This window comes from Lichenostomus cassidix, chromosome 10 (assembly GCF_008360975.1).
Source record: "Lichenostomus cassidix isolate B80296 chromosome 10, HeHo_3.0, whole genome shotgun sequence".
Lineage (NCBI taxonomy): Eukaryota > Metazoa > Chordata > Aves > Passeriformes > Meliphagidae > Lichenostomus > Lichenostomus cassidix.
In genome coordinates this window covers 6323192-6566984 of record NC_139491.1, presented here as the reverse complement: position 1 = coordinate 6566984, position 243793 = coordinate 6323192, and the positions used below count along the sequence as shown (strand labels likewise).

Sequence of the window (243793 nt, the reverse complement as noted above, 5' to 3'; positions counted from 1 at the left end):
GGTTTCTCTCAAAGAGACATGACAGGGGTCATGATGTTTAATGGGATACAGAGCACACTCAGAGAAAATGGGAGGCTGTTCAGAGACAGACAGCCAAGCCTGGGATCAAAACTGTGGTGGTGGTGAGCGTGGCACAGCAACCCCCAAACTAAGTGCTCAGGGCGTACATCTTCATCATCTGCAGCTAAGTCCTTCGTCAGGAACACCATTTTTGCTTTTAGTTGCCCTTAAGTTTGTGCCAGATCAGGACTGACATCCCTCTGAAGCAGAAAGCTGCTGAAGGCAGAAATGGTTTAGGACACTGTTATGTTTCTCTTCACCACTCTGGAGTTGCTGAAAGTTGCCTCAGTGCCAAGAAAAGTCTTTCTTTTACTTCAGCTCTAAGTCACTTGTTCCAAAATTCCTTTAATCTCCAGTGATTTTGGGGAAATGTTTGGAGAGTATTGTTTGGAATCAGTAATGATCCCTCTTCGTGAACATTTTTTAGGTGTGAGGGACTTGAGTGATTTTTTACCCATGGGGAATGTTTCCAGAGTGACTGGAAATGAAGTGTGCTACCAGCAAAATGGGGATCCCCATTGGCACTGCCCATGAGGAGCACGTTGTCCCAGGCACCTGAAGTGGTATGGAGCTCCCAGTGAACAGAGCAGCCCCAGGCCCTAAGCTAGGACAAAGAATCATGGAATAGCTTGGGTTGGAAGAGACCTTTAATGATTATCCAGTCCAGCACACCCAGCAATGCGCAGGGACATCTTCTACTAGACCAGGTTGGTCAGATGAGCTGCTTTGAACCAGGCAGGGGAGCAAGAGGACACTAAAATAAGATGAGGGCTTGAAAGCAAAGCCTTAGCACAATGTGGATCTCTGCAGTGCTGGTAAAATTGGCAGCTGGGGCCACTCTCTTGGTGAAATGCTTGGCAGCCTCGTTTTGCAAACAGCCCTGCTGCCTCCAGATTGAGGAGGTGCTTTGATATTCCAAAGAGAAGATGCTGAAATAAGGACACAGAGCTCTGCCTGCCTGCATCTCTGGGTGAAGCTGGCAGAGCTGAGGGAAGGAGGGACAATGTCCTCACATGAGAAAGTACTGCACATCACGGGACTCCTTTTGTGCTTGAACACCCAGTTGGAATGAACTGGGGGACATTTTCCACCATCCTCTTCTTTACTACCTTTGTGTTTCTATAGTGGGATCAGTTATCCTGGGCAAGGTGTGTGTTATTGATCTTTCTGACTCTTCTATCCCCATTTGCAGTACTTGCCATGAGATCTCAGCAACCCTTCAATCTTGCCACACCTCAGCGAGTCAGAGAGCTGCCAGGATGGGATCTGATTCCAGTGCTAGGCTGGAAAGATTTGCTTTGAAACTGAAAACAAAATCACTGACCACTTGCAAACGAAATAAAACAAGTCTTTGACAACTACATTTTTATTTTGAGTGGTTTGGATGGATTTCAGCACAGGGAAAGTCTCTGGGATACCCTATCACATAATGTGCCAAATTTGGACTTGGTCCAGTGAGGATTTTTGATGATTTTGTATCTTCTTCCATGTATTTTTCAGGATCATGTGCACATGGCCATTGTCCAGGGGATGGGATACAGTTCCCTCTGAATGCCTAATTAAGCCCTGATTAGCATTTCTTCTAGGAGCAGATGCAGCTTTTCCAGCCCAGCAAACAATGCCATCTGTTGTTCCCTGGCTGGAAGTTCCATCCCAAAGTGTGCTCTGCTTCTATATTTAATTGTGAAGTTTCCTGCTGCCAAAAAAAGTGAGGTTGTTTAAATTTGGCATCAGGAGGAAAAGGCGGAGAGGGAGGGAGATTGGATTTATATTGTTTCTGCAGGGAATGCTAAATTGGTTTAGTCTGACTGGCAGCTCTGTATCTTGCACTCCTGTGCAGGACAAGCCAAAGGGTGAAATCTTCCATCAAGACTCCCACTGCCACTTTGCACCCTCTCCCTGATGTCAGGGCTGCCTCTGTAGGGAGTCTTCAGCAGCTTTTCCTGCCTTTGCCACCACCAGTTCCCTGGAGAGCTGAATTCAGGGTAATAGCAAGGTCCTCAAGCACTGGCACTCAGCATTGTGCTGTGACCTTCTCTAGAGACTTTTGGCATTCAAAAGAGAGGAAAGGGTTCACAACCAACCTTGTCTCTGTTCCTGGCCTCAGGGAAATGCTGAATTTGCAGGGCCTTGACCAAGCTGCTGTGACTGCCAACAAGAAAGCCAATTGGAGTACTGATTTTTGGGCATCTGTCAACTGGCTTCTGGCTGGAGACTCACTAAACTAATTTCACACAGACCACTTAGCAGCCATTAGCTGGTTGTGGCATGACCTGTGATGGACTACAAACAGTGACCTGGAGGAGAAAACACTAATTTTATTATTTAACCCATTGGAGAGCTGGGTGTTGTAGGACGGGAATGTTCAGGGAAAAATAGAAATGGATGCAAGGAAGTCAACGTGGTTTGTGGGCCAGATTTTATCCCTCCTACTTCTGTGGACACCACCTACTTAGTCAGCTACATCAGGAGATCTAGCTCCACGATATAAATGGGTAAAGGCAGCTAGTGAATTCTGGCTAGGATAAAATCTTTTGACTCTCCATTTTTGGGAAAGTGAAAATTTAATGGGAACCAGGCAATTAGTGCTGATTTCTGTAACAAACAGAATAGTTTTCTGTAGTCAAATCAAATGTTTAACTTTGCAAATGTTTACATTTTCCATCCATAATGAATATTATGCTAAACAAATATAGCCAAGGGGTAAACACTATTATTTAAAACTTCGGGTTTGGGGTTTCTTTTCCCAAATTTAAAAAAAAATTAACTCTGATGGTTCATGATGAAGGAACGGGTCTCAGTCAGCAGTTTTCCAAATTATTCTCAAAATACCAACAAGTTGCAGAATCCTGTCTCCCCAGCTGGATGACATCAACTATGCATCATGTACATCAAACCATAGGCCAATGCAGGGCATGATTTGCTTAATAATACAAGAGAGTTTCCCCTATACACTGAAATTATAACCACAGCACTAGTCCCTCAAAAACCCTCAGGGATGCTTAAGGCCACTACCATATGTAAGGAGATGGTATTAGCATTCATCATAAATTAAGCTTCTTTCCTCTACATACGCCTAATTCTTAAATCCTCTTTAAGAAGAGATTTAAAAACATTTTAAAATGTCTGCGAGGTTTTTTTCCTTTTCTATTAAGCATTGCTATTGTGCTGCCCCTGCCTTCTCAGATGTCTGGCTCTGCATATCCTTCACAGTGAGGACTTGGTTGCCACTCCGTATGTCTGGTGTGCCCATCACTGCCGTGGCTGGCCTTCTGCTGCTCCCTCAGAACAAAAGCAAATATCCTAATCCCATCAGCCTGAGCATCTTAACACCAGCTGTGTGCACTGCTACAGCACAGGATGTTTCCTGCAGTGTTTCCTGGGACTGCCCCGTGTTTTGCCCCAGACGGAGGAGTGAGAGTTACAGCTCAGAAGCTGGTGGGTGGAGATTAGCGATAGACATCCTGTTTTAGAAGCGTCTTTCCAGGTAGAGTTTTGCAGGGAGCTCTCCTGAGGTTTGTGCATCCCCAGGACAGGCAGCTGGCAGAATTCTGCCTGCCAGCTTGCAGACTGACAGTCTGGATTCACACACAGCTTGCTGGGATGGCATTTGGCTTTTGTAGTAGCACTGTAAAAGCGCTTCGGAATTAAGAAACACGACCTTGCTTTTCTCCGCAGCTCCTTCATACTCGGGAACAGCTGGGTTGAACACAGCAGGAATAGGGAAAATCAATTTTGTCTTTCATGTTTTTGTTGTTTAACAGATGTGTTCAGGGAGCCACCACACCCACCTATTGCACAAATCCCTGTTGTGTTCCTGAACAGCTCATTAAAGTCATTAGCAGGCTCCCGGACAATATTCAGCCTTCTCTAGAGTATTTGTGCTCGTACCTAGGAAGGCAGCAGCGCCCTAAGAGTTAAACTGCAATCACCTGGAACAACACAGATCCAAAAAAACAGGAATTCGATACAGTTCAACATCTTCAGTGTACTTTGTTATTTACCATGCACTGCCCGTGCCAGCTGTAGCTGGCCTTCTATCTCAAGCTGGAAAGAAAGGACTGTATTTTGCATTTATTGGAACTTCTGTTTCAATATCTCCCCACAGCAGCAACTTTCCACCTCCTCCCATGCCCACACCGTGTGAAATTGGTCACACAGGCAGCACTTCCATGGAGTCACCACTGCAAAGCCAGGACAAGCAGTGGTAGTCACTTCCATGGGAAAATGGGGAGATTTCCTTTACTAGATTGGAAGGAGCAGCCCTTAAATAGTCCATCCCTGGATGTATGGAAGTTTCAGCACACTTTGGACCTGGATATTCCCCTCCAGCCATTATGTGGGGAGATACACTGTTAGTTTTTCACTTGACTCTTATTACAGAACATTTGTGACTGAGTATAGGGAGTAGGGCCCTGGAGAAATGGGGCCGTGGGAGAAGATAGCAACCAGCTCTTCCCTGCCTCCTCTGTGTATTCAAAATCTGTGAAACCAAAAAAGCTTTCAGCTTCTTTTTTCTGCTAGATGAAGCATTCCACAAACCCCAGGGAAGGCACAGCCACTCTCAGTGAAATTATTCCACAGGGCAGGCCTGCAGTTACCTGCTGTGCCTCACTGCACAGCAGGGCTTGGAAAACACGGGTGGGATCAGAGGCACTGCTGCTTCCAGCTGCTCTGGTGTTATGCGAAAACGTTATTGCTTTGAAAAATGTTATTGTTTCTAAAGGAGCGGGTTTTTTTCAGGTTCAGCCCACACTGGTGCTGAAGGGAGCACTGCCACGTCCCCCCTGCTCCCTCCAGATGACGGCACGGACCCGCGGGTGGTCCCCAAGGCCTCTGGCCAGTGTCCATCCGAGTGCAGGCAGTGACCGGGGGTGAGCCTGGTGACCTTCACACTCCCCACGCACCGAAATTCTGCTGAGGCCGGCGATTTCACAGATTTGACTGAATTACAGCCGGGTTTTGCTGGCTTTCCCCGTCCCGCTGCAGGCGTGGGCGGGCGCTGGGTGAGTGACACGTGGGGACATCACTCGGCGGGGTGCCCATCCTGCGGGACAGCGGGGCAGAGCCGGCCGGGCAGGAACCCGCGGCGCGCTGACTGCGGCGGCACAGGCCGGGGCAGAGGGGGCGGGTTCGTCCTGTGGATGTGGGGATATCTCCACAGGAGAGCGCAGCACAGCGCAGCGCCGGCCGTTCCCCCGCAGAGCTCCGCAGCAGCCACACGCAGCGGCCGCAGCTCGGCAGGGCCGGCCCGGCGGAAGGGCCCTCAGCCCCAGGGACCTCCGGTGCCTCGCCCCGCCCACAAGCCGCCCTCCTGCTCTCCTATTGGTCGCTGCTCCCGCAGGAGGCGTGGCGGAGGGGCGCGTCACAGGAACGGCGCTCTCTAATTGGCGGAGGCGGTGGCGGCCGGCCCCGCCCCCGCGGTCCCACGCGCGGCCGGTCCCGCCCGGCGGGTACATTGTGCGCGGGGAGGGCGCGGGGCCGCGCCGGGCCGCGGGGAGCCGCGCATCGCTCCGCGCTCCAGCCCTGCGTGCCTCGTCCCTCCCTCCCTGCCTCCCGGGCTGGGGGCTTCGCCGCTCCCGGAGGTTTCGGCTCGGCGAAGAGAAGGTGAGTGATTTCCCCCCAGTTTTGCCGCTGCCGGACCCGCTCCGAGCAGGGGGTGTGCGTGGTTCGGAGCGCGGGGGCGGAGATGTGCCGGGCACCGACAGCAGGGACCCCGAGTGCTGCCGCCGGTACCGGCCCGGGGCTCGCCGGGGTTCGGAGCATCGTGTTCCATAGGCAGGAAGCGGCAGAGAAAGGTTTAGGGAGGGGAAGGGCTTTTCACTTCTAAAGCAAAAAAAAACCCCAAAAAATTAAAAAATATGACATTCCTTGAATATGAAAGTATTCCTATCTCATGAATATGAGAGTAAAGTGGCATTGCTTTTTGCTTTGTTTTTTCTCGCCTCTCTCGTCCCTGTGTATTATCTCTCAAAAGTGCTCCAAGGGACAGAACTTGCATGGCCTCTGATGAAATCAGTTCGAACAGCCCTGTCTGGAGAAGTGAGCAGGTTTGTGTGAGTGACTGAGCTGAGCTGACAGACGAGAAAAATCGTTCTTCCTCCCTCTGCTGTCCTCACGGGCCCCTTTGCACTTAAAAAAGTTAATAGCCTGTTTGGTGGTTGGTTTTTTTTAATTGCTTTTCTCTTCGCTTTCTTGATCTGTCCACTTGCAGTTGTTGGGGTGGAGGGCTCAGACCAGGCAGACCTGTGCTTGGAAAATCTGCCCTCAGTCTTGCATAAGCAGACAGCTGAATGTTTCATACAATTCGAGTGGAGAGCCCCAGTGTCAGCACTGCTCTGTTTTCCTTTCCTGGCAAGCTCTGCGTGTGTTCTCTTGTGATCTGCTGGAGTGATTTCCTCAGCCAGGGTGCTGTGAGTGTTTGTAGTCTTCCTCCAAACGTACCTCTTCCTCTCCAGGACACATCCAGAGCCGCAAAAAGAAAACAAGCAGCGTTGTAACCTTTATACTTTGACAACTTCCCGTGTCTTTCCTTCTTCCTTCCTGCGTCTTGTGACACTTGTTTTTGTTGAACTTACCTTGGGAGCAACCCGAGATGTGTCACACAGCCCATGTGTTCTGGTGGTGGCCAGCTGCTGCTGTTGGCTCAGCTGCTCTGGTGACAGTCTCCTTCCAGTGCTCTGAGCTCTCCTCTACTGTTTTGTCCCTGTCCCTGTCTGAGTTCTGCTTTATGTTCTACTCTCTGTCCATCTCTCAAAGAGTCTGGCTCCTTAATGCTATGGGACCCTTTCTGGGGCCTCTCTGTTTTCCTGGTCCTGTTTTCTGCTGCGGATCAAATCTTATCTGAAAACATATTTTGTCTCTTTTGTGTCTTTAACCCCAACCATCTGTTCTGGCTTATCTTTGTGATAAGCCCAAGTAAAGCACTTGGGGAGGAGACATAGGTGGAAGTCTGCTTTGGAGCAGGAAGGTGTGGGGTGGCATGAGATTCTCAGGATTCAAAGCAGAGTGAAAATTGCTGCAGAATTGCACCATAATTTGGACATGGGAGACTGTAAGCAGCTTCAGCACGGAAGAACTTAAATTTACCATTCTTTTTTTGTTCATTTTCTCAAGTATTTAAGGATTGTTATCTGAAGTCCTCCTTTCTCAGCATGTGTGCAGAGTTTGGTATCCTCTCACGCTGTGTTTGGGGCAGGCTCAAGTATCTCAAGCAGGGAGGTTGGTGTCTCAGATGTGCTTTTGCAGAGGAGATAAGGCCAGTTGAAAATGGTTTGACTGAAGCAGCAAGGCAGAAGAAATTTGTGAAGGCGACAGCTTGGGAACAGATGACAAGATGTTGCATAACACGTATTCCAAACGTGTGAAAATGAGCATGAGTCTGATCCAGAGTATGGATCCTCCAGCTCTGGAGGGAGTGCTGGACATGGTCTGGTTTGGAGATAAGGAGTGTGTGCATATCTGTACGTATGCACGTGTGAATTACGATAACATTTTTGTCCCTGTGGTGGTGACAAACTGTCCCCAAAGCCTGCAGGAGTTCACGTCCTTTTTAGCAGCCAGAGGAGGTTTTAGGCAATGTTCAGAAGGTGGATGGGTGAAACAGGAAGGGCAGGATGTGGCCATCTGTGGAGGTGGAAGAGGACAGGCAGTGTTGCGAGGTGGGGAGGGAAATGGCAGCATTACAAAAGAGTGTTGAGCAGTGCCTTGGCTTGGGTGTGAGTAGGTGGAGCAGGACAGGCAGAGCTGGCCCAGGGTGTCCATGGCTCTCACTGTGCTCAGGGACTGTGGAAAGGGCAGGTTTGGAGCCGTGTCAGCACTTGAGCTGAGGGATAGATTTACTCCCCACTTTCATAGACTGTAATTGAATTGCAGTGAGTGTAGCTGGCATTGCTGAAAACAGTGGCTGCAGGAATGCTGGTGAGGAAGCATTTAGCTGTAACAAGCCATCCCAAGCCCTCTGGCCTGACCTTTAACCACCATCACATTGCTCTGTCTTTGCTTATCAGCTTTATATCCCCGCAGTGACTATTAGTATCAGTGCAGCCAGAACAGACAGCTCTGTCTTCCCCCATCACTCGAGCCTGGGAATGTTGTATGTCCCATAACCACTGTCTGCTTGCTGACCATTAGGCTTTGCACAGACTACCAGTTCTGTATGATAGCCTGTCACATTGTGGTAAGGCGAATTTATTACTGTACCACACTGGCACTCACTCTGGTTTGCTTGCAGTGTGTGCAGGGATGCCCAGGACAGCCTGGGCTGCAGCAGGGATGCCACAGTGGCACACAACTTGCAAGCTGAGTGTGTGATTTGATGCTGTGTGAGTACTGAAATGGAAAAATCAGATTGTTCTTTCTGTCCACAGCCAGAAAGCAATAAGCAGTGCCCTGTCTTGCAGCCCCAGGCCCTTCAATATCTGTCACTCCTTTACAATCTAGTTGGGAATGGCTGTCCCCCATGCCCAGCAGCATTAGGGGCTAATCCATTCAGGAGGCATGAGGGCCTCCCATCTCCATGGCTCTGAACTCCATCCAGAATTGCAAATGAGCAAACCAAACCTGGCAGTTGTACCATGATCTCCTGCCTGGCAGGGGAATAGGGAAGGCAAAACAAAACCCCAGCTTAACTGGCCAGGCCCAAAATTGAAATCCTGCCCTGACAGCAGGCAGGCAGACAGACCTGTTTGGTGTGAGCATCCGTGACAGGGCTTTTGGTCAGCCTGGCCACTGGAGCACTCAGCTTTGCCAGCCTCAGAGCTGGGAGAGTGGGAGGATCTGAATAAGATCTCTGGAGTCAGCAGCTGCCGCGGTTATTCTGGCATTAATTTGACGTATACCACATCTCATCTCCTAAACTCTCCCTGGGAAGTGGCCTGTGGTTCTTCTGTGTTTGAAGTACCAAAGGCCTTTTGCCTTTGCAGCACATTAGCAAGTTTGGCTTGCTTGGAAAGGACTTTATCCTGCCCAGATGGGGCTGGGGTAGGTACTGCGATCAAGTAGACTGTTCCCATTCTGGAGCCTTTTTGAGTATAATTTGGAAGACGGGATTGTGAACTCGCCTGCCTCCTCTGCAGCCCCCCATTCATTTTGCAAAGCCCCTGTGATTGATCTGGCAGAATGGGATGTATTCACAAGCAGAGCTGGAGGGCAGCAGGAAGGACAAAACCCCACCACAGCCTCTGAAATGAATCACGGGCTCTGAAAAGATCCGCTGGGGTTAAGGCGTAGCAGTGAAAAGCTATTGTCTGGAGCCTGGACTGTGGCTAAAAGCATTATTTATCCCGATTTGGGTAGTGGCTGTAGGAGGGCGTGGTATTCCCAGGAACAGCAAAGCCAGTGTGCTTAGTGGTGAGCATGAACTTTATTGGATTGTGTCACAGGTAGCTCGAGAAGCTTAATGGGAGAATCTCAGTTGCAAAGTAGCAAGTCCAGTACCTGATTTGTGAATAAAACTGTATGGCTTGCATGCAAAGAGGATTTCCTAGACATATTTTTATTATGGTTGGAGCATGGTTGCCTTTGACTCAGATGAATGTGTGTCATAGATTTGAGACACTACAGCCCCTCTTACCAGTGCTTTTGCAAGACAAAACAAGAACCTCACTAATTGGTTCAACTTGGCAATAATGTTTTGGTTTTCTATCAAGTAAGTGGCATTCAGTAGATTCTTGTGGTGGCTTTGGGCTCAGAATGGGGCGTGGATTTAAAGGGAGGAATGGTGGGTACTAATGAAAATGGGATAGGAGGATATGGAACTCAGAACGAGTTTCTGAGACTGAGTTTCAAAACGTTCAGATATGTACCCGGATCTTCTCCAGACAATCTGATTCCTGGAGCCTCCAGAATTGGGCTTGGAAAACCTCCCAGTTTCTGTCTGAGCCAACAGAAGGAGCCTTTCACATGGTCTCTCTGTTTTCTGTCTAGGATGTACAGGCTAGACTAGGAAGTGAAAAAATGAGCAGAAATGATAAGGATGCCTCCCATTCTCAAAGGCTGGGGCAGGATCAGAAATTCCGCACTGTGGGGATGGAGTCAGCTGCCTTTCCTTTGCTTGCCTCTTGGCAAATCTGGCGAAACATCGAGAGTTTGTCAGGAAGGGCAAATCCAGAGCGATACCTTCTGATTCATGGCAGTCATGTTGTCTGAATTCCAACCTGCAAAATCACAGTTGCATCTTTGCCATGTTAGTCATCCTGAAGAGAACAGGAACAAGTTTGGCTGACACAGGCAAACCACTAAATTCACCGGAATTGCTGGAGATGAACCCAGCCTGTTAGAGAGCAGAGTCTGCATGCAGACATGCCAGGAGTGTGGACAGAGCAGAGGGCATGCCTGGGAGATGATGTAGTGAAGGTCCCGTGCTGCCCACCTGGCAGCAGCCCAGGCTCCATGCTCAGCAAGTGTGGTCCTGCACTAAATGCCAGGTGCTATTTTAATTCCTTTCATCTCAAGCACTCTTGACAGAAGGGCATTATTAGTACTGAGCATTTCAAGCAGCTCCAAGCTGTGTACCTGACAATCCACTGTGTAATGCAAGGACAGGAAAACCATCTGAAAACATCTTCACATTTGTTCCTTCCCCTTTCTTGTTTTTTATCTTTCTCCCCCACCATCCTTTCCTGTTTTCTGTTGGTTTTTTTCCGCTTTTGAAGCTCAAGCTGCCTCTGAGTATGTGAGTGCCTGCATGTAACAGATCCCCTTTCTCAAACCTTTTGATGGTCTCCAGTGCTGGGAAATTGCATCAGAAATAGAGCTGTATCTGGCTCAGTGTGTTGCCTCACTGCTCTTTCTCCTAAGCAGTTTTGCAAGGAGTAAAGATCTGTGAAGACAACACAGTAGGTGACTTTGTTTCTAGTTTGCTACTCTCTACAGTAAAAAGGGAGAAACTGGTTCTATAGCAGTAATTTTGGCCTGGGGATAACACTGCTGGCCTAAGCACCAGGTGGTGGAGTCCATGAAAGCGTTGGAAAGGTACAGATATTTAGGGTGAGAGAGCAGGCACATGACTAATTAGTAGAGAATTGATCCCACCGTGTTCAGGGAGAAGTTAAACTTTGACTGAATTCAAGACAGTGTTTCACACCACAGGGTTGATACTGTGAGATGGAAAGAAAATAAAAATTAATCTTCTGTCTGCTGTCACTGGCCATTCCAGGTGGGTCTGCTCTGGTTTGGAAGGAGTCTCTGTAGGTTGTGGTTCAGCCCATACAAAGAAGGCCCATATGGCTGCTTGGGAATGAAACTCTGCTGCAGTGTGAGCAGCTTCTTCCAGGTCTTCTGGGCTGAGCCAGCAGGGAACCTTACTGCTTATTTATTTACTTATTTACAGCTTTAAATAGTTCATGGTTGAGTGGGGCAAAAAGAAATGTGTTCTGCTTGCTGTTCCTCTCATGGGCAAAACAGAAATTGCCAGCTTTGGATTGTGGGACTTGGGGTCTTTGTTGGTGTTTAGCCAACCTTTATGGTCTTGGGAGAACACTTAAAAACCCTGTAAGTTCTGCCCTTCTAAGCTGGAATGATACTTGATCTCCTGAAGTCTCACTGGAGAGCATCTCATTCACTCTCAAATCTTGCCCTCTTGAAAGCAAGCAGGATCTCAGCTGGTGATTCCCTGCAGGTGGTGAATGAAATTGGAGATTTGTGGAGAGCCTGCTGGTTTGAGATGGAGGGGGAACCCGAAGCCTGGCTAAATATAGTATCAATAGTCTTTCTGAGCTTCAAAATATCTGTCCAAGAGGTGCTCGGATTTTTCAGGAGATGGTAGAGTATTTCCTGAGGTTCTCCTAAAGGACCATTCCAGCAGGGCTCTGACGTGGTGACCCATCAGCCTGGGAGGGAAAGTCTTCTGCTGGGCTGTGGTTTGTAGCAAGCAAGAGGCACTTGGGCAGGAGAGCTCTGTTTCTTCAAGTGGGGAGTTTGGCCAGCTCCATGCTTTTGTTTTTCCCCTCGTTCTCTTTGCAAGCTTTGTCCTGTCCAGAGAGACTGTTAGGGTGTTTTCTTCATGAGTTGAGATTTAAGGGGTCTTTTTTTCCTGAGCCAACTCTTTCCCTCTTTCAGGATTGCTGTCTGCCCTGTCTGGATGAGTGGAAGGATTTTCAAAGCAACCTTATCTTGCTCTGCTGGAAAAAACCTGTCTTTCCCATCCTGGCTGTACAAAGGCTGCAGACAGCCAGGGGAATACTACAGCCAGCAGACAGCATTGGATAGCTGTCAAAAAGCTGATGCCCCTCTGCCCTCATCCATATGGAAAAAGGATTATTATCTGCCTCTCTGTGCAGTAAGATCCCTTTAAAAGGTTATGCAGTAGATACTTATTTTCTCAATAACTGCCTTTTGAAGGAAAAATAATGCATGCACCACGGAGAAATCCAAGCCCCAGTTTGTTCAGGTCAGGCCTTCTGCTGTTCCCATTGACATGGCTGTTCCAGCAGCAGCTTCCTGCGTGATGGAAGATGCAGCTGGGAGCTCTGATAACCCCCAGGCTCTCACAGAGCAAGTGGGAGCTTGGCAGGAGCCACTGACAGGTTGCTTTGTGTAAAATACTCCTCATTTTGAGTGGTTCTGCTTTTTCTCTTTAGCTCAGTAGTTGGGTAAGGGAAGCAGGGAGTCTGTCTGCTTCAGAGAATGAACATGTCACGGGTCCAGCCTGCTCATAGCTGCAGTTAAACATGGCTGAAATTGAAGCACTTCCATGCACATCATGAAATTGTAGAAGACACTTTGCCTACAGGCTTCTGAGGTTTGTCAGCTGCTAGATTTTTGGAAGAGACCCACCAGATGAAATAGCTGCTGCCTGCAGTTTCTGTTTGTCTGGTATGGGTGAGATGATGCCAAGGTCTCTGGTAGACTGAGGCATGTGGTGAGGGGAAAGATTAGTACCTGACACTTTTCTGCATGTGCCCAGCTCTGGCAGGATTCAAGAAGCCCTCAGAAAAAGCTGTTTGGGTGTTTCTGAAAACCACGAGGCTTTCTGGTGAGATGGCTGCTCCCCAGAGTTCAGGGGCTGCTTTAGTTTCAGTTTAATGGCCTGTCTAGCCCTGCTTGTCTGGGACCAGTGACACCCAGTATTATAACCCTGCTCCACGAGAGGCCAAGTAAAGGGGCTGTGATTGTGGCCTCTTTAGCTTTCAGACTTCCAGCTGCGCTGGAGATCAGTAGGTGCCTATAGTGACAATGTGATAGGGAGAGCAGTGCTGGGGACTAGATTGCAACCTGCCAGTTTATTCCTTGAATATTGTTAAATACATATAGGATAGAAATATTCTTTGCCTCCAAGTTCCCTGGGATAGAAGTTTGATGCTAGAAGCCTGAGAGTTGATAAATACGTGTATGTGTGTGTGTATGCACGTGTGATAGATGTGTGTGTCTGTATGTGTATGTATATATAAAAAATGGCTTTGGTTCAGCTTTTATGTAGACGTTCTAATTTCTGAATGACCTGCTCCTTCCACTCTGAGTAGCTGCTTTTAATCTTAGTGTCAGAAAAATCATTGCTGCCTTCCTGCAGTCTCTGTTTGTTTCCACAGCTGTCCTATATGAATTGCTTCTTTTTTTGTGCATAAGCAAATCAAAGGTTAACACTGAATAGTTGACCTGAGCTATGAGCAAAGAAAGCAGTGGCTGTGGCAGGTTGGTTTCTGAGGTGGTAGGAATAGGAACCTAAATCAATAGCTTTTAGCAGACTCATAAATGTTTCATTTGTATTCCTCGCTTCGGTGTTGACGTGGGAATCCATATAACCTCCTAAATTAGTGTTGTTCCTGCGCTGGGTGTAGATGTTGGAAACATTTCCTTCAGATGCACTTCAAAGTGCTGTTCCATAATGGCATTTTCCTTCCTGCTTTGGAGCCTTGATTCTGCACAGCCTCCAGTCAGGAGTGAAATGAGCTTGTCAGCCTCTATCCCGGGCTGCAGGGGTTTGGACCATAGACATGGACATATCCCACCACATCAGTGCTCCTGCCCCCGACTTGGAGACAAAGTAGGAGTTGTGGCTGCTTGGCCAAGCTGTTGTTTCTGCCTGGAGAAGCACAGAGACTTTTCCCTGGACTGTGACACAGCCCTGAGGAATGAGTGAGGCCTTGAGAAGACCAACCTCAATAACTCACAGCAGCGGGTGGGGAAGGAGCGACATGCCCAAGAGTGTTTGTCTAATTCGGACTCTTTTGGAGGCACTGGAGAAGCAGGGGCAGGAAGCTCATGAGCAGAGCCTGAGTCAGGCAGCTTATCTGGCCATCTGCCTCCTCCTGAGGTCATCCACCCATGGAGTGTGGGAGGGTTGTGCAGCTCCAGGTCACTGCCAGGTCAGGGCTGTGACCTGCCGGCAGCCTGGGAGCTCTGCGTCTGCTCTCCCAGCGTTTCGTGGTTTTCCCCAAGACCCCCAGTGATGCTGGGCTCAGCCTGGCTGGGGAGGACAGGGCTCATCTGCAGACCTTGTGTTTGCAGGCTGGAAAGACCCTTGAGAAACCCCAGGTGGTGAAGAACAAGTTAAAAAAAACACCCAGCCAACATCAACAAAAAGAACCCATCTAAAGACCCTTCCCCAGCTGTCTTGTCTAAACAATTCTGTGACTGGAGTGAGGGTTGACCCCGTTTTGATTTTTTCATTTTTCAAACCTTGGGACAACTTCTGTATTAACTTTCTCCTCTAAGAGAGGGCTATGCATGTATATCTGTCTGTCTGCTATAGATACATGGGGAACAAAATGCATCTGGCTGAAATATTTTGGAGTAAATGACTTGGATTTTATCATCTAGGTGGTATTAATTTGATTAGTCCAAAGGGCTTTTCTGTTTCAGGCAAGGATCAGTATCAGGTATCACTTAAATGAAATAGTAGCTAATAAAAGCTTTGTGTTTGATTCTGCCTGTCTGGTAAAAGGCATAATTTATGTCTTTCTTTTGTCTTATTCTGATGAGAATCTGTCCTGCAAAATGTTTTAAGTCACATGAGGTGTCTGGTGAGTTTTATCATCAAAAAGTACAATAAATGGGTTTGGTAAAATTTGTTCAAAACTTTTGGCTTGTGCTGGTAATTAAATATTCTGTAAATAAAACCTGTAGCAACTGCCTTTCCTAAACCTGCAGTTACCTACATGAAAATCAGAAGCCAAACTTGATTTCTGCTGAGCCAAGAACAGACCAGTGCCCTTTATCCTGGAGACTCTGCTCTCTCAATGCTGTTTTCTAAGGAAAAAAAACTTCTGCGGTTTGCCAATACCCTCTGGGGGCTGTTGAGACAATCTACCATCGAGTTTGGTGTTTGATTGCCTCACTTTGTTGCTCCTTTGTTGAAACCAAAGCAGAATTTCCCCCTTCACCCTGCTCTGCCTTCCTGCCCTGCTCAGTCTTAGTTAAATTTTTTGGGGGAGTGAGGGTGTAGGAGCAGTCACAGAGCAGGAGCCACAGGGGTGTCACCTGAGGTCTGCTGGCAGTGTCCCAGGGCTGGATAGCAAATGCATGTGTTCTCCACGCCTTCTATCAGTAAGGACAAGGGAATAATGCTTTCCCTGTTTGTTTCCCTGCAGGCAAGAGCTCTGCCACCATGTCCGTCAGCGTCCACGAGAACCGTAAATCGCGCACCAGCACCGGCTCCATGAACATCCTGCTTTTTCACAAGGCCTCCCACCCGGACTGCGTCCTGTCCCACCTGAACACCCTGCGCAAGCACTGCATGTTCACCGATGTCACCCTGTGGGCAGGGAACAGGTCATTCCCGTGCCACCGGGCAGTGCTGGCTGCCTCCAGCAGGTACTTCGAGGCCATGTTTAGCAATGGACTCCGGGAGAGCCTGGATGATGAGGTCAACTTCCATGACAGCCTCCACCCGGAGGTGCTGGAGCTGCTGCTGGACTTTGCTTACTCCTCTCGGATCATTATCAATGAGGAGAATGCTGAGTCCCTTCTGGAGGCTGGGGACATGCTGCAGTTCCATGATGTCCGAGATGCAGCGGCTGAGTTCCTGGAGAAGAACCTCTACCCTTCCAACTGCCTGGGCATGATGCTGCTCTCGGATGCTCATCAGTGCCGGCGGCTCTATGAGCTCTCCTGGAGGATGTGCCTGGTCAACTTTGAGACTGTTCACAAGAGTGAGGACTTCAACAACCTTTCCAAGGACACATTGCTGGACCTCATCTCCAGCGATGAGCTGGAAATAGAGGATGAAGAAAAGGTCTTTAAGGCTGTCATCCAGTGGGTGAAATACGATCTGGATGAGCGGAAGGCTTATCTCCCAGAACTTCTGAGGAATGTTCGTCTGGCTTTGCTTCCTTCCGAATGCCTCATGGAAGCCTTGGCTTGCGAGGACTTGATTATGGTGGATGAAAGGAACAAGCTTGTCCTGGATGAAGCTATTCAGTGCAAGAAGAAGATCCTCCAGAATGATGGGGTTGTCACCAGTCCCTGTGCCAGGCCTCGCAAAGCTGGGCACACCTTGCTGATCCTGGGAGGACAGACCTTCATGTGTGATAAGATCTACCAAGTGGATCACAAAGCAAAGGAAATCATTCCCAAAGCAGACCTGCCGAGTCCACGGAAGGAGTTCAGTGCCTGTGCCATTGGCTGCAAAGTGTACATCACTGGAGGCAGGGGCTCAGAGAACGGGGTCTCCAAAGACGTTTGGGTTTATGACACCGTGCATGAGGAATGGTCCAAAGCTGCCCCAATGTTAATTGCTCGGTTTGGACACGGCTCAGCCGAATTGGAAAACTGCCTGTATGTGGTTGGTGGACACACCGCAGTAGCTGGAGTCTTCCCTGCATCTCCTTCTGTCTCCCTGAAGCAAGTAGAGAAGTACGACCCCATATCCAACAAATGGACGATGGTGGCTCCCTTGAGAGATGGAGTGAGCAACGCCGCAGTGGTGAGCGCCAGGCTCAAGCTCTTTGTCTTCGGTGGGACCAGCATCCACCGAGACATGGTGTCCAAGGTGCAGTGCTACGATCCAGCTGAGAACCGATGGACGATCAAGGCCGAGTGCCCGCAGCCCTGGCGATACACGGCGGCCGCCGTGCTGGGCAGCCAGATTTTCATCATGGGAGGAGACACGGAGTTCACGGCGGCCTCCGCCTACCGCTTCGACTGCGAGACTGACCAGTGGACGCGCATCGGGGACATGACGGCCAAGCGCATGTCCTGCCACGCCTTGGCCTCGGGGAATAAACTCTACGTGGTAGGAGGTTACTTTGGCACTCAGAGGTGCAAAACTCTGGACTGCTATGACCCTACGTCAGACACGTGGAACTGTATCACCACCGTGCCTTACTCGCTCATCCCCACAGCTTTTGTCAGCACCTGGAAGCACTTGCCCTCATGATGAGGGGCAGGGCTTGGGGGCTTGTTTCCAGGAGGTCAATAAAGGTAAGGGTCTCCTCCTCTTAAACTGAAAATTGCTGTCGTGCCTCAATTGTATCTCCAGACACCATGCTGAAGCCGCAGGTTCCAGTTGCTCATGAGGTTATTTTATGGGAAGAGAGTGTTTAAAAGTGATGCAAGGGATTTAAAAGGGATGCAGAGCCAGGGATGACTTAGAGCGCTGTGATGCTGTAAGCCTAGATAGCTCCCATGGTTTTCTTATTTACAAATGATCCTAGCAGTATCTTAATGGATACATCTACATCTCCTCTCCCTCTGCTCCAAGGTAGCTGGATGTGCCAGCGTCACCCTTCTGAGGGTGGATGGGTGGGCAGATGTGTCTCACCATGGAATACATCCTGTTCCCATGCAGTTGAGGGAGTTAAGGTTTCTGAAAACACTTGCATGTGAGTCCTGGGAGATGCCAGGACAGCAAGTGCTTTGGAAATGTCTCAGTAGTTTGATTTCTTTGCTGATTTTCTGGGTGATGTGTTTGGAACTGATGAATATGTAATTGACCCTTGGAATGCTAGCCAATCCTGGATCTCTTCTTAAGCTCTGTATTTACATTTCAGTGGGTAGCAAAAGCTCAGAAGCCAAGGTGCATTTGATGGTCTTGGTGTTTATTTATCATCCAAACTGCTGCTCGTTAAATCAGAACTTCTGAGACTTCTGTGTCAGACCTGAGTGGGAGGGAATGGGTTTTGTAACCAGAAGAAGAATGTGTTTATCAGCGTTTGGGTTGTGTGAGAATAAGAAAGTTGGTGGAAACTCATGATGTCCTGTCTCATTCTGGCACTCCAGTTCTCTCTGCTTAGGGAAGGTGCTGCTGCAGTGCCCCTGGTACAAAGTTCCTCCTCGCTTCTCCCCAGTGGGATATTTGGGCCATTCTCACTGTCAGTGTGGCTCCACAGGGCTTTTGCATGTCCTCACCAATTTGTGCTGAGATGCAACTGGCCAGGCAAAGCCCAAAAGGTCTGTAACACCTCTGCTAGCTCAGTGTGCAGGTTTCTCAGTGCCAGCAGCACACACAGCCCTGCCTTGGTGGTTGGAGCCTACATCCCAGCCAGCTGCAGGAGCTGGGAAACGCTCACAGATGGGTGTGGGATTGACAAGCTTCACTTACAATTTTTTTTGGAAAGTGGGGACTGTGGGGAGGGAAATTCTTCCACAGACTCATCAAAATCCACTTCACTTAATACAGGGAAGAAAGAATGCTGCCCAAAGCCTCTAACACCCTCTCCGCTTCCCTGCTTTCCACTTGGCGTGGTTGGTGTGCCTGGGAATCGCCCAGTGGGTGAAATTGCTGGCACCTCCCAGGGATCATCTCTTTTGATGCCAGACTGGAACCAAGGAGGAGTGCCTGGCATCTCTGCCAGGCATTTGCCCAAGGTGACCACCTGCTTTTCTCAGGTTGGAAAAAATCACCCAGGGCATTACACTGGCCTTTGTGAAAGGCCTGGTTTTAACACGGGTTGGACCACCCTGAGGGCAGGGCAAGAGTGGAAAGGGTTAAAATGAGATCCTAAAGTATTCCCAACACTGGAAGATAATGGCCTTTCCAAATTCTCCTCCTCAGGCGTTGCCTAGCATCTGTCACAGTGGCTCAGTAATCTAATTAACTGTCACTCGGCTATTAAATATTGCAGCAAAGACTGTGAGGACTCCATCATTTTCAGCTCAGGTCAATGGGGCCTCCCTTTAAGAGCCATCCTAGAGCTGAAAATTAATTTTCTCTGGTAGCAGATGTGTCTGAATATTAAAGCTCAACACCAGCCACATGGCTGGGAGTAGAAATAGGGAGATGGGGGTTGATTCCTCAGCCACTGAATAAAAAAAGTCTACAGAGTCACAGCCATGTTATTTTCCTTTCCTACCTTTTTTTTTCTCTGTGCTGTATTTGGGCTGTTCAGACCTAATAAATAGCATTGTGGGGGTTGTATTGATACGTCTTTCCCCCCTCTAATCTGGAGCCTGACACAAGCACAGAAGACTAGGAACTGCAAATAAAACTGGTGAAAAGTCACTGTGTGAGAGTTTTATGTGCTTTTTTGGCTTTGCTTCCAGTCTTTGGTTAAAAGAAGTATTTAAAATACACATGAGCTCTTGCCAGAAAGAATGTCTGTCCCCGTTAATTTTTCTAGAGGCTTTTTTTAAAACTGAGTTATTGTTATGGCCTCAGCTACTGTGACAGCTCCTTATATAAAGCACCAAGATGGGTGATTGAATGTCCCTGAATGTGTTGCCCATGCTGCACCAGCCATGTCCCATGTGCCTGCCTTGCCTGTCCTGGCTGTGCCAAAATGGGGCTTGGGAGCAGGGGTAACTGGCTGTAGGATCCTGTGATTATGATCCCATTCCCCCCATGGTCCTATTGCAGGTCTGGCCAAGGGGTTTTCTGGTTTGCAGCTCCCACAATGGAAGATCTCTGCTGAAACACCTGGTTTGGTCCCTCTGGGATCCTTCTTCAAGCAGGGATGCCCAGAAGGCAGGCTGGCCAGCAGCTGCTCAGGTTTCTATGGAAAAACTCAGGAGGGACCACCCCTCAGAGCAGAGCAAGGTGGGCTGGTGGGGAAAGGCCTGGGCAGTCACAGGGCAGGAGAAAGTGCTTTGTACTCATGGAAAAAACAACCTCCCACCTCAAAACTGGTCCCTGAAAGCCACATAGTCTGCCCTTGACAAACGCTGATCATAAACCACCCAGCCTGCTTTTCATATAAAGCATAAAACTGATCAGCTGGAAATGCTTCCTCGAGGGCATGGCCTTCGCCCTTCCCAGCCAGAGCTGGGGCACCTTTTAGCAGAGGTCCCAGCACTGCTGCCAAGGAGGCCGTGTGACATTAATTTAGTGCTTGTTACCCACAGTTAATTCCAGGGATCAAGTGTGATTAGCAATATGAAACGTGAAAGCCTCGTCTCCTCCCACCCGTGGTGGTGGAGCCATGAGGAGGCAAAACATTACAGACGGGAAATAAAATACTGAGCTCTCAGCTAATAAAGACTGTGTTTACGAAGAGAAGCACAGCCCAGCCAGCGAGAGGATGGTGGGTGGTTTGTCACAGTCCTGTGCAGAGACAGTTGATGGGGACAACTCCACACCTCCCCAGAGGTGACTTCAGGCAGCACCAGGAACAGGTTCTCCAAGCTGCCTGTCTCCACATTAAAGTGGCTTCTCCAGACTCTCTGTCCTGTGTGACACTGTCATTGTCACGGGGCAGAGTCACAGGTGGGGGTGGGATGGTCACTTCAGATTGCATGGTCCAGCCAGGAAAGGTGAATTGGAAAGGGGAGTCACTGCATCCCTCTGTGCTGCCTCCTGAGCCTCAAATGCTCTCCTGAGGTGGAGATGTTGGAATTCCCATCTCAAAACAAACAGGAGGAGCCAAACCCTGTAGCAGCAAGGAGGCAGGGGTTCCCCTGCCCTGAGGTTCCTGTTTAGGTGCTTTTTAGCTCCTGCAGGACCCTCCTCGCAGTCTTTACTGTAGGGAGCAGAGGTTGGTTGCTGGGCACTGCTCAGGCACTGATTTCTGGGACACATCCAGAAGCTCAGAGCTGATTTTGTGGCTCCCACTGGAGCTCTTGGGTGTGTTTAGCTCCCATGAGGGCTGTGGGTGGCACCAGCAGGTGGTGCCTGCCTTTGGGTGGGCGCTGAGCGACTGAGACTGGCGGGTTTTGAGGCTGTTCTGGCACCTAAGAGCTGAACTTTGGCCCCAGAGCTTCTGCGAAGATTTAGGCCACGTGCCAGGCCCAGAGCTGTATTCCAATACCACACTCACACCAGGAATTGGGTCAGTTCCATGGCTTTTCCTGGTTATTACATTACAGCTTAGATAACAAGCCTTTTGCAAAGACACTTTTACAGCTGCCTGGTGTGGCTCCCTTCCACACAAAGCATTGCTTTCACCTTGCACTGTGCATCATTCCCTGCTCCATCCACAGGGCCTTGCTCACAGCGAGGCACCTTCCCATGCCAAGACCTGTGTACCTGCAAAGAGCAGCCTGGAAAAACCTCAGGATAATCTCCTGGCTCCTAGAGGCTGCTGCTCACCTGTGTGCTGCTGGGCTGGGTGGTTGCTTGCAACCTGTTGCAACCCTGCTGGAATTGCCAGAACAGAGTCACAGCTGGTTTCTCCCGGTGGCTCCTAGGGAAACCCATTTGCATGTGTATAATAGTGAGGCCGGATAAACAGGGATTGCAGTTTTTCTGCTGCTGCTGCTCTTTCCAAATGGCTGGTTGTCTCTGAAGCCAGTTTATCAGGCAGTGTTGGAAGGGAGTGGCTGGCCTGGGGAGGAAAGTCGATGAAAATCAGGCTTTTCCTAACCCTGGGCAGATGGAAACATGTGCAGTTTGAGCTTGGCCCCAGACTGTATTAATCAACCCCTTGGAAATGTCAGTGATACGGATGTTTTTGGAGGAACCTGTGGAAAAAGAGAAAAAGGGTCTTTTTGTTTTGTCTGTTCCAGTTCTTGGGCTCTCCTCCCTGCCCCAAAAATAAAAAAAAAGTGAAAACTTTTCTCTCAGCTTTTCATTCCCTTGTCATGTCCACAGAAGTTTCCTGCCCAGCTCTGACCCTCCCCAGCTGAAGATTCCACCTCCACCCCCTCAGGGATTCAGGGTGGGGGTTATTACCCCAGTGAGTGCCCTGTGTGGGCTGAGCTGAGCACCACACCAGTTAATGAGCTCTCTCTTTCTTCCCCAGATGCCAGAGCCACATCCATGTCCCCTCTCTCGCGGCTGGAGCCAACACAGTGACCAAGACCCTCCTGTCCTCCCGCACAGGACTCCGAGGCAACTTCCACATCCCTTCCTGACACCAGGAGTGGGAGGCACAGCTGGGACCCCAGCATCACGCCCGGGGGTCACCAGGGGCTACCCAGCCCCGCCAGTGGGCACTGGCCACTGTGCAGGGATGGCAGGGAGCTGAGAGCACTGGCTTGCCAGGCTGGGCACTGGGGGCACAGGGATGGTTTGTGGGCTCTGCTGGACCAGCAGGACTGGGGAGATGGAGGCTGCATCTCTCAGCAGTCATGGCTGGAGAGCCCTTTTTGTTACTTGGTTGGGGGGTTAAGAGATATTAGTATTTTTTTTAAGGCAGTGAACTTGCCATTGGCAATGGCTGCTGCTTGGGTGACTTGGAAGTGTTTGTTAAAGGGAACAGGGTGAGAGCATCTGACTTTCCCCATCCTCTGGCCGTTTCATGGAGGCAATGGCTGTTGAAATATTAAAATACAGGAGCTTGGGATGGCTGCCAGCAGTGCCAGGTACCATGACGTAACAGGGCAGGTGCCTTTTGGTTTGTACTTTGAGCCTTTTAAATGTTTTTTCCCCCTTCCCCGCTGCAGCCGGCTGTGATTTGGTCAGAGGCTGTGTAGCTCCCCACACACAGCTGCTGGGAAGAGCACAGGGCTCTGTGAGTGTGCCAAGGCAGCAGCACTGCTGCCGAGATGTTCCCCAGATAAAGCCCACTGCGTGCTCAGAGCCGGTCTGCTGAGCTTCCCTTGCGTGGGTGAGGCTCTCATTAGCACAGCAGCAGAAACAGGGGTGCAGTGGGGAATGCTCGTGCCTTGGGAAGGGGCACCTTGGCTCCAGCAAGGCCTCGGGGAGAGAGCAAGAGGATTAGGGTAGCATTGCAGGGTGGGCTGGGGAGGCATTCCCCTCCTTCCTGCTGCCCCCCACATCCTGCCTTCTCCTTGGAGAGATGTGAGCATTTCTGACTGCACGCTGCCTGCCAGCGCTTGGGCTGAGGCTGCCGCAGGGTATCCATGCACGCTGGCTGCCAACTGTGTTTGGGATTATGCATCCAAGAGCTGTCAGCCCGAGCTGTTCCTCATTTTGCTGTGGAGGAAGGCACGTGGATTTTGTCTGTCAGTGCAGGGATGCAGCTCCTGACTGGCCACTGCTGAGGATGGTCCTGCATCATCCCACTTCCCCGCACAGCACATCTCCAGATGCTCCAAGCTCGCCTCTTGCCCCTGGATGAGGTTGAGCTGTAGCCTGGCCAGCTGAATGATGCAATGCCATGAAAAGCCTTGACACAGCTTCAAACAACAAAGGTCTTTTTGGAGCAGCGGGCGCCCGTCGCTGCCGGGAAGAACACACGTTCTGCACAGCCAGTCTGCGATGTGCTGGATGACGTTTATTTACATCTTCTAGTCTTTTTTTTTTTTTTTTTTTCCCTTCAGCTGCTTGTGAACTTTAATAAAAATGATGTTCTGGGAAACTGTTTGTGTGTTTTTCACAGGAGTCTTCATTCTTAAGTAAGTTGGATTTAGGTCTAATAACAGGGCCGAGGACTAATAACAGGGTTGGCACTCCATGGGGTGGTTCACAAACAGCCTCCAAAGCAACCAGCCCAGCTGTAATTATTATTGCTTCAGTGCTTGGGAAACTGAGGCACAATGTCAAGTGTCTTGTCCAAGGTTAATGGTAGATCTGGGAAATAAAGTCCAGGGCTCCTCATGTCCTGAGGACATCATGTGGCTCTCAGTTCCACAGCTGCTCTCACTCAGCTTGTCCGTGCCATGATTCCAGGAGAACTTGAAGTCTGCGGTGCTAATAACACCTGCCAAATAGGTTGAGGGGCCCAGTGCAGACACAGCCATACTCCTGCAGGGAAAGCCAGTATTTTCTAAGGAAGACAAGAAGAATTCATGCTTCTGTTTTCCTTATTTGCCTTCACTTGGCTGCTGCAGCTCCCAAGAAAGGGGCCTATTGACAGGAGAGATGTGCTTTCCAGCTGGGGCTTCTATCCACACTTCTCCATGTGCATCTCTCCCTGTCCCAGAGTAGCTCCCAGAGGAGCAGGGAGAGCCAGCCTGCTCTGGGAGCACTCTGGGTTCTCCCTCCCCACCAGAGCAGCAGCTCCAGCTGTGCTCAGGGCTGGGACTGTGGGAGCATTGCTCAGAGCAGCAAATTGGCACCAGGCAAATTTGTATTTACCTCCTCTTGTAGCAGGGGCTGTTGGGCTTGGGAGCCAAAACTTTATATGGGTGTTACACAGTGTCTCAGAGGAATTTGGAGCCTGAATTTCTGGGCTGTAAAGGAGACAGGGAACCTGTCCCCTTGCCTGCAGGAGCCGGGGGGACAGCAGCATTAGCTGACGTGAGCTGGGTAGATATGAGTGGAAGGTTCCATAGAAAAAGCTCATTAAAGACCCCTTTGGGAAACCAATTCAGGGTAGAAATTACTGTTTGATGAGCAGGAGAGGGGGGAGAAAAAGGTGGGGGGATGTGAATCAAATCCCCTATAGTTTTGTTGATTCAGGTTTTATATGGGACTCTGGGACTTTAAATAGCAGCTGGGGAGGCTTTGCAATAGGCTTGCTTTGATATGAGCCATGCAGAGACCTGCTCTTTTGTATTTATTCTGGAGCTTGCCTGAAAGACAATTCAAAAGCAATCAGCAGCTGCTGTGACAGCAGCAACCTGTTGCTATGGAATTAAATGCAATGAGAAATACAAAGGTTTCTTGGTTAGCAGCAGCAGAGTAAGGGGAGCAGGAGATAGAGGTGAATGTAACAGAGAAAAGCGACAGCCAGAGCGGGGCTGGGGTTTAAATGGGAGGTACAGGGGTAGAAATGTAAATGTGATTTGTTTTCCTTTTTTAAAAGAGCTTTTTCGCCATCTCAGCAGGTCAGGCTCAGCTTTGTCTGGGAGTGAGCACTTGGGAAAGAGTCCTGTCTGCTGCTGTTACAGGAGCTGTGTGTTCCCAGGCTCCTGGGAAACAAGCCCACACTGTAGCCAGCCCTCGCTGTGGGGTGTCAGGAGCTCAGACATCTTCCCCAAGAAGTGCCAGGAGCCTGACAAGGAGATCCCTTGGAGGAGCAGGGGGGCTCATCCCACACCTCCCTTGTTTTGTAGGGACTAATCCCATGGGAAAATTGGGGCAGGATTCAGCTCCTTTCCACCACCCTCTGGCCATGGCTGGGGCCTCCCATAAGCTCTGTCCACCTTAGTAACAGGGTGCTTCTCACTCCAAAAACCACTTGGGAGGAGAGGGCAGGGAGATGCTCAGAGGTGGAAGCAGGCAGGCAGCTGGCATGATCAGACCTTCATCCCCAGGGACTGCATGCTGAACCTCCCTGGACGCAAAGGGCTGATACTCCTACGTCTTATTTAAATGAAACTCGTAGTGCCTTACTGGGTTTTAAATATGTATTTTCCCAGCCTGACCCCAGCTGCCCTTGAAATAATACTGCTTTGCAGTGAAGCCCTGCAGGGAATTATCATCTGAGCCCACTCTCCCTTTGTCATGAGAGTCAATTAAAAGCAGGGTAGCTGGTGATTTAATAGCTCTGGTGTCTGAGGAAGCCCCACATTCATCCACAGGCCAACTCTGGCATTTAAACACATAATTGGAGCAGAGGAGCACTTTTTTCCATCCATCCAGCATGCTTTCAAATTCATCCATGTCCATACAGAGCAGTAACTCCTCATGTCGGTGTCTTGTCATCTTCTGCACATTAATTAATGCCCCAGCATTGCACATTCTCCTAGTAATATATCCCATGTGAAATTGTTTTCCTATTTCCCCATGCACCTTTTCCCTTGGGATAAACCCAACACGTTTTAGTCTCTGAAGATCCAGGCTCACACAATGCCATGCATGGAAATGCTGCTTCTTAAGCAGCTTTTTAGTTAAGCTTCCAAAATCACGAGAAACTTTTGCCCCCAGCTCCCCACAATCAACTAATTTAACTGGGAATTTTGGGAATTTTAACTGGTCCCAATCCCTCTTGCTCCAGTGCAGAGCAGGAGCTGGGTGCCCTCCGGCACAGGCAGCAGTGCTGGGGCCCCAAGGTGGGAGCCAGCAGCAGGGACTGCTGACGGGAATGAATAGCCAAGGCTGAGCTCATTTAGTCTTCCTTCCTCACAATCTCCCTTTTCTTTCCATTTCACCACCTCCTTATTTCACATCCTCGGCTGTTGTGCAGAGCCATCACCCTGTTTTGCAGCACCGTGACCTACTTTGCCGCAACGTCCCGACTTCCTCGCTGAAATCGCGAGCCCGGAGCCCACCCAATCCATTCAGCATTTCTCAGCTGAATAACAGATCCAATTAGGTGGAAAAAGCCTGGCTTTCATGCTGTCAGTGCCTGGACATCTCACTTCCCTCTCCCCAGCACACGCAGCACCGCTGATGGCTGCGGCTCACAGACAAGGGCCCTCTGTGTTTGTGTGTCCCCCGCCAAATTAAATTGGGGGAAGGGTTCAAGGAGACTGATTGTGGCTACCCAACGTATCCTTTCATTCTTCCCGACAGTCTCTGAGGACTACAGAGCTCAGGAATCAAGTGATTTGTGGGTTTTCAGTCCTGGCTCTCTTGGGAAGCTCTCCTTTCCCATCTGAGGCTGGGCAATCAGGCCACAGCGGCACAGCTTGTGCTTGTGAAGAAACTGCTGGCACTTACAGCCAGATTGTGATTTAATGACAGATAGAGAGACCTGTCTCTCACTCCTGGCATCACATCTATCCCCAGTCCTGTGAGTTTATCCCAAGCAAACATTGTAATTGTGCCCTTTACTGCTGCCATCAGTCTCCTTCTCCACCCCAGCAGGGCTCCTTGTCAGTGCAGCCCCAGCAGGCAGACAGTGCCCAGAGTGCTGGCTCTGCTCCATCCTGGGGAATAGCTGCTTGTTAAAAGGCATGAGTAGAAACGAAACAAGGAGAAAAAAGCCAAAGGGCCACCAGGAAAAGCCCTTTTGGTTTCTACCTTCCGTGGCTTGGTGGGATGGACGGCCATCCCCTGCCCTGAGGCCTGCCCAGCAGCGCTGAGGCCTGCTCGGCTCCCTGGCAGGTGCAGGGGACATAAAACACCCTTCACTCCATTTCTGGGTCACGTCTGGAGGAATTACACACACAAGCACACACAAACAGGAGCTGCTTCCCCATGGCTGCTTCCCAGCACCCAGCAGAGCTCCCAGCCCCTCTGCCCACGCTGCCGCCCCGCCGGGATCACGGCTGCTCCTGGCCTTCCCACAGGGTTTTGCTAATGACTCACCGCTCCTGCTCGGCTCTAATTAGGCTCCTGTCTAATTAGGCTCACTGGAAAGATGCGGCTAGGGAGAAGCAGCCCTTTGGTGAAAGGAAAGGGGAAAGAAAGAGCATCTGGAGATGCCGGAGGGGGAGACGCCAGGCTGTGGTAAGAGGTCAGGAGGGATTGGGAATTGCCAGCTGTGCAAGGGATGGACCATAAAGGAGGAGAGCAAAGGGACTGAAAACAAGTTCCCTCTGTACTGACACACAGAGGACTTCCAGAATGCAGGGAGTGGGGCAGGGGGAGCCAGTCCTGAACCTGCACCCTTGGGAATCCTGGAAAGAGGCAGGAAAGCAGGCTCTGGAGCAAAGCCTGGTTTGGGGTGATTCAAGAGCTCTGAAGGCAGCTTTGGGGGAGACACTATCTGCCCATCCCTGTGAGAGCTGGGAGTGCTCATATCAAATATTATTTTCCACTTAAATTTTTACACGGTTCAATCTCCTAAAAATCAAGGCATTTGCCACATTTAACATTCCTGTAGCAAATTAACAAGCCCCAGGTGCCTTCAATGGCAAAGGTAAGTCATTGCTTTACCATTCACCTTGTATCTGACCAGAAGGCATCTCACTCACTCACTGCACTAATTAGGGTTTTGCCTTTCCTTCTCTTAATAAGCTCTCCATGAATGAGGGGCCTGTCTGCAAGCCCCAGCCCTGCTCACACCTGTGTCCTCCCAGACCTCCACTTTCTTCCCCCAAAGCCAGTGCCAGGACTGAACCTGGCAAGGGCAGGGAAGGGAAAATGCAGATAATGCAAATGTTAGAGGTATCACTAAACTGTATGTCCAAAGAGTCTCTCCTGTGCCTGTCAATGCTCCTTTTAGAGGCCCATCCCATTCTAAGGATCCTGTATGACCCCTTTTAGGTCTCTGTGCCAGTGAAAATCCAACCACATCCAACAAACCCACAGAGATCTTTTGCTCTAATTTTGGGTGCTAAGGAAAGGCTGGGGCTGGGCAAGAAAGCTGGGATGCTCAGAAACCCATCACTCTTTCTTAGGATCATCTGAATTAATTGATCCATAGGGTCTGGAGAGAACATCCATTTCATTATCTTTGCTGTGCCATAACGGCTCAGAGCACAGAAATTGTGAGCATATGAAATTGTGGAAAGCTGGTTAAAGATAGTCAAATTAATACATGGATGGATGTGTGCTGGAGCAGCAGGGTGCTTTGCTTCCTCCTCTGCCAAAGGCAATTTGTATTGCCTGCCCAGGCTTCCCCCAGCCAACGGAAACAGAAGGGTTTGGAGTGCACTGTGTAGGACCAGAGAAGCTCAGGGTGCCTGGTTTGCTCTGCACCCCAGCCTTTCCCTGGCAGGAGCTTGTTTCAGAAAGGATTTGATTTTCTCCATGTGGTTTGGCATCAGTAAATGTGCTGTCCCATTTCCCGTGACCAATGCCTGTTGTGTCACAGCAGCATCTCCGTTCCCAGCAGCTGATGTTGTTACACTGCAGCAATGCAAAGGCTGGGGTGCCCCAAGGGGTGCTTCTGTCAGCCATCCAGGTTGCAGAGCCAAGAGGGGCCGCAGGAAAATGTGCTTTTTAAAAGCCATACCCAGGAGCCGACAGTTTGGGTGAAGGCTTTTATTCAACTTCAGTAAATAGGTGAGCTGGGACGCCTGGGAATGCAAATAAAAGCAGGAGTACTGAGCAGCCGTCGAGATAAACGAGCTCTTTCATCTCCTGTCTCACACCCAGAGAGCCTGTCTTGGAGCAAGTGCTGCGTGACAGGGTGTGGGTTTAGGTACATCGACAGGACTCAGAACAGCACGTGCAGCACAGCTGGGAGAAAGGGGAAGAACACCAGGCAGTGAGTACACTGATGTCTAATGGGGGACTAGTGTTCCCTGACGCCTGCTGAGGGACAGCACAACACCCCAAGCAGTCAACAGCCCAAAGCTTTGATCAATACTTGGTTCTTGGGGCTGTCCTGTGCTGGGCCAGGAGCTGGACTTGATGATCTTTGTGGGACCCTTCCAAATCAGGATATTCTGATTCTATTAATACGTATCTGATGCTCCTCAAGCATCCTTTTTTCCTTCCCAGTTGTACCTCTGAAGGCAAGAGGAATAACAAGCGGAAATGAAGCAATTCTTCTTCCTCAAAATCAGTACACAGGGGGTGAAGGGTGAAGGTCTCCTGCTCCTCCTGCAGAGGATGAGAGGATGCTGGAGTCCTGGCCATACAGGGGCAGAAGTGATCATTTCTATGATCCAGCAGAAAATGATGATGGGGAAACTCCAGCCATCGTGGTCTTCCGTGACTTCTCATCATGGCTCTGTACTTCTGGCACCCTCTCCTGCCTGGACTGATGCCTGCAGGCACTGGGAACACCATGTACCTTATCATGGAATCATAGAATAGTTTAGGTTGGAAGGGACCTTAAAAGATCCTCTTTCCACCACCCTTGCCACAGGCAGGGAATTTTCCACTAGACAATATTGCTCCAAGCCCCGTCTGACCTGGCCTTGAACATTTCCAGGGATGGGTCAGCCACAGCTTCTCTGAGCAACCTGTGCCAGGGCCTCAGCACTCTCAGAGAGAAGAATTTTCTTCCTTACATCACCTCCCCAGGGGAGACCTGGATGCTGCATACAGCATTTCTGATGGGTCTCTTCCTGCAGGAGAGGTGGGAACACCTGAAGCACACAGCATCGTGGACTCTGCCCTGTGATGATATGCAGCATCTCTAGTTCTAAGCCAAATAAGCCAAAAACCTGTGTGTCTAGGATTTGTCAAAGACACAGAGCTGTGTTAGGGGGTTACAGAAACTCTGTGCCATCAGCCAGCACTTGCAGCCCTCAGACTCCCATTATTCTCACCTACAGGGCTGAAGAGGCACAGAGAACAGCTGTGACACTTCCCCTTCCTGCACAGGGATGAAAAGCCCTGTGTATGTGGGAACAAAAGCCCAAGGAATATCACATGGCCATCTGTCCTTCAGTAAAATGCAAATCTTGTAAGAGGAGGGAAAATAAGTTAAAGAGTCCAGTGGGTACAAACTGGAATGGAAATGATAAAGGCAATGCAAACGTTTGATTGCAGGTTGGGGTTAGTGCTCTTCGTTCAGCCTTGGTGCAAAAAAGTCAACAGCAGAAATACCAAAGGTGTGGGAATAAATCAGGCAAAAAACTCAGACTTAAAATCAAATTTATTTAGAGGAAGAATGACTTTACAAGAGGTTGATACTGATAACTAAAAAGGAAGATAAATAAAAGCTTGTTACAAAACCTAATGGTTTCTGGCAAGTTACAGAAAAACTGAAGAATTTTACAGTCAATAACCTGCTCACTTTTTACATAATTACAAAACATACAGCAATTAGGTTTTACCCTCTTGTTTAAAAATCTTTTTTTCCCAGTTTTTTTTCTTTACGGGTTCAACATGAAAATGCAAAGCTTTTTTTTTTTTTTTTCCTTTTTTTGTTTTTTAATAAGAAACAAACCAAAAGCAGAGGTATATCAGGTTATTATAATACACCTCAACGTTCTGGGAATTACTCAAGTGCATTCCATATTAGTACAAAATAAACACCAGGCTAAACTTTAACCATAGGCGAACTGAACCGGACATGGATTTTTATTTCTTTTTTTTCTTTTTTTGAGTCAGTGTTTAATATTGATAAAGAAAATAGCAGATTTACTTCAGAGCATGGAAAGGATGGATACCTATAGACAGCTTAAATACATACAAAGCTCATAGCTGTATGCAAAGCAGTGAATGTTATCCTGTTCCCCCCTCCCCCCAAGCAATGGAAGCTGAATTATACTTGGGCAAAGCATCAGTGTCAGTGAAATGCATGTGGAAGGAAAGGGCACAAAGCCCTGGAAATGCAGGTGGGCAGGGAGCTGGTGTTACACTTCTCATCACTGAAGAGCACAAGGTGTAGGAGATTTGGCCAGTTCAGCTCGCCTATATTTAAAAATTAGCTGTATCACCAGATGAAGAATCATGGATTGCTGCCCCTTCTGACAAATGAAGCAAGAGTTATGAGCAGTAGGGGCGTTTTTTTATTTAAAAGGGTGCCCTAAATTATGATAAATTCCCAAACCTGGCCAGCAGGCAGAATAATTTCCAGAGTTCTGATTAACAAGGAATGTTTTGTGGGGTTTTAGCAGATACTCTCCTGTGCCCCCTGCCCAGCCCTCCCTTGCTTCATGCCACAGATATACTAGACAGCTTCCTTGGGATTTGGCACCTGAAGAACCTCTTCTGACTAGGTGGCATGTGGAAGGACTGGAATTGGGTGTTTCAGCAACAGCTGTGAGACATCCTAGTGACTCAAGGAAGGTGCAAAGACAACTGGACTCTCTGGATGCAAATCCACACGAGCTGATGGCATCACTGTGCTTCCCAGCAGTGTCACACCTCCAGAGGGAAGAGTCCACCCTCAGCAGGTGTCCTGGGAAGGGCACCTGGGTGCCTGGACAGTAAAACCTTGGTGTATGGAAAGGGCCTCACTTATTTGGACGCATTCTCTCACATCTCCTTCGCTCTGAGTTTCTCCAAGGAAAAGGAGATGGAGGGAAAACCACTGGCAAGGCAGCTTCCCTACCTGCCATGAGGAAGGTGATGGTGAAGCCAGCATGGGCTCTCCTGGGGGATATACCTGAGCCAGTTCTCTTGTCCTGCCACACAACCTATCTGCAGTGGGACTGCAGTCAGATTCGTACCCACTTTGGTCTAAAAATAATACAAAAGGTTTGGCCCTTCCTCCTCTCTTGGGGAAAAACCAAACCAAACCAGGAATACGCCTAATTGCAGCTCTGATTTTGCTTGGGATACAGAGGGGGAAGCAATGGCAAAACTGATTGTCTCCAAATAACCATAATTCAAAGGGGCAGGACCAGTTCCATTTAAAGTGCTTTATGGCATCACACTGACATCAAGTTACGCTTTGAGATGATCAATTCATTTAAAAAAAAAATCTTAGGCTAACCCCACACAACATCATTGATTCTCACACTCTTTGCTACAGCTACTCTGGGTATTCTGGCACCCCCAGCTAATACTGGCCACTTCTGTACTTGTCTGAACCCACACTCTCACTTTCCCTGGACACTGAAACCCCTCCTGTTGGGCAGCAGCAAAGACCAGGCCAAGAAAAGCCCAAGAAAAGCAAATCTGATTTCTGCCCTCCATGAAACACCAGCACAAATAGCTCCAAGAGCTCCTGAAGGATCCTCTTCTCCGTCCAACAACATAGGCTTCAAACAGATGTTTTTGAACATACTCTGAGGCCCAGGTACCCAATGCAAAACAGGGTGGTTTGGGTGCTCCAAATGGGATCAAGGGACTGGCTCTGGGAACCAGACACAGCAACAGGCTGGGCTGAAGAAATAACATGATTTCCTTCAACAACTGCAGGATGGATGCCAGGCATGGAACTGGAGTAAATGCAATTTCAAGGCCAGGAAGAGGAAAGGTTTTGGTGCTGTGAAGCTGGGACCATACTCTAGCAGACAACCCTAGACAACCTGCAGGGATCAGAGCAGGAAACTGACTCCAGGAACCTATGCCAAGCCTTTCCAAAGAAAACCTGAGAGGGAAAAATAAAAGGCTAGAAAGATAAAAACAAGCCCACACCTTCCTAAAGGTGAAAGGAGGAAGCAGTGTGGGAAGAAAGGCTTCATTCCAAAAATATGAATCATACAGTAACAGACACCCTCCAGGGACAAAGGACTGTCCACCAGAATTTAAGACACAAACAGCTTTGATACACAGGATTTCTGGTCAGTGTATTTCTGACTCACACCCATGGTAGCTGTCAAGGAACCACAGGGACCTTGGGAGATCCCTTAGCCAATACTAATTTCACTTCAGGTACTGAGTGCTCTTTCTGATTTGCACAGGTCAGAGGAGATGGTGAAGGCAGGCAGAGACTCAACCCTGCTGCCCTGGGTCACACACCTGCCTTTGGGTGCCCTTCTCAGAGCCATGGGATGTTGCTGTGTTGTGAATTTAGCATGTGTTGGGAGTGGGGAAGAGACAGTGGGATAAAGTGAAAAGTTTGTAGTGACAAAGGCTGTTCCAGACTGAGGGGAGCTCAGCCATACCAATCCCCCGATCTCTATTCACACAGCAGTAAATGAGCCACACACTGCTCTGGTTTCCAAAAATTTCAGCCCTGCACAATGGTGTTTGCAGATGTATTAACATCAGGGCAGAAGTTACTTTCTGAAGTTGGTGGTTTTCTTATGAAAAAGGTAACACCACACCACCAGCATGTGCCTCCTTCAGCACCCCTTGGGTTCAGGAGAGCAACCAGAGCCTCACATCACTGCAAGGCACTCCATGCTTTGCTTTTTCCTTTACCTCTAAAAGGAATGAGAAAACCTAACCAAAATATAACAAGGAAACATTGACAAGAGGAACCTTGTCTGAAGTCACTGTGTCTTTTTCCAGACTTTTTTTGGCCTGAAGATGCTCTGCCTTGGAGAAAGCTCTCAGCTGAAATTGTGAGACTCTGGGCATGGTATGAGCTGCAAAGCAGCACTGCCCAAACCCTGGGTTTGTAGGAAATAGGGAGATGAGAACATTTGGTTTACCAATCTTTTGGTAAGAAAACAAAACAAAACAAAAGATCCCAAAAAAACAGGAGCGGGGGAAGAGGAAAGAAAACAACAAACCATTCCCCAAAGAAAAGCAAATGTAAAAAGAAATAAAAAAATAAAACCAAGTAAATTGTTTTTAAAAATCTCTTTCAGATAAAATGAAAGATAAATATTTTTGCAAGCCCGGCTTGCAATTAAGAACAAGCACCAAATAATATTAAAAAAAAAGCCAACAAAATAAAAATAAATCTCAACCCTTTTTCCTTTCTTTTTTTTCTCTTTTTCTTTTGAGTCTTAACAGTGTAGAGAGCTTCCAAAGCAAGCAGGGTTCCTGCACCAGGACAGCCCAGCCCAAGCATCCACCTCACCATCAATGCTGCTGATACTCATCAGCACTAACTCTGCAAACTGCTGTGGGTCACCAGCTTGTGACAAGCCTGAGAGCAAACTGAAATTAAACAGTGCAAGAAGAGAAACGATTTGTTATTTCAAAGAAAAAAAAAATGGTAGGAAAGGAAATGCACCTGACAGCTTCAAACTCTGAGCAAAACCTTGACCTATTTTGAAGCTTGTAACCATTTACAAATCCACTTGGGTAATTCTCCTGAGAGGGTTTGGAAGAAAGGTAATTTTTGAGATAAGAGTGTCTCGTTGCATTTCTCCTCCCCCACAGAACACATCCCTGCATTCAACAACTGCACAAACACCTCACAGCTGGCACAGCAAGAGTTGCCCTCAGACCTTCCTGTTCTGCATGGACACTCCACCCCAGAGGCCATGGGGACACACCATTCTGGACTCCTGACCTGTCCCACGGGGGGTTTGTCCATCAGAACCTTTTTCTCCCCAGAAATGGTTCCTAAGTGCCCAGTATTGCACAGCCATAGGACAGGAGCCATCCCCTTGGAGCTGCCCTGCGATGTCTCACTGACCTGCTTGGACACTGCTGCTCTCACTCTGCCTTAGAAACAAGCAGGGCAAGTGAGAAAATCCAGAGAAACAGAAGCCCAATGGCAGCACAAAAAGCAGGCTAAGAAAAATACAAAGAACAGAACGAAGATCCCTAAAAGCAGATTCTTAGTCACCCCTCCACTCCACTAAGTCATGAGGCTTGTATGGGGATGTCCAATGCAACTGGAGAGCTCTATTCCAGCAAAGAGAGAATCTTTACTTTGGGGGTGGGAAGGAGTGAGCTGGAGCTCAAAAAGATTTTGTAAAAAAAATGTTGCTTACAGTTGTTCCCATTTGAACACTGTCTGTTCTGGCTCCCTGGGATTGCCTTACCAGCCTACCAAAATTCTCTTTTCTGTGCCATTTTAAATATACCCAATGATATTCTGCTTGACCCTGGAAACAGTTTGACTTTCGAATCCTCTGCCCCATGGAAATCATTCAGCATGATTATAAATTTTATTTTTTATCCTCTGAGCTGTTGTTTTTGAATGCTGTTACTGCTTCCTGGTGTAAGGTACCCTTCTGAAACCAAATAGCCCCTATCCCACAAGCACAAAGGGGGTGTGCAGGTCACTGGGTTACAGTTGGAGCAGTAAGGGCAAGATATTTAATATCTACACACTCCCTGAAAATCATCAGGTATCACCTATCCCCACGGGTGGACCTTGGCTGTAGGGACTGTAAGCATATCCCAGTGGATACATAGATACATATATGTATATATACAGTATATCTATATATGCCAGTGTGTACGCACCATTTGTAGAGTCCTAATCTTTTGCTAAATGCTTGGTTTTGGTTCTTTTCCCCAGAAAAGGGGAATTTGAAGGCACAGACCCCTTAAGGCTATGTTCTCTCATCCTTCAGCAAGAAGAAGAGACAGACAACATCCATCTCAATCCCGTTTGACCCCAGGTTTGCTCAGGGAGATGGTCCTGTGTGCTGTGCAGGCACAGCCTCTGCAGGGAGAATTCACCCAAAGCCACAGGAGAGAGGCCCTTATCCACCACTTAGCAGACTTCAGAACGTGTTTTATTGAAAACCTCCAGATGCTCGTCCAGCGCAGGCACCAGCCACGTGCTGTGTCACAGGCAGGGAGATGTCCATGGTGCCAATGCCACGAGTGACCACTGCAACAGTCCATGCTCAGCAGAAGATCTCCTCACCCTCTGGAGGTGCTTCTGACGAGTGAGAATCTGCAGCACCCAAAAACAACAGGAGGGAATCACTATGGGAACACAGGGATACAGCAGGTGGAGCGGGACTCTCTGTGTACAGAAACCCCACTGTCTGCCAAATCCACCAGGGCCCTTAAAAGGTGTCCAGTTCCCTGATGAGCTACCATGAAATGACACCTTGTGATGGGTGAGAATTCCTGTGCACAAGCTGGAAAACATCAGTGAGCTAGCATGAATGAAACCGGTCATCCGAGGGCATGGGATCAAATTTCATGTGGGTCAGAGGTTTGAGGTGCAGCTCTGAGTCTTAAGGGGATGCAAAACTACCAGACAAAAAAAGTGCTTTTTTTTTTCAGATCAAGAGAAAAAATAGAACAGCTTGAGGGGAAGGGAGAGGCCACCAAAAGGCTTGTGGGTATCACTTCCAAACTACCACAGAGCTAAAGCAGACATCAATGCCTCAGGAGCTGCAACAGTTGATCTTCCCCATCCCTGTGTCACCATCCTCACTCAAAGCTAGATTTTGTGGCTTCCACAGGTTTCCTGGCTGAAGGAAAACAGCTTACCAACCCTGAAAACACACCTGTGAGCTCCCCTGACACTCACCAGACTGTTGGGAGCGATGTCCCCTGCCCTTTTTCTTCTTTTCCTTCTTCTCCTTTGGTTTGGCTAAACTGAAGAGGCGAGTAGGCATCTGGGTCTGTTCCTCAGCTGCCTTGTTAGTCTGGTTTGTTGTGCTAAGCAAATGGAAAGTGCTTTTCTCTTTGTGTGTCCTTGAAAGACTGTTCCTTTTGGGGGAGACAGACAGTTCTGCATCAAAGTGTCCTTGTTTAGGAAGGGAAGAGCTCTTCTGTGTGGAGGATTCATCGATGCTGGACTGGGAGGAGACTCTTGCAAGTTTCTCATGTAGATTTGAAACCTAAAAAGGAAAAGTCAGTTTCATGAAAGAGGCTAGCAGAAAATGTGGATAGGTGTATCCCAGACCACTCACAGAGGTTGTTCTTGTGCACATCCAGCCCATTCAGCAGTGAAAATGTCCCCATCCAAGCAAAGTAAAAAGAGAAAAGCCTTCTCTTTTCAAGATGAAGGAACAAGGCACACAAAGAGTAACACTCCAGTATCTTTTGCTCCTACATGTACTATGCTATGTATCAACAAGCCAAGGGCAAATATTCTCTAAGATCTCAATAGCAAGACTCACCCTGCATCGTTTGCACACACAGATGGTGGCAGGAGGCCAAGGAGCAGCGTGCCTCTCTGGGAGGGGAATGCCAGCACACAGCACGGGAGCACCATGTGTCAAAGGAAGCCTTCCCAAGCAAAAGATGAAAGCAAAAGCATTTTTCCTGATTTTTTTTCCCCCTAACGGCTGTCTCAGGATGTAATTGAGCTTACACATTCAAAGGGAAGATCAAAACAAGCCCAACAGAGCCCAACTGAACCCTCTATTAATAGCTCTGCAATGTCAGTCAGATACCTGCCTTGAGAAGGTGCTTCCTTCTCCTAAATCCCTTAGGCCTTGCAGGCATTTTACCTCTCAGCCTCTCCCACAGCATCCGTGCCCCTTGTCTGCAAGTGCTTGGAGCTGGAACAGCTTCACTGGCTGCTTGGAAAATTTCTGGCTTGATCAGGAGCTGGGTGGGAGGGAGCAGAGCCTCCTCTGATGATTAGCTTTTCAGAGCTCACTGCTCAGCTCCACAATTAGGCCGTTCAGGCACCCAAAATCATTTCCATTCTGCAATCCAACATTTATAAACTAATTCTGCTACAGCTCTAAGCAAATTACAGTCAGAATTAGTGAGTTACAAACAAACAAATTATCAACAAGCTTAAGGATTAAATTCAGTCCATGTTTTGCCAGTGATGCTTGCCCTCCTCAGCCAGACTACTGCAGTTGTAAAGAAATAAACCTTAGCTTGCTGAAAAATGCCCAAAGCAGGACCTGTATGGGGTTTTTCCTTTGTGGTTGAGAGCAGTCAGACACCAGAAGCCTTTATCAGAAGAGCTGGGGACCTTGGCTCACTGAGCCACAACCTCAGTCTTTTTGGGGCAGGGACAATGTCATCTCTTTGCTGGGTATTGAGAATGCTTTTGGGGATGGATGTCAGCATGCAAACAGCCTTGCCCTGCGGTTATCAGTCTCACAAGTGGTTTTTGTGACAGCTGGAGGCTGAAGGTTATTTCTGAGAAGGACATCTCTAGCTGACCACTCACCAGAGCTCAGCCCTCATGGGGTGAAGGACAGCATCAGGCAGTGTCAACCTCTTGGGATCGCCTGGGGCATCTTCCCTGGGAGCCAAGCACCTCCAACACACAGCCCGGGAGCTGGGCAGAGCTCAGGCTGCCCAGCACCAGCCAGCCACCCCCAATACACCACGAAGCACCAACACTGGCAGTGCCTCAGCAGCTCCAGAGGTGCAGAGAATGCAGCACTGCACATCACATGCAAGGGAAGAGCTAGTTTTTAACACCAGGCCCCACATGTCTCGGGCTGGGCTGGCACCAGCTGTGTGCCCTGCAATGGGCAAGCAGTTCAGCCAGGAGTTGGCCAAGAGCTCCCTGCAGGGATCAGCTTCCCCGGGAGCCTGGCTGTTGGCATCATTTACCTGGTTGTGGTCAGACTCCTGCCGCATTTGAGCGAATCGCTCCACGTCCTGCTTGAGCTGCACCTTCTCCCTCTCCAGCTGCTTCTGCGCCGTGCGCAGTCTCTCCAGGTCGAGCTGGTAGGCTGCCTTCTTCACCTGCAGTTCCTCCCTTTCCCGCTCCAGCTCCTGCCTGAGCCTCTGCATCTGCTCCTCACGCTGGGCCAGCTGGGCCTCCTGCTCTGCCAGCTCCTTCTCCCGGACTTCCCACTCCTTCTCCCTCTTCCGCCTCTCCTCCTGGTGCTGTGTCTGCTGCTTCTTCAGGTTGGCCAACTCCTGGCGCTGCTTCTCCAGGTTGCGCTGCTTCTCCTGCTCCAGCAGCGACGTGGGCCGGAAGAAGCTTCGGCTCAGAGCCCTCTCACTCAGGGCCAGCTTCTGGTCCTCGATGTAGGTGTCCTGCTGCAGCACGACGCCCTGGGAGAGAGGAGACAGAAACCACTGCAGCATCCTCTCCGTGGGGATGCACCCTGAAAACCTCAGGGTGCTCTGCTGAACCCCTTCTTCTCCCACCAAACTTGCAGCCCAGCACTGCTGCCTGGGTTACCAGAGCATGCTGGCAAAGCATCTCCCCCAGCAGCTTCCCAAATTCAGGCCAGCACCACTTCCCTAAGGCAGCAGCTCATTCCCACAGCCTGCAAGCTGGCCGTGGGGTGTCCAGCCATGCAGGGCTGTGACAGGAGAAAGGGAGACAAGGGGCAAAGCACGACTGGCAGCTCAGGCAAGCAGTGTGTGGGAACAGGATGAAGAGCTAAGCCTACCTGCAAAGCACTGAGCAGCTTATGGAGGCTGGTAATGGTTTGGAGGACCTGCTGCGAGAAAACAGAAGCGTTGCTGTTAGATCTCAGTGGTGCTGGGGCATGTGGACAGCACTCTCTGTGCCCCACCAGTGGGTCTGACAAGCTGTGCAGCCATCCCTCTCCACCCTGCTTTTCCTCACTCTTCCCTTGCAATGACTGCATCAATCCCCAGTACACCAATACATCCCTTGGACATCTCCCAGAAGTGCCTGGCATCGCCTTCCTCCCTTCCCTGGCTGTCACTGCAGAAAGGGAGGGAACATCTGCAGAGGCACCTCATGGCACAGAGCTCACAGAAAGTCCTGGGTTGCCTCTGCAAACCATTTTCCACAGCATCAGCTTGCTCAAGAACAAGCAGAGTAATTGGGATGAAGCCCAGAAGTTCACTTAAAAATTTCAGGAAAAAAGTTTCAAGGGGTGAAAAAAATAAGCGATCTTAAAATAGAAGTGGGCTATTTCTACCCTTCTCCCCCAGCTGACCCATACAAGACCCAATGCCACCAGGCAGAAAAGCTGCACTATAGCAGGCATACAAGTGCAGCAGATGTTTTTTTGGAGGGTTTCTGAAAATACAGAAATGCAAACACCTCGTGCAGCAATACAGAGCCCTATTCCTAAATTTAGCCTAGCTAAAAATTTCCCTGAATCTCTCAAATCCTACAATTAATTTTAAGAAGAATAAAAAGCACTTCAGTATTTGCAGTAAGTAGTGGAGTGATAGCCAGTATTAAGAGAACTGCTTCCCATTTTGTCATTAATGCTAATTGGGAGTTATGAATGTGTATCAAAGGGAGAATAGAAATCTAATTGCCCCAATTCACTGCACCTGCAACATAAAATTAAACTCTCTCTGTCTGCAGATGCACAATAAATAGAGCCCTGTGCATCCTGGTGGTAATTAACCCTTGCTGCTTATAATCAGCACATATCATCCTGCTGGCAAGCAGATGACAATCAGTGAATTCCCTGTCTAAACATCCAAGGTTAAACAAATAAATGACACAGTGGGTTCAGCTTAATGTATTTAAAAGTCTAGATGTGCTTCAGCAAATTAAATGTGTTTTCTTCTACATTATCACCTATTGAGACAAATTCTCTAGCCATTTAAATGAAGGAAACAGCTGAGCAATGGAATCAATTCTTACCTCGTTATTCCTTTTCAACATGAACATCAAATTAGCATTTCCACCCTACGACAAGATCACAAATTTAATATGAGGACAATGAAAAATCACAGTAAATGTCTTCTGAAGCTGAACTAATGACATCCATTAAACACTCCCCTCCACCTTCCATGCTAGCAGAATTCATCCACGTTTTTTCAGCAGGTTAGAAACATATACAATAAAATGTTAATTAGGTATTATTTTGCAGTTATGTGATGGATCGATCCCCAGAAAGAGAAAAGGTGCAAGGTTGTAGCTGACCTTATGATTTCAATAACAATGCATAATTAAACACATGCTTTGGCTGACCTGCAGACAGATGGCAGCTAACCTGTGCCACCAAGGAGTACAACTGGTTTGCAGTGGTTTTCAAGTTGGTGGTTTTGGCTGCATATTTCACTTTTTTTTTTTTTTTTAACTTATTAGGGTGTATTGTCAAGAAATTCTCAGGCATTTTTTCAAGACTAGAACTGTCACTCCTGGAATCAGAACTCAGTGGTAGCAGACACACAAACCAAGCTGTACCTTCTTTAAAATGCTGTCTGACTCTGTTCTCCGAAGGTCCTGAGCATCGTCGCCTTCATCTTTCGCTCCACCTAAAGGAAGAAGCCAGCATTGACATTGGTGATTCAACATTTTAAAGCAGAGCTGAACTTGCTAAAGTCTGAGAAATTTAATACAGGAAATTCACATGTTCCACAAAAGCAGACACAGAGCTCTTGACATTTTAACTAAATGCATTTGAGCCCTAAATATACGGAACACGTCAGCACTGCTAGAAAAAGTGGATGTGAATTTAGATTAGGATTGACTTTGGTTTCAGAGAATGCTGATAAATTCAGCATGCTGCTATTAACTGGTGCTCTGTCTAGCCCCTGCACTGCTGTCTACCACCACAGAATACTTGCTGAGAAGACATGAGGCAGCATAAGAGCAGATGGAGGACGATAATAGAATCATATCAGGGTATATTATTGCAGGTATAGTTTCAATGCCTCTCTTGTGCAAGTTAATTTACATCTGGGTCAGATACTGCTGTGCAACACCCTGTGTAATTCTATGCTAACAATTTATCATTAACCTGAGCTATCAGATACCTGCATCTTCAAAGGGACACTGAGCTTTTCTTTCTAACTTCCCCCTGCAAGGCTTGTATCAGTGCTCCTGAGCAGGACTGAACTGACCTGCGGGGACAGGAAGGCTGTGACCCTCCCTCTGTGCTGCCCTTCTGCTCAAAAGGAGTCACACAGACCTTCCATCCTCTAGCTCTTGCCAAGGCTCTTGTACTCCCCTTGCCAGCTGAGATGCAGCCCATGGGAAAAACCCACACCTGCAGTGGCAACCTTCCTTCTGCTGCTCTTAAAGATTAACAATTTTACATACATCTGAATGTGCATGAGTGTGAAGGACACCACACCTGGTGCAAGGGCCCTCTCCTCCCCCCACCCCAAGGCTGGCTTTGCTGACCCTCAAGTCCTCCTAACAGACCTGCTCTCCTGTGCCACGTCCTGGGGCCTTCCACCTCTCTGCAGGAGGAAACTCCTCCCTTCTGCTTTGCTGGAGGGGAGAACGAAGGGGAGTCAGGTTATAAGCTTTGCCTGAGGTTTCACAGGTTGTGAACAGAAGAACTAGAGATGAACACCAGGTTTCATAGCTCCTGGTCCTCAGCTGAACAAATAGGCCCTGCATTCTTTTCCCAAATTCTCCCAAGACCCTACAACTACTGGATTAGAATCAGAGGGTGTTTCTACAGAAAACTTAGATCTAGGCAACAAACAGCCTGAGGTCGTCTCATTCATCATTGCAACAGAGAGAGACACAAACCTCAACAAACCCCTCCAGTGTGAATATATTTGTCATGATGATGACAAGGCCTGTGGAGGGCTTTGCAGCTCTCCAATAGAGCTGGGAAAGCCTTTACATAGTTCTCATGTCTGACTGTCTGGAGCTAACACTGCTCCTTTAATGCAGGAGGTCAGACGAGGTCCAACAATCCCAGTGCTGAGACAGACACTAGCACAGCAAAACTGGTTATATTGGGAGTGTGAGTGAGACCACAGAGAAAGGAATTTGAGGACAGGGAAGTTTCTGATGACTAGAGCAAAGAAACAGGGCTTTGGGAAGCAGCCAACTATGCAGCTGAAGTAAGTAGTCACGCATTTCTTGGGAGAGACTTAATTGCAGGAATAACACATGCAGATGTAGGTGGAAGACAAATGCATAGAGAGCAGAGACAGGGGAGAAGGTGTTTGATTCAGCAATATCCATATCCATTTGTAAATGCAACAGCATCAGGCTCCTGCTGGGAAGAAAAGTGAAGAACAAAGAACAGAGCTGTAGATATTACAATAATAACATGAAGAAGAAACTAATTTATTGAGAAGCCAAATGCTTTCATGTGGCACATAAGTAAAACAGCTAGTATAACTTAAAGTGAGCACAGGGAGGAGTGAAGAGTTCAGATGTTTAACCCTCAGCTACCATCATTCCACCTGTACATAGGCTTTCATCCTAATCTGTGATTTAATCTATCAACTATTGTTGGAGAGGAGTTGTGAAACCCAAACCACCAGCTGAAGCCCTTCTGAAGCAAGAGGACACAACTGGATGCATATTATTAACAAATGCTGATGTGCACACACAGAACTACTCACCCTTGGAGGCGTTCATCTGATGACTGTCAAATCCTCCGAAAGTTTCTGCCCTTCTAGGGAGTGAGATGGGGCCAACTCCTCCCTCCTGATCCATGGCAGTGCTGCTGACCTGCTGTCCAAGGGCAGTGCCCAGGCTCCTGTTCACCAGGTCCTGCAGCAACTCAACTGACAAAAAGCAATGATAGCTCTGTTAAAGCCCACCTCAGGTTTCTGAGCTATTTCCATCCCTGCGTGAGCTCAGGTCAGAAAGTCTTTGTTATACCAAGAATCCATGTTTCTTTGACAATGATATCAACAGCACACATTGCTCCTGCAACAACTCAGTCTGTGTGACCACTAACTCAAATTCCTGGAGCTCTGTACAGCCTCACACCTCCCTCTCTTCCTCCAGGCAACCCTGATGTGCTCATGTAACACCATTTAATAATATTAGCCTCTCCAAAGATCACACTAGAAAGTTGCCTGAGTTTCCACCTACCCTTGCCTTTGCCACCAGACCTGCTTGTCCCTTGCAGGCACCACAAGCACCTGCTGGAACTCAAACCCCACCCTCACATCTTGCTGAGACTGAAGCACAGCAAAGGCCTGGATGCTCCAAATTTCAGCCAAGGATAAATCCCATGCTGCTCCTAACCCCAAAGGAAGTTCAACGCATGGTTTTCTTTGTGCTAACTTTTCTGCCCTCTTTCAACACCCCTCAATATCTGCTTCCTTTCCTGATCCTCATGACTTGTCCCTGAGACAATACCATGAGTAGCAGTTTCTCCTTATCTTGTTATTCTGACTAAGAGAAAACTTCCCTTGCAGAACTGCTGCGTGAGAACTGATGCCTTCACTGAAGGTAACCAATTATAGTTGGTTACTATAATTTACACGACTGGCTCACCTTCATTTATTGCAGTTTTCATGATGGCCTCTCCTTTTGGAGCCTCTTCTGTGTTGGCTCTGAAGAGCAGCCTGGAGCCTGGCATCTCCTCCTGCACAGAACTGTCTGCCATGTCCCGGAAGATCTTCGTCTTTTCCTCCAGCAAGAGCAGAATCTGTTTATCCTTCTGCTGAAGTTGTTCTGTTAGGTTGAACAGAAAACAGGGATGAAGACAGAAAATAAAAGCTTTGGCAAGGAAACTGGAGCGATTCCTGAGATATTGGCCCCATCTAGTGGAGCCTGAAAACATGTGCTGCGTTTGGCAGCACAACAGTGCCCTGGGCAACCCAGCACAGCAGCGGCACCCAGCAGGCTCACAGAATAAATAATTCAAGCAAGGTGAGCTGCCAACCAGGACTGCAGTTTTTTGCTGGATGCAGGATTGAAAAAAGTCACAGTTCGACCATGAAACCCAACCCAAAAACTCCCACATATTTTTCTACAACAGCTCCCCTGCTCTGTCCCAAGCAGATTTTACCTTTCAGTCCTCTCACTTTCGCGTCGGACAATTTCTTTTCAAACTCAGACTCACAAGGGACTCCTTCATCTTCATCTCTATCCCTGGACAGGAGACATGGCACAATTACTACAGGATCACACCCCATGCACCCCCTGTCCCACAAGAACAGCTGGGTGTCTCACATGGTGTTCATTGTGTCCTGAATGATCTGGATCCAGCCGTTCCGCTCTTCCTTGGAGCTGGCGTGGACTTCCACCATTTCGGGATCTTTTCCACCTATGCTGATCAGGAACAAACCCTTCTCTTCATGAGCCACTTCTCGTACAATCAGCTTCTTCAGAGAGATCACAGTGGATTTCTGGTCCTTCAGATGGAAAAAAATGGGTGAGGAGGGTGAAGGGTGCTAGATCCTAGATTCAAGCTAGCATTGAAAAGGTCCCAATAAACCATAGTGCTGCATCTCTCAGGTTGTAAACATTTTCTGAACTACTGGCTAATAAAAAAAACCCCAAATCATTTCAATGGGGTCAAACAACAGGGAAGGATTTGCTTTCCTCCAACAGTTTTGTAGGAAAAGCAATTTCACCTCACTCCCTACTCCCTTCCAAGAGAGAATTAATTTCAAATTGACTTTGTGGTTTTGTAAACTGTACCATATTTTGCTCTGATCTCATTTCCTGCTGCCCACACTCTCCCTGTCATTAGTATCACACTCCTAGCACTTGGTGCAGCTTGCTAGCCTGCTTCACACACAGTATCTCCACCATCTCTCTCCAGGATAGACTAACATCTTGTTTCCAAATCCCACAAAAGCTCTGCTGTTCTCAGTAGCTCACAGCTGACTCCTATGTGAGAACTCATGTGTGAGATGACATTCACTGTGTGCTATGGTCTCTGTGTCATCAGCCTGCTGGGTGACAACGTCCCCAGGCTGCTGTGTCATCTGCTCACAAGTCAGCCCCTTTGTGCATTGTACCACATGCTACAACTGGGGTGATTTGGTTCACTAGCAGGGCTTGTATGTAAATCAGCTTCCCCTTTGTAGGGCACTGAGCCCGTGCAGAGGGTTGGTGGAACTGGAATAACAAATTATCAGCTTTCAAAATGCTCAAAGAGTGGAAAGGTCACAAGGTTTAGCCAGTCTAGACCATGCCTGGAAGGTACAGCCCAGCAGACTCCATTAAGCACCAGGTTTTCTTAAGCAGGTCAGTGTGCCCAGCCCTTTTCAGAAGGCTGCCCTCAAAGCTAATGTTTTTCTCCCCCACATTACAAATATATTTCTCTGACATTTATTTTCAAGCTGTTCTGCTGAATGTACTGCACTGGCATTTCACCCTGCCACCTCCCCATAGCAGCTCTCAGCATATTTGGACATTTCCTTCTGCTGAGGTTTATTTTTACAACGTTTGCATTATCCCCTCGCCCCCTCCCACCCCAGTCCCTGCTCCAGTGTGCACAAACTGCAAAGCACAAGTGTATCGAGTGACAGGCAGGTTTTCAAGGCCAATTATCAGCTGTGCCAAGGCGCTGCAGGAAGGGGAGGTGGGGCATGAAGACATGTTTTCCCATCAAAAAGAATGGAGTCTGCTCAGTGAATAAAAATGTTCCGAGCAAGAAAATTAAGTTGTTTAGCAGGCAACGGCTGGCTTTGCTGCACAACACAACAGCTCACATTGGAAAGCAAGAAGGAGAAAAGGTTGAAGCCTTACCAGTGAGGCAAAGACGTACTTCTGGTCCTTCTCCTGAAGGAACATGAGCACGTCAGAGAGGAGAACAGCCTGGACTTCTGCAAAAGAAGAAGCACAGCAGTGCAGTATAACCACACAACCCCAGAAGAGATTTCCTGTAGCAACACTAGTGCTGGGGAGCAGCAGGGCTGGTTTTGCAAATCCTGGGAGCAGGATCAACCTCCCAGTCAGCAGGAGGAGCAGGGGCAGCTCTCAGAGATGCCAGGTCAGGTTAGCTCTGCACCAGCTTTGCATTAATCAGGACACATCAGCACCTGGGCATCCTGCAGAATTTGCTCTCATCCCTCAAAGCAAGGGATGCTCCTCTCCAGCCACATGCTCACTAACAGTTAAGACATGGGCATAACAGTGAAAGCCAGAGACGTTTATTCAATAGAAGCTATGTTTTCTCAAACAATCAATATTTTAGCCCTCGAGAAAAAATATCTGCACAGGAAGTTTTGGGTTTTATGGTTCTCTTGATGAGTGGTTTGCAGGGTGTAAATTATCGTGCAATAACAACATTTGTCAGCTGCAGTTTCTTTCCCAGGAAATACTGACTTCAAGAGCCACCAGTAATTCTGCTCTCAGACAAACACAACTCCTGTCAGCTCCAAGGGGAGCCTCTGTGAGACACAGGACCTGGCTTTCTTTCACGGGAGGAGGAAGCACAGCCTCCAGCCAACAGAGGATTTTAAATCAGTCTTTTCCCAGAGTACACGTAGAGCCTTCCAAGTCTCCTAATAACATATCATAAAGTTGCACAGCAACTACCAAGTGTAATGCCCCACCCAGACCCCTCGGTACAAAGAGGTTTTGTGTAATGTACTTGGGAAATCTTGTGACAGAGAGGAAGCAAACCAAAAACTTAAATCATCCCATGGGTAAATCCTTCCAGTCTGTTTTGAGAAGACAGAATCCATTCCAGATAAAAGAACCACTAAACTTTAAGCAAGGCTGCAAAATGAAATCCAGGCTCTGGGAGGTTTGCAGAAGGTGGCATTTGACTCCCTTTTTTCTCTGTTCCATGCACTTGGCAAGAGGGGAAATGCTGAAACCCTCTAAACAAAAGTTCTTCCTATAATTCTCAGTACTGCATTTCAAATACCAAAAAATAACCTGAATATATGAATGATCTACTCTCTCCCTGGGTCTACAGCCTGCCTGCAGGACCTACCTCCCTCAGGAGTTTGCACTACAGACATGTTTGTGCACTTCTGTGACTAAGAAATGCAAATGGAGCCTGTGCTTATCACAAGATTTCACAACAGCAGCAGAACTTGCTTCATCCACCATCTGAAGGCAGTAGTAGTCTCGGGTGCCTAGAAATCATCTGTAAACTTCCTGCTTCCAAAACCTCGAAATAAATCATACCCCATACGGAATTCCATGTTATCACCACCTCCCTGCACAGCACGGCATCAGCCTCCCGGGCCCCATTCATGCCCACAGACCGTAATTTAATCAGCTAATGCTGCAGGGAGGAAGGGAAACCCAGCCTTCCTGCCAAGCCTGAGGCACAGCCCTGTCTGCTCTTGCTGCTACCGTGGTCCCAGCTTGGGAGATTTAGTGTTTAATTCAGTGGAGATCTTCAGTGCTGAGCACCTTAAAAAAACTACTTCCACGTGAAAACAAACAAAAAGCAACTCAAGGAAACACTGAGCCAACAAGAGGCAGATGCAGGGACACCTCTACTGAACAGTTTGCATTAACAGCTCCAGAGGTTCAAAACCAACAAATGCCTGGGACATCTCCCTGGATCCCAGTGAAACTGGAATTGTACTGCTGAAAGAAAAGGCCCAGGAAGCTGAGGCTGGGCTCCAGATTTAGCCAGCACAATTGGAACCACGGCACAGATGCAGAGATCTGACTCTGTGCTCTGGGCAACTGCACCCCCATCGTGTCCTCCTGGCCCAGAGGATCCCACAGCAACTCTGCTCCTTGGCTGCCACCCAAGCCTTCAGCAGCCACCAGGAGGAAAAGCAGCTCTCCATCAGCCCAGAACCGACACAAGGAATTGGAAATGTGATGGGGAGCGAGTGTACAGCAGGGGAAAGTTGCTGTCACAATCGATCAAAGCAGACTAAATAAATAAAGGGTGGAGGCACCAATCTACAGACCAATCCCACCCCCAGAGAGGATGAGCTCTATCCTTCCAAGCACAAGGCAGGACAGCCTTACCTTTTAACCGGCCAGCTGCACTTCTCAGTGAAACAGGTCCATCTCGGATGAGTTTCCGATGCCTCAAGTCCTCTCTTGCAAACATCTGGCCACTCTTCATCCTCATGATGGACTTGCTGTCTGTCCGGTTGTAAATCTCCCCAAGACGCATTTTCTTTTCATAATTGCTGACTTTGCTATTGACTGCAGCAATCACATCTTTAACGAGGTTTAATGACTGAGTCAAGTCTTCATGTTCCACTTCATTTTCTTTAAAAAAGAAAGAGAAACATCTCAATTTCACTTCGTCTTTGCGGAGTCTAACTTCCCAATTTTACTTGCTTCCTTCCTTCCTCTTCTCCCAAGTTTCCACATTATAATTTTTAATACTTAAATGAGATATTTTTCCCCATTAAAGAGTTTCACAAAACCTTTTACATATGCATGGCTGAGGCTGGGGCTATTCCAATATACTTTGTATATGAGACAGTACAGATGAAATGCACAAATTAACTACATATTTTAGCCATTACCAAAAAAAGCAAGCAGGAAATCTTTGGAATCTAGGCATATTGCTCCATAATTAGCTACAGATAGACTTATAACAACTAAATCAAGGTACCTACACAAATAATCCTAAATGGATGTAATGAAACTGAGCTATCTTGTTGAAGTTATATGAGACAACAGTAACTGGTTGTCTCTGGTAAGAAAATCTGCTTGGGCTGTAAAGGATCCAAAAAGTCATACTGGACAAACAAATACGTGCTTAGAATAGAGGAACTGGTCCCTACCTTTGGTGTACTGCAGTATCCTTTGCAGAAGGACTGGGTACTTTGTGATTCTCTGTGTTACCAACAAGATACACTCAGGAATCCCAAGACGCCTCACCAGAGAGCTGCTCATTTTTTTCTAAGGAACAAAGAGGAAAATTTCAGCTTTCTAGCAAAACACTCCCCAGAGTGCAGGAAGGACACACTTTTTCTATGGTCTGTCCTACCTTGACAAATGCCTGAAAGCGTTTATCCTTTGAGTAGAGATCTTTGAAGTAATTGACAGCCTCATTGTGATGCCCACAGAATTTGCCATATGTTTTCTTCATCCGCTCGGCACTCTCCCCAGAGAACTGCAAGGAAAGGGACAAACACAGCTCCAACCTGCACTGAGCTCCTGGGGGGACAGCCCAGCAGTGCCTGCCAGGCTCTCAGAAGAACCTGATGAAATTAAATCAGTCCAAAGCATCCTCAACCATGCAAGATCTCTAGAAAGTAAAAAGCTGATTTTGGGACTTCACTGAGCTTACTCCTATACAGCAAAATTTGGGATTCCGCTCACAGGGCTTAAAAGCCAACCATAAAAAAAGTCAAGACAGACAAAAAGAAGACAGAAACTGTGGCTAAAGAAAAGTAAAATGACCCATCCCAAGTTAAACACCAGATCAGTAATGCAGCCAAGAAACACATTGGGCATATTTTGCTGCTCCTGCCTACGCTTCAGGCTGTGGTTAAATAGTTTTGTGCCTGTCTGTGAACACTTCTCTATCCCACAAAATGAGCTAAATTAATTTTCAACAGCAGACCTTCCTCTGGAAGAACAAAAAGTCCTTGAAAAAGCAGAGGCAGAGATTTTTACATGTGAAGAGTAAAGGTGCCATCAGCTGTGCTTATCTGACAGGCACAAACAGGAGGGAAGGAAAAGCATCTGGCTTCCAGCTGTGTTCACAGAACTGCAAGCATTTTCCAGCACTTACTTGATTCACTAGGATGTCACCTATCCTCCTGATAACAAAGTTCTTTTCGCTTTTGTCTGCCAGTGACTCCTTCTTCCTTTCCAGAATCCGCTGGAAAAAGTGACTGTGGATGTGCAGCAAGTTTTCCAGGCAGGGAAAGATCTTGTCCACAACCTGCTGATCATACTGCAGCTCCTTTAGCATGGCTGCACTGTACACATCGTTCATGATCTTCAGGGTGCGGACGTGGTGCATTTCTGTCTGCATTAGCTCTGCACGGGATGAGGACAAGAGTTCATGGGTTATAGCACAAGGAAAAGCTGCCATTAGAAAGCTTTTGCATAACTGGGCTTCTCTGAGTGGCTTCAGAAAATTTCATGTCAGGAATTGAAACATCAGTCAATTAGTTTCATGTGTGAGCGAAACAGGGGGGAAGGAGTCGAGAACAGAGAGCTTTGGATGTTGCTGAGGTCTCAACCTTCAGCCCTAGTATCTTGTTCCTCACACCTCACTTCCAGCCTCCCCATACCCTGCTTTTGCCCTCCAGGATGGCTCCTGAGCCCCTCAGGAGATTTCCTAGTTAGCTGCTTGGTCAGCAACCCAGTTTGGAAGTCACCAGCAGAGAAACAAGGAGAGCCAATTTCTTGGTTTTTTGATGGCTTCTAGGTAAGTGAAATGCAGAAAGACAGCTTTCACAGAATACTTTGCATTTCTAACAACTTCAAGAATGACGGCTTGGTTTTTGAGGAAACCCTATTCACCAGCCCAAAGCTTCCCAAACCCATGTGAGTACCTCAAGGAGCTGTCTACAATGACTGAAAAGTGAAGGTGCAGATATCTCACCGTAAATCACATCTTGCCGTTTGACAATATCTTTGTTTTGCTGCTGTAGGAACTTGCTGTCCACTACTTGGCTCCAGGACTCTGCCTCCAGCTGCTTGGAATCTAATTCCAGGTCTCCCATGAGCTGTCCTTCATTCATGTCTGCACCTTCACAAAGCAATGTAAGTGCCATTAAGATGTGGGCAACTTGTCCCATTTGAGATTCCTGTCTAATTATTTAGGTTTAGGCGTTGTCATTCACACTACAGACATCACACACATTCTCTTTCACTGACACAAATTATCACATACCACATAAGGATGAAAACACTTTTAAAGGTTATTTCCTAGTTTCCTGTTCATCATTTTCACATAGACCAAATGCTAGCTCAGATAATGTATTCTTAATCTGCAATGCAACAACATTGCAGTTAAATAAAAAACCACAACAGAAGAGGAAATGTTTGTCCCTGAGCTAAATTCCAAGTAACTCAGCTGTAACTGAAACCTTCTAAATGTTTTTCCATAATTCAACAAGCGAAAGAAATGACTGTGTAGGGCTTTGTTTTAGTTTATCATACTAATATTCTAAGATTAAAATAAATGCATTTTAATTGTCCATTAGAAAGGAAGACACTTGCTGAAAATGGATTTTCTATTTCCAGAAAGCAGCACTGAGACCTTCCTTTTCCTATAAATGCCATGGAGATCTCTTACCTTCATCAACCAGTGACTCCATGGATTCATTAACCCGGCTGATTTTATGTAAAGAGTCTGTTGACTGCGACAGGAATTTCCAAGTGTGTATTAAGCTGTCATCGTTCCCAACTCTGCCGAAAAACAGAACACAGAATATTGTTTATGACAAAACCCCAGCCAAATGTACTTTCAGATAAGCAGAATAAATGCATTTAAAATATGAATTGGAAAACAAAGCCAGCACTGCATGATTATGTACAGAAATGTGCTTTTTTGCGTTGTTTACTAACTACCCACTGGAGCTCGAGAAGCTGTATGTGCTACAGGTCTGAGGGAGGGTGCTTTCTATAAAGAACCACTCCTGAGGTTTTATGGCTTGGATAACTCCATTCCAGTCATGTCCCATCCCCACTGCCCTTGGAGCAAACAGTGCAAAAAATCCAACACCAAAGGCTATACAAGAGTCCTTATCACTAGCTCTGAGAAAGATCAGAAAAAATGGACTGAAATTAAATTCACCATGAATAGCCAGGACATCCAAACTGCCCAGAACATGTCAATCCATGCTACTGCCTCACATGTAGAACTGCTTAATATGCAAGTATGGTAGGAACCATAAATTAGATTTTCTTCTATGTTGTTTTGTAATGAATTATGTATAATGCAGTCTGAAAACAGGAAGACTGAAGCTCTGTCCCTTCGCCCTCTTGTTATGGACACAAAAGTTACTGCTATACCTGAGCTGCAAATGTGTGCTTGCACAGCATCCAACCCAAGGCAAGGGCATTTCTTCCCAGGGACCAGAGCATCTCTGTGAAGTGGCCTTGAATCTATCAGGCCTACTCAGCTGTGCCCCTGAACTCCTGCCATGACTAAACTAACCCAGACAACCAGACTTTGCAGAAGACAACGGATAGTATCATACAGAACATGGATATTTCTGTGTTTGTGATTCCTTTTGTTCCTTTAACGCAACTCACAGCATGTGAATCTATTTTTAGTGAGGTCTGAATTGCTTTATGTTGGCACTGTCAGATAACACACATACAGATAGTGTGCAGGGAGGAGCCTTACCCTGCAATGTTCTGTATGGAGACACTTTTGGAGAGGGCTGTGGGCTGCTGTGATCTCCTGTTGTTGAACATGGAGGTGACAGTGCTTTCGTCGGGAGCGAGGATCGCGGAGCGCGGTCGTTCCTTCGGCTGGGAGCCTGCAAGGGTTGGGAGAGTCAGCCCTGCAAAAGCTTAACCGCTGTTAACTGACAACCTGAGAGGAGCCAGACTCTGAAATTCACTGCCTTTTCTTTCTGGAATCATCTCCAGGGGATGTCAGCAGTCAGGAACAGGCACAGGAAGGGAAGAACATTGACTCCTGTGCAGGACTGACTGCACTGCATTACACTGAAAATACCCAGGGTGGGATCTGCAGGTCCAGAAACACACCTGGGAAACTGAATTCAATTTCTTTGACAAATAATCACATCACAACCTACCCTGCTGCGTTTTCATTTCCCTGGGCCCATAGTCATATAAATCTCACTGCTTCTGCTCAGACTATTTGAGATTGGTTTCTCCTATCAATATGTAATACAGAGAAATTACAATCCTGATTTCATTATACTGTGACACCTTTAACTAATCTGTTAATATTAATTCCCATATTTTTCTTTCTTCACATGCATTTCTGCTTTCTGGAGCAATACCTCTGAACTTCATGATAAATACCACAGTGAATACAACTGTATCACATAGTATGGTTTCATACAGAGATCTCCAAGCTGTTACTTATCAAATCTTATCACTTAAGCTTATCAAATCATGGCACTATAAAAGCAATTTGGGCTATTTCACACCTATTCTTTACCCTTGGTCACACCAGGTTGCTCTGCAGTGCAGTGAGTATCTCAGCAAAGTCAGGAACAGTTTGTCAGTATTCCCCCTCCTCAAAATTACACTTTCTATTTTGCCTACCTCAAAGCCCAAGACTATTTAATTAAAACAAAACTAATTGTATTTTGAATCCTCTTCACTCATAGTTGGATTCTTTCCCATGTCAGTCACCCATGGACAAAGGCTGCATCTTCCAGATTTTGTGGACTTAACAGCTATAGGCATTCAGCAAGCTACAGCACACAAGTAATTATTAAAAATCTCAGATGATTTGCTTAAAACTACATGGACACTGCAGAATAGGATGAACTCTGTACAACTTCAGTACAACTTCTGAAATCCCAAATATTGCTTGGCATGCACAGAGGATGTTCTCATCCCTGCTTATGAAAGATATTATCTTTCATAATATCAAATATCAATCATAATATTGATAATAACAAATATCAATCATCACAATCATCAGTTAAGAACAGCAGATACAGACCACCCCCAAGGCAGAAGGAAGGAAGTTGTCTTACTTTTGTTTCTCATGGTTACTGTGGGTAATGAAGAGGTATCATGTGCCTGCAGCATCCCTCTCTGTGGCTGAAAGAAAAATGAAATTCATTTTAATTTCTTCCTCCCTTCTCCCAGAAGGTTGTGCCATATAACTAAAATAAAAAAGAGGTAAGTTTTCTTCTGAATCCATCCAGTGTACGTGTATTTTTAAATATATATATATATTTCTTTTCCCCTGAATGAAAGGGGCAAAAAAACAGATGGAGAAATGTACAGCAAATATGAAAATGTGAAAGTGCTGACAATACTGAAGTGAACTGAAATCATAACTGCACAACATGATTTAGCTTGGAGAAGCAGGTTTCTTGCATTTGAGGTAAGCACAAATTCTGTGTGTTCCTCACATAAACAGTATATTTAACAGTTTTCATCTGGTGAAAGCCTCAGCACAGGGGTTGAAGTTCTTTATAACATGCTGGAAACTTTGTGACATATGGTAAAAAGTGTTATATATCTGCATAAACTTTTTTGTTTATTCAGTAGAGTAGATGAAATCACTTACCTTCATCTTGACCTTTGCACAAGAGGCAAAACTCTCCTTACAGCCTTTGTGAACAATTGCATTACAGTCTGTCAAAAAACCCCAGAAAACAAGGAATTAAACAAAACCCCACAGAAAACTGGTCAGTTTTTGCTGTTTGTAATCTGAACTGTTAAATCCCACAAGTGAGAATTACAACTTTCAGGCATCATTGTGGTTTACACAAGTAGCTACAAATACTGAGAGACAGGCTGCTTTCTAGGATAATTAGCCCTTTGTTTGTTAATAGAATTTCCTCACGGAGTTTAACAGGAAATTCTGTTTAAAAATCAATGCAAGGTCGAGTTGCCAAGAGTCTTAAATTAAAGAAAAAAAAGAAAAAAAAAAAAACCCTGATGGCATTATTCCTCTCAAAGTAAGGTGGAAAGCTGAAGCAGGAGACAGAAACAGAAACCAATTGTAGGGCCAATATTTTTATGAAAAGACAAATACTGTTCCCATCAAGACAAAAGACTATTGGACCTAGAAGAGAGAAAGAGGACAGGGAAATTCATTTACATGAACTCAGACATCATGACTGATAATAAGGGTTTAAATTTGAGGCTTAAACTCTTTTGGCAGATGAAAGATCACAACTCAAGATGAGATTCAACAGCTTAGAGAAAAATATTTCTACTGATTCATGTATGTTTCTACAAAAATATTTCTACTCATTCATGAATTGTATTTTACATGTATGTTACACTGTAAGTGTGAAGTTCTGGATTATTTCTTGAAGAAAGAAAGGAAAAAATTCCATGTCCAGAATGACAAAAGATGCTCACACTTCTAGAATCTCTTACATTTGGGATGACTCAATAAAAGGCAGTAATTCTGATGTTTTGACAGAGATAAGGGTAAGGCCATAGGGCCCTGCTCTTCTGACAATGTCTCACAATTTCCTGTGCAAGAGAAGACAGAACAAAGCAACCCGAAAGCTCTTGCAAAACCCACAGGGCACTGTAATTTTTAAGACCAAACAAGGAAGAGGGACAGAACCTGCTCCTGGTGCATGAAGAGAGGCAGTGAGACAATTCAGAATCATGAAATTCGCACTCAAGCCTCAAAAGCCTGAAGGCAGCTCTTTAGTATGTACCATTTGGAAAAAAAATTGGATTTTTTTATATTAAAAAATCTGGTTATAGGGACTTTATTCCTCCAATTCAACTCTTCAGCAAGCAGGAAGTTCCTCTAACTCCTCTGCGTCACTAGTATTAATAACCAAAACCCTCAAAACCTTATTTTCTGCATCACTGATCATAAAAAAAATTAAAAAGACAAGGCAGGAAGCTACTAAAAATTAGGGGTTTTTGCTTGCCCATTTGTTTCAGAGCACATTCAATGTTTCAGGAGGCTGGGAGGCACCACTGAAAAGCTGAGACATTGATTAAAAAGGATCAAGTGCTTCAAAAGGCATTAAGAAAAAGTAAAAATTAAGAAATAGGCGAGACAGAGCAGTGGTGGTACCACCAGCCTACAACAGAACAGGAACATCAGAGCCTCTGCTGCTTCTTATCCATCATTTCCAAAGCATCTGAGGTTGATTTAAAGATGCAGTGGGAGAAAGAACCACTCTGAGATGTGAGTTCCCAACCTAGGCCCTCACCAGATGCTTTTTCATGACATTCATTTTCTGGCCAATGCAGAAAACTTACAATAATTTTCCATTGTACCTTGCAAATGAGGAAAGAACATCTATGCTACAACATACGACATTGTTGGGTTATTTAAACTCATTAGTACACAGAGTATTAAACTGGGACATACTGGACTTTCTAAGCAGCTTCAGAAGCTGTTAAGAAAGTCAAGTGGGGAAAGGCAGAGGATGCATTTGAGAGTTTGTAATCGCTGATGTGTTACATTTCCCATCAGGCTGACACAGAGTGTGTCCCACACAAACAGCTCTGCTGAAATCTCTTCCAGGAAATTCAGCGGTGCCGTTCGGGATTCAGCTGGCTGCTCCTTCTCCTGCTCACATCCACCAGAAGGAACCCAAGGCTCCAGCCTGGGAGCAGTTCCCACATTCACTTTGACTAATTTCTGAGCTAGTGGAGTAAAAAATTACTAATAGTGAAGACAGGAGAGCCTTTCCCACTGAGCTGCAGTGGGAAAAAGACATTTTTGTCTGCATATTCTGTCGCTTGGGGCTGCTGCATGAAGCAGGCAGCGTTCTGGTCTCGACCACACAAACTCTGCTGACCTTATCAAGCTACAGGCATGAGAAACTGTCTGATAAATGAGAACAAAATCCCCAATCTGCCAGAAACCCTCCGTGAGGTTCCCATCCTGCCAGCACCGTGCTGCATGTCCTTCACATGCACACAGGTAATTGTCATTTAACCTGTGATGCAATTTCTTGTACAAAGGGAGCAGAGGGTCAGTCTTGCCTTTTTGTACCATGTGGTTCTCACTGTGGGTTCACCAAAGCAGTATTTCAGAGAACTAAAGCAACACACCACAGATGGGTAGGATTTTTTTCCCCCCATTGGAAATGAAAGCCATGATCCAAGTCCTTTGTCCATCTCATCAAAGCACCTCAGCTCCAAGCCACAACATGCAGGTGAAATAACCAAAGTCCTCCCAACTGACAGAGCCCAACAAAGGGTAGAAAACCCCATGGCATTCTGTGATGGCTGAGCTCAGGTTTAGGAAAGATGTTTCAGGACATCTCCCTGCAGCCACAACTCATTTCAGTCCATTTTCCACAAGGCAACACACTGCTCCATGAATCACTAGCTCCAAAGTCTCCCTGCCACCCCACATCCTTAAGCAAAAGGAAAATAAAGTGTAAGGTTTGCATTTTCCATGCCAGATTCAATGAAAAACAAAAGGAAAGGGGGGAACCCCCCCAACTTACTTGCACAGTAGTACGAATCCTTATTGAAAGGTTTCATACAGTGGGAACAGGTTGCTTGGGCTACAACAGAGGTTGCAGTGAAGAGATGTCCATTTAACAGCTTCTTATCTTTTTCCTTCTCCTTGGAATCTTTGTCCTTCTCTTTCGTCTTCTCTTTATCTTTCTCCTTTTCCTGCCGAGACAAAATGACCAAAAGCTGTCACTTGTCTGAGGTTTCTTCTCTGGTCACAGATTGCTCAGTGTTTGCCTTGGGCAGGGTGAGGATATCGATCGAGGTGCAGCTGAACAATGGCCATGTGTCTGCACAGCTCTCCCTTCAAAAACCCACTCACAGCCCCTGTGCAGATGGATTTACATACTATTGACTCACACAGTTGTCTCACCGCTGCAGATGAAACTGAGTCTGTTCTGAAGGCACCCATTTCCTTCTACCTTTGTTTTAGGGTTGCATGGTTTAATGACTTTACCCTTTTTCTGGGCTCTTGTAAGCCTCTTCAGCACTTTAAATAAATTGTGTTAAATACAAGTACCACATGCAGGATGTATCAAACTTCCAACACAGTTAATTTTTAAGGCCAAACCATAAGGCTTGTGATTTGCAACTGCATTTTTAATGGAGAACACAAGCTTTTCCTCAGTGCCTTACAGCCTCACTGCCAGAATATTTCCACCTCTGTTTTCCTTCCAGCTAGCAACTTTTTCAAAAGTTACATGCAGCCCCAAGTAACTATGTGAAGCTTTTTGGAAAAATGGATCTTTTACAAACTCTTGACATACAGCACCACAGAAAGGCTGAGGAACAACAGCAACACCACAAAAGACCCTCTCATCTTCCACAAGCCACAACTCAACTCCTGGGCTCCTCAGCTTTGGAAACATGACAAGCACAGACAGTTTCTTCAACTTTTAGCAGGGTTTTTGCATACTTTTCTATTGCCACCTTAGACAGAAAAGACTAAATACTAAAAACATGAAACATTTTTCCGTGCAGCCTTTCATGGATTTGGAATTCTCCTGAACAACTTTAAAAGGAAACTCCACAGAAAAAACTCTGAATCTGAATTACAGCAACTCCTTGTCTTTGCATGTACCAACCAAAAACATGTTTTTGATACGAGTCAGCGACAGGTCTGTACTTTTAACTGTTGCTGCAGATTTCCTGGCATCTGAAAGAGAAGCTTAACCAGAAACCGGTAAAGGCTTCTGTCAGCTTATCTTTGCATTTTGTTATTTATATGCCACGTGCCCCTTGCCTAATGTTGTCACAGGCTGAATATCAGGGAGCTGCAGAGCTGTCCTCGTGAGCAACTGCCATGAAGTGGCTGCAGGAGGGATGGAGGTCTGCAGCCACTGCAGGGAAACTGTTGCTCTCTGGATGACACACTCAAATAATGAGTAACTCAGCCTAAGGACTCCTCTCCCAACACATCCCAGGCAAAATGCCAGCACCAGAGTCTCTCCCTGCAAAGTGTCATAAACAGAAAGTCTATTTACTGGCCCCAAACACTGTTTTGTTCTGCAAATAAGCAAAACTAGGAGCATTACCATATGGAATAATCCTGTCTGAAGCAGAAAACCTGCCAGGAAGAGTCTGCATTGCATCACATCTCCGCCTCCTCTGAGCCATCAGCTTGGCTCACCACCCCACAGAAACCTCCCCAGCCCCATTTTCCATCCACTGACCTGCCCAGCTTTAACCATATGCAGCCTGGCAGGACTCAGGAAACAAAACTTTGCAGTTTAGGCCTGGGCTGATGGTACCAAGCTGATGCCTGGAGTTTTGCTCTACTGCCAAGCCTTGTGAGGCTCCAGGAGAAAAGATCACTCTAAGCTCAAGGTAAATCTTGTGACTCTCACTGCTGAAAGGAGATTTGCCATCCTGTACTTTAAACCTACCTGATGTTTACTGCAAAGCCCAGCAATTCTGAAGTCTAACTCTAATTTCAATTAAAGCTGAACCACCCCAGGAAAAACAGGAAATCGGTGCACCACTTTCAAGGAGGAAACAGCAAACTTCACACAAGGGCTGCCAGCCACTCCACTGAAGGACAAGGTCTCACAATGAGATTTTTTTCAGCTTTTTTCTTCCTGTGTCAGTTACTGGAACTTTATTTAAAGAAGGACTGTAGAAACAAGACTATTTTTGTGCTGCTGGAGCTGCCAGTGAGATCTGAAGCCTGGCTTTGTGGCTGAAGCAATGAGCCAGAGCAGCCACCACCATGCCAGGTGCTGCAGCACCAGATGAACACCACACCCCACAGCACATCCCACTGCCCAGGAACCACGCAGCTCTTACCTCCCAGTGCTTTAGTCCCACCAGCTTCACTGTCATCTGAGGTACTTCTGAGAATACATTCCATTTTATCGACATCCTTCCCCCCAGAGCAGGAGAGCTGCTCCCCACCAGGAGCTGCACCCCTCTAGCCCATGGTGGTGCCTGGGGACAGCAGCAGGGCTGGGGACAGCAGGGACAGCAGCAGGGCTGGGGACAGCAGGGACAGCAGGGACAGCAGGCACAGCACGGAGGAGTTGAGCAAAACAGGGAGGGCGGGACCATTGCTGACTTCCTTGAAGATGATTTTAGCTACTTTGCTGTTGCTTTCATCTTGCCCTACCCAGCTTCCACTGCTAAAAAATAAATTACTAAAAAAAATTCCGACCCATACGGGCAGGAAAGGATGTGATTAATGTTTTATGAGTTGCTAGTCAATAGGAGACCACCTATTTAAAAGGTAGAGGGCAGTGGATTAAACACTCTGTGATGTTTGGGGTACAGAAAAAGTGGATTTTAACATACCTCGCTATTCATGTAGTACTTCAGCAAAGAAAGTGGTGCAGAAGCTGCCCAGACAGAAAGGCTTTGTGTGTTTGTGCTCCTCCTGCTCTGCAGGTCACAAATAGCCCCTGCCTCTTAATCCTTCCAAACACAACTCCTACCTCCTCCTACATTTCGTATAGCCTGAAATGCTGCTGGTGGTATAGCACTGCCTCATTACTGCTCATGGCAAGAAGAAAGAGAAATTACTCATGCTAATTGTGGTCATTTCTCAGAAACTCTCTACCAAAATGAAAAAAATAATGTTTTTTTTCCTGAATTGACAAAGATTAGAGCATGTTTGAGACTTCACAAATGTAAATCAGGGCACTCTGCAAATAGCAAGAGATTCACTGATAATCCTAAATAACACCAAGCACAATGCCAGGCATGGGTGAATTCACACCAACTTCTATCAGTATCCCCTCCAGTTAATGCTCTTAACACTTCTAAACCCTTTATTTTTAGGGTTTTTTTACATAACTCTCTACAACATTTCCCAAAAGATCTGTTACAATTAGTAGGCTCAGGTGTGCTTTATTTTACTTTATATCATCTGCAGAGAAAACTGCATTTCTGAAGGGGAGGAATAAAACCTAGTCAGAAAGACACTGAAGCCTCCCTCCCTCCTGACACCCCAGACAGCAGCACAAAACCAACTTCCTGCGGCAAACTTCTTCTTTTAAGGTTTAGATTTTTGTGGGTTTTTTTTTTAACTCTTCAGGTTTTTCTCATCCATAATGCTTCTGAGAAACCAGTGTTCCAAAGAATTTTTGGGTCAAATTATTTAAATGTACAGGTGGAGCCTTAAAAATGTACGTAATGCAACCATTCCACCGTGAGCAGACAAGAAATTGTAACTTGAATGATATTTAGGCTTTTATTTAGTAAAGGGATCAGAGTTCATTCGAGCTGTAATTTTTGTAGTGCGTGTTACGGTTCAGATTTTGGAGCAATTCTTTACCAAAACTTTCAGATACAATCACAAAATTAGTAAAGTCAGACTGCACTGAGTAAATATCTAAAAGCACTGCTGTTATGTTTTCTGTCCCAACCAGATCTCTTACCTCTCTCTCCAGTTCTTGCTTTAGAGATTATACATCCAAAAGTGCAAGTATGAATTAATGGACTTCCAGTCTCACTCACAGTCTGTGCAAAATGCTCCCAAACACCTCACTGGTGTTTGCACAGAGGTTTCTGTGTAAACAGATTTACTTTTCCAGCAGCGTGCTTTGCAGCAGGGAAGAGCATTGTCCTAAAGCTGCTCAGCAGCAGCTCTGAGCCACTGGCACTTGTGGCTTTCTATCTTTAAAGACAAATCCATAAAGAGGAACTATGTGTAATTACATCTCTCAAGGGCCTTCCAACAATGTTTACCAACATATTAAGTACACATCACCTAGTAAGAAAGTAAAGTGCCCTGAGCTTATGTCAGACAGATAAATCGAGGTGAGACTCAAGCAAAAAAATCCAAGCAAGCCAAGAAAATCCCCAAACATATATTAACCTTCAGGGGACAATCAAAGGCAAAACCAGCCTGTTTGTGTGAAGTATTTAGCATTAATTTAATTATCTCTGTAACCAGTACTGTTCCCAGGAAATTCAGCTGTGCTGAGCAGGGCTTAACTTTCAGCAAATTAAATTCTAGGGTTTCAAGGATGGAAAAAGGGAAAAATATAAATATTGGCCTTCACTAAAAACCACAGACAATTCTGCCCTTACAAAAGGAAGAAAGGAAGTAAAAGAAAGTAAAGAAAAGAAAGTCAGGCAAAGACTTAAACAGAGAACTTATCTCTGCTGCCTCTGGGCATTTCACAAATCACAAGAAGCACTTACTTTGCTCTTCTTGCTGCTGGACATTTTATTCCTGAGGTAGCTGAAGGTGCGGCTGACTTTTGTTACACCTTTGCCAGTGGGGACACTGCTGCTCTCTTCAGATATGCTAAAATCAAAAAAAGATAAAAGTTGGTTTTACTTTTTTTTTTTTCTTTCTCAAAGGATCTATTAAATGGATGGATTCTTTTTAAAGGACAAATGCATTTATTAGCCAACAGAATCAAGGCTTGCTTTATGGTGTTTTACCAGAGAAAGAAAAGTGAAGACAAAATGCCAATCCAGTTGTTTTGAGGTAAATTTAAAGGAATCCTCATATCTGTTTTGAAGGAGGCCATGCCATAGCACCCTCTGCTGCTCCCCTTACCAAATAACCAGGAACAATAATGCTGTAAAGAACCATTTCCTTCCAGAGAAAGGCATCTGATGAACTCTGGAAAGGCAGTGAGTGTCTTTAACAGAAACCACACTGCCTGCAAAGCCTCCACACTGCCTGCAAAGCTTCCCCTGAGAAATGAGAGTATCAATTCTAAGTAATAAACCACAATGGTTATGTATATTAATTAGGAATTTTTAGGATCCCAGGTAATTTTTGCCAGTCTTTACATGCAGAAGCTCATGACTTCTTCAGTTAGGATGGAAGAATAAGGAAACTATTATTTCATTAAAGGACAGTCTGTCAGTATTAAGCACAACACAAACCGAAAGCAGAAGAACAGAAATACAAATTAAATCAATGAGGAGAAAGCAGCAGTGAGCAGAGGTAAAAAGCCTCTCAGCCACAAAATGAAGCCAAAGCTGTCAGTGACACAGAGACCAGACACCCAGCTCAGTGCCAGTCCTTCCTCCAGGGAAGCACTTTGAAAGCCACCAGGAAGATTATCTCCTCTGTGCAACTTGCAAGGATGAAAAACAACACACAAAAACATGATCGTTTTGGCTTTTGTTATAGAGAGATAGAGAGAATCAGCCACAGGGAGAATGAGCTACTTCTAGTGTAAAATATAACCCAGGGTAAACTGATACCCTGCAACAATGCATAATCTGATGGTATTAGCCATGAATAAACACAAAGCCTTGTTAAGAGATGATACTTAGAACAGACTTTCATATTCTGTGATCTAAAATATTCTTCAGCCTTTAGAGGCACAGGACTGATTGCCACCAGGCTGACAACTTCTGATTTCAGCTGAAGTGCACTGGTGCCAGGAAGGCTTTTGGGTGTCCAAAGCAGAGCCTACTGCAGGAGCCCCCCAGAAGAGCCAGGGTGTCCCCAGGATGTCCCCAAGATACTGGAATACTTTACCTCTGCACTGAGGAGCCCATGGAGCCACTGAAGGACTGTGTACCTAGAAAAGATGGGAGGGGGGGACAGGTTAGACTGCAACCTTAGCCCACTGATTAATAAAAAAAGAACAAAACATAGTTTGCATATTTGGATGGTTCAAGAGCAAAGGGAAATGTTTTCCATAAGTGGGTGTTTAGGACAGATTTCACGTGCTCAGGATAAAGCCTGCTCCCGGTATCCTTAGCTGCTCTCAAATTAGATGATGAGGTGAAAGCCTGTTTAGTATTTTTATCACTCTTCAGCTATTAAGTAAAGACCGTGCAACTGTTAAACTTGCTGGTAAATCAGGGTGTCTGAATCAGAACTGCCAATTCAGTGACAATAGGTATAAATGAGAATCATTCTGACACAATGCTTTTATTTATACTCCACTAGAAAGGATCCATTGTACAGCACATCCGGGTTTCATGTACAAAACTTTTCTGCTTGATAAAATTGTAGTTCATTTTCCCATCAAAATCCTGAGGCACTTCATAAAGAGCAAGGGAAACAAGGGAAGCCTTATTCTGTTTTCCACAAAACGTTACCAGCCTGGGGCTTCGTCACGAAACGCTGCTTGAGGAAAGGCTGAATTTCAACACGAAGCTGAAGCCCTGCCAATGGCACCAACTCTCTTTACACAAAAAACCTGCTTGCACAACACCTTTGGAGCAGATCTGGGAGCTGACACCATTTACCAGAACCATCGAAGAACACCAAACATCAGGATGAAATGATCCAGGACAGAGGGCTTTCTCTGAAGTAACTCGGCTTGCCAGGACTCCAAAAAATCTTTCATACAAGCACTGTTTGCAGCCCTATCTGAAGTTTAAGAAGCAGCATGACTGTCATTATATTAGGCTTCTGCATATATATTGCAAGAAAAACAGGATTTTGGCTCCAATTTTCTTAATGCTAAGGGTGAATGCAAAAGAGCTACTTGCCATTAGAGGCAAAAGTGGTTCTTTATCCAAAAGCAGTGAGTGCATTAGGAAAAACTGTGCATATAATATTAGGTTTTGAATACAGATTTTCTAACCACTGATTCAAATGCCAACTCAGACTGAGACAGAAATATCATTTCTTCATATTGAGAAACTAAAATACAGGCATACCCATTACCTAAACCCTGTTTGGAGAGCTCTGTTAATATTTCCCTTGCAAAATCCTTCACCTCATTAATGATTTATCCCAAATACACCAAAGTTAGTAATACTGCAGCATGTATGAAATGAAGTCTACCATTCAATTTCCAGTAATGATATTATATTTTTATAATATAAAACTACCAAAGTGCCTACTGGGATCACACAAGTAATTTACAGACTCCCAAATTCTTGGTTAAAGCTCCAGTGACTCTGGTTCCTGTTTCAGTTCTAGTTTGCTTTTAACCTGGGCTAAGCCTCCTTAGTATTTCCTTTTTTAAAATAATTAAATAGATTCATCAGTATTTCACAAACCTTTTTATTTATTTGCAGTTAACGTAAGAAATGTGAACAAACACTGAATGAAGAGCTGCAGTAATTTGATATTTGTCACTGTTTTTTCACCACCTTGAGAAAATACACCACATGAGAACTACAATTATGTATCATTTTTCTTTTACTGCAAGAGTGTTTTATCTTAAAAATGGGGGATTCTTGGTGCTGGCAGGAAAAATGGATCCACTCAAGAATCAAGGTCTCTTTATGATTTCATATTTTAGATTATAATACAACATCACATGATCAAAACTCTGCTGCAAGCTACAATCCCCAGGAAGATAAGCATCCTCTCACCTTCTGGTTTGTTTCTCAACTAGAAGAGGAGAAGGAAGGCTTATTTTTATAATGTTTTGTGTTTTCTGTCATGACCAGGAACAAAACTGAAATCTGACTTCATAACCCACAAAAAAATTAAGTTTTTGTTTCAAAAGCCAGAACTGCTATCTATGTCCAATGAACTTGAGCTAGCAGCCAAATTTTGCTGTACTTATCTGAACACCTTTTAAGCATCACCCAACAAAATTAATTTGTATGGAAGCTGGACTTGAAATAATTCATCAAGATCCATTATGCAGAAAGCAGTGACTGGGCTAGGATGATGAAACCAGCTTGCAATGCCTTAATGCTGTCAGTAATTAAACTCTTGTGGGTCAAGAAATCCAAATGCTTCATAATAATTGTCCAGCCATCTGAAATCCAGGTCTTAAATATACCATCAAACAAACTTCAAATATTTCTCCATATTCTAGAGAAAAACAGGCATGGAGAGGTTGAGGAGTGGTAACTGAAATGCACATGCAATCTCCACGTTCACACATCCATCTCCTCATGAAAAATGAATTCTAAAGATGTGAAAAAACAAACTGGTCTGGGATTACTCCATGAAAAATGCCCATTGCCAAAGCAGTCATAGAAATAGCTGTGGCTAAACCAAACTTTAGAAAGTCACCACAGTACCCTCAAACATGAGGGAATAAAACACATGTAAAGAGAACCACATTATTGTTTGAGACAGTATCTGACATTATTTTAAATTATCACCATTAACTGGAGCATTGTTGAGGGAGAGAAGGTAAGTACTGGCTACCATAAATATCCCCTAAAATTGTCATACCCTAACCTCACTGTCAAGTGTTACTTAGAGAGTTGGATGCTTAGAACAAAAAAACCAAAAGGAAATAATAAACCAAATATAAATAATAATAATAAAGTAACCCAAACCCTCAAAAGAACAAAAATCACCAAAACAAACAAACAAACAAATAAAAAAAATCCACAAAAAGTTACCTAAAGGTACATTTTACTGTGGGGCATCCCATGAATGCACAGCTGTGTCTTTGCAGTTCACTTTGTGGGGATCATGAACTGTGAGTTTTGTTAAAGGCAAAAGGACAGAGCAACAAGGAAAGAGCTTAAATATGGAAGTGGATAATAATATCACACCTGGGCACAGGACTTTCCTGAAGGAAGGAACAAACCCACAGGGGAGACCAGGAATGGAAAGGAGGAGAATTTAAATATGTACAACAAAGATGGTGTTGAGATTGTTTTAAATGCAGGAAGCAACCAAAATCTATTGGACTAGAAAGCAATTTCCTCCACCCCAGTATGGACACAAGGAATGTGTCTGGTTTATTTCATCAGTCTAATAAAACATGCTTAAGAAATAGGAAACATTTTCAATTATCCTTGATAAGCCTATTTAAAAAACCAAGAGGAGTCTAAATTACTTTAATTCAATCTTCTGCCTTAGCTAGGCTTCTTTTAGCAATGGAGATTGCAGGAGGAAGAAAAAGCTACCAGAGAACTCTTGCTTGTTTCCCATAAAACTATTTAGATAATAATATAAGGACCTAGACATAAACACCTCAAGGATTTAAGGTGTTTGACTGCAATGTGTACTTTTTGCTTAGTGGGGTAACTGTGAAGTTGCTGCCAAGGTTTTCAGAATTCAGTAATCATGACTTCTGGCCACTTCTCTTCCACTGAGCAGTGTACTCACTGTCACCTGTGGAGGGCAAGGATCTGCCTCTTCTGCTAACTCCATGCCTTGCAACAAGCTCAAGGCAAGAATTTTGGTTTTAGTAAAAAGGTAAAGATCATTTTGCTGCTCAGAGTGGCAGGTGATGATATTTGCCTCATGGACACAGAATAAAAGTAACCAGGTAAGACGTGATGTTGCTGATGTACAAGATTCTTTGGATTATAATCCTTTTATTCAGCCATTAATTAGTATTCAGATACAGGACTAAGAAAATGCTATTAGACACCATGCAATGGAAAGGTTAGTTCATTGTTTGCAAGGTGAAATTCCAGTGTCTGAAGCAGAAAAGCAGATTTCCCTCTGTTTCCACCCATTATGGCTGCAAGGCACAGAAAACAATTACTTACTATCCAACTCCTCCTCCTCATCACTGGAAGAAGAGCCAATAGAAAAGAGAGTTTTAGACTTAGGAATGAGTGGAGAGATGCTGAAGGAGAAGGAGATTCGTCTCGATGGTCGAGTCCGGCCCTGGGCTGAGAAGTGGGTTAACAGCAGACATTAGAGCATGCTTGAAAATGCATTTAATAATAAAAAGGAGAGGAAAGCAGCCAAGGCAAACTAAAAGCAAAGCAAAGGAAATGTCTGCGAAGCAGCTGGCTCCAGAAAGGCACAAGAAACAAAGAACTGAGAATGTGCAAATTCCAGAGGACGCAGGTTTCAGAGGGCACACGTCTCAGTGCATGCACAGCTCGAGGTTTGAAACCCCCTGTTTTTACTGACTTTTTTTAATAGGACCTCTTAGTGAAGAATTACAGGCAGTTATTTTTCTAAACAGAATACCAACAAAATGGATCTCTGGACAAAGGGCATCACCTTCACTGAAAGAAATGCCATGGAATCAATCTAGACCAACTCCAGATATCTGTTTTAAGGTGCTTTCTACAGTTAAATAACACAGCAAAGCTACCAAATATTATCAAGGACAGTTTATCTGAAGTGTTGACTTTAACTGCCCGGGGAGGTTCTTGCCACATCTCTCTCAAAAAAATAAAAAATGTTGATAATGTTATACCCTTCAAAAGTTCCACCTTTAAAAAAGAGACACTTTGCTGACATGGCACATCTGTGTGTCCTCAGGAAAGGTGACAGGGACAGGGTCTGAGGAAACTCTGCCCCTGGGACAGCTCTAAGGGTCCTACTTAAGCATCTGCATTAAACATCTTCAGCACATGTATTCAGGCACTTTTAAGTAGTTCCATGGATACATCAATTTACTTGCAGAACAGGGAAAACAGGCTAAAGACTTTATCAGCATTTAACTTCCAAGAGAAAGATGAAGCAATTATTGCTCTCTTTGAATAAAACATGTCCTTTCAGCCACATACAATGAGGGTTTTTTGCATGGCTGGTATCATACATCAAAACTGAACTCAGAATAGAAAAACACTGACCAAGGAATAGCCAAAGCTATGCAAGCAATGCAAAACAAACTCCCCTGAAAACTTCCTCCAGCCATTAGTCATAAATGCCAATTGCCTACAGGCAATTTGACTAAAATGTGCAGTTTTCCTGTGTAAGCAGAACAACCCTAGAGAGACCCAATGAAAGGCATTTAAATTGAAGCATTCTCAGCAAGACCCATGCATTAGTTTTGTTTAGACTGCCTTTTGAAGGAGCTGTTCTAGTGTTCCAGACCTGAAGAACACGATTAGGCAACACCACTTTCTCTTCTGTAGTCTACTGTCTATTTAGACTAAAAGTCAAGATGAACAATAATACTTTACTGTAAATTGAACCACCTTCTCCAGCACAGTTCAACTCCCATTTCAGTGGTTTTATTTATAGCAATTCCTGGCTTTATAACAGTGCTCCACACTGGAAATTTGCTATTCCAAGGCTAAAAGCATTCTTCCGAGCACTGCAGCCAACAGCTCTTGTGACCTCCCTCTATAAAATGCTGAAGGATTAACAGTTGTGAATGGCCACAGCAGCTCTTGGAACATCTGACACATCAGATGGAGTGTGGGCTAGGAACTCAGTCTTGGAAATTGCTCCTGCCTCAGCACATATGACAATAAACAGTAAAAATAAAAAGAAATCCCTCCATATGTTTATCAATCTCGGTTTAATTTTTAAAGTTCTTGAGCACAGCATGTTGCTTTCTTCCCATTCAGAAACATTTGCAGGGATCAGAGGGTCACTTTTTTTAAACACCTACCACAAAATTATGCAAGTGGAATAAAGAACTGAATTTGTCCTAGAACTCAGTTCCATGTTATTCTTGCATAACCCTGAAAGGTTCTGCTGGACTAACATGAACATCAAACCCAGGTGACCTGGCCTTGAACACTTCCAAGGATGGGACAGCCACAGCTTTTCTGGGTGATTTACTAAAGTTTCTGTAGTCAGGAAGGTGTCAGAATTGAGAAAAGAAATAATGAACTAAATTTTCCAAGCAATTATTCCTTTTGAATGCTCACATCAACAACTCAAATGCACTGATTTTCAAAAACCACCTTCCTATAAAAATGTGGCCCTTCTGAGATGGCACAAATTAATGACTGAGGAAATAAAGCTCACAGGAATGTTAGTGATTTTCACATTCAGTGTCCCAAACTCACAGACATCTGCCTCAAAGCAGAAGACTAACCCTGCCACTTCTTCCACAGCCCCTCTGGAGAGTTTATTACTTCTCTATTCCTTCTTTCTCCAGGGACCAGGGTAGTCTAGAAGAAGATGGGATAATCAAACCTCCATGGCATTTTTAAAGCCAGGCCATAGGACATTTTAACAGCCTCAGCCATCCAGGCTCCCTCAGTCACCTACAGCTCGTTTTTGGGGAGCCAACCAAGATTTTTGGTGTTTGGTCAGGAGCTGGGTGTAAGGCCAATAAATTGGTTGCTTCAAAAAACAACAATGAAGACCTTCAGCCCAAGGAGGGAAGAGGCAGTGCCATACACAGGGCACGACCTGCTCTCTTCCCAGGACAGAGCTGCCCATGTTTTGGTTACTGTTGCTGGGGGACACATTCGTTAGACCACATCCTTATTAATCATGGAATTATCATGGTGAAGAATTTAAAAATGTCTCCTACAAAGCACAATCCCTGTGAGCTTCCTCCAGCAATCCTCCTCCATGAATAAAACAACTTTCTTAAAGCACCTTGTTGAGCTTTGCAAGGGAGAATCACGTTAATAAAGAGGAACGCTCAGACACCATCACTAATTGACAAGACAAGAGCTAAAATGTCAATAGGGTTTCTGGCTGGCAATTAATAAAATGAAAACATGTGTAATACATCCTAAGCACATCCAGCTGCAGCTTTCTGAATGACTTTTTCAGCTGAAAGAATCAATTCAGCCAAGTTGCAAAATTAAGTGCTTGTTATCGCTTCAATTAAGCTAAACTGGAAAATTTTATAGAATCATCTTTTATTATTTTCTTCAGGAATGAGATTCAATAAATTACACCCAACTGCTCAAAAATATTTAACTCAAAATGAATAGCAACAAACTCCCCCAAGGTGACCAAGACATGGATTCTCAAGTTTCCATATATCAGCTTTCAAGAAATCTAGATGTAGGCAAGTGAGATCTCAAGGGCAATGTACCTGACACCAAAGGAAAAAATTCTGAAAGGATGCAAAATGACACCTTTTTTCTTCTTAGTTAACAAACTCAACAAATCATAGTTTTCATACCAGTAGTCCAATTTGGAAAGAAAAAAGCAACCCACACAACGGAAACCCAACAGAAAGAAAATACTAAGGATACACTGGGAAGAACAAAATGAAACTGAATGAGTTCTGCCTTTCCACCCACAATTCCATGCAGCAGTGAAACACCTATTTCATGTACTAAAGGAAGCATGAGCAGGCAGTAGCACATTTTGCTTTGGGAAGGTAGCAAGATATACTCAATAATACAGATTACAGAGTGAATAAGGGAAAACTGAATTACTCACTGTCAAGCACTGGTTTGCTAATTGACATTAGAGACATGGATTTGGTCAGTGGAGATGAAGCAGCAGAAGAACAGAAATTAAATCCTTGTGGCTGTGATGTTTGATGCACCTGCAGAACAGAACAAAACAGAAGCACACTGAGCAAATACGTCAGGAATGACAGAAACATCCCAACTTCAGATCCCAGCTGAGTGCTAATATTTACTGCAGTTCTCACTTTGAAACACTGCACAGGTGAAATGCAACATTTTGTATTGTCTTTTAAGTGTAAGACAACTAATTATGCGACAGAGAGACTACACGTGCTTGGTTTCCTTGAAAGACATTACAAAACAGATATTTTTAACTGTCTGACAGCCATGGAAATTACTGTTGTGACTCCAACTTGTCAGCATAACAAGACTGAGGTTCAATGTGGTGAAAAAAATCCAGTGCTTAGGAGTGTGTTCCCCAAAAATGCCATTCCTCTAAGCAAGAGAAGACACGAGAATTGTGTTGCCTCAAAGAACCAAGCAGAAAATTTAACACAGTTAGAGATTCCTCCATGTTAAAGATGGAAGATTTTTAATAATATTAAGTATATGTATATATAAGGTGGAAGTCTTTGTCACACTGTCACTTGGGAAAATGACTTTGCAGATGTTGATGCAGCATTCCCAGACATCCAGCAGTGGTTGGACAGCTTTACCTGGTGGTTGTAATCTCTGATTTCTCCTTGCTCGAGCTCCTCAGAGAGCAGGACCAGGGACTGATTGCTGGCAAGTGGACTCCTCCTGAGGTCTTTGGAGCTCAGAGAAGAAGCCTCCAGGTTTGTAGAGGGCTTCTTGTTCTCGCCAGAGTCTCCAGCAAGGCCTTCTAGGCTGTAACTAAATAGAAAGCACAGAGGTCAGGTGCTGCTGAACTCTCAGGGATCAGTGTCTTTCAGCACAGAGCACCTGCAAGTGCAAAAACACACAGCAGGCACTGAGGTGTGCAGGGAAATGTAGGTGTTACTCCTCAGCATGTTCTTTTTACTTCAGAGCAAACAGCAACATCTTTGTGCCTCTAATGAGACACAAGGATTTGTTCATTGCATGAACAACCATTGAAACTCCTGGTCAATCACCCTTCCTACTGGCTTTTTATCCTCCAGTTCTTTTTGAGTGGTGCACAGGAAAATACAGAAACACCCCTCCTTTGATTTTGGTATTTCCACATATTTTCTTTGCTTGCTTTTTTATTAGGCTCTCCCTTGGAATAAAGCCACCCAAATTAAACTACCTTGCACAGCATGGTGCTGCCTGTCCTGGACCAACACCCCTCCCAGCAGCCACATCAGCCGCTGTAACATTCATCTCTGCAGCCACATCCTCTGGATCTATTTTAAAACTTGCCACTGCACAAATTTTTGGCACTGATAATGTCTTGTATTCTGCCAAAGCTGGTTTCTTTTTCACCCTTGCTGTGCTTTTGTTTTTGAATTCAATAAATGTTGTCTCTGTCACCCAATCAGTTTTATTTTATCATCTACTGAGGGAGCTAGGTCTTGCCCAGCAGTGCTAGGAAATCACTCAAAGCTAAATAAACCACCAAACTTTTACTTGTAGAACTGTTAGAAATAAAACATTTGGCCAAATTAGAAACAGTTGCTGATAGACAAGTGACCCCTGCAGAAAAATACTAATACACTTTGCTCTCACCTACACAAAACACACCCTCCTTCACAGGGGGCTATTTAATCTGACAAATCTTGCCCTAATATTCTGCTTCTGACCCTCCTATTCCTGCATCATCAAGCCCACTGAAATGCCAGTGTGGGTTCATTGGGTGAAGCCTCACAGATTCACCTCCCAGGACACAAGAACAGATCCATGGCTGAAGTTTGATTTGATACTCACTAAGGCCAAGGCCTACCCTGGATTTATACCCAACCTGAGGCTCATCATGATATCTAAGTGGTGAACAAGCTGACATGTAAACAAATGAGAGGGAAAACACACTATACACTGTATAGATGATTTAAACAACCAGAGGAGCTTTAAACTCAGGTAGACTTGCATAGCAGTGATTAATGTTCTGCAGTCCCATAGAAGCATTAAGAGGCTCATAAATATGCACCTTGAAAGCAAAAACTGCAATAAACTGTGAATAAGAAGATTTAGTAGATTTAAAAAAAAAACTTTTTTCATGGCAATTAATGAGAAAAAAAGACTGGTTGAAGCATTTATAATTTAATCTGCTTTAGGAAGATTGCGACTCACCAATGTATATCAATAGCAGGCATTTAAAAATTTATTCTAAAACACCTGTAAGGTAGAAATCAGTCCCATTTCTACTAATTAATTAGGGCAGAAGAATATCTTTTTCTTACATCCCAAGGTGGCAAGAGCGATGTTAAACAGTAGAGAAAAAAAATCATATACTTGTGACAAAACCAGCTAAAACCTGTAAATATTAGCCCATAAAACAATTATCAGTGATACTGGTGTGTAATTTACTGATTGGAGTCTATAGACCAAATGTAATTAAATCTGTACCAGGAAGGGCAGGTTAACTTCTCAATATCTACTCTTCAGAAAAAGAGTTTCATAGCTCTACCCACAACCAGCAAGAACTGCCAGAGAAAAGCTATAAAGCTCTAAAATCTGGGGGGCTGGCTTCCAAGCAATATTGGATGTGACCTGCAAACATCAATCTCAGCTCTGGGACTTTCCACAGAAGATACAAACTTAAGTGCCTGGGAAATTTTCATCTGTGGTGATCAGATAGGTTTTTCAGAGAAGGTTTTACATGATTAGTCTCTTTGAAGAGAAGCCTAGGTCTTTCAAATTACAAAGAGCAAGTCTGTGTGAACTTAAATCCTTTAAGGGATTGATCTGGTACAGAGTGGTGCTGAATCATATTTAATCTTAGTTTGATTCTTTGGTTGTCACAGTTATCATCATGATCATTGCTGCAGAATAAAACACAAATTAAAGTCATCACAGAACAGAGCAGCTCAACCCAACAGTGCAGCTTCTTTATTGCCAAAGGCCAGTGAAAAGCAGCCACCACCTCCACTTGCAGCCCAGTCCTGAGGATCCATTCCCAAGAGGAATTGCTGGAAAAGCAGACCAAGCAAACAAACACGTGCACACTTCAGCCAGAGCAGCAGTTGGAGAGGCAATGCACGAGAAGCTGACAAGAGCTGTTTGCAGTGCTCCTTTGCTGCTGCACATTGATTCATACCATACCTTCTACAGGTAAAGTCAGGACCCATGGCAATGTACTGTACGCCTGAGGGACACCAGCTCAAACTGGGAACAGCAAAAGAGGCAAAGAGAGGAAAAGGGCAGTGATTATCGGGTTGTTGTGGAACATGGGGAATGTTAAAAGACTCTCACTCTCACATAGCTTAAAAAATAAACCCCAACAAACTCAGAAATAATGAAGTAGCACATGGCTGGTTGCACAAACACACCACAATGCCCTGAATGCTCGAGGTTACCACTGAACAGGGAGCATTACAGCCCATGTTTCCCCCAAACCAACCCTGTCGGTGAGTACACAATGTACTCCAAAAATACTCCTTGTGGGGAGAGAGATTTTTGGGAAAAATGAGGCTAAAACATACCAAAGCCCATCTGTAAGTAATCACACACAGTCATTGTATTAGTAATAATTAGTGTTTTTCTGGTAACTCTTATCCTCAAATCAGAAAAAGAATCCCTTACAGATATTTAATAGTGTAAATCCCCTCCATAGAAGTATTAATAAACTCAGGCTATGCTTGGGAAAAATAACGAGAAAAACACATTCTTAAATGCTGCACAGCAAGTCAGTGAAAGGAAAACAGGGTAATCTTGCTGTTAACTTGGGATTAAATCAAGAGTGGTTCTGACTAGAAAACCTTTCAGCTCTCATTCTCCAAAAGAGTCCCAAAGTTGCATCGTGAAAGACATAAGAAATGCAAATACAGAATAAAATATTTTGGCTGTTATTTTAGATGGCTTTTGTTATTTTTTCTCTGTTAGCTCATGGCCCAATTGCAGGTTTTGCAGAAACAGAGAAATCCATCTTCTTGTGAGCTCTGACACTTATATGATCCCTAAATCCCGAAAAAGCTGTTCAGGAAGCACACATTGTCTGCAGGGAATTTTGCACCAGCACAAGTCCTGCTCCCAGGCCCTGGTCGGCAATCCATGCAAGGAGGGGACATGGCCAGAGCATGCTGTGCTCCAGGACAGGAGCTATGAAAAGGGCAGAACAAATTGAAGCATTCCTGGACCAGGAATTGTGAGTGCCAAAGCCTCTGAGGGCACAGGCAAAGGTTTAAACCCACTGAATGCCTCATGTCATGCCAAGTCCTCATATTGTTTCCACACACAATGCAACTCTGGAAACATTCTGGAAGGGTTTGACAGCTGGTGTTCAGTGGTGGAGTTCAGATAATTGCTGCCTGTTTTATAAAGGATGTTAATGGGGTGAGGATGCACCCAAAGCTTTGCACCCCAAAGCCCCAGGTATGCCTCACCACAGCTCTCAGCACAGTACCACAGACATTTTCCATGAAGATATTCCTTCCCATAACATGCCAATATTTCCAAGTACTTCATCATCACCTCCCAGCTCAACCACATTGGCAGAAGCATTAGTGGGGGGATTGCAGGGAACTAAATACTTGTGTGAAATCATAGAGGAACCAAGTCCTGGCCACAGTAAATCCATCTCCATCACACACAGTTCAGCCTCCCAGTGGGGCAGCCAGACCTGCTCAGGGGCAGCTACATGGAGGATGAGAAAGCATCCCAAGGAAGGTGTCACACATGCTTCCCCTCTCCTGGCTTCCCCAGGCCATCTGCTTGTGGCCACAAGAGCTTTGAGCTCCCTGGACCCCTTGAGATATGCTTATGTCACCTTGCTTTCCGTCATTTTTGTGTGATCCCTTTTCAGTCAAAGGAGAGAAGATTTGCCACACTAAAGAAACCATGCAGTACTTACACTAGACTTTAAAAATGCCTCTACTCCTGACTATTGCCATGTTATGGTGATGACCACAAATGCTAAAACCGCAGGGGAGGGAAGCAGAAGAGTAGAGGGATGGAAGAAGAGGAGCCCTACATGTGTAGGAGGAAGCCTGGAAGTGGAAAGATCTCAGGGAAGCAAGGAAGGACATCTTTTGCCAAAGGTTGTGGAAAGCACTCTTGCAGAATCCCAGTCTGGCTGGGGAGCCACTCACAACCTTGGCAACACAAAATCCAAACAGCATCAATGCAGGGCATGCAAAACTGCTTTAGAGAAGACACCCTGGGGAGGGGATGAGCTGTTCCCTACATCAGCCTTGTGGGAGAGCATAAACTGCTGGAATCAGTTTCAGGCTCCTGCTCCTCAAGTGGGGTTAGAGAGGATGATTCCAAAATGGTTTGGAGACCAGAAAAAGGGAAAAAGTGTTTATGAAAGGATTACTGCACATTTCAGATATGACCAGGTATTTTAGACATTTTCTTTATTCTAGGTGTAAGCTCAGTGTTTCAGGATATTTTGACTCTAAACACTAACACAGCTCCTACAGAGGAGCCTTAAAAGACCACTGATAAAAATATATGTTCATTTGCACGAGCTGAGAAGACAAGCATTGCACTGCTTCCTGCAGTAATGCAAATAAAGTGGCTTCTTAGAAGTAAAAAGCATGTTCTTTCTTGTGCCTTTTTTTAAAATTCTTTTTTAAGAGCGCTCTGTTGAACTGCAAAGCACTGCTAGGGTTCATTTACTGATGCATGCACAGGCACTGTGATTTTTTTAGTCATAGCATCATGGTAACATTTTTTTCCCCACATGGCAATGTGGCAGTTTGTTTACACACACATCACCCCCATCCATATTTCAAGGGAAGTGAAATCCTGAGTTAACCTGGAACAGGAGGGAAGGTAGCAGGCTATGGGAGGTGAGACAAGGTTGAACCACTGAAGGGCAGAAGTCAAATTTCTCTTTTTTTCTTTAGCCTAAAATGTCTAAGTGTGGACAGTCCACATCTGCTGTGTCAAAAATTAAGTATCCTATTTTATATATTAATGGGCAATGCAAAAGTTACATGAGAGGAAGTGCATAGCTGTGTGATGGATGAGAAACTGAAAGTTTGCCAGAGAGAGGAAAAACACACGGAAGTATAGATAAAAACACACCTTATTTTCTATTTTTTCTAGGAAGATGGTTTAAAAAAAAATAACATCCAAAGAGCAAAACTAAAGCCATTTAATCCAACCAGCTGCAGATCTGCAGTGTTCTCCAACTCTGAGATTGTGTCTGACCCATCCCCTCCTCAGCTGACCCTCCTCCAAATCTTGCCAGGAGTCTCTAATGTGCTTTAAACATCCAAATCACACACATGCTCCCAGGTAAAACAACTGTTTTAACACAACCCTAAATCTTAAACGTGGCAAAGGCCAACAAAGTAATATCTGAGATTTCTCTTCATTATTAACATAATATCCTGGAGAAAACAGCTCGAGCATGTGCTCTGTGGGGCACAAAACCTGCCCTGGGTCAGCCTGGAGAGGGAAAGCAGCCAAGCAGGATGCACAGCTCTAATGCCAACACTCCCAGAGGCACTACAGGTTTACTAACGTGAGAGTATGGAGTTAGTAGACATTCAAACACAAAACAGTTAGTCACATTAGTTGGCTTTGTACCTTCTCCTATGAATGGGAGGCTTCTTTATACCATCCCCCAGAACTCGCATTGAACTGAAAATGAATCGTGGAGAATGGTCAGCAGCTTGAATGGGAAAAAGAAATTAACAAATGGCACCTAAAGGATTAATATCCCCAACATACAGACAGAGGGAATGGACACACAGGGAAAACACAACGTGAAATATGAAAGGAAGTAATGAGTCTCTGTGTTTCTCCTCTCTTTTACAAATAAATATGACATTTGGCTGGTTTTATTTCATACAGAAAGAAGGCTGCACAGGTACTGACCATGTTGCAACTTTGCTGCTGCCAAATCCAGGTCAGTTTGAAGTTTAGATAAGGCCAAACCCTTTGACAGAAGCTGTTAGCACCAGTGATTATCACCAGCTCCAGTTTTGCAGTGCTTAACCCATCAGTGAAACACAAGTGTGTTTCTTTCTCCAGCCTGGACGTTAATCACACTGCAGCATTGTTGAAATACAGGCATTTCAAATCTGCTACAAATGTCAGGAATTAACTGAAGGATGAACATCCTTGTGTGGCAGCCTTGTTGGTTTTCTTGGTATTTTTAACAGCAAAATGTAGACATGAGGATTATCTGTGAAGTGCATTTGAGGAAAGAGGGGAAGTGAAGGGGAACTGAGCATCTTTTCACATTTAATTTATTACATTTTTTCCTCATTTCTTCCATGAACAAACTTTTATACTCATCTCTCCTACCAACAGAAAACAGGTAACATTGGAAAAGACCAAATTTTACAAAAGGTTTATTTTTTTCTTCCTGTAGGGTTTTTGATTCCTGTATCAGCACCTCTGTCTAAGCTTGACTCAGCTATCTTTGTCATCAGACTGTTTTTGGTGTGGATGGGGCTGGCCCAGGCTGGCAGTCCTCTGCTGGGGCAGGAAGCACTTCTCAGATATCAGCTGATGGTGCACTCTGTCACCTCATTCCTCCTCCCTGATGCACAGCTCAGTTCTGATCCTTGGGTTGGTTTTGGTGGTGATTACACTTTATTTGGTTATTTTTCTCCTCATTTAGTGAATGCAACCCGCTCACCTACAGAGCAGAGAAGTGCCATGGGTGCCCAGAGGAGGGGAGGGAGCACAAAGGGTGGCAGGTGGTGGCAGCAGCACAGATCCAGCAGGACAAACCTCAGCCTTGTGCTCCCTGTTACTTCACTTCAAAGGTTTGCAAAAGTCAAGTTGCAGTAAGGGCTTTTCCCCTCCAAATGGAAAAGCATCTACTGCATGTGAAGTAAATGAATAAGCAAACACTCTGAATTTAAGTGATTTGTGTGAAAGTCACTTGTTTGCACTTCCTCAGTATTTGTTGTTGCTCACTAAGCAACGAAGAGTCTCAACATCACAACAGCCACATACCAAAAGAACAAAGAAAACAACAGAACGACACACCAAATAATCCAAATTCCTTTCTAACAGAAGCATAAAAACAAACATGAACCTAATCAGCACCACAGACCCACCCAGATTTTCTTTTTTAATTAACCTACATGACAGCTATCCTTATGTAGCTGTAGCTGTGAGAACATATGAGAACAATTACTGTTCCTTTAACTCAGATTTTCTTACAATTAATGTATTTTCCCATATCAGAAACAGCCTCCAAAGTGTGATGCACGAGAATTTAACCCCATCTGCTCAGTATTAGCAGTGATTGCCAGCTATGAAGTTTATTACCCTCAGAAATCCTTATGCATCAGGCCCTACACTTAAAAATAAATCTCCCCAAATGAGTTTATGAGCTTATGGACTCATTCTGTCATAAACCTGCAGGCATGCTGACTCTTTTGTAGCTTTTAAAAATTGATGGGCATTACTCAACTTACTTAAATATTACCCAGGGACCAGGAATGAAACCCTAAAAATGTGACAGTGTTAAACAACAACATCAACATCAACAAAATCTTTCACTGTATGTTACTCAAAGGATCCTCGATGGTTTTCAACATTGACTTCAAAACCTTAAGGGTCTACAATTTCCTTTAGTGACACCCACAGCTCCTGTGTGTAAAGGATGCATGCATTCCTGATGGGAAGCTGCTGCCTCTCCCTGGATTATCCACAGAGTCAGTAACCATTTTCAGGAACACATTGTGAGTGGCCAGTTTTAATTTAATGCCATCCATTTAATGCCAGGGAGGATATGGCAGCCTGGCCCTGCTAAAAGAACTGGCCATTCCTGCTCTGAGAGCTTTAAAGCTCATTAAAAACACTGGCCAAACCTCTGCTGGGCTCAGAACACGCAGGGTTTGACCCCAAGCATCCTCCAGCCCAAGTGCTGAACAGTGCAGGGCATGGCAGAGAGCCTTACACCAATTACTACTTCTTGGTGTGCATCTTCCTTTGTTTCATCTTCTTTCCCACTGAAATGGGGGATTGAACAACTTTTCTTCCCAACTGGCACCACATGGACACTCATATGGCTGGTACACCTCTCCCTCTTGTACCTTCTGAAAGAACAGATGGGAAAACTTCCCTTTTGAATCCTCCTGAACACCACAGGGACACCAGTGATGAATTAGGTGGAATTTACTGTCTATGAGAGACTGAAGTAGAAGCAGTTCTGTGGAACAGGGACGAGCCACCTCACCATTATGAAGAGCTTCCACAGAATATTTTTTTAAATCCTGGTGCCTGTGTTATCTCTTAATACAATCAGAACAATAATGGTCATGCCTATTTTGTGGTGAGTGAGATTTAACACTCCAATAATTCCTTTGTACAGAAAGGGGTGGTGACAGTTCTAATGGAAGACCTGTCCTGAGGTAATTCCATTTACTCTGGAAATCTCAAGCACACTGTGTGTATTAAGTACTCCAATCCTGCAAGTTAATTTAAGAAAAACCAAACAAACACACATTAGGAGATTGTCTTAACCCCTTCAAATGAAAAAGAAATAATCAAAAGCGACGTCCTCACTCTTCTGCTTTATCACGCCATGCTTAAAGCTCAGATAAATATGCATGAGTGGGTGCAAACTAAATCAAAGCAGCTCTTTACTCACCTCCTCTGGTTGATTTCTGCCTCGTTGGTGGCGTTCTTGCCCGGCCCCCAGCTGTGCCGGCGGAAAGGGGACAGCGGCCGCATGGAGCCGCGCAGCACCGACGAAGGATTTGGCACCTCTGTGATGCTGTCCAGCTCCTCTTCCTTCTCCCCTCCCTCTGAGGACACCATGTTGGTGCAGCTGCCATCCAGGCTGTGCCTGTCCTTGGGCTGGGTGAAGCTCCCTGCTGGTGGGAAGGGAAGGGAGGTGTCGCTGCCCAGGGATGAGTTCCTCTCCAGGGACATGGTGTCATCGGCGGAGGAGCTGGAGCTGGTGACATCGCACACAGACTGCTCCTCCTCGGGCTGCTGTGGGGAAGAAAAAGCAAAAATGTGGTAAAGTAAAATCACAGACTGGTTTGGGTTGAAAAGGACCTTTAAAGATCAGCGAGTCCAACACCCTTGCCATGGGCTGGGACAATGTTCACTAGATCAGGTTGTTCAAAATCCCATCCAACCTGGCCCTGAACACTCCCAGTGAAGTGAATACATTTAACATTTTAAGTAAAAGCAAATATTTTATATTTCACACGAGCTGAGAGATTTCTTAGTGGCTGGCATAAGGCAAATTAACCACCACAGAACTGAGATGTTTTGCTCTGGTTTCAAAAGAGTTTGAAATGTTTTGCAGGGTGATCTCTTCCACCCTGTAAGTCCCTAGCTGCCATAACCCTGGGCTCCCAGCTCGAGTTCTCTGCCTGCTTCCTCTCTTCAATTCCATATTTCATCCTGCACAGCAAATCCCGTTCCTCTCACCATTTCTGGTTAAACCTGTTACCAATCAAGGTGCTAATGGGGAACGGGGTTATCACGACTCCTGATGACAAACTGCAGCCTCTCCTGTGGGACTGGGATGGGCTTGTAGAGCTCAAGGGCAATTCACTGTTCCACTGCATCATGCAGCACAAAAGGGACAATTACTCAGTAGCAGAAAGCAGACAGAAAAAAATAAAAGCTTAAGTCCCCATCCCCCACTACTTTCCATTAAGCAGAAAGTTAATATCAGGGTTTGCAGCATTTTTCAAATCCAACTGTCGTCAAAAAAATATTGTTCTACAGGATCAGCTACCCTGTATTACAGATTTTGAGTCATACTGTAATTTTTGGGTTTAGTTTGCTCCAAAAGCAGTATGTAGAAGCCAAACTGGTTCTCTCTGGCCTGAGGCCACATGCTGACCACACAGCCCCAGCAGAGCCCGTGCATATTCTGTGTTCCCTGTGGCCACCATAAAAAACACAAGCATCTCTCTGACATCACCTCCAGTCTGAAATGGTGCTTGCCCCGAGGGGCTGACATGGGGAGTTTCAATTTATCCTCCTGCAGAGCCCTGTGCTGTATCATTTGAAATAATGCCAGGCAGAGTGCTCTGTCAGGCCATCCACAACAGAGCACTCAGCAAAGCCCTGCAGTTAATTGTCCTCACACAGTGGGCTCAGCAGCAGCTGAGCACTCGAGGGGCTGCAGGCTGGCAGCAAGCGTTTGGCAGAAGACAACTGGCTGCAAAACCCTGTTCCCAGATGATAGAGATGGGCATCAGACCTCACAGAGGGAAATATGAGCAGGAGCAGTGATAAACAGTCCAGAGACTTGTTTTCCTGTGCTTTATTCGATGGGCACACACTGTAAGCTAAAAGCCTTTAATTTAACTGACCAAAAAGAAACTGAGATGTTAAAAAACGTTCTAATCAAGTATTTCACTATTCAGAGAGAAGCCCTGTTTCAAACATAGCTATTTTTTATTCTCAGTTCAGTCTAACAGGTACACAGTAATGCTCCTAAGATGGTTTAACTAAATGCTGTTACACTACTTCCCTTCTCACATTCATCAAAGGGAAACAGAGGAAGAAAAAACAATGGAGAGCATCCACAGCACAACACCAAAGTACAAGAACTTTTTAAACACTAAGTATTGAAAAACACACTAAAAATACATCCCTCCAAAAACATTCACTTCATGTTAAGGTATGTCAAATATTAATGGTGAATTTCTGTAAACTATATTCTCTAAACTAGCAAACGATTGGATTTGACACATTTGAATAGGAAGTGCAGTTAAAAAAAAAAAGGGAACTGAAATGAAAGCCCTGTGAAGTTTTTGATGATGTTCAGCATTATTCAAGATAATCTGATATTTGTATGAGTCATGATGAGAGCTTACTGAATTGCTTAAACACAGACAAATCAAGTAGTCATTATGTGGATAATACTCCTACAGCAGAGGAAACAGTCTGCTTCACTTTTCTGAGACAGAAAAATACAGACATTAGATCAGGCTGGATGGAGCATTGAACAGCCTGGGACAGTGGAAGGTTTCCCTGCCCATGGCTGGGGGTGGAACAAGATGAGCTTTAAGGTCTCTCCCAATTCAAACTATTCTGTGATTTTGTGACTGGGGCAGCAGAGCAGGAGAGGAGAGGACTGACTTCCTCCTCATCAGCTGTGCAAAGTGTGGGACAGTTTGGAAACTTTCAGTTTGGATGCAAACCTAGAAACAGTGGTGCAGAACACCAAATTATATAGGAAAGAATTAGAGCAAAAAGAGGAATTTTTATTTCCCAGATGAGAATACTACAGCAGTTTAAAATGCAGAACAAAACCCACTTCCCTAACAAGGAAGATTTAGGGTTTCTATTGCAAAATGCAGTTCAAGGAGATGTTTGAAAAAAGGGAAATACATTTGGTCCATTTTAACTTTTACCTTGAGCATTCAACTGACGACAGAACACAATAAACAATTCCCTTGAACTTGTGGGACCATGCTTATTCTTCTAAAAATATTCTGCAGTCATTTCAATGATTTTCTTTTTGAAACAAAGAAAAACAGTTACTATGAAAGAGGACTCTGTCTGAAAAATGCCAAGTGTGGCTGACATATCTAAAACATCTATATTGTAGTCACCACTGCAAAAAATTAGCTATCTGGCCAAGTGCCAGTAAATATGCATTGCTCTTTAATCCTATTTGAGTGAGAAAACACCATGTTTGCAGAACAGAATGTGTTCTTACAGGAAAAACAAAACGTTAAAGAAATACTAATTTTGTTCAAGTTAGGCTTGCTGGATTGCACCTCAGTGAATTCAAGCCTTAACTGTGGCCATAAACCTCGTGGGCAAAAAGAGCCTTTTCAGGAATTTGCTAATGGGCATTTTCTTTGCTCTCAGTATTTGCTGAGAAGCTTGTAAGAAAAAATAAGGTGTGAAAGTGATTTTTCTGAGAAAGGACACATGTACTTGTTCAAGAATAGGGATAACAGAAATCAGTGGGATGCTGGGGGTGTAAGATAACTTTTTCAACTAAATCCCTCCTTGGTAAGAGGAATTAAAATGTTCTTTCAATTATTTCCATGATGAGAACATGAAAAGTGCTGAAACAGAAACCTTCTCTGTCCCCTGATCTTCACAGACATTAAAGGTGTTGGAGTATTTAAAAAAAGAAGATGAAAAAAATTAAACCTTGGAATCCTGAAGTTTACTTGGAATACCATTCCACTAAAGGAGTCAACATCTATAGCTGGCTTGATATATAAACCGAGTCATTTTTTATTTGCATTTGCCCATGGCTCCTGGTTCCCTAAAATTAATCTCAATAGTGGCCTCTTATTAATTATATATCATATCTTTTATGATTTGAAGTGGAGGTGAAAGCCTTTCCCTAAAAATTTTTATTCCTTTGTGTTCCTTTTTTTTTGCACAGCTGTTGGGGATTTTTTGTTTGGTGCTTTACATTTTTACAAAATATTTATGTATTTCTGTATTTTCCTTGAGCAAAGCAAAACAAAGGCAGAAATTAAACAAAATTCAAGAGGCTGAATTGCCTTTCTTTGGCAATGATCTGTGGGTTCCTGACTCTCTTCATCTGAATCATTTCCCAAGAGAAACATTAAAGAGCTTCCCAGTAACGTTGGACTTCGTTGCTGGTTAAAAGTTGAGATGAGCAAAGCCTATGGGCTCCACCCCAGGATGTTGCCAGATGATTGTGAGAAATGACCTTATGCTGCATTAATCATTGAAGGAGGAGGATGCTGCAAAGCCTGCCCAGATGGCTGTCTGGGACAGAGAGGGAAAAGCAGGATGACGAGGACATGGGAATGAAGTGCTGACGCAAAAAAAAAAAACCAAAAAAAACCCAAACATTTTGCTGAAGCCATAGACTTGGAAGCATATTCTGCATCTGACAGCCTCTGAAGTTTGCAAAAAAGGCAGATTTTGGTGCTAAAGCTGCCTGAACCCGGCAGCTCATGTTACACAGCTCAGCACATCCTTCAGAGAGAGAAAGAAATGAGACAGGCACAGAAGGGGAGGAGCATACAGCAAACACCAGGGACACGGTGAGGCACCTGCAGATTTTGTGACCCCACAGAACCCAATTCTTCATGGTCCTGGGACAGAACCAGAGCTTTCAACCTGTGAATTTCAAGTGAAGTCTGAGGAAGCAGCACAAAGAAGACCCCAGACAGAGAGTGATTTGGTCTTCCCACATTGATTTTAATGCATTAAGCAGTTCAGAAAGAAGGAGCTATTTCTACAAGAAAAAAACAACTCTAGTAGACAAAAGTTCAACTCTTGCTCTACAGAAAGGGGAAACAAGAACAGAACTGCTAATAACAATAATCACCATGATACTGAAAGGTTTGAGATCCTCTTTTTGTTCATAAATATATTCTCTTTCTTCCCAATTTGATATGGAAACTGTACTATTTAATAGGTTCATAAATAATCAACTACAGCCAAGACACGCATCTTACAATACTTTTCAGAAAAAAAGGTTACAGCCACCACTTATTTTGGTGATCATTAAAAATAACTATAATTTGCATTTCTACCAGCTGGAGTCAGTAGTCTAAAACCAAAAAAGATTTAATTAAGAAACAAGCTCACAACGCTAAACTAGTGTTTCTGGTCCTTTAGAAATAACTTTAACTGTAAAAAAAATACTCAGATAAACCCTGAGAAAGAAGACAAGGAATCAAATTGGTCAGGAAAACAAAGACAAATAAAGCAACTGAGGTTGAGATTAGCTATGAGTAACTTCCTAAACTCAACTCAGGAGCCTTTTGAAGCTGTTTGCAGACAAAGTCTGCAATCCACTCCATAATGAGAACAATGCAAAGGCTACCAAATTAAGAAATTCCTTTTCCACCAAGATGAAAATCTGCTTTCCCCACCACCTGCCCCTTCCCTGCAGCATCACTGCCACACTGCACTATCTATTCTGGTGACATTTTAATCTTCTTTCTCATATTCGAGGAAGGAAACTTTCCACGTAAGAAGGGGGAAAAGCTACAATTCTGTGTAATATAGGATTTGCTGTGTTCCCACTGCACTCTTCTCCCACACTTTCCCACACAGGCATTAAATCAGGCTCAAATGGCAGCTGACTGTCGCAATCCACAGTCTGCTCTGCCAAACTCTGCCTTGTACTCTGACAATCCAGGATCTCAGATCCTTTTGACAGTGAGATGGGAAAGGGTGAGGCTGGTGAGCTCTGTGCCCTACCACATGCATTAAGGATGACTTTACTGTTCATTTATAGCACATGAGGTCACTTAGCCTGGGCTGTGGTGTTTCCCATCCTGCTGGAAAATATTCACCACCATCTGATTTGATTTCAGCAAGCAGAATTTTGTTTCATTCAATACATGTCTCAGAAAGCCCATGTGAAAGCCACTCTGAGAGTTAAGTTCTTCAGAGTAGGAGCTGTGCCTTCTCCAACCTGTAAGCTGCAGCTGAACCAAAAAGTGTGATTTCATAGAGACCAAAGTCATGGCTGCTCTAAAGAAGGGTCACATCCATTTTGATTCTACATCACTATATTCTTTCTGGGTGCTCTTTCATCATCTACTTATGCCAAGAAGAATACAAATTACCAGCAGGATGATTCTTCAAGAGCAAAAACCTAACAACCCCCTGAATAATTTCAGACTGCTCTGACGTAGATGCAAAACACTGATGCCAAAGGGAGGAAGCATCCTGTGCTCAGGAGGCCAACTCTGTCTCTCAGGTCTCTCCCACTCCTCCTCCTCCTCAGCAACACAAAGGGCACAGGGATGATTAAGGTTAGCAATGACTTCTGTTGTTGATTTTAAGCAAACTTGAAAACACTTTCATTCTACTTGCACACAAACAGGCATTAGAGGTATGTCACCTAGGCAACAAAACTATTCCCTGGAATTGGCCTGAAGTATGCAGAGTGAGTGTTTCCTTCCTATCACACTGAATTTACAGAAAAGCACTGGTTCCTCTGAGAATTACAGTACATAAATCTGAAGGTGTCAGCACAGAGGTCACAGTCTGCTGGAGAAAAGCTCTTTGTTACATGAGTTAAAGATGGATTTCATATCGTCTGTGCAATCCCTAATGACCTTGCAAGAAAATCCACCTTTTCAACTGCTCCTCTGGTGCCTGATTTACTTTTGGACAGACAAAATTACTTTCATTTTTTTTACCACTGGGGGCTGCACAGCTTTTGGAATTCTGCTGCAAGTAAATATATCCCTCATGTTGCTGCATCCGAGGAGGAGACCAGATCCTTCCCATCGATTCTGTTCCAGGATAATCACTTCCAGCCTTCTAACTCACCAGTGAAACCAAGATGATCTGTATGTGCAGTATGGGTTTATCAGGGGCTTTTTTAACCATATCCCAACCAGGCTTTCTTACCTTCCCAAAGACAAGGTCTTCCATCCCATCACCAGGCAAGGGGAAGAGGTCAGACTCACTCCCAGACTCTCTTTTAAGACCTCCCTGTGACGAGGCACAGACACCACTCAGCCCATCCTCCAAGAAGTTCTCACATTCTGCAGGAACAAAGCACAAAGAGTCACAACCTGAGGTTTTCTGTAGCATCCCCACATCAGACTTGCCTTCTCTCAGTGAATTCCAGGATTTAAAAGCAACAGTACACATAGCTTTACAAACGAAGCTTTATAAATTTGTTCACCTCCCAAAACCGTGCCTGGGAATTCTCAAATAATTTATTCCAGAGTTTAAAACTCCTTTTTAGGTGCATCATTGAAGTACATGGTGCAAACTGAAAATCTGCATGAAACAGCTGTAAACACTTGTAGCTTGAGGTGCTGATAAATATACTACATATTTCCTATTGATTGCAACAACTGCAACATCAGGTTCATATTCAAAAAATGCAAAAATACAACTTGTCAATATCTGCTTTCTTTCTCAAAGAATCGATTCTCTCTAAATGCCAAGGTGCTTTTATGCATATTTGGACAATTATTTAATTCCTTCTTCCATACTTCTTACTGAAAAAGCACTAGTGTGAATTCCACAGCAAGCTTTACTTTTTTAAAATTCAAAAATCAAGTGATTTTTAAAAAATTCTCAGCTTTCATAACTCCTGACATTGAAATATAAGCATGTTGCACCTCTTTTTTTCCCTCAAATGCTTCCAGCTGTTTGCACTGGGTTAATCAGGAGTACAGAATTAGACTGCAGCCCCTGCAAAAGCCCTCTCTTTCCAAAACCTTTTAACAGACAAGTTCTTGCCTTAGAAATGACTGTACAAAACTTTATTTGTTCACTCTTCAGGAATAAGTATTAATGATAATTTTGGCAATAATTGAACATGCATTTTTCCCAGTTTGAAATGTTTTCTAATTATTAGTAGGATTTTTTTTTTTGGGTTGTTTTGTTTTTTTGTTTAAGATGCTGTTTTCCAACCTCCTCTAACAGATCCAAAATGTGCTCAGCTGTCTGGAGAGGAGCAAGGGCAATAAAATATTGGTTCACTCTTAAATGACACCTCACTAGCTCCATCCCTGGTGACATCAAACTCAAATATCAGTGCAAGGACAACAGGTTTGGGTAGCTTAAGGTCATCTCTTTGCCTTCCCCATCCTTAATCTGTGCCTGACAGCAGTTATGGAACATCCCAGCCATATTCCAACTAATGGAATGACTTCACTTCTGGAGAAAATAACTTTACTCTGATAGTGGTGGGGCTGTCCCCATGTAGGGCAGGGGGAGTTGCAGCCACTCGGAAACCCCATTACCCCACAGAGGAATTTCCACGCTGTGGAGAATTGGAAAAGCACTTCTTGGATGCTGCAGCTGCTCCTGTTCCCCTTTCGGTAAACCTGGAAAATCTGAACTGCTTTTCCATCACCGAGGGGGAGAAGGGAGGGGAGAGAAGAAGGAGGGGAGTGAAGGGAAAGAAGAGACGGAGCGGCTGTGAGGACGCAGGCCAGGGTGCTGCTCATCCAGCTGGCAGCCAGCACAGCATGTCCACAGCCCAGACTGAAAAACAAAGGGGCTCCAGCCACGTTCCACTGGAAAATCAGTGGGGACAGCCCAGAGGTGCTGAGGGATGGATAGCTCACCCTGAGGATAAAGCACGAGAGGCAGCAAAGGCTCCTCTGCAGGAGCCTCCCAGGGACAGAGGAGATGAAGTGGTTGGGAAGGAGAATGAGGAGCTGGGTGATGGTGACCCCTCCACACACCTCAGCTCACTTGTGCTGAGAAACTCATTCCCAAACCCTCTCTTCCCTCCACTCTCCTTTATTTTTGGTTGGAGGTGTGCATCTTTTCTCCATTTTCTCCCTCCCCTTTTCCCAGTTTGCTGGGTTGTTTTGAACTGCACAGACACTGCACAAAGCCAGGCTCTGTCTCTCACACCCCTGGCAACACTTCTGTGCATAATATAAAGAGAAAAAAATAAAAAAATTACACAGAAAAAAGCCCTAGGAAGAACATTTCCAAGCAGCTCTCTTCTGTACATTTTCCAAACTCTTGTGTCCTCCAAGCCAGGGCTGAGCCCTCCAATTCCATGCTGATAACTCTGTATCTGCTACACTCCTCTGGGCATTTAATTTCAAAAGTGTTACCTTATAAAATCTGAGGTCGCTCTCCTTGCAAGCCATTCCAGCAGATGAAAAAGGCCTAATTCTTTATCAAGTAGTGTATTTTTAAGTTAGCCATATTGAAAGCTCATGGTTTTATTGCTGTTAGGTGTTAGCAGATTTTTCTTGCCCTCTCTACACTGCCCAGCATCACAGAGCAGCCAGAGGATGCATCTGCAATAATAAGATTATTTCTAAAAAGGTTCAGAACCTCCATAGCCTGAGATCTTTCTGCTGCTTCAGTCCATCTGGACAGCATATTTAATTTAAAAACCTGTCTCTTTATGCTTGTGTTACAGACAAGTATCACTGTAATTACTAATATAAATTTGTACACACAGCTACCTAATTATGTAATTAATATCATATTTCTATAGTGTAATATTGGATGAGATAATTAACAGGTGTGCAACTGATAGTGATCCATAGGAATACATTATTATAGATTTGGCAAGTCAAATGAATACATGTAATTTTGCAGAGAAATGGTTTGCAGTAACTCTTGCCTGAAGTATAAAAATATTGTACCAAGAGGCAAAGGATTCCCAGATACAATTAGTAAAGAGACATAGCAATATCACAGGTTATCCTGTAAAAACACTCTTGAAATAGCTATTCACTATTCATGACTCTTCTAAACAGTGCAATTTTTTTTTTTTTTAATATAAAAAGCACTTATTATACTTCGATGCAAGCTAGAACTTCTATTTAGGATAAGCCCCTCAGGTTGCCAACCTACACTATCCCTTCTTAGCCTACACTCTGACAGACTGAGTTTAAATATCACTTTTACAGTCATTCATTGTCTTTCAAGTCTCTCAGATAAATCAAAGGAGGTTTGGGTGAGATGACTACTCATAAGGACAGCAGGGCAAGAAGCCTCCTATGAGCACCCTAAGCAAAATCCCCATTCAGGGCCCTGATAAATTACTCTATTTGTTTCAAACATGCATAATCCAATGAAAGGAAATGGTTTATTTTCTCATCTTGGACACCAACCCTTCTTTGAAGCTTGCCCAGGCTAGATTTTGTGTCCCAGTGGAAGAGCCAGAAAGCACCAGCCAGCACGCAGGGCTGGGAGCTTGGCACGGCTGCTGGGCAGGGTGTGGGAATGATGGCTCTGAGCAGCCTCCATGCTTCCTGAAGCCTGGAACCACAGCAACTTTCAGAGGGGGGGAAAAAAGTAAAAATCTCAAACCACTGATTTGGGTCAAAATATGGATTTAGGAGTTTGAATTTCTGATTTTTTTTTCCTTTTATCGTATTGTCCTTTTAGCTGACAACCATGTCCGTATGTCCCACCACACCTTTTGGTTTATTTAAAAAAAAGGGGGGGAAAAAAATCAAAATAATGAAGCACTCATAACACAGAGTTATTTGAGATGGTGACACATCACACAGCTCCCTGCAAGTCAAGTGCTGCAGCCATGTGCTAACAATGACTCACAGCACAGTCATTACACAGTTTCTTTAATTTATGTGTTTTCCCCATCCGGGCCAGGATGTCAAAAAAATAAGGAGGAAAGGAAGGATAGAAAAGGTGAGGAGAAGAGCTGCTGGTCTGGAGCTGCCCTGAGTGCATGGCTCACCTGGAGACTCCCGAGTTCTCTTTCGCTCCAGCAGGGAGGGGTCGGGACATGGCTCCAGGGGACACCAACTCTCACGGTTTATCTGCAAAACACAGCACAGCACATCAAAGAAAGGCCACTCTCACCCTGGTAGTATCTTCTGCAATGTCCCTTTGCATCAACCACCACATACAGAGTTATGGCTTAATTTTTTCCCAATCATAAAAATGTCAAAAGTAACGTACGATTTTTTTTTCTTGCATCACTAAACAAACCATTAGAATATGCCAAAAACCTTTATTTCTCCATGGAAAGTTTGATTTCAAGGTGGCTCCCGCTCAAGGAAGGAGTTCAGAGGGAGGATGAGTCAGTGCTTAAGCTACTAGTTGAGGACTGAATAACCTTGGCTTCAAGTCCCTCCTCCATCTGTAGCGGGACTGCAGGCAAAATACACTTCTGCTTTATGCCTCAGTTCACTACATACAGAATAGACATTCCTTACCACCCATATTGCTGTACAGATAATTACCTCAGAGACAGCAAAGTGCTCTGAAATGAGGACTTGGGAAGTGCCCAGGTCATGGGGAGAACCAGAAGCACTTTGAGCTTGCATTAACTGAACTGATGATGATAGAAACGCCCATTTGAACGCTGAGATACATCACATGGTTCATTTCAACATCAGCCCTTATCACCTCACCCTGTCCTTCACCTTCTCCATGACTCCTAGTCTTTCAGCAAGGATGACTGATGTCTTCTCAGCCTCCTCCTCCCTCTGCCTGTGCTTTCATCTTCCTCACTCGGGCTGTGCTGTCCAACATTTGGACCCTGAAGTCTGCTGGACTATCCACAACCCTTGGCTCATCCACCAGTCACTTCCCATCACTTTTGTCTGCAGCTGGCAGCCTCTGTAAGCCCCTTTACTCCTTCTGCCATTTCTTTGAGCCAAATGCCTTTACCTACTCCCAAATGCATGCAAATCTCACCTGTCTCACACCACAAACCCCAGAGGTTATTTCCCCTCCTGACCTGCCTCAACACACAGGATCTCACGTGTTAGGTTGTAGCTAAAAGAAAGCTTCTGAAATGGATGACTTTGTCTTATTTTACATGTTAAGTATTTCTCCTAGCCTCTCCCTGGTTCTCCTTTTATCTCCTAAAATAATTTCCTCTCCTCTCTTTCTAATAGCAAATTTTTACTATTACCTTTTCCCCCTGCCCCATGTTCAAATCTCCTCCATGATCCTGCTCTATTTTTGCAGTCCCTTGCTGAATTCTCATCCCCTCAATGTCCTCCTTTCTCCTGTGTCAAGAAACGCACTGGGTTTGCCTTCTTATTATTTATTTTCCTAAATAATCAAAGCCAAGCCTCTCTTACCCTTGACCTGACGTGCTGCTTTGACTAATGACCCAAGTCCTTGTTTCCTCTCTCACTGAGGTCATGGAATGAGTTACTGCAGCCCTTGGCTGGCTCCTCCCCTGCCCGAGGGGCTCCTGCCAGCACCTCTGCTCACCTCCTGCTCTCCACTCCCCCAGACCTGGCAGCTACTTGCTACAGCACATTTTTCTTCCTCAGGTTTTGTCCTCTTCCATGCTTGTGTGATGACAAAATGGGGTTGGGAGGGCCTTTGACAGGTCAGCTAGTCCCTGTCTGCTGCGCCAAGTCAGGCTCAATTATCGTCTGAGAGGTCTTAATCCAATGTGCCCTTGGATCCTCCAGTGGAGAGGATGCCATGACCTTCCCCAGTCAGCAGCTCTTGCTGACAGACACAGGGAAGGAACAGATTAGTTCTGAGAGGTGAAAAATGAGCAGGAGTCTCCCAGGAGAGGTGAAGGAGATGTTGAGCTCTACCAGAGTCAGGTCTCAGGGTGGCCTCAGTGCATGTCCCACCTGGATGTCCATCCCACCTCCATGGAATTTTGGAGGCTCTACTCTTTAGGAATGATGTACACTTTGCAGCACTTCTCCCTGACTCTGCTCATACATGTAAATTACACAGATATTCACCCAAGACCCCATCACACCTCTCCACATGCAAGTATCTAAGATCCCAGTGATCCCTGCACCTCTGCTCAACACACACCTGTATATCCATTTTCTCCCTTTTACATGCAGTACATCTATATTAAATAAGAGGCAGCAAGGGAAAGAGAAGCAGTAGTCAGTCTGAGAAAGTTTTTTGTAAGCAAAACTTCAAAACAATTATTTTTTTGTTTTCCAAAGTGACATAAGGATTTTGCATTTTAACTGTTGCATGGTCACATTCTGATTCTTTCAACAGAAGACATTCCCTGTTCTCATCAAGGCTGTGTGATGTCTAATATTAGCCTCTAAACTTAACTAGAGAATTTATTTTTTTTAGTATTAAAAGAGCTGCAAAGTCAATAAATACCACTTTATGACTGTAAAGTCAATAAATACCATGCTATTATTCTTTTCTCTCCAGACAAAGAAGAATAAATTTGCACCACACTTTCCTATATTTTATTAAAGGCAAATCTAGAGGTTGAGGCAGAACACACATAGAAGGACAAATGCAAATGTGTTCAAGTCCACACAAATGAAGGAATTACCCATTTCAGACACAAAATCAAATTCTGCCTCCTTCTGACTGACTTGCACCTAACTCCTTCCTCATCATATTGAGTCTAACCCTTTTTACTTTTAAACAAATCTCCATCAAATTTAAAGGAACTACTCCTGATTTATACTGATGTCCACTACTGGAAATCAATAATTAAACATCCCATTCAATAATTAGCAGTCAGAAAGCAAAACATGAAGAAGTTCAAGCTGTCTGTTGAATAAGCCATATTAGGCTGAATTAACATTATATATTTTCCTTTAATAGAACCAATTGAGTCATTCACTGAAAATGCATTATAGACGTTGGCATTTTTTCAAAAAAGATTTGAGCGTTTTTCCCATTTCCCAGCCAGCTCTCTCCTCAGTCCTGTGGCTTTGCCAAGTATTGAAAACGTCTGCTTTTCTCTATTAAAAAAGTAATGAGAGAGTAACACTGAGGTTTAAGGTGCTGCTTCAGATATACCTGATTATGTACAAAATAAAACATTAGAAACTAAATATTTATCTCAGTAGCCCTAATTCAGGAAAAATAATAATCACCATCAAAACAAAAACAAAGGAAACCACTACTATATACAAGTATTCCCTGGGCCAAAACGAGCCCAGACAGGATTTGAGGGAGGTTTACTGCATGCTCTTGGGAAACTGGGTGGTCCATAGATACTCAAAACACAAACCCCACTGTCCACAGCCCAACACCAAATAGTGGGACCCCTCCTCAACACCTGAATTCTGCTGCTGTTTACTCAGGACTAGTGACTATGGGCATAGACAATAAGAGCTACAGAGGAAATTGCCTTTATAAAAGCACCTGAACATCAGGGGTTGGGGAATGCACCAGTATGGAGAAATTTGAAATGAGCTTGTCTCGGGTTTTTACAGACACGTGTGCATTACATGTGAGAAAATTCCACCCTTTCCCCCCAGTTTCTTGTTTTGCTGAGAGAAGCCCAACAACAGGACCACAGGCTGGTGGCCACAGAAGATGATAAAAGCCCCACACTTTCTTTCTTGCCCACACTGATTATAGCTCATTGATTCCAGGCATCCCAAGTCTCTGTGGCAGGAGCAGAGGATGCAGTGCTGTTCCAGCAGCAAAGGGAATATGAAACAGCCTCTGGGAACTGAGTTTCAATCCACAGCTTTTGAAGAAATGCCAGGAGAGAACCAGCTATTTTTCCATACAGAAGCCTGAATGTGTTTATCTGTAGCTCAGACACAGAATGAATCATGGAAGCACAACCCCAGGCACCGAAGACAATCCCGGAGGATTTTCTGTTTGCCTGTGAAACAGCAGCAGGCTAAATGTTCAAAGAGGCCTTTAGGACAGCAGCTGGAGCTGGGAGCAGCAGATGGTTCCATTGCTCTTTCTGGGCACACACAGGTATTTCCTGAGTCTCAGGGACATCATGCTGCAGACGCTGAACTTGAAACTTGATGTGACTTCATGCATAAGAAAAGGATGGCACTGGACAAGCTGTGAGACACCCAGGGATGAGGTGTGCTCTGTCCTGCAGGAACACTGAGTGACCCCAGACTCCATTCCCAGGCTCTTCCTTCCTCTCCCCTTGGTCTTGGACAAGGAGTTATCTAATCCACTCCAGTGTGATGCCTGCCCATAAAACCAGGATCAGGATATTCCTGTCAAAGACACTGCAGCAACACCCATGGCAGAGCCATGTGCTGGAGGCTCACTAGGAACAGGCATTTCGGGGACCAGGGACTACCTGGCTCCTTTCTACCTCTCCTACAATTCCAGCAGGAAATGTCCTTTTTCTCTCCCTCTGGTTTTATTTGAACTCTTCTTGCCTTCCATTTCACAATAAAGAGAACACGCTGACCTCTCGGGAAATCTTTCCCTATTGCAAAAGTTTGCACTTGTCAGCCTCACTGGTCATGATATAAATCAGCATCTCCAGAGCACAAGCAACCAGATGACTTTAACTTTCATTTCCTAGCACATCCCTAGAGATTCATCTTCCCTCCATACCACTTTAACTTTGTCCTAAATTTGCAAGTTTCCATTCTTCTCCTTTTATTTTCCCCAGCTTCCAGACCATGATCTACCTTGCAGCTAAAACCAGATACCAGTGCACATAGGAAAATATTCAGGAAAGTAATTGTAGCTTGCTTAGTGTATCATTAAGTACTTGTGCACCACACTGAATAATATCCATTTTAAATATTCATTGTAGAATAAAAGTAAGAGATAAAAGCAATATTCTAAATTCAATTAAAGCTAATTTCTTTCATAAGCAGAAATTATACAATGATTTTTTTTAAAGTTCTATGCATATTGTAATTATTTTCTACGAACTCCCTGTTCCTGAAAATTTCTTATAGGATTAAAGAAATTTGTACACAAAACTGAAATTCAGTGTTTATGCTGATCAACTTTTAACTGTTTTACAATTCCATCTACAATGAAATTATCCACTTGCCTGCAATTCCTGCACTAGAAAGTAAAGCAACAGTTGATTTACCCCCTTCACAAAAATCACCTTTCAAAATCCTGCAAAACAATTTGAAAAGAAGCATGAAGGATGGGGCATCTGGGGAAGGAATTTCCACTGTTTTCTTTTGACATCTGTTGCTGCAGAAAGACTCCATACACACAAAACTCTCATCAAGAGCAACAATCACTGCTTTGGCAATCATCTTGCCAGACAATATTACGAGCAGACATATCAATTTGCTTGCTAATTCCAGATTTATTTTCATTTAATTTTTTTTTTGTAATCTACCTGTGTATTTTCTTAGCTTTGGGGGAAGATATTAACAGGTGGATGCAGAACACAAAGACATTCTCCAGTGTATGCCAAAAGGGACAACACTTGCATTTCTGCAATGATTTCTATGGAGATTTTTCTTCTAGCACTGTGAACTTGCTACACTGAGACTTTTACCTTTATATAACTAATGACACAATATCAGGACAATATTTTTGCCAGAAGGTCCAAACTGACCTCACAGCAACAAGCCAGCAGTACTGCAATAGAAAACTGCATTAAAGGATTTCACCAAAAAAGGCTCTTACAAGCACAGGCCATGTTACATGACTGAATAAATTAGCTCTTTATGGTGCAAGAGCAACACTGAATTCCTAGAGTGCATTTATCCTCCTGGCAAAGTCCCAACTGGGGAAAGGAACATGTGCCCCAAGTACATTTTCCAGCCCTTAGCACTGGGATGTCCTCCACCAGCAAAACTAAAAGTCAACAAACTTTAATTAAGCTTTAAAAATAACAGCATTGGCTTTGCATAAAAACCATCTCAACTAATATGGGAGCAAAATTCCCACAGAAATGTATGTGCCTCATGTGAAAACACAATAAATTCATTTAAGTTGCCCTTCCAGTCCTAATTCTACATGAGACACAAACAGAAAAACTCAAAAACTCTCTCAGTCATTCTATGACAATTCTCTCCTTCCTTCTTTCAATAACCAGAACAGCATGGACAGATGAGGATTAAAGCTCAGAGTCATTTTAGGCCCACAAAGTTCCATGGACACAGCATACCAGTCACCTGGGGATGTGCTTCCCCCAGAACAACCCCAAAGAAGGGATTAACTTGCTTCTGTGTCAATAAAGAAGAAAAAGCTGCAATGTACAATGGAAGGAAGCCTAGTTTCAGTTAATTTGGGGACTCCTCCACATACTACTTTTAGTTTAGGAGGCTGCAAATGGCACTTTGCCTTAGGTGGGCAGGGTTCATTCCCGAGGATCTTCTTCTGGTGCTGGGGTAGAGCTACCAGAGCAGCCAGGGAGCAGAACAACTAATTTAATGTGCTGTCCCTTTAATTTCAAAATGCCTTGATTAATTATTAATGCTGTTTTTAATTTCATGAATAATGTTCTAATCTTTAACTGGAAGCTGGATGGGATCAATTTACCTGGAAAGCAGAAAAATCAAACCTTGCTGCCCCAGTTGTGAAAAAAATTTACTCCTGGTGCCTACCCTTAACAGCTTAAGTATTCACACACAGAGGTGAAATGCAGATGGAGGCAAAACCTTAGAAAACATTCCCAGCTGTGATTGCTCAGTCTCCCTCTCCCAAAGCAAGCCCAGTTCTTACTCTGTAACTCTGCAAAGCACTGCCTCTGTTCATCCCCACTTGAAGGGCTGTCTGACTTCACATGTATTTGCAAGGTGCCAGCCAGTGTGGTTTTCGTATCCTGTCCCTAAATAGTTGTATTTGTGGTGGGAGGCACAACATAAAAATGAGACAGGGCTGCCAAGGCACACATGGGCACACTGAGACTTCCCATTTTGGGCTTGCAGTAACATAGCACAGCCTGCTTTACCCTGCACGTAGCTGCTTGGAGCTCAGCAAAGTGTTCAGACAAGCAGACATCCCACACACCCCACAACTTCTCCCTCATCTGCTACAATGCAATCCCAGCAGGAATGATGACAGCAGATTTTTGTGTCATTTCTGCATCATCCAGGCTTCCCTGCGCAGTGGCAAACCACTAAGTTCAGGATCCAAGTTCATCCAGTTTGCATTGCTCCAGCAGCCAGTGAAGGACATGGAATCATGGAATCATAGGATGGTTTGGGTTGGAAGGGACCTTGAAGATGATCCAGTTCTAACACCTCTCCCATGGACAGGGACAACTTCCATGAGATCAGGGTGCTCAAATCACCATCCAGCCTGGCCTTGAACACCTTCAGGGATGGAGCATTCCACAGCTTCTCTGGACAAGCTGTGCCAGGGCCTCACCTCCATCACAGAAAGGAATTTCTCCTAGGATGAAGCCCTACCTCTGACAGAGGCTGGGATGCTGCTGCTAACCTGCTGCCTCTCGCTTTTTCAAATGGGGGAAGGAGGAAGAAACTATGCTAAAGCCAAAAATAATTGTGTGCATCAACCCTCAAAATTGCTGAGGTTCATTTTTTTCATAACTTTGCAAGCCACTGTTTCAGGCACAATCTAAACATGGAAAATTTGAGCCTCAAGACGGTGGCCCTTCAGAAGACACGTGCATTGCAAAATAATGCGTAGGAACCAAAATTCTTTTGTGACTGTGTCTAAGAATGGATGCAATCAACGCAAATATCATCTCATCTATAAACATTTAGCACCCAAAATGGCATAAGATCTTCTTTGTTCACCACTTGTTCCCATTGTCCTTTTTCAGAGCTGATTTTCCTCCCTATGCCATGATTGAGTCACCATCCCTGGAGGTATTTAGAAGATGTGTAGACGTGGCACTGAGGGACATGGTTTTTAGAGGTGGGCTTGACAGTCCTGGGTTAGTGGCTGGTCTTGGTGATCTTAAGGGTCTTCTGAACATAAACAATTCTCTTCTAAACCTAAACAATTCCATGATTACTGAGTTCCCCATCTTAAAATGAAGCAAAGAACATATTCATCTACCACTCAAAGAAATGACAGCTGGTCTGAGTCAACCTGCAGCCAAAGTGAAAGCTGTTTGGTGCTTTGCAGGTATTGCATTAAAATTTCATCAGCTCAGGCACTCCTGATGGAGCCGATTTGGGTTTGCTTTTGCTCTAAAGACATGTACTTGCTTTTCAATACTTAAGAAACCCTGTCCTCTTAACTCCCCAAAATACAATGACCTAGATAAGGTACAGTTTTATTTCAGTATTTTAATGAAAACCAAACCCAACAGAAACCCCACCCCCAGCTCCCTCATTAAGAGCCTGATCCAACTCCCATTAACGTCAAGAGATGATCTGCCACTGACGCACTCGAGCGCTGGCTTGGATCCCTAGATCATCAAAATTTAATTTCATCTACCAGTTATGTTATAGAAACCAGAGAAAACATGAAGAATGACTGAAAATCGAGCTGAAGCTGATTGTAGCTGCAGCTCTCACCAGCACCCTCCTGTTTTAAACATCTGCAGCCTGTACAGCCCATGTTGGGAGCAGCAATGCGTGCACACAAGCACACATATATGGACACTGAGTCATTTGCAGGAACAGACAGTATAACCCACAGTTCTGAAACTCAATTAGGAAAATACTAGTTGGAACTAACAAGAGCCACATTTTGTTATAAAAGCTAAGCTTTGCTGAACAAAAACTTATTTAAGGAACTGATGGCATCAGAAACACTGAAGTTGGATAGTTCTTTTGGATTGTATTTCAACCCACGCATTCAGATACTCTTTATAAAGAAAAAGATTTTGCTTTTTATTGGCAACCAAGATTGTCAGGGGTAGCAGGTCTCCCCCCAAGAATTATTATTTCACAGAACTACAGTGTGCATAATACAACAACATTTTTAATGACTCTTATGGTGTCTAGAGACTGAATACCATGGGATTCAATCCTCAACAAGCATCAGTAACCTGAGAGTTCAAAAATACTCCAAAAAATTGAACTGGTAGAGAAAACAACTTACAGCTATTTGTGCCACCAAAACCCAATAAATTAAAGGAAAAAAGTTTCATTCATAAACAAAGCCAGTTAACAAGAGCTAGGTCTATTTTAGTGCAGATAAAGTAGAACAAGAATTAACTGAAAATTAATTAGTTATATATTCTTGTCTTGGAAACAAGAGCATGAACCAAAAATCATAAAAAAGGAAGCCATATGATCATGCAAAATCCCACTGCTTCAGCTAAGAAGAGAAAATAGAAAAAGGGAGAGGGAAAGGAAATGCTGTTCCAGGAGTTAAGATCTCTGAGTTGGGCTGTGTTTTGCAGTCCCTCTAGCTTCTCTCCTATTTCCATCCACTCTGCCAAGAAAACTGCTGAAGCTCCACAAAGCTGTTACAGAGACAGGACATTCCCAGACTGCCATTGTGCCATTTGGTGGAGCACTTGCTAATTTTAGATTAGAGGAGGAACACACTGGGACAATTAGCCAAGAACCACTCCTGATTCTTGCTCCAACCCATCCTCAGACTAAACTCACACCCAAACAACAAGACTGACAGCAGCCCTTCTAACACAAACAAAAAACAGAGGCAAAGGAGGATCAACCATGCCTTTTTTTGGCAGAATGCATCCTTCGGGGAGAATGTGCCTTTCAACCGCAAAAGCAAGCACTGGAAATGGAAACCCTTTGCCTCTCACACAGAAAACCCACCTGGAATTTCAAACCAGGGACTGTTTAAGGGCAGAGGGCAGAGAAGATGGCCAGGAGGCTCTCCCAAAGAGTGCATGCCACAAGAGATTGTCTAGTTGCAGAGATAATATTTGCTGTGAAATGGTTCGATAACACTCAAAACCATCTCCATGCTGAAGGGCAAGAGCTCTTCCACCTGTCCCTCCCCTCTGCACCATCCCACTGAGGAAACAACAAAGAACAGAGCAATCCCCCAGAGGTAAGGAAAGGAACCCACAAATAAATGTATACAAACATCATACCTTTAACAACACAACATCTACAGTCCTGTCCACCTTGGAAATGTCGCAGAGGCTGTATCGCCTCTTGTGGCGCTCGTACATTTTGTCCAAAGAGCTGAGAGCAGAGGAGCAGAGCCCACCATGAACCCTGGGCTGACCACGGCCCCAGAGCTCTCACATCCGTGCTCAGAGGAGTCCCCGTGTCTCAGCACAGCCTGCCCGAGCTTCTGAACAGGAAAAAGAAAATCCCAGCGCTGCGCCCGGCTGATAAAAGTCTTCTTGGAACAGATTTGCTTATACAGGCAATGCAGGAACTTATAGCAAACAAAAGATATTTGAAGACAGCTTTATACATATAGGATTATTCTTTTTTTGTGACTGCTAAGAATGGTATCAGTCTTCCTGTTATAGTAATAATAATAAAAATTAAAAAAAAAATGTTTTCCAGACAACTTTGATATCCAAAAAGCACCAGAATGAAAATCCTGCCCGAAAAGAGAACAAAAGCCAGATGTGTGCAGCAGGAACACTGACGCTCCGAGCGGAAAGACAGAAGGTAGGCTCAGCCACCACGGGTCTAATTCAGGAAAAAAACAAAAACAAAAAAAAAAACCAATCACCGTATCCAACGCAAAAACTGTCACCAAAGTGTTTTGTTTTTCACACCCTCATGCACTGAAAGAAACAACAAAAAAAAATACTTTCCTCCTTCCGAGTCAGTTCACTCTTCACCAGGCAGGAGGGCTCGAGTTTGCCTTAAGTTTAAATTTCTAATGACAGCACTGGGCAAAAGGAAAGAAAATAATGAAATAAAGCCACTCCCTCCTGATTTGGGCTGGGACGTCACTGCTTGCCTATTTAGTCCTGCACCAGTGTTCTCCCAGCTTTCAAATTTACTTTGCAGTTGTGGGAGCATGATTCAGAGAGAGGAAAAAAAAAAAAAAGAGGAGGGAGAGGGGGTGGAAGAAAAAGCAGCAGCTTTTCTTTGCCAACCTCTTCCACCTCTGGCTGCAGGCACTTGGTGTGTTTGCTCAGTCCAAAAGGAGACTGAGAGCAAAGGGACATGTTTTTTGAGAGGTAAAAAGACTCTTCCTACTCCCCCAGGCCAGGTGAATGAAAGACAGTTTCAAGGTTAATGCTTTCCTAAACCAGGAATGGAAACTTATGATTTAATCAGTGCACATGGAACAAAAACCAAAAAAGAAAATAAAAAGGGGAAATCAGTCATTTACTTTATTCTTGGTTTTTTCTGCAACACAGAGCAAAGATCTCAGCAACTTGTTGTCCAGAAAATACAATCTTCCCTCTTCTATTTTAGCCTGAAAGGCAGAGCTTTTTTCCTTGGGGGAAAAAAAAACCCCAACCCTAAAGTTTTTCATCTTTCTTATGCCGGGGCCAGCCCGAGTCTCTGTGCTCTCAATAGCTCATTCACATCAGCTGGGCCCTGCATGCTCACTGCCACATGGTTTCCTGTTTTCAAACTGCCCCCTTGCAGCCCCCTCCGCTTTCCACCCCACCCTGACCTCTCCAGGGATGAAATCTTTCCATACTTCCCTGGCTTTAGACATTCTCTCATTCACCGATTCAAAAGGGAATGGGGGCGGTTCAAAATGAAAGGAAAAAAAAAAAAAAAGAGAGAAAAGAAAAGGGGAAGCGGGGTTTTCGGTGGCTGGGAGTTTGTGGCGACCAGAACTTGCTGCTTCGCTAGATAGAAAAGCTGAAAATGCAGCAAATTTTAATTCCATGTTGCAAAGCAGGAAAGGCAGAATTGGAAACAGCACTTCTCAAGCCAAGGTTTAATTGCCGATCTCCAAAAGCCACCCTCGGCAGTGCCGGGACAACTAGCCCACCTCCTGCTGCTGGGATTTGCTCCACTCCCAGAGCTTAGTTAGGGGGTCGTAGGTCTTTTCATTCAGTCCTGTAGGGTGGTCTCGGTACCCTGGTTGTGTAAGGAGATTTGTAGCCACCAGCTCAAACTCTGGCAAAGGTGAATCAAGCGCTGCAGCCTACTGGAACGGATAAAATGCGAGTGCTCGACATTTGAACGCAAGATGAGTCTTCCAGAAGAGATCTAAACGCATCTGCTGCAAGCAAGCACTCCAGCTTTTCTCCTCCCAGTGCTACCCAGTCTTCTGATTGTCCAAACACACTGCACCACAGCCTGTGAGTAACACAGGAACTGACTCCTCTCAGAGCCTGCTCACAAAACACCGAAAAATGGGAGTTTACAGAACCACCATGCACTATTGTGAGCTCCTGGGTGTGACACCCCTAATTTTACAGTTGTATTACACAAAAGCACAGCTACCCTCCAGATTTAGCAGGTTCAGAAAGCAAGCCAAGGGCATTTTTTCCTGAGAGCTTGGTGACAGAGTGGCCAGCCCCAACACCAAGTATGGCTTGGACATCACACCTGAGCATGTCCTCAGGTGCTGGAGGAGGCTGGGACTCACAGCAGATGAGCTGCTCCCGGTGAGGGACACAGGGACACTCTTACCTACTCAGTGCCAGGTGTTTCCCCACACTTTCCTTACGCTCCAGTCTCTCCCTCACATCCCAAAGCTTCATCTCCACCACACCACCAGCTGAACTGAGGAGGATTCCTCTACAAGGCTGTCTTACAGCTACAATCCCTGGCTCAAGGTCTCAGCCAATGACTCTGTTCTCTCCAACAACGAGCAGAGCTTCTGCTTTCAGTATGAGGACACACACAATGTGGTCGTACTTTGGGGACTTTCTGGAGCCACCAGTTTTCTCCACAAGTAATGAATCCCAGCAATCATGTGCCCATTGAGATGAGGAATCAGAAATGGCTGTGACAGCATTCCAGCCCTTCAAACACTACCGTAAAAGGCAGGGATTTCCTCAAATCTAAATTTACAAGACAGGAACCCATAAACAAAGCATGTGAATGTAGTTCAGGTGTAGGAACTTGCAACAGTTACAGTGCCTTAATGATGCTCTAAAGTTTCATTATGGAGCACCTTTTTTTTTTTTTTCAACTGATATAGCAGATAAATTTGTTTTCAAATCAATTTAATTGCAACTGCTGGTACACCCAGCCAAGATTTGTTCAAACAACAACTGCACAGCTCTGCTCAGACACTCCATTTAAAGCACTTCACCTTTGATCCCCAGAGTTCCTCTGGCAACCAGAAAGAGATGTCCAGCTGCAGGGCTCTAGCAGTGCCCACCATGCAGAGGAGATTGCCAAGGGAGCATCACTAACTGTGACAGTGCATCTTCCACAGAGATGCAGCACGGGTTCAAACAGTCTTTTGTGGCTCAGCAGGGAACAGGAAGCTCAGGTGGAAGGTGCAGGAAGGTGGAGAGAGCCAGCCGGGGAAGTTACCAGAGCAGTGCCAGGCTGGGTGACTCTGGGCACAGGATGTGTCACAGGATTGGTGCATATGCCAGGACTTGGTGCATGTCCATGCCCTGCTTGGGAACCAAGATGATGACCTGCCTTCCTCCATAATTATGTGTGCTGATCTAGTAAAGGTTGACCATTGAACTCCTTGACTCCCCTACACCTTCAGCCATAGAGGGAAAGAACCAACACAAATAAACCAAGAAAAAATAACCCCTTCTCTCCCTTGTCTTTTTCTTTTTAAAGCCTCCAAATCCCTAATTTGTTCCAAGAGTTTTTTTCTGTGGTTATGTTCCTGACTCACAGCCAAGATCAGGAGGCCAGGGATGACTACAGACACCCAAAGTCCATCTCATCTTCATTTCCAGACTCTACTGTTGAAGGCGGGGAAAAACATAATATAAACAAATAGAAGATAATGTGCCAGACACACTCTCTCTTGGGAGACCATCCCTCTCTTCCCACATTAGGTGGGGCTTTTGCTGCATTGTTCCAGGCTAGAAATCTTGCCTTGCACACAGCCTGCCATCCACACAGGCACGTCAGGCAGACGCAGAACACAACTCAGCCCGGACAGAGCAGAACAAAGCTTTCCAGTCTCTTTTGTCCAGCTATTTAAGGCAGTCCTTGAATGCCATACAAGTTGTTTAGACAGCATATAGTATTTATGCTCTGAAACACAATGAAACAGACAATCAGAAGATAAAGATTAAATTAAAGAAACCCTACTGTAATGAGTAAATAATTCTCTTTTTTTTGGCGAGTTGCTCAAAATGGAGCAGACATGAACAGCAGCCCCGGCCACCGGCTGCTGATGCGACAGTTCTGGGCTCCTTATTGAAAACATCTGGAAGCTCTGAGCCCCTTTGTGCAGACAGGAGTTTGAAACTATCCAATCATTTCATATCCAAACCCAAGTCCAGAGCTGTGGATTTCAAGGGAAGGAAAAGAGGGGGAAGGAAAAAAAGAAAAAAAAAAAAAGGGCATTGATCACACCATATGATCTGTAACTCATCCAGATAAAACTCCTCCTCCTCCTCCACCCGCTAACAGACCTCTTAATGACAAGGAAATCATGGTTATCCTGAAACAGACTGAACTATTGTTATCTGTTTCAAATTACTTTTGCCATATCGTTATGAAACACTGCAATGATGCAATCTGCAGAAATACTCAGGCGTATTAACTTTTTAACCGTGGCTCTGATAGGAACTAATGGAGCAGCAGATGAAAAGAAAAAATTCTCCCTGTTTTTAAAGCGAGGCATAACCCACTTCTGGGCACTAAAATGAGGTGATAATAAATTCATCAGACAGTAAGAGAGAAGAATTACAATTTCAATTGCTCTTTTCTTAAAAGAAAGCAGCTTTTTGGAAAGGGTTTTTAAAATTTTACATTTCTGGCACTTGCAAGGATAGACAAAACAAACCTCTTTCTTCCTAAAACTAAATAAGGCAAAGGAAATCTGTACTCTAATGCTGCAAAGCCTGTAAGAGGAGCACATCCAATCTGGAAGGGAGAGCACATCCATCATGTCTGGGAGGAAGGTCAGCATCCACGTGAGAGCAGACCTCAATATTCATTAGTTAAATTTAATCCTTGGGACAAATCATCCACAACACCAACACAAGTTGTATTCCCCAGCCTGGGCATCCTTGACTCTCCCAAAACTTCCCTATTTAAGTCATATTTTCACGCAAAGGTCTGGAGAGAGGCATTTCTTCACAGAGCAACACTTTGGGCCAACACGACTGAGCTGAATTCAAGATCCAAACAACGCACTGTCCAGCTGCAGCCTGTGTTAGAGCTCACAGACAGAACTGTCTAACAAACAGCCAAAGAGCCATGGGGGAATGAGGAGGGCTTGGAAAGCTGTCAGACACACGGATACATGAAATGTGTGCTTTGAGAAAACACAAAAACACCTTGAGAGACCTTCAGCCACTTCCTGACCTTCCCTTTTCTAATACTTCTCAGAGACTCAGTGTACATTTTCCAGGAATTTCTATTGTCCAAATAACCTTCAGAAAAATGCCGAAGCTTTGGTCGGCCACAGTGCATGCCTGAACATCCTTCCAGAGGAAGTCAACTGCCCATCTCACTGCTCCCAAATGGCTGCAGGAGAAACACAACCCACACAAGAGATTAGCAACCCCTCAGCTGACTTTACATCACTTTGCAAGATCTACTTCTTCCTTTACCAAAAATAACCGCAGTTGGGATGTCTGGCTGGCTGAAGTGCTGTGGGATCTTGGACCATGCCACAGATATTTATTTAGCATGTTATGGGAGTTGAGAGAAATACTTCTGCTGTCAAGCGCTGGACATGTTGCTTTGCTCTGTGAATTCCAACATCCTGAAAATAGGGAAGGGAAAACATGAGTGGGTAAATTGGGAACAGTCCCAAAACAGGCTGTCAAGGAGCACCTGAGGTATGAGCTGCAGCAACAAATCAGCTGCAGGTCCCCTGTGTCCTCCTGTCAGCTGCTCCCACACTCAGACACATCCTTCCCACCAGGGCATGGGGTCTAAGGACCTACAGATTGGGTCAAACACCAAAAAAATGGGGAGTTTTGTAAAGAATAACACAATTTGCAACCAAGATGTGGATGGGAGATAGTGCTTTGACTTCTCAGCTGGCCCAGCCCAGACTGAAGCTGTTGCTGAAGAAATTATGTTCATTTCTCTGATCTCATCCAACACTAAAGTTGGTCACAATAGCTTTGCTTATGTATTCCTTTATGTTTTTAAGTTGATGGCAATAAACATGTAAATTTCACATGCACACAATTAGTGATAATCTTTGCTAATTACTGTGATTCCACTCTAAAGGCAGGATTACAACTTCTGGTATCTGGAAGGATAATTATATAAATAAAAGTATTTAAAATAGTGAATTGCATTTGTAGGAGTTTTCAAACCAACATTATACAAGTCACTTGAAAGTGGTTTGCACAGACCATCCCCCAAATACTGGAAGGCCTGCTCAAGCCCAGTCAAGCAATGTCTAGTAACTTGTCCCAGAGAGGAGTTAAGGAAGAGATCATTGCATTTGTCTCAAATGCAAGAAAAAGGAGATGTTTCATTACCTATGAAGTTCACAAATACAAAAATCAAAGGAGATTTTCATTTTTATATCATCCATAATAAAAAAAGCCCATTCTGACATGATTGGGATATAGGTTATGAAAAAGTATTGATTTACACAACTAAAATCATATGTTCTGTTTCCCCGTAACAACATATTCCAGAAAGACTATATGAGGTTAAAAATTAGTTTGTGTGAAGGAAAATAAAGCACCTGAAATTTCCTGAGTGCAGGAAAAACATGCCAGTACCCTGAAATGACCCCCACTGCTGTCTGCAGGGCACAGGAGCAGGCAGACATCGCCTGAGCCACTCCAGGATGCCTCAGCCTAACATGAGATCAGTGCCATGAGATGTCTGCTGGATGGCTCTATCTGAAGAATTATGTCTTCAGCTAAAAACAGAGACAGGGTAGCAGATTATGTAGATGAATTGGCGGATAAAGCCCAACAGAAATGACGTATGGCATGAGTGAGTGAAATTAATGGACAATATAAAAATGACACATCTTGAACTGAGGAAATTATTCAACTTTTACCATTCTTTCATGCCTACAGTTTAAGGCACTGTAATCTAACTGAAAAACAGAGACGGGTCATTCAAATGAATAAATCATGCCAGAAAATGATTCAGCTTCCCTTCTTTTTTTTTTCTTCTTTCCCTTTTTAACTGAAGTCCCTAGGACTCAGCCCTTAGGAAGCCCACACGACCCAGTGCATTGTCCTGGCCAGGCACTCTGTCAAAAGGGAAAAAGTTATCTTTTCTTTCATCTTGTAATTGCAAATCAGGGAGGGGAAGTGGTGGGAAAGCAGAGCACTGTACAAGGCACCCATCATATTTCCCAGGTCAGCCTTTTGCTTGGCTGCTGCTGAAGGCAGCGGATTGAAGACACTGTGGCATTTGTTCTGCCCTTCCAATTTTCCTGTGTGCTTTGTGGGAAGGAGGATCTCGGCCCTGATGGGTAACTGAGCTGCTCTGAGTGCAGCCAAGCCCCTCTCCCAGCAATAGCAGACACTCCAGCTCACCCTCCTGCCTACACCAGCATCCAACCAATATTTTTGTGCCCTCTCTCCATGCGTTTGGAAACTTGAAATAAAATCCAACGCAAACTCTGAGAGGAGGCATTTGGAATCCAGCTCCTGCCTGGGAGGTCTGCTTTAGGACCACAGGAGTATTCCTTTGCTCACTGTTTTATCCGTTTCCCTGGTAGTCCTCTGTAAAGAATATTAAACAAACATGTCTTTACAGCTCAAGAGCCCAGGAGAGAATGTTGACCCTGTGGAAATAAAACCTGGTTTTATCCATTTTTACCCCACTTTCATCCCTCTGGACTAAAGATGTATATACAAGGGAAAGGATTCATGAGATCCACAAAGCCTTCATTAAGAAGTGCTACATCAATTCATGCTAAGTATGTTCTCCCCTATAGCCTAATTTTAGAAAATATTTTTAAAGGAATTTCAGGGCATAAAACATGTATAATTAGCAGTCAGATATGTGGAAGCATCACCATTAGTGAGGAATTTTCTCAACAGTTGATGCTGCTCCAGAAAAATAATAAAATATTTATTCTAAGGTTATAAACTAACATATCCCACATCTCAATCAGCTTTTCAAAGATTCCTCTGCAGCAACATTTGTTGTTGCAAGGATCATTCCTAACTGGAATAATGGATCCCAAGCCCTGCTCTTTTGCCTCTCCATTCAGTTAAAGGTAGGGAATGTCTCTGGGAATGTCAGACCAATACAGGTGTTTTAGGAAAGCTTCAGTTGCTGGTTTTTTGTGCTCCCTCCTCTCATTCCCCACCTGCCACTGCTCCTGCATTTCCATGTATTCAATAGCTTTATTCAACAGATAAATACATTTAAGCTAATGGATGATGATAAACAGGTCCAAAAATCAGCTTTTTTTTTTTTTTTTTGCAATTTCCCTGAGTTATTCTTCTGATTCAGACTGTCCCAGGAGCTGCAAATTGCTGTGCTGCAGATAAGGAAAATGGAGCATCTGAGACTTCTTGCCAGTGACTACAAGGAAAGGGTTGGTTTTGTTTTCTTAGGAAGAAAGGGGAAAACGTTCTGAAGCTTTCTCTTCAGGCTAAAATCCAAAACATTTACAAGACTCAGGAGCACTAAAGCTTGCAGATAACCAGCAGAACTGATGCCAGTTCAATCAAAGCAAACCAGTAACAGCAACTAGGAGGAATGCGGATTATGCAGCATCCTCCTCTTTAGAAAAAAAAAAAAAAATCCTTCCTGTTATGCAACAGTTAAACAATTTAACTGTTCCTAGTTATTATTCCTCAGCTAGTATTTTTTGGCTATTATGTAGCACTAGTCTCTTCTGTTTCTTAAGTTTGCCTTTCGGAGAAAAAAAAAGGCAACTTCAAAACATGCAAAAATTAATGAAACCCATATGTGGGATATTGTCATTATTCCATGTTTATAAGAGGATCGGGTTTTGTTAAATGGGTTTATTTAATGCAGACGTACAAGAAAAAATACCCAGCAAAAGATCTGAAAGCTACTGAAAGCAAAATATTTTCACAATTTAAACAAAAAGCCACTATATATTTTGGTGCAACTTTGTTTATGGCTTCTATGTCAGCTTTTGAAGTTCTCCAAGGCAGAGAAACATCTCCTAGATAGGTTCTACCTTTCTGACTCTTTTCACCCTCATACTGTATTTAAGCTAGGCCAACCTAAAAATCAATGGCTTATGGAAACATCTGTTGACACAGGCACACAACTTAGACTTTTTTCAACAGCTGTTGTTATTTTATGCTTGTTTTTTGGCTAGGCCAGTTGGTGAGACTGGAAGAAAACAAAAATTGGGCTCCTTTCCTCACTTTGGTCTCTTTTTAGCAGCTGCAGTCAGCACCTTGTTTATCCCCTGCACTGGGAGTTTTGGGGAAGAAAGGCTGAATATCCTGAATATCCCCCCAGTCAGGTCTTGCTCACCAGCTTCAGACAAGAAATAAAGGAATACATCTCCCAAAAGGGCACCTGTGTTATCTCACCTAAATAGTGGCTTAAAATACCCCTTTTCTGTGTTGTCCAAGGGACTAAAACACACTCCACTGCCCATCTCCCTGCTCCCATTGCCACTTCCAACAGCAATCCCCAATAAACCCCAGGTTTGTCTTGCCTCCCCCTCCTGCTATTTCACTGCCAGGATCCAGACATCTGCCAACATCCTCCGTTAAAGATAACACACAATGTATTTTAAGAGCCAACCTGCCAAAAGGTATTTGGTGCTTCACACAGTGTGACTTCCCAGACAGAGAACACACACTGCTCGCAGTGAGGCTTGCATGAAAACAGAATGTACTTTTCTTGTGAATATAATGATTACCTAACCAAAAAAACCCCCAACAACTTCAACCAAAAGATCCTATTTTCAACATTTAATTCAGCTGCTAGTTGAAACAAATGTTTCTATTTAAATTCTGTTTTCTTGAAAGAGAAGAAAACAACTTATAAAGCTTTTAAAGAGCTCCAATCTTTTTCAGTGTGCATTTAAACTGTCAAGAGGCAGAGAAAGCCAATACCCCACACACTGATTTTTCCCCCTTGCTCTTTTTAACAGAGAAGACTTGTTTAATCTTACCTCCAAACTTCTTATTCCCCTGCCATGCGCTCCTAGAGCTCTCTGTTGGTTGTGCCAATGCTCTCCCAAAAGGACAGTCATAAAAAACCCCCAGTTTAAACAAAAACTGCTTATCAAGAGGAGGGAGAGCCCCAGGTTTGCAAGCAGAGGAGATATTTCAGCATTAAAGAATTCTCGGAGCTACTCCAAGATGCAAATTTTTGTTGTCTGGTGCACTGTAAGGATTTTAAGCCCAGAAAGAAGCTATTTATTTAGTCTATATACATAGATTTATAACAAAGGCAGAGGATCCATCTACAGTCTTCTGGGGGCTTTTTGCATCGTTTATGGCATACGAAGCAGACCTCAGCTTCCTCAAAGACAGAAAACAAGAAATAAACAAGGCTAGGCAAGAAAAATCAAACACTGTCCCCCAAATATACAGCTGTGAACAAAAAAAGCATTTTGAGATGCCTCTCCAGGTCTCCTCAAAACATGTTAAACCCCAGAATTTGCAAAATGCTGTAATACCTGTTTCAGCCCATGCTGCAGGGAGGAAAGGACTTTCTCTCATCCCTTCCTTTTGTGAGACTATAGGACCCCAATCTTTACAGTGATGCCTCTCTTTGGTCATCTGCAGGTAGGAATATCTGGACATGATGTAAGCAACCTTCCCTCTCTTTTAAAAAGCTCAATAAGGTACATTACTGCTCTGTTTTAACCCTGGCATGCAGGCATTTGAAGCTAAAACTTCTGTACCTCCTCCTGGGCAAGCAGGTCAGTAAGCATTTCCTCACCTTGTTACAGTCAGTGAATTAAAAGTAAAAACACCAAGAACAAAACACCAAAAAACCCTTCTTTAATCTCAGTAGATTTTAACAGCCCATTCCTCTCCATGCTTTTGGTAAGAATCAGTATGATCTGCATTATTTCGGAGGGGCAGAAGAGATTTCCACACTCCTAAACACAAGATCTCAGATTGAAACTAATGTTTCAGAGAACTGCACCTCCAGCCTTTGAAAATGTGTATTTTGGAAATATTCCTCCCAACCACTTTCAGGCATTTGATATGTCCAGCTGTGTTAAGAAACCAAGCAAAAGTTCAGTGTCAAGTAAGTCAGGATTATGATCTTTTTGTGATTTATGGAGGTAAGCAGAGTCTCAGACAGAAGAAAAACAAGTCACTTGATGCTAAGCAGACTCAGTACCAGGGCTCAGACTAATGAGCAAGTCAGGGCGAGGCTTCAAGGCTTCACGTTCCTGCCTCTTATCTCAGCAGCTGGAAGGACACATGAGGAGGGAGAGCACAGCCAGAAACAGGCAGACCCAGCCTCACAGAACCTGCAAACTCAGTATTGGTGTTCCAGTGGGGAAAATGGAAATGTTCCAGGAGAGAGAGAGGCACGTGGTGTTGGATAAAGATGCAGGTAAGAATATGTCTCCAAACTGAAGGGCATAGTAAGTGCAAAAATAAGGAGAAACAACTATTGAGTGGCTGTAATGGTATCAGGGCAAAGTCTTTAGGGAGAAGTAATATCTGACCAGGCTGAGGAAACCATAAGCCAAGCATCAGACCTTCTGCAGATCTGAAAGGAGAACAGCAGAACTCAGCTTTAACACAAAATAGCAACAATTCCTCTGTTTCAAACTCCACAAACAGAAGAGAAAGCAAACAAGGTAATCCAGAAATATTTGCTCTGTTTTTTGTATTAGTCTCTTGGGCACAGCTACTGCCTTCATTTTCACCAAGTATATCACTGGCACTAAGATGATAAACAAAGTAAGAAGGAAGGGAGCAGTTAAGTTCACTGCTGCTCAAGAGAAAATTTAGAAAGTTTGCCACATTAAGTACATGCTTATTTAGGCATAAATGTAATACATAAGTGAAGCAGAAAGAGAAGTGGAAGGAGAAGAACTTTATTAGCTGCAAGAGACCAAGTGCAAAAGAAAGCCTGGTTTAGAATTTGCTCCCATCTGCTAATTCCTATACAGCTGATCAAGTATATTTCATTAAACCATTGCAAAACTCCTTTTACATTCTTGTTACAGCCTCCGTGCTGAGGTTATTCCAAAGCAGAAGTCCAAAACACAGACCACAGCAGTAAAAAACCAAACTGGCAATGGAAAGGAGGTAAAGCAGCTCTGAGAAGAAACTCTTATCTTTTGGATCTGCCTGCTCTGGGTCCCAATAAAAAAGCCACTCTTGTCCATGCTTTATACCTGTCATTTGGAGACATCACCTCTTCTTTGGCATAATTTATGACAAAAGTCTTCTACCAAAATTGAAAAGTCTCCTCTGCTTGCAAGTTTCAATTAATTTGGTATTATGACAGCAAGGACAGCTACAACTGCCCACAGCCAAGCACAACCCCAAGGCAATGCTCTGTCCCTGGGGGTTTTAATTCTGACTTGCAGCTGCCTTGGCTCAGCCAAACCCACTCCCTCCCATACTTTTATTTTAGGTATCCCATGCTTGGATACCAAATCACACAGTCCTTCTGGGTAGACTAAGATATTTTAATCATCCCCTGCAACATTAACCATCTATTCTTGCTTCACAGTCCCAAGCCAAAAGACCTGTCCAGTGTCACCAGTCTGTCCTTCACTACTGCAAAGACGTCCCTGCCAAGCCAGAGGGCTGTTGGTCTGCTCAGTGTGAGGATGCTGCATGAAAAGGCAAACATTTAGTTATCACCCAGGCTTTTATCTCATCTGATGTTTTAACAGCAGTCTGAGCCCAGAAACATTCTGCAACCCAGCTGAGTCACCCTGGGCCACACCAGGATGTGTATGTAACACTGAGCAGAAACAGACACCAAGCAGAAACAGCAGAGATGCTGGAGGAAAAAAAACAAGTTTCCACCTTTGCATGAAAATAAAATAATAAGGGAAGGCAGACAACCTGAAACAGGTGGGAAAAAGCTGAGAACAATAACTAAAAGGGAAATCTGTGAAAGGGCCACGAGGCTACCTGCATTTCGATTCCGTGTTTCCATGGATAAAGTTTAACAGTACTTCTTATCTTTTTACTCACATCATTCTTTTCATCCTTTACTGGAAGTTAAAGACAGAAATGCCATGCCTGGATATTGCTAGAGCTTGCTTGATCAGTAGCCAAGAGTTCCTGTTCATCTCTCAGGTAGCTGTTCCCATCTGTCCCATGTCTACTCACAAAACCCCAAAACAAATATATGGGAATATAATTAAAAATATATGCCTTGTATTTATAAGGTTTTCCTCTATGATGGTGTAACTTCCAATGAACTGCAAGAACGTAAGTCTACAGAAAAGCATAAATGGTGGTCTGTCTACACTGTAAGGGGCCAACTCTGGCTTCCAAAAGATCAGAATAAAGCTAGGTAAGTTCCTTCAGAAGGATAAAAACCCAGCGATCTGATGCCCCAAAGTACCCATCTGTCATAATAATGCAGCCTCCATCAAAAGTCCACATTTGGTCTCCCATGTTATCATCCTAGTTTCCTCTATATTTAGACCAGGAATTCAGTGTGCAGTAACCATGTCTACTGTACAACAGCTACACCACAAAACTTTTAAGATATTTCAAACACAAATACAAGAACCCATAGGATAAAGGAGATTGGACCATTCAAAAACATCACAGCATTTTTCTTCTTAAGGTGCAATATTCAATGCCAGCATTCCTTTGCTACAGAAACAGTCTTTAACATCCATTATTTTATGGTAAGTATGGATCCATACTTTCATGATTGCATAAAAAATGAATGTATCAAGCCACTGGAAGAGAACTCCACACTCAGGATTTTCTACACTTGAAATCTGTTAGATCTGTATTTTACACACTTGTAAAACAATGGAGTCCTGATCCTAAAAAGGGCCTCTGAAAGCTACTGATGTAAAATAATTTATGAGTGAACCCCTTTGTCTAAAGCAAGCCATAAGTGAGCACTGCAGAAGAACTTTAGTTATTAAACAGTTGTCTATAATCTAAACCATCTCAAAAGTACAGCAAGAATATACACACAACTCTGCCTTCGAGGCAACAGCATCTGCAGAGGGAAAAAATAAAATTGCAGGTAGATCTTGATGCTTTTAACAATGTGTGTGAAAAACCAGAGGGATAAACTTCCTCTGCAGCTGCTACTGGGAGGATGGCAGAGCCAGATGTTTTGCTAGAGAAAATGAGGAAATGATGAGAAAGCAGAGTATCACACAGCAATCTTTGCCTCTGGAGAACAGTGGCTGAAGGGGAAGGTGTAGGGGAGGAGAATGAACTCACCATATCCAGAGATGGCCAGGGCTGGCACAAGCCCACTGCAGGGGCTTCATCTGCCCCAAGCCAGACCTTGGAGCAGCATCCCTGTGCTGAGCTGGGGATTTGGCTCTGTGTCCACATCCCTGCCTCCCTCCCTAACATCCGTGAATCCTGTGACTGAGCTTGGAAACTACTGTCTCGAGCTGAGGATAATCAGCGTTTGGGATAAAAAGGCATTGGCACTGCAGCACCCAGAGAAATTCAGTGCAGGACAAAAAACCCTGCCACAATAGTTGTGTAAATGCCTTCAAGGCATGAGTAACGGTACAGGCCAAACAAGAACCCCAGCCTGGTTTGAATTTCTTTTTCTTTTCCTTTCCCTGGCTTTTATTCTCTCTCCCTGCAGCTTGTGCAGCGATGCCCAGAGCAGCTGGCCAAACCCTGGCTGATGTGTCCTGCACAGTGATGAATTCACTCAGGGCTGCCCATCTGACACAATTTCCTCCCAGAGCTCAAAGCCTCTGCTCTGAGCACCCGGGGCAGACACAGGATGCTGGTGGGTGTGAAAAAGGTCCTGGCAGATGACTAGCCCAAAGCCTTGACCCGATGGGTAAGTGTGTGTCACCCTCCAGCATTAATGCCAGGCTTAGAGCAGGCTCCCTTTTGGCTCAGTTTTTCCATGTTTGCTGTAGTTACAGGGCAACATTTACAAAGAGAGAGTTACACAAGTGATTCTAAAGAGGCAGGGTGAGAACATAGCCTATTGTTAAGGATCTGATTTCCACCACCAGACCCAGCTCTGATTTGTTTCCAGCACTTCAGCCACTTGCTCTGAAATTGCCCATGCTGTTGAGGAGATTCCCATGATATTCTGCAGGCTCTTTGGAAAAAAGGGATTTGCAACTGCCATCCCATAGTATGTACATATGTACACACATGCAGTTGGACAAAAAGGACTTCAGAGCACACAGACAACCTGAATTTTGTCAGGTCCTCACAATGAGCAGTTGTTAAAATAGTTAAATCCTAAGAAAATAAGTGAGAGCCTGGAGAACTGTAACAACCCCTTGTCTTGGGTCACGAATGAGGTTCTGTAGTTTTGGGCCATGAAGCATTTTTCTACCACTTGATCTGACCATCAACTGGCATCAGCACCAGACTCTCCTCAGCACCTGCCACAGGAGGTGGGTGACACTGTACTCCTTGGCCAGAATTTTTTCCATTTATCTGCTGACTCCAAGACGAGAAACATGAGAGACTACAGTTGAGGGGAAAGAAAAATCTCTGGACTCTTTGCACCTACTGTCCATCCCAACTCATTTCAATGCCATGTGGGTCTATACTCTCTCCCATAAGCTCTTTTCCACCCTGTTCAGTCCATCCCTTTCTTCCCACTTTCATCTCCCACAGTCCTACCATCCCAGTCCCCTTCCTTTGCTCACCCTGCCAGAGTCTGGCCAAGCAGCTTCTTGCTCTTCTCCCTGTTCAGCAAAGCACAAACCTGGGGGCTACAAACCAAAACCAATGGGCAACAACAGACCTGAGGCTCTGTCGCCACAGCATCACCTCTCTTATCTGTAACAACTCCCAGGGAAGGAGGTTCCTAGCCTCCCTAGGTGGTCTTGCAACAGTTTTGGGATGATAACAGGATGTTTTCACAACATTCAGCCTAAATCATCCTGGCAAATTAGCAAATCAGTAAATTAAACTGCCATGGAAATCTGGGACTTTAATAACCACTATTACATGTTGGCAGACTGCTGGATTGCACAATGGTTTTCTTTTTGTAGCACTGAATAAATTTAGTTCTTTCAATCCCTTCTCACATTTCTTAATCTCTTCTCATTGTTTCCTTCTGGACACTTTCCAATCTGCCTGTGTCCTCCTCTGAGCAGAGCACCCCAAAGAGGAGTTGATGGCACTGATGATGGCTCCACAGTGCCACACATGAGTAAGTCACCTCCCACACCTTATGGAGGACACTCCTTCAAATGTAACTCAAAACAAGATTTGTCTCTTTTGCAACAGCTCTTGTGGTTAATTCATTTATAATCCACTAAAAATCCTCAGTGTTATTTTAGCTATCCCTCTCCAGCTTAAACCTGGTAAATGTGCATTTTGCCTTCTCCTTTGCAAATGCAGCACTCTGTCTGCTTTTATCTCTTATCTGGATGTGCTCTCCAGTTTCTTAAGGTCACTCTGAACCCTGACCCTGCTCTCCCAAGTGCCTGCAATCCCTCCCAACCTGATGTCATCTGAGTGTTATAAACACACCTCCATCTTCCAAATCCTGACTGAAAATATTTCAATTTCCCCCCCAGGAAGTGACCTTGCTGATATATCACATGTTACTGCACTACTTGGATCAGTGGAAGGATGACAGTGCAAGACTTTTCCAAGCTTCATTCCCTGCAGCTTCTGAAAACAGTCATTAATTAAAAACTAATTCCTTTGGTAAAGGTAGGATGCATTCAATTCAATAGGAACTAACTAATAAAATTAATAAATTCAATGGGAAGGCTATTTCCCAGTGAACTCTGTTCCTGAGGTCAGCCAGCTACAATTTCTCAGTCACAGGCTCAGACAACCAAAGCCGTCAGATGAACCCAGCAGTGCAACCTTATCCATCCTGCCACGTGTAGACAAAAGATTCAGCAAATAATGAATCACAACCAGTTTCTGGGATCAGCACAAGAGAAACATATCAGGGTACAGTTCATTTCAAACTGTTGCTTTGCTTTTATGATGCTGGAACCACCAGCCTCCATTTTAAATAATTTTAATATTGCAGCATGAAGAAGCCAAACCAAATTTCTCATCAGAGTTAAGAATTACTCAATTTTAAAAACACTAAAGTCTCATGTTAATAGATCATATCAAGCAATTGTCCCAGCTCTACTCAAGATTCCCAAACTAAGCAGGAAGATAAGGACCAGGAGAGTCTCTGTTAGGATGAACACCCATTGCCCACCATGAAAGGGGCCTGGGAAGTTCTGCTTACTGAGTTTTATAGCTGAACAGATACAGTTTCTGAGAAAACATTCTGGAAATTTAAGAAAAAGAAAATGAAAAAACTCATTTTAATTGGAGAAAATATTTTTCTATTATTTTATCTTCAGTGCTTATAACCTTACAAGACCATTACTTTCCTAAACATTTTTCAGCAGCAGCTTTTCCATGACATGCACAAGAGTATTCTGAAACGACCACAAGGGAAAGTGTAAGATCTCACACATGTAACACTGGCATCACAGATCCAGCTAATTCTGAAAGTTCTTCATGATTTTTCATTCTTCAGAACCCAGCTTAGAAGAAAGAGTTTTCCTCCTCTCTCCAGAGTACTCAAGCTACTGTCCTTCAGCCTGACCGAGCTATACAAGAAATTGAAATTTTTAGACTCCAAGACATTTTTTTAAGTAACTTGTGCATATGAAAAACTTCCCACCTTGTGCAAATTTCTCACCCATAAAACAGGAGTTAACAACAATTCCCAAAACCCAAAACAACATCAGTGAGGCTGCAAAATACCTGCAGCTCCAGACCAGGGACAGGCAACAACACTTCTACTCGCAACAAGCGAAGAAAACCACCTTTACTAACCACAAAATATCTCTGTAATGAGAAGCCAATGAGCACCTGAAGGACTTCTGGCTACAAACAGAGGCAGCACTAAATAAAGCAGAGTCAGGACGTGGCAGAAGATGCACAATGAGCCATGGCTCTCACCAGCCCACACGTGTGAATTAAGCTCTATTTTTAAGCTTCCACTCCTTTTTGGTTTTTTTTTTTTAAGTGACCTTAATATAGTGCAGTTGTTATTTTGTTTCTGTTGAACGTAGCAACAGGAAACCCTGTCAGTCCTGCAGCAAACTTTCCATTCCCCTGGCACTCCCATTCCTGCCTCGGAAAAGCCAGATTTCTAAAGAGGTGTTTGACAGGGAGGGAGGGAGAGGAAGAAGAGGAGAAAGCACACACACAAAAACCAAAATGCCCAAACATGCAAAATGGAAACCAAATTCAGTAAGTTTTTTTTCTTTTATCCCTGTTTGAAAGGAAAAGGCAGTGTCCTAATTTGCATTTTCTAAAGATTTTTTACTTCACTAAGAGATTTTTAAGTATTGGTAAGGAAAATTATCATTAATAAAGGGTCAGTAAAAAATAATTCAGTAGCATCTTTACACTCACACATTCCAATAATGGGAGACTCCTGTATCATAAAGCACAAATTTTAGCTCGGAAAGTTATTTTCTCTAGTCCCTAACTAACTCACCAAGTGAACAGCTACAGAAATTAAGCCTTAACTTGTTAAAAACATAACAAACCTGATTTTATTACAAGCTTTGGCAAGACTGTTCTGCTCCAAGAGTTTTACTGCATGATGAGCAAAGAGTTTTGGAGCTCCACCCTGCAGTGTGAACTCATCCCCACAGTATTTTCTCTTTTAACAGCTTCATAATGGTAGGGGAAGACACAAACACAGGTGCTCAAAGGAAACGTGCTCTGGCACAGGCTGCCATCAATTTACCATTTACAAAACACTTTTTGTAAGAAACCACACATGAAATATAGGAACAAATGTAAATTCAGCTAGGAAAGGTAAGACCAAAAAAAACACAGCTATGGAAAAAGCAGAATTTGTGCTAAATATCCACCTTTTTTTTTTACATCACAGACAGTCCTTAAGTACAGCAAAGCACAAGTAATAGAATACAATACCAGTGGATTCCAGATTCCTGGCATGAACTTTTTATATTATTTCACCGATATGAGGAATATGGACTTTCCCCTGCATTTGATGCCTGTAAATCCTCCAATTACTCATTTTTCTTCCAGCTAAGGAACTAACACTCCAAGCCCATGATGCCTTTAGGTCTGGGACTCTGTGCACACACCAATATCAACTACAGCCATGGCCCCTTCTGCCAAAACCTCCCTGCAAACACCAAGCAGGGGAAAGGATGGAGAGACTCTCCAGGACCACCCCAGGGTGCAGACACCTTGAAGGTGCTGCTGGCTCCCACACAGCATCACCAACCCCAGGGGCATTCCAGGACATGGCTTTTGTCAAATCATACACAACTCTTGGTACAACTTTGCCCCACGAGGAACCTCTTGGCTCAATCTCTCTGCCACCGGCTGAGAAAACATAAATGTGCCTCAATCCAGCAGTTGAAAATGCAAGGGCTAAAAAAGCCCAGGCTATTTTTAAAAGGCTAAAACAACGTCACTCAGCTTTGCAGAGGCTACAGAAAGGAAACCAGCAGGTCACAGCAGCAGTGGCATTTCTTTAGACAGCACAGCAAAGGACACGGTAACAACACGTGCACTCACCGCTTCCTCCGTGCGGTCCTTCAGAAAATCCACCTCATCCTCAGTCTTCATTTCCAACCTCCCTGTGCCAACAGAAGGTCCACAAAGGTAATTTAAAACCAAACTTCTTTCAGTGATACTAAGATGTTTTTTTGTTTACTCAAACCAGTCTCCCCCAAATAAAAAAAAAACCAAAACAAAACAAACAAACAAATGAACAAAAAACCAAAAAAAACCCAACCCCCAAGTCCCTTCAAGAAGTTCATTTAAACTCCTTCAGTAAATCCATTTGATTCCCAAACTCTGGTTTCAGTGCTGACTTTGCTGCTTCCTTGCTATTCATTTTAACTATCATGTCTGCAACTGAAGGAAACTATGAAACAGCAGCAAGCAGAGACTTTTGAGACAAATACATAAAGACTTTTGAGAACCTGTAGGAGAGGCCAAGCACATCTGCAGATATTTGTCCATGTATTTTCTTGTCTACCATTCATCTACATAAAGAATTAAATTTTTTGCTGTTTTTCTCCTTATTATAACCCAGAGATAACACAACAAACCAGCCTTGTCTGCCCTCAACAGATATTTTAAGCATTGAAAAAAAAATCACAAGTTGCAAAAATTCAACCCACCCGCACTGTGTTACAAATAAAAGAATTACACCCTGGATTAGGAAAGCAAAACCTTTGCTGCTGCAGTTTACAAAGTCCCAGCTGATTTGCCCCTTCTTCATGCTCCTGTGATGGTGTCAGCACCACAGTCATACAAATTTCATGTCCCAGCTGCTTTCTCTGCCCAGCCACGTTTTCATTAGTCACCCCATGGGGTTCCCCCTGCTTACCTTTTTCTGGCATGAAGTCAACATCGTAACTCTCTTTCAACCCTAAGCTAACAACTGTCATGACACACAGGATACTTTCAGGGGAGAGAAGTGATTTGACCAAAGCCACCCAGATGGAGAATGGCTGTGTCAGGGCTAAACCCTCCTCAAATCCCACTCCCTCTCTCATTTCTACTGAAAACAAACACTGGATGGATGACAACGCCTTCTTAAGGGCAACATAGGCTTGCAGTGAGTTTACTCATGCAGGGATTCAGCAAGAGGAGCCTCCCATCTTCATGGGGAAATTGTAACAATTGTCACTAATGATTTTCTACTGGCTTTAATGTCTGTCCTTGTGTTTTGGACTATCTGGTTTTGCAATGATTTCATATCAAGTGCATGAATTTGTGGGCAGACTCAAAAATCAGAGGTAGTACTACAAATTTCTGTGAGTTTCATTTGTTGGGAGATCTGCTCAGGGTCACAGCAATGGTTCAGACCTTGATCCAAAGACAGAACACTCAAGGAAGAAACATTTGGTGCCCTGAGGATGGGAGAAGCAGGCTTACCCTGCTGGGGAAGAAATGAAGGATGAAGGCATTGTGCCCTCAGGATCAAATTCAAGACAACTTTTTTACTCTGTCACTTCTTTCATAATTTCTATTAAGAAACATATCCCAAAAGAAAAGCACTGTAAAGCTATCACAGAAGTCTCTGGGTACCTTATTGCACATGTGGCACTGCTAGTGACATTTGTTACCCATTCATCCTGCCACTCTTAACAGGGGAAGGAAATGGTACCAAGTGCTTTTCCATAGGGAAAATGCCTCTAGTAAGAATGAGATAAAGACTCATAGGATGATATTTTTCTGTCAATGAACATCTTCTTGGAATGCTGAGATCTACAAGAGATATTTCTCTCAGGAGAAGAGCTAGGGAGCAGTAATCACAGTATTTGTTAATTTAAGATGGCAGACCCCAACCACACCATCTAACCTTGCCGGGTTTGGTTTCTGCCAAGAAGCTGCCAACTACTCTGAGGTGTTTTGTCAGCAAAAACTCATGGCATTTCTCCTCTCACCCAGCCTGGCTACTGTGGTATGATTTCATAACCGAACTCCTTTCTTTTTTAATGAGCAACATCTACTGCCTGACGTGCAGATAATGTGCTTGCAGAACTCATTACTCAGCTGTAATGCAGTTCTGAGTCTAAAGCTAACAGTAGGAGGAGATGCCTCAGGAAAGCAGGATCTACCTTCATCAGCTTCCTCCAGGGTTGTGACCAGTCACTAGATACCTGTCTGGATAAGGAAATTAGCCTTTTGAAGTCTTTGTTCTGGGGGTAGGCGGAAACTGAGCAGAGGCAATGAGATAAACAGGTGTATATTTGGGAGCAGCTTCACAATATAAATAAAAAAAATTAAAGAGCTCAATGATCTGGAGTAATGGCAACAGCAATTATCAGCTGATTACATCTCTGATAAATTACCATGACAATAAACCCCTCTGACTACACGTGTTGCTGAGAAATGGCCTCATGACCTACACTTCCTTTGGGAAGGCTTTATTGTATTCCAGTGAAAAAAGATGTGATTCATTCTGAGAACTGACGAGTCCAGCACGGATACAAAATCCTCTGTACAAACCCAGACTGCAGGGAAAACTCCCCAGCACTGGCACAGCAAAGAAAAATGGAAGGCTGCCACTGAACTCATACAGAAAACGTGCTACCCAAGGCTAGACACCAACATGAAAAACGTACACAGCAATAATTATAAACAACAAGTCAGTTCTGTTGAATTACTGCCATGTCAGAGTTCTAGATGCTAGTTTAGAGGAGGTGAGTTTCAAAAATACTCCAAATAGGGAGCTTGGACTCATAATGGTCCCTTGTTTCTACTTTAGCTAATATTTAATTTGGGCTTCCCTAACATTTTGATTCAAAACAATCCTCAACCACTTCAAGAGAAAATGCTACAACTGAAATCTTGTTTTGTGAGCATGTCACTGCAAATAAATAATTTCTGCTTAAGGACAGGTCAGACCATTGTATTCCAAGACCTTTTAGCCCTAAATCCTTATGTATTTTAAATCAGCAACAGCATCACCTCCTTTTTTTCTCCCCTTTCCATATCCTAATACAGAATGATGACTTAACATTACTTTCCTACTTTAGCTACTATCTTATTGGACTGTCTGGCCCCTTTTCCTTTTAAAACCTCATCTAGACAACGTCATGCCTCCAAGAATCCAACCAAAGATAAAGCCCTGGACTGTAACAGAAAGAGCCAACAGAGCCAGAGGCTCCCAGGAAAAGGAGCCCTGCCAAGTACTGACTTACAGCCACTCCCATCTATTGAACTGTCAAACCAACAGAGCACCAAAACAGGTTCCCTCTGAAAACAGCTTTCTAATCCACCTTTAAATCCTCCTATTTATTTATTAATGATCTCCTGACTCTTGTTGACTGGTTATCTATTGACACACAAATGTCCTAAAAATCCTGAACTCAATGAAAAAGGGATTTGCTGGACCCACCAGTGACACCCCCTCCCCTCCAAGCCTTTCTCCTGCCCTCAGTTACTCTGCTATCACATATCAGAGCAAACCCTCTGCCATCACCCCATGCTGCACTTTGAGTGAAGAAACAGCTCTCAGCATTAAAGCAGGGAAACAGCTTTATATTTTCCCAACTTCATGATTTATATAATGGCAGATTTTCTTTCAATCATTTAAATGCTTTGTTTGTTTGTTTCTTCAGTGCTGGGAAAGCAAGAGGCTTTGTATCATTTTTTTCATAGCAAAGAAAAAATGGCAACTGAAAAAGTTCAGCTGCTTCCATTTAACAGCTGCCTGAACAGGTGGGATATACAGACCAGATTAGCTCCATGCTTCAGTACCAGATTCACCTACCATTAAATTCCAGGCTGGAGCAACAAACCTATTTCTTTTTCATTCAATGTACCCCTTTATCCCCCTTTCTGGAGTTACCTGGTGATGTTTTCTATCAGCTCGTGTTGCACAGACCAGAGGCTTCTATGCTGTCCCCAAGTGCCACTGCTCTCTCCCATCACCACTCATCCACGGGGAATGCTGGTGCTGCTTCCCAGCCAACAGGAGCCAGTAAAACTCATCATCCCAGTTCCTGCACTGCTTCACTGCACTGGAAAACACCACCGGCTGCTCTGCCCGACAAAAAAGCTCTGAAGCCCGGAAAAGGCGGCGGGGGTAGGGCTTGCTGGCTGTTTTAAATGACCTAATGCTGCCAATTAGGAAGCAGCTTTGGGCAGTTCAGAGGGACACTGGCAGCTGGTTCAAGTCGACAAGCAAAGAAAATCAGCAGAGCCCCGTTGTACCCTCTGGCTCCACATTAGCAAAAATAAAAGGGAGAAGTGAAGGAGTAGCATTAAGGAAATAAACCCTCATGCCCATATGAAAGCTTATAACTTGAAGATAAAGTAATCCAAATAGCTCCCTCCCATTCATTTCTTCACCAGGGAGGATTTATGTGCTAGAAATTCTTCTGTACAAATTCATAGGAAATGATGTTCTGTCCTTACCTCCAGCACCAGTTGAGCAACATGCATTTAAATTGGAGGATTTTAAATGTAACTACAAACTTTTTGCTTCTCATAAGAAAAACCTCAAACACCTACACTTCCTCTCCAACACAGGCCTCCAGCTCTTACTTCCTTTCCTTTGCTGATGACGTGCTAGAGACACGCCTACAAAGCAAAAACTAAAAAGTAGAAAACCAATTGATTTTTCCTACCTGTGACAGGCTCAGCTCCTTGCACTGCCAGGCTGACATTCTTCTTCTTAGTTGAGGAACTTAAATCCATTTCTCCATTAAGGCTGGCTCCAGCATCCACTGCAGTCTGGGGCTCAAGCCCCACTTTTTCTGCGGCTGCTAATTCAGGGGCACAAGGTGTCTCTGCTGCAAAAATCACTGCATCAAAACTTTTTACCATTTTAGGAACTTTATCCAGAGAGGAGGCATCATTAGCCGATCCCAAACTCTTCACTCCCACATTTTCCAGTGACTCAACAGCCTGTAAAGAGCAGGAACACGGCGAGAAGGGCAGTTCAGGTACAGCTGGGCTTTGCTTTCCATCGGGCTCAGCCGAGCACTCCCCCTGAGCCTCTGTCACAGTGGGAGCAGCATCGCTGTCACTGGCGGGACAGACGGTGTCGGTGCTGGAGTCACTGTCACACGTGGGCTCCTCTGCAATGGGCTGAAGAGCTGCCCGGGGCAGCACGCTCTCTGTGTCCTCCTGCTCCTCTGGATATGCTGCAACAGGGGGGACTGGCACCGGCCTTGGCACCTCCTTACCCTCACAGGCAGTGCTCAGGGCTCCCACCTCTGAAGCATCCTTTAACTCAGGGATTCGCTGTAGGGTTTGACTGGGGTCTTGCTCTTGGTCCAGCCCCACATTCAGACAAGGGTCACTCTCTGCACCCAGTGACTCATCTGCTGAAGCAGGTCCATGCATGGTGCCTTCTGCTGCAACCACTGCTCCAGTCTTGCAAGGCTCTTTGGGTTGGACTGTCCCTTTCAGCCCAGCATCCACATCGCTGCTGCCCACCACAGGCCCCCCCAGACTGCAGGCAGAGGGTTCCTCTGACAAAACCTGCTCCTTGCCATTCACAAGAGCCTCCTGCTCAGGCTCAGCTTTGCCTCCTTCAGCCTGCTGCGGGAGGCCCTGCTCCGGGGAGCCCTCGTGGCCGGCATGGTCCCCAGGCCAGGCAGCAGCTTCCCCGCCGTGCTGCCAGGCGAGCTCTGCCGAGCCTGCCCCCACCACCACTGCTTCCTGGTTTTGTTGAGATTCCTCATTATGAGTTGCAGACGGTGTGCCTATTAAATTATCCTCGGCACAGTGTGCGCCCTTGGCACACGGAGCTAATCCAGGGTCATTACCTTGCAGAGCTGCCTCCTGCCCGGGAGGTGCCACTGCAGCATCTCCCTCCTGACTCAGGGCTGGCCCCTCTCCTCTGGGTAGGGGAGAGGGTGATTCTACCTTGCTGCTCCTCCCCTCCTGCTCTGAAACACTTTCTGCTTTCTCTGCTCCGGTCTGGGCAGGCTCTTCCTCTGCCAGGCCTGTGCCCACATCCTCTGCAGGGAGCGATGCAGACTCACGTTCCTCACGTTCGCTCTCCTCAGCAGCGTCTGGCTTGGAGCTGTCGCCCATTTCACCTTTAACGCCAGTTTGAGAAGCAGAAGGGTGACAACCAGCAACTTCCTGACCTCTGCCTGCAGAATCTCTGCTTCCTCCATCTCTGCAGCTGCTGGTATCAGTTCCTGCTGGCTCCTTTTCACTGCTCTCCATGGCTTCAGCCCCATGGTCAGCAATCTCAGCACTCTCCTGGCAATCTGCAGGCTCTGCACCACTTTCATTAGATCCACCAACATCTCTGTTTTCAGATTCAGCATCAAGGCCGTCAGTTTCAACACTGCCTTCCAGCAAGGGCAAGCTGGATTTTCCATCTGTGCAGCCTGCTTCCACCTGCCCTTCTTGCTCCCCACTCTGACTGCTGCCATGGATTTCCAAACCAGGACCAGGTTTTGATGCACATGCAGGAACCTTCACCCCATTCACTGCTGGCAATGCTTCCCCAGCCCTCACAGTGACCTCCTGCCTCGCTGTGACCTGGGCATCACCCTGGCTTTCCATGAAGTCACCGTTTACCTGAGTAGGGCACGAGTCCACTTCAGTCTCTTTGTTACTGCCAGTCTTGCAAAGGTCACCAGAGACACTGCCAATGTCACCATCTGCATTTGCACCATCACAGGCCAGTACCACTCCCACATTTACATCCTCCCCATCCGAACACTCAGTGCCATTGAAACCACTGAGCAAGGGCTGAGCAGCGCTGGGTGACTCTTCCTTAGCTGGGGATTCCTGTTCCAGCTTTGCAGTCCTCTCACCAGGCTCTGCCACCCCATCCTTTGCCCGCCGCTGGCCCTTGGCCCTCTCAGGTGTCCCAGCACAGTTCCTGCACTCAGTCTGGCCCATGGCCACATCCAGGCCCTCGGAGGAAGCTGAGGCTTCACCTGCAGCCACAGCCACAGCAGCAGCACTGTCAGCTGGAGGCTCCTCGGCAGCTTGCACTTCCTGATGGGCACTGTCTGTAGTGCCCACGCCAGCTCGATCCACAACAACTCCAGCCGATGTCATTCCAGCTTCCTCATTTGTATTTCCAGAGGATGGGAGGTTTACAGCACCATTTACACTTGCACACGGGCTCACAGCGCACTCCTCATCTGATACAGTCCCACAGCCCTCTGCAGATTGGAGCCCCGCCTCTCCTTCCTTTTTACACAACATCTTTGTGTTTTTACTTTCACAGAAGCTCTCTGGGCTGTTTGCACCCCCCAGGCTAACCATGTCATTTGGTGCCTCATTAATAGCTCCCAGACTCCTGCTGCTGCATTTCTCATCCTCCTGGGTTTGGTTTGAGAGCTGCCCAATGTCCAGGTGAACCAGATCAGATGGATTTTCCTGCCTTCTTTCTCTTGCCATTTCTTCCAGGCTCTGAGAGGTAGTGGCCAGATGACTCTCTGGCTCTGCTCCTTTAGCACAGCTGTCTCCAGAATCTCCCAGTATAGGCTCTTTCTGCTGCCTTAAACTCTGTAAAAAGACACAGATGAAAAAAAAATAAAATAAAAAACACAATCCACTTTATTCTGTCACACAGTTATTCAAGACCTGTATCTACATAATCCTATTCCACATGAATCCTATTCCTGGAGTCATCCAGGAGAGTGCTACAAATGTACTGCAGTGGGTGTTTTATGTGTTGGTTTTCTTAGGAGGTAATATTAAAATTATTAGAATGACAGAAACATTGGTTGAAAAGAACATCTAAAGGTCACCTTGTCCTACCACCTGCCTGAAACTGGCCTACTGCCACTGTAGCATCAGGTCAACCATGACTTTTTCTTGACAAACCTCCAATGATGGAGTACCCCCAGCCTCTCTGGGCAATCTGTTCCCATGCCACACCACCCTCCCATGAAGAATTATTCCTAAGGGCCAGTATGAACACCCTGAAGCTGAAATTTGTCCCTCTGCCCCCTTGCTACACCATCTGCCACCACTGAGAAGAACTGTAATCTTGGTAATTGCCCTTTGAGAAGCTGCAGTCTCAGTTCTTGAATGCACTTAAGATCAGTAAAGAGCAGAATTCAGTCTACCAAATAATGCAAATATATATACCAGCCTAGTCCCAAAGGATTTCAAGCAAATGCTGCTTAAGAGCAACTTTAGATCCCTGCCCAATGGCACTCCCCAGCTCTTGCCAGCATTCCTCCATTTTCTAAGTATGGATGGAAATGCTACTTCAGACATGGGCATTGGCTGGCAAAGCCCAAACACACCAACTGTCTCCTGCTCCCAGGACTGAACTAATAATCTAATCTATTCCTGAGAACTGCAGGCATAATTAAATATCTGAAATTTATTTCCTAACTGGAAATAAAAATTTCAAAATGATGACATATTATTAAAATTAATACATGCATTATCATGGAACAGTAGGAACATAATCAATTCCTCTCTAATCTTCATTTTCCTTCCAGAGCATCTGCTTTGTCAACCTTTTATAATTTGATACAATCAAACCTTTACTTAAAAAGAACCGGCTGTTGCAATATTTCCTTTCATATTCTCTTCTCTGCAGAATAGAACATATCAAAGTTCACATCTTAGAAACAGTGGCTTATTTAATTACTGAGCAACCCCAGTCCCTCAGTGCACACCCGACAGAGCTCCCCACAGGTTTGCTTGGGGTTTTAGACCATAAGCATTCTGAGGTCACACTGGTTTCTCACTAAATGCCTGCGACTCTCCACATATATAAAACTCTAATGAACTATGCAAAATCTGAGGTTTTCTTGGATTTATTTGTAAAAATATTTAAAAAAAAATACATGCATACTAGAAGTCTAACTTAGCTCCCTGCAAATTTTGTTTAAGTTTCTAGTTCTCAGAGAAACAGAACTTCGTATCAAAACTGTCAGCTTAAACACTCCTGATTATTAAAGGAGCCAATATGTTAACTGATGCATCACAGGGAACTTCTGGGTACTGCATACACAAATAGTGGCTAAAATCATCACTGCTACCTTGAGGATATTGCATTTTCTTGTCTTTCCACATTGAGGTTTGCAAACACTGAGTAGTGCCACAGACTCACTGAGTCACAAACCACTAAATGTACTTCTGGTGTTTGCCACCAATCTCCCTGCTACTCAAAACAATCCTGCTACTCTACTCCCATATATGCTGTCAGCTATAGCAGAGCTCCCTGGTTTTTTTTCCCAGGACAGGTTAGCAGCATGGCATCTCCATCCCTCGTGTAGCACCAGGGATGAGACACAGGGCTCTGGCCGCAGCTTTCTTTTTGCAAGGGCAAACAGTGTGCTGAGAGTCTGATGGTTGTAACCCCACAGCAGAGCATGGAGATTGCTCCTGGTTCCCAGCCAGGATGGACAGACAGACAACAGTGACACTTGCTTGGGAACAAGCAGTGTTCAAAAGGAGGGGCCACAGCAGCCCCAGCATCCTCGCGGTGAAGTCACTCTGCTGATAGCCGGAAAAATACAGCCATCACCAAAGGAAGCCAACAGGCTTTCAACTGACCCAAAATAAACCTAAATGAAATAATTACAGGGCTGCTTTCCAAATTCAAATCAGATTAGATGTGAAGTAAAACAGTGGTGGAAAAAAAAGTCTATTTCTGATTTCATTGTCAGGCAAAATGTTCCCAATCTGGTATTTGCATGAGCAAACAAGCAGTGAGCTGGATATACTGGCCATGGTTTAGTGTGTTTTAATGAAAAGAGAAACAGATTTCACAGTTAGCCTGGATTTGCCACTCATGCCATCAGTTTCTGTTGAGATTGGAAGTAATTAACATCTCAGGTACTCAGGCAAGGTTGAAAATGGCTCAGGATGGCCCATTCCTCTCATCATCCCCCCAGCCCACTGGATGCAGACAACATCTCTCCCCTCCCTTAATTAAAGCAACAAAAATATCCTGTTTAGATCCTGCACCTCTGCAACAGTGGATATGTGATCAGATGAAGGAACACCCACAGGTGATGCCAGCTGTGACAGACACGTGGGTGTTTCTGAGAAATGGCACAGAAGTGCTCCGATGTTTCAGCTTTCCATCCCAACTGAGACCCTGTGGCATTGATTTTAAAGCAGCAAGAGGAAGTTCTTCCAAAGCCCCACAGCTCCTGAGGTCCAACCACCACAGAGCTCAAGGTGAGCACAGTGAAGGGACCATTATGGACACAAACCCTGTGTGGCCAAGGCAGGCTTGTCCTCTGGGTCCTACACTGAGGTGCTACTGAAACAGCTGTTTTTTCCATCACCTGTCACTCTCAGGAGAGACTTTCCTCTCAGTCTCCTCTCTGACCATAAACTTTCCATCTGAACAGAGATGTCCCCACTGTCCTTATAGCCCACATTCCCAGCCTCACTCCTGCCTTAAGCTACGCAATGTCTGCCAGACAGGCAGAGGGTCAGCATGTCTCCAGGGAGGTATTCCTGCCCATCCAAGGGGGTCCAAGAGAACACATAGAGCAGGAGCTGGGAGCAGAGAGAGGCAAAGCAGAGCTGGCATTGCACAGCCCTGAGCCTTCTCCTCTTCTGAGAGAGAATATTTGCTGCCTAATACAGCTGAATCAGATCTCCCCACACTCAAATAAGAAGCAAATGGGCAGGTGTCCACCTGGATGCTTGATAATGAATCCAGAGAAAACATCTAAGGAAATATGCCCTGAGGGATGCCCATGTGTAGAAGTCCTCCCCAGGTGCCAGGCTGCGACCAGCCAGATCTGCTTCTCTTCCACTCCCTCAGCCTTTTGCTTACCTGGTGCTGGTGGCTCTGCATGTGCATCTGAAGGTGCTGAATGTCCCTCTCCCAGCTGGCTGTTGTCCCCTCCTTGGCCTCAGCCGTCAGCAGGTACACGTCGAGCCCGCGGTGGTGCTTCACGCTGTAGTCCCCCGAGTGCACGGTGTGAGACAGGGTGCTCCACGAGTCAGGTTCCCTGGCTCCCTCCCTGCAAAACAAAGCTGGGTTGATGGGCAGGCCAGGAGGGATGCTGCACGGCAGGACACACATGCTCTCCTTCACTCTGGACACTCATCTAATCATCGGAGCGAGCGGAGCACGGCACCGGCTCCAGAGCCAGACAGACAGATACACACACACGCACCTCAGTCTTGAAAATTAATGTGATTTACAGCTAATGCCAGCCACAAGCTTTATTTCACAAGGTCCTTCTCAGGTAGAGACCAGTGGTTTTCACCCCAGACTATGACAGACTCGCAGCAAAGGGCATGACATCTGCTTTTTGAATCAAATTTATCCCAGGTGATGATCACCAAAACAACTGTCACAGAGCGGCAGACACTTGGAAGGCAGAGCAGCAAAGGAAAAAGTTGGAAGGAATGAAAACTTTCATGGTACAGATGGTACAACTTCTACACTAAAGCCAGCACACTGCTCACAAACACCCCAACAGCCATCAAATTGCAGCAGTTTTTTCACTCCTGAAATGAATCTAACTTGCTCTGTGAAACTGCCTCTGTGCAAGATGTTCTCAAAGTTGTGAGACTTCTGCTCTTCTGAAGCTCTAGCACGGGCTTTCTTTTACCAATCCAAAGGAAAAGGAAAAAAAGATGCTGTAGATCAGAATGAAAAATAACTTAGTAGGTGTATGTAGTCAATAGAAATTTCTATTCAGTCCTCTCTTACTGAACATCAAACCTGATTTTGCACCAGCCTGTGACTCAAAGCAGTAATTCCTCACGTCTCACTGAGCTGCACAGCAGCTGCACTGGCTGTGTTCACCAACTTAAGATTCATAGATTTCATTCTGAATCAGAACTGATTCAGGAAACCCAAAATCTGTTTTAGTCACCCCAGACTGAGCAGCTTGTGCACCACCCCACCAAGCCCTGCATTCCCCAGGAGAGTTGTGGAGCCAAAATCCAGGAATGTTACAGGAACAGGGGATGACACTGACCTGCTCAGGGGTGCAAGAAACAGGAATTTCCCTCTCTTCCTTCTACCAGGGATTCATCTACTGAGAGCCAGCCCCAGCTGTGAGCTGGGTTGGAGATTGGACTCAATGACCTTTAAAGGTCCCTTCCAACCCAAACTACTCCATGATTCCATGATGTCCCCTCCCTGTTGCAAAGACTAACCATGCGCAGATCTCCCTTTGCTGCACAGCTACACATTTCCTTGGAAGGGGCAGAGTTGTGATTGTTTTCTAATAATTAGGAATTCAAGAAGGTGCATGAACAGCAAATGCATGCCATCAACCAGGCAAAACAACACAGAGATTTCAGAATCTTTGCTGATAGGCCTTGCATTAAAATTCACTAACCTTTCCTAAGGGCAAGTGCTCCCCAGCAAACCCCAGGGCAATCTCTCTGGGAAGCCAAGCAATCTAGAAAGCAAAGTCATAACGAGCAAACACCATGATCAGCAACAGGAATGGGCAGAGCAGGGTGGGGAAACGGTCAGATGGTTCATCACAGGCAGAGAAACTTGTGCAGGGGATGGTGGTGGCAGCGGCTGTCCCTGCTCTGCCCCAGCACTGCCCCAGCACAACCACCCAGCCCCTTCTGTGACTCATTTTGGGTTAAATCTGCAAGGAAATTCAGACAAAGCAAACCTATAGCTTCCACCATTCACCACCATTTAACTTGACTTGACTTGAGCAGAATTACACTTGATTTAAGCAGAATCAATATTTCCACAGAGAAACAGAAGGAAGCATCCAGTTTCTGGTAGTGATTGGTATAAATCCACAGAGGCACTGAAGTCAACTGAGCCATTACAAGTAACTAAAGACATGACCTTCCTTTATCAAGGAAACACAGACATTTCTGTCTGGAGTATTTTTCTCTTCAGCTGTCATGTACAAACCACTGCACTCAGGGCCATTCTCAGAGCAAAACAAGGCAGTCAGCACAAATCCCACCGTCACCCACTCATGGGGACAACAGCAGCCAGATTAAAAAACTGAGCACAATGAATCTGCTCCACTTTCTCATCAGCTTCAAGGACTCTCACAGGCATCTCCAAATCAGCACCCACAAAGCTGCCTGCATGACTTGTTGAGACTCAAAGGGCCCTCAGTGACTTCAAAAGGCTCAGTCTGAAGCAAGATGACAGGCAGAGTCCCCTGCAACACTGTGAGTGTGTCCATCCCTCCAGCAATCTGCAACCTTCACACGGCCCGGATGGATCAAATAATCACTTCTGCTTAAAAAGACGCCAGTTTCTTTTCATATTCAAGCTGCCAGTCTGTGTTACACTTTATGAAAAGCTTTAAACCTTTTGAGAAACCAAGATCTTTCTCACATCCAGCCAAGTACAAACTCCAAGCTCTCATTTTAATCAGCAGTCACCTTTGTTACACAAAATTAAGCAGGGAGATAACGAATGGCTCAATCTATTGCCTCCTTCAAACCATCCCTGTCACACTCTGCTCCATCCCAGCATTAATGGTCTGAAGCAGAAAGGACAAATGAAGACTCACAAGCGTTAACTCATTTGCACACCACTGTTGCTGTTGCTCAGACAATCACTTCCAAGGCCACGTAGCTTATTTGAGAAGTCACTCCTGCTCATTTGCCCTCATACACTGAACTTCACTGTTTGTGCTTTCCTGCATGTCTCACTGCAAGCCCTAGGTTTTACTGAGAGATGATAAAAACACACTTTCTTCCAGGAAAAAAGCTTTGCTGTTAAGCATTTTGTACTTCCTGGCTGTGAAAGATGCTTATTTTGTCCAGACATGGAATTTTTGAAGTGGTTGTATAGGAGTGCATATCCAAGCTGCTCTACTAGGAGATAAAAACAGATATGCAAATACTTACTGAAGATTTATTAGCAAAAATATGTATACAAACTCCAGCCTTCAAGAAGTTTGAAAATCCGCTTTTGTTCAGCACAAAAATCCAGTTTGCTGCAGTTTGCCAGAAACAACGGAAATCTGTCCTCTTATGAGATTTAACCATCCTGGGTCTCATCTTTCTCATCTTCCCTTTTCAACTGTTTCCCTTCAAAATACGTAACAGATACCAGTGAACTGAACATTTTGTAAGAAACATCTTTGAGCCAAACTTTCACAGAAGAAAGTATCTTGGATAAAAAAGCAAGGACTGAGTGAGAAAACTGGTAGTGTTCACCACCTCTACCCTCTGCACAATCATGCCATGATCACTGAAAAAATCTGGAAGAAGTCCTCCAGCTCTGGTCAGTCTTCTGTCCCATGAATGTAAACCCAGAAAGGAAATTTTTTGGTGAAATAAAGGACAGACTTACCAGCCCACTTTTCATCTGCAGAAAGGTGGCTCAAAGAAGGATGACAACTTCAAACAGAGAGAGAAGAGAAGCAAAAATACTTCAAAATACTCTCAGGCAACGTCCTGCTCCATCTAGGAGCTGATTAAATTGCTGAAAGTACAGGATCACCTCCTGCCCATGTGGCACATAAGATGATAGGTCATAGAATCACAGAATGGTTTGGGTTGAAAAGGACCTTAAATGTTGCCTAGCTCCAACATGGGTGGGGACACCTTCTGCTGGACCAGGTTGCTCCCAGCCTCATCCAAGCTGGCCTAGACACTGCCAGGGATGGGAAGGTAAGCAGGAAATGGGGTTTTTTTTAAACCTCCCAGCACTACCCAAGTAGACTCATCCCTTTTCAAGGCAGTACTGGTGTGCTCAATCTCTCCCCAGCTGGCAGGGGAGCAGATAGTGAGCGGCGGAAAAGGGAGAGGAAAGCCTGCACTGCACAGCTCCTGGCTTCCGGCAGATATGGGTGAGAGATTTTCAAGAAGAGGGAAGATAAATGAGAAAAGGAGAACAAAGAAAAAAAAAAAACTGATCAAAAGCTTAGCCTGCCCTCAAAAGCTGCAGCCACTGTGCTCAGTAACAAAGGTCTGAAATTCGGCAGTGCTGGTGCGTTTTCCAGTACCAAGAAACAAAGTTTGAGCTGGAGAGGAGAGGGAGAGGAGAAGAGAGGAAGAGGAGGGAGGAAGAGATCAGAAGATGAATGAAAAAGCCTCAGTGAATGAAGAAAAACTTCATGTTAGGAAGATTTGTCCCACAGTTTCCCAAAGGGGCAAGGAAAGCAGTGTGGGAACTCAAGGTGTTATTTCCTGGGGATATCCCCTCCAGATTTCTGAGCTGAAACAAAACCAATTCAGTAGCATTGCCAGCTCTTAGGATCTTACTGCAAACCTGACAACAGCTGTGGGTTTATTCTGAAAGCACCTATATCCACATGGTAAAAATTAAAAAAAGGAAAAATCAGTTTAAAAAAATTTAAAAAAAGCCCCTACCATTATGGCTGGAGCAGAAAGCAAGGAAAGGCTAGAATTTAGATGCTCTTATCTGTAAGGTAAATAAAAACTTAACCAAACTGAATTTTAATCTTACATTCTTTTTATTCCTATTATTATCATATCACAGTGAAAATACCAGATCAGACAGACTGTGGCCTGGGATAAACAAGGAATGGTGCCTACAGGGGTAGGATTGGTGGTGATTGTGCAACATGACCATAGCATGGGCAGTTTAAACCAAGCCAATAATCCCCCCTGGGAAAACCCAGCACCCACACTCAATGCAGTCACCAGCATTTAAACCAGACATCTTAGAAATCTGACCAAACAGAACTTCAGTTATTTGCAGAAGTGTTGGGGTAATGAAGGCTTTGTATCTGTATGACCAACTTTGCACCCATAATCTTCAGTGATATTTAAAACACTGATACCCACAAACACTCTCCTGCTCCTCCTCATTTTTACAATCATATGCATTGTATATGAGACCCAGAAAACATCTGTAACCAGTATATGGTAGAATGGGTTGAACTAAATCAACCAATTTCAAATTTGAAAGAGATTCAATAAACACAAAATTCATACTTCAGGTGTTTCCAAGTATTCCAAATGCCCCAGGAAAGTGGGGAAAAAAAAAGTTCCTCCTATAAGAAAATTCTACTTATTGCTCACTAATTTGAATAGTTTTGATGTTGAAAGAAAGAGTTAAAAGTTCATCTGATGTGGAAATAATGACTAACCCCTTACAGTGCCTTGCATAAACATGAACTGCAGTGGGCTCTGACACCAAAGTGAATTAAGGATTGCATGAGCTACCCTTTAATATCAGATTAAATATTTAATAATTGGGTTCAAAATATTAAATGCTAGCTTCTCATTGATCAACACAGTATACAGAAGCAAACCATAGAGAGAAAAGCTGGCTTGGCCATTCAACAGTTATTTGCAGAGGCACATATCCTACGGGAGTATGTCCAATATTTCCAAACACAAAGGATCTGTGCCCCTAAACCCAAACATTTCTTAGGCCCCAATGTTAATTATACATTAAAGAATATATATAAAAATACAACTACAAACTGTCATCAATTGTATTTGCCAAAATTTACAATCTGCGTTCCATAAGAGTAACTGTTATTAAATGCACTTTTCCATTTGTTTTATTTTCAGAGCAATATGTAACATGAAGGATGCCCTGCTCAGGATATGCAGCTGCAGGTCCAACACAGAACTCCATGTCCACCTGGAGTCTCATCAGTAAACAAGTGAAATTTAAGGTAAATCTATGAAAGGCACTCAAGAGTCAAAACAGATGCCATTTGCTACATTTTAAATAAAAAGGCACCATCAGGGAGACTACTTCAGCAAGCAGGGTTTTCTTTACAGCTAAAAACAGCATCTCAGATCAGGACAAGTGATAGGGAAGGAAGAGTTGTCTCTACAGAATATCTCCATGTGCTGCAAGCAAATGTGATTGCTGGCTCTGCAACACAACCCCAGGAAGAAGCCATCCCTTTGGCAGCCTCTAAAACAGCAGTTTATAAAGTCTTCTTCTACAATGTTCTGTTCAAACTCCAACCTCTGCTATGAAGGTCACTGCTTGGAGCAAATCTGCTCCAGAGACTAAATATGAGCATCCTAACTGGGTATCCAGCTAGCCCATGCCTAAGGCCTAAAACCCAGCAGTTCTGGGAAACCACTTATCTACATTTTCTAAATTCATCCTGAAACAGAGCTGGTCTATCATAATCACTTACCAACCACACAAGGCTGTCCAGCACTTATGGCCCCTATAATTTTTGGGAACACATCCAGATCAGGATTGCTGGGGGAAAGGAAATAATTTTTTTCTCATATCTTACCAAATCTTCTCAAATCTCTGCTAAATCTCTTCTTTCTCATCCTCACAGGTCTGTTTCCATGATCTCCCAGGACTACAATTTCCGAGTGGGAAATCAGAAACAGTAAAAAGCTGTTTCTACCACATTGCCTAAGCCTCCCCTCTCTTCTGTATTCAGGGGTTGACGACATAGAAAACAAAGAAGAGGAGGGAGCCAAAAATGAAAATACAAGTCTTCATAGGGATGTGGGAACACACTAGGAAGTCAATAAAAGTTGGAGAAGATGGGGGTGAGGAGGTGGAAAGAGAGAAACACAAACTCTTCATGCTCCATCACATTCACACCTGGTTGTCCCATCCTCCCACTCCCAGTCAGCTCCTCTGCTGTGGCCAGAAGAAACCCACAGCACCTCAGCATCTTTCTAATCATGATGTGAAAGCTATTAAATGATGGTGAATTGAAAATCCTGAAGTTCAGAAACACACAGCTGCAAAACTAGACCCTGTGGATCACTGCTCCTCCCACACTGCTGCAGACACACTCCTGTCTGCAGCTAAACAGCATCTCCTTAACACACACCTCTCTCAGAGTCCCCTTTTAGTGCCCTTCTAACATTTTTGAATTCCCCTTTGCACGTGAATCTTGTGCAATCACCTGTGGAGACAAAGTCATCTGTTCTGCCACACCACAGCAAGCCATACCTCAAACCCAGCTCCCCAAATAGCAGTAAAATGGATTTGTTGCTTGGTTTGGAGTGGAAGAACAGATGGAGAAACATCAGCACTAATTCAATAAACCTTACAGCCCCTGATTCTGCTTAGCCAGAAATAAAATATATGGATGCCATGTGACTAATTTTGACAAAATGTTTAAACACTCTGCTGAACATGAACTGAGTATTTCTGAAATCAAACACTTGCTTAAAGGGCCTGCTAAATTGGGGTGCAAAAAATCAAAAAAGACATACAAGGCAAATCCTCTTGCAGCTCTGGCTCAGAAAAGCAGGAAAGTGTATTTAGCTATAAAAGTAAAGTCACTGAAAAAACTTCCTTATTTGAGAGGCACCAGAGAGATTACAGCCCAGACTTCAGCAATTACTTATGTAAAATCAGAACAATAGCAAGTGATAATCACGGATTGCAAAACATTCACAAAACCCTTCTGCTACCAGTGCGTTATTCCTTATGTGTGTTAATTAAATCATTTTAATTTTGGAAATACAGACTTGTACTGATTTACAGTTTCACAGACTGAGCCTCTTGATTGTTACCAGGAAATCTGAAGGGAAGATCAATCCAAGAGCCGTGCAGAAGCACTTCAGAGCAAAAAGCAGAGAAACCAGAAAAAGTAAAAAAAAGTTTACAGTAAAAAACTCAGAGACTGTTACAACTCTTTGCAGGGATTAGAAAAAATGCTTTTTTTTTTTTTTTACAGGCTTTATTTTTCTCTCACTTCCCTTTTTCAGAGGACATAAATCACTCTCAGCTGTGAAGGAACTACAAGCGTTTGGCTTCGCTGGGGAGAGAAACGTTACTAGACAGAAATAAAATCAGCAACCAGATCAGTGTTTGTATGTTTTACAGAGCAGCACATCTTGGAGCCATTTTCCCCACTGCCATAAGAGCCCTGCAGAACATGGAGCTGGCAGGGGATTGTGTTACTGCTCTAGGAAACACCAACTCCTGCACTCTGCAGCTGTCCAGTTACTCAGAGTTCCACCAGCCTGTTTAATGGCTGTGCTGCCTCTGCAGAGCCAGCACCCTGCAGTCAGCATCGCCAAGCTCCAGCACTGGGGAGCAACAGCCTTCAAGCACAGACCCTTTGCTCTGGAACTTGGAAATTGAGGAAGCTCAGAGAGGCCTTTGCAAACTGTCCCATTTCCAAAGCTATCTTTATATAGGAATCTTCATATATATTTTTTTTCCCCCATATAAACCACCGCCCTTCTGCACCATCCTATTCAATTTGCACTGCAGGACACTGTTTATTGTGCAGTTTTCATCTTGGAGATAAAACAAACTCCCTCAGGAACAATGCATAACTGATGAATGTTCATTGATGATGAATATTTATTTGCTGATATGAATATTTATTAATGAATGCTGCTATCAACACCCTGCTCTCCATCCCTGCTGACCTACATGGTCTCCACCACAGCTCCTCATCTGCCCACACACCTTCCCTGTCTGAGGATGAAGAGCCAGTGCACAGCACAGAAAGGAATACTTCCAGGGGTTGGAAAACTTAAATAGGAAGCATCTTTTATTTTTTTTTACATGAAGTACTGCAAAAGCTGAGAAGGGAAAGTTCCACAGATAAACAGAAATTCAAAATGTCACCAGTGTAATTAGTTTTTGAGAAAAATATTTACACTGCAGCTGAATCAAGCTACTTTGCAAACAAACCATGGCAAAACTACAGTTTTGTGCCTGCTCTTTAATGATTGTATCCTAATTATGGCAAAATTTCACCCCTTCCCAATGCTGGCTGGGAGAATCATTGTAAAATGCAGGGTTCTCCAAATCAGCAAGCAAGAGAACAATAAATTCCCCCCAAGGATAAAGCATCACAAAACACGCTGCATTCATTTATTTGGCGAAGTGCAGTTTAATTACTTGTAAAAATAATGACTCCTTTGTAGGAGACTTCACTAACATGCGTTGCTGCCCTGTGTTTTGCTGAGTGGGACAAGCTGAGTGCCAAATTTGTGTGCATAGATTATACAGTGTGAGCATAGGCAGAGTGCAGAAAGGAGGTTGTACAGTGTCCTTTGTGTTTTGACAGCACAAGAATGAAACTCGCTCTCTTCAGGGAATTTGTATGCTTTTCTGTGTTTGGAAACTCAATATTTCTTCTCCCGATTTATTGCCAAGGTCATATCACAATGCTCTACCACCATCTCACCCACTGAGAAAGGGAACCATGATTTCCAGCATCCACAGATTTCTGTTTGTAGAGCTTCATGGGAATAGGAGGGTTTTCAGAGTCAGGGGACCTGTGGCATGGCTGTCAGATATTTACACCTTGTATTTCCACCCAGCAGTCCAAGAGGAAAACAAATCACTAAGAACAGTTTAAGGATATACCAAGAAGAACAGGAATTGGGAGCTTGATGGTAACATTACTGCAGTTGCTTGTGTCTTATTTGCAACGACAAACTGCAAAGCTCATTAGAGAAATCCCGTGGATTGGGCCAGCAGCATCCTTAAAGGCAATGGCACAGGACGATCTCATGGAATCTCAGTCCTCTTTTCATTTCACTGAGACATTCCAGTACTGGAGCCAGTTGTGAAATACTCACCAAATACATGAATAGCTGTTGTAATAGTTTTGTTTACTTCCCATTTTTATTTAAATTACCAGCTCTGCTCACGTGTGGGTTGCAGTATGTGCTGTGAGCTCTATAATCAAGTTTTGGCCAGCTAAAGGTTCCTGACAGCATGTAAAGCCTGTTAACATGGTTAGTCTCACCTTGGAGAACTTTGCTGCAGTTAGAGGATGAATTTGCACATCCCATTTCTACAAGATTGCCTGTGAAACAGTTGTGTTGTCACAGTATGACTGCTGAACTCGATGGAGAAAAATGTAACACTGTCATCACCTCTGTATTAATGCCAGCAAGGGTGGCAGGAGAAGATATTAGAGCATAGGTCCCATCCCACCCTGCACCTTCTCCTTCACCCTCACCTTCCATGTGGTTGCCTGAATTTAAAGATAAAACTTAAATGCAATCACTCCAGCAATACAGATCATATTTTCTGCCCTCCAACACTCTACCCAACAACTACACAGAGCAGAATAATTTACAATTCCTACCAGGGAATGTTGCATGATAATGTGGACAACACAGCAGACTCCTAAACATGACATTGGGTAACTCAACATAAGTATCTGAGAAGGCAATTCAGAAACACAAAGTTAATAACTAAGCTTAAGAAAACCAGGCATCAGAATAACACACATGGAGACCAAATCTTTTCTCCTATACAAACAGCCCCCTCCAGACTTTTTTAAGCTCTTTGTCTTTATTAGCCTCAGCTATTAAAGCTAGATCTCCAAACATTTGCTATTCAAAACTAACTTGCCATCTTCCAAAGGATTTCTTGTAAAGCAGTGCAATAAATGCTCATGCCACTAGTTACTTGCTACGTGTTGTAGGACCTGGCTGCTTCTCAAGACCACTCAAAAGAGACCTGTTTCTGTTAAATATTCAGCTTTCTTTTAAATATTTGCATTAATTCTCACCTATTTTTTTGTTTAACCTATACTGGTAAAATGCCTATTCTCTACAAGATGCTGCCTTATTACAATATAATGAGCACTATTTCATTTGAATAAAAATCTTCCTATCTGAAAAGTAAGAACACAACAGTCCACAATGGCTGTTGGCTCCCCTCTTTTGGGCAGTTGTGCTTGCTTGAAGAAAAGCTTTTACATTTGTGTTTGCACAAGATTTGTTTTAATTAGTCAATATTATAGTGACTCACTTTGGGCTTTACAAGACAGCTGGAAGCAGAACACTGAGCAAGAAGAAAACCCCCAAAAAAATATCATTACATTTCCCCCAAGCCCTCAAGACATGTCCCCATTGCTGATAGCAAGAAAGATAAAAGCAAAATGATACCAAAATTGCCTTCAAGGGTGGAGTTCAGCACTTAGACATCACTGAGTGATAACGCACAGCAAAGCCAAGCACGGTAGAGCATGGAAAACCAGCAGAGGAACCACCAAACATCCTTACTCTGTCAAAAGCTGATGCAGCTTCTGGTAGCCCCTCTCCAAGGCCAAGCTGACAGGCGTTGCCCCTTCGTTGTTGTGGATGCTGAGAGCTCCTCTTCCACCCGGCTGCTGGAGCAGAAACCACGTCAGCCGCAGCAGACCCAGCCTCACCGCAAAATGCATCAGCGTCTCCCGAGGGATGTTCTCTGGGAAGGGAGAACAAGGAAGAAAGAAATGGGAATTTGTAGGCTTGTGGGTTAGGGGAATGTTGAACCCCCACCTCCCAGCCCCACCACACACAGCGGCTGGCATGGAGCTGACAGCCCAGAGTCAAGGAACCTGCAGCACCTGGAAAAACAGCCTGGTTGCCAATAGCCAGGAGACACCAGGCTTTTAGAGTGAGGGACACGCTAGGGTGGGACTGGAAGTGCTCAGGACCTCTCATGGTGAGACTGACCACAGAAGTCAATGTGAAAACCTCACCATTTCCTAAACAGCCACAGCCACCACCAAGCTATAGCACCTCCAAACAGAAGCATGGTCAGGTGGGTTTTCCTGAATGTCCAAACTCTCTCCTCACACACCCAGGACCAGGTTTTAGGGGCAGACAAATTTTGTTATCTAACAGGATGCTGATTTGTCCCAAAACATGAAGGAAAAAAAAGCCCAATTACATTTGATGCACAAATCCAAAGCAGTTATAAAACAGAGCCATTTGAAAACCTGTATAGACAAAAAAAAAAAAAAAAAAAAACCCCAAAAAAACCCAAGGGTTTTCTTTCCTAGTTTGATTATGCCTCAGACCAGCTTTTCTCAGCTTTACACAGTAGCTCTGTCATTCTGAGTAGCAGCATTTATAAACTACCAATCTCCACTGCTGCTTTTTGTGTTTAATAACCATGACCTTCTAATTTGGTGAAAGTCACTCCTGAGCCTGAGCTTTCATCTCAGAAAAATATCCCCCTACTCCAAAAGCTGCAGCCCTAGAATGATGCTCTGAAAAGCTTTAACCAGAAATGAGCTCCAGATGCACTGCTGAAATCCAGCATTTGCAGATCAAAGCCTGTTATTGCTGTATGAAAGGCAAAAGCATTTGGGTTAAAAAAACTGCTAGAAATAAAAATTTGTTCTTTTAATTAACAAAGGATTTCAGTATTGACTGACAGCAACAACAACAAAAAAGCACCAACTGGGTCTCAGAAAGCCAGGCCAACGAGCACACTTGGTATAAACCCTTTAATATCACAGCAGTGATTTATTGGGTTATTAATTTGGGTGCCAGCCAAACCTATACAACAAGTTTTAAAATGCATGCACATAATGGCTTTAGGATTTAATTTTGTATTTTTTTCTTTAAGAAGCGTGCCCCAAGAGAAATCACTTCTTCAAAGTGCTGCTGTTTTTCTTGCTTACTTACTTTCTTTAGGGACGTCATTAAGACCTTCGGTGAAAAACAAAACAAAGCAAACATGGGCAGTTCTCCCCTGTCTCACACACAGTTTTTCACAACTTTTTGGATCAAATTCTGAAGAACTAATCTGTATTCAAGAACCAAAGGCTTTCTGGCACCATTTCTCTTCCGAATGACTCCAAATTAGGTCTCTGGGCTACAAACCAAACCCTAACCTCCTCTTGATTACCGTAAAGCAAAACCAAGCTGCCCTGAATACATGAGTGTGTCTGAATGGAGACTCGTGCTGATTGGAGAAAAAGAGAATGGCTGAGCTCTCTCAGAGACAAATTCTCAGCTTTTGGCTAAGTAATTATAAGGATTTTGGTAATAAATGTTACAGAGCGTAATGATTTAGAAATAGCACAACAAGGAGGTTAATCAATGGTTGCAGCCATGGATTTAAAGAAAAATGAAAAATACAAGGGAAAGGGTACTGATGAAGCTGCAAAATGTGGATATGGGTAGGACTTACCCACACTGAAAGCAAATGCTCAAAGTTTTACTCAGTGAGCTTGTACATGCACAAAGCTCCCACACTACCTGTACACTGGCAGAGTCAATATAATTATTGAGGTGTAACTCTTCCTACAGAGATGTAGGAGGCACAAAAACACTTCTGTTAGAGCAAACAACAGCCATCCAAATAAACAATGTGTTGCACTAGTCTGACTACATCTGTCCTTGCACGGGTCTCCTTTCAAGCTGCTTTCTTGAAAGGGAAAACCCTCTTCCTTACTAAAATGGAGAGTCTTACACCAGAAGTGACCAGCATAGACCTTCAAAGCATAAGCACAGGACCCTGGACCAAAATGCTTCCTCCTCCTGCAGCAGAGAGCATTACTGATAGGCAGAAGCATCTTCTGCCCACCAGCTTCTGGATCACCACTAAACACACACACACCAACTGCAAGTTCTGCAAGATGCAGGCAGATATTCACCTTGTCCCTGAGCCAAATGGGAGCCTCTCTCTGTCTCATATGTCCAGAGATGAAATGACCTCTCCCAGTTGTCACAATACCTCCCCAGTTGTCCCAATCTGCTCATACAACTGCACCTTCTGAGAACATATTCCCTGTTCTATTAAAACAATCTTCTTTATCACCAAATAGGGCAGGGTAGCTCCAGAGCTTGGATGGAGGTGTCTGCAAATGCAACTGAAGAGAATGCAGCCCTGCCCTGATGCCTTTGGGCGATGGCAACGTGCACACAGGATCTGTACAAGAAGAGGTGGCATGTTGCCACCAGAGCATATTAAACACACGAGCTCACTCTCCACTTTTGGAAGACTCTGCCTGCCATGGAACCTGGCACAAGGCCACCCTAACAGATGGGCACACATGATGGCAGCGAAGAGACAAAGTACTGTACATCCAACAACTGCAGGGGCCCCAGGCAATGGCTCTGGAAGGTTCTGGAGTGTGCAAAACTTGCATGGTGACAGTTAAAAAGGCATGTGCCATCTGTGGGCTGGATTAACTGCTAATATATAATGAAAATACATCTGTTGGTGGGTGGTGTTTCTCAGAACTAGACAAGCACTGGTTTGCATCAAGTAGGGGTGTTGTGCTAGATGGAGAGGGGAGGAGGACAGATAGATCCCCTCAGACTTTCTCCCTTTGAAGGGATGAAGCTTGTCCCTCAAAATGTTAGAAATTCAGTCAATGATTTTAAGATCTTGTCACGGTGCAAAATGCAAGTCCAAGGAATGGAAGAATACCAAAAGCTTTAACATGCAAAAGCCAGAGCTCCTTCTCCTACCACATACCAAGCAAGAGCTCCTCATCTTAAAATGGCTGTCGTTTGAATGTCAACAAAAAGCTTCTTGTAATTAGGAAACTGTGGAAATACAAGACACTCAATACTGAAAAGGCCAAGACTGTTTTGTTCCTTTCTCGTTTCCTAGTAATAGGCAAGAGTTGAAACATATGATTATTGCCCCATAATGGCAGGGTACTCTAGTCCAGCTGGCAAAACACAAGACTCTGGATATATTATTTTTGTGTCATTTTTCTTCTGCTGTGATACAGGAACAGACAGTTTATCTGCGCAACTGAGGACCAAATTTCCATAGAAGACTGTCAAATGTACTTTGCTAATAGTAAAGGATTAAGGTGCTATTAGCACAAAACAAACAAGCATTGAAGGAAAAAAATCCAACTTTCGGTATGACACACCCGAGGACACTAAGTAAAAACTTTCATTTTAATCCTGATTAAATAACAGAAAAAAAACCTACTGTTCCTTTTGTAAAATAACTTTCCAGATAGAGTAACCTACACCTAATGCTCAGTTTATCCTCCATGCCCTGAGACATCTCATAAACCAGCCATGGAATGGGGCAGCATTGCTTAGTCTTCCTGTGCTGGTGTCCTTTACTTGGCTCTCCCCCAAACTCATGTCTACTCAGCAATTTGGAAATCTACCATCAAATCTGGCCTCAAAATCTTGCTTTTTGCTGGAAATGTTCCCACTGCTCAGAACAATCCTTGAGAAACGAGGGTAAAAAGCCCCAGAACCCAGCTGCCACCTCAGGCCAAGGTCCAGGAGAAAAGCTCCAGCAGAAAACTACCCTGCAGAAAGGTCAAGGCAAAGATGCTGTGTTTGGAGTTACAAGCTCAGTTAATAAAAAGATGTGTGGGTAATTCCTTTTTTAATCTGATAAACGAGAAATTTTTCAAAGCACACCAAAAGATCTCCATGTCCCCATTCCTGCTAATATCAAAGGGAACAGGAACATTCTCATGCCAACAATTTCTCGGCCACAGACTAAACGATACATCTCAGTCTTGAGCAGCACATTTCTGATGCTGTCTGAACAAGAATTGCTTTCTGCTTCCCATTTTCCACTGCAGAGGGCACCAAATTTAGGTATGGAAAGGATTTTTTACATCTTATCTAGGACTGCTGCTGAACAGAGCACTTTGTGCTGTCGGCACTGAACAGACTATGCTGATTTATACCATACCCTCCTTTATCAGACAGCACAGAAGGTGAGCAGCAGACTGGAAAGGATATGAAACCAAACCAAAAGAACACCTGTAACTATTACATTGAAAGGGTTCCAAGAGAAACTATAACAAGAGTGTAGCAGATGAACAGATTAAAACTCTATGTCTGAAATAAATCATCGGCAGCATAACTTTAGCATCCTCTCATGGGAAAAAAGGCCAGGTACTAATAACCAAATTCTGAAAGTTTTTAAAAGGTTTTTCAGGATTTTTTCTTTAAAAGAAGATACTTTTTTATGGGGTTACTGTCTCTATTCAGACATTCTCCCTTCCTGCAAAAAAAACCCAAAACAATATCTATTTGTGGTGACAGTCGTATTGTCCTGTACACTGAAATCCTACTGGTTCTGTACATGAAGCTATTAAATCCATAACCCTAATACATTCAGACTATTTCAAACCAGGACAAAGCATTCCCCTCTCTACCCATCTCCAACCTGGTGAGGTCAGGGAGTTTAATTTCCCAAGCAGTACTTACTGAAGCACAGTGTTTACCCCACAGCACTTCTGGGAAGCTGTTCATATTCAACACATCAGTAACTGCAATCAGTTAAGAGTTTTCAATCTAATCTGATGGTCTCCTGGTTATCTGCTTGCAAATCTGTCTCACTATCTCACAGCAGTGCACCAGGGGAATTGCTCAGTATTGTGGTGATCACAGCAACCCTCTGCCAACATTAACCAGCTCCTAAAGCACCACCTCAGAAACCTCACATAACCAAAAATTAACCATAGCTCTGGGTTTTGCCACTCACTTTTAATAAGCAAAATGAAAAGACTGTTTCCTCAAAGGGTTTGTCAGAATATGACTTCCAAATGATTTTGAAAGTGATCTGTTTACTTGTGATACAATTAAACTCTAAGCTTTTCATACCTGAACCTTAGATCCTCCCTATTTTTTTCTCCCTTTTTTTCCCCCTCACTGCAACATAAATAAGCCATAACCATTACTCATACCTCGAAATATTCAGTTGTGGTTTTCTAGTTAGCTTATTTTCTCTTCAGTAATTTAAAATAGAACATCACAGTCCTGCATTTACATTGCATACATCCTCAGGATACATATTAAATTTTGATTTCTAGACACAGCGTGTAACAATCTGTTCCATTTAAATAGCTGCCTTTAAATGCCACTGAGAACAGTAAATAGCCCTACTTTTGACAGCAGTAACAACTACGTTCTTTAGAAAGTCACAGTGCACTTGTAATTATTAAGACAGACATGATTATATGGCACCTGAAAGAAATGCTGTGTTTGGAATACCACAGTAACAAGACTAATCCTTAATTACGGATATTCTGAAATTGTGGATGCCATTGGAGCTCAGAGAGATAGATGGATAACTAAGAGCAAGGCCCAGGAATTGCTTGCTGTGGAGGGACAGTGAATGGCTGGGGAAGAGCACAGCGGTGTCCTGGGGACTGAGCTCTTCCCCAGCCACACACTGTCCCAGGCTCTCTTCTGCTACCCAATTCATCCAACCAAATGGCTGAGTACTCTCTGCCTGTCCCAGCAAGAGAACAGAGCCCAGGGACCTCTGATGACAGGAATCCTAGGTGCTCCCATGGCTAGTTCTGTGGCTGTGGCTGTTTACTGATGCAGCAGGTGAGTTCAACAGCCTCAGCAGACAGAGCTGGATGGAACTTTCAGCAGCCTCTCTGCCCTCTGGTTAGTTCAGGGACAGCAGTTAGTTCCCTGTGACAGCAGGGAACTCCCTGAACTCTGCTTGAAGCCTGCTCAGGGCTGGGTGCAGGCAGAAGGAAGGAGAAGCCTCTCCACAAAGCCACCTCCAAATTCAGCTGGAGTTGTGCTCAGGGCTAGATCCTGTACCCAGCTCCTGCCTGCAGAAAGGCCATTACTTCCTGACTTTTGCAAAAGTCAAACTCCTCCTTCAGGCCTCTGCAAAATCAACCTTGAAGCGTGGTTGACAGCAGCAGCCTCCTCTGAGCAGCAGTTCCCCACCAGGCTCTCCTCCGGGAGCTGGCAGAGGCTCCCATCTCGCTCCTGCCTTCCGAGGTTTTGCTGAACAGCAGCGTTTTGTTTCCAGCCCACAAGAGCCCATAGAGACGTGCCAGCTCAGAGGCAGTGCTAAACATCTTTCAAGAAGGGATCTGACATTTTCTTTTGTTCTCATGTCTATAGTATTTTCTCCTTGGAGAAGGTTATTTGAAGTTATCTGGTGCTGATATTTAGGGAAATGCGAAGCATGAATTGGGATGGCTGTTCATAGGTAGTGACGCAGAGCAGGACAGGGTGTCCCACTGCAGGCACTGCCCAGAATGTGCCTAATTGTTCAAATGCTCCTGCAGCTCCAATCTCTGCAGTGCTTTTGTCTCTCCCACACACAAATTAACACACAAGCACCAGTAGAAGGGTGCTTGCTGTATTTTAGCACAGAGGTTTTTCTAATTTAATGCTCCATCATGAATCAGGAACATCTCTTCCGTCTCACTCAAGCAAAACAGAGTTTCGTGACCAAAAGGATGCTTATGCATGCAAATCTTTCCTGTCCCAATTGCAAAAATTCCCCCAAATTCCCTATGTATAAATATGTCACTGCGAAAAACTACCAGATAACTCTGCCTCTAACAAAAAGGGGAACATATTTATAGCACTAACATTCTCGGATGAAATTTACATTTAGTGCCATAACGTTTATTCGCTAACACTTCTATCTATGAAAACCTCACCAGAAGATGCCAAAACACTCCAGGAGTTACAGAATTTGACACTAGAGAGCTCCCCCTTCTCACTATAGATGCCATGGGTGCTCCACAGATCCATTAACATTCAGAGCCCTGCAATTTCCAGGCACACAAGCACATGCTGGGCAAACCAACGTAAATCTTATGGCCTGGTTTCCCTAAGTGCTGATTTTCCAAAGAATAATCAAGGTCAACAAGAGAATCTCAGCCTCCCTGCAAAATCAGCAACAATTCAGAGTTTCAAAGTTTTCGTTAAGATCACTGAGACCATATTGTTATCACTTAAACCAGAAATGTCTGCATTATCACAACGTTTTTCAAATGCAGAATGAAACATCAGTGACTTCCACACAGAGGAAAAGAATACCAAGTGTTTATCTCCTTGTAAACATGTGACAGCTGCTGAATTTCTATCAAGGAACTATTAAATATGATCAAATATTTTAATGTCTGCTAATATGAGAATTGCCTGTCCTTGTATTCAGGTTTACAACAGTAGTCAGCAAGCTGGAGAAAAATAAAGCAGGAAAATGTCCCGTGGAAAACCCTGTTGCAGAGAGCAGAACTGAGTGTGCTGTACTGAGCAAGCCACATCCCAGCTCTATTCAAGTGTTTGTGCCACTGCATCCTATAAAAGATAACAGATGTCTCACAGTCACATTCCTGAAGTGAAACTATTTGCCAAAATACCCTGAAAATTTACAGCAAGGATTTGTACATACTGGAACTAGCCCCACAGTATGCTTCCTTGTACCTCTCTGTGACAAAATTAGCAAAACTCCAAAACACAGACACACCACAGCATCCAGAACACCTCAGCACTTCTGCTTCAGGAGCCACCAGAGACTTTGGGCCAGCCTTGGGATTTATTTATAAGCTCTCAGTAGTCCTCACTGCTGTGGTTAAGGGTCAAGTTTTCCTACTTTTCTCTTCCTTTATTTGCAAAATTGTCCAGGCTTATTTTGGGGAACTGCTTTGTTAACTTCTCCTGTGTGCAACCAGGGATGTGATACAAACCCTCAGAGAAAGAGCCCCAAGTTCTCCAAGAAAAATCAAATGTATTTTTCACATTACCATCACTTTCCACCTGTGCTGTAAAACCAACATTCATCACAAGTGCCAAATTTGTGGCACAAGGATATTTCCAGGAGCATCAGATATTCTACACACAGGGTTCTTTCAGCACATAGCACTATGCTGATACACATACCATTGTTACACACACAAAAAAACCCTTTCTGGGTATATGTGAAAATCTCAGCTGTCAGCTCATGCTATTTCATAAGAGAAGACCCAGAAAAATCATGAATCAGTGCCTGATGTATTTCAAGGTGGTTGAAGAGCAAGGCATGGCATGTGGCAGAGGCCACCACACCTTTGGGAACATCCATGACAGCTTCCCAGGGCAGGGAATCCTTTCTCCCAGGCTCTTTACCTCTCTCCCAACCCTAAATCTCCCTGTGCCCCAGAGGTCCTCACCGCTCAGGGACTGCTCTGCTCCCAGCACGTTCCATTCTGCCGGCAGCTTCAGGTGTCGAAATGCCAAAGCCACTTTCTCATCCAAAAAGTCCACGTCTGCAGCAGGTGGCCTGGAGCGGTCCAAGAAGCGAGTGAAATTCAGCGCCTGCTGGTTGCCAGCACAGGTGGCCAGGAACTGGGCAGCATCGTAGGCTTCGTCCTGGACAAACTGGAAACTCTCTTCTGCCACCACCAGAATGGGGTGACCTTCTCTCGAGGCACAAAGTGCCACCTTCACTGTCTCACAGCAGTCATGGCCTGCAAAATAAAATTCAGACGAATGGTAAAAAAAAAAAGAAAAATGGCATGGGATGAAGAAACACAACTGTGAATCCCTTTGACACACACACTCTTCACATTAAATCGAGTAAGACCAAGTTATTGAGGGTCATGACTCCAAATTAATACTATCTTTGGAATTTTTATGTATCATCAGACATAAGTATTTCTTATAGACTTTAAAAGGAAAATATGCATAACTCTTCTCTGTCCCATTTAAACTAAGAACTATAAGCCAGCCAGGCTACTTATATTCAGCAACAAGCAAACTCAAGAGTTTTAAGTAATTTAAGTAAAGATTTTGCTAACATACCAAAAGCCAGATTTTACGGACAAACTTTTCTCCTCCAGCTCTGCAGGACTCCAGTAACTCATCAGAAACTAGAATGTGAGTGCTGCAAAACCACATACTCCAACTGCTGTTACAGCATTTGGCTTGTACTGAAAACTTTGAAATTTCACCTAAAACAAAGACCTAAATGGCTATGAGAGCACGACCTGCCTGGGCATGCCCTGTGTGTGCTCACTGCTGCACCTGCCCTCTGCATTTGGGTTCCCACGACAAAACTAAGCTGCTTCTGCTAAATAAAAACATGGAAATGGCCACTTTCCATATTTACAAAACAAGAGGGTTGGAAGTTTGATAACTTTATTATTTATTTAGTGCAGGGGAAACAGGAAAAATGAGGCACTGGCAGGGCAGCAATTTCATTGACTGAGAAACTTGAGGGGGGGAAAAAACCCAAACACCAAACCAAACCAAACACCTTTTTGGAATTTTAAAAGGAAAAATATACTATGTGTCCAACACAACCAGAATTTGCAGTTGTCAGACATGCCCCTTCAATAATAAGGTTTGTGTTTCAAGTTCACAGTGTGGCACAGTTTCTTGTTCCAGCCTCAGACTGACGTCATGGCTGTTTTTGCCAGAACAGCATGGACCCTGCACTAATTACTGGAAAAGCTTCTTTTTGCCCATGACCTCAGCATACTACCACATTCATGAAACCCTGCTTAATTAAATACAAAATGACGATTTATTTTTAAAGGCTTGAAAATTCAATTTAAGCCCCTATTTGTGGTCAGTGGGAAAGTTTCCTTCTTCTGTTGGAGCCTTTTGCTGTTGATTTCCCTGACAAAAGGGAAAATATGTCCCTAATCTTCATGGTCTTTCAGCCAACCTCACAAATCTGTTCTGAGGCTTTTGGCATCTGTACAGGTTTTGTCTGCTGAAAGAGGCAATCCTGAAGTTAATTGAAAGGTCAAAACTGCTATTAGGACACTGTGGGTAACACCAAAATTGTCAGAGATGAGGCTGTGGCTTCCTAAGGAGAGCAAATGCAGCTGGAAAGGTATCAAAGACAAGTGGAGAAGGGGAGGAAAACACACATGGATGTTGCTGCAACAGCTCAACACAGCCAGGATGCTCTGAAGCTGAAAGGTGAGAATTTTTTTTTTCCTTCCAGCACCAGGTACCCATTAGCAAGAGGATGATGTGAAAGCTGAAGGAATAGATTTACTAGTTGTGTTGTTTTAAAGAATAGCAGTAGGAAGAACTACTTCTACTGCTCTTGAAAATACTGCATCTGCATTCTAAGACATTACTTTGTTAGTACTCAGCAGTTGCAATGAAACCCAGTCACAAGTTCTGCTCATCCTCACAGTAAAATCCCCAAATGCTCAAGGCAGAAGTGGAGGGATGATACAACTTTGGGGGATTTTGCCTTTAAGGCCATTTAGAACTGTACATCACTCCCCCTGCGCCTTCTGGCTTTGCTGTTCTTCCTAGTGACATCAAATATGGAGCAGGTAAGATATTAATTTTGTTTACAGCCTCCACAAAAGCAGTGATCTCTGTGCTGTGAGAAGGTCATGACAGCCTACAGGAGCTAACTCAAATCCTGTGAGCTGGGCTCTCCCTACTGCAGAGCAGTGGAAGGTTGCTAGAATGCAGAGCTAAAAAAAACAAAACCATAATAAAAGATTCCTTAATAGCATGAGAACAGCTAAACCTTTGAGGTTTTAATTCTGTTTTAATATTTTCTGCCTATTCCCCTAAGAATCCCATCTGCAGAATAACCTAGAATACGGCTACTCTGCCAACAGACTTTCAGGATTGAAGCAGCAGGCAGAAACAGCCCAAGAGCAGCTACAGAGAAACCATTTGGGACAGTCACTTCCTCATCCCAATGCCAAACAACTCTGCTGTGGGACAGCAAAAGCTCCCCCATAGAGACAACAACTACAGAAGGCTCAGTCAAGACATGTGGTCTCCTTAAAACAGAACATCGTGGATGTACACCAAGTTCCCTGGATGTTAAACACCAGCTGCAAAATGCAGCACAAGGCAAGGTGATAAAAAGACCATCCTGATGTGTGGCCAACAAGGATTCTACTGGAACCTCCCCAGATATTGAATGGAGCCCAGAAGAGAAAGTGACAGACCTGATAATCCATTTTTATCTAACATGATCAAACAAGCATTGTGCTAAACCCTAGGGAATGTCCTTCAGAAGGGTAACTGCTTGCAGTGCTTTGATGTTCTGCTTCCTCGCATCTGAGAAGATGTCAGACATGGGGGTAAGAACATGGGACAGGTTCTGACTTCTGGCAAGCAGTTCAAATGAAAGGGGAGCCAGTACATAATGAGAGCAGACAATACTAGAAAGATTGCTTGAGAGGTCTGGTTATGGTCATGTACTTTGCAATCATCAGGGTGCTCAACTATGGACTGCTGTCACCCACTCACACACCTGCCCAGACATGGAACAGAAAAATGTCTGACATTAAAAAGGAACAAAAAAAAGTCTGACATTAAAAAGGAAAAAAACCACAAACCCTGGGTGTGTCAGTGGGCTGGTTTTGGTGGGATAGAGTTAATTTTCTTTGTAACAGTTGGTGGGGGCCACTTTGGATTTGTGCTGGAAACAGTTTTGATAATGCAGGGATGTTTTCCTTCTTGCTGAGCAGTGCTAACACAGACCCAAGGCCTTTTCTTTTTCTCACCCCTCCTGACCAGCAAGCAGGATTGGGGCACAAGGAGTTAGGAGGGGACACAGCCAGGACAGCTGACCCCAAGTGACCCGAGAGATATCCCAGACCATGTGGAGTCGTGGTCAGTGTATAGAGCTGGGGGAAGGAGGAGGAAGAGAGGACATTCAGTGTGACAGTGTTTACCTTCCCACATCATCATTACCTGGGATGGAGCCCTGCTGTCCTGGGGATGGCTGAACACCTGCCTGCCCGTGGAAAGCAGTGACCTCACCCCTTGTTCTGCTTGTTTGCATGTGGCTTTTGCTTTAACTATTAACCTGTCTTTATCTCAGCTCTCAAGTTTTCTCACTTTTACTCTTCCAATTCTCATCCCCATGGCACAAGAGGCAGCTGTGTGGGGTTTAGTCACTGGCTGAGGTTAAACCATGACAGTCAGGAAGGGCAATGAGCCTATTTATAAAGGTTTGCATTTTCATAGGCTGAAAATACATGTAACTTAATAAATCACACAGATGAGTGCACCCCAAAGAAGGGATGAGAAACCTCCATGTTTTACCACACAATCAGGTTCCCAATACTGCCCAGCACCCCTCCTGACTGCCTTCAATCTTCTCCAGAAATCAGGCCCTTTGGACAGAATAGCAATCAAAATGATGAAATACTCAATATTGTCATGCTGGTACCATCCAGCAGTATCCTTGTTCAAGTTTAACTCTCCTGACAAAACACAACAGTGCTCCTCACTAGCTGACATCTCAGACTCCATGGCTATGGCTTCTTCATACTTTTCACATTTTTGCCAGAGCACAAAATGTGGTCATTTGTATTGCTGTCTTGACTGTGATAAAAGTCAAATAACCCATCTCTTAACTCCCGTAGCATTGCATTTTATCCCATTTCTCCTTCTGCTCCTCAGTTGTTTCCAGCTTGGAAATAACTCATGACTTGGAGCTGTTTTAAGAAATACCAACATGTTGCAGGAAAAATACAGAAATTAAGAAGTATTTCAGTATATGAAGAGATGGGTACAGCAACTAATTCTGCTGCGATAAAGCAAATGCCTCACCTACCCATCAAACCATACTTTAAAAATTATTTTAAATGAGACAACAGCCCATGAACTGAAGAATTCCTTACTGGGAATGAATGGGGACACCTAATGAAGCTTGCTCTGGGGAAAATACAGGAATGAAAAATGAAGACATGGTGCTCTGGTCTGTCTGTACTTATCCCTGAAGAGATGAGATGCTTCAGCATGATAGCACTCTTTCCTCTACATGGTAACAATGCAGATCAATGAGCATGAAAACAGAGGGAGATTTCTGAGCTCTAAGTCATTAGCAGAAAAGTTAATGTACAGCTTAGACAGGTCCATCTAATTGCTACCTGTGCCTGTGATCTGGGGTGCAGTTAAAAGGGCAGCAGCCAAACTCTTCAGACATTTTCTTGTTAAACAAGGCCTACATGGAGACAAAACACCCCTAAACAGAGCTTTAGTAAAAGATGATTTCATTTCCTACTCCTCCAAAAGTGGAAATCCTGTCCAAACCTCCTATTTTCAGAATTCACATTGGAGCTATCAAACAATGGGCCCCCAGGCTGGGCAGCTATTTAAAGCCCTGCTGGAAGCACATGTTTGGGTTTGCTTGGTAGGTGACTAAAGACGAATTGCATCCTCCCAGTTACTGTGGTGGAGCTGGGTTGAAAGAGGTCTTATAGAGAGAATTCAGCAGGACAGGAAAACCAGACAACAGATGTTGTGAACCTCATGAAGTATCTCAGATTTGAATCCAAGAAGATGGCTGGCTTGTGGAAATGGATGCCAAGGGATCTCCTGTGACCATCCAAAAAGTGCTTCTTTCCTGCTTCAGAAATCCTGAGCTCTGGTTCTGAAAATCAGAGCCCAGCTTTGAAGTGCATTTGTGTAACGTAGAGTTACTGTATTCACTCTTGCAACACAGGAAGCCTTATGAAATACCCAGGCACAGCACCAGCAATGGACAGGAGCCTTTGCTTTTCCTTTTAAACCTTTCACTGGAGAGGTGAGAGAGAGACTGGAGAGTGGCTAAAGATTTTTTTAAAGGCCCTTTACACACTGCAGATGCCCTGAAAACCTAGAGAAGTGTAAGACCCCACACATTACATCTTAAATAACTTCAACACAGATTCAATCACTTTTTCCTGTGACTGATGTCATCTAGTACTGGCATCATTTCCTTTTAATTACACTGCCTCAAGCAATTAAATACACCGAAGAGGATGAACTGCAAAAAGTCTTCTTGGCTATGCTGTTTTAGTCTATTTTAAGGGGTTTTTTGTTTCATAATTAGGAGTATTTTCAAATCCACAACTGGTATTGCCAAGTGGCCATTTGTTATGCAACTTGTTTACCCTTCTGGTCTACCAGTACAAAGATTGTAATTCATGAAATACAGCTTTTTCTATGAAGAGTCGTTTCTTAAGGGAAAAAACACAGTCTGTGGTAGAAGTGAATAAAGCATGACCATATGTAAAGGATTTCACAGTAAAAGAAAAGCTTGAAATGAAGATATTTCCAAGCTAACTGAAATTAATTTTTGCCTATCCTTTTCACTAGCAGAAAGAGAGTGGAAGAAAAACCCATAAAACAACAAGTCTGAGAGCTATGGAACTAAGAACAAGTTAAAGACTGAAATTGCTTCTCTGGTTTAGCTTAAGCAGGCAGAGAAAGCTTCCAGTGAGTCAAGGCATTTGGAGTCAACGGGAATGTGTCAGCCCTGTGGAAACTGCTGGCAAGCAGCTACCAGCAGACAGACAGTCTCTCAGACCCTTTTCTACTTCCAATTTTGATTCTCCTCCCCTTTGAAACCCACACAAGGATCCTGCACCTTTTGAGCTCAATGAACATGAGAAAAGTGATTTTGGTATTACAGAGCTCGGAGTGATACGACACATTGCAACAGTACTCATCAAGGCAATTACACCTCACAAAATGTACTTGTTTTGGTGACTTGGCTCACAGACAGGGTATTTCTTACCCTCCATTTATTTAATTAGGAGCTGCTGCAGCTCTGGATTTCTGGACTGTCTCTCCCTATTTGAAATTTCATTTCAAATTTCCCTCACATCTCCCACACATCACATACTAGCAGTTGGTAAATGCAAAGCAAAATACATGCCCAGTCATACAGCTGCTATGGTGATGGCATCCAAACTTGCACTAGATGCACCACACAAATATTTGAGCTCCCAGCACCACAGCTCCTGCAAGAAGATTTTCCCAAATCTCCCCAAGAGCTTCCTGATGCTCAGAGGCCTCCACTGGCCACAGTGAGCTGTGGTTGGGACTTTTTACTCATGTGGACAGTGATGAGGTCATTCCTTCTGCTGCTGGTTTGTGTGCCAGATCATGATTTGAGGATTTTTATTACTGGATTGGGTTTTTTCCCAGTGGGGAGAAAGCTGCTCTAGCAGGGAGGCAGGAGATGAAGCTGCTGTCTTGCAATGAAGGTTTCACTTCCCTGCTTTACACAGATTTCCTTCACTACCACATGCAATCTGCTTGGCCTCACTTACCCTCCCTACCCTGTAGAGATTGTGGGAAGAAAAGAAATACATTAAGATTATGGCAGTCTCAGGTGCTACAGGAATAAGGACTTGCTGAAAAGCTCAATTAATGACCAACACCAGTAGGACAAGCATCTGTAACCTAAGAGGACACATCCATCCCCAACAGTACAAACTCAGCAGCCAAAAACAGTTTAACCACAGCAGCAGAGATGGTATCATTTCTCTGCTTCCTTCCCTGCTCAGACCTCTCATATTTTCTTAACACCCAAACTCCAGTGACTAAGCTTTTGCACTAATGAGATCCACAGTGGAACAGTGCCAGTGCCATTACACCTCCACCTGCCACCTCACCCTGTGTCTGATAAAACAGTGCTTGAAATTCTCTGCAGAACTACAGAATGCCTCTGGTACTGAGGAAAACTGCTTCCATTAGGGAGAATTTCAACCAGATGATTTAGAAACTGAAGAACTGTAGAAGTGGTGGTAAAGCAACAGTTAAATAAGATTTTGGTAGCTTTTCACTGAGACAAACAGAAGCTTAGTTGGATGAAGTAACCTGGTGTGTCCTTAGGCTGGCAGAAGAGCTACTGAAAGGACACAAAACATCATCTCCTGCCTAATTCTTGTATCTCCCGTTTTGATACTTCAAGTTATGACTGATCAGCTCAGATGAGAATCTGTTTCTTACAAGGGGAAATTACTTCCCTTAAATTAACATATTCCATGCTTCAGAGCAAGTGTATAAATACAGGTAAGTATTTTGTATTTTGAAGGAGTGATGAATCTGTATTTAGTCACATCTTCAGGTAAAAAAAACCTGCTCCCTTAATTACAATCAGAAGTCTTTTATTATGTACAGAAATAAAAGCACACATTTGAACAGTAGCATGGACTATATATATAGTCAGTGTTTAAGGCTGATGATAAAAAAAGCATAGGAAAGAGGCAGATTGCTCTAGTAATTATATAAAATGCAGCAGTCATTTAATTCTGCAGTGATAAGCTTTTATTTGGGTAAAGTCTTTCAGGATATAGAGGATTTTCACATACAATGAGAATTTATGAGGTATTTTGACAGCTTATATTTCCATTCCATTTTCTCTAATTTTTCACCTAAAACAACTTTACGTTGTTAAGATTTCTTTTTAAATGTGATTTTCTTTGAAAGCTTTGCTAAAACATTCTGATTAATTTTGGCAGCAAATGTAATGAAATCATTTGCCTTTTACATACCCATACATCAAAAAAAAAAAAAAAAAACGCTGAAAAAGTCAAGAAGCAAAAATTGCAAATCTGGGCTTGTTTTTACTTCAGTTTTAATAGAAATATAGTCACATCTTTCACCCCAGCCACTGATGGGCTTCACCTGAAGTCTTTCAGGGACCATAAGAAATTCTGAGGACTTGGGACAAGAATGAGGGAAGAGCTTTTAAGTCCAGAAGGGAAGCAGAGGAGGTTCAAGGGAGGCAGAGAGGCTCTCAAGTGAATCCACCCTTCCTTAATCCACCTGAGCTATCCCCAAGGGGCTTCTGTGCTCCCAGGGATGTGCAACACTTCTTGCACCACAAGGACAAATGAAAGATGCTGAAAGCTGGCAGTAAAGGATGAGATTTTGGGTAAAAGCTGTTTGCAGGAGGTTCCTTGCAGAGCACTTGCTCAGTGCCCGGGGCTGGGTGTTTAAACAAGGGCTGGTCTCACACACACCGAGTGCTGCTCATGGCTAATCCCAACGAGAGGTCAAATAACACTCTGAGTCACCACAGCATCGCCAAGGCAACTGCGGAATATACAGAGTAAACACATGATTACAGATTCACTCTGCGTCCAGGAAGGAGGAGGAGGAGGAGGAAGAGCTGCGTTGAAATAAATTATGGTGGTTCCACTGAAATCAGAGTAGTTAGTGCTGAAACACTGGACAAATGCAGTGGTGTCAGCGGAGGGTATGAAAAAATTAGGTTTTTCCCATTTTTACCTTTGCTTGTCCCCAGCACCCCCTTCATCATTGAAGTATTTTTTTCTCAGGTAGTCTCATCAAAATGAGGTTTGAGCACAGATGAGAGTGTTATCCACATGGCTGCTTTACATCTGAGATGTCACCTCTTCCTTATACCACAGCCCTGGACAGTGCAGAATTAAGATTACCTTTCTGCAAGGTCTCTTAAAACTCTGTCTGAAACAAGCTGTATTTTGGGACAGCACCCATCCCTATCTAGCATCACACACCACAAGATCATGACTATATTGTGAGAAAAAAAAAAAACAAACGAAAACAAACAACAAAACAATCCATTATTGCTAAAGGAACAATTGAGAGAAATTCCCTTTTTCCTTTTGAATCACAGAGTCAGATTTCCCAATAACGGCGACAAAGGGAGCTGCAGGGAGCTCTCCCCAGTGACTCAGTGTATCTGGGGCTGGCAGGACAGGCAGTGCCCAGAGCATCACTCTGGTACCACCCAGAGCATCACCTGGCAGCCACCGCCCTGCTCCCATCCAGCACTGCTCCGGGGACAGCAGTGACAGGAAAGCATCGCTCCTGCCCGGAAATCCCATCCAGCACTCTGGCTCCCACATGGGCTGAAGGAACACTGAAGCTTTTCAGTTCCTTTCTTGGCGAAGCAGCCACAGCCCCGAGGGAGAGGTGAAGTCATTGCAAGCAGGGCTGGCAGAGCCCCACGCCCACCACACAAAAGCAGGGATGGAGTCACCCCCTCTTCCTCTTCTGGGAGAAAATAAGCACTAATCTAATTGATTGCACTGCACGGGGCTCCAGTCAGCAGTAGCCATAAAAAGACTTCTCTTCCCAAGCCAACTGAACAACATGAACACCACAAAAAGGGGAGGAAATGAAGAAAACGGAGTGGCCAACTTTTAGCCACTCATTCCCAAGAGAAAAAAACCTCCAAATTTTACTCCACGTGCATCTCCCATAAAACAATACGTAGGGGGCAGATGAAAAGACAAACCCAAGAAAAACACTTGATGGCCTGAGTTACACTGTGTGTAGTGAAAATGTCAGGCGTTTTTCTCACACTGCTAGCAATGTGCTGCATAGCAACAAGTCAGAATGAAAGGTTAATGGTGAGGACTGCAGCCTGGAACAAGCTCATTCCCACGGTCCCAAAGTCACCAAAGGGAAATGCTGATCTGTTCTGTTTTGTTGGTGGCACAAAGGATAAAAACTGTGGTGGGCTTTCATGTGCAAACCCACCTCATCTGAAGCAGCCACGGAGAGATGGCACCAAGCAGCACACCACCTGCACTGCAAGAGCTCCAGAAATGCTGTGTGGGCTCTGAGCTGAACAGGATTTTAGGGAAAGGGTTGCATTTCACCAGGAAGGCAGCAATGAACCTCATCGAGTCAAGCAGATGATGAATGTAGCTAAGACTTATTGGACTGTACAGCATTTGGCCTAGAGCATCTGTAACCTCACAAAGGTATCTTGGGACAAATGGGACAAATGTATCTTCCACCATCTTTCTTGCATTTAAAAGCTTTTTACTATGTGTAAAAGTGACTGAATTTTTTTACAAGAGAAACTCATAGTTACATATTAAATAATTGCAGTCTCAAAGTCATATCATTCTAGCAAAATCAAGAAAAAGGCTCTTAAAAGGCAAAAGCAGTCATCCAAACCACATTCTAATCCTTGTGAATGTGTCAATAAGGAAAAACATAACCAAGAAAACAGCACTACAGTCCAGTCCACCTGTAGTAACCAAAATTTCACAGATTGGTACACTGATATGCAAAGAAAGGCAATTATTTACCAGGAGAAATTGTCTCCAGACTCCCAGGATTAATCTTTCTCGTGCTTGTGCAGTGTTGGACAGTTGATCCAGTGAAGACCAAATAAAAAACTACATCATCTTCAACTTTATCTTCCTCAGTCAGCTGCACCGTAATAACAGAGTCACCCTAGGAAAAAGGACAAGAAACAAGGTTAGGTTCACATGACCAAGAACTGCATCATCTAAAATAAAACTACACTTCCTACAAGGTTCACACTCTCCATTCACACACTCTTTTCACAGGACTCAGGGCCCATCCTGATTTTCAGATATGCAAGTCAACCTTTGCATCAAAGCCAGCCAACGTCTAGGAAATATGCGGAATGCAGCTCAAGGAAGAGACACACAGAAATCTCCAGGGTATATTCAAAATAACAATTTAATATGGTGAAATCACACCAAGTCTGGCAAACAAGTGCACATCCCACACAGGGGTTTTTGTATACACACACATATATATACAGACATATCCCATCATATGTGCATAGGTAAAACAATAGAAATGTGACAGTGGCCTAAAATTGCCTCTGTCTTCACAAATTTGAAAAAAATCCCTAATTCTTGCTTGAGAACTCCCGTTTTCCCTGTCCTGCATCCCTAGTTTCAATTTCATCACTGAACACATCTCTGATCCACAATCCATAAACACACAAGGATACCAGAGTTTCACATCCACTGAGATTTTTTTCCCACCTTCCTTACAAAGAAACAGCAACTGTGGTGGTACAGACAGTGATAACTCTTCTCATTCATCTATAAGCTTGTGCCTTGGTGAAAACCTCTGTGTGTTAGCAAAAACAGCAGCTCTTAAAGCCTTGAGAAAAAACCTCTCCAGATCTGTTGGCTGAACACTCCTGCTTAGTATTATGGAGGCTTTATTTCAGTATCTCAGCATATTTTGTCATTTAGCTCATATTTGCTCCCATGAAAAACTGTATTTATAAAGGGCACACACAGTTATCATAGCAACTCAGCAAAGGATACAGTAAATACACCTGAAATTCATACATCTGCACAGAAAAGAACAAGGGCAATAGTTTTCCACGGGGAAGGGAAAACAAGGAAAGAAGATGGCTTACAGTTACTGCAGAACTAAGTGAAGCATTTTCATTTGATGAAAAAAATCACACTCATTTAGGTTGGAAAAGACCTCCAAGACCATCAAGTCCAACTATTAACCCAGCACTGTCAAGCCCATCACTAAACCATGTCCCCAGGTGCCACATCTACACATCTTTTAAATACCCCTGGGGTCTCACCATACCTCATTTATCAGCCTGAACAAATTATATAAACAACAAGACACTGAGAACAACAGTCTGTGATGTGACCTTCTGTCCCTTTTCTATCAAGATCAAAACCAGGTGGATGTCCCAGTTTTGTGCTGCAGCTGTGGCTGCCAGCTCTCTGCCACCACCCCACTGAGCAAATGGTTACAGCTGCAAATCTGGAAGAGATTTTATTATTATTATTATTATTATTATTGCGGATTATGTAATTCTAATTTGCATATTCAAGAGAATACACATGTCATTTCCTTTAAAACCTCCCCCTTAAGATCACTCAGTTCATCCCTTCTCTTTGTCAAATACAACTATAGCAGAAAATTCCCAGACTTCCAGACCCTCCCGAACATCCGTCCTGCGTTAGCATCGCTTCCCACGCTCTGCCTCACGTCTCCCTCTTTTCTCCCTCAGCTCCTTTTACCCTTCCTCCTCCAAGTTCATGTCCAGTTCTCCCCTGATCCAGCCCATCTGGCACCTCTTGCCAGGGGCAGGACTCCACCTTGTTTTATAGAAACAAGATTTTGCAGGGCAAGTACACCACCAGCCCCCAGTCCTAAAATCAAATATGTGGGTCAGTGCTGTAAGCACAGGAAAGAAAACCATAAATTAAAAAAAACCCCAAACAACAAAACAAAAGAAACCAAACCAAAAACAGAGCAGCGAGTCTATTTTGCATTTGCAAAAGTTGTAGAGTTACAAATGTAAATTTTGGGAAGGTCTCACACGATACTATCAAACCAGACTTCCAGCTGGGGAGGAAGGAACCATGTAGCAAAAGTCTATCTTGTATAGAGTCAGTGTTAAAATAAAAACAGGTGCAAAAAGAAATAAATCAAGCTTTAAGTTCAAGCATGACCAGTTCACATGCTGAGTTGAAAACTAAATATTCCATTTCAAGCAAATGGATCCAGACTTCAGCTGATGTTCAAAAAAAAACAAAACCTCAAGTTTTAACCTACAAACCCTTTGTGCTTTGGATTTTATATCTGTCTTTGTTCAAACCGTTTCTTCCCTTAAGGCATGAACATACAAAGTACTTAAACAAATTTAAAATGCAGGTGACACTTCAGAACATTCATCAACAGCACTGAGTGTTTAACATGTTATCTGTTAAAAGATTTTCCTTTTATTTAACTCAGAAATCAAGTACAGCAAGTCAAATTTTTGTGAAATCAAACTGACATAGAATTTTCATGAAAAGGTACCTGTCTATCCATGCAAACTACTCACATTTCTAGCAAAAGCAATTTAATTTGCATCAATATTGCAAAAGACAATTTGTATGTTTTGTTATTTACAAAAAACCTAGTAAATACATGTAAGAAAACTAAACACCAGAAGTTCTACGCAACCTGAAATCTAAACTGGAACCTACACACAGAGCTGAACTTTTTACACAGATACCTGAACTAACTTTGAAGGTGGAAGGCAGTCAGACCAGTGACCTCCAGCAGCTCTTTCCAAGCAACTTGTTCCACTCCTTAGATTTTAATTAAGTTCGTTTCAGATATTTTTTTAAGTCCAGGGGAGCACAAATTATCATCAGCTGATACCAATTTAAAAGGCTCTTCAGCTGTGTCTAAGCAGCACTTCATGGCGGGAGGGTCTGCAATACCCTGCTCCCACCTCTCCTGGAGGATCCTTCAGCAAAGACTGTGGAACATCTTATTTATTGTATTTTTACTTTAATTTTTAAGTTGTCTCCAAGTACCTTTGGTAAGACTGATAATGTGCCTGTGTGCTTCAGTTTACTCACAGGTGTCACCTGAGCTCAGTCACTGTGCTGATGTGATCCCAGAAACAAGAGATCCTCCTTCTTCAACACATACCTCTACCTCCCAGTTACTGACAATTTCATTGTTCACTGCCAATTTTAATTTGATTTTTAAGTTATTCAAACAATGTATTTATTTGGAAAGGAAATAACACACTGAACAAACCCCTCTCTTTCCAAGATTTTAGGAGTTTAAGGAAATCAGTTACAAATGCAGCCAAATTCCTCCAACCCACATAGATGACTCCCCAACAGCCCTATTGCATTCAGCCTCCAAAACATTTTAATTGAACTATGTTTACCTTTATTCATTTAATATCGTCCAAAAAATGTCATCTGTTCAGTATCACTGCCACACAAGGTGGTTATTATAACCCTTCTTTCATCCCAAATGGCTAGAAATGGGAGGTCAGCCTGCCAATATCCCTTTGGTGAAAGTACAGACAGATCAAAGCCATTCTCTGGAATGCTCCAACAAATAAGAATAATTTAATTTCAAAACTAGTTTGGATCGACTAATATTTACTTGGCTTAAAGCCCATTGGAAATGAAAACATTCCATCTTGGTCCATTCATGAAAGAGGCCACCCTGTCCCTTGTTTGGATCTGAAAAATCTCTGGTCTCAGATGTAACAGGACATAAAGAAGGTGGCTCTTTCCTCTAAACATGATGCCTTTTTTAAACCAAAGAGAGAAAGCAGGTCTGCCTCACCAAGGGACAGGTGCAATGGAAAAGCCAAGCCTGATCTTGAACTTTAAACTAGAAAACAACCCAGAAAGGGATTTTGGAGTGGCTCATCTCGGAAGTTTTGGCTTAATTAAGACAGCAGAAATACAATTATCTCTAGAAAGACCTAAATGCTGTTATTAGAACTAAATTCCAAAAGTATCTAGACAAGGCATCTGTTTGTCAGCATAATTTGCTGGCATTAGCACAACTCCACCTTTTTAGGTATTAGTTTTTCCAACACTGTAGTTAAATGCATGTGGATTGTGTGTAGGCAAAGCACAAACAACTCTGAGTAAGTCTGTTAAAATGGAGTATTTGTCTTCAAAGGCTTTTTTTAATAGGTGACCTCAGCTACATTATGAAGTGAACAAGATCTTTAAGCTCAAAAGAATTAAGATCACTTATCACCTTGAAATTACAATCTATCTTCCAAAAGGAAATAATTGTTGAAGGCATATAGAGACATCTTTCTTTTCCACTTCAGGCTCTGGAAATGCCTGGTTTGGGGGAATTGGCCATCATTTGGGAGCATGAAAACAGCCCTGGCAAATGCAGAATTCCAGACTTCAAGATGAAAACCATGAGTTTAGTTGGCAGTGGAGAAGGCTCCCTGAGGGATATCAGCTCTACCAGAAACAGGTACACTTGTCAACAATGGACTAAAGGGAAAAAATATTCTTAACATGCTGCCTATCAAATTTTAAGTTTCTGAAAACAAATATGAAAGAAAAAACACTAAAAAAGGCAAGCTGAAACATGTGATTTCTAAGCTGGTTCCTCCCCCCTCATGGTTCATACTGGGAATTTTAAAGTACATTACTTAAGCCACTAACCACCCACTCTGACCTCCACACACAGGGTATAAAAATACTTATGAAAATGAAGTGTGCATTAGATGGCAATAGTGCAGCACTCAAGTGTTCCTTTAACACTCTGCTTTTAATGAGAAAACACCAACAACCAGTAATCATTAATTTGTTCCGCCCAGAAAAGCAAAATGCAAAAATTGCTGCTGACCATTGACAGCAAACTGTGGCTGGTTTTTCATACAGCAAAAACCTACTATATAGGTTAGATGGGTTAGAGATTGACACGAAGGTAAGAAACCTTCCACCCAATGTTTCCTCCTAAGAGTTGCTGCAGATGTTGGGGTTAGGATGCTTTATTAAAGAGGCTGGATTAGATGAGCAAATGTAACCTTTCCCTGTAACAAGTTTTGGTTTGTTTCTGCTGCTCATAACATGAATCAGGCCATTGTTGAGTCACTGTTCCACTGCATTTTTGCTCCTTCCTCTTTGGGAAGCCCTAAACAGCTCCCAGGAGAGCTTCACTGCACCCAGCACAGCACAGAATCACAGCTGTGGTTTCTTTCTCCTCCTCCTTCAGTTCAGGCTCATTGATACCTTTATTTATTCATTTTTAGATGGAGTTGGACTTAGTTCCCCCAGCTCCTGCTCGACACTGAGTACACAGGATCAGGCTGTAATTCCAGCACGAGGCAAGTCCTTTCACATCCCTGTGCTTTGAGTTTCCCCATCAATGAAATGGGACTCATGGTTCAAACACACCGAGTACTTTTCATCCAAATGGCTTTTAAAGGAACAGCTGGCTTTTCAATCACATGACGTTTTCTTTGGAAAGTGTGCAGCACCGACAATAATTAAGCTAGACAAAATCAAAGGGAAAGTTGAGACAATTCCACCTCAAACTGAGAGCTGCAGAGGACTCTGAAAGCAGCTGGAAAATGGAAAAGGCAACTGCAAGGCACCTTTATGAAGTGTAACAGAAATCATCAAGCAGGAAAAAAGTACAATATAATTGTTTAGATGCTCAGTGAACCATTACCATCTACCTCTGGCAGTACACAACAAGATCAGCAGCTAAACCTTTGCTCCCAGACAGTTTCCATATCTCAGCTGAGTATCCTGGGAGATCCCTCCCATGTAAGGTTACTTTGGGTTGGTGCAAACTCGTTCTTAAACCTCCAGAGAATGACAACTGGAAAGGACTCATGGACATCTCCATGCAGAACAAAACCAGGCACAGCCACACTGGCTCCTGACTGCAAAAGGAAATGGGGGTTTGGGCAACTATTTTTAGAGCAAACATGACAGTGCTCTCATCTCCTGGAATAACCCTTTTGATTGAGAAAGGCTTAGATCCCAGTTTTTCCAGGTCTGAGTAATATTCTGGCCAGTCAGCTGTGACACAGCACTGTTTGCTGGCTCCAAAAACCACAGGATGCTCTTCTTCTATGGCAAGGAAATCACCTATATCCAGCACACTCTTCCAGGCTGCTATTCCCAGGTGAACAGAAACAGGTGAACAGCTCAGCCTAGAGGGGCAGAATCTGGGGATGGGTGCTACCTTCTAAAGACCCAGCTGAGTTCTCGCTTCCCTCTCCACCCTAGCATGGGGTGAGTTTGTTGGTGGATCTCAGTGCTGCAGCCTGGAACATCCATCCCCTTTCCCAGATGTGGCCATTTACCCTGCAAGCTCCCCGCACATGGATAGAAAAGGAAGGGACCATGGGAGGAGGTCAGAGGTATCTGTTACAGCGAGATAACAGCAATCATTACAGACATCCTCAATTTCACCACAATGGATTGACTCAGAGGAGCACTTAGTGGGGGAAAAAAAAAATCACATCAAACACAGTTTATTCTGCAGAACTCCAGGCCCTAGGAACAAAGGTAGGGCTGTGAAATCTGTCTGAACATGAGCAGCTCTAGAAATCCCTCCTTGCCTGGAGAGATCCCCCATGATAAAGGCAGTGACCTGGGTCAGGAGCGTGGAGAAAGATGGATGTCGTTGGGGTGGAGTGTTGCAACCTCCTGCAGATAAAACCTTCAGGGAAAAGACTCCAGAAATAAATAGAATGGCAAGCTGCCAGGTTTTGGGGCAGATTGTGTCCTTTTTTATAGTCAATGACTTCAAACTCCTTGATCTTAAAGCATGAAGCAGAGAAGTTTTCTTAAAATAAATTTTTTAAAAAACCCACACAAAAGAAAACAAGAATGACTTCCAAGGCTTAAATGAAATAAATAAATTAAAAAAAAAAAATCAATCTCCAGACCTAACCTTATTTCCTTTTTAAATTAACAGAAGTGCAATTATTTCTACCAGTGAAAGGTTTCAGGTTAACAGCACAGATGCTGAGCACCTCTGTGATGAGAAAGCCAGACCTGCAAAGCACTCTCTCATTCTTTGGAAAATACAATCACAGACCATTATGTTTTGCCCACAGGCCACCAAAAGAACAGAATGATGGCAGATATTTTTCTGCCAGCCCACAGAGCAAATCGAGGTGATACCTTCCATATTTCACTAACACTGCACTGAGCCAAGTGATCTCCTCTTCCAATGCTAGCCACAAAGCCATGACTTGAAACACTGACATAGAGACAAAATAATTCTCTTCTCTCTACCACTTTCTTCCCTCAAAGGTGAGAAAGAATTTGGTCCAAAAATAAGATTAGCTTAGCACATTGATGGATAAAATATTGACACAGAGCAAAGTAGGGATGCAGAGTCAAAAGACCATTTATTCAAGACTCTTCAGGCAGAAAGAATTTGTGGGAAGACAAGGACATTTATGATAAATAGTCTTGAGCTGTTGCCTCCAGGTCCAAGCTGGCTCTCATGGATCCATCCTGAGGGCAACCTGTGCTAAAAAACACAGCACAGACACCCTCAACTTGCCTGTCTGCAGAGCCAACTATGCTAGGGCTGATTTATTAACACCATCTCACAGCCACAACCACAACCCAAGCCAGTCCAGGTGTCTAATCCTGCAGCAGGATTTGTTTGCAGAGATAAAAGGTTTGAGGAGAGCATGGGGTGGATTTCCTACTCTGAAGCAGTGTGGGCAGCACAAACTCCTGTGGAAATGGTTATGCTTCAAGAAATCCATTATTAGTAGCCCACATCCTTTGACAGAGCATGCATCTGTCAGTCTCCAAATCAATCCTCTCAAAGATGAGTCTTTATTGAGTGTCAAGATGCTATTATAACTATTACACACATATTAATCCATGCAGCTCAAAGGAGATCTCTACAGACTGCCAGCAGAAATCCATCAAAGTAACAGGATCTCGTTAGTGCTGAAAGAGACACATGATTTATCTTCATGGAGAGCTCTTCCTGACATACCACTTTGCTACCCAGAGCCAGGCAGGTTATTAGATTGGGCTGTTAATGGCTAATTTAGCTGTACCACTGACTTAGCAGGAGCTCCACGTGCTCTGCAGTATTCAGAGTATGCATGGTGCATCAGCTCAGTGCCAGCCTGTGCTGTACACAGACAGCCCTCACAAAGCCAAGCAGCCAAGGTCATTTTGAGTAATTTTTAGCACACAGAAAACCTTGATAAAATTAACAAAAAACAACAAAATTAGCAAAAAATCAAAGTTACAGTGAAAAAGAGAAATTCTAAGAAAAGTGCCATTCACCCATTTGTAGTAAATGTAAACACCCAGGGAAAAGCTGTGATGGGAGCTTTATTGTTTTGGTGAGTTTGCCAGTATACTAAAGGAAATATTAATTTAATTTTCATTTGTTCAGGCAGTTTAGCATTAGCCAGACTACTCATTTAAGAATTGTGCACTTTCTGGCCTGTACTGCCTGAATAAGAAGTAGTGACAAGTAACCCTGAGCCCCTTGCACCACAAGCCCTGCACAGCTCTGGTACAGAGGAGGAGGAGAAGTAGTTCAGGGACAAAAAAGCATTAATACATTGGGGTTAACCTTTAAATTATACAAGTCTCCAAGCAATGTCACCACATCACCATGAAGACAAGACAAAACACAGGAGCAAATTTCTCTGGAGCAGAACCTCTCCTCCCATACCATCCAGTTTCCACAGCAAGTACTTATCTTGTTTTTAAGCTTTTTTCTGCAATTCTGGAAACTACTTCAATCAGTTCCTAGAAAACACACCCAAACTGATGTGAACGTCTTGCCCCATCCTAAAGCCTCTTCTGTTCTCCATTACACTTACGAGAACCAAACCAGGTAATTTTATTACCAGCTGCTTGAGTGATTGATAGCATTTCCTACTAATTGCCCATCTAGCAATAACAACAAAATTGCAGTCCTTAGAAGCAATAGCAGGCCGTCTGAATGTGTGCAGTGACTAACTGAAATGCAGCTACTCTCTTGGCACCAGAGAGATGGGAGAGAGTCACAATTCCTGGAAGATAAAGTACATATGATGACATATTATTAGAAGCAATCTCCTAACACTGGAGTATTTTCACAAATAGCCTTGAGGTGTCTCAAAGAATTAAAAAAAAAAAATCAGGTTTGAACACTGAGATCCAAAGGCAGAAGAGAGCCAAAGGATGTTTTTTGTCCTGGTACTTCAGCCTCCTCTACAGTACAGCAAAACCTTCAGAGAGACAGAGCTCAGTGTGTTCCAGAGCACTCATTTTCCTGCCAGCTGCAAAATATCCTCACCAGCCTTTAAATTTTTCACAGCTACAGTACTTATAGCTACTGCAATGACTGAGCCACTTTTTAAAGTGACATTTTTGCCATAAGAGAACAGAAACCATTATAACCATTACCTTACTGAAGAAGTAACCCCCCTCCACCACAACTGCAGACTCATGAAACTTTTCTAAGGTTTAAAATAAACACCTTGAAACATCAATTCAAACACAGGCAGCCCTGAAAATGTGTCCTGCGACAGAACTGCCACTTGATGGCACTGCACAGCATCGAGCTACAACGATTCAGACTTACTTTATTTTCTACTTAAGCACAATATGGAATCGCTTTACCGAGCCAGGCAAAGGACAAGCACTTGCAGGGAGATCACATCCAGCGTAGCCTTTGGAAGCAATGGGAAGCACTGCAGGCAGAGAGCAAGGGATTTGAGAGGCTATGTGAAATCATGGCTTCATGAAATCATCTTCATGGGTGCTGCTCTCACATCAGCTTTGCTGTCAGAACTGGCTGTAGCTGAACAAAATGACTGTCAGCACTTTCTGACAGGAAATACAGCAGGGATATGTATCCTGATGAATGATATGGGGAATGTGTTTGGTCATTCTAAAGGCAACATAAAAATATTTATGAACTCTCTATATGAATACATCCCAAAGTGAAAGAGTACTTGAGGAGTATTTTCATTCTCTGAAACCCAAGTGCAGATCTCCATTGCTTATTCCTCCTTACAGGAGAGGAGGCAACACTGGGGATGGGACACCATCTCTTGATGTCTGTCCAGGCATCACCCAGATCCTCAGCTACCAATAATAAATAGAAATAAAGAATCCCAAATGCAGAGCCCAAGATATGTACATTATTTCACCCAATTTTAATGTCACTCCTAGTGTGCTAATATAAGGATTCCTTCTGCAGTTTCAGAGAACAGGAGGAAGCAATCTAACAGCTCCCCAAAAGCAGATCATTGTCTCTGCTTTCCCACCCCTACCAGCTGTACCAGCTCTGGCATCTTCTGCAAGTCATATTAAAGTTCACACATAATGCTGCAAAGCAGTGGTGAGTCGAGGGCAGAATTTCAGAGAAGTGCTCCAGACTTCAAGCCAGACTTTATTGTTTACCAGCACTTTCACACCCACAAAACAGGATCACAGAAGAAAGGTTCAAATAGATAATGAGATGAAGAAGGCTTTGAACCCAAACCCAGCACTAAAAGTTTCAGACAATATGGAAGAAGGGTTGAGAAAAGGCATCTGAGCTGCAATTTAAGCAACAGCTCATCCTGGAGGAAGATGCTGCTGATGGTCTGGCAGCCTCGTCTGACTTCTCCAGCCTAAGCTGCCTTCAGTAAATGCACAAAAGTGACCACAAACAGCCCTATGCTAACATCACCCAGATCTCATGAGCTAGAGAATGCCTCACTTAAGAGGAGCAAGCCAAGCACTCAGCCTCATGACAACCAGCCTGTGCAGAAGTCTGCTCCAAGGTACGGCAGAACCCAGAAGCAGCAGGGAGGTTGCCAGGGGATGTGCTGAGCTCAGGTGGCTGAGCTGACAGCCAGCCATTTCCACAGAAGGGAGAGCTTCCTGCGTGATGCAGACCAGAGTTTGGGAAGTGGAGGATGAAAAGAATCTAAATCAAAGATCTAAGTGACAAAAACTTAAAAGATGAGGTCAAGCACAGTTTAGTGAGGAAAGTATTTTGCCTGGAGAATGAAAGCAGAGCCAGACAAGCTGCAATATGCTCCTCTCAAAAGAAAAAAAAAAAAAAAAATCAGTTTATTCAGGAGCCCCAGCTGACTTTCTTAAAACCAACCAAGCAGCAGCAGGTTCTTCCACAAGCAATGCAAGCAAATACTTTATTTGTAAAAGGTGCACAGAGGCCTTCATTCATTCATTACTCAAAGACATTTTGAAGGTGGAGCAGAAAACTAGTTTGTCATTAGGAAGAAATCAAGTACCCAACAAATAAAAGACAAGAGGTTTATCAGATCCTCTCACCACAGAGCTGAACTAAACATCAAGACTGGCTGTCCTCTTGCCTAAAGATCTTGAGAGAAACAAAGACAAGGCTTCTTTACATTGACTTTCATGAGAAATTCCCACATCAAAAGCATGTGTGGTATGTTCTACTTTTTCTGCTGGACTGACCTCAGATATTCAGGCATCTCAGTGGCCTTTGTCACCACAGATGCCACTAAACAAACAGATACTGCATTAGTAGAAAAGTAACTTAACCACAGCTGCCAACCTCATGACAGCATCTTACTGTAGAACTACAAAGGTATTTCATTTTGTTCTTCTGTCCTCTTGGTAGAGACTTCTGAAAAACATGAATTGTCCAGCACACAGCAGTGCACAAATGACACCTGAGATGCTTTCAGCCATGGTAAGAAGCAGGATGTCAGGCACACACAGGTACAACACCTCACTGCACTGAGGGACATGAGGAGCCACAGCACCTGGGACAGACACAGTTCCCACAAGCCTCAAAACTCTGTTGTGAACCTTCTTCATCAATCCTTTAATATTTACTCAAAAGAGAGGGTAGGTTTTATTAAAACATTAACATCAGAGGGTATTGCATTGGTTTTTCTCAGGAATACATAGTGCACTTCAGTAGGGCATCATTCTAAATGAGTATGTAAGTGGGGGAAAATATTATAAGCATTATCCTTTTCTTCAATTTTAGATTAAAGCAGGACACATTGGGAAATTTACAGGAGTAGTTCATTCATTAACAGAAGAGGACCTACTCTACCCAAACCCCAGGTTATATTAAGAGAGGGTCAATGCATTCTTTCTGAGGCTTTTGAAGTTCATACTTCATTAAGTTGCATGACATTTTGCCTTGGAAGTGGGAGCTCTCATCTCTATCAAAAAGTCTCCTTGAGAAACTCTGCAGGTTACACAGCTCCTAAGTGGCAGTTTAGACAAGAGACTCCATCCCCAGACCTGATTAAAGACCAAAGTCAATGGCAGCATTTTTATCAATGAAGTGTTTGCCCTCTCATGCAATCACCAGTTATGACACATTTGGGTTTGTCACTCCAAATAACGTGGGCACACCTTAGACAAACCATGCAGAGGAGGAGTGCTGTGATTTAAAACGAGTTTGTTCCTTTTAATCTAAAAGAAAAAAGGAAAAAAGTCTGCAGCAATACATCATGCTTCTCCAGCTGCTAATCTTTTCCATTTCACACCCACTGATCATTATCACCATGAAAAAACATTCCCGTCTTAAAGGCAGATCTAAGGTTGTAACCTTGGTTGCAATCAGGAGTAGATGAGCTTAATGTTTCCCAATGAGTTCCCTGCATGTCAACCCAGTGCTTTTCCAAAACCTTCATACCCAACACTGCACTCAGGTCACTTTTCTAAAAAAAAACCCAAACCAACATTGATTTCAGAGATGTAAGAGATGCGACTGGGTTACAAAAATGATCAATAATGCTACAAAGACCCCACAGGCAGCAGAGGCTGCAATCAGAAGCCAAGCATGTCACTTTTGAAGGGAGATTTTCAGGACACTCAATGCAGCTGAAAACACAACCTTGATCATTCCTTCACGTGTAGTCAATATTTATTAAAGCTTGGGTAGAAATAAGGACATGGCTTGGGAGCCTTGATCCTTTTGTAATTAAATCTCCTGCTGAATAATCTGCTGGACTCCCAATTAATGATAATGTTTCTAAAAAAATCAGCACTTCACATTTGCAAAGCACTCTCCCATGGATGTTAGCAATAATGGAGTTTAATCTAAGTGACTAATGCAAACAATTTCATCTATAAACAGAGAATTAATGAATCACAACAATAAAAAGGTCACCTAATAATAAACCTCCATTGTTTAGTGCATTGTTAATCCTTTTTTTCATACTCCTAGATGATCTGGATATTCCAATACAACAGTGACAAGAGCCAGGAAGTACCTTACAATACAGAAGTCAAGATTTTGACTTTTGGTGGCAGGGAGACACCACTTCTATAAAAAGATGATGATCAGTGAGGTCATTGCAAACACTTAAAAACAAACAAAACTGGAGTTCATGACTTCCCACCTCTCATCCTCCTGTTCCACCCCAGCCCTGCCAGCAAACAGAACAGCTTGGTCCTTCAGCTTTGAGACCCTGGGCTACCCAAGCACAAAGTCCCAGGCAGACCACAAATAAGGTTTGAAACTCTGTCCTTCATCCACTACACAGTGCCTGATAAGAATTCCCATATCGACTGGACAGCGCTGAAATACAAGAGGGATGTGAGTAAAGTCAGTTTTGGATTTGATCCAGTATCTGTGCATCAATAAAGATGTTCCCAACTGCAGTCTGAGGCAGGTAACCAAAGCACTGTCCAGCCACATGGATTTTTTGCAGCTGAAGAAATCAGTGCATCTTAAGGAAGTGGGTTTGATAATTTTTATTTTAAATTCACCCCACAATATTCAGCCACAGGCCCTGCTAAGTCCCACTGCCTCTTCTAAATGCAGCAATTCCGTGCTGACAGTGGTAGAGGTGGGGGAGCTGCCTGACCTCCAGCCCGGCACCGCGCTATCGCACCCGAGCTAAATTGGGGAACACTTCCCTGCCCTATCTCTGCTGGCACCAGCTCCTCTGCCCCATGACTGCCCTGCTGGGAGCAGCTCCTGAAACGGCTCTGGGTGACACAGACGATGCTCCTGGGGGACAGGAGCCAGCTGTTTGCAGAGCAAGGGCTGAGCAGCTGTCCCAGCCCAAACCTGAGCTCCAGTTCCTGGCAACCTCATCAACCAGAGAACAATCAGGCAAGGCTTAAATGAGACTCACTGAATCACAGAAATGTCACACTAATTATTACAGGATGTGTTTTCCACCTTATTTGTTAATCTTCACACTAACAAGGGCTAGTAGTCTCATCATTACAGGCTGTGACCTCCCAGTGGTCAGAAGCTCTACAGAAGCAGGACAGATGATTTTTACAGAGGAGGTAAGTAAAAGTCCAAGCATCCAAAAGAAAGCACCAAGACAGCAGGTGGTCTTCTTTCCATTTATGCATTATTATGATTTGAGTAATACAAGAATTTCTATCCCTCTATTAGTGTCTATGTGGTTTTCCATCACCCAAAAAGCTTTGGCCCCAAGTACACTGGACATCTCAGGTTCCCAAACCCCTTTTCTTAGTTATAAAGTATTAATCTGGGCAACCTGGTAATTATCAGATAGGATAAAGTATGCTCTAGCTCTCTAATTGGCTTCTAGGAACTGAACTGGAGACATAATTTTTTACTTCCTCCTCCTAAAAAGAGCTCAGTAGTGCTGCTGGTGAAAACAACTATCTAATGGATCTTTCAGAATGAAACTCATGAAAGATTTAGTAAAATAATAAACAAAATTGCATAATAATTATTCTAAGATATTAGCTTAAAAGAGAAAGGGTGTAAAGGATGCAAAGGTGTCAAAAACAAAAGGGTCAAGTGTGGGAGCAGCACATTTTCCTGAGAGTAGACAAATACAGGGAGATCCTCTGACATGTCAGTATTGCCTGTTATTTCCAGTCATTTACAGAGATGAAATTCCTTATCGAGGAATTCACAGGATACTGCTCTCAGTTATTTGAAAACAACATCTAGGAGCCTGTATGTAAAAAATGGAGTTGCCATCACTTTGAAGAAGCAATGTGGTGAGGTTTGTTATTCACTTCCCAGAGACCAGGCCACACATTTGCTGTGTCTGCCTTTAGAAAAATAGAAATACCAGGAAGATAGCATTTTCTTTGTGTTCTGCTGGCACCTGTCAACTCTCAGATGAGCTGTCAATTAGCAAAACATGGAAAACAAAACTGATCTAAAAATGTACAAAGCATTTATACTGAGAGCACACAGAAAGACTAAATCTTAACTTTTCAGACATCCTTAAGCTAGCAACATTTGTTTGTTTTGAAAGGGAGCTGATTTATGTATATACCCTGGCCAGGGGAGAAGGAGAGAAATGGGAGTCACTGATGTATTAATAATGTAACTTATTTGCATTGTGAAGAAACACTACACCAAGTGCCATATAATCATTATTTTACACCAGGCTACATTTGACCTCAGCCCAGTTCTCCTCACTATCACGTGGGGATGAGGACTTCTAAGTGTACCACTTCAGTATTACATATTCAGTAAAACCCCACACAAAACAGTGGGAAAACAAACTAATTCAGTAGATAAGACTGAGAAAACAAAGCCTCCAGATTAGCTAAGTCAAACACTGTTCAAATGACAGAAGGATAATTTTATTCTGCATTCCACCATTCATGTGCTTCTACTGTAGCAATTCCATCATATATTTGCACGTAAGTTCCTTTCTCTCTTAATGTGTCCCAAGTTTAAGTTTCTTCAATGTCAAAGTACATTCACTAGGCTTGAGAATTAACAAAATTCATGCAACATTTAGTTTCAAAAGACAGGATATGGTGTACTCCTGGAAGGCCACTCTCACAAAGTCAGGTCACACTATGTTGTGTTTTAATCTTGCTTCAAGCACAGACTTAGGACAGTGGGTAGAGAATAAATTCCAATGCAAAATTCTAGTTGGTAATTAAAGGTAGGCAAAACTTAAAGCCTCCACGCCATTAAAGGTTGATATGATCCATTATTTACAACACACAACACTCTCCATGATACAGCTCTGATTGTTCCTCCTTTATTCCTTCCCCTTAAAAGCCACATTTGCAAGCAATTTTCCCTTCACATTTTCCATCCTTGCATCCAGCTCTGCGGGCAGGACCGTGAGCTGCAGCAGCTCAGCCTGCGAGCAGCATGGCAAGGCAATGTGGAAAGCAAACAGTTCCAGACCTGGCTGGCAGCTTTGGCACAGACTGAACACACACTCACACACCCCCACACATCCAGGTCTAATTTGACAGTCCCCATGTTCTGCAACAAAGCTGCTATTCAAGAGCCAGAGGAAGCTTGCTCCTTATTAATGGAGCCATGGAGGTTACGAGAGGCTGACGTAAACCATACCCTGCTGCAGCCGAGCCTCCAGGTCCTCCTTGCCACGTCCAAAACTCCAAACAGAAAAATATTCTCGCAGTGCTTGGGCAAGCCCTGCACACTGGGATGCCCTGTTTTCCACACAAGCAATTTCTTCTCACCACCTCTCAACACATCAAGTCACACGAGCACGGCCAAGCACTCCAGCACGTTTTGGGGAGGGAAAATAGAAGTGGGGGATACCTGCACAGAGACAGCATTATGTGCCTCAAAACTGACTTAAAACAGGCTGCTGGAAAGCCAGAGGAGCTCTGTGACTTACCTGACGTTACCACTGAGCATTTGCAACTGAATTAATACAAATAACCTCCTCAGGGAGCAAAGAGAAAAGAAACACCATCTCCAAAAAACTGTTTTGTGTGAATAGTAGGAGAGGAATAAAAGTGTTTTAATTTGTACTCACATACAATGGAGCTTGCTGTGGATTAAGTTTCATGACCTCAGAACACTGAAACAGAAAGGAAAAAGCAAGTTTAAGCTATTTTTCATAAAATTTTAAGTACTTTTTAAGTTGATTCAGCACTCACACATTCCTTTTTCCAATAATCATTTTCCTCTTCCCCTTCCTGTCCATCTCAGTTCATCTTTTCTCCTAGCAATCCTCACTTCATATCTGCTTTTTATAACAATTATCAATCCTTCCTTAATTGAAATCCTTCGACCAATTCCCCCCTCCCCCATGAAAAATCATTCATAAATACTTGAAGTTCTCTCTGCTGCTTGAGAAATCCAACTACTACCTTGTCCAAGGTAATCTGGTGTCATTTTTTACCCCTTTCCCTGGATTATTTGTTAAGAAAACATTCCACAACAATATAATAAAGAAACTATCAAAAATGCTCTGAGGAAAAGCTTCCAGAATATATGATGCTCATGATTCTACATTAGCATTTTTCATAATCAAAATCTAGCATTACTCATCCTACAAAAGCTATTTTAGTCAAGAATCTTTCCTCTTTCAGGTCTGTTCCTGCAATTTCTCTATAACCTGGTGAAAGTTTCTTATACTGAGTTTTGAATCAGTTGAACCAGAATTTCTCTTGCATTAGTTCCTCCATTCCAGCAGAAAATATTCACTCTAAACAAAAGCTCTAGGTTTTCATTTAATGTGTGTATTAAGAGATCCAGGATCCTAAGATGAAGGAATGCAAAACAATTAAAAATGGAATTTCTGATGTTACTCATGTCTGCAGAACTGGTAAATGCTCTGCAAATACTTCAAGCCCTTTTTAAAATAGATGAAATACCGCTCTGCTTTTCACACAAAAAAACGCAGCATCTTGTTCATACTTTGCTCCTTTCCAAATCCCACAGTTTGCCTTTGGTGAGAGAGAAATTAAACCACAGCCTAAGTTCTCTTAGCTGATTCCAACTATCCTTGCTCCCTCACATGCTCTCCTTATTTTACAAAATGTTTTTGTGCTGGTTGTTTTAAAATACCACAGGAACCTGCCAAGCTTGTGCATCAAAACAGCCCCTCTGCAAAAGGTCCTCTGAGGCAAGTATTTTGCAAGAGTTTTCAATTTAGTCCAATTCATACCTATTTTCAACCTTGAGATTCCCCTTTGTACAGCAAAAATGCCTCAAAAATGATTAAGCCTGATAGTTTTCGCTGTATTTCAGCTCTTACAAAGACTGATTTAACTCAGGAAAAGAGGGGATTAGTAGCACTAGCTGCCTTTTGGGCAGGTGAGCTCCAGGAACAGCTCTGCAAACAATCCTCACTGGCACCCTACAACATGCTCCTGGCAATTCCAGTCCTACTGAGGGCTCAAAATGAAAAGAGAAAAAAGAAACCAAACCAAAAAAATGCACAAATGCTACCAATCTCCCTCATGACCCCCTGAGCCCCTCTCTCTCCTGCTCTGAACCTGCATGTCCTAAACAGGAGCATAAAAATATTACCCAAACAAGTGCATTTACTGTATCTTACAGAAATCAAACCATGCTTGAAAAAGTACCCAACCTTTTAAGCTCACTTCACATATGGATTTTTAGAATTTCTCATTGCTGTAGACTAATTCCATGTGAATTCAAACTCATGACCAGTTTTTGTTGGGTTTTTCTGGCAAGAGAAGTGCACAGCAGCAGCAGTGAAATAAGGTGACACTGCTGAACACTTGGTCTTGTCAAAAATCATGGAAATACTTCCTGCAGGAAGATTTCTTCCCCCTCTAATCTTACTAGTTGGCCCTTATATCAGTCACTTAGAGTGATTCCTTGGCTCACAATGTACATGTCATTCCAATTTTTCTAGGGATGCAAACTTCATTTGCAAGGAGCCAGGCAGGTTTGGAAGATACTTTTTTATCTTGTTAGGAAGTGCTTTGGCAAAAACATAGGAGGAAAACTGAGTGACAGATAAGCCTGAATGACTACTCTGCGTCAGCAAAGGACTAAATTTAGGTTTCTAGGCAAGTGAATTTCTCCAACCAATGGACAGGCAGGGAGCAGCCTCTGAAGAACTTGAAAAAACTTTAATCCAGTAAGAAGAGGAAAAACAAAAGGCAGATCATACTGGTCATAACCAAACCAAGACTCATAGAGACCCTAATATAGTCAGTAAATTGGACTATGTCAGTGTGAAAATGAGGAGGGAAAAACCAAACCCAAGAGAAAAAAGGCTGAACTCTGGTTTCTGCTATTATTAGAGGAACACATCCTTCAAGCCAATGCCTGCTCTGAGCCCAGGGAGACGTTTCTATCTTTTTGAGCAGGAAGAACTTGCTGTACAAGATATCACAGAATGCAGTGAGAATAGCTGTCCCTACAGTGAGATCAGGATCTGGACTGCACATGAACTGCCCTGGAATCCAAACTGACAAGAACAGGTAAATATAAATCCCACCTGCCTTGCCCAGCTCCCAGCCGGCACACAAAGTCATGCTATGGGCACCTCATGGCAGCCAACAGATTCTGCTCCAGTAGCAGCTGCCTGTACTTAAAACATTGATGGTATTTCTCACAAATAGCTAAATCTTTTGAATTTCAATGTCTAGGAGGTTTATCACAAGCTCTTTATACATCCAGAGAATTACACTGCAAGGTTTCTGGAATTGCATGAGGTTTTCCACCTTAGGATAACACAGTGAAATCCCTTGCATTTGCAAATTGGAAAGTAGGACATGAAATGAAAATCCAGGTTCAAGCTCTTCAAAGCAAGAGTGGGTTTAGACATTATAAAAATCTGCAGATGTCAGTAAAATAGAAAGCTACTGGAGCCTTCTCAAAATGGGACAGATACCTTTCTGCTCTGTTAAGCACTAAAGAATTAATACAATGAGTTTTATTAATGTCTCTTCAAGAGAACTTTGTTATTTCACACAAAATTTCATGGATGAGGACAAATGACTGTTCTTCATTTCTCTGGCTATGGTAATATGTGACAGGGAAAGAAAGGAAAAAAAGCATTTATTTGCTTTACTGTGGTTCCCAAAACCTCGTCCAGAATTAGGGCCCCATTGGTTACGTGCTGCAAAAACGTCAATGCAAACGAAGTTGCTGCCCTGAAGAGTTTACAAATAAGCACAGGCAGCAGGAAGGGATACAAATCCCTCGTGCCAAAGCAATAAATCCTCTTCAACCACCCCTCCCAGCTACCACTTAATTTGACCATAATTAGGTGGCTTATTTCTTCTAGGCATGGCAGGCAAAGTATGTATTGTGAGGACAAATCTGACAGGGAGGTCAATGCTCCTCCAGACCAACCCATCCCACGCATGAGCTGCAGGGCTGAAGGACTTTGACCACCATGGAGATGGGAATGCCAGAATGGCTTTTCCATTTTCCCATCACACCCTGTTCAGGATTGCTCTTTTTGGCAGTGGGCTTGCATCACATGCTGGTTTCACTGCCCAGCTTCTGTGAGCTTCCCAGCATCCACTCCTGGCTGCCTGGCTCCTCAAGAAGTATATATAAAAAAGAAAACACAGTGCCACTCTTGAAAGCTATCCATTAATAAATTTATATTTATCAACAACAAAAAGAAGATCTACAGGATGGGTAGAAACAATCTCTCTTGCCTTCAACAACAGACCAGAACTGCAACAGCCAGGAGGACGAGGGATATTTAATCCATGTGGTACTACCCCACCTACCTCTTTTCCTCTCCTTCTCCTTTATGCACTAAACAAACTTCAATTTAAAGTGCTTGAGGGTTTTTTTCAGGCTTTTCAAGTTCACTTTTTAGGTATTTTAAGTAAACTTCAGTTATACATATACTTGAAGTTTAAGCTTTGCTGAACTTTATCTGAATCTCAGCACTTGACCTTTTCATGTATCATTTCAACATTTGATTTTAGAAACATTGATCCTTATTTGCAAAGCTTTACCCATGCACTCTCAATTGTATTAAAAAAAAAAAAAAAGCAAAGAGAAAAACAACACACCAAAAATGAGAAAAAAAAACCCAACAAAAAACAAAACCAACTCAATCTTAGCCAGAAAGAGTTTGTGGTTGCAGGCAAGAAAGAACAGCCAAAAAACACACGAAGAATCTGATGGTTACAGACTGCATGGAAAGCATTCCAATAGATAAACAGAAATGCAGAGAAAGCAGAATGGCTTTCCAGCTGTAAGCATCACAGCATCCCTGGGATGAAAGCCAAAGGAGGATTTGCTTTTTTTTTTAATGATACAGAATTTAGTTTTTACAAAGTTATCCTCTAACATTAGTTTGAAGAGAGTAAATTTTGGCATCAAGACTCTGAGGTAACACTTCACCAGGTAGTCCAAACTACATATAACCTACAAAAATTAGGAAAGCACTACTGATGCTGGATATCTGCAAGAGAGCAAAACATAAAAAGAATTTCTTTTATACTGTAACAGTGGCACCAGTAAGTATATCCACAGTAGGACAACTTGCCTTATAGACAACCCTTTAGGTAAATAGCCCAAAAGTTGTAAAAGAGCATAAAGAAATCCCAGAGTTTCCTGGAATCACACATTCACTTCCCTTGCTGAGCTCCATCACTTCCCTCTACATGGCTGCACTACAAAAATAAAACCAAGGTTCCAAAGCCACGTCACTTCTCATTCAACAGAACACAGTGTCCTCAAGGGTATTCCTCCACACTCTGGTGGTAGAAAATGTTAATTTATGAAGTACTTGGAAATATCAAGAGGATTGGGTTTCAGGCCCTAGAGAGCTGCTGCTTTAAACTACCCAAGATAAATAAAGATGGGGAAGTGGTAAGTGAGGGGACTGGAGAGACCAACTGCCCATATACAGAGGAATTCCTGCTGGAGCCATGATTTCATGCAAAGAGAACTAAAATAGCAATGTCTTTCACAAGTTTATTGTTCTTCCTCAGTGTCAGGGGAATTACTCAGCTGGAATATCCCCCTTTTCTTCTGTGTAGTATATGACATTATTGTGTTGTATTACCCATCATCAGTCTCCTCATTTTTCTGTTATAACACAATTATTTGAAGAAAGGCCTTTCTTGGGTTTTTTTTTTTTCCTTTTTCACCTGTAGCAAAAATTCTGAAAATGGAAAGAAACAATGATCAGAGGTGGGGTTTCTTATTTATATTTGCTTTTGTGGTCTTTTTCTTGGGTATATTCCAGCAAAGCTGAGACCTGCAGTAAGTTATTCTCACCTTGTGGTATTAGGCAAGACATGGATTTGCTCACACACTCTGTTCCAGGAGTTTCATTCAGTGTTGAATAAACACCAGGACTCACCATTCTTAAAATGAATGAGCTTTCTAATCAGTGTAATCAGTATACTACTGCCCTGTCCTTAAAACCCATGTGAAAGGAGACTAAAAAAACCCAGGACAAAACCTACAAACAGCTTTGACAGGAGAAACCAACCCATAACCCAGTTCCTCAAGAATGTGCATGGAGAAATTTGTATAAATAGAGTAGCTGCAATTGCAGCGACTAAAATAATCCCTAAGTCAAGCCCCATAATAGCAAATGCAGAACAACTTTCTCTGTTTCTGACCAGATACACAAATTCATGCAATAATGCATGATTTTGTATCTCTGGTCAGAAATAGGAGGCTGGAGGCATTAGAAGTAACCCATCCTGAATTTATTTAGCAGACACGCAGGGAAGTGATACCATCAGCAAAAGCCACTGACCATGGAAAGGAGAGGAGGGGAAGAAACAAGAAACCACATTTCAAACACGTAGCAGCAAACAAGTTACCAGCATATTGCAGCATCATGTTTAGTACCACAGCTGAGCCTTTAACTAAAAAAACCCAGGTATTTGTGCACAATCATCTGAATTTATGTAACTCGCTGAACATGATGTTTTCTCACTAAATTGATTGCTTAGGAATAAAAATACAACCCTCAAGCAGCATTTCCACAGGTGATACTGCTTCCCAGCTGTGTTCTGACTGCAAACAAAAACATATGCTGCCATTCAATTACAGACACACAGGAGTTTCTCTCTGGTACAAGGGATAAAAAGGAGGTTTAAAGATGTTTTTGTGTTGGCCTGGCACTACTATCACTCTTCTCCAAAGGCACAGAAGTAACCCAGCAAGCCACTTTCAGGAAAACCAGACACACACAGATTCCTTTCAAGAAAAGAAACTTAACAACTTTCTCCCTCTAGAAAAAAAGAATTTAAAGAAAATATTTAACTGCAAAATCAGCCTAAAATCTGCTGGGTTTTTTCTTAAACAACATTGGAAACCTCAGTACTGTGGCCTGCATGTACAAGAGTTCTAGAGCTGAACCACTTGCAGAGGGGCTGGAGCCTCACTGCAGCACAAGCTAACAGAGCGTCACTGATTTAATTGACTGATGATTTAATAAAATGCCCTGGATATAGATTAACTCGCTCTGCTTAATGTAGCTCAGCTTCCTGGCAGCAGGAACTGGCACCACACTGTTCCTGGGCTGGGAGCTGGGCTGCTCAGGGGCTGCACCCACCCTCTGGTCACACCATTGCTTTACCCAAACCTTTCCCAATCTCCTTCCCAAAATAATGGAGTGTAACAAAAGGCAAGCAGATACACACACATTAAAAAATAAACTCAAGCCTTATCCACGCTATAATAAAAGCCTAACCCAGCCTTGCCAGCCCTGTCTTACTCCAGAGATTAATACCTAGCCAAATACTTTTAGTCTCAGCATTAAGTTTTTTCTTTTGCCCCATTTTAATCTCACAATTCTCAAAAAAGATCATCACCTGGATTACCTAATTCCTACCCAAAGCCTGGGAAGGGATGAGGCAGTGTTGGGTTAATAAAAGCAGTGCTTTCCCCATGCAGAGGAAGGCAGAGATCCCTCTCAAATGTGCACATCTGGGCTCCCTGCTCCATCCTTTCACCTATTAGTAGGTACAAAAAACAAGCCTACAAAACTCAAATCACAGCAGCTATCTCTCTACAGTCCACATGCCCAATTTCAAATACAGAAAGATACTGTAAAAGTTGGAAAAACAGAGAGTAAAAAGGATTATTAGCCAGCTCTAAGTATACAAACTGATCTCATCCTCTTGTCATAAGCCTCTTTCCTGTTTCCGGAATCTATTTGTGCAACAGAAAGACCAGCCTTTTGTAAATGTCCATGGGTCATCAACACAGGGTGATTAATTTCCCATTTTACAGTACACACATACTGTCAACCAATTCCCTAGTAATCCGATATGACCCTGCCCTCACTTGTCAATTTTTTCCTTCAACTACTAAAAGCAAACAGTCCTTAAGATACCAATTTGTAAAATCCAAACAACCTTTCAAAAAGGAGCCATCATGCTTCTATAATAAAATAAAAATCACAGACCACATCTTCAGTTCAAGTAGCTACATCCTAATAAAGTTACGACCTAACAGTCGACTTGAATTAAAGAGCGCAGTGTACGCAAAAGCACACATATGTTTATACTCAAATTAAGTCCTCCAACAGGTTCTGGGGCAGCTGTTTCACGTATGCAGGAGACTTTTATCTCAGGCTCAAATATTAACTCCCAGAAATCCTTAGCAGACATTCTAGCTGCCTCCTCAAATGAGCAAAATCCAGTTTATACCTTCTAATACATTTTGTCATTTGAATACACATTTTGGCGGTAAACTGTGGGGAAGCTCTCAGTGATAACAAGATAATGGTTTCTGAGTGATGACAAGATAATCAGCCAAGGGTGATGCTTGGCTCTGGGGGTTTGACCCAGAACTTCATGAAAATCCTCAAGTACCAAACTGTGCAGCTGAAGCATCATGTAAGTTACTAGTTACCTCTGAAGAGAGAGATGCATTGTATGGGACGAGGTGAAGAATCGTGGGGAGGGAAGAACAGGCTTTGGGGAGTATTTCACCCCAGTATATGAAAGGATAAACACAGTGGAGAACTGTCATCAGCAACAAGATTCCTACAGCATTATATATGCACTGGGAGAGAACAAAACCTTTCACTACTGATTCCTACACCCCTTGACTACAGCATGTTTCCTAAAAGCAGCCTGCCCCACTTTACCATTCTCTGCCTCTCAAGGCTGTGCTGTTTTGGGAACTATGCTGAGTAATGATGGTGTCAGTAAAAGAAACAATGTTCCCAAGCCCTGGAGCTGAGAAGTAAAAGCCTTGCTTCTCTCTGTGCTTCCCAAACCACACTTCTACCACATTCCCAAAAACACAGGCTTGCAGTAGAAAACATCCATGATGCCCAAAGCACCATGCACACTTTCATGCTGACAAATATTAAATATTTCCTAGCATTTACAAACCAGGTAGTTACCCAATGGATATTTTAATAAAGGCATGCACCAGCCTTAACTCCCCACAGCAGAGAGTTCTAGCCACAGAAGGGTAAGAGCTGGAAAAAAACCGGCATCAAGACCAAGACGCAAGACATGTTTGCACTTGCATTTTGGTCTAAGTAGCTTCACTGCCCAACATTTTCATGTGCTTTTCTTCTCTGAAGAATACATCAGACTCACTTTTCCCTTTAGGCTTCCCTTTGCAAATGCTGTCACTGCAGCCCCAGGCACCACAGACTTACTCAGGAAAAGCCTGGCTGACGCTTTATTCCAGAAGAGGAAAACTTCATCAGAAGCTTCAGGTTTCCTACAGAAGTACCTGTGCCAACCTCACTCCCTGTAGCACAGCATGACCATATCTGACACTGCAAAATTACAAATTGCTTCTTCACAATTGCTCCTCTTCTTTCAACTCACAAAACTATGGGAAAATGTTCTTCCCTAAACATATACTTTAGGTAGTGACAGAACATGCTCATTTTGCTGAAACATCCTTTCTTGAGGCACAACTGGCTCAAAAAATACACTTAATTCACCTAGCAATTGCAGTCACTTGGTGTGGCATTCCCAGTGAGGAAAAGTGAGAACTCTGCTCCCAGGACACTGTAATGCTCTGAATCCAGGGAATATCCCACAGGAAGTAAAACCCCATGCAACAGAAAGTATTACATCCCTAGCCCAGAAAAGAGAGAACACTCACTCAAGCCCCATTTTAAAATAAATTAAAGCATCACAGAATGAAAATCCACTGTTTGTGCCCAGTTCCACTAGCCCACCTTTTGCACTTGAGCTTTTCTGCAGCTCACTCCTACCAAACCCCACATTTTGCAGACACCTGAAATCGTTCCTTTCCACTGCCTGTACAAAGTGGCCTTTCAGGCTGGTCCCTCAGGAATCCAATGGGTTAAGTGCCCACAGGTCCCAGCCTCCCCAGTAAATCATTTATTACCCCAGCTTGGGGACAAGGAGCTCTGCAGAAGCGAGAGCCCACGCTGTGCAGCTGTTCCCAGCCAGGCAACTCTCCACAATTATGTTATAACACAGGATTAAGCATGGGGAGTGGAAATCCGTCCCTCCGTTGCTGATGGCTTTTTTCTTTTTTCAAGTTATGCAGCTATTTTAAATGTTACAGAGCTCATTAACATGAAGTTCATTAAGCAGTAACCACTTTATGAATGAAATGAAAAGATTGCCATTATAAGTGCAATTATGGAAATACTAGACCAGCAGGCAGAAAAAGCAAAGGGTATGAGAATGCTGCTCCTGAACTCCAAATTAGCCTTTCTTTTTTTTCCCAGATCCTTCCGAGGAGGCACACCCAGAAATCAGACGTGAGGCAGAGGCTGGTTCCCAGGCAGGACTTCAGGTAAGAAGCTCTTGCTGCCTGTGCTGGGCCTCCCCAGAGATTTTGCTGCTGTTGCCGTGCAAAAAGTCATCCATCCTCTTGGTCACCCCCAGAAAGGGTCTGGCATTTTCCTCAGCAGTGAGCACTGCTTGCTGCAAGCTCACCACGCTCCCCAAATTAGCAGAAAGTTAAGAAATACTGTGACAAATCAAGCCACAAATTGCTTCTCCGCAGCTGGTGTCGTGCATTCCTCCTTTAAACACGATGGACTTGGAGGCCAGCTCTCAGCAAGCCACTTATTCACTCCTGATAAAGCAGGTTCCATTCAGAATTTTGCCAAGGACTTCATTTCTTTCTTAAGGTCTGAGAATAGGTATAATTCCCCTGCTCAACCCCACTGAAAAAAGGAAAACCCAAATGATTACAATACATACTTGTCTCTCTGCAAGTAACAACAGTTCATGATTAATCCACCCAGCTGTTGCCACAGCTCAGTAACGCCAAGCGATTTGGACTCAGTCTCCTTAAAGCACTGCTCTTGTAGGCAAGACCACGGAAAATATGAGGCACAGCAGAAGGTAAACAGGTTTGGGACAGTGGGAGGAGAAAAGAGGCAGTTTTCCTCCCTCCCTCTCTCCCTTGACAGAGCTCACACATGGCAAACATCCATTTCCAGGCAAAACTCTGGCAGTTTCTTTGCTTCAGGCTAGCAGTTTTGACAAATTCTAGTCTTTTTGGAGAGAATGGGCATAACTCCATGAGTCAAAACAGCTCCTGTCAGTATTGCAATAACCATACACTCGCTTTTAGGTCAGAGCCATCCCGTGATCTGGTTCACCACACCAAGGAGCTGGTGTTAGCTGAAAAACAAACTCAGAAGCCTCAACAACACGACTGCTCCAGGGCAGACAGACTGACAGCCGTGGTGCTGACCAGGAGGCACCTCAGCTCTGATCCCAGCCGGCTCCCGTGGAAATCCTGGGGCTCTAACCATATGCCTGCCCCAGAACATGAAAGCTGTATCTTAAAATATTAGGGGAAAACAGCTGATGTTTTAACTGTTATTTTATACCGTGGCATGTGGTTGATACAGGAGGCAACACCACTTATTCCTTTTCCACTTCCACCACGAAGAGATTGTATTTTGTGGCAAAATAACTGGTTGAATTTGTTTGTATCGTTGTATTTGCTTTGGTATCAGTATCCCCTCCTCCTGTCAAGGCTAACTTTGACAAATGGCATGACAATGGGCAAACCCATTCTCCCAAACTCTTCACCTCAATCCTCGTGTATACCTGAACGAGCTGCCAAAACATTTAATCTTACTTTAACTGCATGAAGCAGTACAAGTGGCTCCAAGATGTTCTTCAGGTTGTTCCCACACCAAGCAGGGAGAAGTAGGGCAGGTCACGACACTCAGCTCCTGGAAGAGGGAAGAAGGACAAGCAGTCAGCAGGTGCAAGGATCAGCATGGCTGAGTGCTCTCAACACCCAAATGGCATCACAACACCTTCACCAAGGGGGATGGAAACCATTCTCTCCCATGCTAGCCATGCTTCCTGCTGCAGTCCCACATGGTTCCAGGAGCACACACAGCATGATGGCCACACATGATGGATAGGGCTATTTGCAGACACAAACGGACATCTGGCACCACCTAAGAATAACTGTGCTGCTGAGTTGTATTTGCTGCTGTCCTGCTATTTGGTTTATCCCCAAAGCTGCTGATCTGCTGTCCATCACTGTATCCCAAACAACTAAGCTGGCCTTAAGTCCTTTGCATCCTTCAACACAGCCCCTCCCAGAAAGACTTCCTCGAACTCTTTATGGACTCCCTTACAGCAAGGTGTTTTAACAGCAACAAAGGTAGATGATGGTAGGTGATAACTAGCAGATAAAGCCCAAATCTACCAGCATGTCTCTGCCAAACCTTTCTGGGTTGCCTGCACTTTTCCACAGGCTGATTTCCTGCTCTGGGGCAAAATCTACTCAGTAGATTCATCCATTGAGATGGTCTCCAAAGCATACCTGGAAAGAGCAGCTAAAGTGAATCAAATGTCAAAAGGTAAAGAAGCCAAGGTTGGGCTATAGTTTATTAAATGCTGTGTGGGAGATTTTATTAGCTAAATCAAAGTTATCAGGGTATCTCAGGCCATCATTTGGTTACCACACCAGGAAAGGTTGTGGCTACACACACACCACCAAACACAAGCACAACAAACCAACTGCCTCCTCCTGTTCTACCAGCCCCTGCACTCTCCCTGTTGGGAAAACATCCATAATCTGGGAATCTCACAGCCTGAGCCAACCTGCAGACCTCAAAGTGTGATTAGAGGCACAGAAGTAACAATAGCAAAACAAGTTACCCGCTGGGAAATCAATTGTACTGTGTGAATTAGCTGGGGAACATACTGCACTGCAAGGTGAGGCACTGCACAACAAATCTCACTCCTCCATCCACACAAGAACAGCATCACCTGAACACCTCAATGTTGGTTTTACATAATGTTTTTTCTTAAGATTAACAGCTAAAAGTCTCTTTTATCCATTCTGCTGAGAAATGGGGAGAGTTTTTTGCAAGGTACTATGGGGTACTGTGTTTTACTACAAATCTGTATATTTAGATATAGACTAAAATAGAAGAAATTTCATCCTCTTATTCCTCTTAAAGTATCACGATTGTGCATGAATTCTTTCATTGCCATGTCACACATTTCTGAATTACACTCTTATGCCAAGCTACTGGAGCTGAAAGTGGAATTACCTGAACTCTTAAATCCCAGTTAAGAGCACACAAACACTCTTTGGATTCATTAACCAGTAAAAACCACCCCTGCAGTCACAAACAAGCAGACTGGAACTTTCCCCTGGCATTTTTGTAGTGTTACTTTCAGGACCTCAGTTTAGAAGATGGTTACTGTTTGATAAAGCAATGATTAACTATTTGCCATCCTGTGTTGATCTCCAAGGAACAGCTCTTTCCAAGGCACATACAACAACAATACAGTGGTTTCATTCGTTTTTGAGACACTGATAACTTGGCTTTTAATGCCCTGTTTGTGTATTTTGGCAGAGAAAGCAGGGTTTGCTGCTATCCCTTTGAACCAAGGACTGTGGGTATGGTTAACACTGCTAGGGTAGATAGTGAGCATGCTGTGAATCACTGCAGGTTTTTCCTCATACCCACTAAGGAATGAGGGTGTGTGTATGGAAAGCTCACTTGGATGCTCAGGACCTGGAAAGTATGAGCAACTGGAGAAAATAAACTGGCCTAGCAATGAAAAACTAACACAGATCATAACATTCTTCCTTCTAGTTTTTTTGTCCAGTTTTATTCTGTGGGAATTTTTAGATTGAGACAAGAAGAAAATAACATTAAAAGTCTTAGATCTATATTTTATTCTGAATGTAAAGAGCCTGCACTATCAGTAAGGTTCCCACATTGAAGTACCAATTCTGCAATGAACTGATTTCTGCTTCCCATGAAACTGTTATGGGACAACTCCTGCATGCCTAAGCACACCCATTTCAGAAGGATTTCCCCAGGGGGATTTCTTCTCCTCCTCTTCCTTTACTGGGAAATCATTACCAAGTGTTGATGAACACAAAAATAGCTCCTGTTTTCTGAATCTTAAAAAGATGGTTTTAAAAATTATGCTTCAGGGGTGAGCTCATACTGCTTTACAAATAAAAATTACCTAGTATTATCAGAGGAAGATTATGACATACAGTAGTTCTATAAAAAGCAACTTGGGTTCTACACTGCTCTGCCAATATTTCAAACCTCTGAATAATTTCTGCCTAAAAGGGCCTATAGTCATAATATCACATTCGAATGTAACTGAGAGTCCTTTTGACACTTGCCTTTACACAATTATTTTGCCTGGGTTTAATACAAACAGGAGGAAAACCCCATCTCTTCTGCTAGGAAAGCATTATTTGATAGCTATTTGATGGTCTTGCTCCCTGCAAACTGAGACAGCTAAGGCAGAAATTACCCAGGCCACTGATGAATTATTGACACATTCTTTCTGAAGAGAGAGGAAAAGAAAATTTAAGGACAGTGTTACAGTTATTTGGAATTTTAAGAAGACAACATAACTGGCCCTGTGGATTACACATGCAATTGCTGTAAGAGATGAGTCCTTTCCCAAGAAAGCCTGATGGCTTAGAGGTGATCTGCATCTGATACATCCCCAAGAAGCAGAGGAGTAAAGAATCAAAAAGTACTCTCGTTACATTTCTTAATAAAATGAATGGCAGTGAATTACACAGCCAAAAAAGAAATTATTCTGTGTTGAATATCTATTTGGGAGGAATCACTTGGGGCTCTTAAATATGCTTGGTATATGCCCCACCACATGGACCTCATGGTTTCCAGTTGCTTTGCTGGTTCCTTCCCAGCAAACTCCCACCCTTCCCAAACACTCCCCAGTGTCCAGCACAAAGGAAACCACTCCTCAAAGTTGCTCTTTTTTCCCTGAACCCAAACTTATTTCATTTTTCTGAGAAGTATTTCATGTTTTGTTGCTCTGCCATCTGAGCACTCTGACACATCGAACGAGTTATCTCACCATCTGGTTGTAATTGCCATCCTGAAGCTTTCAACAAATTCAGAAAGCAGCACCAAGATGAGGGCACTAATGGTCTAGGAGATGGATGGCTGATTATTTGGGATTATTTGATACAGCTGGAACCTCTTCATAGACAAGACAAGCACAGAAAGTCCCCAGCACCCAAACAAACCTCGGGTTTTTCTGAGTTTTGGCCGTTGCCTGCTATAAAAACTCCTCATAATTTCATATCAAATGCTGTCGAGGAAAACATTGCTTCTCCTCCTCATCTCCCAAATTGTTGGGTGTACAGCTGTGAGCTGCCGAAATCTTTCACTCTGAATACACAGCCTATACTTGCATACCATGATATTCTTGTTACAGGACATCCTTTTCCTGCTTCCACTGCATCTCCCAGGAGACACTGGCTCACCAGACCTCTCCAGAAGTTTGGCCCATGGTCAGAACTGTGTTTCCTAATTCCTTAGGGAATGCAATCTGGACACACTCCTCGGACAAGCAGAGGATCACACCCAGCCAGCAAGGGTTGAGGAAAGGCAAGTCCTGCTTGACTAACCTGATCTCCTCCTATGACAAGATGACCCGTTTAGTAGATGAAGGCAAGGGTGCAGATGTTGTCTGCCTAGACTTTAGGAAAGCCTTTGACATCTTTTCTCACAGCATTACCCTGAAGGAACTGGCTGCTCATGGGCTTGGATAGGTGTAAGATTCTGCTGCTCACTGGGTTAAAAACTATCTGGATTGCTAGGCCCAGAACGTGGCAGTGAATGGAGGGAAATCCAGTTGGCAGCCAGTCACAACTGATGTTCTCCAGGGCTCAGTACTGGTGCCAGTCCTGTTTAACACCTTGAACTGGACAAGGGGAACAAAGGCACTCTCAGTCAGTCTGTAGATGACACAAAGCTGGGCAGGAGTATTGATCTGCTGGAAGGCAGGAAGGCTCTGCAGAGGGATCTGGAAAGGCTGGATTGATGGGTCAGGTCGGGGTCAGCCTCTTCTCCAATAAAACAAATGACAGGATGAGAGGAAACAGCTTCAGGTTGTGCCAGGGGAGGTTTAAATTGCACATGAGGAAAAATTCCTTCACCAAAGGGTGGTCAAGCACTGGAACATCTGCCCAAGGAACTGGTGGAGTCACCATCCCCGGAGACATTTAAAAGATGTGTAGAAGTAGCACTCAGGGACATGGTTTAGTGGTGGTCTTGGCAGAGCTGGCTAATAGTCGGACTTGATGCTCCTAAAGGTCTTTTCTAAGCTATACAATTCTATGATCCTATATAAATGGAAGAATAAACTATTATTTGGCTAAAATGTGCTTTGCTTTGGACAAGTGTAAACACAGCATGATCCTCTAGCCATTGCATCAAGCTACATTTGTACCATGAAGAGTGGAGGGCAGATTGCAGCTCATCACATTTTGACACACACACAACATTCCACTGAAAGTAAATGATGGGTTTTGTTTAGAGAGAAGCATCTGACTTGGCATACTGGATGAAGAAAAGCCAAGAATTTTAAAACAATAGAAAGTAAAACATATCCATATTTCACATGTCTATACACATTGCAGAGCAAGCAATAATATTAAGATGTTAACTGCAGTCCCATAAATCCTGCTTACCAAGAGATGGGAGACAAAAATTCTTTCATATACACTAAGTTAATGGTTGAAACCTAAACTCTTTTGACAGCGTCGCCTTGAACTCGTAAACAGAAATAGTCCCATGTTGGAGTGAAAGGGAAGCAAGGAAGCAACAAACCAAGAACACTTCCCTGCTCACTCTAGCTCCGGGCAGACATAAATTTTCTCTCTAGAACTTGGAGATCTGCACAAAACTCAATTTCAACATGTAAAAGTGAGCTAAATAGGGTGGTCAAGCTCCATCGCCACAGGAAGAAAATCAAACTCACCATTAGTGCAAGGCATTCCTGCTCCAACCATGAAACCTGCACAATTCGTTTGTTTAATCTGACTTTCCCCATGTACTAAACTGTTTTTCCTCTTCATTTCCACACAGTTTACAAAAATACTCAATAAAATAAAGAAATAAATTTCTACTGTACTTAGAAGCCTTGTGGCAAGGAAGGGAATGTGTACATGTTGAAACCAAACACCAGCATATAACATGCACTGACATATTAATAACATGGCTTTCTCCTCCATGTTAAGGAGCTCTCTTGGTATGAAATACAGAGAGCAAATTTATATTCTTGTCTCCCACTGCAGCTCCTGCCAAGCCCAAGCTCCCTCTGTGCCGAGCGCCATGGATGCAGCAAGAATCCCTCTGCCACCATGTAAAACAGAGAAATGCTGGGAGAGGACACAAAGGGACAGAAAAATGACACAACCTGCCCAAGGCTTTAGAGATGGCTGCCAGCAGTCTGTAATCTGGCTGGTATCACCTCTCCACCCACGGAGCAGCGACGTCCCCTCTTTCTTCAAAAGCTGTCTCCATCCCCACCCAGTGTGGCCCAGCTCTGCCAAACACCCTCCGCGCAACAGGGACATTAAGTCACCTCACTGCTCGAATCAACACGTCACTGGAGCTGCCCAGCACTTAATTATATGAATTAGGAGATCTGTGTAATGGTCCTAAACCAGTAATGAAAGAGAAGGTTTAATGATGCAACAAAAACCTGCAACGCAGCACTCAGATTACGGGTGGGTTACACAACAGCTCCAACAATTCAGCGTTTAGGCTGCAGACTTGCACAGTGCACATCACATTTTCCCAGAGCCATCATCTGACTCCAAGCACGTGAGATCCACTCAAACACACCCTTCCTGCCTCCCTTGCCCCAGAAGCTCAAGGATGAAGGTGAGGCTCAGTTTTTGAGCAGCAATCATCCACATCCAGAAGAGATGCCCAAAGCAAAGTCAGCACTTTTCCCAAATTCACATTCAGACTCAAAAAGATTTATCTGAAGCCTTTGCTAGCAACCACTTGTATCTCACTTGCTCCTCCCAGCATGAACACCCCATTGCACAGAGATGACATAACTCCAGTGAAACCTGTTCAGTTGACAACTGGAGTGACTTTTGCATTGTGCCATGTGAGTTAACTCCCAGCTGCAGCCTTGTTTAAGAAAGTATTATCAGCACAGTTTTAACAGAGATATCACCCATCAACTGACAGCAAATAAGGCAATTTAGGTATTTGATGAGCACTCAGCATGAATTGTTCATATGGAAGAGAATGCTCCTACCCCAAAATTTCTGAATAGGGTTTATTACTAAATAAGCTCAAATACTTCCAGATAGTATTGATTTCTATTCATAGCGCTTATGCAGCTTAAGGGAGAAATCATTTGGTTTGAAATATTCTTTTAGAATGTAATGACCTTTAATGTCAATAAACACAATACCAAATTGCAGCTTAGCAGGCTAATTTTATCTCTTTTTTTTGTAAATTGCTCTGATGAGAAGCACCATACCAGCATCAAGGCTGAGAAGTATTATTTAGATTTCACAAAGCAGTTAAGTGTCATGGTCAATCCACATGTTCAATATCATAGAGCTCAAAAGGAAATTGACAGGACCAAAACTGCAATGGGTAAGGAAGTGTGATAGTATCAGCTGGGAAGCTGCTTACCAATATTTGCACATGCTTGTTCAAACAAAAGCCTCAAGAAGAGATGCTGTGCCTTATCTAGAAACCCTTTAAAATGTCACTAGTATGTCACTGCTCTTAACAGAAAAATGCCATAGTCGTACTCCTCTTTCATCTGCAAAATACACTATTAATTCTATTAAAATCCACAATGGAAACTCTTCACCTCCATTTATTACCATTCCTGCACATTTTTGCCAAGGCAGAAGGCAGCACAGGGTGCTGTTACAAGCCATTTGCAGCTGTAACAGATCTCCATTTCCTACATCAAGGCAGATGGCTGGAAACAACCAGCATGCAACCACAGAGCATCTTTTACCCTGCAAACCCTTCAGCAGGTTGCCAGATTTGCTTTCATATAGCTCAACTTCTCTTTTCCCTCCCTCTAAACAAAAAGAATGTTTTCATTCAGCTGCCCTTTTTCCCCCTCTACAAATGCAGACACCTGCAACCAATTCCTCTTTAAAGAGGCAGATCATAGTAAGGCAGTATATTGTGAGTAGACAAGCAAGGAGCATTAGCACATGGCAGATTTTTCTCAGTACCCAAAGAGTCCAAGGCTTCTGTAACTCCAAGTGCAGACCAGGGTAAGGAGCAAGCTTTTACCATCAGCAAAAAGATTCCTGGAGCAAGTCAGCAAATGCTCATATAACCTCTGTCTCAAAGTCTGACATCAAATATAGCCTGAGATTAACTGAGCCTGCTACTGCTCTGCATTCACACAGCAAAGTGATATCCTGGTGGTGCCTGCATCCTCCCAGGTGTCTCAAACACAGGCTGGGGGTGACCAGAGTGAGACCTACTCATTATTTTCTCTGCAAAGCACACTCCTCCCCGTTAATCAAGAGTTACAACCAGTCACCAAACTAGCACTGCAATGACTTCACTGCCAGCTGCTAGGCATCCTGAAAAAAACAAAAACAAATTACATGAAGGTTACCGTCACTTAGCAAATCCTACTGCAGGTACATCAGGCTATTGGGCAACTTTGCTGACGTACCTGCCAGTACATCAGGGACTTACTGCATCTCTTCCCCAGTCATCCGTTGAAGCACAGGATCTTTAGTTACAGCTGTGACAACAGTTTTTGCCCAACAGAACACCCTCCCCTTCCTCACCTACCCCAAGCAGGTACAGCAGAGGAGCTTTTTTGCTCAGTGAAGGAAAAATAAGAAGTTAAAGCCAACTAATTGCCAGGGCACACCCTTCTCCCAGTGCATCTGTAAATGACCACTTGTGCAACAGCACCTGAGTGTCAACAGGGCTGTGGGCACTACCCAGGCACGCACACAGCAATAAAGCAAAGGCACTGCCCGCACTTCCACGTGCACACAGGGTTTTCAAGTGCCTATCTACCTATTTACACCCTGTGTAAGTGGTGATTCACCTCTTGCAAACCCAGCCTCAAACTGTTGCTATCTCCCCCTTCCCGTATCCCTGCAATTGTGGCTAATCCTCCGGTCAGACATTACCGGCCTTCTTCAGGACTGGACTGTCAGCCACCACAGCACCAAACAGGGTTAGCTGGTAACAAAACTAAAATAAAAACTTAATGAAAAGTAATTAAAACTCCCTGGCAGGTTTTCCTGAGGTGGGAGGGTGTCTTCAATAGCACCGACAGTCTTTTCAATACAGCATACATAGCCTTATCAATATTTTTTAGTATCAGGGAAGTCTTTGCTCCTTGCTTTGATTTAGCTGATGACAGCCTGCTTGTGGTAACACATTTTGGTTGCCCTCTGACCCAGAAAAAGGCTCTGAGAAAGTATCATCTCTGTGCCCGAAGTGCATTTTGCAGAAGGCAGCAGAGGAGTTTTTCCCAGCCATGCACAGATGCTCACTAGTTTGCCCCTACGCAAAAGCTTTAACACCACAGATTCAATCATCTACCTGCTATTTCAGGAGCATAAATAAATCTCCTGCTTGAAAACAGAGAGGAATAACCTGAGCAGTAAAAGCAGTGCTCTGTAAACTATCATTTCACAAGACAGATACCTGCCCCTACCTGTGCCCAGTCTGACTGGTCCTCAACCAGTGTCTACACCACCGATCCAGTTGCATGGTCTTGGGGCACCAGTTTGCTCAACACTTATTATTTTCTTCTGAAGGACAATATATTATGACAAGGATCATACCACAGTATTTAATATTATTCTTACCTTGGGTCAATTGCTTTTATTCTCTATGCTTTCATTTGTTGATGCTTGAGTTATCTTTTTCAAGATAATGACTTCTGTTCCTTTTTTTTTCCCCCTCCAGGTGCCCTGCCCTTAACAGCAACAGACTTAAATCCACACATTATTTCACAGATGACATCTATTGCTAAACAATATTTTTCTGATCTATACTTACAAAGTGCTCCAACATACATTTAATTCATGACATCTAAGGGCAAGTGCACTTCTTCCACAGCATGTTTAGGATTAGAAGGAGTTAAGCCATGGAAAGCAGTGACACGCTGATGCAAATTCAACTTTCGTGTGTCCTATGCACAAATAGTAAGAAATTATATGCTTTAGAATAAACTAGTAACTTCTGGCATTTCTACAAACAACAAAAAATAAAGACAGCAGAATTTAATGTCTGCCCAGAAATCTAAACAAAAAAGAAGTTTAGATGAAGAAAAGTATTCTGAGAAAATCACCGCACATTCCCTGAACCATTCAATTTTCTCCCTAGCAGTGTCAAATACTCATTCTCACCCCTACCAAAACAAAAATACAAGGGGTTCAAGTCTACAGCACATGCATTTAGCACTAGAGGTTGCTAGAGATCACAGACAGCCCATCAGATCCTAAGAAGTGGTCAGTGCCACAGGTGAAAAAATGCTCCTTGAGAGTCACAGCTTCACGGAAAATCCCAAACAGCCTTTTGAAAAGGGAACAGATCTTGCAGCTCTTGGATCATCCAGGGAAACCTGACACTGATCAGTGCTGGGATGACACAGCTAAACTTCAGAAGTACTCTTCTGCAGGTCACTGCTGAGCCTCCTCCAGCTAGGGATTTCATCTCTGGTGAGGTTTCAACTGCTTTATGCCAGCCCCAGTTACCACTAAGGACTTCTAAATTCCTCAGGGCGAGGCTCTTTCTGACATCTAAATTCTTGGGGGTGACGCAAGAGGAAGAGATCACCTGAGAACTTCAGGTGGAGGAAGGACAGCCAGCAGAAGCCGATTAATTCCTAGGCAACAGAGATCTTCCCATGCAAACCTCCAGAGAGGCCATGGGCTAGGGGGGTATGCATGTGATTAAGGAGGAATGGCAAAGGTGGGGCTAGTCGCAGAAACAGAGAAAAAACGAAGTTTTTCCAGTGTTTCTAGAGGAGATAAACATCTACCTACTGAATTTTATTTATTTGAGGGTGAGAGGTTGTTTCTTTTCTTTTTTTGAAATGACATTAGGTTCAAAAACAAGCATTAGGATCACTCAAGTCCTATTCTCACTCAAGTCCTTCTGTTGAAGGCTGAAGAATTTCACCTTCACATTCCTCTCAAGCCCGTGACTTCAGGATTAGGCCCATTTCTAAATGCTTGCAGGAGAAATTCAAAGTTGGAAACCAAGCCAAATAACCCCAAGGGATTTGCCTTCAGTAACTTTTCCACAGCTTGAACTACAGCTGTTTTCCTTTACAAATTCCACCTCTCAACTGCCAGAGCACCAGGAGAGGAAAGCGGCAAAGTGCTATGGCTGGAAACAAAAGCTCAACACAGAAATGCAGCGAAAAATCAAATCCTATTCTGCTGCAAGCAAGACTCTGATCACTAACACACTGATTTAGTTTAGCTACTGCTGTGCACGAACATGTGAGGTTGGACTTTGTTTTTCTCATCATCAGGGATACAGAAAGAAATTGTGAGCCAACCTGGACTAAAAGGTTTCTTTGCAACCCTGGAACCAGCAAGTAATTTTCTTTGACCTATTTTAAAATAAAACATGAGTTGCCACTGGAAGGAAAACCCAAGTTCTTTATTCAAATCTTGCATACCCCACCTGATCACAGTTTTGAAGCATCTCTGCCAGCCTCAACCATTCCTTAAGCAACTGAGGAAATTAAATACAAAACATTAAACAATGTGGAGGGTCAGACTTAAACCAACAAAGACAAGGAAATTGCAAGTTAAGCTTCTCGATCTGCCCTTCATTCACCTTGTTTTGTTCAGCTACTGTTCCCAGACTCTTCCTCTCTCCCAGTGCCAAGAGCCACAGGACAAAGAAAACACCATGGTCTAAACATAGGTGCCATTGCCTCCTATCCATGTCTTGTTTATCACCCAAAATCCCAATACAAGCACATCTGGTTTCTTACTTCAGGAGCCTTGCTGGAAATAAGTGCTACAGCACAGCTTGGCTGGAGATCCAGATGTGCCCCTTCCTGATGTGATGGGAATCCTCTCTGGCCAACATCTCCAACACAAGGGGTAGCAGCACCAGGACAAACCAAATAAAACGCGAATGGTATTTGTATTCCCAAGAAGAAGGATCACAAGCTGCAGCGGGGAAAAATAAGCAGCACTGAAACTCTGGCAAGCTGATGTCTTTCCTAAGTAGAACAAAAAGCAATCTTTAAAATAAAGGCCTCCAAGATGGCAATTTTTCTTCACCAATAGCATGTGCTGTTTACAGTCATAGTCTGGGTTTGCAGCACGTCAGTAATGGATTAAAGAAGTTTCATAAGCTTGTAAAGAAAAGTACTTCAAAATTTGTGCATTAAGAAAGCATATACATTACATAAAAGGCAAAACATGGGCTAAATATCAAGGGCTGCTAAAAATTTGGGAAAGACTAAAAGCATCTTTTATTTTCCATACTCTATGGGAAGGATCCAACATAGGACACAACTGCTTAATTGGGAAAAAATGCACATGGCTCAAAGCCTGTAGGCTGTCTTCTGATCAGATGCAAATGATGAGTATCACAAGGCTTCTCCAGAAGGTTTTAAAGAAGGGCCACACTACCAACCCATCACTGCATTTTAAAGGGATTCACAATATTACTCCATTTCTTCTTTACATTGTCTTTCAACAGAACAAGTCTTTCTCATGGCACAATGTAAAAGTAAAATCTTAGAAAGATGAAAAACAGACAAGAACACCAATCTGGGGACTGAAAATGTGCAAAACATGCTGGTGAACTCCTTGGGAAGCACAGTCATAACACAGGGAATAAAGTCCACTTCAGGGATCCATCAGGTCTCTGTTTTGCTTTTCTTTTCTCAGTTGAATATATTTGCCAAAAGAATTTCTCAACACTTCCCAGCTGAAATTCAAACTCTCTCCCCTACTACTGGATCTTACTCTTCCAGGAGTATCTCACAGTTCAGTTCCTGGTAACAGATCTTCCATCAATAAACCATGGAGATGTCCTTTATTAGCACTGCTATTTCCACAAGCATCCAAGGTGTTAACAAGCACCACATGCATAGGGATGAGGAGATGGAGGAAGTTCATGAAAAGGTTTGCTCACTATGAAAATCATCTTCAGCTTCCCACGAGTATAGTTCCACAAACACTTGCAGTAAGGCAGGTTGTATTATTCTCTTCTCTCTTGCCCAATAGTTGCTATTACTGGATCTGGCAAGGCAGCATGTGACAGAAAAATGCAGCTGCATTTTTGGCTCAGAAGCCTCTACAAGAGCCTGTGAGTCATGAACCAAAAGGCCCACAAAAAAGCAAAAGGGAAGAATGCAGATTCAGTTTTCTTTTTATTGTAAGCATGTCTTTACTGGATAGTCCGGATGCATGTAAATGACAAAAGCAGAGGTCATTTTGAAGTCCTTTCAGTCAGGTAACTTGGGCTGCATCTGCCTGAGGCCATCTTACATAGAAAGAGAATGGAAAGACTCCACTGACCACAGAGCATCTGAGCCACACATATAACATGTGCCCAGATGTGCCTCTGAGCTATGCTTTTCTACAAGTCTAGGGTCATGGGGGGATTTTGCTGTTTTGGTGGGTTTGGCTCTTTTTGTAAAATTTCTCCCTAGAAGCTCAGAATCCCCTCATTCCCAAAGCATAAGGCTAAGCTCTTCCACCACTGCTGCCTTGTAGTAAAACATCCCTCATCCGCCTGCTGCACTGCGAATAACGTTTACAATGCAACAGTTTGTCTAAAATGTGTCAAATTTCTCTGATTACCTGCATGACACTACCATGCTCATTACTCTCACCTCTCATGATTGATCAAACGTTTCTACCATTTTTTTTTTTTTCAAATGAAAGCAATCCAAAGGCAGCCCCTTCCCAGACTGCTTGGAGTGGGTATGATAAACACAAGGCAGAAGGGAGCGTGAGAGCAATGTGGACTGTGGACTGCAGAAGAATGTCCCAGGACTTCTCTTTATCACCAGCTCACAGACTCTGTCAGTAAGAAGCTGTTCCCACACTATTTCATGGCTTCTGCCTGCAAGCAGCAGCCCAGCTCGGAGCCAGCTCAACAAAAGCAGGCTGGAGGACAGCAATGGAATGGGAAAATGAGGCATGAAGAATTACCCTTTAGTCAAGATAAACAGCACAAGCCCACTGTAGTTTCCATCCTCTGAAGAGGTTTTGTATTGGGTGGATGGAACATGACAAAAATTAACATTAAAGGTGCACAGAAGCAAAATTGCAAAATGCTGCTCATGCACCTACCAAAAATGCTGGTCCTCCTCAGTTCAGCTGCTGCATTAATATATAAACACCTTAGAAAAATAGTCCTTTGTGTCCTGTACTCCTCCATATAGAAAGCTGAAAAGCCAGCAGCTTATGTTTCTTCCCATCTAAACTGGGTCCCATCAGTGCCCTAACTCTCACACCCAGCATCAGTCCTTATAAAAACCAGCTTTGATCATTGCTGTTGGCCCCACAAACTTACTCCACATCAGCACCCACGATGATTAACCACCAAAACAAGCCTTGAGTCTCAGGCACACCCTGTTCCTAAGGAAACGTTGTTACAAGACAATGCAAGGCAGAGGCAAAGACTGGAAGGAAAATTCCCTAAGGCAGACATAAAATTCTTAGTGATTTTTGATAGAGAATTTTCCAGCCCTTTCTGAGCTGGAGTGACAGGAGGAAAAAACCACTAAATATAACCCTGCACCTTCAGAGGGCAAGGAGTGGAACACGAGCAGGAAGAGGAAAGTTTCTCAAACAAATGTCACCAGATGCATCACAGCTTAAATGGGAAGGATGAGCACCCAAGTTGTTGGTGTTCAGACAATGCTTATGTGTAGTAGTATTGAGAAAGGTGATCAACATATGCAAAGAATTCAGAGTTTGCTCAAACACAGCAAAAAAATATGGGTATAACCCAACACAGAGACAATCATGGGAGCTTAAGGAATGTACCTCAAAAAGTTTGTTTTGCAACTTTTGCTCGGTTTGAGGACCCAATTCTGTCCAGTTTGCAGTGAGGGCTCACTTTTGCTTCACATGAAGAGGTTTCCCCTCTCCAACTTATCTCCTAAAAGTACTGCTGCAGAAAGGTATGAAGGCTGATCTTGGATCCTCGGGTCTAACACGTCCAATACGAGGTCTCTTTGGGGAGCAGAAACTCCTGATTCCCCCATGAAAAGGCAACTCCCAGCAAATTCATTCCAACTCCACCACCCTCCTCTATTGCATTACAAGGCTTTGCTACTCCTGTGCATTCCAAGTTATGGACAGAGTTGGGAAATTCCACCAATGCTCAACCAGCCATGCTTAGGTTGGTTAGATATTATAACACCACAGTACCTAAAACTGCCCTTTCAGGGACTCTGTGCCAGGCTGCCCACAAACACCACACAGAAACACTGCTACATCTTGAAAGACATTATAATCTTTGCCAATGTTCTTTACTACTCTTCAGGAAATGACAGGCTCATTTTTCCAGAGCAGTAAATTCCAATAAATTCTTCTTAAACTGGATGGAAATCTGAAAGTTTCACAGACATAATAAATTGTGTATTATCTGTAATACCAGGCCAGCCTTACACAAACAAATACATCTAAATTAGACTGCAATCTGCAAATCTTCCTCCATGTGAATAGCAGCTCTGACTTTAGTGGGGCTACTCCCATCAAGGGAAGAGGGGTCTTCTCTTTTACACTATGTAAACCATGGGAAGGAAATTCCTCCCACACAAAGCTCTCACATAATCCCTGCTACCTCTTGCTCCTGGCTCGTAAGTTGAATATTCATCTCCACACAGCTTCAAAAGGTGTACACTCTTCAGCATCTGTCAGGCACTTTTTTCTTTTGTAATTTTCTTTAAAAAGTGAGGAACATACTCATAAAACGAGGAATTGAAAGAAGTTTGGGTGGGTTTTTTTGCATTCCCTTATAACAAGAAGATTTACATCCCTTGCAATTAAAAAAATTACAGTCCAAAAGCATAGCTAAAACCTTTAAAGGACTAAATATAGAGACCAACCTGGAAGATGACTCCTTGCCACCATCTCCAACACTAATAATTCTTTCAAGCCTAGGGCTCTAGGTAATGATTGTGCATCAAGGTCATGGTCTTGCCTGGACAAGTTTATTTGCTGCATGTTCTTAGTAACATAGAGACCACACATCTTAGAAAGTCACAGCAGCCCAGAAGCATAAAGGCTGACAGCAGTCAGGAAAGAACACCAACTTTTCCAGTATTATCCCGAAAAGTCTGCAAACATCATTCTGTGTCATTATTAGAGCCTAAAAAACCTACACCCCACCTTTATGTCTGCAAGAGGACTTCTCACGTGGCATCACCCATCACACAAAAAAAGGGGACAATGCACAAGGGTCATATTTGCACACATCTTCCTTATCTACTCTATAGGATCTGATTTTAAAAGTTGCTTAAATAGCTCCAACACTGTAAATTAAAACAGAAAAGTCACAGAATGACACCAGCATCCTCCCAACACACTCTCCAACCCTGAGATGACAAACCTCTTGTTCATCTCTTTCCCCAGGGCTTGGGGAGAAGCTGGGACAGACAGCAAGCAGCAGCAGATGCAGAGCCCACACCCTCGTGATTTCACTGCAGAGAGGACAGGTTACATCAGAAATCAACTTTTTCTTAAAAGGCCACTTTGATAAATGTCAGTCCAGAGCCTCCAAGTGAGTGACACTTCAATTATTCCACAGTGCAATATGAACCTAAGTTTAGAAAAAATTACAAATGCAATCAATTCACAGGAACACCAACAAGCAAGCTCTGTGGTTCTTATGTTCATCCTTTTTTCTTTCATCTTTATGCATTTAATTTAAAATACCAATATATATTTTCAACCTATGCAGTACAGACCAATGGCCAGACTTCCTAGATGCTTTGATTAATTGCCAGTAACTTATGCCTTCAAGTATCTGATGTTTAATTAAAAAACAAGGATTAAGCCAAATTGGTTTGTTAGTCAGACCAAGGTCAGCTGATGTAAAGAGACTACAATCCTAACAGATTTTCCTTATTGCATTGCAAGGCTTGAGTACTTTGTTTCATTATGCAAATGTGCAGAGGTCATGACAAGAGCCAGCATTCAAACAAAAATTGTTCCAAGTCCCTAAATGTATCCCAGGTTCTTGTAATTCCTCACGCAAATAAAGAGCAGCAAATGTTTATCCCTCTGTTTTCCCCAGTGTTACTGGTTTACGTTCCTGTAGCTGAGGCAACCACACCACGCCAAGCAGCTTTCAGCCTTTCAGAAAGATTAACTTCTTAAACAGGCACAAAGAGCCAAGGTTCAGCTGCAGCCAGCCAAGGTGAATGGCAGACACACAGCTCGTGGAGCAGAGCACAGCACAGATCGTGTGATGACCTCCTCGTTAAAATGTGTCCCCATCTAAAACTCCACTCACGGCAGGCTCAGCTCTGAAGCTTTTCAATTACTCCGGGGTTGATGTGTTTGCAGAATGTCATTCCTTGCTAAAGAAAATTACGGAAAAAATTAAGTAAAGAAGAAAATGGTGGTAATGACTGTCTGCAAAGGAGCACAGCAACAAGTACAAAAGGCATCCAGAAAAAAATTTTATTGCTGACAACATTCATGACACCTCGCAGCAATGCCAGGACCAAGGAATACTTGAAATTTGCAAAAAATACCAACTTTCCAGGTCCTGCTGCACATCGAACACCACAAAGACAACAGCAATTCGAATCTAGATCTTCCAAGAGACTGCAACTCCAGGACTCCCAGAAATGTTGGACACAACTAGGCATAAATAAAAGCAACATTTAGCTTTTTAACACATACACCAGTTGAACAAGTGCTAACTAAGTCTAACTAAAACTGTACAACCAACTTCCCTTTCTTCCTCTCCCACCCCTGGGAAAAGATGTGAAATACAAGTTATTGCTGCAGTAGGCAAACATTAATAGCGACTGAAACCACTTAACCATGTATTCTTCCTTCCCTTCATTTTATTTTAAGAAAACCAACAGAACCCCCAAGAAGGGTTCCAGCATAACAGAATTTTTCATCCTTTGCTAGATTGAGTTTATTCCTAATTTAGAATTCAGTGCAACTCAACCCACACCTTATTTCAAGCCACAAATATCCAAGATTAAGAGATGCTGAGGGAACTGGCTGCCAGGACAAGACAAAAAGAAAAACTAAATTTTCCCATACCATCCATGCAGCGAGATCATTGCACAAGGCTAATGGCAAGGAGCTGAACCTGAATACGTGGCAATTGATGGGGACTACTCACACATTTTTCAGGGATCTGCCAAACACTTCAGACTTCACAAGAAAAACCCTCTGTTCCACAACTCAGCTCTACTCCTTTTCACTTAGCTCAAAGTGTGACCGACGGTAGGAGCTTGATCAAATTCCTTGCTTTATCCACGCCTGAATGAAAGCCTTGGCTCAGCAGACCAAGTTACATGAGCTTTCCCTTTTTCAGAGGATTCTGGCCATTAGTGCTGGTGCCAGCACTGCAGGTAACACCAGCAAGTCCCAGGGAGCTTCAGCTTGGTTACAAAGAGATTTCATCAATTGGTGAAGCAGTTGGTATTTCTGCATCTCTTGTCAGACACCCCAGTGCTCTGTTTTCATCTGCTGGTAACATACCAAGCCTCTTGAAAAACCCAGCCTACTCTGATCTGGGAAGTGGGAATTTCTTCAAAGAACTAATCAAATCATGCTCACATGGGTGGGTTGCAGCTTTCTAGTACTGATGAGTATCAAAGAAAAGTTTCAAAATGTTTACAGGTCAGATAGAGGCAACACAAGTGCCTCACAAAGGCAGCAGTTGCCATCACAGGATTATTCTACAGAAGAAGCACTGCCCCTGGCCACAACAGCCACATCAACTCCAAATGAACCTTCCCCCAAACTCTCCTGGAAAAGCACCTCCTCACCGTGTCCCTGTCACAGGGAGCACCTAAACACTTTTGTCTTGCAACCTTCACCTACACACACATCCATCTGCAACCTCAGTCCATGTCCAGCTGCTGCCCTTGAACTCTTCTTCAGTTCCAGGGATCTCCATGACCACTGTGGGGAGAACAGCAGCTAAGGCTCACCCAACTCCTCTCTGGGGAAGCAAATCAAAGTCCAAATGGCTTCCCTAAAGGACAACTGCTAGACCTCTGTGCAGGGCCTGAGAATGAGACAAGGAAGGAAACAGAGGAAGAAAGATTTTGTTTGCTGCCAGGAACCAAAGCCCAACCTCATGGGTGTGGGGAAGAGCATTCCTGGAACAGGTCATGGGGTGATGATAACCTTCAAAGGAGCTTTCTGTGGAGATCATAGAATGGGTTGGGTTGGAAGGGACCTTCAAAGACCACCTAGCCCAACCTCCCAACCATGGGCAGGGACATCTGTCACTAATTCTGCTTGCTCCAAGCCCCCTTCACCCTGACCTTGAACACTCCTGGAGCAGAACTGCTTGCTTCTCGAGGGACAGCCCCACAGTCTGTGACAGGAAGGTGGACAAGGAAAGGATTGATGCCTTGGGTCAAATGGGAGGAGTGAGCAAACAAGGAGAGAACTGGGTCAGGAAGAGCCTGTGTGACTCAGCCAAGTGCTCGCGCAGCAGGAGCTGGAAATCTCCACGTTTAAGAGCGTGCACACGCAAATGCAGTATTTTACAATCCTACAGCACTTTTAAAGTGTTCCAAGTGCTTCATAATTGTTAATTGAGAAATAGTACTCAGAAAACAGAAGTGTAAAACTGAGATATAGCTATGTCAATTTTGATGGCTTTGTCAATGTATGGTTTAACCCCAGGCTGCAATTCAGACTCACACACACACTCACTCACTCCAGTCCAGTGTGATAGGGGAGAGAATTGGAAGGGTAGAAGTGAGAAAACTCATGGACTGAGTTTAAAAACAGGTTAATAGGTAAAGCACAAGCTGCACACTCAAGCAAAGCAATGCAAGGAATTCACTCCCCGCTTCCCAAGGTCAGGCAGGTATTCAGCCACCTCCAGGAAAGCAGAGCTTCATTACATGATGATGATGTGGGAAGACAAACACCATTTCTCTGAACATCCTCCTCCCTCCTGCTTCCCCCAGCTCTGTATGCTCACCATGACTCCATATGGTCTGTGACATCCCTCAGACCATCTGAGGTCAGCTGTCCCAGCTGTGTCCCCTCCTAACTCCTTGTGCCCCAATCCTGCTCACTGGTGGGGTGGGCAAGAAGCAGAAAAGGCCTTGGCTGTGTGTCAGCTCTGCTCAGCAGGACCAAAAACCTCCCTGTTATCAACAGTTTCCAGAGCAAATCAAAAACACAGCCCCATATTAGCTACCATGCAAAACCTTAACTCTACTCCAGCCAAAACCCGCAGAAAACTTTGAGAATAAAAGCTACTTTTCAGCAGTCACATACCCCCAACCTCTCCGGCTGTGCAGATCCCAGGCTGTGTCCCACAGCCAGGCAGTGCAGCACTCTCTGAAAGAGGCTGGTGTTGAGGATTTGAGGGCAGACTCCTGTTTCAGAGCGTGCCCCGATGCCTTGCACACCGCCAGCCATCCGATCCCACTGCAGCCAGCTCCCTAAGCCATTCCTTGATCGCCGGCCAAGCCCCACGCAGAGGTAATCTTACCAAAGTAACACCGGTATGTGGCTGTAAATTGTGATTTTGTGCTTGACTTGTGTTATCTGCCTCCTCTTGCACTTTGGCTGCATGGATTATCTTCAGCAATTTCATCTTGAAGCTCATGTTTTACAGTACTGGTTTCCCTTAAAAGTATTTTTTTTTTTTATATTTGCTTTTATTAGTTCAACCACATTTGCCAAGTTTTAACAGACGATTTCTTTCTCAGCTGCCTAATTTCAAATTCACCTTTACATACAGCTTAAAAGGGGGCAAAAAGTCATCACAAGTAAGTGGGATGTGATGCTTAACATCAAAGTTTATGCAAATATACCTTACAGTATCAGTTGAGGGTCAAGAACCGTGAATTTACTCTGCAACACAGGAGAAATAAGAAGGAAAAAGGATGAAACCTAGCCAAAACTTGGAAATGTGTATACTCCTGATTAATACAAGGCTACTAGGAAAAAGCAGATGTGAAGTCACACCTTGTTTTATTCAGGGGAAAAGCCAAAATGTACAAGAGCCAAAAAGAACTTATTCTATGCAGTGGCAGACACTGAAACACAGCAATATTACTCCTTCAACATTAATAAAACATGTTGTATACAGAGCTTTTTTCTTTTTGGTCCCTGAAACGCTGCCAAGTCATAAGCTTTTTATGGGAACATTGAAATGAGTGCTGATCAGAGCCATACCCGTAAGAGTTTTAAATTTTACCACCACTTAGAGGCAAGGGCTTCCCCCCAGTCCCTCACACATCTGCAAATCTGTACATTTTTGAAAAGCTTGATGAACTAAAAAAAACTCATACACCTTCCATCTATGAAGATACTGAATTCCCTCTTGGATTACCAGCTGAACTCATGACTATGAACTCCTCCACCCTCTAAAATGAATTTCCTCAAAGGCAAAATTATACATTTTATATACAAAAAAACCCAAACTATTTGGTAACTGAAATTAGAGCACCAGAGGTCACCTCATTACCAAGAACATTATATTCTCCTCCCCATCCCTTCCTATTTTCATCAGCATCTGCTTTTTCCAAGGCCTAAGCTTTATTTATCAAAAAGTTAACACTGCCTCATAAAAATACAATTAATTTGGAAGTACAAGGCTCCTGGCATCCAGACAAGTAGTTGATCATTTAGTTGTCACATCTAATGTGATAGAGCTTCGACTGAGTTGGAAAACTTCATAAAATAAGGGGCTTCCTCCTTTCTAATTAACACAGCAATGAAATTTAACAGCCTGGCATGGAAATTTCTTTCCAGCATTATGTTTTTGAAATAACTCATCCACTCCCACAGTCTACAAGACCTTTCACAACAAGCCACCCAGCAATTTACCCTTTCCAGCTTAAAGGCTTCAATTTGGAGTCCTCTGTATCAAACCAACCAGGGTGGCAAAGATGCTGCACAGAAATATCAGAAAAATATCCGTCATCTTTAACATCTACTCATCCTGCATGCTTTTATGTCTGTTCTGTAATTTTAGCACTAAAATCTGTGCCCACTGCAATATTTATCCGTTTTATCACTGACATAGATTTAAAAAGTATTAATTAGGTGCACAGTGCTTTAAGTTTAACAGGAAAATGGTCAAAAAGTACACAGCCTATGTCCAAGTAGCTCTGTCTTTCAGGTCCCTGGGCTGGGAACTTGTGTTGTTTGTACACTATCTTGATTTATGTTTATTTAAATAATGCCAAATATTATTTTAAATTTATAGTGATTGCTTTATAATATGTCTCAAATCCTATCAGGATAAAGAGCTTATACTAAACAAAACAGTTTGTTTATACCAGTAGTACATCTCAGAGGAAATAACTTGGAATCCCACATGCTCAAAGCAGGACAAAATTACAGCCTATCTTTCCACAGAGGGTTGCTATCTCCTGCTACCAAGAGGCCAGAAGGACCACATGCAGATCACAAGGCCTGAAAGTTCCAATCCAGAGAGCCTGGTTTGCAGAACCTCAATAAAGCTCAGAGTTTTAATGCTACCTTAAAATAACAATTCCCACATGCAAACCAATTAGTGGTGCAGGTACTTCAGTGTGAAAGCAAAGGCAGAGTAACACCTTGTCCTTCACTCAAGTACACTAAAAATTTACATGTTCCTATAAAGATGCCTCTGCATATCCACGTCCTGTATGTTGTTCTCTGGAACTGTGTTTGTACAAGGACTAGAAGAGCAAAGTCCTCCTCTACAGCTGATGCTGTTTTGTGCTGAGATCACAAACTGAAAATGGATTCGATAAATTCACAGATCCTTACTGAAATCTCCTCAGCACACTTTACATTTTCTTGTGCTTAGTGACTTCACAGACTCTCCTCTCTATCTACAGACTGAAAAAACATTTCTCCAATTTGTACACAAGCAACAGTGATTCAGTTTTGAAGGAGAAAGGAGAAAGGCAGCACTCAAAACTCTAATGATTATTTACGAACAAGCTGAAACCCTATAAACTTGGCTATTGAAGAAAGACAATCCTCTCTAGCTTATGCCAAGTGGGTCAGACAGAGGAAGAACCTCAGCAGTCTTCAAAGTCAAAGCAGATGGGGAAGTGAATAAGTGCCCATGTGAGCAAAGAGGAAACAAGATTCTATTCATTTTAGCTTGTTTTAGAGCTTCAGTTTTCTAGAAACTGTCCAAAATGTCAGACCTTTAACTAACACAAGCAGGAGCTCAGTTCTGTAACAAGTATTAGAAATGCTGAGTAATTATTTAACATTGCCATAGGTGCAAAAATACAAAGTGCCAGTGAGTGAAGATTGAGGATGTTGCTTAGCTCAGAAGGGAAGTAGGTGAAATGGAAAAAAGGTGCTAAGAGGCAGAGAATGGGAGAAATGTTCTTTGCTTTGTAGCTATGTGAAAATCCCTCGGGATTCTTTAGCATTAGTGTTTCAGTATCACAGATATAAATATTTATGGAGGTCTAAAGTAGGTTCTACTTTAGAGCTAATTGTAGCTCTAATTAGAGCATTTTAAAAAAAACACATAAGCTTGCGAGTAAATTTTTTACCCTTTTTGAAATATAAAAGCAGCAGTCCACACATACCACAGAATGACCATACATCACATTCCTTAAAAAGCTGAAGCTGACCTCTTGGTCCTTTCTCAGGCTTTACATCACCAGACAAAATCTGGGCCAAGACCATCTCCATACACAGGGATGCATCTCTGTCTCAGGCTAACCTCATCATCCAAGTGGTGAAACCTAAAACCAGCGAATCTCCCCCAGGGTCATGCTTGTGGAACTGGGAATCTCTCCATCTGCTTCAGCAATATAAAAAGATCACTGGCTGCAAAATAAACAGCACATGAACCACAGAACAATTGCCCCTCCAGTCAGTGCTGCTCATGCCACCCACCAAGGACTAGTAATTTTCTAACAGTTCCCTCCTCCTAAAAAGAACTTTTCATACTTTGAAGAAAGACCTTGTGCAAGCTGACAACACACAACTTCTTTTGGATCCATACAAAGGAAAGATTCCCTTCCTCTCCAAATTCCTGGGAGTTTTGCAAGCTATCTGCAATCAGACGGAGCAGACCCTGAAGGACCACAGAAATACTTTGAAATTGAGCTGTGAACAGTGGAAGAAGAAGTATTCAGTGCTATAGTTTGCTAGGGAGACACAGAGAGCCAAGGACACGCTGAGGAGATGCTCATCTTCCAAAGAAAATACTGCTAAGAGAAACAGGCATCCTTCCATCACTTATTTTAGGAGGTGGCTGCTGAGCTGCATCAGCTATTCCACTGATGTCTCCATGAGTGTTTTTTGCCCAAGACTTCTGCTGGAAGAGCCAGAGCTGCAAAACTTGTAAGAAAACTCGACAGGAAGAGGCACTGAGGGGTTGCACAACACCAACCCACTTTGGATACACCTATCTTCACTTACGCAAACTCAAGTGATCTGATATCCAGGGTGAGTTGTGTGGAGCACAGTCAAGATAGAAATAGGTGTATGAAGTCTTTGATTGTTTTTCTGTGTAACTATACATGAAGAAATTTGCTAAAATGAGAAGTATGAAGGAGAGGAGAGAGGCTGTGTTAGGAGTAATAGCAAGGGGGGGACTTCAAACTACAATCACTTTAGCTTTCTTTCCTATTATTAGTTTTCATACAAGCTGAAAAGTTAACTACCTTGCTTTATGTAACTTTACACCATGACAACTATTCCTTTTAGCATCATTCTCACAGCAGCTTTAGATGCTTTAAGATGCAAAGCAAGGACTCCCCCAAATCCCTCACCCCACTAAAAAAGCTGCAAACATGTTAACCTTGAAGGACCATGTAAAGTTGCATTTGCTGTAGTCAAACCTTTTTTCTGCACTCTGGTGTAGTTAAGAAAAAAAAAGATATACAAGTTAAAAGCAATTCATGTTTGCTGTTTAATAGCATCTCCACAAAATGGGGTTTTTTTAAGTGACCTGGGTTAACACTGCAGTGTGGGGAGTTGAAAAGGGATCACCTGATGAAACAGAAATACCTCCCTCCAAGCTATATTGCAGGAATTCCAGCCAAGCACCCCAACCGCAGCAAACAATAAGAGCCTTCTGGAACAGCACACGTTCTGTGTCAGCAAAGCAGCATTAATACAAAATTCAATTCAAATAAAGGAGCAGTGACCCTTCAGAAAGGGTAGGGCTTCATCAGGCTTCTACCACACCAAACAAAGACCACCGAAGATAGTCAAACCACTGCAAAAAAACTATTATATCAAAAGGAGGAAAACAGTGTCAGCCTTGTACATGTTTTGCTGCTGAATAATGACAGTGTTTACCTTCTCAGCCTAACACATTACTGCTCTGGACTCGACTTTAAAACAGAGTACATGGCAGAATTAATTATGTCCTTTTCTCTAAACTACCATTCCCTGGTTATTTATTAGCTCAGTCTGCATATATTCATAGATGTGTCTAACATAAAAAGTTAAAAGGATTTAAAACTGATGCCTAAATACTTCCCTCATTTGCAGAGTCCGCTCCACCCTCTGGACAGGCAGTGGCATCAATAAATACAGCCTCAGGCTGCAAATCAGTCACTGCTCAAGCAGTTGAGGGAGACATGGGGGAACCTCAACCACAATGCCAAGGCAAGTGTGTCTCAGGAGCAATGCAGTGCTGGATCCCAAGCAACCATCTATCTCAGACATGCTCTCAGAGAGTTGTGCTAAGGACTTTTCCACCCTTGCTGGTTCACCCACAGTTTGGAGGCCACCAGCCCATTCCTGTGTGTTTCTGGAAAAGACAAAAGCCGTGCCACACAAAATACCCTGAGTTCAGCACCTCAGCAAAAGAATGGCAGATAAATAAAGTTAGGTGAGCTACCCAAAAGGAAAACTAAAGGGAACTCAAAAGCATCTCTGCAGTTGTCTGTCTTCACTCTCCTGAAGTCCTCCCTGAAGAGGGACAAATACTAGGGAAAAGCAGATTGGAGAAGACATCTGGTTTAAGACAATCAATTTGATTACACCAAGGTCCCTCATCTCAAGGAGAGAAGATTCCATGCTGACCATTCACTGGAAGGAGATCAAAAGGGAAGAGAAGGTGGGCACTGCAGAAAGCAGAGACAGAAAAAAGAAAACCCTTTCACAGACACTTTACAAAGAGTAGCAGCACTTTTGTCAGGAGAGATGTTAGGGTCCTGTATTCCCATGTGAATACTGCAGTTGCTTTTCGCCTCATCCAAGACCAACAAGCAACTCCAACTAACACATCAAATTAGCTGCATGTCTAGGAATTAACTTCTTGTCTTGCATCAGAGGTCAGTTGAATCTTCTCTCCACCACAAAGGAAAACAGGGTACATTTTGGTACAGCAGCACACTTAGTTCTTCCACCCATCATCCATGGCACTGGATTTGTGTCCAGAATGCCTCAAAGATATTTAGAAGTAGACAAGACCAGGTGCTTGTAGTCAACACTCAGAAATTCTGTCAATCACCCATTTTGTGGAATTCAGCATTTCAGAGGTGTAGATAGGGTTCAGAAGACCAAAGGGGGGTGTTAAATTTGTTCATGATTGTGTTCTCCCATCTTTGGGCTAAAAAAACCCCTAAAACTCTCAAGCTTTTTATGATTTCTCCATGTCAGAAGCTCCTGCCTGAGGGAAACAGGGAAGAGAAAGGGATGGAGGAAAAGCAACTGCATCTAACAATCTGGAAGCATGAAGGTTTCATTTCATAACAAAATGACATTAAGTGATAGCAACAAGTTTATTTTCCAGTGGAAAAAAAATGCAGAGCATCTCTTTAAAAAATATTATAAATTGATGAGATTGTGCAGTAATATGCAGATATAGCCTGTATTTCATTATTCTGCACTGTGTCCACTACATCTGATTAAATGAATAAATGAGGTCCTTATGTCATACTAGAGGCATTATCCCCACTTTTGTTTACAATGTCTTTCTAGCCTTTAACCACAGCACACGCAGCACAGCTGGCTGGCAGCACAACATTACAACCCAACATGCAAAAGAAGTTAGCATAGGGGAAGTGATTCTAAAAAAAAACCACAGGAAAAAATCTTGCTTCACTTACCTAAGCAAAGTTGTCATTAGAGAGTTTTCCAGTAATAAAATCCAAGAAAAAAAGCCTGAAAAAAACACAGAACAAGGCAAAGTTTTAGTACATAGGGTATTATTTCACTTTTTTCTTGGAAATGGGAAAAGTCAGTGATTTAATGAAAAAGTAAATTCACTCCATTAGTTGCCTTTCAGATAATTATTTGTAACAAAAAGGTCCTCCCCAGACAGCAAACCTAACAGAAACAATAGGGCAGATTTTTCACTGCTGCTGCCAGCATTATACCAGTGCAATTCCCCAAATGTCAATCACGTTGGACTGCAATAAAACTAGTGTTATCCAGCAGACGAGTCAGGCCTAAGGCAATTAGCTAAGCTGCTCCATTTAGATTTTCAGTCATCTCTCCCTCCCACTGAGCTAGATTACCAGAAAGTTTGAACCAAGTTGTGGGGTGGGAATCAAGGAGGAGTCACTTATGTACACAAAGAGTAAGGCTGAAGGTGGCCAGAAACAAAAATGCTGCTTATAAAAAAATACCCAAACCACCCCAGGGCTAATTGCAACAGACTGAGGCAGCAAGAAATGTATCAATATTAAGAAAGCTGGGAAAAACAAGACTTCATTATAGTCCTAAAAATCCAAAGCAAAGTACAAGTTACTGGCAAAAATGGCATGTGGCCATAAAGGTCATACCAAAATCACTGCTACCAAAAAAACTCCTCAAAACTTGTTGAGACTCATGAATGCAGACTGGAAAAAAAATAAAAATAAAAGAAACCACACACCCAAACTAACTGAATATGGATGACTGCAAGCCTCCAAATCAAAGAGGGAGTTGACCACTGTTTAGGAGGAAGAAATCATTGCTTGTTCCAAGATTAAAAACTTATAATTCTGGCCCCGGCTGAAGCACTATCATTCACTAATCTGCTGCAATTTAGTCGGGCTGATCCCCTGCTCAGACAGACAGGGCATTATCAAAAGTTCCTCCATTCATTTCGCTTCCTGTTAGCCAGTGAAAGCCCCTTTTATACCCTCCTCCAGAGGCTGCTAAAGCCAGGGAAGACTTTCCGATAGAGAAGATAAGGTAGTTGGATTTATTCATGAGAGGAGGAAGGGAAGTTGTACAGGCTGATTACAGCTGCTCCAAAGCTGAAAACTAGAAGTTTGGAGGAGGGAGGTGGAAGATGATGGATTTCTTATTAAATAAGCATTATACCACTGCCATGATTGTTAGAAGCAGCATCAACTCTCCTGATACTCAATTACAGAATTGAGATTTTGCTCACAAGTTGGCATCACCAAATACAATTGAATAATTCAATTGAATCATTCAAAAATACATGGACAAGGCAGATTGTGGTATATTTTAAGAGACTGAGTATATAATCTTTTAGAAAATACCTAAGACCAAAAGGATAAACTAGCCAGAGTCAGAGGGAAAACACTAGAAATGGTCTCCAGATTGAGACTGTTCACATATCATTTTCAGGGTCAGATCTTGTTCTTCTTGTCGACATGAGCACTCTCAGACTTCAATGGGGTAAGATGGTAATTTCCACATTACTTAACATGTGTCAGCAATTTTGAACAGTTGCTTTGCAGATTCTCAGAGCAAACCAAGGAAAATCTCACCAGTGAGAGCCCAGAACAGTATTTGGCGGATGAAAAGCTGCCTGGAAACTCTATCAAGGCTCTGAAAAATATTCCCCCATTAATGTTCAAACATTCTGGTATAGTTAGAACAGTTTTTAAGTGCAACAAGATGGAAACGCAAACAAAAACACATTTCTCAAGTTTAAAAAAGTCGAGCCAAAGCAGCAAAACTCTACCAGAAGTTAGGGCTAACAATGATGGTTACAGGGGTAAACCCTGCCTCTTCCTTCCCCTCTCTCAGACTATTCTTCTCCAAATGAAGGAGCAAAATAAACAAGAATCAAAATATCCACAGCAGAAAATCACAAGCAGCTTTAAGAGAAAGAAAGTAACTCGGCTATACCTCATCATTATTCCATCCAGTCCAAATACACATCAAGTCTTTAACTGTTTTCCCCTCTGACAATGCTAAATGAGATAAATACCAGCAAAAATAATTTATTTCTTAACACACTGTTATGGGAATGGGAAAACTTAAAGGTACCAGTTTGAATTAGACAAGGATGGAGTATAAATATCTGCTGGGCAGAAAGAGGGAATAACCAAAGCTAGAATGGCATGAAGACCCAACAAAGATGGTTCACAGGTCACCACAGGGAGGGTGAAGTATCAATGGCACTTATGTAAATGAGGACAAGGCTGACTAATTAACTCTTGCTTTGCAGAATACCCATGTGCAACCAAAAAGCAACGAGCTACAGCAAAATCCAGAGCTTATTTTGATCCAGCTCCTCCTTGAGGTTATTTTACATATACTATACAGAACTTGAGCACAAACTGTACAGATCAGTTTGCTCAGTGGTCACATAATTTCTTCTCAGTGATCAAAGAATCAGGGAATGAGGAGACAACAGCCTCTTTCTATTCTCACCCCAGCCTGCATCTCTTCAGACACATCACTCCAGGCAAAGCTCAGCTGGCACCTACTCTCCTCACTTTGTGCTGCAGTGGAATCTGTTGCAACCACCAACTTCAATCACAAACTACAGCAAACTCTGCAAACGCTCAGATTTAATGGGTACCTCAGAAAAAGCTGCCAAGTCTCAGATTCCCTCCATAATAAACAAGGTAATATTGCTCCCCTATCTTCACAGAGACTTTGCAACACAAATCTGAATGGACAACGAACTGTTATAGATCTACAATGCACAAAAGCAATTTTACATGTTAATTTGCAGTTTCACACTATGAATAAGGACAAATTTATCAAAGCACAAAGGGTGTTTCCTACAGTGAGAATGTCGTAATGGGATGACAAGACATAGCCTGCTTGTTCTGCATGTTTGGTAAGATTGTTGGGTCTTTCTTGTCACAAAACAACTCTTGTTACACCAATATTTAATTAAAAACAAGCAGACGTCCACACAAAATTTCCCGTTTGTTTTCAGTTCCAAGGAATCCACAGTGGCAAGTCAGAGCTGATACTCACTGCATCACAAGGAAATGAAGAGGCACAAATGAGATGTTCCTTGCTCAAGTCTTTTCAGCCTGATAAAGACCCAACTGCAGGTGATGCAAGGGAGTGAGACCAAGCCTGAACACTCTTCCCACTCAAACTGACAGACTACAACAACACCATAATGGCCCATGCCCACTGGAATAGAGCTGGCTACAACTCATTTGGTACAGTGAAAATATGACTTTACACATATGACAATTTCAGAAAAGCCAAAAAAAGAACAGGTTTACTTGGTTCTTACATTTCATTGCCCGCCTTCTGCAAATTCAAGGTTGGTTGTCATGATGCCAGGGTTTCGAGGTCACTTTGGTTTTTTTAGTAACCCCAAAACCTAGAAGTTCCTATTTCTAACGACCACATTATGTTTCTCATAGCCCTTAGTACAGATATACAGATGCCCAGTTTCTAGCATCTGCACTGTCAGGAGTTACATTTGCAACAGCTGTGACTGAAGGCAATGGAAGATTTCAACGGGCACTTCTTTGCCACACAAGCCTGCAATTCCAGATTTCTGCATACACTGGAAGGGGTGTGTGGCATTATCAGTGCTGGAGTTCAGCATGTTCCTGGGCAGCTTTGCAATAACAACACTTAGACTGTTAAAAGTGGCTGCAGCGGAGTTCAGAGAGGAAAATCTGCAAAGAAATCCAAAATTCAGAGAGCCAATCCTGCACATGCAAATCAGGCTTTGCAAACTCATGACGCACTGCAAGAGTAAGGATTTTCCATCTCATCTTCGAGGCAAGCAGCAGCAAAAGCTTAGCAGTGCCAGGAAGGTTAGAGGACTGCCAGAGCATGCACAGGAGGAGGTTTGTCTGCAAACAAGAACAGCCTTGACTAAATTCGTGTAACCAATTAAGCAACAATTCTGCACTGAGAAAACTGCATCTCCCAGTTCCCTGCCTGATCCTCAACTCCTGTTTCTTGAGCTGGCTTTCGATTTTTAAGTCTTCAATTTTTCTTCAGAGGCAGAAGACAAATGGATGTCAATTCTGCACACATCCTGGTTGCAAGGCTTTCATTTGCCTTTTAAAGACCATCAGTACTTAGAAGTGACTTAACACTAATGAGCTTTCACCAGCAAGGCTGCAAACATTAATACATGTGAGTAGGCATGTTAAATCTACTCAAATTACCAATCTGTGAGGCTCTCCTCCAGCCTGGACTGGACTTCAAGCCAAGGGATGATGAAACCTGGAAGGTTAACTATGGATTTTCTCTCATCTGCATCCCTTTGTTAAGCTACTCAGTGATGCTAAGCAGATGCATTTTGAATGTGCTGCTTCGTCTCATATAAATGGGGAAGAAAAGAAAAGAGAGTCAGAAATAGTACTTATCTCAAAAAAAGCAAATATTTTAAACTAAGTACTGCTACTGTTTGTAGAATGGCCTGTAAGAGAGATATATCTGGAATTCCTTTAAATGCATGTGTTCAGTTTTTAAACTGCAAACAAGTCAGTCTGACAAACCAGCTCAGTTAGGATTGCTCCAACAAAGCCCAGGGTCCCACCCCCCATCCTCTTCCTAAGTAAGCCAGCACAAGTTTCTGGCATAGACACTGGTGTGTGAGATTTTAACATTCCCCTTTCCATAAACAGTCATACATCAAGCTCTAAAAATTTGCTTCACAGAAACATTCGCACTAGTAAAACTCAATTATTCTAATATTTGTATGACACATGCAGGAGGGGTACATAAAAAGGTTATGGTGAGCTCATTTAAGAATTTAAACAAGTACTTGATAAAAAGGTTTTGAATTATTCACTCAGCTCCACTATTAAATCAGGCTTCCAAAAGAGTCTTTAAACAACAGCCCAGAAGACGCTGTATTTATAACAAAAAGGCAGCACTGAAGCCATCAGAGACTCACAGCACAAACCATTCAGAATTACAGTGTAAATGCACCCAGGCAGAGTATCGTGTCTTGGTCACAATCGTGCCAGATTAACTGGACACTTTGAATATTTATACAAATATTCCTTTCTGGAGAGGCAGCACCACTTCTGTCTAAATATCTTAAGTACTGCTTTTTAGGCTAAGAAGGAGTTATTTCTACAAGAACATCCAAAGTTGAGAGAAACACTCAGGAACAGTACTAAGCAAGACAGAGACAATCTTTTGCAAGTATTTATTTACTTTTGAACCAGACCATTTGGGCTGGCAACAAGTATTTTCCTATGCCCCAGTCCAGCCCCTCAAAGCTTCACAGCCAAATTCAAGTGAAGACATCACCACACATCTCCATTATAAACTTCCATGTTAGGTTTACAGACAGCACAGCAGTTTTCTGAATACTTGCTGCTCACACACATACCAAACCTTTTTTTTCAAAACCTCAGGACCCACTTGAAATAATGGCCATCTCTAGAGGGAGGAAAAACAGGGGGCTTGGAAGAGATAACATGAGTGGTTCTTCACTTCTCTGGCACACACATCCTCTCACCACCTGCTTCCTTTCTCCCCATCCCTTTTTCTTCCACATCACAGGCTGCTCTCAGCAGTTCAGCTCAATGAACATGAGCCAAGATTTCATCTCAAAATAACTACTCCAAGACCATTTCAGCTATGAGCATCACCCACAGAAACATTCCCATTTGCATATCATCTCTCCTTCAGCAGCCTGTTCCCAAATAAACTCATGGGCTGGTGGTATCAGGTCATGAAGTTGTGAAAAAAAAGCAGGATACCCTCCCACTGCATCCAGCCATGCTCCCAGAGCAAGGGCAGGATGAGTCAATCTCCCAATATAGATTGTTTCAGGCATTTCTGGCAGCATTATTTTAATGACACTATTTCATTTCCTTCAGCCATCTCATTGATAGAGCTCAAGTTAAGTATTAATGAAGTGCTTGAACACTCTCACTATCTGGAGGATACGTAGGGTGTCACCTAACCAGCTGCTCAAGACTCACACTTAGCTGCTCTGGTCACCAACACAACCAAGAAAAGGATTTTTGCATCACATAAGTGAAGGAAAGATTTGGGTGTGAGAAGCATGAGCCAAAACTACCATAGTAACAAATACAACTGAGCCCAGAGCAGAACCAGCAGCACATCAATCTAAGACAACCATAATCCATTAAAAAAAAACAAAAACAAACCCAAACCTCAGGGAATCTTGTAATTTCTGAAGAAATGGGGGTTTGGACAGTTTGGTTTTGCTGTTACAATGCCAAGACACTGTAGCAGTGCCACCAGCAACACATGTCCTGAAACTTTTTAAATATTTTTTAAACCTTTAAATTCAAATTTGCTTCCTTCAAACCTATGTCCCACCTCCTCATCCACATGCTCTTACAAAGCTATTTGGAGCACCAGTTTTCCTGGCTATGGGTAAGGCTCCACACCTGCACCACTGCAAGTGTAATTATGGCAAAATACCATGGCTATTTGTAGACTTCCTGTTCACCAAATTATAATATTACTAATACCTTTGCCTTGAGCATTTATTTACAGAGCTGGAAATCCTGAAGTGACACTGGAGATCACCAAAACATTCTGCTGTCCACTCCTCCACTATGTAACAATGCTTTGCATTAGCTTTTGGAACTATTCAGAGGGGAAAATAAAATCATCAAAATAATTCTTTATAAATCTGTCCAATGAAAAAGAGGGGGAAAAAATGTAATTCAGTTAAAACCCTGCATTAGCTTACTCCAGTTGAGACTGGAAGGCATTTTACACTTCAGCTGAATTGGCAGCTCAAATTCAACTTCAGGCTCCAATGCAGGCTTTAAGTCAAATTCCTCAGCAGAGTAAAACCCTTATTAGTCTGTCTTCACTGTAATTTTAATCTTATTTAATTCTGAGTATGTAATTTATGTTAAGAATAACCCACGTTTTTCAGAACAGGATATATTGCATGCAGAATTAGTCCCCAGCTAGCACAGTTAAGGTTTCCCATAAAGAAACATTTTTTCACATATTTACAGCAGTGGAAAAAAACACTGAAAGCTTTAAAAACATGCAAAAGTTTTCATGCATCATAGATGGTTCTATTAATTCACCCAATATATCCCTAACCCACTGAAACCTGGCCATGCAGCCTCACTTCAAGCCAATGCTATGCTAGAAAGATGTTTGATCTGTTTAAAAATTGACATTTCTTTTTCACCACACACATGAGTGGAAGAAAAGAGAAAAATAGTTGACATTCCTACCTTTAAAAAGGGACAAGATCATCCCATTCCTTCTCCCATCCATTTTTCCTGATTTGTGATTAAAAGAACAAAACAAAACCACAACACCACCATGAAAACACCTGTGAGGACAACATCTCAATTTCAAGTTCCACCAACAGGACAAAATTCGTAACAAATCCTCTAGCTGAAATGTAATGAAAACAACTTCAAAGCACTATCTGAAGTTCACAAAGTCAGTTTTAGAGTCAAAACTGTCAATGAAGCTGGTACACAACACCCACCCATACCAACACAAGCACTATTTACATCCTGTAGCCAACTGAAAGCTCTGAAGCCCCAGTTACTATCTCTACCAATCATGAAAACATTCTCTACGTATTTCCTGCATTATTTGCATGGTTACTTAGGTTTTGGGGTTTTGTTTGGTTTTGGTTTTGTTTGAGGCTTTTTATGCCCACTAAGTAAAAAGCAATGAAGATCTCCCACCCAAGCTCAGAGGAAACGCCAATGAATTACCAGCGTGGTTTCCCACCCTCCTTCTGCACTTGTTGCTACAATTTTGTGTTGTCCCCTTAGCTCCTGCTCTTCTTTAAGAGGTAAAAAATAGTTCAGCCTCTATCAAAGCAACACATCCTTTCCAGGGAGGCTCACACCCTGCCACAGCCTATTTGAATAATCTGAACGGGAGACACAGGGAATAGTTAAACCTTTTCCAAGAGAGGGGTTGTGATTTGAGAGTGAAACCCAAGAGATGCACAGACCAGAAGAGCTGGACTGTGCCAAGAGCACAGGTCTGTCCCACATCCCAGGAGGGCATCAGAACACCAAAAACCTTCATGACTTGCACTAAAATACCCACAAAGGGAAAAAAATTCATCACTCACTTGACCCTCCAGATTTTCCTCCGTTTGCTGTGGTGCAGATGTGGAAAAGTTAAGGAGAGGGTTTGCAGGACTTTGCAGCACGTACTGTGCTCGAAGCAGGAGCTGTGCAAGGGAAGTGAACCAGAGAGGCCCTGGCCAGATGTTTCCATTCTCCAACACTGCCAAGGAACTGGGAATGCCGAGTTCACTACCTTGGCGTTATTTACATTTCACAACATCCAGCAAGAACCGTGCCACAAGCAGTTTAGAAAAGGAAAATACCACGTGGCAAGGGAGTGTTTGACCACTGTCTTCATTAAAGGGGAGAAAATTAAACTGGTTTTTTAGTCCAGTTCCGAAACTTTGCCTAGTTTCATTTTGCCCACTGCCATCCAAACAGGACACAAGCATCCCGAGCCTCATCCATTTCAAGGTAATTCCCAGCCACTGCCTTTTTGCATTCATGATTCCTTCTGGGGTATCAGAGATGGTTAACTGTGCCACCCCTGAACATTTTCTTTCCATTTTCCAAAATAAACTGATTTTTGATCTAGCACAGAGGACAGCTTCTCCTTTAGCAACTGTGCCACAAACCAAATGCTCCGAAGACCAAACCTGAAAATATCCTAGGTGGAAGAGTGCATTTCGGAGGCTTTCATCCAAACTTCAATCCTGAGACCCAACAGGTTTGATAATGAGCTGCCAGATCCAGTTTGGCAACTAGAACAGCTACTCCAAGTGCTGTCCCATCCACCCCAAGACACTGGAGCTTTAGACATGGACCACATCCCTGCATCCCTGCAGCAACAGATAGGAAGGGTGATGGGGGAAACATTTTTTCACCCCATATTATGATCCTCCAAGTTCTCTCTGAGCTCACAGCAGAGGGACAGAGAAAATAAAAAGGCCAGTATTACCCATTTCTATAAATGTCAGTACTTTCTTGAGCTTTCAAAGGGGTTCTGTATCTCAGCACAGACACTGTATCATGTTTCTCAAGGTTTCGTGCTGGTGAACACTGCCCAGACAGGGCAACTTTACTGGGAGTGAGTGCAAAGGCTCCCCTCCTGCCACTGCCACAACGGGACACCTTCCTTCCCAAAGTAAACCAGACACTAATGCTATTTATGGATCCTGTTGCAGAACCAGACAGGCTTCCCAGCCACTATTCATCAACGTGCAAATAGGTTTTATTTCACGGCAGGAAGAAGAGATTTGAAAGAAAAAGTCCCGACGTTCTATTTTTTTTTGAAAAAAAAACCGTATTTTTAAGATTAGTTGGAAATTCAACACAGAACAGTAACACCTGCAAATAAAGCCTGATCACAAGTTCTATGGAGAACACTTAATTTTTTTAAAAACTGGCAATTTCAAATTACTTCCTAAAGGATTACTAAAGGAAAGCAAACATCCATGGAAAAGGCAGCCAGCTGATGTGCCAAGGGACACACCTCCTGAAGAACATCTGCTCCATCACTCCTGCACATCCAGATGAAAGGCAAGGAATGTAACTGAAATCTTCCTTACTTTACAAAAAAATAAAAAAGACTACATGAGTTTCCAGAGACACACAGATGAACAACACTCACCACTACTACTTTTAAACATTAACACAGCAGACTCCACGGACTTGTCTTCCCATGTCTTTGGGGTTTTAGTGGGAACTACAGCTTTGTTCTTACAAGCATTTTTCGTGGAAGCACCTTTGCATTTAAAATGTCAACTGTAAATGCATCTGCTATTCTGATAAAGCACCCACAAGCACTTAATTTCATATGCAAGAAGTTTTACAAAGCTCTTAAAGAGCCCAAGGGCATTTGGAAGGATAGATGCAAGTTCAGAATGAGTCTTAGCATATCATCAACTAAAAAAAAAAAAAAATCTATTCTTAGATATCTCCCTTTGGTGATTCCTATAATCTTTTTTTTTTCTCCCACTCCTTTGAGAAAGTAAGTTGTTTGGTTATTTGGAAAAAAAAATGGAAGAACCTGTTTTGCAAGGCATATAAACAAAGCAGTATCTTCCAAAAAAAGAAAAGCTCATTCAAAAGTATGTAAATATTAGGGCTGGTAACACAAACAATAAAACCACAGGAAACACAAGAAATTAAGAATAGATCAGGACTCATTCAATTTCCTGGCTGCTGGATATATAAGCACTTTTCTGGGTTGGACGTATGAGGCCAAATTTATTTTCTGAATAACAGACATCAGGGAGTTAACACAGATAATTTAAAGAAGCAAACAGAAATCAGTGCCTGTTCTGATCCTGCCTGTGCTCCTTGGCAGGACAAGGACACTGATCAAGGCAGCTACACCCAGAACCTGGCACATCACAGCACCAGAGGTTCAGCATCCTGCACTGAGCAGTGAATTCAAGTTTGCTAAAATCACAGAGAAGGCACAAACAGGATTACTCCTGAATCATCACAGGACACTGCTGAGCGCCCAGTGTGCATCCAAACATTGCTCTTCACCAAGGGACAGCTGGAAGCTGAGCACGAAGCAGAGGTGACAATTAGTTCCCAACGTGCAGGGTGGTCCATGCCATCGCCACCCTGCAACTCTCCCTGGCTGGAAGGCACAATCCCAGAGCTTGACTCTGCATTCCCCAGCTCGGGCGTATTCCCAAATTCCCCACTGCTGCTAGCCTTTCATCTAGCAGCATCCCAACAGCTCTTTCTCTCCTCTCCATCGTGGGCATTTTTTTTTTCCCACCCAGCCAGAAGCAACAAGGTCACAAGTAGACAGAGTTGTACATTTGTTGTGTGAGAATTTAAAACACTGCTCTGCCGGGCATCACAGCCATGTTAACACAACCACAGTGCAACAGCTCCTGCTCCTCAGTCCAACTTCCACTGAACACTAAATCAAGTTTCCTTCATCCTCAAGGTATCTAGTGGCTCAGATCCACACTTAGATAAGAATCAAAAAAAAAGCCCTGCAAAGAAAATAATTTATTTCCTTCACTGCAAACACCAAGTGATGTACTTATTCAAAGAAAAACTTCAACAAGACTTAGAGCATGTTTCCTTCAAAATGGCCTAAGTTTTCTCTTGGCACTGAGATACCACAAACCCAAGGCATAAATACACACAGGTATTTATGCAAATGGTATTTTTCTTTCTTAATTAATATCAGTAGCACTGATCAGATTAGATTTTTTAATAAAAATTGGCAAAGATTTTACAAATTAATTCTTGGGTGGAGGGAGCAGGGAAAATTAAGACTCCTCTAAGCAGAGTATTAAAAAGTTTGATAAGTTTATACTCACTTGATACATTTTATCATAATGCTTAATCTTTTTATATAATGCAATTGTACAGTAACTGTTTGACTGCCATTTATCTGCCATCTCACAGTATTAACTGATATCACAGAGGGGATGAGTCCTGTAAATAATCCAGGAAAGAAAGGGTAAAAAGCACACTCATGTTTTGTAGCTTCAGGAAGATGTATACATTTTCAAACACTTTCTTTGCCACAGGTCCTCCGTCTTCCTCAAGTAGCTTTGAATTTTCATTTCAAAACTTGCTCTCCACGTACTCAAGTGTTTTCTTTTTCTCCACCTGCTGTAAGCTGTTGCTGGGATAGGAGCTCTTATTAGTCTCAAAGAACCTGATGACTTCTGAACTTTGAGATTATAAAGCAAGAAAGTTGCTAAACACTCACATGCAAGTTGATTGGCTAAGAAAAAGTAGTACAAAGTCCTGCCAAAATCCTAGCTAATCTGATAAAGGAAAAACCAGGGAGGTCTAAGCATTATACCCCATGGTTTAAGCAGAGCCAATTCCAGCTGCAGAAGGAAGCACACCACATCCAGAAGAGCACCTCTTCTTCAGAAGTGCCATCTGAAACCACAACATTTCACCACCTCACTGCCCATAGGTAAACTGCAAAATTCCCAGAACACAGGAGAACACGTGACTTACAGGTAAATTTCATACCATCAACAAACAGAACTTGAAATCGACGGGAAGGAGGGAGATACAAATTTACAAGACCTACGTGACACACAGACACGCAGACAGCTCCTAAACACTTCTTTAATTCTCCCACTTTAAATGCACTTCACAATTAATCCTCTTAACACCATGCAAACATATTTATTATCCAAAGTTTTAACTGGTAAGCTCTTCATGCAATGTCTTGTTCTTTTTTTAGCTTAACACACTGCTTATGAAAACAGGGACCAAAGCCCGGTTTTAAGTGTGGAACGGCTCTCAAGAAATCTGCTCCCATAACTCCACTCCCATCAGCATCTTACAGAGAGACAAGAAAGGCACCCACTCAAGAAAATACTTTCATAAGCTAGTTAAAAGCATTTTATAGTTAAGTGCTCAAATCTCAGGCTCCATGTTACACACACCCTTCTTCAGGCTATATAACCAAAGGACTCTTCCAAAATTAATTAGTAGCTCTGGCCAGGGTGGAAAACCAGCTTCAAATTTTGGAGACTCCCAAGCCCCCACTATACAAATAGATTCATACTCCTGTGACCAATTCATCAGGAGCCACCAGCACTTAAATGCAGCCACACAGTGGGCACCAACAAAACCTCCCACAATGGGTCTGAGGACAAATATGTATGTGTTTTCCTGTTGGCATCTGCACTACAATAGAGAAAAACCTGCAGTTAACAAACATGTGCAGCAACATTTCGCCTTGAATCACACAGAAGTGTAAAGAGACACCTGGACCTTGTGAAATGAATGTTTATTACTCAAGGCCTTCTTTTATGACAGTACATATAAAAGAGGTTTAGTCTTTATTTTTCTACCCAGCTGAGACAACCTACCCTCTCTGCAGCTGCTAGGAGAAGAGAAACTATAAACATTTACATTTAATGCAACAAAAGCTTTGCTCACCACCTCTTGCGCTCCACTGTGCTCTTAGACGATGATCACTCATCATAAAAATGGGTGGAGTGGCTGCAAAACACTCAGTGATGGAAAAACTGACTCCCATGTTCAAGAGAGGTTCCTGCACAGGCTGAAAACCCCACCAAAATGGAGTGTTGTCATTACTCCCAGGATGGGAAGTCTTTGGGTTACAGATGCAAACACATCTGCTACACAGCACATGGAGCAGCCTGTTTTACATCATCTCAGAATCAACCTCTGCATCATCTCAAAGACCTTCAGATCAGACTACAGAAACCGTTTTCATCTAGGTCACACGTAAACTCCATCACCTCCAGTTTGGTTTTAAACGATTAAAAACCAGCACTCCCAAGTACAAAATGCAGACTTGAAGATGTCCAGTGCCGTCAGCACTGCAGCCTTGCTGCTGCAATGAGAGATTTATGGTAACAGGGAACAAAACAATAGAACTCATCACGTAACACCAGAGGTACATCACGTAAGCCTCACTCCTCAGCTGACTCACTAAGTGATATTAACTCAAAAAAAGCAAGTCCTGGTTTTGCTGCCATCTCACTTGTGGGTTCAAGATTAGGAAGAATGCTGTGCACACCAGCTCATGAGCCAGAAGAACTTAGTCTGTATAAGGGTCAAATATGGTCATCCTGTCCCCCCTTCCCCCCAAAAATAAATCACTTCCCCCCTTCCTTTAACACCTGCTTCCTCCATCCAAGCATTCATTGTCCCACCACTATTATGTGACCAAAGGCTTCAGCATCCCAGAGGAAACACAGGAGGGAAAACAGTGTGTGTAAAGTGACTAAGACTCATTCCCTTCAGCAATCTCACCCCTCAGCATCCCTTATTTTTCCTCTTTTCCTATTGACAGCAAATTCCAAGATTTGGCCGGGTGTTGATAAGTACATGTGCTTGGAAGCCAAATATGCCACACATGCTGGTATTGAACCCCACTGTGCCCACTGGAACTAGTGTGGACTTTTCTTGCTCTCACACCTCCCCAAGAACCCACAACACAACACCACGGGGCAGGAAACAAGGCCAGACAACCCACAGCCTGACCCAGCACTTTTTGTACTGCTGCCCTGAGTTCACACAAGCAGCCACTCTGTGCATCCCTAAAAAGTGGCAGAAGCAGAACAACATCAGAAACATGGCAAAAGGAGCCTTTGGGCAAACCCACCCTCAGTATCAACTTCCACCAGGAGGTTTTTAACTGCAGGAGGTCACTGTGCAGATTCACACTCCCACTTCAGTCTTCCCTGTGCTGAAAACAGGGATACCTGCAAGGACACGATGAGTCTGCCAGCATCCATGCATGACACATGCCAGGTGTGTTAATCCATGGAAAAAGAATGGGTGAGTCAGTAGTTTGAGTGTGAAGACAGTCCGGTTTAGAACAACTGCTCCATGCCAAAATCTTTATTTGTAATGGTTTTATTAAGTGCAGCATTCAGACTTACAGAACAGTTACACCACTGAGGGCTGAGACACACTGGGAAAAAAAATTTACTTTCCCAAGTAACTTTGCCAGAAACCTCAGATATGGTTCAGATGAAGATACAAATATGTCACAGATTTTAACATAACTTACTGCTCCAATTTGCATTAGTCATGGGTGATAAAAAGCACAGAGGACTCAAACATGACACATCAGGCACTTTCTCTCCACAGAAAGTTTTGATCATCATCATCATCATCAAATGACCTTTAAGATGGCCACCTTAAATCATGCTCACAGAGAAAAAGTCTCACCAAAATTCAGCCTCGTATTTAAATACATAATTCATCGCTTATTTTATTTTCCCTTGCACTCAGAAATAAAACCTGAAAAAAATCCTTAAATCCTTTCTTTTAAACTGGATCAGGCTAATCTCAGTGGTGCTGTCACACTGTAAATAACATCTCACATTAAAAAACAATTTGGGGAAATCTCTCACCTTGTATTTTGCAAATGTAACATTAAGGTAAAAACAGTTCAGCAACAAGACTAAAGGGAAAGTTAGATCACCCACCTGAAAGTAGTAAAAAAAAATACAAAAAGGGACTAGAAGGCATCAGAAGTTGCTGGGGCAAATGCTAAACATTTTGCATAGTCTAATAGAAAATTTCACAAGTGCTTGAAACAAAGATGCAATAGATCACTTGCAACTACCTGCACTCATACATTTTAAATAGTATCTCAGAAGAGCAACTCCACAGGATCCGATGAGCAATCAGGCTCCACCCCATGATTTTCAAGGAAATCAAAAGGTGACCTCATGAAAGAATCAAACCTACAAGAAATCTCTGACAGTTCAGTTGCCACGTTGACTGAACAAAAAACTATGATCAGTTTTGGAAAGACAAGAGCAGCCAAATGGGAAAATTATTTATTATGAGCAACTTATGGAATAACAAAAATTTAAAAAAAAAGGAAAATTTGACTCAAGAGATCGGATCATTTTAAAAAAATATAAAAGTGAATTCACAGTCTCTATGAAGGGGAAAGAGATTAAAGAAAAATACAAGCAGTCCAGGAGAATTAACTTTGTCAAGTGAACCTGTGCTACAGAATTACAAATTCACTGGTGAAGAAGCACCATTCTGGCTGCTGCAGCCAAGGCCACCACCAAGGTCCTACACCAACCATGGAAGCCCCCAAGGCCCAAACCACCAGCAGTCCTCACCCAGAGGCACCAAACCCAACCTTGCACCCAAAACATCGGAATATACTGTATTATATTGGAATATACAGCTCAGAATATACTGTATTTCAACAGTAATACTTCAATGGTACTGCTGTAGGAGGTGCTGACAGTAGTTGAAGGGGTAATTTTTCCTTATCCTAGATTAAATATTTGAGCATTTGGACTGTGAGAACTACATTGCTAGGCCAGCAAAGAATCACCCAATAAACTCTTTGGCATCGGATTTTTATGGTTCTTTTAAATATATATAAAATAGTCTTGTTAGACTGCCTGACCATGTCACAACATGTAATCCTTTACAGCTACAACAGAATTAAAGCTTACTTTTAGCAAGATGTCACACTGCATACTTTTTAAGGACTGTTGACTACTTTAAAATATTTGTGATTGCACTTTCTTCCCATTCCTCAACAACCTAACAGCCTACCTAAAATGGTTATAAAGAAAATTTTAAAAAAATATTATTAGAACCGCAGAACTTATTTTGCAGAAAAGATTTCTCTTCCCTCTTGACAGAAATAATTGCTGTCTTACAGAACTTTAAACACTTTGACTTTTAACTCACTGGCTTATCTCAGAAACATCCATCTCCCACGTTGTCTTCACGTGCTGTAAAACAGGGATGGGCACTGCAGTCAAATGCTATCTTTGCAATCAGAAAAGCACTTCCAGGAGTTTAGGTTTCCCCTGGTGGAAGCATCAGACCCTCTGCCACAGCAGCTGCTTGTGGTAACACAAAGGAACATGAGTCAGGTAACCGATGCAGGTAAAGAATGAACTTTTTTTCTTAACTGATACACGAATTGTGTAGACTAAACAATAACGTATTCTTAACTGGCATCCATTTCCCAGTCTGGTTTGCTGAACAGACCCAAAAACCCCAGTATGGCCCAGCTGAGGAACTGGAAGAGGCTGCTTATGCCTACATCAACACACAAAAGAGAAGAGAGTACAAAACTGCAGTTCAAGTTCAGGATGACAGTGAAACTTTTACCTACTGCATGTCTCCACCAGCCGTCTCCAGAAGGACAATAAAGTGTTTATAGGATTTGTCATGTAGACATTACAAGAGGAGCCACCCTCTTTCTGTGACAAAGCACCATAAATATATAGAGACACGTCGTTCTGAAACAGATCTGTATAGCTTCAGTGTAGCAACAAGTTCCCAGCATAGCTGCTTTTCCTGGGGCACTGCCATATTTTCTTATCAGTAACTGAAGTAACTAACCAGCTAACTCCCAGTGATGGGCTTTGCCTTCTAGATCTGCATAAAGGTCATTTGCAAAGGGAAGAAGGCAGGCTTAGTAAATAAATAAATAAAAAGAAGCCATTGTGCCACATCCAGGGCTTTGTTTCCAAAAGCCACTAAGAAGTGCAGTGCCAGGCTGAAGTGTCTGACTATTCAGTAAGTACAAGGAGTGGCCGACTCCCTCCCCACAGTGAGATTGTTGACAGCTGTTTCAGAAGAGAAAAAAAAGTGAAGCATGACTAAGCTATTCATAAAAATCCCATTATATCCAACACCCTAAAAACTAGTTTTGGTCTAGAAAAGGTGCAGGGCTTCCTGGACGTGGCTGACCAGGTGGTGCATACCAGCCCTGAACCAGGCTCCCAGCTGGATTACAGCCCCTGTGGCAAACCCCAGGGCAGCAAAGAAGGACTCTGTTTACAGCAGAGCTATCAGCTGCTTCAGAACGTCACTCATTACCTTTATCTGTCCTACAGGTGATCAATGCAAGCAAGCACATGAGCACTTGGCACCAAGCAGCACCAAGTAATCACAAGGTGCAAGCTGCAAGGTGTTTTCCACCCCAGCTTTCCACATCCAGCCTCTCATGTGCCTGCAGAGAGGAGTTATCCTCCAGCTGGAAACCACGCCAACTGCCAACTCCCTTTCCAGCAGACTGGTAAAACGTGGGGCCACAATCACACAGGGAGGAAGTATTGTGCCTTTACGGCCTCCTGGACTATCTAGCCTTTTGCTCAAGTTTTTAGCTTCTTTGCAGTGCCTTCCACCAGTAGAGCCAAGCCAAAACCAAGTAGTTCCTCCATACTAATCAGCTGTGTGGTTTAGCTGACTACAGGCTATTTATTGCCTGTGTGGGGAACCCCTATAGAAATAGCATTTAATAGCACTCAAGTAGATTGCAGAGATAACCAGCTACAGTAATAAGCACAAAAGCTTCCAAGCTGCTTCAAGGTCGGTTTTATTGGCCAGTGGATCACCACCAAATACCAGGCAGAGAAAACTGATATGTCGGTGTCCTGGAAACAGAGTGGAAAAGAAGTAGGTACAGCAGGCACTGCAGCTTCTACTAACGATTTTTTGTTAAGTAATTATTTATTAAAAGTTATTATTCCAGCAGAAAATTATATGAAAGAACCCCACTGCCTTTGTAACACAGGAGAACGTGAACACCACCAATAAACCTACCAAGGTTTTTTTCCTCTGGTATAATTTATTGACTGCTGTTCTTAATTCATGCTTTGGATAGAGTAACCAGATTCCTTTAACAGTACTTAATCCTCCTCTTAGCACAGGAGTGTACCCTAGACCAGAACACAGCTTACTCACAAGTATATCCTGCTGAGAGATTAGTGAGTTCTGCATATGCCTGAGTCTCAAAGCTGCGCTACACAGACTGTGTTTAAAAACATCCATCATCGGATAGTACCTGGCAGAGCTCTGTTCCTATGAGAAGCTTTGAGCTCTTAACTGCGTTTCCCTCCTTTGATGCAGCGAAGCTGTAAATCAGGAACATCGAGCTCCTGCCTTTCTCTCTGGCTGCAGTCCCTGGCTGGACTCTGCTGCTCTGAACACGTCGTGTCCTCACCTCCCAGGCTATGCTGGCCATCCGTGGCCGCCGGAGCCGGGCAGCAGATCCGGGCTGGAACGCCGTCACGCAGCACAGCTCATCCACACGACCTGCGGGGGACTCGTCATTCAGGCTACCTACAAAACCTGTCTGCCTGGCAGAACTCAACATCCGTGCCCTTCTAGCAACAGCCCCAGGCTAGCCCGTCTGCCCAGCACCGGGCAGCGCTGCAAGGACAGACGGGCGACGGAGAGAGGCTCAACCCATGGATGCCAAAGACAGGTATGCACTTGAACTCGTGCCAAGGGAAAACACATGCCCAGATGATCCTCTTGATTAACCTTGCTTAATGCACCCATACCCTGATATCAGGCTTGTAAAAAAAAAAAAAAAGGAAAACAAAAAAAGCCAAACAAACCCAATTTAAAGTGTGACAACGAGGCACTGGCATCACGTCCCAAAGCACAGCAAATGTCCCTCTAGTACAGACAGCAGCTCCTATCCACAGGCAGGGATGATATGAGGTTAACAATCTACTCCCACTACTGAGGTATCTATGCATAAAAATACACCTCCCCTAACACTGTAATAAATGAATCATTAGTATCTTACCTTCAAGGACCTGTGTGGAACTTGGTTCACCCTTACAATTCCACAATAGCTCAGCAAGGGCGTGTAAAACATGAGAAACACACCCGACAAGGGACTGAAGAGAGTCACCACAAGCAGAATTAACGTAGCTTGGCCCTTTAAAACCGATTAGATTACATTAGCCAAAACTCCCAGCACACAAGACATCCATGGATCTCAGACCAACTGTCTAAACTCAGCTCTGAAGCTACATGCTTTACATATTTCTACTGCATCGCATATCTCCATGAGTACCTAAAGTTTTATGGCTGACAGAGGTTACAGAGAGCCACAGTGACCAACTGTCCTACAGCAGTACAGGATTTCTAATCCCTTTATCGAATCCCTATCTGGTCATCCACAGCAGAATTGGTACAGCACACTCTTAAAAAAAAAAACCAAAATACAAAAACAAACCAACTTTTTATAAACCACTTTTTTCCCACTTCCAACCTCCAGCTAACATGAAGCCCTGTAAAGGACACTGGAGCAGAACCAACTCCAGAGGTCAGCAAAATCAGACTGAAAATCCCAACTCCTCTATATGACTCGCAGGGACAACAGAGTCACAGAAGGTGAATAAATAGACCCCAAGAGTTTACAGGTTAGAGAAAAACTACCCTTTCGCAACTCTCATCCAGAAACTCCAGCATTTGCTTCAGAAGAAGTGTCTGCACTCCGAGAAGGAAGAAAAATAATTATATTTTCAAGAAACTGAGTGAACGCACGAAACAGGCCCCATGGCAATGACCCTCTGAGTGACACCAAAGGCCACCGAGACCCAGAGGTGAAACACACCAACACCAGCGTGTTGCGGGGCACTCTCGATACGACTCCGCGATGACTTTCTGTGCAATGAACTGAGACACAAAGTTGTGTTGCGAGCCCGGAGGGGTGCTCCGAGCGGGGTATCAATGATTGCAGAGGCAGGGAGGCTGGGGGCCAGCCGGGCACGGCGGGTTCGTCCCCGCGGGTCCCCCGGGCAGCAGAGCCGCCACCCCACCCGGCTGCAGGGGACCGCGCCCGGCCCGGCCCGAGACAATAGCGGCGGGGGGCAGCCGCGCGAGAAAACACTCCGAATAAATGAAAAACTACCGAGAGGCGCAACGCGAAAAGGAATGAAGCCACGCGGAGGAGAGGGGCCGCCCGCAGCGGCTGCACGCGAAGTTGCGCGGAGAAAAACCCCCCGAGGACGAGGAGGAGGAGGAGGAGGAAGGGCGGGGGAAGCGTGCGAGGGCGCGGGAAGGGGAGGGGGGCTCCCGCACACCCCCGTCCCCGGGGAGCGCCCACCCCTCCGCCCCCGCCGGCGGCCTCCCCAAACTTTCCCCCACCCCTTCGCCCAACTCCGGCGGGGCACACTCACCGCGGGGCCCGGCGGGCGGCTTCGCCCCTGGCAGCGGGGCCGGGAGGGAAGGGAGAGGGACGGGGACGGGGAGGGGGCGGAGGAGGCGGCCGGGCCGGTGCTCTCCGCCCGGGGAGGCGGGCAGGAAGGAGGGGAGGAGGGCCGGGGGCTGCCGCCTCGCAACCTGAGCCGCCGCCTGCGCCGCGCCCGCCCCGCGCCCGCCCGGCCGGCCAGGCCACCCCGCATGCGCCGCCCCGCCGGGGCCGCCCCGGGCCGGGGCTGCGGGGCCGAGCGGGGTCGGCGGAACTGTGTGGGGCTGTGTTCTGGCCGTGCCGGCCGAGCAGCGCCGGGAAAGCCCCGCTCCCTGCCCCGGGGGCATTCCCTCGCCCCCTGTCCCGGGGGCTTCCCCTCGCCTGTGCCCTTTCCCGGTTGCTCGGCCGCCGGGGGAGAGGCGGCTGCATGTAGGTGACACGGTGGTGCGGGTGTGAAAGCGGGCGGGCAGCTCCTTGGGCTGCGGGTTTGTTTTGATCGGAGGGGGATCTGGGTGTTGCTTCATCCCTGGAAGTGTTCAAGGCAGGCTGGATGGGGCTTTGAACAACCTGCGCTACTGGGAGGTGTCCCTGCCGAAGGCGGGGAGGCTGGAACGGGGTGATGTTTAAGGTCCCTTCCAGCCCAAACCATTCTGGGATTCTAGGATCCTGCCTTCCCACGTGCTGAGCTCCAGCTGTAGGGCCTGCTCTGGTTGTTGGAGTTCTGCGTCCCCCCTTCCAGCAGTTAAAGCCTCTCCTGGTGCCCAGAGCACAAGCTGTCCAGCTGTTAATGGAATAATCTGCCACCCATCCGTACCTGACGCAAACCCAGCAGCTCCACTCGAGTCCCACCAGCCCAGCCGCAGCCTCGTCCTGCTGCTCTCCCTCTTTCCTGGTTCTCCTACACTTCTGTGCAGTGCATAGGGTTGATGGAGGAACATCTCCCGTACCGTTCCCACGCCTTGCCCCAGAAAAGCAGTGGAAACGGCAACCCACCATTAGCAAATGAGCTCATGTGGTCTGTGGTCCGTGTGCGGCTGGGCTGGAGGAGGCCCTGCAGAGTGAAGATGCCTGATCTCTTGTGGTGGTGACTTGCCTTCAGTTACCATTTTTGTTGGAAGCTCTTTGGAAATGTGTGTATATGTGGTGGCCCAACATTTCCACTTGGCTTCTCCTACTGCTCATGTGTGTATCCTGCTAGCCCTGGCAGTGGCTGGATGATCATGTCCACAAAATCAGTGCTGAGCTGAACATACATCACCTCGTGAGAACCACCCCAAAACCACTTCACAATACTTTCCAAAGAGACCGTGCTGCTGGTCAGAGCACTGGGCAAAGGCTGCAGGTAATTCCCGTACATCATGTTCCTTCTAAGTAGAGCAGAAAAACCAACACTGTGTACAGTACAGATTATCTGCTGAAAACCCTGCATGTGAACTTGGCATTGTCTTCCAAATATGCCCTGTTGATTCAGTTTAAAGCAACTGAAGCAATAAAAATGGTTTCATCGCTTATGCATTTTGGTCATTTTGGAGACTGAAACATACCAGCATTGTGCACCCTTTACAACCAGATATAAAGCAGTAGCTTTTTCTTATATGGCTCCAATAAAATAAGGCACGAGAGCAGAGACCCTGGAAAAATATTTTCCTTTGCCTTCCTGCTACCCGTACAACAAAGGCTTGAGGCAGATCCCTTGGAAGTTCCCAGATCCAAGAAGAGGGGTCAGTCGCAGCGATGGCTCAGCAAAGAGCACCATCTAGTGAAAGGCCACGTCTTGACGAAACTGTCCCCTGCTAGGCGCCAACCCAACAATGACTGACGCAGCCCAGCCCAGCCCCACCTACCTCATCTCGTCTGAAGCAATCGTAAGCGAGCTAGCCTGGGAACAGGCAGCACCTGCCTAAAACTTTCCATCACAAGAACACCGAGATCTTTAGCTCTACCCTCTTGGTTGCCCATCAATGGAATTTTCTTTGCTTCTCAGCTCCAGCCTGGCAAATCAATCTCTGTCTTCTGCTGCCTCACCCGGAGCTGAGACAGCCCTGGCCTTGCTGTAGGTGCCCCCCAGTCACATTGTGGGGGTCAGAAGTCCCAAAGCAGGGGCTTTCTGAGTCTGTACCAGCTGTACATGCCCATGCACATGGGCTCATACGTGGTGCTCCTGCAAAGTGTTTGAAAATGCTTTCAGGGAGTCTTTTCTGCAGAAAAGTGTGAAGGTTGTCTGCCATCAGGGCTGCCCAGGAGCATTTACCATAGTCATAATATTCCAAACTGGGAGGCAGGGAAATTAGCATGGAAAATATTGAGAAAAGACAGCGCAGCATCAGCTGGTTGGCTCCATTCATGAAAGGTGTTCTGGCCTGTGCAGTCACGGAAGGTGAATCAAAACCCAGGCAGAGATGGTGCAGTTTTCCTTAGAGAAATATTCCCTGCCAAAGAGGGCTTCTCCAGCTGCCCACATATGCCTGGAGTGCCAGGCACCGGTGGTAACTCAGGAAGGGGATTAGCAAAGGTAGACAGCGCTGTGGGATGGGTAGGCAGCTCCCCAGACTGCCAAGGGGTTGAACAGGGTCTCAGTTTAGATTTTAGCCCAGGTCCTCCTGGCCTGTGGGATGCCCCAGGACCAGAGACCACCAAGCATCTGCCACAAAAATGCTGTATCAGCCACTTCAGATGCCCAGCCCTTGTTCTCAGCAGCAGTTAACATATCTTTTTAGCTCTCATTTCCCCATGATTAGTCTGCACTCTAGTCTTTAAATTATCCACCCCCAAATTCTTTATATCAAAATATCCTGTCTGCACCCACATATCACCACAAACCCAAACAGGGAGGCAGTAGATTAAGGGAAATTTGTGCAGCACTCTGTGGCTGCCAACCTCCTGACAAATCATTTGCCTTCAAATCATCTCTGACAATAGTTCCCTGGGGTCCCACCCTCTGCTGTAAGTCCAGGTCTGCTTTTCAAACCCTATAGAAAAATAATAAAATATATCAGATGTTCTTTCATTGCCTCTTCCAGGTTTTTAATTTGTCACAAGCTTTGCTGCAGGGCACCCTGCTTCTTGCTAGGGAACTGGATTGAAGTGTGAGTTGCACTCGTGAATGAGACTGGAATTTGGTTCTGCACAACATAATCTGAACATTTGTGTGTAGAGGCATGAATTAGCAATATGCACGCATTGTTCCTGTTTGCTGGAAATGAGCTGTCCTTGCAACTGAATAGAAAACAGAGTGCAGTGCATTGATGGAAGCAGCAATGATTAAAGATTTGTTTTCATCATATCCAAGCAGCTACAAAACTGAGACACTGAGCATTAGCGTGGCTGGCAACAGTGTGTGGTGTTTTCTTTGTGTCCCTGCTTGTTTGAAGCCAGTACCTGGTAGCTCAGAATAACTGCAGCTACACCTGAAGAGATTTTAATATCATTTTCCTTCTTCAAACTTTACCAATGGCATCTCTAAAGTCCTGTGAGAGGGACAACCTTTGCTGCAGAATTATGGACTGTGGCTGAAAGCAGCCTTCAGGAGAAGTTAGCCCATTCCTGTGTACTATATATATCATCACAGTTAAAATGTAAAAATGCTTAGTGTGTCACAATCATTAGACATTGGAGTTTGCCCTTGGGACGGGAGATAGTGTTGAATGGGTGAACTGCAGTAAAACTCATCCCAAAACTCAAACACTTAATGACCTGCAAAACTAAATTAATGAATTCAAAGCAAGTACCCTGGGTTCTTCTGCCCCTCCGTGGAAAGTTTGTAGGGCCCTGGTGGGAGGAGAAAGGGGGCAGACTTGCATCTAGGTGTCATCTACTGTGTACCCCAGCTGCTCATCACGGCTCTTTGTGATGATTTCTCAATTCTGGGATTCAGTGCTTATCAGTTGCTCATGCAGATGTCATTTTAGTTGCTCAATTGGTGGGGCACATCTAGCAGGTCCACCTCTGCAGCTCACAGGGCCCCTCCGTGTGCTGATAAGCTGGGCTAACATCAAGCTCTCAAAACTCCCCCTTACATATAGCACTGGAAGCACTGATATAAATACTGTTTTTTCTTCTGGTCAAAACTTTCCTGTTAATATTGTTTAAAGGACATGAAAACAGGTAAGGGAACATCTCTGCTGACAGCCCCAGCAGAGCCATACCCACGTGAATTTGTGCCAGGTAGAAATCATCTTATTTCACATAACACTTCAAATATCCTCCAGACCAAAGAAATCTTCTGGTGAAGTCTGTGTGGTACATGCACCTGCTGCCTCGCTACAGCTCTGTAACTTCATTGAATCATAGAATATGCTGAAAGGACCCATCAGAATCACTGAGTCCAACTCCTGGCCCTGTGCAGGACACTCCAAGAATCCCACCACGTGCCTGAGAGTATTGTCCAAACACTCCTTGAACTCTGGCAGGCTTGCGACTGTGACACAGAAACAAGAAATAAAAGCAAACAAAGAACAAGAAAACTCCACAATTACCTTTGCCATCCCACAGGGATAATGTCTGTGCAGGTGTGTTGCAAAAAAGCTGACATTTCATCCCCTCCTGCCTGGGCTAAGGAATAATATCAGATTGGTTGGGGCCTTTGAGCAGTCTGGTCTAGTGGAACATGTCCCTGCCCATAGCAGGGGGTTGGAGCTATGTGATCTTTAAGGTCCCTTCCAACCCAAACCATTCTGTGATTCTATGCTAATAGCAACCACACAAGTAACTCTCACAGCCTCTCACTGCCTCTGCCAGACCTTTGAAGATCAGACAGTGTTTCCTTGTCCCAGAAGAGGTTCAAGACAAAACTGCAGGCTTGCCCTCCATTCAGCCCCGTGGGATAGATGGTAGATAGAGCAGAAAGAGGGATGAAAGGGGACTTGCAGGCTGCAAAAACTATCTTTAATCCTCCTGGGACAGTTTTCTCTTTCACTTGGCCTTTATACTTCATGTTTCATCAGAGGACACTGTTTACACTCATCTGCTCTGGCCATCTTGTTCTTTTCAATACACCTTTTTAATTTAATACAATTTTATTTCTGTCTTCAGCAAGGGTTGTCCAGCTACGTGCAAAGCAAGGGATAGGCAAATCTATGCCAAAAGGCTTTATTGAAGTATCAGAAAACATCCATCAAATCAGTTTGTGAAACTGATTATGTGGGACCCCAGGAGTAAAAAATGACAAAAACAGAGAGTTCAATTGATAGCAGACTAGGATAAAAGCTTTTATCAGCACAGGCTATAAAATTAATCAAATGCAATATACTCCTGAAAAATTGGAGCAGTTTCCTCATCCCCTGCACTCTAGTCAATTTCAGATCTAAATAACATACAAAGTAGATTAAAACTAATCAATACAGCAGATCCCACAGTAAAGCAACTAATCAAGAAAGTAACACATGCATTTGCAACCAATTATTTAGTGCCATCACCACGTGTGGCCAGGATGTGAACACATATGGCACCCCTGGCTTCTCTTGAATCCATGCTAGAGCTAATGGTGTATTTGCTTTTTCTGTGAGGCAGTAAGAGAAACTGTCAACATCTAGGTCACTTGACAATATTTGCTTGAGTCTTGCAAATATTACGAAGGGTGAAGCAGGCTGAAATTGAATGTACAGTGTGGATGTGCAACAGTATCTTCTTCTCTGTCTGGGACCTGAGTGCTCCATCCTTGACTTCTGCTATTCAGATTTTCTCTGCAGGTGTCTATGGATTGGATGAGACCTCAGAAGCAACAGAATGTGAGAGAGGAGAATCCTCCAGGTGCTGGGAACCGTAGGTGATGGCAAATATTTTCAGCTTTTCCAAACATGTCAGCACTTTCTCCCATTCATATTCTTGCATGAAGTGTCTGCCCAAACTTTTCCTGTGGATCTTCACAAACCTGCCAAATAAAAAATAAGTGGATGCCTTCTTCAGGAAGGCAAAGAGGGAGTGTGTGTGTTTCACAGAGATCCAAGTGCAGCGTGGAAACTCCCACTGCAGACTCTCCACTTCAGGCACACAAAGCCTCTGGGTTGAACATGAACTGCTTTAAAAACTGCTCGGAACTTCCATCATCAGCCACCCACCAACCGTTTTGCCAACACCTGTGTGTTACAACATGTACCTGTAGCAGACTGTTGTAGTTGGCTCTATATCTTGAGAATAAAATAGAGTCCTTTCATAGAGATTTCCATACTAGAAAGCCAGGAAGTTCCTCTGCTCTTCTCATGAAGCCCCATTTTCTTGCACACCATTGCCAGTCAGCCCAGCTCAGCGAGTTGCATACACCCACCAGATGGTCCTTGTACTTCTGCACCAGAACTGCTGATGTGCACCAGGGTCAGCAAAAATGCACCATGGTTTTCCTCAGCTTAACACTTCCAAGTCACAGAACAGTACAAAAGGCCGCTGAGCATCTCTGTTCAGCACAAACAGTTGGCCTGTTAACAAGTGCAGATCTCTTGTGGCAGTAGGTTGAAATAACCTCATTTCTCAAGAGGGGAAAAGGAAGCTGCTTTACCATGTACTGTAAACAAATTCTGTGTGGGTCCTAGGAAATCAAAGATATGTTGCCACAAATCCTAATGCCAGGAAGGACAAGAGGAAATTGGACATTCACTGTAGGCTGTGCATGCATGTGGTGATGGACTATTTTTCAGCATGGCAAACTCTGAAGAGTTAACTCTGAATATGCATGTGGCTTTGGTAGGGTGGTCGTCCTTAATGCCAAAGGAGGTTCTCAAGGAAAAACCAGGCTCACAGATGCTCATCTCTCCACATTCCCCAGACCAGGAGAGCCACCAGAAAATCATAATTTCTTTGTCCCCCTCTCTGCCTCCAGAAAATCATAATTTCTTCATCCCACTCTCTGCCTCCAGTTGCAATGGCTTTGGCTGCTGGTACAGCAGGGGCTTGGCTGGCTATTTGCAGCAGCAGGCGTGTGGGACATGCTGTGAGGTGGACACTCTGCAGGGTTGGCATTCTGGCCTCTCAGGGTCTCCCCTCACTCTGTAATGCAAGACTGCTTCTCAATTATTTCCTAGCAGCTTGGGCTGAGAAGCCCATGTCAAGAATGGGGTACGGCATCTCTGGCATCCCAGGCTGAGCAAGCTGTGTTTTGCAACATTGACGTGCTTTTGTGTGGAAGGGATCTCTTTCACACCAAGCAGCCGTCATACGGTATTTTTGATAGCCACCTGTAAGCAAATCCAAGCAAAGCTCATTCCAAGGTCAGCTGGGTATTTCTGCAGACTTATCTCCAGCCTTGCAGGCTGCAGAACAGGCCACTGCACTGGTCATTTAAACCTCTGATAGATCAAACAGAGACAGAACTGATCCAGACTGGCAAGAAAGAGATTAGGATCAAACAGCCTCCTCCGTCCCTGCAGCTCTTCATTGACAGGTGTCCAGGATGTCATTACAGTCG

The 243793-nt window shown here is 43.8% G+C and overlaps 2 protein-coding genes across 13 annotated transcripts; one reads left to right on the top strand and one right to left on the bottom strand.

The window, feature by feature from the left end:
• Positions 1-5512: 5512 nt before the first annotated feature.
• On the top strand, positions 5513-23641 carry KLHL25 (kelch like family member 25). Of its 2 annotated transcripts, XM_085070419.1 has the most exons (4): positions 5532-5667; positions 6038-6110; positions 15591-17421; positions 22116-23641. In XM_085070419.1, exon 3 carries the CDS (start codon positions 15608-15610, stop codon positions 17375-17377), a length of 1770 nt encoding a protein of 589 aa, XP_084926545.1. In that variant the 5' UTR covers positions 5532-5667; positions 6038-6110; positions 15591-15607; the 3' UTR covers positions 17378-17421; positions 22116-23641. The 2 variants fall into 2 exon arrangements, with proteins under 2 accessions (XP_084926544.1, XP_084926545.1); XM_085070418.1 differs by lacking the exon at positions 6038-6110 and having other exon boundaries at positions 5513-5667.
• Positions 23642-35221: 11580 nt separating this feature from the next.
• AKAP13 (A-kinase anchoring protein 13) lies at positions 35222-236543 on the bottom strand. Of its 11 annotated transcripts, none has more exons than XM_085070408.1 (42): positions 236387-236543; positions 215904-215958; positions 189468-189595; positions 178508-178552; positions 161832-161979; positions 151200-151496; positions 142576-142759; positions 131495-131684; positions 125385-128241; positions 120811-120872; positions 91312-91393; positions 87525-87661; positions 80827-81173; positions 77799-77852; positions 74364-74426; positions 71840-72017; positions 71152-71260; positions 67596-67721; positions 63700-63742; positions 62397-62502; positions 57746-57917; positions 54871-54938; positions 54329-54395; positions 52993-53128; positions 51937-52049; positions 51241-51387; positions 50419-50669; positions 49669-49794; positions 49463-49580; positions 48690-48938; positions 46491-46567; positions 44964-45145; positions 44800-44882; positions 44283-44462; positions 43397-43561; positions 42231-42299; positions 41268-41338; positions 40722-40766; positions 39538-39585; positions 38744-39193; positions 36744-37056; positions 35222-36155 (listed from the first exon to the last, which is right to left on the bottom strand). In XM_085070408.1, the coding sequence occupies exons 3-42, from the start codon at positions 189486-189488 to the stop codon at positions 36106-36108; spliced, it is 8229 nt and encodes a 2742-aa protein (XP_084926534.1). In that variant the 5' UTR covers positions 189489-189595; positions 215904-215958; positions 236387-236543; the 3' UTR covers positions 35222-36105. The 11 variants fall into 11 exon arrangements, with proteins under 11 accessions (XP_084926534.1, XP_084926535.1, XP_084926532.1 ...); XM_085070409.1 differs by having other exon boundaries at positions 39538-39588; positions 120811-120897; positions 125416-128241; XM_085070406.1 differs by having other exon boundaries at positions 39538-39588; positions 236387-236542.
• Positions 236544-243793: the final 7250 nt, after the last annotated feature.

What these genes read in the sequence shown, in the direction of transcription:
- KLHL25 (XM_085070418.1), top strand. Translation starts at nt 15,608, where the DNA reads ATGTCCGTCAGCGTCCACGAGAACCGTAAATCGCGCACCAGCACCGGC.
- AKAP13 (XM_085070406.1), bottom strand. Translation starts at nt 189,488, where the DNA reads ATGTTTTGGCAGCTCGTTCAG. An exon ending in AGGAGCTGAGCCTGTCACAG is followed by an intron (nt 120,873 to 125,384) that starts GTAGGAAAAATC and finishes CTGTTGGCACAG; the next exon opens with GGAGGTTGGAAATGAAGACT. An exon ending in TCAGATGAACGCCTCCAAGG is followed by an intron (nt 42,300 to 43,396) that starts GTGAGTAGTTCT and finishes TCTCCCCTCCAG; the next exon opens with CAAAGCAGAAGGGAGGAGTT.